Source organism: Neovison vison, chromosome 1 (assembly GCF_020171115.1).
Source record: "Neovison vison isolate M4711 chromosome 1, ASM_NN_V1, whole genome shotgun sequence".
NCBI classification, from domain to species: domain Eukaryota; kingdom Metazoa; phylum Chordata; class Mammalia; order Carnivora; family Mustelidae; genus Neogale; species Neogale vison.
The window spans coordinates 192,706,135-192,994,492 of NC_058091.1; the positions used below are offsets into that span (position 1 = coordinate 192,706,135).

The window sequence follows — 288,358 nt, forward strand, 5'->3', positions numbered from 1 at the left end:
CATAAGGTTTAGTGTTTTTAGTTATACATTTATACAGTTAAACATCTAGTTTATACATTTATACACTTAAACATTTAGTTTGTACAGTTTATACATTAAAAGCTTAGCTACACACTAGGGGAGGGTTACTATATTATACCTCCTACTATGACAAAATGTCTAGTCATCCTGCTTTTTGCCTAGCCTCTTCTGAAAAACAGCTGGTATCACTCACTAGTGATTAGCAAAAGACAAAATTAGAGCTTCGACTAAATAAACCAAAGCTTCTTTTTATTTGATTTTTTAAAAATAGATTGAATATATTACATTAAAAAGCAGGGAATCCGTTATCTAAATCAGAGGAAAGAGGAAAGTCTGTCAACTTCTATGTTGTTCTATACTTTTTCAGCCTCAGAATTTGAGTTGATTAGTTGCTGTATCTGCCTTGGGTTATAGGTGGCAGCAATGTAGCTTTCCATTGATTTCAAATCGCTTTGAAAACAGTGACAAATCATATTTACTGATGGCAACAAAATAAACTGAGGTAGGCCACTGATCGGTCACAGCAGTGAGGTCCACAGAAAAAGAGCAAAGTCATTTGAAACATTTTTCTCTATTTACCTCCTGTTCACATTAGTTTGATTCAGTCAGATTTAGCTGCCACTTGTACATATCTTTTCTGTGTCAAATCATTACTAAAGTGTTGTTATTACTGGTAATAAAGTATAGAATAAGTGATTTGCTTTTTTAAAACTATAAAACAGGCTCATTTGGCCAAAAACAAACAAACAAACAAAAACCAAAAACCAAAACCCACAAGACTTGACTGCTTCTATCAAGTATTAATTTCCCAATGATTTAGCTTAAGTCAAGTGGAGAAAGAATTTGGTACAGACATTTTATCCCAATAAAAGTATTTGGCAAATGATGTTTTGCTCTTTTTAGGTGGTGTTTATAAGTACTTATTTTCTCTCATCTTCTGATTGTGCTGTATCACCAATTATAAATTCCTGCCATTTTTTCCTTTGTTAATTTATCCTTGGTTGAAATATAATTCACATTTACTGAAACGTTCACCTCCTGAGTGTAACTTTCAATCAAGTTTTGACAAATGCAAATTAAGACAAAGAATTTTTCCATCACACCAGAAAATTCTCTCCTGCCCTTTCCCCAACTAGAAGTGACAACTTATCTGATTTCTATTAACATGGATTAATTTTGGATAATCTTGGTTCTATATTAATGTAGTCTTACAGTACTGTTTATTCTTTCGGCTGACTGGCTCCTTTCATTCAGCAAAATATTCTTGAGATTCCTCCTGTCATCGTACATGTCAGTAATTTGGTATTTTTTTTTATTACTGGGGAATAATCAAACACAGTGTGTCCATCCATTCTCCAGTTGATGAATGTTGGGATTATTTTCAGGTTTCTGTTGGTTTGTGTTGCTATCATAAATAAATCTGTTATGTATATTCTTTTCAAGGTTCTTGAGGACAAACCTTTTTATTTATCTTAAAAAGCCTCAGTGCAGAACTGCTGGACCACACGGTGATATGTTTAATTAAAGAAAATGACAGTTTTCCAAAGGTGTTATATACCAAATTTATATTCCTCCCAATAACACATGAGAATTTTGCTAGTTCCATATCCTCTACAACTTTAAATATCTTCATATTTTCATTTTCTTTTTCTTTTTTCATTTATTTGTATTTCTTGATGGATTTAATTTTCATACTATAGGCAATTGATATGAAGCACTTTTTCATGTGCTTATTAGACCCTTATATACTTTCTTTCTCAAGTGTTGGTTCAAATAGTTTGTCTATTCTTCTATTGGATTTTTTTTAAATGTGGATTTTTAATTCCTTTTTATATGGATATATGTCTTTTGTCAAGTACATGTGTTACAGATTTTTTTCTCCCAGTATGTCTTAACTATATATATTTCTAGTCACTTTTTTTTTTAAGATTTTATTTATTTGAGAGAGAGACAGCAAGAGAGAGCAGAGCAGGGATGGGGAGAGGCAGAGGGAGACAGAGAAGCAGACTTTCCACTGAGTGGGGAGCCTGATGCTGGCCTTGATCCCAGGACCTCAAGATCAATGCCTGCACTGCAGTCAGATGTTTAACAGACTCTGCCACGCAGGCACTGCCCCCCAATTACATTTTCTTTTTTTTTTTCCAATTACATTTTCTTATGAGCCGAAAATGTCATCATATTGATGTACATTGTATCAATTTTCTTTTGTTTTATGGTTCTTCCTTTCTGTGTTCTAAGAAATCTATCCTATCCTACACTTGTAAAAGATACTCAGTTTTCTTCTAGAATTTTAATAGTTTTACATTAGAGACTATTCTCAAATTGATTTTTGTGTATATGTCTTTGTGCTTATGTGCAGTCTTTGAATGTACCCTATATTCATACTGATTTCTATTTCTTTATTTATTTTGTACCCTCTTTTTAAAGTACCTGTTTCAAAAAAAAAATAAAGTACCTGTTTCATAATGCTTTAAAGTTCATTTCACAGTCCCTTCCCCCTCCATATATATTTTTCCAACTTAGATTAAAATTCCTTCTTTAAAATTTCTAAATATTTAGTATTTTGGAGTCTATAATAAATGGTATATTCATTTCATTTTTTAAATTTTTCAGTGCTAATATGTAGATATACAATTGATCATTGATAGTCTCTTGGTATTCTCAGATTCTGTAGCATTGCTAAAATCATTTATTCTTTCTTACAGATATTTTGTTAAGTTCTTCAAGATTGTCTATAATCAAAATTGGGACACCTGGGTGGCTCAGTGGGTTAAAGCTTTGCCTTCAGCTCAAGTCATGATCTCAGGGTCCTGGGACCGAGCCCCGCATCGGGCTCTCTGCTCAGCAGGGAGCCTGCTTCCCCCTCTCTCTATTTGCTCTCTCTGCCTACTTGTGATCTCTGTCAAATAAATAAATACAATCTTTTAAAAAAAGACTGTCTATAATCAAAAACATATCCTCTGTAAATAAAGTAAGTTTTTCTTCTTCCTTATTCCTTTCTAATGTTTTATTGCAATGGCTACCATTCCTAATACATTGATAAGTAGAAGTGATATGAAAAGATGATGTGTTATTCCTCAGTGAACAACACGGGCTTGAATTGCACAGGTCCACTTCATATAGTATAGTACTGCAAATGTATTTTCTCTCGCTTACAATTTTTAAAAAGATTTCATTTATTTATTTGAAAAAGAAAGAGCACAAGCAGGGGGAGCAGCAGGCAGAGGGAGACAGAGAAGCAGGCTCCCAACTGAGCAGGGAACCTGGAATGGGGCTCAATCCCAGGACCCAGGGATCATGACCTGAGCAGAAGGCAGACACTTAACTGACTGAGCTACCCAGTTCCTCTTATATTTTTCTTTCTTTCTTTCTTTTTTTTTTTTTTTAAAGAATTTATTTATTTGAGAGAGAGAAAGAAAGAGCATGAACGGAGGGGAGAGAGGGAGAAGCAGGCTCCCCAGTGAGCAGGGAGCCTGATGTGGGACTCAATCCTAGGACTCTGGGATCATTATGTGAGCCAAAGGCAGACGCTTAACAGATTGAGCCATCCAGATGCCCCTCTTATATTTTTCTTAATAACATTTTCTTTTCTCTAGTTTATATTATTGTATGAATACAATATATACTACACATACAAAATATGTGTTAATTGTTAATGCTGTCAGTAAGGTTTCTGGGCAATGGCAGACTCTTAGTAGTTAAGTTTTGGGGGAGTCAAAAGTTATACCTGGATTTTTGCATACGCAGGGCAGTCAGCACCTCAGCATCTCACCTCAGCATCTCACCACCATATTGTTCCAGGTCAACTGTGTAACTATTTGATTTTTTACTATTAGATACACTAGCTTAGCTTTTTGATTGATTTACTTTATTAAGTTGAGGAACTTCTATTCTCAGCTTGATAAGAGTTTGCCTTTTTTAAAAAAAATCATAAATAGTTTTATTTCGTGAAAAAGTTTTTCTGTTTTTATTGGAATCATAATTTTTTTCTCCTTGAACTCCTTCATGTGGTAAGTTGCAATTAAAATTAATTTTCCTAGGTAAAACCTTTTTTTTATTCCTAAAACCAATTCTGCTTGCTCATAGTATTATATTTATTATGTATTGCTTGACTTCAAAGATATTATATGAGGATATTATTAAACCATAACTTTTTTAAAAAGATTTATTTATTTATTTTAGAGAGAGAGAGAATGAGCAGCAGGAGGGGTAAAGGTTGGGAGGCAATCTCAAGCAGACTCCCCAGTGAACATGGAGCTCTGATTCAGGGCTTGATCTCAGGACCCTGAGATCATCACCTGAGCCAAAATCAAGAGTTGGACACTTAAATGTTGGACAATTAAGAGTTGGAAGCTTAAGAACCACCCAATTATCCTTATTAAACTATTACATTTTTAAACCAGGAAATTCAGAAGGAACTATTTATGAGGCAATTTTCATCAAAGGACAAAATGTAAACATTGTATTATATTCATAAGATATACATATAAAATATGTATAAAAATAGCACTTAATATAAAATATCATTTGATATTCTTTATAATAGGGGCACCTGGGTGGCTCAGTGGGTTAAAGCCCTTGCCTTCAGCTCAGGTCATGATCTCAGGGTCCTGGGGTCAAGCCCCGTGTCAGGCTCTCTGCTCAGTGGGGAGCCTGCTTCCCTATCTCTCTGCCTGTCTCTCTGCCTGCTTGTGATCTCTGCCTGTCAAAGAAATAAATAAAATCTTAAAAAAATTCTTTATAATATTATATAATATTATAAAGAATATTAAAATATTCTTTATAATATTATATAATATTATAAATAATATTAAAATATATTTATATTTTATATAAATATATAAACATATAAATATATATTTTATATTAAATAATATTAAAAATATTCTTTATAATATTTTTAATATTCTTTATAATAGAGGTAGTGAGACTTCTAGGTTTTTAACTCTAACAGGACACTGTTCAGTTCTTGGTTTTTGATATTAAATATCAGTTATATGAACCTGCATTCTACAATTTAATGAGATGTTGTATTATATTAAGGTCATTTTGATTAATGACTAATTGAGCCAAGGGTTATGATTTACATCGTGACACCTCACAAAACAGATATTACATAGTTATTCTAAAAAAAATAGTTAAAAAACATTGGCTAATAAATACAAAAATATATTTCAGAATATTACAAAGGTATAGAATAGCTATAATATTATGTCTTTTGTATAAAGAAAGAAAATAAGAAAATGGATAGATATATAGCTAGATGTATCAGCTTTTGCAAAATAAAAATTAAACACCAGATATATTGGGGGCTAGAAAATGGAGATGTATAATAAGAAAAGGAAGTTTGGGGGCACCTGGGTGGCTCAGTGGGTTAAGCCTCTGCCTTCGGCTCAGGTCATGATCCCAAGGTCCTGGGATTGAGCTCCACATAGAGCTCTCTGCTCAGCAGGGAGCCTGCTTCCCTCTCTCTCTGCCTGCCTCTCTGCCTCTCTGTCTGTCAAATAAATAAATAAATCTTAAAAAAAAAAAAAAGGAAATTTTGCTGTTTCACATGTACCTACCCGGTTTTTTAAAAAAATACTTAAAATGCATAATTTAAAGAAAGTACTAAGTTGTGTTATTATGGGATTTGAAATTAATAGCCATCACTGTTTCTATGTGTATATGTATATTTATGTTTGTGTGAGGTTGGGGGGGAGGAAGAAATGAAGATAAAAGATTAGACAAAGGCAATCCCAGCTATGTCATCTTGTAGCTACAGAAAACAACATAAACAAGCAAATGGTAATTACTATCCTCTTCTACTTTGAACCAATCAGAACAAATGACAAATATTTGTTCTTTGCTACTCAACCAATCAGTAAAGAGTACTGACTTATTTACAGTGCAAATATTTGTGTAAGAATGAAATCATCATACTATTATAAATTCTGGGGAGAACGAGAGGACACAAAAGATGGGCTGATAGCTATGGAATATATTTTTCTTCCTAGGAGCCATTACTGAACAATCGTACAGCTTATAACAACATTGAAAAATATTTCTAATAAAATAGTTTTATGTGGCCATAAAATGGCATTGATGTTGGCCATACTAATATTATTACCTCTAATTCCTAACCACATGTGCTAGTTTTACACTGCCCCTCATATTAATAGATCAGTATAAATTTCAATTATCTTTTCTAATTTCTTCATAAATTCCTAGTAAAAACAAATTAAAGTAGAAAAAGAGAGTAATTTTTGGTATTAGATTTCCTTAAATTATTTCAGTATTTTTGCTAGTGAGGAGTTTCCTATTCTTATGAACTCAGATAATACATTTTAGTTTGTCCCTTATTCCCTGATCTCAAAATGCTAACATAAATATCAACAGGGAAGAGAAGTAAGCTTTCCATTCACAACAAATAGAATTTGTCTCTCCTGTTAAACTGTTTTGCTTCAGGGAAAGTCCTTTGGAAAAATTGTGCGTGGTACATAGACTTGGAATCATTCATTTGCGCCTCATGGCACACTGCGCACTTCTCCATCCCGTCTTCTGCCTGGGAAGCTGAGATATATAAACCACATCAATAGGGCCTTTGTCTTCTGGCTGGGCTCCAAAATTATTGCAGTCCATCAGGAATTGGAAGAAGAGGTACTAAAGGACGAGGTCAGGGCGTTTATTCCTTTGACACTCCCAACACGTTTGCCTTGAGCTGGTTATTACCTACCAACAAAGTATACTTATCTTTCACTATGGTGACCCTATGTCATTCTCTCTCCTTTCTCTGGTTCTAGTAACTGTCTTTCCCTTTGACTCTTGGTCTTAATTAGCAATTTGAATTACCTCCAAACTCGGGGTAGGGGGTAAAATAACCACTTACTATATTCGCATATTTTATGGGTCAGCTATCCAGAGGGAGTGGAGTATGGTCAGACTGTGTCTGGTTCACGATGGTTGAGGCCTCTGAGGAAGATTAAAAGACTCAGAAATAGTAAATAACCCAAGACTGGAATTTTCTGCAGGCCTGCTCATGCTCGTGACTGGTATTTAATGCAGATTGTCAGCTGGAATTCTAGCTGTACACTGGGACACAGTCATGGAACCCTCCAGAAAGCCTCGACGTCCTCATATTATGGTGACTGGATTTAAAATGTGAGCGTCCTCCTTGTGAGAGAGACATAAACATGTGGAAACAGTGACAGAGAAGGACAGAGAGAGGCAGAATCTAGAAAGAGGTCTATTGTCTTTGAGATTTAGCCAAAAAGGCTGGACTAGGTTCCATCTCAGATGTCTTCTAGCATCACTTCGACCCCATTCTTCCGACGGAGACATCACTATGTCCTATCCAGCTTTGAAAAAAAGATCAAATAGCTCCTAACTCTTAATTGGGGGATTCTAAAAGTGTTCACAGGATCCCAGATATTGCTACAGACATACTGGGAAAACCTAATCTGGCACAGGCTTGGGGTAGCAAGTGTTTGTTTACTACTAACCCTACTATCCCTTGCGGTCTCTAAACTTTCAAAAATAAACTCTCTTGGCTCATTCAGAGTGTTTTCTGCTTCTTGTTGGAACTCTAAATAACTAAGTGCACTATTCAAGTATCATTTGAAAGAAAAAAAGAACAATTTCCAGTATATTGAGGTAGTTATAATTAAAATGTACATAGCAAGCTTTAAATCTTTTAACTTTTGAAGCTGAATTCTTATTTGTCACCTGGAAATTAGATAGAAGGCAAGTAAAATCAAAATAACATATTTTTCATTTAATCTACAGAATTCCTAAGGAGCAAGTTAAAGAAACCTACTACTGCCCTTATTTTCAATACATTTTGCAATGTCTGGCTGATATGATAGGAAGAAAATTTTAAAGGAAAAAATATTACAAAATACTGGACAAAATTATATGCATTTCTAGATGGTACAGTCAAATATCTGAAAGCCTAAAAAACAGTTCCAAAATATGTACAAAAATTAAGTATAGGAGATATGTCTGTTTTTATAATAACCATTTAAATATACAAGTACCAAAAATTACTTTTGTGGTAGATTAATTGTGTTAATGATCACAGTGTTCTCCTTGTATGCACATGCTTTGCAATGTGACTTTGCTTGTTCTCCCAATAAAAGAAGCACCCATAGTCTCTACTGCTTCTTGACTCCTTGAAACCACTCTGCCTGTGTGACTTATTTTCACCAGATCAGTATGGTGAGAAACCGACATTAGCCAGTTGAATTCTAGGGATTGGGAAGTCTTGCATTTTCATTTCTAATTTTTGAATCCAGCTTCCTTCATGAGAACAGGCTAACCTCTAAGAGAGTAATAAACTAACCCCTGCTCACTGTTACCAAACACCCAGAAACAGGAGGACAAACCAACCAGCAGCTGTTGGCAGATACATGGAAAGAGCCACAGAAACCAAAAGAACCAGCTAAACCTAATCCTAATAATTGGCTTTCTGATTCATGAGTTGTTATTTTTGTATTCAGTTGAATTTTTAGGTATTTTCTTGATCAACATCAGTACTTAACTGATATACCACTCATAAATGTTTCAAAAATATATAACATTCAACAATATTTAATAGGAAATATCTGTATCTATCTATACACACTTGTATATAACACCAAATATCTGTTATAAATCCTGTTTTATATAGAGAGTTATATATTTAAAATAAATATATGACTATAAATTTGTTGTATATAGGATATTTAGCAGGAAATATATGTATGCATCATAGTTTTTATGTGTATAGTATATTCATATTATATGTACATATAATACATATAAATACATACATACATACATATAAAATAAGATTTGAAATAATGAAAAGTAATGCTCTGCTTCTTGGTTAGTAAAATCATAAATATTTCAGTTGTTCAAAATATTCTTTAATTTATATGCAGTTGCAGTCAGAATCCTAAAAGGAAATTTTGCTGTTGTGCTTTTTGTTGTTCTTCTTTTTCTCCTTTTGAAATCGTCATTTTCTTCTGAACTCATTCCCAAGAATATCCATGAAATATTTTAAAATGAAGACAATAAAAATGACAGCTAATGGGTGGGGTAATCCTGTACTAAATGGTAAAGTTTACAAAATAATCACTGTAATTTAAAAGTTCAATTGTCATGGGAAAATAAAAACAAATATGTAAAACACATTTAATTATCCATAAATAGATAATGCAAGTATATATAAAAACTATGTAAGAGAAGTAAACTATTTGTCAGAATAATGAGAAAAAAATGGTTTAATAACTAGGATACCATAACTATTCCTCTGAAAAAAGGCAAAGAAAAAAAATTTACTGTACTAACTCACGCTATATCCAAATGTAAATCCAAAGAGATTAAATAACTAAAATTTTAAAATAAAAGGATAAAGATACCAGAACAAAATATAAAAAACATACACACGAATGTACATTTCACCTTTAGTTTTTAATAATATTGTTGTTGGATGTAGGCTAGTTGACTTCTGTACCTAAGGTCTCTACCAAATGCCCATGTTTTCAACAAGAAACCTTCAACTTAACCTGGTCAAATCTGGAAAACCTTTAATCCCTGCATGAGCTATGGGAATTGGTTAGCTCAAAATTTCCCAAGTAATACTTTTCTCATTGGTCATTGCTGGCCTAGTCTGACAGAATCTAACATGCACGCACAGTTTAGGATTGTGCCAGGTATTTAAAAGGGCCTCTATACAAATTCCTGCATATCTTTCTATGATTAACTTCCTCCTGTTTAGCTGTCTGCCCTACAAATTTCAGTGACCTACATCTCCCCAAAGACCAACCTCTGTCTCCCCAGCTGGTGAGAATACCAAGATCTCTTTAAGCGAACCACCCCCTGCCCCAACCCCAGGTAGAAAGCCTGTTATGTTCTCAGATCTCTGCTCACTTGTATTCCCTATGAGGGATCATGGCTCCATGGTTCAATTTCCAAAATCATTAATTTGACATACTTTTTTCAGTTTTCTAATTTATTTTAGAAAGAGGGTTTTGGATAATAGGTCAGTGCCCAAATAATATTTTTGTATCTTTGTAGACACCATATATCAAGAAGTCAATGAATGAATAACAGCTTGCAAAAACTTTGCAACATATATACATAAAAGAGGTACTATCCATTGTATATAAAGAACTCTTAAACTAAGCAAAAAAAAAAAAAAAGTCTAAAGAATCTAACAGAAAAAAACAAATAAAATGCATATTAGAAAATTCATTAAAGGGAAAACACATTGTTATTAGGATATAGAAAATACTATATTTCACTTGTGGTAAGGAAAATAAAAGTAAAAATTGAAAAAAGCTTTTAAAATCAGATCAGAAAAAAACCATGTGAATAAGAATGAAAACATACGTCATGCTTTTGAGAATGTAGAAAAGAGATAATTACATATATGGCTGGTGGGAATGCATGTTCCAGTAATTTTTTTACATTAAGAATAATCTGATAGTATGTACTAACATTAAATGTATACATCCTTTCAGTTAATAGTGACAAGTATGTGGGAATCTCTATATTAGAAAAAGTGCCACCAATATGCAAAGCTCTGTGCACAGTAATATTTATTCCACGAGTTACTACACTGGCAGAGATCTTTTAAAAAAATCTGAATTTCCACTGTACAGACTGTAGTTAAAGAGAATGAAATATATGCATGACATAACAATTATCGGAAGCTGTTTAAGTGAAAAAATACCCATTCATAAAGCTAATTGAGAAAATCAGTTTCAAAGGAATGTGTAAACTATGAGAAAATCACCTCTGTTGTATTTAATTTGTGATCTGTTGGAAGATTTGAAGATTTCACAAAGTTGTTGATCTTCATTACATCAGGGGATTATTTTTTTTAAAGATTTTATTTATTTATTTGAGAGAGAGACAGTGAGAGAGAGCATGAGCGAGGAGAAGGTCAGAGAGAGAAGCAGACTCCCCGTGGAGCTGGGAGCCCGATGCAGGACTCGATCCCGCAACTCCAGGATCATGACCTGAGCCCAAGGCAGTCGTCCAACCAACTGAGCCACCCAGGCGTCCCCATCAGGGGATTATTAATAGAAGTGTGGGTGATTAGATATTAATTTTCAAAATATGCCTTTGTTTTGTTTTACTAGTCACAATGAACTATTTCTGAAAAGTTAAAATCAATAATATGTAAGATTAATAGGATGTTAAATTCTTATGGAAATGAAAAATAAAATATATGGTAACAAGGAAAAACCCAAGTAAACCAAAAAGCAATTGAAAATATCTTGCTATGCTATTCCTTATGTTCCACAATAAGTGAAACCATGTGATAATTGACTTTCTTTGTGACTAACATAACAAAATTTTTAAAAAAATCTTGCTCTTTAATCTGAGGGGTTTGAAGTGGTGGGGGGGTGGGAGGTTGGGGTACCAGGTGGTGGGTATTATAGAGGGCACGGCTTGCATGGAGCACTGGGTGTGGTGAAAAAATAATGAATACTGTTTTTCTGAAAATAAATAAATTGGAAAAAAAAATCTTGCTCTTATAAAGAAAAATTCCTCAAAGATATCCGCTTATCTCAGTCTGGCATGTTAATTCCTCTAAGAACATAACAGGAAGTTTCCTCTAAAGATGTCAAATAAGAAGGCTGTATGATCAGGTGGTAAAAGAATAACACTAAACTCAGTCTCTCTCCTTCTAACACTGACTGGAGCACTAATTAGTTCAACTTCAGAAGTGTAACTGCTTTGAATGTAGCATTCCTGATTCTTCTGAACTAACACAAAAATTACAAAAGAACAAAGAGAAGAAGAAAATGAGAACAATCTAGGCCTGACCTTTTTAAAAAATTCTGAATATATCTGAAGCTGAATGAAGAAAATCCTGTAAATTTATAATTATAATACTTCAGACATTTGGTTTAAAGGTGAATTACATGTTATAAAAGTCTAATGTTGGTATTATTAATATTTTTCAACATTTTATACTTTTCCAGTTTGATAATATTTCACTTAGGCAAATAAAGCCTGCTCAGGATATGGCCTGAAAGTTCATCTTAGCCTCTTTCATTGGTACATATATAGGAAACAAAGCTGGAAATGTTGAGAAGTAATTAATTTGAAATCAGAAAGTGTATGTAACATGCACAAATGCAAATAAGTTTAAGAATACAAGTCTAGAAACTTCCCTTTACAGTTATACCATAAGCTACTTAATAAGTAATACTGGAGGGTTAATAATATTTTGCTGCCTTGTTTAACAGAAAAGAGATAAAAAATTGAAATTTGATAAATGTAATTCCTCTGCTCCTTCTACTGAGACTCTGTCCTGAGTGTTGAGGACATCCAAGGACAGTTACGACTGCTTCAGTGAAGCAGAGCTCTCTACCCAACCCCCACCTGAGAAATCTTTTATTAAAGAATAGCCCACTTATTATAAATCATTATTCCTGTTCACGCACTGTTAGGAAGGAAGAATGACAGTTCGTTCAAAGTGACACAAAGCTCAGTGATTTCCTAAATCGCAATGAGACAACAGAGGGTTCTTACAGTGAATTCTGGCCAATATTCTTGCACTCATATCTATCATATAATGAGGTGCGAGCAGACCAGCCATTATTACCGAGAAGCATTTTTAAGTTGTAAGTTAAAAGACCCTTATACACATAGACCAGTGGAACAGAGTAGAGAGCCCAGATATGGACCCTCAACTCTATGGCCAATTAATCTTCGACAAAACAGGAAAAAATATACAGTGGAAAAAAGACAGTCTTTTCAATAAATGGTGCTGGGAAAACTGGACAGCTATATGTAGAAGAATGAAACTCGACCATTCTCTTACACCGCACACAAAGATAAACTCAAAATGGATAAAAGACCTCAACATGAGACAGGAATCCATCAGAATCCTAGAGGAGAACATAGGCAGTAATCTCTTCGATATCAGCCACAGCAACTTCTTTCAAGATATGTCTCCAAAGGCAAAGGAAACAAAAGCGAAAATAAACTTTTGGGACTTCATCAAAATCAAAAGCTTCTGCACAGCAAAGGAAACAGTCAAAAAAACAAAGAGGCAACCCAATGGGATGGGAGAAGATATTTGCAAATGACAGTACAGACAAAAGGTTGATATCCAGGATCTATAATGAACTCCTCAAACTCAACACACACGAAACAGGCAAACATATCAAAAAATGGGCAGAAGATATTAACAGACACTTCTCCAATCAAGACATACAAATGGCTATCAGACACATGAAAAAATGTTCATCATCACTAGCCCTCAGGGAGATTCAAATTAAAACCACATTGAGATATCACCTTACACCAGTTAGAATGGCCAAAATTAACAAAACAGGAAACAACATGTGTTGGAGAGGATGTGGAGAAAGGGGAACCCTCTTACACTGTTGGTGGGAATGCAAGTTGGTGCAGCCACTTTGGAGAACAGTGTGGAGATTCCTCAAGAAATTAAAAATACAGCTTCCCTATGACCCTGCAATTGCACTCCTGGGTATTTACCCCAAGGATACAGATGTAGTGAAAAGAAGGGCCATCTGTACCCCAATGTTTATAGCAGCAATGGCCACAATCGCCAAACTATGGAAAGAACCAAGATGCCCTTCAACGGACGAATGGATAAGGAAGATGTGGTCCATATACACTATGGAGTATTATGCCTTCATCAGAAAGGATGAATACCCAACTTTTTGAAGCAACATGGACGGGACTGGAAGAGATTATGCTGAGTGAAATAAGTCAAGCAGAGAGTCAATTATCATATGGTTTCACTTATTTGTGGAGCATAACAAATATCATGGAGGACAAGGGGTGTTACAGAGGAGAAGGGAGTCAGGGTAAATTGGAATCATGAGCAATCTGAGGGGTTTGAAGTGGCGGGGGTGGTGGGAGGTTGGGGTACCAGGTGGTGGGTATTCTAGAGGGCACAGATTGCATGGAGCACTGGGTGTGGTGAAAAAATAATGAATACTGTTTTTCTGAAAATAAATAAATTGAAAAAATTAAAAAAAAGACCCTTATATTTTCCAAGTTCTCATAAAGATTCACATAAGCATAAGAGAACACGTTATTTTCCAGTATACTTTAAAAACAATCTTAACATAAGATTCTAGCTACCTATTTCATATTCATCAATCTATTACCAATAAATATTTATCTTCTTAATACACTAAGAATAAATTATACACTAAGAATAAATTGTTCTTAAGTGTATAATTTATTCTTTAGTATATAATTTATTTTTAATAAATTATACACTAAGAATAAATAAAAAATTATTATGGTTATATTTTATATGTTTATTAAAATAATCAATTCATATAAATATATATGACATATCAAATAAATTAATCATTAGTTTTTTCATATCATGTCATCTAGTAACTGTTTGAGTTCTCTTTCTTAAAGCAAAATCACCCAGGGTGATTTATGACCTTTGTTCATTTAATTCTTTGAAAATAGAACACCTAAACTTTTGCATCTGTGAACTCTTACAAGATACAAACAATGCTCCTAACACAAAACCACTTCAATAAGGGGTACACCTTCTTATTATCTTGTGTGGATGTATTTTAGTACATACAAGTACATATTAAATATATTGAACACATATTTATTGATCAACTACTATATCCCCAAAGTCAAAAATAGGCAGAGATTTCTGCCTTCCTTAGACTTACTTTGCAGTGTAAATCTGGAGTTCAAGAGAGAGGAATGGGCTATAAATATGAACTTGAATATCATCTGCACATAGATGATATTTAAAGCCACAAGACTTGAGGGAAATAAGGTAAATTTTTTTAAAGATATAGTTTCAAGGACTAGGGGAAGAGAGAAAGGAAAGAACTTTCAAGAAGTTTGATAGGAACAATGAATAGGAGGTACACTGAGGATTTGTAATTCTAGAAGGAAAAAGGTCAAACTTCAGGAGGTAATGAGTGAATGAAATGTACGAAGCTGATATGTTGGAGGGGTTGCAGATAATAGTAATGACAGGGTCTAGTTTCTGACCATGTGAGCAAAGAGCTCAAATTGGAAGTCAGTATCATTGAAAGACAAGAGCTCAAAAGATTGAGAGGCCAGGCTCTTAAAAAGATTTCCTAAATTTGTGTTTTTGATTACCAAAGAATAAGGTATGAAGAGTCCTAAAATTAAAGGCAGTAAGTTAGGAGGTATATTTATTGCAAAATGAGTGATATGGCTAGGTTTTTATATCTGACAACACAATGAGGGAAAGCAGTGATATTGTGAACTGACAAGTTTTAAAACTCGGATATTGGTTGGAGGGAAGCGGAAGGTTTAAGAAGTGACAAGGAAGAACCAGAACCAGAAATCCTTTGCCTCTAAATCCGGGGCCCTCAGAGTTGAGAGGGCTGCAGGTACAGCTGTATCCCCAGTGGAAAGCCCATGTCACTTTAGAGTAAAAGAGGAAGGAAACACTCAAAATAAAGGTGAACAACATGTGAGTTTTCACTTGTTAAAGGGGCATGACTTCCAGAGGGCACAAGGGAGGCATTTGGGGTGCTGGTTAGAGATGAAAAAGAGGTCTTCGAGCTGTGCTTGGGCTTATAGGGATTGCAGCATAAAGCTGACTGGGGTGATGTGGTCGTCTGCAGCTCTTGTGATGACTGACATTCTGAAACATAATGGTATTGGTCTTACAGAACTCAAGGTACACAGTGATAACAAGGCCTGACTGTTCGGGATAGGCAGGGCAATTTTGATGAGATGCAGTGGTTCACTGGTTCTTCTTAACTTCTAACCATGCAGGACACGAGGTGTGGAGGGTATCTCTTATCAATCCCTTCACTAAGATTAGCCCTGATCCATGCCCATGAAGGTACATTTATTCCAGATGTTCATTTTCTTTTTTCACAATGACCCTTTTGATGGAATTCAGGACTTCTGAGGAAGAAAGTATTACAATAAGCATGGTTCTCATGTGCTCCCTGTTGATGGAGGGTAAATACCTTGGGGAGTAATGAAAAATATACTTTCCTTCTCTCAAATGACAAAACCCAACTATTAAGGCCTATTTCAGTTTTCTGAGCATCAGAAGGGAAGAAATGTAATTTCTCTTTACTCTTTACTTTCATTTTGTCACCAATATCACTCTATGTGCCTGCTATCTTTCCTATTAGGGTATGAGCTCTGAATTCAAGGACCAGGGATAATTGTATCTCTATTTGTGCTGTAACTGGAGAGGTAAGTTCTGCTTCGGGGGCTTTGAAGGATCATTCCAACGTGGCTGTGAAAATTACACTCAGAAAAGAATATGAAATTAAAGGATATATTATATTCATAGGATTGATTTAAAAAAGGAAGGCACAGCACACCACACAAGAACAATACGGGAGGAGAGCCAACAAAGTGGGCTCAACCAAGCAGGTAAGAGCCAAGACAGAGAATGAGGACTCCAGGATAAGGGTCTTATTGAGGGTCAGGGTGCAATACACAAGTAAAAGGCATGAGGAGATTTCACTGGCACATCTGGATGTTACTAGGTCACAATTAGGGAGGGCAAAGTGTGGAACTTTCAGCAGGGACCAGCCAGAACATACTGGCATGTGGGTCACCTGGAGGGTTGCTCCTAACCTGTTCTGGGGGGTGTTAAGGCATCAGGAACATGTGAAGACTTAAAGATTTATAATGCAGTATTATTTACCAGAAGGTATGGAATATAATTGGTGTTCAGGAAACATGACTAGCTTGCGAGCGGCAGTAAAATATTCTGGAAAGTTGTTTCTTAAATCTGGTTAGTGGATTTGGGTGGAGCCCGAAATTCCGCTATTTCTGAAAAGCTACCAGGTGATGTCAATGCCACTTACTCATGGCCACACATGGAGTGGCCAGTTCTAATATGGTAGACATGTGTAAATAAAGGACTATGATCAATTGCTGTTAAGTTATAAAAAGTTTATAGTTTTGGAGCACCTGGGTGGCTCAGTGGTTTAAGCCTCTGCCTTCGGCTCAGGTCATGATCTCAGGGTCCTGGGATCGAGCCTCACATCGGGCTCTCTGCTCAGCGGGGACCCTGCTTCTCCCCATCTCTCTCTGCCTGCCTTCTGCCTACTTGTGATCTCTATCAAATAAATAAATAAAAATCTTAAAAAAAAGTTTATAGTTTTATTTCCTTTTTATCAATAGATTTCTCTGTTTCCATACAAGGGAGCAATTCTTTTTTACATTATAGAAATCTTTGCCATACTATTTCTTTAAAATATTTATTTATTTATTTATTTGAGAGAGAGAGAGAGAACAAGCGCAAACGTGTGAGCAGGGGAAGGGCAGAGGGAGAGGGAGAGGAAGAGAATCTCCAGCAGATTCCCTGCTAACCACAGAGCCCAATGATGATGATGCAGGGCTCCATCTCATAACCCTGAGATCATGACCTAAGCTGAAACCAAGAGTCAGACACTGAACTAACTGAGACACCCAGGCACCATATTTTGTGATACTATTATTTATAAAACTTTGGTTTTCATGTTGTGCTTCAGGAAAAATTGTATATTAGTCCACAGAAAAGGGAATTAACAAAGCAAGTCACAACCATATATAAAGAAGAACAGAGTGTAAGTAACTAGAAGTCATCTAGAATAATATCCTCTTATGATATGGCACCAAATGTCCATTGTGATCAAGGAGGGGGTTCGCATCTCAGGTGAGATGAATACATTTTTATCTCTAGCTCACAGAAGGCAGGACATCGGCTAGGGTAGATATAATAGATGAGGTGACAGGAGGGCATTAGTTTTCAATGTTTCAACAATCCAGTTTCTTGGACATTAAGTTCACTAAATTCATGATATTTATGCTCATAAGGCCATTGACAAAACCTCATTCATTGACTACTACAATTGCCATTCTGTTGTTATAATGCTGGTCACATTTGCATTTGGGGGAAAGTCTCTGGTAACACCCTGTGGATCATATTTTAGGAGCATACTGAAGGTATGGCTTGCTGAGAGTAATTAATTAATTTAATTAATTTCTTGGATTCAAGAGTCCCATGATAATTTTGGCACAAATTACCGAGAAGAAACACCATGACTTCTTTAAAATGTAATGTACATGGTTTTTATTAATGTCCAGAATTCTTTCTGTAGATACATATGTATTTTAAAGTTTTGCTTAGGGTTGGTTTGAATATATTATAAAAGAAGAAAAGATTATAAAATAGATTGTAAAAGAAGAAAAGGCACTGACATTTAACTTATCTTTATAAAACTTCTCCTGGAACTTATTTTAAAACACTTTATATAAATATTTAAATGTTGAGATACATGGGTGAGAATTACAGCCAAATAGAATCATAATACTGAAATTATATCTTTAAACTGTGTGATTATTTAAACATGATATATCTTTTAGGACCTTAGGACATTTATGTCTTTTGCAATTAAATTGTTCTCTGTCTCCTGAGGTCTCTTTCATACACACAATTACACCAACACACAAACACACACACACACACGCACGCACATACACACATTTACTTAATAGCAATCACAAGGTTTCTGACCCTAGTCATTCCCTAACTAATCAATAAACCTTAGCAGACCACTAGATTTAGATATCCTATTCTAGAAAAACTATAGAAAGAGCTTCCAGTTTAAAGTTTATATCACAGGGGCGTCTGGGTGGCTCAGTGGGTTGAAGCCTCTGTCTTCAGCTCAGGTTATGATCCCAGGGTCCTGGGATCGAGCCCTACATCGGAATCTGTTCAGCAGGGAGCCTGCTTCCCTTCCTCTCTCTCTGCCTGCCTCTCTGCCTGCTTGTGATCTCTTGTCTGTCAAATAAATAAATAAAGTTTATATCTTATAAGCACTGTCCCACGCATAATGTTCCAGACATAAAACTATTTTTTTTTGCTGTTGATTATTTCAGTTATTTTAATTGGTAAACAAGTTAAAAGGCACTTGTGAAACGTCCACTATGCTGATATTGCCAGTGATTTACCTACTCTCTTTCTTTCTAAGCAATTAATATAATAAAAAATAAATGCTTGGAATTATAAGAATGAGAGGAGGAATGGCAGATTACATTTGGGTATGACCAAATTTGATTTTATATATATATAACACTTTGGATAACCACTAAGCATAAACCTCGTTTATGTTATCCGTGAGGTTGGCAAAGGCAACACATATCCCAGGATACATAAGAAAAGGTTTCAGCTCTTCAGTGCTAGCTGACATTTCTTCTCTTGCCCTTCATGCTTTTCTCCTTTTATATTCTGCTAGATTTGGCTACTACATCATCCAGCCTCTGTTTTCCCATTTACTTCCTACTGCTGTTGGTGATCTGTGCAAGTTGACTAGGAATGTTCTTTTGACAAAGATAAAATACCTACATCTCTTACCTAGTAAACTGCCGCAATGTTTTTAGCCACCTGAGTAAAAAACACAATTATTCCCCTACATGTAAAAAATATATATATACTATTCCTATAACACCATTCCATTCTAGTTCTTCACTGTTGGACAGGTAGAGGTAACGGAAAACTTTCTCACAATCAAGGGACTCAGGGAAATTGGTTTTTATTACTGCTAGAATCTTTGTGTCTTTGGAAGAGGTGACTTTTTATGTTCCTGCTTAAAACAAGTAGAAAGTAAATCTTCACAACTTAGTATCAATTACACTTTGTTTACTATGTTACAATACTATGCGAGGGCTTGCTGGAACTTCCCAATCATGAAAAATTATAAAGAGTTTACTACATTTTCGGTTATGATGAAAAGAAGTTTGAATATGTTTAGTATACATAAAGTATGTATTATGTATACATAAAGTATACATATTATAAATGACTCCATAATGGAACTACTTTTTAAATAAACCATTATTAAAATCCTAAATTTACCATTGTTGGTATACCATCTACTTTAACATTTAACAGCTGATTGTTCAGGGCCTTAATTGGAGGTCCTATTAATAACTTTTATTTTCTATATGTTCTAGTACTAGTTTCCTATACTTCAGAATTTAATGCTATCTTATGTACATGAAATCATATATAATGACAGACTTCATCCCAAAATAATCATACCAGTATATTCAATATTGAACACCTAACTAAAAAATATTTTATTTAGTTATAGTTTACAGATTTTAAAATGTTTTATCAAAGAGATACTATTCCATAATACTTTTTATCTTTCACTTCTTAGGAATGGAAATGTCTCTAATTTGCAGTGTCAGATTTTTTTAATAGTTTCTTTTATAGTTTTTTTTAATATAATTTCTTTGATGTTCTGGTCTGTAAATGAATTTTGGCTTATAAAAGCCCAAATTTCCCTATCACGTTAGATTAGTCGAAGTTGTTGCCCTGAAAATACACAAGGCTGGGATAATGAGAAGTGATTAATAACAATATTTTACTTTTTTCTTTATTTTCTGATTGTAATTATCTTAGTTTAAGAATAGATTGCCTTTTTTTGTTGTAATCTGTTTACTATATTTTCTTTATCATCAAATTCATCAGTGATTCTTTTCTTCTTTATTTTGGAAGAACTGCAGCTTTGATGTTTAGTATCATTGATTCAGTTTTCCATAGTAAATACTTTATTTGACCCTCATTTTTAAAATCTTAGTCTCGACTTCTCTATTATTTTTGCTTATGTTTCATAGAGAAGATATTGTTTTATATTATTCTATCAAGTACCTTTTTAAACATTTCTTATGTCCATCTCCCTCACCCACACACACAAAAATCATTTCTGATCTGATTTTTCTAAAATATGCATAATGACCTTCCCTTTTTTTGTTCTGTAATACTCCCCCAACTTCTGACAACTTGTTCTAGAATCCGATGACCTTAGTTTATAATAGGTGTTCATAAAGAGATAGTGTATGCACCATGTCCACTCATGGCCTTGTGTATGAAACAAAATCCTTGTATGAACGAAAGGGCAGCCAGTTGTGCACAGTCACTCTTCCAATCTTCTGTATGTACCACACGGTCAACTAATGTAGATTAATAAACATGCTAGAGTCAAACAGTTGTTTGTCCTTGTACTGAAATATGAATCTGGGCTCATCCCTGATCACCATACACTAAGTCATACTTCCTGACTTACATCTTCATTAGAGCACATTACTTATTAGGAATACATTACTGTAATGAAATACACCCGGTCAATTTTTTTCCCATGCCCTTATCTACAGTACAACACACACATGTGCACACACACAGTTTTCTTAGAGTTGAAGTTGCACACTTACAGTTGAAGATAGATTTAATATTGATACAAACACACAAATCATTCTCTATTGATTTCATAATTCACTACCAAAATGTCAGAGAGGATGGATTGAGTTTTCTGTGTGGTTTAGATCTTGGGTCTATTCAAGAAAACAGTCAGTGGGGAAGGACAAAAACTACCTTAAACACTTTTTTTTTTTTTTTTTTTGGAAAATCTACAGGGCATCATGTGGGACATGAACTCAAGACCCTGAGAACAATGGGGCACCTGGGTGGCTCAGTGGGTTATGCATCAGTTTCAGCTCAGGTCATGATCCCAGGATCAAGCCCCACGTCAGGCTCCTTGTTCAGCCCAGAGCCTGCTCCTCCCTCTTCCTCTGCCTCCTGCCCTCCCCGCTTGTGCGCTCTCTCTCTCTTTATGTCAAATGAATAAATAAAATCTTAAATAACAAACAAAAAAAACAAAACCCTGAGACCAAGATCTGAGCTGAGACCAAGAGCTGGATGCTTAACTGACTGAGTGACCCAGGCACACTTATGCTAAACTCTTAGATTGAGCAGCTTGCTGTTTTAGGTTTCCTCTACTTTCTCTCTCTCTTCAATTTTTCTCTAAATTCATATGTTAAAAAAAAAATCTAGTGATAATTTGGAAGTCATGACAATTAACCAGACATTGCTTTCAACGAAGTTAGCTTTAGAAAAACATTTCTAATAATAGAGCCACATTATAAAGTAAGGAGTATTAGGATAACATACCTTTCAAACATTCTTTGAAGTACAAATAGATATGTGTACAAAAAAATATTCATTGCCACTCCCCCTCTCCTCCCCTTGGACTTTTTCCTCTTCAAAATGCGTAGCATGGTAGATGACACTATAAAAGTGGCATTGAATTTATGACATTATTTTGGGTTATGGAGACTAAAATTATAATTCAAAGCACCATGTCAGTAAGGATTTCAGCAGAGGAGCAATGAGAACACTGTCTCGTGTCCAGTTTTCCCATATGTCTTCAAGAAGGCAGGAAGGACAAAGAGGAATTATGAGCAAATTTTTCTCTGCTTCTACTGTTTTTATCTAAAACAAAACAGTAAATAAGACTCTTTACATGAAGCTTTCTTTTAAATAGTATTTGTTAGGATTGCGTCATATGTTCACCCATAAAGGAAGAAGGTTCTGAATAGTTGAACATGACAGCTAGGAGTGGTTACCATTTGAAAGCTGTAGTTCCATCCAGCTTCCTAATTCAACAGTGAATGGTTATATGCAAAAACTATTTCCTGTTGCGCTTGTCCTGTCTCTGCCATTTTTTCATGACCTGTACCCCTCGGGATAAAAATATATTATTTAAGCATTTTTTCTTCTTGGTCATTTGCTTTTAGGCATAGGAAAATTCTTTTACAGTACAAAAAAAATAAATGACATGATAGAAAAGTTCAGATACTGGATATAAAACAATGAGGGCAATTGAAGGAGAATAATTCCGGGGAATTCTTCATATACTTTTAAAAACAAATCTCACAAGCAGATGCTAAATTTAACAGACCTATAGTGAGAACTTTAGTAGAGACAGAATTTTTCCATTTTCATAAATTGGGGATTAATATCTGGGCAGTGCAATACATAATGTTGGGTTCCAAAAATGTTAACATTATTCTAAACAGGATATTTGTTTTCTTTTTAAACTACTACCATATCCTTAATTTTTTGGAATTTCTGACTCACTAGGTACCATGTTTAGACTCAAAACAAATGGCTCCTACTCCTGGAGCTAACTGTCTAACCACATAGTGGTATGAATCAGTTCAAGAAGCAAGACGTGAGGGATGCCTGGGTGGCTCAGTTGGTTAAGCAGCTGCCTTCGGCTCAGGTCATGATCCCAGCATCCTGGGATCGAGTCCCACATCGGGCTCCTTGCTCGGCAGGGAGCCTGCTTCTCCCTCTGCCTCTGCCTGCCTCTCTGTCTGCCTGTGCTTGCTCTCTCTCCCTCTCTCTCTGACAAATAAATAAATAAAATCTTTAAAAAAAAAAAAGCAAGACTTGATAATACTTATAAAAAGACACTTGATTTGTGGAACATATTGGTCAGCTGTTTCAAGAGCACTATCAAATCAATACCCTGTAGACCCTTAACTTACATAATGTGTCAATTATATCTCAGTAAAAAAGAAAAATACCCTGATAACCAATAGTCATAGGAATGTCTCTCTTTATCCAGTAATTTGTAAATATCTCCAAAAGAAATTGGTCTATGTATATACACAATGGAATACTATGCAGCCATCAAAAGAAATAAATCTTACCATTTGCGACAATGTGGATGGAACTAGAGCATATCATGCTCAGCGAAATAAGTCAAGCGGAGAAAGACAACTATCATATGATCCCAGGGAAGTGGTGATGCAACATGGGGGCTTAAGTGGGTAGGAGAAGAATAAATGAAACAAGATGGGATTGGGATGGGATTGGGAGGGAGACAAACCATAAGTGACTCTTAATCTCACAAAACAAACTGAGGGTTGCTGGGGGGAGGGGGGTTGGGAGAAGGGGGGATGGGGTTATGGACATTGGGGAGGGCATGTGCTTTGGTGAGTGCTGTGAAGTGTGTAAACCTGGCGATTCACAGACCTGTACCCCTCGGGATAAAAATATATTATATGTTTATAAAATATTAAAAATTAAAAAAAAGAAATTGGCCTATGTATTACTTATTGCCAATTTCATTTGGCATTTATAGTAGTTGTATGTCCTTTCAATTTCACTTGAGTAACGCTCACTTTGTAAAATATCTTATGGCAGAAAATGTATTAGTATTGATCTACTGGAACTTTTATTTCTTTAAAAACTAGCAATATATATCTGACTGGGATTACTTCTTATTTCATGATATGCCTATCACATAATGGGGGTACAATAAATATTTTTATAGTCTTAGGAAAAGAATACACTCCCCATAGCTATTATGTTCAAATAATTCAGTTTTTATTCCCAGGCTAATAATATCAATAAAGAATAAAAAGATGCCAGAGGGGTAAGGCATATCCTAAAAGAAAGAAGATCATCAACATGACAATTACATAGCTTCATAAATAATAGATAACTTGGAATCTCACAGTTTGTGAATATCTGTTTAACTTGTAAAATTGTTGTCTTGTAAAGTTGTGTTTTATTGGAGTTTCATGATTTATGTCCTTTTCTGAACTCTTTCTTTATAGCTTTAACACCTTCAGAATAATAAGGTTGGCTGGTTGTCAGAAAAAAAAAATGCCCAATAAATGTAGAGAGGGCATGTAACTATAACTCACTGATTCTGTTAAAGTTCTAAATGTTCAAAGATTATTATGTATGTAATATAAATCTACAGACTTATCTGCTTGTGATTAAAAAATAGGTCCACATAACCTACAAAATTACCAAAAAGTCTTGTCATATCTTATGGTGCTCATCATGAAATACCTCAAAGGACTTCCAAGTTGTCTCACATTTGAATATGAATCATATGTCTATTAATGTCAGTTGTCACCAGGAAGGTTGGATTATCATAAGGGGGAATTCTGAAACAAAACCCCTTTACTTTTAGGTGGCTCAACTTCCCAGTCTCAATTGCTTCTATTTAGATCTTCACTTTGCATGTTTTGCAGCATACTGTGTGGAAATGATGGGCATTTCATAAGAAAGAGAATATGCCATTATCATCATTTTTTTCTGGGCCATGATCTTCATTTACCATGGTCTCAAAAGGACAAGCTTTGGTGTCGCCCTAGTAGCCCAATACTGCTTGTTTCCTGACAAACTCATATAATGATACTCAGCAATCGAACTAATGTGAGTCTATCGTGATTCTCCTAGGTCATGGTGATTCCTTAGTAAGTCTTTGTCAATTTTACACTCTGGTAGATTATCTCATGAAAAGTAAAATCCAGGGCAGTATACGTATCCAGTGAGAATTTTTGTACACACACACACACACACACACACACACACACATTTTCCTGAAAATCATAGATGGGAGTAGGTAAGAGTGGTTCCTAGCATCAGCCATTGAAGAACCATAAGTCCCTTGCAATTTTAGGCCTCAGGGTTAATTTTTTACCTGACTCATCCCTTCATCTGGGAGATATAGTTAATCTCAGTGGATCTATTTGTTTGTAGTCATTTAACTTCAATTGTAGGAACTCCATTTATCAGAAATACTTTAATAACTTGATTTTTTTAGGTATTTAAAGTGGTCATATTTCTCAATGGTGTTAATGAAGGGAAATTATTTATTTTGCTATTACAGAGTTACTCAGTTTCAATATCAACGATTAGTCTGTTATATGTTAACCACAATGAGATACCACCTCACACCAATCAGAATGGCTACAATTAACAAGTCTGGAAATGACAGATGCTGGTGAGGATGTGGAGAAAGGGGAACCCTCCTACACTGTTGGTGGGAATGCAAGCTGTTGCAGCCACTCTGGAAAACAGCATGGAGGTTCCTCAAAAAGTTGAAAATAGAGCTACCCTACAACCCAGCAATTGCACTACTGTGAATTTACCCTAAAGATACAAACGTAGTGATCTGAAGGGGCACGTGCACCCAAATGTTTATAGTAGCAATGTCCACAATAGCCACACTATGGAAAGAACTTAGATGTCCATCAACAGATGAAAGGATAAAGAAAAAGTTATATATAAATACACACACACACACACACATTGGAATACTGTGCAGCCATCAAAAGAAATGAAATCTTGCCATTTGTGAAGACGTGGATGGAACTAGATTGTATTATGCTTAACGAAATGAGTCAGTTGGAGAAAGACAACTATCATATGATCTCCCTGATATTAGGAAGTGGAGATGCAACGTGGGGTGTTTGGGGGGTAAGAAAAAAATAAGTCGAACGAGATGGGATTGGGAGGGAGACAAACCATAAGAGACTCTCAATCTCACAAAACAAAGTGAGGGTTGCTGGGCGGTGGGGGAGGGAGAGGGTGATGGGGTTATGGACATTAGGGAAGGTATGTGCTATGGTGAGTGCTGTGAAGTGTGTAAACCTGGCAATTCACAGACCTGTACCCCTGGGGCTAGTAATACATTATATGTTTATAAAAAAATTTAAAAAATTATTAAAAATTACTTACCTTTAATACAAACATATAAATACAAAGTCTTGCTGGTTTCTTTACAATTTGTCTTTCTCTCTCTCTCTCTCTCTCTTTTTAGAGAGTGAGAGAGAAATCACATACACAAGTCAGGTGGAGGGTAAAGAGAGAAGGACAGACTCCCAAGCAGACTCTTTGTGGAGCATGGAACAGAATGTGGGGCTCTGTCTCAGGACCCAGAGATCATGACCTGAGCCAAAATCAAGAGTCGGATGCTTCACCAACTGAGCTAAGCAGGCACTTCTATCTTTCTTCTCTTCCAAACATAGATTCTACCTCAGGTCTTAAACGGGCATATATGCCATGTGCTATGATCTAGCTTCTACCTTCCTTTCTCTATTCATTAGGGTTCCTTCATCGACCTACTAAAACCTTTCTGGTTTAATTGTTCCTTTGGTTATTTTGCTTATACAACATGCTGAAGGCCATGGATCCTGTTGTTGAGGTATGTTTACTATATGGTCTACTCAGCTCAACCTTGGTCTCTCTCACTGTACCAGTACACTTGGGCCTTCGTTATCCTACTCCAAAATATGCAGGAAATCTCTGATTCTATTTACACCACCTCTAGTCTATAAGTTAGAAAAGGCTGACTGTTGACTCTTCAGTCCATCCATCCAGACACCTTTTGCATCAATAGCCTCTAAAAATGCACCGGAATTTCCCCAAATTATGTCTTGAAAATGAGAAACAAGCACCCCTGCATTAGAATGCCCTCCACATTTATTTGACCACTTTTCTTTCCCTTCCAGCCTAACCAGGTTTAGTATCATTCCAATGAGGAAGAGAGAGTGGCACAGAAAAAAGATGGGCTTATCTAGCATATCAATTCGTAGTCTTTCTTGTAGCCCTTGGAAAATAAAGTTTATAAAAAAAGAACACAGTCAGTGACTGGTTCTTCATATTCTCTTTTAATTCTAAACTTCTTGATTGGAAGTTGAATGTATAGTTTGTTGTTATCGATCTATCTGATTGTTAACTTTAAGACAGAACTTCTTCAATGGCAGTAATATCTACAAAATTCATTTAAAATCAAAAGTTGTATAAATATTTGATGCATTTACCATGTTTAGAGGAGGTAAAAAATTTATCTTTTCCATAGCCCAAAGTACAAAATAAATATCTAGGATTCCATACTTCTACAAATAAGATTGAATAAATAATAAATTGAGGATGAGACAAGTAAGTCATGCAGAATAACTCTATTATTTATATAGATATTCCACTACCCCTCAAGTCTGTAGGACAGAACTCCCCACCTCTTAAGTGTGGGTTGCACACAGTGGTCAAAGCAGAAAATGTAGAAAGAGGGAAAAAAGAATATATTTTCAGCAGGGAAACATGACAAACACTATCTTAGTCAGGTGATGAAAGTAAATGTCAACAGCAATAAGTCAAGTTGCTAGTATGCACCCTTGAAATGTAATGAAAATAACAACTTTTTCTGTGGTCTTAATCTCCAAAACACATAGCCCTAATTATGAGAAAAATATCAAACCCTACCCGATAATCCTCAAAACTGAAGGTCATCAAAAACAAGCATATTTGGGGGATGATTGAAGAAATGGCATTCAGGAGGACTGTGAATAATTTGACCTAATGGAGAAATTTCAAGTAATTCAGTATAGTATTTAGTAAATAACCTAATGTGAAAAAAATATAGCTTATATTAGTTTGGAAGGGACCAAACCATGATCTTTTATATACCACATCAAGAAGTTTTCGTTTGGAGCTTTCTCACAGTTCTTTTTTTTTTTTTATAAGATTTTAATTATTTACTTGACAGAGATCACAAGTAGGCAGACGGGCAGGCAGAGAGAGATGGGGAGGTGGGGAAGCAGGCTCCCTGCTGAGCAGAGAGCCTGGTGCAGGGCTCAATCCCAGGACCCCAGGACCATGACCTGAGCTGAAGGCAGAGGCTTTAACCCACTGAGCCACCCAGGCACCCTTCATAGTTCTTAAACTGCAATCTAGGTGTTGTAGTTTATCGATTAGAAAATATAGCAGAAGGAGCAGACTAAAGCAAATTGATTAAAGGATGATAAATAAATGCAGCAAAATGGAATTGTCGGATTTTTCCCCTTCCTTAAAATGTTATATATGACTTTGAGTAAACATGTTTATCCCTTCATTATAGAATGCTTTGTAACTTTCTCAAATAGTATCTCATTTGAAGTCTTTTCTTCTTGATCCTCTTTTCAAATTTTTTGGACAAGGACTATTATACTTCCCCCTTATTCTCACCCACTGCCACTGAAAACTAAGCATAAAATTAATATATTTTTATTGATCAGTGACCCATGTAACAATAGACAAGCTTTAGGGCAATACATTTCTACACATATGTAAGCTGATTTTTTTTTTTGGTAATTTGTATTGTTTACCTGTCATAAACAGTTTTCACTATTTTTAAACTACTCTGAAATTGAAAGTGGTCTTCATTTTCAAATGCTAAAACTAAAATTAATGGTAAAATACCTAACCTTTCATTACTATTACAGTAAAATGACAAATAACAAATGGCAAATTGTATGTTGTAAATAAAACTTTCTTGGTCCTTTTTATCCATACAACATATATCAAAATCTTAGTGTTTTAAGTTGCATATTATTGCTTATTGAACCAAGTTTCAAGGCAATTAGCTTGACAAAAGACATTACAGTTGATCTGAACTTACAGCATTATGTGTCCATACATTTTTAAATAGGTGATAGACCATTGGTCTATGAGCAAGAGATCTTTGTTTTACTTTCAAGTTAGGCTATAGCTATGTCTGTGGGCAAGACATTTAATCTCTATGTTCCAATAACACATTTATAAGGGAAAAGGTTTAAACTAGATGACTTCCCAATTTTCTTTTTATTTTAATATTCAATGAAATGTTCAATGTAGAGGAATAGGAATCATTTGGTCACTGTCATAAGAGATTAGTGATCTTTTGATATATTCTTGGCCAATTTTAATACATGTTATTTTAAAGCTATATTTAATCATTATCCAGCTTTACCTGCTGGATTAAATACAAATATTGAAATTACATTTCTTTTAGTATCTGAATCTGATGGCAATCTAATTTTCCAACTTGTCTCAAGTTCATTATCAATATACCTGACCAAGACAATGAGTTATTCTATGATGGAATAAAAGTAAGTATATTTTACAAACTTAAGCTTTTATTTGCCTTCCTTCCTTCCTTCCTTCCTTCCTTCTTCTTCTTCTTTTTTTTTTTTTCTGTGCAAAATGTTCTCCAAAGGTTACTGCTTAGCTCTTATGGAAGATATGATGTTAACTGAAATATAGATGCAGATTTGGTAAGAAAATATCAAAAGAGAATTATAAATAGCTAAGAAAATAAAATTTCTTCCTTATTATAGAGAGAAGAGTTTTCACTGGAAATTTCATTTCATTAAAAACTAAACCTAGTTTTCTTTCCAGGGTGGGTAAAACAAAGCAGTGACACTAGCTCTTGAAATCTTAGGAATATCTTCTTTAATAGGACTGCAGAGCTAGTATGGATTAATACTGATACTTCCAAAAAAATAGTAAAAATCCTGTATGTTCAAGAGAAGATGAGAGTGGAAGGAGAATGACAAAAGAGTCTCTCTCTCTTTCACTCTTTCCCCCACCTGTTTATCACAAGATACTATACAGAACTACCTGCCACTGACTGCCTGTTCCAAATATCAAGCAACAGAATTCAGGGTAAAGATGAAGTAAAGGAATTTATAAACTGATCAATAATAAGCAGTACATTAAACCTGTCCCATCTAATCTTCAACCAAATATGGAGCAATTTTCATGGTGATGAATGAGTTTTCTGTCTACCCAGTTTCCAGTTTATCATTGACAAAAAATGTATCACACTGTAGGGAACCACCTTCCTCACACTGAGTCCAGAATTCCTTGAAAAATTGACAAGAATTCTAATCCTAGCCCCAAACATGGGGACATGAGTGAGTCTTCAGTCAAGAGAATATCCTTATTGCCCTAATTCATAGACTGCTATGTGATCCAGTTTGGAACACATACTCTAAAGCCTACCATTTCACTGAAACTTTTGGTAAACCTAAATCTCTCTTCTGTAGGTTTTGCTGGAAAAAGAAACTGTAGGTTGGAGCTGCTGTAGCCAAAGTCCTTTAAGAAGTGGTAATTGCCTCCCTGAGTGAATAAGGCCAGCTATGCCTGAACTTCTCAATTAAAAAAAAAAAAAGAAAAAGAAAGAAAATAAGTCCCTTTTCATTTAAGTCACTTCAGGTAGGGTAGTTCTGTTACTCTACAAATAAAATCTCCTCACTAGCACTCTTCAGATAACTGATATTTATAACATCATAGTTCTGTCCTTACAGTGTATTATCTTCATCTAACTGCTCTTGTTTTGGTTTTGTTAATTGTGGTAAAATGTGAAAAACTTCCAAGGGCCCTTTATGATACACTGTTATCAGTGAATACAAAAGAATGTCCACAAGTACATAGTATTTGGTCACTGAGAGATTTTTAAGTATTTTTAAATTCATTTGGCCTAGACTATGCTGGTAAAATATTTATTAACTTACATAATTTTAAGATAATTATAAATATCTATTAAAATTGGTAAATATATTGGTTTGCTCCTGAATTTGTTTTATTGTATTTAATCTAATCCAAAATTTAACATTCTATTTGAAGGAGTATTCTGAATTCAATTATTCATTTCTGAAATATATGAACTCATTTAGTAAGATTTCACTCCTAAGGGGAAGAATACTACAGGGGAAAAATGCATATTATATAGCTGGTGAAGTATTAATATAAGTACACAGTCTTCAGAGGAAAAAAAACTCCAATTGATTTTTCCTGCCTTGCAAAATAACACTTTTATAATAATGGAGCATAAGCTGAGCTACAGCTAATTATGTAAAAACTTCCAGCTATAGAATTATATAAAAACCTTTATTTAACATTGAACCTGAAATAGTATCTGAATCCTGCCAAGACAGAATTTTACCCGTATTTTAACTGCTGTAGCTTTTTCAGTTTCAAGGAAAACACATCTTCTGCAACCCCCATTATGGTCTCTTCCTTGGGATTCGAGAGAAACTGACATACTAATGGAAGGAATAGTTATAAGTCGTTACCAAGTAGCCCAAAGCTAAAAGAGCCAGTGCTAGATAAATTCCTATTATCTACACTCTCCAAAAATAAGTAGGAAGGCAAAAGATTATTCATGCTATTCGTTTCAGGGAGATTAAGGAGGCAAAGCTGAGGATGTGGAGGTCCTTGATGCAGTTTTGAAAGGTCTTTGAATCATGTCAATAAGCTTGAAATACCAAGAAAAAGGGATCATAAGTAAAGCATTAAGACAACCAGAAACCATAAATGTAGGCACTATCATAATATGCTTTCCTCACATATTATGTGTTAATCTCAGGTATCCTATACCAGGAACACCCTAGTTTCTTGCTAAAAACCCAGATTTGTGGCATAAGGTGAATCAAGGAACTCAGTATCTCTGAGGTTGGAGGCATGTGAGCATGTTGTCATGTTTCGACCATGAGGAAATTCTCACTCCACTGATTCAGAGTTTAGAGGTGACTAAATCAGCTGCTTTACCCCAATTTTGTACAAACTTTACATTCAATTCCTAGACAGCCTACTCTCTCACAAGCTAATGCTCATGATCTGCCTTTCAGCAACCATCTTTAGGGGGCGCCCTGGTGGCTCAGCAGGTTAAACCCACTGCAGCTCAGTGGGTTAAAGCCTCTGTCTTCAGCTGGGGTCATGATCTCAGGGTCCTGGGATCGAGCCCCACATTGGGCTCTCTGCTTGGTGGGGAGCCTGCTTCCTCTTCTTTCTCTCTGCCTGCCTCTCTGTCTACTTGCTATCTCTGTCTGTCAAATAAATAAATAAATAAAATCTTAAAAAAAAAAAAAAGAAACCATATGTGGTATTTTGTGTATCAACTGATGAAAGTTAAACATCACTACATCATGATGTTACCTATGAGCCAAGAAAGAGTTCTGCTCCAGTACTATCAACATTGCCATTGTTGAAAGTATTAAAATACATTCAATATGTATTTGAATATTGATTTGCATTTCTCCCTTATTTAGTAAGATAGAAGACAAGTAAAAAAATTACTTGAAAGAAAATAGTGTATTTGAATAAAGATAGAGAGTGACACTTTAACCTCATTTTGAACATTGTATTATGTTGAAAAATAAAATCAATGATCAAAATGCATGCTAGAAATATCTTTATTATCTATGTCTAACAGGCAGATATGTTTGGTAATTTCATAAAGCATTTGGTTCTTGGTATTGAAAAATCTTGGGTTTTTGTTTTGTTTTGTTTTTTAGTTTTGGCCATTTTATGTCTTATCCTAGCTACTTTTTTCTTCACAGGCATATTATGTAAGAAAGTGAGGAGTCATGTGTATATTTAATATGGAGAAAATTCATTCAGTTACATATCCATTGGACAAACATTTATGAAATAGCTGTTTTAGTTTTAGAAGAGATAGAAACTGTAGTAACAAACCAGAAAAAGAACACTGTACACATAGGGCTTGCATTCTTGCAATTCAATAAATTCAATAATGGTGAATTCAATGATGATTCAATAATGAATTCAATAATGGTGAATTCAATAATGAATTCAATGCAATTCAATAAATTCAGTTGCAAATGGATTGCAATTTATTGAATCCATCCCTCCTAGCAAGCTTATGAATTATTTTGTTTTGTATTACTATAAACAGAATGTCTAAGATCACCATTTACGCTAAATCTTCCCACTACGATTGTCTAAAAGTGGACTTGCCAGGAGTGACCATTTTTGTGGCATTTGAAATGCACTCTGCAGAGACCTGCTTGCTTCCCATCTCCTGGAGAGAGATTACATGCTTTTTAGTGTGAAGTCTGAGGCTTTCAACCATTTGGTTTCAACTACTCAGCAGCATTTCCAGTCTTACAACCCACTGAGATTGTACTCACTCATACAGCTACAATTCAGTTATGATAAACCCATTTGGTTATTGTGATTCAACTGCATATGTCTGCCTCTCATTTAAAACATGTTGGGGTTTCTGATGCCATTGTAAGATACTTCTTACCAAAAGGCCTTGCTCAAAAAAGCAATATGTATCTGATAATATGTATTGTACTGAACTTCTCATAAGATAAGTATAGCTTCTGCTTTGTTGAGTATGGTTTAGGTGCGTGTAATATATGCATCAAGAGTTTTTACGTTTCTACAAAATAACATGAATTCCAATAGCAAAGAGCAAACTGGAGTATTAAGTCTTTTTGGCACATTTGAGGCCTCTGTGCACCTAAGCATCAGAGAGCTAATAACATTTCCTAGCAAGTCTGACTCACTTTGACTGAGCTTTGAGCCAGTATTTAAATTAGTGAGATCTTTAGGTATCCATCTTTATTTCTTATTCACCCAATATGTCCTTAGGTCTAACATATTTTTAAAGTTTTTATTTATTTACATACTTATTTTTTTAAGTGTTCTCTATACCCAATGCGCGCTTCGAACTCACAATCTCAAGATCAAGAGTCAGATGCTGTACTGAGTGAGACAGCCAGGCACTCCAGCTCTAATACATTTTAAATGCTCAATAAATATAAATGATTTTATAGAATTTTATATGACTATATTAAAAATTTAATAGTTCAGAATTCATTGAAATCATCAGAACTTTGAAAGTCTATAGTAATATCATTGTGTACATAACAAACTATATTTTATATGATACTTTAATCTCTCAAGATTGTACCGAGTTGGACTTCCCTGTTCTCAATTAGCAATAATCGCGCCTCGGATAAACCTCATTGGCTACGATACTGCCACTGCGCAAAGCTTGGACTTCCCTGTTCTAAACATATTATACTATGACACAATAAACAGAGTTAGTCTTTTTTAAGAAATAAGTGCTTTTAAAATATTTGTTTAAATGTCAGTGAGATTTGCAGTCAGGTCTACTACAGTGATTTCACAAAGGTCAATATGAAATTATTATGGAATATGAAACCAATTACCTGAATGGAACTGGTTTGCAACTTTTAATATGGCTTCTCTTATGGTTTTCCCATTATGCTTCTTTTTAAAACTGGAATTTAACTAAATACAACTTTCCCATTTGATAGGCTAAGTAGTCAGAAAGTAAATGCAAAACAGACACACTCTACCATTATTTTTAATAAGTTATATATGTGAATGGTCCACATAAACTAAAACATATAGAATCATTCTAGTGATAATTTAACATATTTGTTCCTGTAATTTTCTTTTCATAATACTATCTATAAACATTAGAATAGAAGAATTAGGGAAAAGTCCCCCTTAATGCATATATATTTGTTTATTGCCTTCTAAAATAGAAGATACTATTGCCAAGGGAGAAAATACTTGTGATTGCAAAGGGCAGGAAGCAGATGTATAATTTCTGGCTGAGGTTGGCATGAAAAGCAGTCTCCTTTGATTCTTCTAGCCCAGTGATTCTAAGCTGAGGGCAGCTTCACTGTCCAGAGGAATTTGCCAAGGAATGCAGACATATTTGCTGTCATAAGTAGAGGGTGCTACTGGCATCTAGTGGGTAAAGGCCAGGGATGCTGCTAAATATTCTATGAAGCCAAGATAAATATCTTCAAATATCAGGTAATAATGAATTACCTGACCTTAAATGTCAAGGTAGAGAAACACTGAGCTAATGTTTATTGGCCCAATGCCTCCCTTTACAGATTTCTCTTTTCCTTACCTTTGACCAGGATATTAGTCCCGATCCTTATGGTTAAGGAACACAAAGATGTCTGTCAGATCCCATGGAATCTGTGCTATTTCGTTCTCAGTTCAAAAGCTACTCAAACACCAGACATAGATGTAAAAAGTAAAAGCAATCCTGAGCCCTCTCTCACTTTATTTCCCCTATACACATACTCACTCAAAGTTTTTTTCTTTCTACTGAACATGTTCTTTTTAAGATTTAGATAATAAACTAATCATATGCAAAGGAATATTAAAAGGTCTTAATTTCAAAGAATATTTATACTGATTTCTGAGTGTTCTTTATAGCTCTTGCTATAATAAATGAGAGTATGAGTCTGTAAGATTAATGAGGGTTACACAAAAATCCATATTTTCATGCAAATTTCCTAGTCACCCTAAATTACGTCAATTTCAAGATTCAGGCAGCCAAATTAGAGAAGTAGAAATTTAAAGAAAATGAAATAATTTCCTTAGATGTAGATCTGGCAAAGTACAACCCAAAGGCCAAGCTCACCTAGCTGTCTGATTTCTGTGAATAGGTTGAATAGCCACTTTCATTCATTAATGTATTGCCCATGGCTATTTTAGTGCTACCATGCATATTTGAACTATATGGCCTACAATGTTTAAATATTTATTCTCAGTGAGAGGCAAGAAGGTGGAAGAATAACAGACTGAAATGACGTCAGGTCCCAGGAGTTCAGCTAGATAGTTATCACACCATTTTGAACACCTACAAACTCAACAGGAGATAGAAGAGAAGAAGAGCAGCAATTCTAGGAACAGAAAATCGACCACTTTCTGAAAGGACATGCAGAGAAGTGAATCCGAAGTGACAGGAAGATAGACCTTGGGGCGGGGTGGGGTGGGGTGTGGGCAGCTCCCAGCAAGTGGTAGAGCAGTGGAGCACAAAATCTGAACTTTTAGAAGTCTGCTGCACTGAGGGACATCGCTCCAGAGGCTAAGCGGGGGTGGAGCCATCACAGGGACAGTGAGGTCTCAGGTCCCACGAGGTCACAGAAAGATCGGGGGTGTCTGAATATGGCAGAGTTGACAGGTATCAGAGCAGGGAAGTAGGCTACAGAGACAAAGCTGAGGAGTGAGCTTTCAGCTCAGGTTTACCTTAAACCATGATCCAAGGCATAGTCGGGCCACTGCTCTTTGAGCAGAGATCCCACAAGTGGCAGATCCAGGGAGATTGACCTTCCTCCTCCAGGAGGAGCAGCATGGCAGGAATCTGCTAGGTTTGGAGACTCCAAACGGGGCCGTGTGCCAGAGACAGAAATGCTTGGTCACAGGCCAGGTGAGAGTGTGGCTGGAGACCAGGGAGACAGGAGTGATTGACTGCTCTTCATTGAGGGCACACTGAGGAGTGGGACCCCGAGCTCTCGGCTCTTCTGGGTGGGAGACTGGGAGGCCACCATTTTCATTCCCATCCTCCAGAGCTCTACAGAAAGCCTTCAGGGAACAAAAGTTCCCAAGAGCGAACCTGAGCAGAATACTTAGCTCGGCCCTTGGCAAGGATGGAGTAATTCCATCTCAGGCAAAGACATTTGAGAATCACTACAACAGGCCCCTCCAGCAGAAGATCAGCAAGAATATCCAGCCAAGACCAAGCTCACCAATCAAGGAGAACAGCAGAACTCCAGAGCAAGGGAAAAGCAACACATAAAATTCATGGCTATTCCCCCATGATCCTTTAGTCTTGCAAAGTTAAATTTTTTTAATTTTATTTTTTTCTTATTCTATTTTTTAAACTTTTCCTCTTTCCTCTTTTAACATTTTTAACTAGTTTATCTTAACAATACCTTTTTTTTTAAAAAAAAATCTTTTTAAACCTTCATTGTTATAGTTATATTTTATCCCTTCATTGTATTTAACCTTATTTTTTGTATACATATAAGATTTTTTTTTTCTAAAAAAATTTGAAGGGTGCCTGGGTGGCTCAGTGGGTTAAGCCTCTGCTTTCAGCTCAAGTCATGATCTCGGTCTTGGGATGGAGCCCAGCATTGGGCTCTCTGCTCAGGGAGGAGCCTGCTTCCCCCTCTCTCTCTACCTGACTCTCTGCCTACTTGTGATTTCTCGATCAAATAAATAAATAAAACCATTAAAACAATTTTGTGATACAATTTCTTCTAATAGATCAAAATATACCCTAAATCTAACACATGGCTTTGTTCTAGTCTCCAGCCTGAACACATTCTCTCCTCTTCTTTTTTCTTTTTCCAACCAATTTATCCTATCAATAACTTTCTTAGAATTTTTTTAAAAATTTCATCTTTACAATCATATTCCATCCTTTCATTGTGTTTACCATTATTTTCATATATATATAAGTTTTTCTTTCTTAAAAATTCTGGGAGGTAGTTTCTTCTAAGAGACCAAAATACAACCAAAATCAAGTGGGAGGCTTTGTTCTATTCACCAGTCATATGTATGTATTTTTTTTTCCTTTCTTCCCCCTATCTTCTCCCCCCACCAGTTTTGGGTCTCTGATTAGGTTAGCATACATTTTTCTGGGGCCTTTGCCACCCTTTTAGTATTTTATTCTCCCATTCATTATTCTTATCTGGATAAAGTGACAAGGTGGAAAAACTCACCACAAAAAAAAAGAAGAAGAAAAAGAAAAAAAGAACAAGAGGCAGTACTGACAGCTAGGGACCTAATCAATACAGACAGTGGTAATATGTCAGAACTAGAGTTCAGAATGACAATTCTCAAGGTGCTAGCTGGGCTCCAAAAAGGTATGGAAGATATTAGAGAAACCATTTCTGAAGAAAAAAAAATCCCTTTCTGGAGAAATAAAAGAACTAAAATCTAACAAACTTAAAATAAAAAAAAGCTATTAATGAGGTATAATAAAAAATGGAGGCTCTTATTGCTAGGATAATTGAGGCAAAAGAGAGAATTAGTGATATAGAAGACCAAATGACAGAGATTAAATAAGCTGAGCAAAAGAGAGACAAAAAACTACTGGACCATGAGGGGAGAATTTGAGAAATGATTGATACCATAAGATGAAACAATAATAGAATAATTGCAATTCCAGAAGAAGAAGAAGAAAGAAAGAGAGGGGCAGAAGGTATATTGGAGAAAATTATAGTAGAGAATATCCCTGATAAGGCAAAGGGAACAAGCATCAAAATCCAGGAGGCACAGAGAAGGGCCCTCAAAATCAATAAAAATAGGTCCATACCCTCTCATCTAATAGTAAAATTTACAAGTCTTAGTGACAAAGAGAAAATCTTGAAAGGAGCTTGGGACAAGAAGTCTGTAACATACACTGGTGGAAATATTAGATTGGCAGCAAACTTAACCACAGAGACCTGGCAGGCTAGAAAGAACTGGCATAATATATTCAGAGTGCTAAATGAGAAAAACATGTAGCCAAGAATACTATATCCAGCTAGACTATCATTGAAAATAAAAGGAGAGATTAAAAGCTTCCAGGACAAACAAAAATTAAAAGGCTTTGAAAAACACCAAACCAACCCTACAGGAAATATTGAAAGGAGTCCTCTAAGCAAAGAGAGAGCCTAAAAGTAACAGATCAGTAAGGAACAGGGACAATATACAGTAACAGTCACCTTACAAGTAATACAATGGAACTAAATTCCTATCTTTCAATAGTTGCCCTGAATCTAAACAGGCTAAATGCCCCAATCAAAAGACACACGGTATCAGAATCGATGAAAAAGCAAAACCCATAAATATGCTGTCTACAAGAAACTCATTTTAGACCCAAAGACACCTCCAGATTTAAAGTGAGGGGTGGAAAACAATTTACCATGCTAATGGACATCAAAAGAAAGCTGGGGATGGCAATCTTTATACCAGAAAAATTAGATTTTATACTACAAAGACTACAATAAGAGATGAGGAAGCACACTCTATTATATTCAAAGGGTGTGTCCAGCAAGAAGATCTATCAATTTTAAGTATCTATGCCCCTAACATGGGAGCAGCCAACTACATAAACCAGTTAATAAGAAAATCAAAGAAACACATCGACCATAATACAATAATAGTAGGGGACCTTAACACCCCTCTCACTGAAATGGACAGATCATCCAAGCAAAAGATCAACAAGGAAATAGAGTCCTTAAATGACACACTGGACCAGATGGACATCACAGATATATTCAGAACATTCCATCCCAAAGCAACAGAATACACATTCTTTTCTAGTGCACATGGAACATTCTCCAGAATAGATCACATCCTGGGTCACAAACCAGGTCTCAACTGGTAGCAAAAGATTAGGATCATTCCAAGCATATTTTCAGCCCACAGTGCTCTGAAGCTAGAATGCAATCATGAGAGGAAAGGTGGAAGGAACTCAAATACATGGAGGCTAAAGAGTTCCTACTAAAGAATGAATGGGTCAAACATGAAATTAAAGAAAAATTTTTAAAAATCATGGAAACAAATGAAAATGAAAACATAACTGTTCAAAATCTGTGGGACACAGCAAATGCAGTCCTGAGAAGAAAGTTTATAGCAACACAAGCCTTTCTCAAAAAACAAGAAAGGTCACAAATACACAACCTAACTCTACACCTAACAGAGCTGGAGAAAGAACAGCAAAGAAAGCCTAAACCCATCAGGAGAAAAGATATCATAAAGAAAAGAGAAGAAATCAATGAAATAGAAACCAAAAGAACAGTAAAATAAATCAAGGAAATAGGATCTGGTTCTTTGAAAGCATTAATAAGATTGACAATCCCCTGGCCAGATTTATCAAAGAGAAAAGAGAAAGGACCCAAATAAATAAAATCATGAATGAAAGAGGAGAGATCACAACTAACACCAAAGAAACACAAACAATTATAAGAACATAATATGAGCAACTCTACTCAAACAAATTTGACAATCTGGAAGAAGTGGATGCATTCCTAGAAACATATAAACTACCACAACTGAACCAGGAAGAAATAGAAAACCTGAACAGACCCATAACCAGTAAGGAGATTGAAACAGTCATCAAAAATCTCCCAAAAAACAAGAGCCCAAGGCCAGATGGCTTTTCCAAGGGAGTTCTACCAAACATTTAAAGAAGAATTAAAACCTATTCTCCTGAGACTGTTCCAAAAAAATTAAAATGGAAGGAAAACTTCCAAACTCATTTTATAAGGCCAGCATTACCTCGATCCCCATCAAAAAGGAGAATTACAGACCAATATCCTTTATGAACACAAATGTGAAAATTCTTGTCAAAATACTAGCGAAAAGGATCCAACAGTACATTAAAAGGATTACTCACCACAACTAAGTGGGATTTATTCCCGGGCTGCAAGGTTGGTTCAACATACACAAGTCAATCAATGTGATACAACACATTAATAAAAGAAAGAACAAGAACCATATGATCCTCTCAGTAGGTGCTAAAAAAGCATTTGACAAAGTACAACATCCTTTCTTGATCAAAACTATTCACAATGTAGGCACTGAGGGTACATACCTCAACATCATCAAAGCCATCTATAAAAAAACCCACAGTGAACATCATTCTCGATGGGGAAAAACTGAGAGATTTTCCCCAAGGTCAGGAACACGGCAGGGATGTCCACTCTCACCACTGCTATTCAACATACTACTAGAAGTCCTAGCCTCAGCAGTCAGACAGTAAAAAGAAATAAAAGGCATCTGAATTAGCAAAGAGGAAGTCAAACTCTCACTCTTTGCAGGTGATATGATACTTTATGTGGAAAACCCAAAAGATTCCACTCCAAAACTGCTAGAACTCATACAGGAATTCAGTAAAGTGTCAGGATATAAAATCAATGCTCAGCAGCAATGTCCACAATAGCCATATTATGGAAAGAACCCAGATGTCCATCAACAGATGAATGGATAAAGAAGTTGTGATATATATATATATATCAGCCATCAAAAGTAATGCATCTTGCCTTTTGCAATGACGTGGATGGAACTAGAAGGTATTTTGCTGCGTGAAATCAGTCAATCAGAGAAAGACAATTATCATATGATCTCCCTGATATAAAGAATTTAAGAGGCAATGTAGGGGATTTGGGGGGTAGGGAAGGAAAAAAGGAAACAAGATGGGATCAGGAGGGAGACAAACCATAAAAGACCCTTAATCTCACAAAACAAACTAAGGGTTTCTGGGGGGGGAGGGAAAGGGTGGTTGGGTTATGGACATTGGGGAGGATATGTGCTATGGTGAGTGCTGTGAAGTGTGTAAACCTGGTGATTTACAGACCTGTGCCCTTGGGGCTAATAATACATTATATGTTAATAAAAATTTAAAAAAAATAAAATTAAATATCCCATTATTATACATAGGAAAGACAAGTGTTTTACATCTAAACAACATATCTTAATGTTCTTCTTCAAAATATAATTTTTTGTGGCCAGGTACAAACTACTTAGGACTCAGCTAAACTTCAAAATGCAAGACTGTGATGAAATATGTTGCGGTCTGAACGTGGGACAGATAAATGTCCAAATAAAATAAAATAAAATAAATCAATGCTCAGAAATTAGTTGCATTTCTATACACCAACAACAAAACAAAACAAAGAGAAATTAAGGAGTCAATCCCATTTGCAACTGCACCCAAACCCATAAGATACCTAGAAATAAACCTAACCAAAGAGACAAAGAATCTATACTTAGAAAACTATAAAGTACTCATGAAAGAAATTGAGGAAGACCCAAAGAAATGGACAAATGTTCCATGCACAAGGACTGGAAGAACAGATATTGTCAAAATGTCTACACTACCTGAAGCAATCTACACATTTAATGCAATCTCATTCCAAATACCATCCATTTTGTTCAAAGAAATGGAATAAATGATCCTAAAATATATAGGGAACCAGAAAAGACCTCGAATAGCAGAGGAATGTTGAAAAAGAAAGCCAAAGTTGGTGGAATCACAATTCTAGACTTCAAGCTCTATTGCAAAGCTGTCATCATCAAGACAGTATGGTACTGGCATAAAAACAGACACATAGGTCAATGGAACAGAATAGAGACCCCTGAAATAGACCCTCAACTCTATGATCAACTAATCTTTGACAAAGCAGGAAAAAATGTGCAATGGGAAAAAGACAGTCTCTTCAACAAATGGTGCTGGGAAAATTGGACAGCCACATGCAGAAATATGAAACTGGGCCATTTCCTTACACCACACACAAAAATAGACTCAAAATGGATGAAAGACCTCCATGCGAAATGGGAATCGATCAAAATCCTTGAGGAGAACACAGGCAGCAACCTCCTTCGAACTCAGTCACAGCAACTTCTTCCTAGAAACATGGCCAAAGGCAAGGGAAGCAAGGGCAAAATGAACTGTTGCGACTTCGTCAAGGTGAAAAGCTTTTACACAGCAAAGGAAACAGTCAAAAAACTAAAAGATAACTGAAAAAATGGAAGAAGGTATTTGCAAGTGACCTATCAGATAAAGGGCTAGTATCCAAAATCTATAAAGAACTTAGCAAACTCAACACCCAAAAAACAAATAATCCAATCAAGAAATGGGTAGAGGAAGGAAGGAAGACATCCAGATGGCCAACAGACACATGAAAAAGTGTTCCACATCACTCGGCATCAGGGAAATACAAATCAAAACCACAATGAGATATCACCTCACAACAGTTCATTGGCTAAAATTAATAAGTCAGGAAATGATAGATTTTGGAGAGGATGCAGAGAAAAGGAAACCATCCCACACTGTTGGTGAGAATGCAAGCTGGTGCAGCCACTCTGGAAAACAGCATGGAGGTTCCTCAAAAAGTTGAAAAGAGAGCTGCCCTATGACCCAGCAATTGCACTACTGGGTATTTACCCTAAAGATACAAACGTAGGGATCTGAAGGGGCATGTGCACCTGAATATTTATAGTAGTGATGTCCACAATAGCCAAACTATGAAAAGAACCTAGATATCCATTCAACAGATGAATGGATAAAGAAGTGGTTATGTATATGATAGAATACTATGAGCCATCAAATGAAATGAAATCTTGCCATTTGCAAGGATGTGGATGGAACTAGACAGTATTTTGCTGTGCAAAATAAGTCAATCAGAGAAAGTCAATTAACATATGATCTCTCTGATATGAGGAATTTCAGAGGCAGGGAGGGAGGTTGTGGGGGATAGGGAAGGAAGAAATGAAACAAGATGGGATCAGGAGGGAGACAAACCATAAGAGACTCTTAATCTCACAAAAGAGACTGAGGGTTGCTATGGGGTGTGGAGGTAGGGATAGGGTAGTTGGGTTATGGACATTGGGGAGGGTATGTGCTATGGTCAGTGCTATGAAATGTGTAAGCCTGACAATTCACAGACCTGTACCCCTGGGGCAAATAATAAATTATATGTTAATAAAAATACTGGGTATTTACCCCAAAGATACAGATGTAGTGAAAAGAAGGGCCATCTGTACCCCAATGTTTATAGCAGCAATGGCCATGGTCGCCAAACTGTGGAAAGAACCAAGATATCCTTCAACAGACAAATGGATAAGGAAGATGTGGTCCATATACACAATAGAGTATTATGCCTCCATCAGAAAGGATGAATACCCAACTTTTGTAGCAACATGGACGGGACTGGAAGAGATTATGCTGAGTGAAATAAGTCCAGCAGAGAGAGTCAATTATCATATGGTTTCACTTATTTGTGGAGCATAACAAATAACATGGAGGACAAGGGGAGATGGAGAGGAGAAGGGAGTTGAGGGAAATTGGAAGGGGAGGTGAACCATGAGAGACTATGGACTCTGAAAAACAATCTGAGGGTTTTGAAGGGGTGGGGGGTGGGAGGTTGGAGGAACAAGGTGGTGGGTATTAGGGAGGGCAAGGCTTGCATGGAGCACTGGGTGTGGTGCAAAAACAATGAATTCTGTTATGCTGAAAAGAAAGTAAAAAAAAAGAAAATGTAAAACACTTAGAAGTCGCAAAAAAAATAATAAAAAATAAAAATAAAATATTTATTCTCTGGGACCTTACAAAAAGGAAAAAAAAAAAAGAAAGAAGACAGGAACTTGGGAAGATAGTGCAGTAGGCAGTAGGAGCGGGGAGGAGTCAAGATGGCGGAGAAGTAGCAGGCTGAGACTACTTCAGGTAGCAGGAGATCAGTTAGATAGCTTATTTAAAGATTGTAAACAACTTCAAATCCAATGGGAGATAGAAGAGAAGAAGAACAGCAATTCTAGAAACAGAAAATCAACCACTTTCTGAAAGGTAGGACTGGCGGATAAATGAATCCAAAGCGACAGGAAGATGGACTGCAGGGGGAAGACTGGCTCCCAGCAAGCGATGGAGCAACGGAGCACAAAATCAGGACTTTTAAAAGTCTGTTCCGCCGAGGGACATCGGTCCAGAGGCTAAACTGGGGTGAAGCCCACGCGGGGTCAGCATGGCCTCAGGTCCCACAGGGTCACAGAAGGATCGGGGGTGTCTGAGTGTTGCAGAGCTTGCAGGTATTGGAACGGGAAAGCTGGCTACAGAGACAGAACCGACAGTAAGCTCACAGCTCGGGGTTACCTTGAACTGGTCGCAGGCTCGGTGAGCTCGGAGCTCGGCCGGAGGTCAGGCAGACGGGAGTAACTGGGCACTGTTCTCTGAGGGCGCACTGAGGAGTGGGGCCCCGAGCTCTTAGCTCCTCTGGGCCGGAGACCAGGAGGCCGCCGTTTGTATTCCCGTCCTCCGGAACTCTACGGAAAGCACTCAGGGAACAACAGCTCCTGAAAGCAAAGCCCAGCGGATTACTCAGCCCGGCCCCTGGTAAGGGAGGTGCAATTCCACCTGGGGCAAAGACACTTGAGAATCACTACAACAGGCCCCTCCCCCAGAAGATCAACAAGAAATCCAGGCAAGACCAAGTTCACCTACCAAGGAGTGCAGTTTCAATACCAAGGAGAGCAGCAGAATTCCAGAGGAGGAGAAAGCAAAGCACAGAACTCATAACTCATGGCTTTCTCCCCACGATTCTTTAGCCTTGCAGTTAATTTAATTTTTTTTCTTTTTCAATTTTTTTTCTTCTCCTGCTAATGATTTTTTAACTTTTACCCTTTTCTTTTTTAACGTTTTTTAACTAGTTTATCTAATATATATAAATATTATATATATTATATATTTTATATTATATATATAGTATATATTGTATATTTTTTTTCTTTCTTTTTTATATTTTTTCTTTATTCATTTTCTTTTTTTAATTGTTTCTTTTTTTTTTTTCTGAACCTCTTTCTATCCCCTTTCTCCCCCCACAATTTGGGATCTCTTTTGATTTGGTTAAAGCATATTTTCCTAGGGTCTTTGCCACCCTTTTAGTATTTTACTTGCTCCTTCATATACTCTTAGCTGGACAAAATGACAAGGCGGAAAATTCACCACAAAAAAAAGAACAAGAGGCAGTACCAAAGGCTAGGAACCTAATCAATACAGACACTGGTAATATGTCAGATCTAGAGTTCAGAATGATGATTCTCAAGGTTCTAGCTGGGCTCGAAAAAGGCATGGAAGATATTAGAGAAACCCTCTCGGGAGATATAAAAGCCCTTTCTGGAGAAATAAAAGAACTAAAATCTAACCAAGTTGAAATTTAAAAAGCTATTAATGAGGTGCAATGAAAAATGGAGGCTCTCACTGCAGGATAAATGAGGCAGAACAAAGAATTCACAATATAGAAGACCAAATGACAGAGAATAAAGAAGCTGAACAAAAGAGGGACAAACAGCTCCTGGACCACGAGGGTAGAATTCTAGAGATAAGTGACACCATAAGACGAAACAACATTAGAATAATTGGGATTCCAGAAGAAGAAGAAAGAGAGAGGGAAGCAGAAGGTATATTGGAGAGAATTATTGGAGAGAATTTCCCTAATATGGCAAAGGGAACAAGCATCAAAATTCAGGAGGTGCAGAGAACCCTCCTCAAAATCAATAAGAATAGGTCCACACCCTGTCACCTAATAGTAAAATTTACAAGTCTTAATGACAAAGAGAAAATCCTGAGAGCAGCCCAGGAAAAGAAGTCTGTAACATACAATAGTAAAAATATTAGATTGGCAGCAGACTTATCCACAGAGACCTGGCAGACCAGAAAGAACTGACATGATATATTCAGAGCACTAAACGAGAAAAACATGCAGCCAAGAATACTATATCCAGCTGGGCTATTATTGAAAATAGAAGGAGAGATTAAAAGCTTCCAGGACAAACAAAAAACTGAAAGAATTTGCAAACACCAAACCAGCTCTACAGGAAATATTGAAAGGGGTCCTCTAAGCAAAGAGAGAGCCTAAAAGTAGTAGATCAGAAAGGAACAGAGACAATATACAGTAACAGTCACCTTACAGGCAATACAAGGGCACTAAATTCATATCTCTCAATAGTTACCCTGAATGTTAATGGGCTAAATGCCCCAATCAAAAGACACAGGGTATCAGAATGGATAAAAAAGCAAAACCCATCTATATATTGCCTACAAGAAACTCATTTTAGACCCAAAGACACCTCCAGATTTAAAGTGAGGTGGTGGAAAACAATTTACCATGCTAATGGACATCAGAAGAAAGCAGGAGTGGCAATCCTTAGATTAATTAGATTTTAAGCCACTGACTATAATAAGAGATGAAGTAGGCAGTAGGAGGACCCTACTCCTCCCTATCACATATTTACAACTAGATAACATCCACATCCAAGTAAATAAACTGGAGAGCAATCTGAAGCTTGGCAGAACAAACTACAACTAAATATAGAGAAGAAGCTATGTCTGAAAGACTAGGAAGTTCAGAAAGGCAGAGGGAAGCTGTCAGCAGGAAGGAGGGAGCTGTGTTCTCAGAGAGAGCAGAGAAATGGGCCCTCGAACCAGGGATCTCCCAGGGAGAAGACTAATCCCCATAATGTTTGGTTTTGAAAAACAGAGGGACTGAATCCTGTGAGTTTGTATACTTGGAGCTTGGAGATTTAAAGGTCAGCTGACCCTCAGTCAAGCCTGTCGGGAGGGTGAGTGACAACTGGGTCATGGTCCTTACAGAGAAAGCACCTATACAGAGAAGCAGAGATGGCAGTTTACACAAGATGGGTGGAGGGGAGGCAAATGAGAGACAGATCTGTTCATACCGATTTCAAAGCATGATAGGGGACTTCTCTAAGAACAAGGGAGCTGGCAGTCACCATTTTCCTTCCCTGCCCCATAGCATAAATTCAGAGCCACCTGCAGGAGGCAATACTGCACAGACACTTGCTACCTAACTGGGTAGCAGTGTACCATGCCCTTGAATTCTCCTGAGGACTTGCCTACTCCAAGCCTGCTAGCCTAATCCCTGGTCTCAAAATCAATCCACAGAAATCTCTTGCATTTCTCTACACCAGTAATGAAGCAACAGAAAGAGAAATTAGGAAAACAATCCCATTCATAATCACAATTACAGTTAAGGTACAGTTACAATATATCTAGGAATAAACCTAACCAAAGAGGTGGAGGACCTGTATTCTAAAATCCTAAAACTGTGATGCAAGAAATTGGAAAGTACACAAAGAAATGGAAACACATTCCCTGCTCATGGATTAGAACAAATATTGTTAAAATGTCTATACTAGCCAAAGCAATCTACACATTTAGAGCAATACCAATGAAAATGCCAATAGCATTTTTCACAGAGCTGAAACAAATGATGGTAAAACTTGTATGGAACTACAGAAGACCCTGAAGAGCCGAGGAAACCTAGAAAAAGAAAAACAAAGCTGGAGGCATCACAATTCCGGACCTTAAGTTATATTATAAAGCTGTCATCATCAAGATAGTATGGTACCAGCACAAAAATACACACATATAGATCAATGGAACAGAATCGAAAATCCAGAAATAAACCCACAACTATGTAGTCTATTAATCTTCCAGAAAGCAGGAAAGAATATTCAATGGGAAAAGGACAATCTTTCAACAAATGGTGTTCAGAGAATTGGACGGCAACATGCCAAAGGATGAAACATCACACACAAAAGTAAATTCAAAATGGATGAAAGACCCAGGTGTGAGACCTGAAATCATAAAAATCCTACAAGAGAACACAGGCAGTAACTGCTTTGACATTGGCTAAAGAACCTTTTTTCTAGATATGTCTCCTAAGACAAAGGAAACAAAAGCAAAAATAAACTCCTGAGACTAGATTAAAATACAAAGATTCTGCACAGAGAAGGAAGGTATTAACAAAACTAAAATGCAACCTACAGGAATGGGAAAAGATATTTGCAAATGATGTATCTGATAAAGGGTTAGTATCCAAAATATTTAAAGAACTTCTACAACTCAACGCCCGAAAAATAAATAATCCAATTAAAAATGGGCAGAAGACATGTATAGACATTTATCCAAGGAAAATAGACACAACAGACATGGCTAAGATCAACAACACAAGAAACAACAGGTGTTGGTGAGGATGTGGAGAAAGAGGAATTTGCTTGCACTGGTGGCGGGAATGTGAACTGGTACAGCCACTGTGGAAAACAGTATGGAGGTCCCTCAAAAATTTAAAAATAGAACCACTCTAAGATCCAGCAGTTGCACTACTGGGTATTTACCCAGAGAAAAAACAAAAAACAAAACAGTAATTCAAAGTGATACATATACCCCTGTGCTGTTTTTGGCAGCATTATTTACAGTAGCCAACTTATGGAAGCAGCCCAAGTGTCCACTGACTGATGATGGATAAAGAAGACGTGGTATATATAAACAACATAATATTATTCAGTCACAAAAGAGAATGACATTTTGTCATTTGCAATGACATGGATGGAGCTAGAGAGTATTATGCTAAATGAAATAAGAGAAAGACAAGTACCATATGATTTCACTCCTATGTGGAATTTAAGAAGCCAAAGAAATTAGCAAAGGGGCGGGAAAGAGGGAGACACCAAGGAACAGATTCAACTATAAGTTACAAAAATTGATGGTTACCAGAGAGGAGGTGGGGGGGGGTGAGTGAAATAAATAATGGGGATTAAGGAGGACACCTGTGATGACAAGCACCTGGGGGGTGTATGTAGGTGTGGAATTCCTATATTGTACACCTGAAACTAATATAAGTATGTTAACTAAATGGAAATAAAATAAAACCTTAAAAGAGAAGGTACCTTACTGACCCCTGTTCTACCTGTCATGGTTTGCACACATTCGGACGCAGCTCTTTTAGCCACAGGGAGCCTGAAGAAAGAGGTTTAGAGCCCAAGTGGCCTCTTTTGGTCTCTGAGTTTGTCTGCAGAAACTGGGGACACTTTACAGTTTGAAAACCAGTGACTCAGATCTTTCAGTGCCCAAGAAATATTGGTTTTGATGATGCTGTTGATGACAGTAATAATGGAGATGACAGAGATGGCCCTTCTCTGACACAGACAGCAAGTAGATACAGTTAAGTTCCACAGACATTATTAACCACCTGTTCCGTGCCACATGAGTACTGGGGAGTGACAACGTGATTCTTTTTCTGGAGGTAGTGATATATATATATTTTTTTTTCTTTTTTTCTAGGACTCCTACTATTTTTCTTGACTCTATGGGCACACATTTTAATATGCTGTGGTTAAACATACAGTTTTGACAGAGAATTATCTGTGAAGAAATGAATTAATGCTCTTCCATTTCTTCTTACTCCTTTCAGTTTTACCATATATTTACCAAACAGTCTCTTTCTCAGAAATTCCCTTGAAAGGCTTTAAAACCTGCTTGCAGGCTTACCCCCTGGGGATTTTGAGCTGCTCTTTTTGGCCTTGTCCTTGTGATTTATTTTGTCTTCTTGTTAATAAGAATGATACATGCAAAAAACAAGACAAAACAAAAGAATGCTACATCATAAAATATATTACATACTTTGACTTCTTTCTCTAGAGATTTCTGAGTATAAGTGGATACAGAAAGGAGACGAAAAGGAAAGAGCAATATAAACTGGGTGAAAACATGTATCCAAGTTACAACAGAAAAAAGAAGTCATTAAGAGGCTTTTTTTTCCGACATGTAGTGCTGTGATCTTTTACAAAAGAAGATGGATGTTCAAGTCCAAGATCTCAACTGTATACCCTTCCCCCACAATATCCCCAAACCTGAGTTCTTTGTGCTCTCAACTCAGTAAATAGCAACTACATGAACCCATTAGCTCAGGACAAAAATTTAGCAACATCTTTAATTTTTCTCTGTCTCTCACTCTGTGCACCCAATCTATCATCAGTTCTATTTGCTAAGCTCCTAAGCAATTCCCCCCCGCCCCACCACTCTGGTAGGACACATCTCTCTTGGTCCATTGCAGCAGTCATCCAGATGCTTTCTGTGTTGGTTCTCTTGCCTTCACACCACCTACTTCCTATAAAAACAGTGAATTTTTAAAAAGATTTTGTCTATTTACTTACTTACTTACTTATTTGACACAGAGAGAGACACAGTGAGAGAAGGAACAGAAACAGGGGGAATGGGAGAGGGAGAAGCCGGCTTCCCGTAGAGCAGGGATCCCGATGCAGGGCTCGATCTCAGAGTCCTGAGATCATAACCTGAGCCGAAGGCAGATGCTTAGGACTGAGCCACCCAAGTGCCCCTAGACTGATTTTTTAAAATGCAAATTATACAATCCACTGTTTATTACCCCCCCCCTTGAAAACTAGAATAAAATTCAACCCTTGGCCATGAATTGTAAAGCCTTAAGTAACTAGTCTCTTTCAACTTCTATGCCCTTGTCTCATATGCCTTTTCTCTTCATCCACACTAGAGAAGCCGTCCCTCCTTCTCTTGTTGCAAAGTGATTCGGTTATTTCTGCTTCTCTATTCTTGCCTGTGGGGAGGTAGTTTCTCCCAAATTTTGGGAGAAACATTTCTTTCAGATTGTTTAAATGGAGCTAGAGAATTTTAGCATAATTCTTGCTGTAGAGGTAGTCTTGCTGTAGAGATAGTCTTGCTATAGAGGTAGCCTTGCTGTAGAGGTAGCAACAGGCTCTGCATTTATATTATTTTTATTGGTTTTAATATTTTAATTTTTATTTATTTCTTTTATTTTTAAAATATTTTATTTATTTATTTGAGAGAAAGAGAGAGAGAGAGATACAAAGAGCCAGAGAGTTAGAAAGCAAGAGAGCAGGGGCACCTGGGTGACTCTGTCTACCTTTGGCCCAGGTCCTGATCCCAGGGTCCTGGGATTGAGCCCCTCACTAGCCTCCATGCTCACAGAGAGCCTGCTTTTCCCTTCCCTCTGCTGTTCCCCTTGCTTATGTGCTCTTTCTCTGTAAAATAAATAAATAAAATCTTTAAAAAGAGAGAGAGAGAACATAAGTAGGGAGGAGAGAGAAAAGCAGGTTCCCTGCTGAGCAGGGAGCCTGACTTGGTGCCCAGTCTGGGGATTCTGGGATTTTGACTTGAGCCCAAGGCAGAAGCCTAACTGACTCAGCCACCCAGGTGCCCCTAATTTAAAAAAAAAATGTGTCATTTTCTTGAAGATGTCTTTCCTTTTAGTCAACATATATCTTGGCAAATATATACAGGCCTGTAAACATCACCTCAGTCAAGATAGAGAACATTTCTATCAACCCCAAATCAATAATCTGCCTTCAAATAAGTGAAATCAAACCATTTGTAGTGTTTTGTGTCTGGTTTCTTTCATGCATGATTATTTTTTATAGGTTCATACATTTTTTTTTTTAATGACTCTGGAATTTCCTTTTGTTGCTTTTTATCCACAGTATGGATACACCACCAATCTGTTCACTCACTCACAGGTGATGAACTTTTGAGGTGTTTCCTGGTTTGGGCTATTACAATTAAGGCTGTTATGAAAATGTGAGTCATTGTTATATGACCTACGTTTTCACTTCTTTAAGAGGTATTGCTGAATTGTGTGATAAAGAGTTAATTTGGAAGAATCTTCAGAAGTGTTAGATAATTGATTCTATATTCATTATTGTACATGGTCTGCTCATGCAGGGCTCATTTTTTTTTTCTATATGGATATGGGAACATTGTATGTTGAAAATATTATCCTTTCCGATTGAGTTACCCTGGCACTGTGACCAAAAAACTATTACCCATGTACACATAGGTCTATTTCTGTATTCTGCCATCTATGCACTGATCTGTATGTGTACCCTCACTTTATTAATGTAACCCAAGAGCAAGTCTTAAAATTACATATCATGAGGCATTCATTAGTCCCTTTCTAAAACTGTTTTGCCTATTCTAGACCCTTTACACTGTCATATAAATCTTTGAATCTTATAAATTTCTATGAAACACTTTAGGAACTTTTGATTGGGATTTTATTAAATCTATAAATCAAGTTGGGTGGAATTGATATCTTAGCAATATTGAGTCTTCTGATCTGTGAACACAGTATACATTGTCATTTACTCAGGTCTCATAATTTAAAAACCAATGCTTTCATGTTTTCATGTTTCACAAATCCTACACATATTTTATTAAATGTATCTCTAAGAGTTTTATATATTGATTCTATCCTAAGTGGTATTTTAAATCCTTTTTTAAAAAGATTTTATTATTTTATTTATTTTTTTATTTATTTGACACAGAGAAAGAGATCACAAGTAGGTGGAGAGAAAGGCAGAGGGGGAGGGGGAATCCAGCCCCCTGCTGGGCAGAGGGCCTGATCGGTACTTGATCCCTGGATCTGATCCCAGATCCCAGGACCTTGATCCCAGATCATGACCTGAGCTGAAGGCAGAGGCTTAACCCACTGAGCCACCCAGGTGTCCCCCTATGTGGTATTTTAAATTTTCAATTGGCATCTTTTGATTCTTTATATAGATCTTATTCCATTGTTATTTCTTTATTGTTTTTACACTCATTTGTATTGCTTCCTTGTCCTACTGAAAAGTAAGCTCTAGCATAAGTGCCTTTGCATCTTGATCACTACTACCTACTCAACCCTATAAAAGTACTGGTGGTCAGTAACTTCTCAATAATTATTTATTCTTAAATGAATACACCATATAAGTGACCTTGGAAGAATAGTTTAAAATCTCTAGATCTGTGTGAGGAAACATATGTATATGTAAGGAAACATAGGTATATATGGACTAAAGGAATAAATAAAAAATTCCTTCATATATAAAGGAATACATAAAGGAATATATTTTTATATGTGTATAATATAAATATCTATAGAAATACAGACATATATATATGGAAACGACTAAACTTACCCTCACTGAGATTACTGCTTATTAGTTCCTGTACAAATATCTGCCTCTAATTCATTTTTTAAATATATGAAAAGAAAAGGCTCCAATTTTAAGTAATTGTTTTCAAGTATAAATTTGGGACTGGTTCTCTGGGACACTTGATCCTGAGATCAATGTTCTTACTGACTTTTCATTTTGTAAAGATATTTCATTTTTCTTTTAGAAATCATGCAAGCAGTGATTTCGGAAAGAGAGCCTTGGACGGCTCTTCCTGTTCACTTCGGTGATTAAGACATAGCTGTTAATCACGCCACGGCAAGTACTCTGAACGCAGCTTTCATGCCTCTTCTTTTATGGGTGGGAGATGGATATGAGGGTCCACCTATGCTAACACAGATATAAAAGCAAATTTTTAAATGTTTATTTTCAGGGAACCAGGAAACTATGAATAAGCCTAGAGCTCCATGAGGTATTAAATAAACAGGGATTGGGTTTAATTACAATTAGGAAACTCTTCAACAAAAATAGAAAGCTCTTTTTCCTATCTTAACCATGGGCTTCAATGGGATCATTTCTCGGCCATGCCCTATGTAAATGTCAGGTGATCAGGCATCTCACTACAAGACACATTGTTAGATTTCAACTTCCTTGTTCTTCATAATAAACCACTATGAACATTATAAACATTTTGTTCTTTTGGTTTTGTGTCCAAAGTCCTGGGGTCAGGGAAGGGATATTAGCTATCAGGCCCAAGTTCCTGGACTACTTTCATTTCTTTCCTGTCATTTTCGTGCCCTGTGGTGAAAGACACTCAAGTAGAAAGGTGCATAGCCAGTGCCACAGCCCTACATAAAAGCACTAGAGACGAGAAGCCCCTGGCACATCACGTGATATCATTTCCTTTTATGGCTACCTTGCCCTTGATATATTTTTTTTTCCAATACAGCAACTATTCTAGGAACTCTTGCTTCCACCTTAACCCTAATAAGCATTCCTGACTCTTAGCTCAGCACATCCATACCTTTCTCAGGATATGAGGCCTTATATATTTTCAACACATTTCCCTAAGAACTCTCTATGTTAGAAACCATCCTACGACTGTTCACCAATTCTTTATTCAGCACAGTCTCATAAATATCTTTTCAATGCCTAATATTATGCTATCACTATGATAAATGCTGGTGATATGAAAGGCCAACTAAGATAGAAATTCTTCCATTAAGGAACATATACTGAAATGGAGGACAGATTATTTCAATAGAAAGAGGAAGAGATAATGTAGAGCTCACATTAGATTCACCTATGAAGTCTTTAAAATTCCCACAATCAAGTCTTCACCCAGGATCAATTAAATATAAGTCTCTGAGGATGAACAGAAGCATCTGAAGACGATTCCAATTTGCAGCCAATAATTGAGAACCACAGAGAGTCAAGCATATCAAGTTGCGCGTTGCCTAAGATTTGATAGAGGTTTTGTGCAGACAGGGGCTTCAGGTAACACATGAGGGATGACTGAGAGTCATCTTAACCACGAGACAGAGCATAACGACTCCAGGCATAGAAAATACTATGAGAGAAGCATGATCCATAAACTCATTGGCTTATCTGAAATGTTGACAATTTTTTTTTAATATATGAGCTTTGTAAATAATTCCTGTGTTCTTTTCTTGGCACTTTTATAGTCTGGGTCCCTAGATATTAGCAGACAGGTGAGGGTTTTCAGAATGACATGGCATAGTATAAATAACATGAAAACTGACTTAGTACACCGATTTGGACACACTAAAAATATTTTTATTTTTCAAAAGTATTTATTTATTTGAGAGAGAGACAGAAATAGTGGGGGGAGGGGCAAAGGGAAAAGCAGACACACTGAGGAACAGGGAGACACATGGGACTTGATCCCAGAACCCTAAGATCATGACCTGAGCCAAAGGCAGATGCTGAACTGACTGAGCCACCCAGGCGCCCCCCCCAAAAAAAATACTTCTTAAAAATAGTTTGATATTCTTCTATTGTACTTTCTGTAAGTGTATAAATACATATAATTACTAATTAGATACCTTTTTTACAGGGCCAAAAGGAAAATAAATCATCTTGACAGGTCCATATTTTTACTCCATGTATATTTGGGAAACACAAACTTGGGTTTTTAAGATAATTTTCTGTTTATATACACAGGGAGCTGGTTAATAATCCCAATAAGGCTGAGTTTTGTTTTTTTGTTTTTCCTGTGAGGAACAGAGAAAGCATTTATAAGATGAAAACTTCTGTTCCTTTTGCAAATGTACTTAAATGCACTTAGTTTGATATACCTAGATTTCAACAGGAAAAAAGAAAAGGTCTTTCTTTACTTTTCAGAAAAAAATAAATCATGAGTGATTTGGGAATGAAATTCTTCAGAATAAATATCTTCATGTGTATGGAACTCTGAATATGTCATAAAGTTAAAACTTTACATAGTATTTTAGAGTTTAAATAATGATTTAAATGTTTCATGTGCCTCTTTTGAAATGAGCTCTTAAGCATTGAGAGCAAACAAGTAATTCAGTAAATGACAAAACTGCTACCTACTCATTTTGCAAACCAAATTCGGACTGCATTCCACAGCTACAAGTGTGCACACGAAAAAATGAAATGTTTTCTTTTGTTTATTTGGAAGTGAAGCTTGAAAGGGTGTGAAATGTCTGGAATGTAAATGAAACCACTAGATGGTGCCCTGTATCCTGAACATATGAGAAATGGCTGCAACTTGAGAATGACAATTTTCAACCTGGTGTTACCATGGTGACCTGCTTGGCTTGTTCTAGCTTTTCCCTAGGCCACTTTTCCTCTGTTCTTTCTAAATACATGGATTTACTCTTTTATGAACATGGTTATACATTGTGTCAACGGAAAAAAAAATAAATGCACTGACTACCTTTAGAATCACTGTCATGTGTAATGCCCTATGCCAGCAGCTTCTAAGGGGGATTGAAAAGGAAGTTTAGGCCATGGTATGTATTTGTCATCACAAAATTTATAATCCAGGTTAAACATAATAGGAGAAGATTGAAAAACAAACAAAGTAGAAATAGCAGGAAGGACTTGATTGTGTAATGCATAGAGGCCATTCTTGCTAAGTAGGGACGGATTTAGAGGGCTCTGTGTCATGAATTATAGGGTATGACTCTTTAGTTGTATCACAGATTTGTTATGTTTCTTTCTTTCCTTTTTTTTTTTTTGGTGGAGAAAGAGAGCACCCACACAGCAGGGGGAGAGACAGGCAGAGGGAGAAGCAGGCTCCCCGCAGAGCAGGAAGCCTCAGGCAGGACTTCATCCCAGGACCCTGGAATCATGACCTCAGCAGAAAGCAGACACTTAACTGATTGAGCCACCCAAGTGTCCCAGATTTGCTCTTTTTCTTGAGGGTTTCTGTTTTGTTTGTTCTTTTATTTTAATCTCCCTTTGTCAGTTTTCTCAAATACATGGATTGGACAAAGTAATCTCCAAAATCCTACTTAATTCCAACCTGATATGCTTATTCTGAAGCTGTAAGAATGACACAAAGGATAGAGAGAACAAAGCCATAATAGCCAGAAAAGTACATACACGGGTAAGTACATGTAGTCCACATTGGAAAACTTAAAATTTGGAAGAATAAACAGTACCTGAAAAGGAGAAAAAAAAAGAAGAAAGCCAGTCAAATATATTCATCTAATATGGACCTAAGCCCATTTACATTGGTATATTTCTGAAGTTCCAGTGTTTGAACTGTTGCATGGAAAGTACATTAGGAACACAAGAAGGATTGTGCTATGTCTCTGACACTATAAATGAGGTCATGACCCTGAGAGTTATATAAATATAAATACATTTAAGTTAAAAAAGAGTGTGCAGAAGTTACTTTAAATGTAAGGTGTCTCATAAACCAGAACAGAAGAGAAAAATCCAGAAATCGAATTACAGCATGTAATGTGTACAAAAAATGTATAGATATTTTCCTCAATATACTATATTAGGACCCCCTATATGAAAATCAATTACATGTGTTAGAATGGGGGATGGCTGGTCTCCACCTGAAACCTTGTGATAATCTGTCATTTTCCTTTTTCTTTTCAATTTCCTCACACTCCAATCTTTGAATGAAAGAATGAATGGATGAGTAAATGAGGGAGCAATGAAAGAGGAAATAGGCTCAATTTATGTTTGCTATTAAAAAAGAAGGTGATTTCATGACAATCAGCAGAGTAACTATTTTAGACAAAATAGAGTCTGCACGTTCTTTCACAAAGTAACATACGACTCTGCACATGGATGGGTTTGTTCGATTCTTCAACTTCAAATCCTAAACCCTCAGAGATCCCTCATTCACCACCTTACCTTACGTAGTTCACTCTAGCTTCCTACGTCTCAAACTCCCCTCCTCATTTCTGTCTCACTTACATATGTGTTTCCTTACACATTTCTTTCTTCTCCCCATTCCCAGGCTGGCTCCTAGAGAACAGCACTCAGTGATTTCCCTTGTGTTTTGCAGTCAGTCACTTGTGAGGCTGCAACAGGAACACAGAAATTCTGTTTCTCAGGTAAAAATTAAGTTCTACAAACTGTCCCTGCAAAATGCTCTTGGACAGCGTAATATTACTGGGAAACAAGTAGTCATTGCACAAACACAAATATATTAAATAATATTGATTTTAATTATTTATCCATATTTTTTAGTAATCTGCATTTAAAAATGGAAAGCATAAGAAACTTAGAGTAAATAACATGCTACAAATCAAACACTGATTATTTTTATCTTCTCAGAGAGTTCCCCCAGTGCCTTTTCAAGTCAGTGTCCATTCAGAGATAGCTATTATAGACTTCTTCAACGGTAAATTTACACTGATTTTGAACTTCCTATAGATCAAATCATAAATATGCACTGTTTTTGAGTATAACTTCTTAGCTGAAGATGATGCTTTTGAGATTCATCAAAACTGTTTTGTGTGTCTGTATTCCATTAATTTTTTTGGTTGAATAATATTTCATCTTATGAATATGCCACATTCATGTATATATTCTAAATTTATAAACTTGTATGTTTTCCAGTTTGAGACTGCTTTAAATAAAGATGCTAGGAACCTTTTTGTCCATGTTTTCCTTTTATCTGAATGATTTTTCTATTTTCTCCACACCTCTGTTGCTCAGTCATATATATTAGACCTTTTCACAATATCACATATTTCACTTTAAATCTGTTCTCCTCCATACTTTGTCTCCTCCATATGCATAAGTTTAGGTCTATTTACTTGTCTTGGAAATTACCAATCATGCTCTCTGCTCAGTCCAGGCCACTACTGCATCTATTCTTTGAATTCTTTTCTTTTTTTTTTTTCCCCAAAGATTTTTATTTTCATTTATTTGAGAGAGAGAGAGGGAGCACAGAGATAGAGTGGGCAGGAGAAGCAGAGTCCCCAGTGAGTGGAAAGCCCGATGAGGGACTCTTTCCCCAGACCTGGAGATCATGACCTGAGCTGAAGGGAAATGTTTTACTCACTGAGCCACTCAAGTGCCCCATCCACTGAATTCTCAAGTTAATGAACTGGATCTTGCAATCCTAAAATTTCCATTTATTCAGTTCTTTTTGTGTGAGAGTTGTATTCTCCTTTTCAATTTTTCCATCTTTAACATATCATTCATAGTCATGTGGAGGCTCTCATCTCCTAATTTCAAATCTAGACCACCTCTGGGTCTTCCTCTCCTGCTTATTTTATCTTTTATCAGTTTGCTGCTTGTTTCCATGTCTCAAAATGGTATACTATATTTTGTCCATTATACATAACCAGATGATGGAATTCTAGATGATAATATTGTTCCTAGCAACAGCAAACTTTTTTTTGACTTGTTTTAATATTCCTTGTAGTTCTTGATTTGGTCATTGACTTGGTTTTATGTTTTGTTAGAGGAGCACGGAACGACCTTTGTTCTTATTTCTAGAGTGTGGCCCTTATGCTCAGGGTGCTGAACCGTGCTCAGGCCATGTCCTCTCTGGAGTTTCACCTGAAAGCCGGAAATGTTCACAAAGCTTTCTCTACTTTGGTTGAGCTAGAACTTCAGTAGCTCCCCCTCAACACTCTGAGATATTTCTCTGGTTTTAGCCACTCAGCACCATTCCCTGCTAGGCCTTCCAGAAACACTTTCTATACAAAAAGTTTAGAAGTTGGCCCAGCACTCAAGGTAAGCTTTTATCTAGATCTCGGTGTTTCTTTCTCTGTATCTTTCTCCTTCTCAGAATCCTGACACCAAATCCCAGGAACTTTGATAACCCATGCAGAAATCTCCGTGTCCTGATGGGGCTCTGTTTTCCTGAATTATGGAGACAACGAGGGAGAATGAATACGTCCCTGCGTTATGTGGTGTTTAGTGCTTGAAAAGAACTGTTAAATATATTTTGTCCAGATTTTCTAGGTTCTTTTTTTTATAAGAGAGGAGAGTAAATTTAATATTTAATAGTCCATGGGGATTAGAAATAGAAATTCTCTAAGAGATTCTAATTTGTAAGTTTCAAGCCACAGAGAATCTATTATTTCTGTTTTTTTTTCATTATTTGTTCATTAATTTTTGAACAAATATAAATGTAGCACCTATTATTTGCCAAGTACTAAGCACTGAGGATACAGAAGTATAAAAACAAATATGGATCATGCCTTCATGGAGCTTAGAAAGAAAAATATTCATTAAATAATTAAACATGCAGAAGAATAATTAATCCAAATCTTATAAATGCAACAAAATTAGGAATAGAAGTTGCTATGCATAATACACAGGCTCTGAAAATCAGTATGTTATGAATCAACCTAGTATTGTTGTTTCTGAAATGTACTGTAGAAGTGTGTACACCTACAATATTTGGGGCTGTAGTCACTTCGATAGAAGTGGGGGCAACATTCTTCTTGCTCAAAATATTTCTTTTTAAAGTGCTTTGAACACATTTCAATCTTTGCAGTGTGAATCACCAAAATATGAGCAGAAAGAGAACTATCTACTGAAAATATTATGTTTTTTTGCAAAGACTATGATTTCAGCTTCATCCATTTGAAAGAAGCAAGTAAATAAATTTAGGTGAAATGCTGACTAGGGGGACCAAGTAGGACATGTAAGTTTCCAAGTGAACAGCAGCTTCTCTTGGGGGAAAAACAGTTTTGTGTAAACAATCTTTTGGCAGATGTTTTTAAAATGTCTGTTATTCACTGAAAAGTGAATTTTATTATATGAAAATGATAAACATTTCCCAGAACTGAGCACAAAGCCATTTTCCCACAACCTTGTCTGTCACTATTGACAAAAATAGAGATTGGATACAAGGTTCACAAGAAGGTTAAGAGATGATTTATTTAACTTAATTACTTAAATTGAATGTTTTAAATGGGATTTGAACCTTGATCCATTTAGGTATAACAAAATGGAGCCACTATTTCTCCAATCACTCCTACATCATTAATGGACAGGACTTTATTGAGTTTTTTCTAACACTAGCACCATGCTGGGAGCACAAGGGTACTGTACAACCAAGTTATGGGTCCTGTTCTCAAGGGAAACAGGCCTTTCAAAACATTGAGAACAAGGGCGCCCAGGTGGCTCAGTGGGTTAAGCCTCTGCCTTCTGTTCAAGTCATGATCCCAGGGTCCTGGGATGGAGCCCTGCATCGGGCTCTCTGCTCAGCAGGGAGCCTGCTTCCCTTCCTCTCTCTCTCTTCCTGCCTCTCTGCCTAATTGTGATCTCTGTCAAATAAAAAATTAAATATTCAAAGCGAATTTCTAAAAAACAAACAACAACAACAACAAAAAAAAAACCTGAGAGGAATTCAGGAAATGGATAATTACCTAGGAGTTGCTAACTTGTGTGACATAAGCAGTAAGTATAATATAATAACTGGAAAGAATGAAGAACAGAGAGATGCATGGGTGGTTTAGAACTGTCAAAAAAAAAAAAAGGGCTTGGTTAGGAAGGTAGCAGGCATGGAGATGGCTCTAAGTCACGTTATGACTTAGTGGAGATTAAAAGAAGATAAATGACATTGAGAAGAGTTAGCTGTTCAGGCTCTGACCTGGAAGGGCCTAAATGGTCTTTACAGTGGGGCCCAGGTATTTGTTGTGTCTCCTAGACTACACATGTCTCAGAAGAGATTATTTCAGAGCTCACGTGTCCTATGCTATACCTCCTCAGCTGATTCAGAGAGTAACAAATAAGGTTAATTTAAAAACATTTCAGGAAATATTTACTGGGCTGGTAGATGACATCTACTTGAAATAGCTTAAGTTCACCCTGCTAGGCATAACTGAGATTCCAATGAGTAATGTTTGTGACCATGAAAATAAGAATCCTAATTTCATCTTTAATTATCTTTAATAGGCTTGGAAATCTTCTTTGTGGCTCTAAAAAGGGATATTAAGAGTGGAGGTTGAATGTATTATGCATGCCAGTGTAAAAATAGAAAGAAAAAAAAAAAAAGAAGTGTTTCCAAAAGATTATAGGCAAATGATTTGTAAATAATTTGTAAAATGTTTAGTTTTTCCTAGACCTCCTGAGTTAATTTTTTTGGTTTGATGGGATATGTAAACTCTGAAAAAGCTATATTTTTATCCCTCCCACAGATTAATAAAAATTCCTTAGCCATAGGTGACTGAACACGGAACAAAACAGCAAAGACACCTACAGAAATATAACTTAGGAAACTGAATAATACAAATATCCAGGTCAGACTCTCCAGTTGATTCCTTTTTTTGGTTTTTGGTACAGAGTCTCCAAGTATGCAATGAAATAGAAAGCCATGCTGAGAGAGGGACCAGAAGATCAAGCTGCCAACAGAAAAAGATGCTTGAGAGCTTCATGAAAAAGAGAAGATAAAAACTCCAGCCTTCTCATGGGTGACAAGGAGGAAAGATGGGTGCATCACCCACTGGTTGGTGTTGTTTGGAGGCTGATAACAAGGTAGAAGAAAGCTGACGTGGAACCTTTTCTCCAAGTTGCTCTCAGAGCCAACTGTGACTAAACAGCACCATGAGCTGGCAAAGGCACTGTGCCATTTGGGGCTTTGTTGCCTTTTATTGGTTTCCTTTAAATCTCTTGTCAGCTAAGAAAACCTTTGACTCTGAAGTAATCCATAGAACATGCAGGAATCCGTATGGGAGAGTAAACTTTCAGCAATACTTTTGTTGTCTTCCCCAGAGACACGAAAATATCCCATTCTTCTAGAGGCCTCATGGACACCAGCAGAATTACCACAAGTCACAATTTTCCAGCATTATGACATGCCTCTTTGCAAATACCATAAAGCTTTCAATTTATAAAGTCACATGTAATCTTATCCAGAATACTGTACTCAAATGGTTACTGTACTCAAATGATAATTTTTTAATTATCTAAAATATTTCCACAATCACACACACACACACACACACACTAAACTGAATGGAATCTAGTTAAAAGTAAGTCTCTTTTTCATGCTGTCTTCTGTTTCATCTTTCCCTCATAACTACTTGTATAGTAGTAATATATTCTTCAAGAGATTGTCTATATATATGTAAATATCAACCTATCACACAATAAGTCTCCTACACGTAATTTTTGTCTTCACTTAACAATGTAACTTGAAAATAATTTCATGTGAGTATATAGCGTAACTTCATGTCTTTTAATGACTGTATAGTATTTTACATTTTATTGTGTATGGATAGATCATCATTTTTTTTTCAGCTACACCTATATGGATGGGTAGAGGGATAACTCAGGTTGCTTCTAGTCTTTGCTTATACCCCTAATTATAAATCAATATCCTTTTATACATGTACCTGTACCTATATGTGAGTATCTATGTAAAACAGATTTCTCAGATTTAACATCCGAAGGAGATATGGTTAATTTATACTCTCACTAGTAAGCATGTAAGAACAAAATGATCCATAAATGCTCTCCTTTGCTTCTCTAATCATATATTCCTTTATCACACCAAAATCCATCTATTTTAGTTGTTTTGCTTTTATTATTTTCTCTGACTTCCAAATGTGCCTTGGAATCGACTGTCTGGAACTTGACCAAATACATTATTATCTCAACACTTTTTTTTCCTCCTTCAATCACTGATACCCCAGAAAGCCTCATTGTGGAACTTTTAAAGCATATCCCTATTTGTTTTCTATTGTTTGGTATACTGCCAAATCAGGGAACTGGGGATAGATCTAGCACTGGATTTACTTGAGTTTACCCTTTAATGTCATTTTAACACTTGTATTATAATAATCCTCTAGGTTTCAGGAAAAAAAATAATAACTGACATTTGCCACTACTGTTGTACTATTTAAATTGGCGAGTGACTCCTGCTTTAGTGCAGCATATTGACATATATTTCAACCATTTGTTCTTCCTCCAGCCTAGATGGACTTGAGCATTTCATTCTCCACATGATAAAACCAATAGTCTTTCCCAGACTGAAAGGAAAGTTACATCTAATATGTTACACCTTTTGTATCAATTCACATAAAAAGACAAGTAAGCAAAAAGCAGAGGATTTGGATGTTTGTTGCTACTTAGAGGTAAAATGGCAACTGCAGGAAAGGAGCTACATTCTTTCCCATAAAAATTAATGTCTTTTATATAAACTCTCATTTTTGGGAGGCATCTGACTGGCTCAGTCAGTAGAGCATGGGACTGTTGATTTCGCAGGGTCATGAGTTCATGCTCCACGTCCAGCATGGAGCTTACTTATAATTTTAAAAAGAAAGCAAATTATAAGGTTTTTAAGGGTCCAAGTAACCAGGTGGTTGGGTCTCAAAACCCATATACAAATCTGACTACCAGAACTATGTGAAAAAGGCAAGAAAAGGTGCTTATAAGACTTGATATAATGGCACATAGATATTAGTGATAGTTGATATTAGCACTGTCATTTTTAATCTCTCTGGGCATTTTCTTCCCTTCCCCCACTATCCCCATAATGGCAGAAGAGGTGAGGGATCTATAAGTCAGGCTCTGAATGAAGAACCTGAACCAGTAGTTGATAATCTACCTATCAATCATCTATCAATATGATTTATTTAAATGACTTAGTTTATAAAATTATTTTGGGTGTGTGGCTAAGCAAGCCAGACGCCTACTGCCCGTCTAAGCCCCCGAGCTTTGCCCCGGATGCCCCCTGCTCGCTCCTAGACGTCCTGTGCCTAAGCTACCGCCAGTGAGTTGCAGCTTCTCGGCACCTGCAAGAAACAACAGCTGGCCAGCCTTGTGGTCACCACACTTGCCTACTTCCCAGCTTTCAGCCGGGAGCACACAGCCCACTGAGAGGCAGTAAGACCACAGGCTGGAGCCCAGTGTCGAGGCCCGCCACTTTCCCAAGCTGCCCACCTGCCCACAAGACCCTTAACGCCTGAGAGATTTAAGGAGGAAGACCGAGGCCATAGGCCAGGTTGGGGACGACCTCCCCATACGTGGTGGTCCGACAGGGCTTAGGATCCACTCGGGGGAAGCTGGGGAGAAAGGAGAGCAGCTCCCCACCCTGCACAGCCGTGAACAGTGACCCGAGCACATCCTAAAGACAGCAGCCTTGGAGCAGCCCAAGAGGGACGTCAGTTGTGTGGTGGTCAGGAGAGCTGCAGGCCTTAGCACAGAGGACTCAGCCCGCCGCCAACCTGTCTGCCTAGACAAGGCAGTGGGCAGAGCTATGCTGGTGTCGGAGGGCAGCTCGGAGGCTCCGCAGCAGCAAAGCCAGTATTTGCCCAACTGCTGCAGCCTTGCAGCTCAAGACTGAAGTCCAGATCCATGCTGGGTATAGGTCATGAGGCTTCTTGTTGTTTTTTGTTTTTTTCATTTGAAATTGTATTTTATTGTGGTAAGAACACTTAACATGAGGTCGATCTCCTTAACAGATTTTTAAATGTCAATACAATATTGTTAACCAGAGGCACAATGTTACATAGCAGATCTCCAGAAGTTATTGAAACTTTATACCCATTGATTAGTAACTCCTCATTTTCCCCAACCCCCTGCCACTGGTAACCACCACTTTGCTGTTTCTATGAATTTAACTATTTTAGATATTTCATAAAATGTCATTAGTGGAATCATGGAGTATTTGTCCTAGGCCTGGCTTATTAAACTTAGTTTACCTAAGTGACTACCAGTGTTAATTCATCTTTTCACTTATGGCAGGTTTTCCTTCCTTTTTTAGGGCTAAATCATATTGTACTGTATGTATGTACTACATTTTCTTCAGCTATTCCCCCATCAATTTAATCATTTATCTATTACCAGAGAAACATGTTTGAATCTTATATCATGGTTTCTATTTTCTCCTGAAGAGTATTTTTTAAAAATCTAAATTAATGACCTTTTGATTCAAATAGTACTGAAATTTAATCATATAATATGGGCTTACTGATAGTGAGGAACACTACTTTAGTTGTGAAAATCATATATTAAGAATATGTCAATGTAATCTACATTTTAGTTTATTGCATTTTTGATATGGCGTCATTTTCCCATGAATAATATTATAGACTTTTGATTAATGTAAATATGTACTCTTTCTTAAAGTGAATAAAGTATTACAGGCTAAAAGCAACACATCTTAGAAATTAAACCAAATTAAAAAAAATATGAGAACACTAAAAAAGAGATGGATATATTCTAAACATAGTTATAATCCCTAAATATAATGGAAGGTAAACTATTACTTTAATACAAAAGTGAAGTGTCCCTGACATTAAAGTGTGCATAAGGCACACCTATGTTTTCATAGAAAATTTATATAATTACTAACAAGATAATTTTAAAGATACCAGCTGGTGTAACATAAATTAATAACTTTAGTTGGATGACTTTGGTGAGAATATTCGGAAACTGAAAACCAGAAGCGGTATTAATAAGCTCTGAAAAATGATATTATTTATATTTATATTGAAAATATTTTCATCTATATTCTAGATATTTCAAAATATATTCCAAAAATATTTTCTTATAAATTAAATAAATTTTATTTATTTTATTTTCTTACCTCTTTCACTGCCTTCCGCCTTGTTCTTCCTTTCTCTCTCACTCACCTATGTCCCATTTTCCTTCCTGGAAAAGAAATTACTTCCTTTTAACCAAAGAGCTGTTATGTCATTCACTTGATGTTCGGTCCTTATGCATTACCAGAAGGTTAAAACTTACTAGTAAGTTGAATATGAATGAATAAATTGTATTAGCGCTCAGGTACTTTTCTGTCCTCATTGAGATGTTCTACTAGCTGCTTAATATCTGTGCAAAACCGTTCTTACACATGAATTTGATTCTTTCCCAAGGGAAAACCAGAGAGGTTAGTAAATGGAACAACTAATTAATAGTCCATTTAGATGCATAAGGAATATTACACTGATAAGAAAATCCAATTGGGAACAGTCAAAATGACCTTTAAAAAAATGAAAGATTAGGAAAAACATGAGCTATTTTTAAATCTTTATCCACTTTTGACAACAATCCTCAAAACATGGTGTATGTGTTATTTTTATAACATTTCCTCATAAAGGGCTTGAAGCCCTTGAGAAATACATGTATTAATAAGTACACTTGTCTTGTGAAATAAACTTTTTCTAATTGGTAGAAAAGTGTATATGTGAAAATGGAACATAGACAATAGTGTGATTGTTTTGGAGAAATATTTCTGAAAAGCCATGAATGAGCATAAGTTTTTGTGACAGAAAACATACAAACTGGTCTCCAATTCCCTATCTCCCTGGTTATCTTGCAATCCTTTTTTATAAGTCTTATTGAGGCTTGAAAGAAAGTTCTGTTGTTTTCTTTCTTATAAGAACCCACCCTTTGTGAGCTAGTGGCCAGCTGCTGCAATATTCTGCATTCCTCAGCCATCTTTCCACAATGGAATGTCTCTTTAGCACATCATCCTGAGAATATATATTTCCCTATGACAGTTTGTGGACTGGGTCCCTTCAGCTTCAGACTGCTTTGCTGGCCAGTGGTCATCTTTTCTGCTCAGTGGAAACTGAGCCTCAGAAAACTTCTTTTCCATGTTGTTAGTTATACTCTAAGATTTTTCATATCTTATTTTTCATTAATTACTCTTAATTTTCATATTTAAAAAGGTTCATGGGTGATTCTTTATACCTAGAAAAACATCGTCTTCTAAGTCTGAATGTCTAAACCCAGTCTATGTCTGTGCTGATAAAAAGAAGCAAAAAATCAAATTTATGAAACTCAAGAAATTCACAGACATGACTTTATGTAATCAAAGCCAAGCTGGAAGGGCCCATGGATAGCTCCGTCAGTTAAGTATCCAGCTCTTGGTTTTGGCTCAGGTCATGATCTCAGAAGGCGATATTGAGTCCCAAGTGGGGTTCTCCTCTGGGCACAGAGTCTGCTTAAAATTCTCTCTCTCTTTGTCCCTCTGCCCCTCCCCCTGCTTGTGCATGTGCTCTCTCTCTCTCTCTCAAACAAATAAATCTTAAAAAGAAAAAGAAAAAGAAACCAAGTTGAACATCAAGAATTGGAGATGCTTTCCTCCCTTTGTGATATCTTGCAAAACTCAAAAAGCCACACTTACAAGGCTCTCTAATACTTATTTAATAATTAAGCCAGTAAATTGGAGGACAGAATATCGTGTTATACAACAAAAACTAAGCAATATAATCTGTTAGTTCCATTGTCATATATTTCAGTCATTACTGTTTGGGGAGTAGGTACCCAAGTCATTCGTTTATTTGTTGGAAGGATTAACAGACTTTCACATAAAGTCATAATGTGGCTAAAATCTATTATAACAAAAGTACAATAAAAGAACAGCAGGAAAAAGATACACTTGTGCAAAAGAAGTTACACACAGGCTTCCAAGTTCTTCCTCTTTTCTCTGATAGCACAAGATGCAGTTTTCTCCTGTGAGGTATCTCTACACAAAAAAGACCATCTTGAGTCTTGGGGTTGAGAAATCCAATAAATAAATAAGTGATGTGGTAGAAGATTTTTCAGTCAAGAAAGTTTTCAGTAAATGAGGCAGTACACTGTCATAGTGAGCAGCATTTGGGTTAGTCAGTAATGCCTTTTTTTGCCTTCTGACCCCAACACCTAATTGTTGTATGATGACACTGAAAAGAAGATTTGTGTCTTCCACAGTCTGCGTTCTTTTCACAACTTTAGCTCACACAAATCTTGAGGATTAAAATTAATCAACATGTAGGGTGCCTGGGTGGCCCAGTGGGTTAAGCCGCTGCCTTCGGCTCAGGTCATGATCTCAGGGTCCTGGGATCGAGTGCCGCATTGGGCTCTCTGCTCAGCAGGGAGCCTGCTTCCTCCTCTCTCTCTCTGCCTGCCTCTCTGCCTACTTGTAATCTCTCTCTGTCAAATAAATAAATAAAATATTTTAAAAAAAATTAATCAACATGTAGATTTCTTTGCTATTTCTTAGTTCTTCATAAAATGAATGCAAAATATTAAATCTACAAACTATGCAAAATTATTGTGGATTTCATGGAAAAAAGAAAACAATTAACTTTTTTTTTTTAATTCAGACCAAGTGCCTTTTCATTCTGATGACAGTTGTGCTGAAGCTCTTATTTCTTTGTGAACTGAGTAAGATGAGATGGTATATGTCAGGTGGAGTGGATATTTATCCTGGACTCATCTGCCCTTTGCTTGCACACTGAGTATGTTGACCAAAATGACCTCCAGATCTCCTTGGCAGTCTCTTCAGGAAAGAGGACACACTTGACTCATCAGTGTTTGGCCTTGAATATCAAATGTGTTTCAATAAGCACAAAAGTGTCTTTTTAGTTATGCTGTGCAGCAGTGCCGGAGACCATGTGTTTTGGCTTCTAGAGGTCATGGCTGACTGTTTAACAAGCTTTACCCTTCCTTTAAGGGTCCTTCATTGAATCATTGGAATGTTGATATCTATGACCCTTCAACTTTTTGTTGTTGCTACTCCTCCTAGTTATTACTATGCTTCAACAAACATCAAAAACATTTTTTGACATAGAGCATATCAGGCTACCATAACAGTTACTTTTCTCACATAGAAGACATTAATTTGGAAAAATGTTTTTAAATTCCTAGGGATGAACACTACACCAGGTATAATGTCCTTTTCCCTATAGGATAATTATCTTTAGGTATACCTTTTATTCTTTATTGTAAGAATCTAGATTAAGGATATGTGCACTTGCTGAATATTTGTCAAGAGCTAAATATTTTCTATGAATAAATATACTTTCCTAAAAACACTTCTGTTCACATCTTAAAGCACCATTATACAATTAATAGAATACAGAGAGATGATATGGGAAAAATGACATTGACAAAAAATTATTTCAAAATATATAGGTTGTAGCAACTAATGTGAATTGATATTCAGCCTTCATATGCAGGTGTTAACTTTGGGTTAATTTTCTCTTCTACTCTCATCATAAAAATAATTGCTTTGCTATTAACTTAAATGGAATGTACATTCTGATATTTTTTTAAATGTGGTGACTTATTGTATTCATTATGAATTCAGGATTCAATGTTTCAGGACTTGACCTTACATATCTTTATAGCACTTGAGAGTGTACCTGAAAAAACTGGTGGATTCTAGCTATTTTGCAAGAATTGGGTGTTTTGAAGAAAAAAAACCTTAAATGCACATTTAAAAAAATTTATATGCTTGATCCAAAGAAAATTCAAGAAACAAAATTAGAAATAAATATTAAAAATGCATCATTATTGGAAATTAAATTATTTTAAATGTTTTTCAGAGTTTATTTATGATAAATCCTTAGAAATGGAGGAGAAAAGTTTATAAAGATTTTTTAAATGTTTGGAAGATTGTTGCCTTTAAAATTGGGATAATCTGCAAATGATATTATTACTAACTTAAATATAAAAATATCAGTAAAGAGACAAGCAATAGAAAATATAGAAGTGATTTACCACCTAGAGATAATCATCCTTAACATCTTAAAGTAATTATATAAATATATTTAATGCCTTTGAAACTTGCTGTCAAAAAGTTTTCATAGATTTTTCTAGAAATGTGTATCACTGATTGAAAATGAAGGTAAATGTTTTTTTTCATTGAAAATTATAATTATTTTTGCTTTTGTTAGTATAATAAGTATAACATAGTATCCACTAACACACTTTTAAAAATGTTTGTTTCTTATGACTATTAACTTTCTGAATGTTTCATTCAAACCGGTGTGCTTAACTCTTAATGCCATAGAATAAAGCAGTATTGGCTTAAATTGTGAAGTTTTTAGATAAAGAAGCCTTGTTAGTGGTTTTCTTTAGAAATTGTTTAGGTTTAATGTCTTAGTTATTCTGAAGGTATTCCTAATGATCTGTAAAGAATTGCCCAGGGAAACATAAGTGTGCCTATTTTTAGAAATAGGCAACAGTAGTCAGTAATATGAAAATGTCAGCAATGCATCACTCTTATATGAAGATATAAATCACAACTACCTAATAATAGAGAATCTTCTAATTAGGAGTTATGAGGTTAACTTTCTTAGCTTCATTAGGTTTAGTTAAAATGGAAACAGCTTAAATATTCAGAACATTTACATCTATACTATATCAAAAGGATACTACATAATTTTTCTTTATTTTAACACTGGGAGGAGTCTGAATTAATTAGGTGATGAGCAATAACACTTTTTATTTTGTTTTTAATTAGCTAGAACTTTTAAGTAGGTAAACTCAATCACCTTTGATGATTTTTGATAAAGTACAAAGCACGATGGGAAATGTGACTAAAGATAGGGTGACTAGCTCTTAAGAAGACAAAGCAAATAAAAGATGTTGACAAGAAAAAAAAGGGGGGGGGAGATTACTTTGTTTCAAGTAATCAGGAAGAGAAGTCTCTTCAACAATGTTTATAACAATGTTGTAGGTGCCATGAAGGTTAGGGAAGATTCTTTGTGTTTCTTGATCCATAGAAATGACTAAGACTTGGGAAAATTATTATTTTTTTATTTGTTGAAATGTATGACCCACCAAAGCTGTGACCCCTGGGCAGCATTCAGCCCTATATTTCAGAGAAGTTATCACACGACACAAGCCATAGTGTTAGTTTCCATTGCTGCCTTAACAAACCACCACAAACTCAGCGACTTAAAATGACATGACTTTGTTATCTTCTAGTTCTTTACTTTGGAAGTCCAACGCAACTCTTACTGAGCTAAAATCAAGGTATTGACAGAGCTGCATTTTTTTCTGGAGGCTATAGGGAAAAATCTGTCTCCTTGCCTTTTCCAGCTTCTAGAGGCTGCTCACAATCCTTGACTCTCGGTCCCTTTCCAGCTTCAAAGTCATTAGTGGTCAGCAAGTCCTTTTGATACCATAGAACTCTCACTTTGATTCTTATTCTACCTCTCTTCTACTTTTAGAGATGCTTCTGATTATATTGATCTCACCGAGATCATCTCCCAATTTGTCATCTGATTAGTAAACTTAATTACCTTGGCTGCCTAGTTCTCATTTGTCATGCAACCTAATATATTCACGGGTTGTAGAGATTCTGTCCCGAACAACTTTGGGTGAGGGGCACTAATCTGCCTGCCACAGCCATCAACTATGAAGATGGAACATAAGTGGATATAGATTCGTGTTTTAATGAAATGAATCATAAACTACTCTTAAGCATATTTAACATTTCATTAAACTTCAGGCAACTTGCTTTTGGTCTTCCGGTGTTTTGTAAAAAAAAGAACACCTGAACTCCCACATTCTCTCTCTCTGCCTAAAAAGCTATTTGTGGCCTTTCTTTAAGAGCTTCCAATAATGTCTCCCACTGAGGTCAGCCTCTGATGCTTAATAAGTTTGTATAAAACTTCTCTATCAAAATATTCCTCATAAGAAGCTATCCATTCTAGGAAAATTAGAAACTGAAAATAAACTTCTTGTGTGTCTTCTAAATCTTTTAAATTTCTGCTACATCCACTGAATCCAAGTTCTGAAAGACATTTTGAACTTGATGAAAGGATGCAAAACCCTCTTTGCTATGAGGAATCATAACTGTGCAGTATCATCTTGGCATAAAAGATCAGCATCTTTACAACCACTGTGAGCTCTGGCTTATAGACACCAAGATTTGAAATCTCTCCATACTGAAGGAATTCTGCAACCATTTTAATTAACAATAAATATCTTCCCTTGTTTTTGAAAAGACTCAGAAGGATGCCTCGCTTGGTTGTCTGAAATCCATGAAAAGAGCTTCCAGAAGTTTGCCAAATATCTGACATTTTTCTTTCATTTTGTTTTGTTTGATATTTTTCCCCTTGAACCTCAGAAGACAGATTTCTTACATGGATCATAGGGGAAACAATTACTCTGCTTAGCCATTTAAATCAACTAGAACAGTCCACAAAATTTTGCATTTTCTTCCTGAGTCCTTTAAAACATCTTTTAAGCCTTGACTCTTGTTTTTGGCTCAGGTCATGATCACGAAGCACGATGGAAAATGTGACTAAAGATAGGGTGAGATTAAGCCCCATGTCAGGCTCAGTACTCAGCCAGAGTCTGCTTGAGATTCTTTCTCTCCCTTTCCCTCCACGCTTTTCCCTCTGCCCCTCACACATGAGTTCTCTCTATCTTAGATAGATAGATGATAAATAGATAAAATCTTAAAAAAAAATCACCCTTTTTATTCTGATCTTTGAAAACATCTTTGAAACAGCTCTTAAAGGCATTGCCTTTTTCATTTATATCCTAAATCTTTTTATTTTCCCTAGGTTCCAGAGATTAGCTAATCTTCCACTGATCAAATGTAACTAGTAATTAGAAAAGTTTAGAAGGATTCCATTTAGTATGAGGACCAACAAAAAGTTAACCATTTTTGGAATTTACTCTTTCCGTCCCTCAAATAATTCTAGAAAATCAATCAGGAGACCCTGGACTTAAACTGGATTGCAGTAGGTAAAATAAATAAATAAATAAATTAAATAAATGCACAAAAGCCGTGAACCAAACTGAGTGATTTAGGTTTATGAGATATAAAGAGCCAAGAATTCAACTTTATTTTTTTTTAAATTGAGGTATAATTAACATACACTTTTTTAGTTTTAGGTATGTAACATAATGATTCGATATTTGTATATATTGTGAAATAATCACCACAATAAGTTTAGTTAACATCCATCAATGTACATAGGCTACAGAATTCTTTTCTTGTTACAATATTCTTGATACAAAACTTGCCAAGTTGTTGTTTAGTTCTGTATCGGGCATAAATGGTCTCTTTTTAACGTAAGCAACAATAATGAGCATATTTTTGGAAAGCTAAAAATAACCCTCTCCCAGACTGGAATCAGCCGAAGAAGACCTTAGTGGATTAGGTTATGGCTCTGAGTTAGGTCTGCCCTGTATTTTTCTTCTTTTTTATCTTTCTAGAATGATCTCTGTTGAGAGAGGGATTCATGGAATGATACAGTTTAAGAGAAGTGTTCTCAACCCTGAAATTTCTCTAAAGCAGTTTCGAAAATCTTACAAGAAATATATTGGGTTCAACAGACATGCATAAGTAGGTTCTTAGCATCATCAGCCATTCCAATCTCAATGTAGATTAATTTGACTGGTTTTATTTTCCTTTAGCATCTGTACTGATGATAGGAAATAGTAGGGATTTAAAAGGGAGGAGGTCACCATGATGGGCAGAGGACCAACAAGAGTAGCAGAGGGGCCCACCAATGTCAGCAGCAGGGTCAGCATTTGCTATGGGTCAAAGAATGCCAGACTAAGGGAAAACGTGGGCCACACTCATCAACAGCACAACTCCTGGCTATCTGCACACTAGCTCTCCAAAAGGGAATATACAACCGGATGCTTAGGAGAAGGATGATTATGAATTAGAAATGCCACCAGAAAGGATTAGAGTATTTGTAAATATGTCTATGATTTTGTGAAACAATACAGTGAACACCTTTCCAAAAGATAACTCCAGCTGCTAAAATGTGCACTTTTTCTGGGACTGCCACACTCAAACAAGTACGTACTGGACCGAAAGAATAACAAAGTCAGTGAACGTAGGATGTGGCTCTAAGAAAAGGATCTCGCACCACTGACTTTGGGAAGTGCTTATGGACTGAACTGCATTCTCCTAAAAGATGGTCAAGTCTCAAAACTCAGTACCTCTGAAAGTGACTTTATTTATTTATGTATTTATTTATTTATTTTAAAGATTTTACTTGTTTATTTGACAGACAGAGATCACAAGTAGGCAGAGAGGCAGGCAGACAGAGAGAGGGGGAAGCAGGCTCCCCACTGAGCAGAGAGTCCAGGATCCTGGGATCATGACCTGAGCCAAAGGCAGAGGCTTTAACCCATTGAGCCACCCAGGCACCCCAAATATGACTTTATTTTGAAGTAAGGTCTTTGCAGATGATCAAGTTAAGATGAGACTTTAAGGTGGTCCTTAATGCAATATGACTATGTCTTTATTAAAAAAAAAAAAGTTAATGTGGACCCAGAAACAGGCATAACGAAAGAAAGATTATATGAGCAAATAAAGAGAAAATGCCATATGAATATCAGAGTCATGCTGTCATCAACCAAGGAACATCTGAGGCTGTCAGGGCTGGAGGATGCCAGAAAGCATCCTTCCCTAGAGCCTTCAGAGAGACATGTCCCTGCTGGCCTTTTATTTGAACTTCTATCCTCTGGAACCGTCAAACAATAGAGTTCTGGGGTTCAATGCCCTCCAATTTGTGATACTTTGTTATAGAGCCCTGGGAAATTAACATAGGTGTCCCTTTAGAAATAATAATAATAATAAAAACATGGTTTTTAATGGAAACAGCTAAATCTATTTCACTCAACAATAAGTTTTTTACTTTGGAAGGTTTGTGTTTTCGTTTCCATCTCTACATGTTGACATTTTCTTCCTTATAAAGGAGAGGGTATAGACTATCTGAAGATGTGTGGCTTTCAGGCTACACATATGGCGTACATCCAAAATAAAATATCTAAATAAGAACCTAATATGGGAGATGCAATGATGTAGGGAGTTAATTTTCCTGAGCCTGTTTCTGTACATGGAAGCTATGCTATCTGATGGGAAATAAGAGAATTTCACTCTATCCTTCTGAGTTCAAAATAAAACACCCTTAATATTTGTGCTCCTTTGTAGGACATCCCTCTTCCTGTTGTGGGAGTGAGGCTCCGGTTTCCCTGATTCTTTAAGTCACCTCCAAGTATGTGACCTTGCCGGGACATGAATGATCCTTCTCCAGCTAGTGCACGCATCTACATTATCCGACCTTTTCTCCCCAACCCACCTATCCACACATACAATATCACTATAGTCTTTTTACTGGGACTCACATTCTGAAAATACACAGATTAGAGAGATGTTAGAAAGAGACAGAGTCAGACAGATGGCATCGTCGAGTAAGAACAATGATATGCAGTAAGATATATTTGCAAATCAAACTAATTTCACTCTTTAGAGTGTTAGGAAATTCTGACTTTCAAACATATATCCATAGCTTCTTAGAAGTTTCTGTTTATTGTTTATACATTTGCTTTTTGCTTGTTATACTGGTTGTCTTATTTGAGTACATGATGAACCAATATAAATAGTTAATAATGACACTTGAAATATTATAAAATTTAACAAACCTAGCATTTTTCATAGAAAAATGGGAAAAAAGGAGGTAAGAGAGATTTTAAATTGAAAAGAGCCACCCAGATGAAAAATATATGTATAATCTGATGAGTAACTTTTTAAAAAGCATCATGAATGTGTGCTATTCTGATTTCTTCAAAGTCCTTGAGAAAATCTTATTAGGGTGCAAAAGACTTCATCCTGGATCAAATGATAAAATGTCTCTCATCCAGAATAAAAATTGCTTTTTCCTTATAAATTCTGTTGTTGGAAGCATCCTCTAGTTTCTTTCTGCTAATGAAAATAAAATTAACATTTTCAGGTAAACAGTGTTTCCCTTACATGTGTTTAAGTAGCCAAACAATCTTGTCAGATGTTTTTTCCACCAAGCATTTCACTTAAAACTTTCCCATCTTTCTTCAAACGTTCAGAGTTCAATTTTGGTCTTCTCCAGTTCTAGCATTTTGCATTAGCAGGAAATAACATTGTGCCAAATATTTCTAATTGACATCTGCAGAGTATCCTGTAATTCTTCCCTCATCTGTCAGGTAATTCAGCTTCTGTGGTCCTATTTTTAAATTAATGAAGCAAAGGAATGTTGTTTTTCCCCATTGTGAAACTGAAAAACAAGATCAGCTTCATATGGGGGGCATCAGAAAAGGCCTTCTTTTTCAGAAATTCTATAAATGTTCAGAAAAGACATGCCATAATCCAGAATATGGAAGTGGAAATGTGTGATTTTGTTCAAAGGCTTTGCGGAGGTACTTGTCTTATTGTCACAACTTTTTCTAAATATAAAGCTTTGTTTTTCTCTTTCAGCATGATTTAGCATCATTAGTCATACCTCACAAAGTCACTGCAGGGAAGATTTAGATTGCTAGTGTCATTTTACAGGTGAAGGCATTTAGAAAAAAAAAAAAGTGTGTGAGACGGAGATACAGGCATTGTTTTTTTTTGTTTGTTTGTTGCTTGGTTGTGTTTTCTTTTGTCCCCCCCCAAGCTGTTTTCAGTCCTCCTCAGGAATCCATGGCACTTTCTTATTGCATCTGTGTCAGAGCAAAATACATTTTTCTGGCCTCTTCAAATAGTGTTCTAGTCTTCAAAACCAAATACAAAGCCTAAAATGATCTCTAGAATGATGACATTACTACAATAATAATAGTTTCTAAATAACTTACAGACACTTAGATACAAGTAGCTTTAGCAGAATGAATCCAACTGCAGAAGACAGATGAAAATATTTTAGAAAGATGAGGGAGACCCAGGAGTGAGAAAAGGAATATGGACCATGGAACTGGCTTTGATCATTTTCTTAGCACCATCCAGCCCAGACATAAGCAATAGGCTTTAAGCGTTTTAATGGGATCTTGAGTGATCATGGGCAGTAAAGCCAGCCCTTACGGAAAGAACAGTTGGCACTCACTTTGGGGAGTTAGTAGAGGCCATTTTAGTTTCAGCTCTCCCTCAGGGTCAAATACCACATTCCACATTCCACTATTAAGCAAATAAGTAAATTCCTGTGCATGAGTTGTAATTGGCAATATAGCCACTTGTGTTATTGGTGCTATAGTGGGGCCTTGACAGGCCTACAATAAACACTTAATTATAATATTTCTTTTGCTCCTAGGATGGTTCTATGACTATTTGTTTCTGCTGCACTTCTTGCTATGGAATTCTAAATACAAAATCTATTCTAATTAAAACAAAATTTTTATTTGATAAGAATAAACCTACTTTGAAAGTCCAACCATAGAAATAACTTTTTTTTTTAATATTAGGATAGTCTCCTAAAGATCTGAGGCTGAAAAGAAACATGAAAGGAATCATTGACCAAGTTGATTCACTATTACAAAGAATAACTGCATTAAAAATATAATTATAGATATCTTTCAAATGATCTCAGTAATCACTGAGTAAATTGCTTCTTAAATTTTAATCTATGAATCTAGTTTCTCTGACTTGAAAACGTGTCCCCACCAATTTGCAGTTGAGTGGGGTTTCTTAAAATTGAGCTAGTAGGTTCATATTGTAGGCATGGTACTATTTATGCTTCTCAGATTTTTGTAGCCCTATCTGTGACAGAATTTTTTACTGTATTTTGAAAACTGTGGGTTCCAATAAAAAAAGTTAATATCCACTTTCGAACTAGTGCTTATAATTAGAAAAAGAAACAAAGATCTGTTTTATAATGTTTATTTTGCTTCTAATTAGCTATGTGTGCTCATGAAAAAATTTATCTATTTCTCACATATTTCCATTTCTCAGTGTTGCTCTGAGGATAAAGAAGATGGATGGAGAAGATGGGTGTAAAAACACTTATAAAGCATGCAGAGTATATGAGCTTCCTGTGAGATTATTGTTCCTATTTTGACTATTACTATTTATTTTGATTCAGCCATCTGTACATTTCTTAACTTGTTTTGAGCAATCTTAAAAATGATAACAGTCACTTCCTCAAATGGATATGAAGAGAATACAGCTGTTATCAAGATGATAATTTTATCTCAAAATTTTTCAAATATTAGAACACTGTGGCAGCTGTAATCCAAAAACAAGAAAGAAAAAAAGAACAGTTTAATGAAGCAGAAATAGGAAAAGTCAGTAGGAGTTAATTATTATAGTAATAAGAGTGATAAAATATTTGGGAAAATTATTAATAGCATGGTCCACTCTTAAAAGTTCATTGTATGTGGGGTGCCTGAATGACTCAGTCAGCTAAGCATCAGCCTTTGGCTCAGGTCATGACCCCAGGGTTGTGGGATCGAGCCCCATGTTGGCTCCTTGCTCAGCAGGGAAGTCTGCTCATCCCTTTTCCTCTCCCTCTGCCCCTGCTTGTGTTCTCTCTCTCTCTCTCTCTCACTCACTCTCTCAAATAAATAAATAAAATCTTGAATAAATAAAAGATCATTGTACAAATGATGTTGGTGAGAATGAGTGTTTATAGTGTGACTTAAACTAAGGAAATCCTTCTTAGACATAAAGATCATTCTCTTAGAACTGTTAGAAAAGGCCAAATTTGAAATCATTTTTTTTCAAAGACTTTATTTATTTGAGACAGAGAGAGAGAGAGAGCGAGCACGAGAAAGGGGAGGGTCGCAGGGAGTCTGATGTGGGACTTGATCTCAGGACTCCAGGATTATGACCTGAGCTGAAGGCAGTCGCTTAACCAACTGAGCCACCCAGGTGCCCCTAAAATCATTATTTAAGTATGAACTCCACACAATGATCTTAGTATAGTACTCTTTCTTTTATATCCACTCATGTGTTTCCATCTATTTGGGGAGTGAACAACCCATGTGAAAAGACAAAACCATTACACAATTGGTTGCTTCAAGAGTGATGTTTCTGCCTGAACTTAATTAGCCATTACCCACACATATTTACTCAAACTAAATAATGTAAGAGTGAAATTTTGAAGTAGACACATGAAGGATAGGACTGGATATAATTATATTCTGTCCCGTATGGTTTTGTATTGCACTGCGGCTCTTACTTCCTTTAATTATCCATATTCCTCTATATTCTCATTTCAGATACTTGGTTAGCCAATTTCCTTTTCCAATCACCAGGGTGAGTCCCCACATCATTTGAATCTGTTCATTAGAATGAAGTGGTGGATTTCTTTCTTTCCTTATTTCCTTCCTTTTTTTTTAAATTTTTAATGTCTCAGTTGTTAAAGATCAACTGGGTATGTAGTCTTAAAATGTTGGATAAGCTGCTCAGTGAAGTTTGACAGCAAGAGTACTATGACAGCATGCCCACTGGGGAGTGGAGCACTCTAATTATAACAACTAAGATTGGTTTGAATCCTAATGGTGATGAAGCTGTATGGTTCTGCTAGTTATTTTACAATTCTTCTCAATTCTCCTGGATCAATACAATTTTGACATTAAAATGAAAGAAAATCTAGTCAGTATAGGCTTGTGTCAAAATGTACGTGGCTGCCCCAGGAGAAAGTTCGTGGTGTAAGAGTGATTCATTTATACAAGAGTGATAGAATTTTCAGCATGCTGGAAGAAATTTTTGACACTGAAGCTGTATGAGAAAACTGATGACTTTCAGACAGGACTTTTACATGTAAACAGCAGACTGGAAATTAAGACAGAAGCATACTGCATAGATTACTAGGATGATGTTAGAAGTTACACAGAAATACAAATGATACACAAGTTACCTGTTGGTAAGGTTGTAGACAGGGCTGAAGGTAAGAAGGGTGCCTGCAGAGCAGTACTAAATGCAATAGTTTTACCAACTAATTCATACTACTGCTAATGAGTTGAAAGTTTGAGACATGGATACTACTCTACTTACTATGAGATGAAACTGTGATCAGATTGCAAAGAGATGGAAATCTAAGTAAATACAGGACAATCGATAAATAGCAAATAAAAGTAGTACTTTGGAAAATAATAAAAAAATAAACATACACAAATGAGCAAAAAGAATGATTACAAAAGTCGTGGTACAGCTACTATCACTATAATGTCAATAACCATATCAAGAATAACTGCATGCAGAAATACCTGTTTTAGCAAGATGCCTGAGTGAAAATAAAAGGGATAATGACCACTTCTTATTTTTCAGGAGGTTGGTGGTTCCACCTAGGAATATGTGAATATGAGTGAAGAAGCAACATGATGTTTCAATATGGACCGTATGATATAATAATATCCTTGATTTAGATGGGCCATCTGTTAAAAGAAAGATTTCATTGTCAAAAAAAATATTGGGGGGACATTGGGATAAATAAAATGTTTACTGAAAGATATTTCAGAGTCTTTAACAAATGAATGTCCACTAAAAGAAACATTTTGAATAGGTGCACAGTGAGAAGATTTTCCCTAACTTTTTTTGTGATTGATAGGCTTTTTTTTTTTTTAAGAATTTATTTATTTATTTGGCACAGAGAGAGAGAGATCCCAAGTAGACAGAGAGGCAGGCAGAGAGAGAGGAAGGGAAGCAGGCTCCCCACTGAGCAGAGAGCCTGATTTGGGGCTGGATCCCACGACCCTGAGATCCTGACCTGAGCTGAAGGCAGAGGCTTAACCCACTGAGCCACCCAGGTGCCCTGATAGGCTTTATTTTTTAGAATAGTTTTAGGTTTACAGAAAAACTGAGCAGATAGCACTGGGTTTCCATATACCATTTCCATATTCATTTCTCCCTTGCAGTTTCTGTTTCAACATCTTGCATTAGTGTGGTACATTTTTAACAAGCGAATGAAGTTTTATTTCTAATCTGCTGATTTTGTATCATGAATGGGTGTTGAATTTGTTGTTAAGTGATTTTTTTGCATCAATTGACCTGATTATATTGTTTTTCTCTCTAGCCAGTTGATATGGTAAATTACATTGATTAATTTTTTTTTTTTGGACTGTTGAATCTTCCTTGCTCCCTGGCATAAATTTGATTTGGTAATGGTATCTAATTATTTTCTTAAAATTTCGGACTTACTTACAAATATTTATTTAGGATTTGGGGGTCTATGTTCAAGAAATTATTGGTCAGCAGTTTTCTTTCCTTGTAATATCTTCAGCTGATTTGGTATTATGGTAAGGCCGGCCTCACAGAATGAGGTAGGAATTGTTTCTCCTGCTTCTGTATTAAGTGAAATACACTATAACGTGTTTTTAGGTCTGTCATACAAATTACTACAAACTGAATGGCTTAAAACAACAGAAATTTATTTTCTCATAGTTTGGGATGCTAGAAGCTTGAATTCCAGGTGCTGACAGGGCTGTTTCCACTGAAACCTTGCAGGGAGGATCCTTCCTTGCTTCTTCCAGCTTAGTCCACCATGTGGATGACGTCACACCTCAGTCTCCATTTCTTTAGGGTCAGCTACTGAAGATTTGTTTTGTTCTGTTCACATTTCCTGTCCTTTTTTATCCTCCTAGCTTTACATTGGTGTCTGCATTTGAAGAAATAGGCACTTCTCTTTGTCTTTGCCTACCGACTGGTCAAAGAAGACCTTCAAGAATCAGTATGGCAAAAAAAAAAAAAAAAGAATCAGTATGGCTAGAGATTCTGGAGCATCTCAAATCTTTTCTATGGATGTTTCTCCTCCGGACTCATCTGTATAGATTCCTAAATAGAGGGCATTTGCACTTATTTTCAGGTGCTCATAATCTGCTTTCTCTGGGGTCTCTTACTGCCATACCACAGGGCAGGACTTAGGACCCATTCCACTCTTCTCTCTTCTTTCCTTGGAGAAGCCTCGAGTTCTGTGTCTTTTCCTAAATTTACTGAGCTGTGCAAGGCACAGTAGAGCACCTGCTCCTTTTCCTATATGCTTAGTTGCCTCGATGAAACTGTGAGAGTTCTGCTGTTCCAGGTGAGGCCAGAAAGGTACTAGCCTCTCAGGAAGCACACCACAACACTGGGGATGTCGAAGGCATGCTTTCCTTCTCTCCCTCCTGCCTGTTGAAGAAACCTCAGCTTGGAGGCCTTCTTTCTATCTCATAGAGCTGTATCAGACACAGTAGCTATCCACCCCTCTTCCTCTTTTTTATTTTCCTGTCCCCAAGCATAGATCTGAGTTTCCAACAAATCATTTTCCTTCTTTCTGAAGGATTTCTTTTAACATGACTTGAGAGATTGTTTCACTGTTGATGAATTCCTTGTGTGTGTGTGTGTGTGTGTGTGTGTGTGTGTGTGTGGTTGTTTGAGAAAGACTTTTTCTCTCTCCAGTTTTGGAAGATAATTATGCTGGATACATAAGTCAGTTTTGCTGGACTTTTTTTTCTTTCCTTTCCACACTTCAAATATTTCCCTCTAATGTCTTCTTGCATGCAAATTTTCTGAAGAGAAGTCCAATGTAATTTATATCTTTGTTTGGTTATAGGTAAGTTACTCACCCCTCCCCCAACCTCCTGGCTTCTTCTTAGATTTTGTATTTATCTATGGTTTGCTGGAATATGATATGCCTGGTTGTACATTTTAATATCTACCCTTCCTGGTCTTCTCAGAGCTTCCTGGACCTGTGGTTCATTGTTTGTCATTAACTTTGGAAAACTCTCATCCATTATTATTTCAGATATAACATCTGCTCCTTTCTCTTTTCATTCAGGTATTCCTATTTAATATATGTCACATTTTTGCAGTTGTCATACAATTCTTGGATCTTTTGTTCTTTTATTTTTAATTCCTTTATGCTTGCTTTTCAGTTTGGGACATTTCCACTGACCTATGTTCAAACTCACTGAATCTTTCAGCACTTAAGTTCAATCTACTGACAAGCTTATCAGAAGCATCTTTTTAAAAACTTGTTACAGTGTTTTTTTATTCCTACCACTAAAAAAAAACTCTTAGAGTTTCCATCTCTCATCTTACATTAACCACCTACTGTTTCCATTAGAGCCCTTAGCATCGTAACTGCAGCTATTTAAAACTTCTTGCCTGATAACTTGTGTCTGCCATATTTGTGTCTAGCTCTGATGCTTGCTTTATATGCTTACGCTGTTTTCTTTTGTTTGTTTGTTTTTGTTTTTTTCTGCTTAGCATGCCTTTTCATTTTTTGTTGAAACCCAAGCACGATGTAACAGCCAATAGGTACTTAGTAAAAGACCTTTAGGGTGAGGATTTATGTTTATCTGGTTGGAATTAAGTGTGTTTAATATTTGTCTCAGAGGATTCTATTTCTTCTGCTGTCTTTATTTTACCTTCTTTGTTTCTGCATTTACCTAGAAATTCTATCTAAACTAGAGCCTGTGACTTTCATTTCTTTCAGTTGTAATCTATTGTTATTGTATTGGAGTCCTGTTGATATGGGTAAGACATTCAGGAGGGGAAGCATATTATGATCTTATGATTATAATCTTGTCTTTTTTAGAGGTCGAGGGTCCCTTGGTTTTGGACTTTGTAGGTTTTTTTCTTTCTTTCTTTTCTTTTTTTTTTTAAGCATATTTTCCCCTTCTTTTAAGAGATACAGGAAACTTAGAAGGGATTCATGTTGCCTGCTCCTCTTCCCCCAAGTCAGATAAGGTTCTGGTAAAGTTGTTTCCCTTCAGTTCAAGAAGATCCTGCCAAGCTGGAGGGTCAGCAGTTCAATCCCTAATCATTACAGTATTATTATAATTCCTATCATTTTTATGTCGAGGTTGTGCTAATTTAGAAAGGAGTATCTTTGAAGGTTCTCTGAGTCATGAATGAAATTCTCATATAATACTGACTTTAACTAAACTTTATAAAAATTACAGGATTTATCCACTTGCTAAGGCACCTAGGCCAAAGTTGAGATAAAATTGTAGGGTGGTGGAAATACAGAAAACATGGAACTGTGCTCCTAGAGACAGAAAGCTCTAAGCTGACTGCAAAATGGTCACTTGTCCCCTCTCTGACCTAAGCATAATCCATGAGGTCCTAATGGGGCTCTTAGAGGTAAATCTGCTGAGAGCGTAGCACTGCCAGAACAAGACTGGGCCTCCTGTTTTTAGTTCTGAGGCTAGTTCACCATCACCCTCCAGAAATTCATCAAGTAATGATGATCTTCCTAGCAGTCCCTGGCTGCAACAGCTTCTGTTCCCAGTGAGCTGCAATTCACTGCAGACTCCAGTTTTCTGGGCAGACATCTGCCCTGTGACTTCAGTTCTCTAGTGGATCTGGGAAGAGTTGTTGATTTTGAGTTTGTTCAGCTTTTTCCTTGCTGACGGGATGGGGGTGATGACTCCCAAGTGCTTTCTCTGTGTGAGTGTAAACTGAATGTTTTTTCTTCCTATTTAGGGAGGAAGGATGGTATATACGGACATATCCCAGGGGACAACAATTTGGAAAATGTCGACCTGACCACAGCCTTCTCATGTGATTTTAAAAATACAAAATAACAGCCAAAATAGGACTGGTTAAGCCTCAGGAATGAAAAATGATCTGTTAACACCTAAATCACATTTGGTGAAAAGACTACTGGATAAAAGAATCATGAATCTTCCGCTTAGTAAGTAAGAATTTCAGCAAAAGTTGGCTTAACTAAGTTGCTTAACTAAGAGAGCAAGGCTCTCTCATTCAAACTGGGATAGTCTCTGTGTATGACAAGGGTTATTATGAAGCTAAAATTAAGTGATAAAATTAATAATAATAATCATAATAGCAGCTAATACTTACTAATATATTAAAAGCGTCAGTGTTTACAGATTTTTATTTCCTCAATCATCCTCCAAACACTGGAAGGTCATATTGTTTTTTTTCCAGTTTTAATTAATTTATTTTACTTATTATTTTTAAGAGTCTTATAAAGCTGTACAAACATCACCACAAACCAATGTTAGAATATTTCCATATCTGAAAAAAATCCCTCAGGCCTGTTTACAGTTAATTTTCATTACCACATACAATCCAGACATCCTCTGCCTCTATAGGTTTAATATTTCTGGATATTTCATATAAATAGAATCAGTTGCATGTGTAAGTACAAGTGCATATATCCCTTTATTTATTTATTTATTTTAAGCATAAGAGTATTCATTATTTTTTCACCACACCCAGTGCTCCATGCAAGCCGTGCCCTCTATAATACCCACCACCTGGTACCCCAACCTCTACCCCCTGCCACTTCAAAACCCTCAGATTGTTTTTCAGAGTCCATAGTCTCTCATGATTCTCCTCCCCTTCCAATTTCCCTCAACTCCCTTCTCCTCTCTAACTCCCCATGTCCTCCATGCTATTTGTTATGCTCCACAAATAAGTGAAACCATATGATAATTGACTCTCTGCTTGACTTATTTCACTCAGATAATCTTTCCAGTCCCATCCATGTTGCTACAAAAGTTGGGTATTCATCCTTTCCGATGGAGGCATAATACTCCATAGTGTATATGGACCACATCTTCCTTATCCATTCGTCCGTTGAAGGGCATCTTGGTTCTTTCCACAGTTTGGCGACCGTGGCCATTGCTGCTATAAACATTGGGGTACAGATGGCCCTTCTTTTCACTACATCTGTATCTTTGGGGTAAATACCCAGGAGTGCAATTGCAGGGTCATAGGGAAGCTGTATTTTTAATTTCTTGAGGAATCTCCACACTGTTCTCCAAAGAGGCTGCACCAACTTGCATTCCCACCAACAGTGTAAGAGGGTTCCCCTTTCTCCACATCCCCTAACACATGTTGTTTCCTGTTTTGTTAATTTTGGCCATTCTAACTGGTGTAAGGTGATATCTCAATGTGGTTTTAATGTGAATCTCCCTGAGGGCTAGTGATGATGAACATTTTTTCATGTGTCTGATAGCCATTTGTATGTCTTCATTGGAGAAGTCGCTGAAGGTCATATTATTGCAATTTTTCCTTCAAAGATGAGGGAAACAGAGGCATGGACATTTAAATAATTAAACCTAGCTCACAATGGTATAAATATCAATTCCTGGTGCTGTCTGAGTGCAGAGCCCAAACTCCAAAGAACATAGTAATACGCGCTGTAATTCTCTATGACAAACCAACTCTGATTCACTTAAGGCGGCATTTAGAACATGGATGATCATTTGTTGAGAGGTTTATTGGTTCATTCAGAATGTGAAAGGGCTTAAAAAGATGTTTATATGTTTGGAATAGGTAAAACCCAGACATAAAATACTTTTATCAGTGTAAAGATTTTTTTTTTCTCTTCTTGATATTTGTTTCATTCAGCTATTATGATTGAGTGATTATTCTGAGCCAAGCTGTATAGTAACTATTTTAAGGAAAATAGACACACATTGGACAAAGTCACTGCCTCCTAAAAGGCAAAATAGAGTATGTATATGCATGCCTGTATTGCACAACAGGATATAACCGACGGCCATGGAAAACTCATAATGTTCTCTGTTAGCTCATTAAGTAGTGACCGTAATGTGTATTTCATTTTTGTCCACATGGGTTCTTCAGTATTTCTGGAAATCACAACTTTGTATGGTGTTCAGGAAAAATAATTTCACTTAAAAACTGAAGTCCTGTTCTACCTATGTAGACACAGAGGATCAGGGAGGATATTAGGGTACCTCCTGATCATCAGGGTCTCTCCATCCAGACAGTAGCTGCTGTGGCTCTGTGGGTATGCAGTAGGAGAGAGCACTGAGTTGCTACAAGAGTGTGTAGATATTTGCAGGGGTCTCTAAACATTCTGAAAATTTATCTTCTGTGTTGGTTGGAATTAAAAATTCTGTTGCTCAAGGATATAAGTGTAAATTTATAGCTACAGCTTAGAAGGCAAATAAACAAACACTTGCTACAGGCTTTATTATGTTTGCTGTTTGTTGTTTTTGAAAATTTATTTAGTGGTTGTGAAAGATGCCAGATTGAAAAAGACACTTAAAAAAAAAAAAAAAAGAAATTCACAGTTTATTCACAGATGACTCATTAGCGCTTCAATTTCCCCAGGAGTCTTGTTACCTCTAGGCTTCTGAACAGTTTAATGTAAGTTTCTTGCTGCACTTTGGTTTCTATTTGAATTTGTGGCAGGGGGGTGAATAGGAAAAAACCATGAGTCACCATTAAAGGTCAATCATCAGATTCTAGAGTCTGCACTTCTTGTGAATAAATCAACTTAATTTTTCTGCACCTCAGTTTCTTTATCTATAGAATGAAGATAAATTGCACTAACTTTCAGAGTTGTTTTGAGTATTAAATTAGTTCATATGTCCAATACTTGAAAAATTAGAATGATGCCTTTCATGTATTCAGTACTTTCTTGGTGGTAGCTATTTTATGTATTCAGTTAAGCGTATCGCTTACTATAAAAAGTTCATTAATCTAACATATCCCATGTTTAAATCATACAGCAGTTTCTCAATTTGACTTTTGATTTTGTAATGGTAGTGACTGTACTACAATTAATGAGCTGTGAGAGAGAAGGAAACAGCTGTATTCACTGATCTCAGTACCTGTGACTCTCCTTCTTAGACTCCCATCCATAATAATGTATTCTACTCATTCTTTCCATGCTTAGTCAACAAACTGTTAAAGCCATGTTTTCTGTAGTGGATTTTGAGGCTGAATTCAGCCAGGACTCTTTACCTCCTATTCATGGGAGAGTAAATTCTGCCACACTGTTGTGCTTAAAAGACCTTATGGAGATCTACTTCTTCGCTCCCAGGGATGTGAGGGAAAGTGTTGGACTATATACACCTTTTGCTTGAAAGAGACAGATTTCAGTTCAAGAAGATCCTGCCAAGCTGGAGGGTCAGCGGTTCAATCCCTAATCATTACAGTATTATTATAATTCCTATCATTTTTATGTCGAGGTTGTGCTAATTTAGAAAGGAGTATCTTTGAATGTTCTCTGAGTCATGAATGAAATTCTCATATAATACTGACTTTAACTAAACTTTATAAAAATTACAGGATTTATCCACTTGCTAAGGCACCTAGGCCAAAGTTGAGATAAAATTGTAGGGAGGTAGAAATATAGAAAACATGGAACTGTGCTCCTAGAAATGAACTCATCAGTAAGAAATTGTGGCTCATTCATGAACATGAGCAGAATTCAACAAATTTTGGAAGATTCCTACATTATACCTAAGAGATCAGAGATGACACTAGTGATTCTCATGTAGTGATTATCATGTAGTGTGCTCATATAGATAGCTAACTCTTATTGTTTTCCTCGCATATTTTGCCTACCGTTAATTTCATCCGCATTGTTTGGCTTAGTTCCTGTTGCATGAAAGTAAGTAGCTTATTTACTCTCCAGATCTGTCCTTCATTATCACCTGTGCAAATAATACCCATTAACTATTATTTTTAGCTCCTTGCCACAATATGCGGTAGTACAAAAGGTTCACACAACACATTTAAATCATTATCATCCTCATCATTGCTCAGTCATTTTTGATAAATACTTACAAGCTGCCCCCCCCCAACTCTTCCAAGCAGTCTTTTAACTCATTCAACCTTTATGATAACTCTGTGGGATACTGATTAATGACAATTCTATTTATATATGATAATACTAAAATAGAGAAAAATAGGGAAAAAATCGTCCAAGGTCAATGACCAACTAAGTGGTGAGGCAGGATTTAAATTCAGGGTCTGACTCAAAGTGAAAAATGATGCCAAATTGTCATAATGGGCAATTAAGGGTAACAATAAAAGCCATGTCTTTCAGAGATGGTGGGTATGCTAAGCCATGAGGCAAAGCGAGAAGTTCTCCATGCTTCCACAGCTTCCAAGGACATCAAAGGGACAGGAACACTGTTAGGTACGGAGTTTAAAGAATAATTTGGGAATTTTGGCAGTTATTGGCCTTTGAAATTATAAAGCCTACTTATATACATTTACATCCACAAATTTTTTGAGAAGAGCTATGTAGTGTACCATAAAACTATTTAAAAATGTGCTTCTCAGCAATTTAAAAGTACAAAATGCACTCTGGACAATGTAAAGTTTAACAATTACATTGATATGCTATCAGGCACTGTGAAAAATGTCCTTGCCAAGGAGAAAGTTTTACTAAAAATTCTATTTTTAAATGATCTACCTTAAAAAAAGGCAGTTTATATTCATAAGCACTGATTTTCATATAATCTGACACAATGCTAACTTAAAGGAATCCACAGGTGAGGTAACACTCTTATCTTTAACTAGGAAAATAATTTAAAAATTCAAGTTGATTCCAATATTATTATGTCGTGCTTAACATTTTATATAGCATGTGTTATAATAGTTAATATTATTGAAGCTTTTATCTAGGTCTAGCAGGACTTAACTTTTTAATATTTATTTTCTATTTTGGGGCACTTCGTGACACAAAATTAAAATAACATCTTTCAGGTCATACACTTAATAGGAGTCCTAGAAATAGTACTTCTACATCCTACTTTTCCACTAAATTTCAGCAGGTTAAACTATTTTATTTTGCTCAAATGTGCCTCTCCCGTTCCCAAAATGCATACATCCAAATAATATGGTTAAATAAATAAAATCTACATTCAGTAGATTGATTTGATTTGTTAATAAGTTTTTATATACCTCACTAAAAGCAAGATTTCTGAAAGAAAAAAACTGATCACTTGGACTTTAATAGAAACCGTTGCTCTAAAAAAGAATAGGAAAAGCTGTTGGGTCAGCGGCTCTGGGAATGCAGAAGAAACAATAGAAATAACCACTGGGCCTTCATCTTCTAGGCACCCGCCTTCTTAACCCTTGACTGTCCTACCATAAGGATGTATGCCCAGGTCGCGTCTCCACAAGTAACCCCATACCTATGCAAGAAACTGGAATGTCAGGACTCCCCCAACCCTCCAATCCCCGAATACCATACCTTATATGGCTGTGAACCTATTCCCTGTCTTAACCCTGATAAAAGACCCACTCCACCCACTGGACTCCCTCCCGGGGCGACTTCCCAGACTCTCCTCTCCAGAGTCGCAGAATCTCGCCCGAGAATGTTTTTAATAAATCTTGCCTTGCGCCTTCCTTACCTGGTGTCATGTTTATCTTGCCTGTAAAACCTTACAAAAGCCACCTACTGGGAGAAGATATCTTCAGGGCACATCTCTGAGAAAGAACGTGTGTCCAAGTACACACAGTACTCTTACAACTCAACCAAAAATAATTTAAGCAGCCCAGTTTAAATACCATAGCAATTAAATAATTTAAACACCCTAATTTATGTAACATAATGTTTGGTAGCTTTTCCTACAATATTACTTGCTCATAAAATTTACAAATCACAGGGCGCCTGGGTGGCTCAGTGGGTTAAAGCCTCTGCCTTCAGCTCAGGTCATGATCTCAGGGTCCTGGGATCCAGCCCCGCATCAGACTCTCTGCTCAGCAGGGAGCCTGCTTCCCCCTCTGTCTGCCTGCCTCTCTGCTACTTGTGATCTCTCTGTCAAATAAATAAATAAAATCTTAAAAAAATTTACAAGTTACATTTTAAGTGGCTCTGTCTCTTGTATTAGCATTTTGAAAGGGCCAGCAGTTGAAATGCCAGCAGTTGTCAACAATCAACAGAAGTGGTTCTAGTCAAGGAAGGCTTCCCCTAGATGCTCCAGAGGGAGTGGGGGCCCTGATAGCGCTTAGATTTCCAACTCTGGCTTCCAGAACTATGAGAAGAAGAAAAAAAAAAAAAAAAAAGGTTGTTTTTGGTCACCCAGCTTGTGGTAGTTCTTCAAAACATCCATAAAAATTTATATAACCACTCAGCTTTCAGACTTCATTCTAACTTTCCTGACATTCTTGATCATGTATTCACCAAGATGTATGCAGTTAACAGAGGTGATCCTACTGTCTTTATCTCAAAATCACATGGGTTCCTATAAATACCATCACACATATTTTTGTCTTTGGTATACACTAATTAGCGTGGTCTAAACTGTAAAATTATGATTGTAGAAGCAGGAGTGATACAGAAGTACAGCATGTAGAAGGAGACATCGAAAGGAGTCATGGAGAAAAGAGAGCTTTTAAAAAAATGACATTGAAATGCAAGGTACAACCAGAATGTTTCAGAGTGTTAACAAAGAGAGAAAACAAATGCTTGGTACTCAACACAAAACATGGTAAAGAACATGAAATTAGAGACAGAGGGCTTCAACTCTCAGCTCTAAATTTTAAGAGTTGTAATAATTTGGGCAGTTTGCTTAATCTCTCCATTTTTCACTTTTCTTATCTGTTAAACACAATAGCGGGCAGCTATCCTTTCTTAAAATTACTGTAGATGAGATAAATAATATAAAATGGTTATTAAAGTTCCTGACTTGTCCAGTGCTTAATAAATTTTAACTATTGTTGTTTTTCTTGTTCTTTTTCTTATCATCCTCGTATATTACTTGAATGAAATAGCTTTCTTCAGGTTCTAACTATAAACCTTCTCAGAGATAAATGCTAAGGGAGTAGAATTCAGTCTAATAATGCTCTTGTGTCACATGCTCAAAGAGATTTACTTATAAGCAAGAGACTGAAAATGGACTCATCCTTATTAATAAAACTCACCTAGACAATTGTTTGTTTTAGTATATTATGACATGAATGTGAATTAGAGATCTGAGGTTGAACCCAGGCATACCACAGAAATTTGAAAGGCTGTATTTGCTAAATGAAATTCAGTATGTGAGAGAAGTTCCTGAGTGGTCACGGCAATTACAAAGAACTGTGCAATTCAGGCCTCTCATGTTCTAAAAATCTGTGAATCCATTTACTTTCTTTAGTTATTTTTTACATTTCTGACAAAATTTTTAACCTATGGTTTCATTTCATAATTTTTGATCAATTTTGCTTTGCTATGTTACAGAAAACGACCTTGTTAGATTTCAACCCCCCTTGTTATCTTCTGTGTTTCATCTGATGAATATATTATCAATAGATCATGGGGATGTATGAAGAATTGTCTTCATTAATTTGTCCTTATTTGCTAGAAAAGAAGAAAAACGGTGCATTCTGTGTGTGTGTGTGTGTATATGTGTGGAGATAATTTTTACCAATTACTTGAAAATGAACTTAGGCAGTTTTAGTTGTCAGTTTATGGTATATGCTTTTTAAATATAACAGTAAAAAATGCTAAAGTGCATAATTTTACTTTAATGAGAAAGAATTTGTATGTATACCTTTTCTCATTTTGTGTTAATGGGTATAATATGAACAAAACACTGTGCATTTAGATAAGAATTTATTCTTTGTTACTTACTTTGTGTGAGGAAGTTTTCACCTGCAGTTTTTCCAAAAGCTTGAGACACAATTAACTACATAGTTACAATATCACATAAATGACTGGATTCTAATTACCTTTGGCTGGCAAGAAATATTACTGTCTTTTTAAATGACAGTCTTAAATAAGCCTGCATTTTCAAGTTTTGTTATTATTGTTATAGTTATATTTTATTTAGTTTTTGAAGTACCCTATCATATTCTATGGCTGTCTGCTGCCCTAATTCTGTCCCTTTAAGTCTTGTGGGAAGGGATGAGCTGTAGTTTACGGCATAAAAAAATATATATTTATTTATTTATTTTTAAAGATTTTATTTATTTATTTGACAGACAGAGATCACAAGAAGGCAGAGAGGCAGGCAGAGAGGCAGGAGGAAGCAGGCTCCCCGCTGAGCAGAGAGCCCGATGCAGGGCTTGATCCCAGGACCCTCAGATCATGACCTGAGCCGAAGGCAGGGGCTTAATCCACTGAGCCATCCAGGCATCTTGATTACTGTACTTATAATGGCAACAATATGCACTACAATTAATATGTATTAAACCAGTGGCTGAACACAGTGAAAAAGAAAATTTCTTAGTTATGTGAGTCACATTTTGTTCAACACAGTCTTTAGGGTTCCTAAACTACAAAATCTGTGTCATCTAGAAAGTAATCTCCAAAATTGCCCCGAATGTTTGACATCAAGTCTGAATTGAAAAGAGAAAAGTGAATTAAAACCACATTGAGATATCACCTTACACCAGTTAGAATGGCCAAAATTAACAAAACAGGAAACAACATGTGTTGGAGAGGATGTGGAGAAAGGGGAACCCTCTTACACTGTTGGTGGGAATGCAAGTTGGTGCAGCCTCTTTGGAGAACAGTGTGGAGATTCCTCAAGAAATTAAAAATAGAGCTTCCCTACGACCCTGCAATTGCACTCCTGGGTATTTACCCCAAAGATACAGATGTCGTGAAAAGAAGGGCCATCTGTACCCCAATGTTTATAGCAGCAATGGCCACAGTCGCCAAACTATGGAAAGAACCAAGATGCCCTTCAACGGATGAATGGATAAGGAAGATGTGGTCCATATACACTATGGAGTATTATGCCTCCATCAGAAAGGACGAATATCCAACTTTTGTAGCAACATGGACGGGACTGGAAGAGATTATGCTGAGTGAAATCAGTCAAGCAGAGAGAGTCAATTATCATATGGTTTCACTCATTTGTGGAGCATAACCAATAGCATGGAGGACAAGGGGCGTTAGAGAGTAGTAGGGAATTTGGGTAAATTGGAAGGGGAGGTGAACCATGAGAGACTATGGACTCTGAAAAACAGTCTGAGGGGTTTGAAGTGGCGGGGGGGGTGGGAGGTTGGGGTACCAGGTGGTGGGTATTATAGAGGGCACAGCTTGCATGGAGCACTGGGTGTGGTGAAAAAATAATGAATACTGTTTTTCTGAAAATAAATAAATTGGGGAAAAAAAAAAAAAGAAAAGAGAAAAGATGAGAATTTATAGGCCTTTCACAAGCTCTGGTTTGAAATGTATGTTTCACTTCTGCACCATTCTATGGATTTGAACAGGTCACACAACCCTATGCAAATGCAAGCTAGAGGAAGGCTAGGAAGGAGGTTCCAGGAAGGAAGGCTAGCAGTTCCTGCCCCTTAATCTGTTCCCCTGAATGGAAAACTTGGGCCTGCCACAGCCTGCCATCCAAGGACTTCATATTCACCGACACGCCCTTCCCAACACTCGGAACACAGACAGACCTGATGGATGATGGAAGTTTTCCTCTCCTTATCCCTGCTTCACATCCTGACATTTCATCAGTTGCCGATTTTTTTAAAGCGATTTCCCTTTCCATTTTTTAACTTTTATTTTGAAATAACACACTATTCTAAATGGAGAACTCAACACTCATCTGCCAGTAATGGGTTTATATAGCAGGCAGAAAATCAGTAAGGATACAGATGACCTGAACAGTACTTTCAATCCACTTGATTTAATTAATGTTTATAGAATATTCCACCTAACTGAAACAGAAGGAACATTTCCTACTTCATCCTGTGAAGTCAGGCCTATTATATACCAAACCAAGAAGAAGACATTGCAAGGGGGGGAAAAAAAGTATTGTCTAAATACACTCATGAACAAAGACCCCCCCCAAAATTGAAATAAAATATTTGCAAATGAATTCAAAAACTTAAGAAAAAATTTACACCAAGGGATGCCAGGGATGCGAGGTAGTTCATTAAAAACAACAACAACAACAACAAAAGAAACAATACATTTTACACATTAATTAACTAAAGAATGAAAACCATATAATAGAGTAATTGACGTAGACAAAAAGCATTTGACAAAAGCCAATACCTATTTACAATGCAAACTCTCAGCAAACTAGGCATAACTGGAAACTTCCTTGCCTGATTAAAGAAAACACCTATAATATACCAGCACTTACATGATCCTCAGTGCTAAGAGATAATTTGCACCCCATGATCAGAAACGAGACAAGAATGTCTTCTCTCACCATTTCTAGTCAGTATTTTACTAGAAGTTTTAGTGCAGTAAGACAAAAATTTTTAAATCATGAAGAAATGTATAATATACACATATATTTTATATATATATATATATGAAAGGAAGAAATAAGACTGTCTTTATTTGGAGAGAGAGAGGTCCATGTAGAAAAATCAAAGAATCTGGCAAAAATCTCTTAAAACTAATAAGTAATTAAAGCACATTCCCAGGAAACAGATAAGGTCAATACAGAAAAGCCATAGTTTCTTACATATTTGTAATACCCAACTAAATTGGGTAATTTAAAAAAAAATCATTTACAATAGCACTAATATAAATGTAAACTATGTATAAATCTAATAAAACATGTATAGGTTCTGTGTGGTAGGAAGTAGGAAACACTTACAAAGGATCTGTATGAATTAAGAGTTATTACATGATTGTCTGGGCACCTAGGTGGTTCAGTCAGTTAAGCAGTTAGACTCTTGGTTTGGGCTCCAGTCCTCATTCCATGGATCATGAGATCAAATCCCAGGTCAGGCTCTGAGCTCAACGGGGAGTCTATGTCAAGAATTTCTCCCTTTGCCCCTCCTCCTAATCATTCATGCATGTGCAGGAGCACAATCTCTCTCTAAAATAGATAAATCTTAAAGTTATTACATGTTTGCTATTAGAAAACTAAGTATTAACATATACATTCTTCCTAACTTGATCTATATTTTCAAAACTATCTCAGTAAAAGTCCCAGCAATCTATTTTGAGGATACTGATGAACTGATTCTAAAGGTCTATGGAAAGGCAAAAGACCTAGAAGGGTCAACACAATTCTGAAACAGGAAGACAGAGATGAAGGATTCACACTACATGACTTCAAGGCAATTTAAAGTTTTGATAATCAAGGCAGCATGTTATTAGTGACAGAAGAGGCACATAGGTCGGTGGAATATAACAGAGCACTCAGACATAACCTACACAAAATAATTGTTTTTTGCAAAGGCACAAAGTCAATCTAATGGAGGAATGATAGTTTTGCAATAAATGGTGCCGGAAAAACTGGATAACCGTATGCAAGAAAAGGAACCTATACATATACCTTACATTGTACACAAAAGTTAAGACAAATAGGGGGGCACCTGAGTGGCTCAGTTCTTGGGCATCTGCCTTCAGCTCAGGTCATGATCCCAGGGTCTTGGGATCAAGCCCTGCATAGGGCTCCCTGCTCAGAGGGAAGCCTGCTTCTCCCTCTACCACTCCTCTTACTTGTGGTCCTTCTCTCTCTGTCTCTCTCTTGCTCTGTCAAATAAATAAAATCTTTAAAAAAAAAAAAAAGTTAAGACAAATTGGATTGTAAAACAATTGTAAAAGTAAAATGCAAAAATATAAAACTTCCAGAAGAAAACATAACAAAAAAATTGGTTTGCTTTGTCAATAAGTTTTTATATACCACACTAAAATCAGGATTTCTGACAGAAAAAATTGATAACTTGGACTTTAAAAAAAGCCACTGCTCTAAAAAAGACAATGTTAGAAGAGGAAAAGCCACATACTGGGAGAAGATATTTTCAAGGCACATCTCTGATAAAGAATGCATGTCCACAGTACACACAGTACTTACAACTCCATCAAAAATAATTTTAAGAGCCCAGTTAAAAAATAGGTAAAAGAGCTTACCAGATACTTCACGAAAGAAAATATATAGACGGCATGTATGCATTTAAAAAGGATGTTTGACATCATTCCTTAATAGAGAACTACAAATTTACATAAGAGGAGACACCACCATCCACATATTTGAATATCTAAAATCCAAAAATAGATGATACAAGTTGCTGCCAAGGATATGTGGTATCAGAAACTTTCATTCAGTACCAGCGGGAATGAAATATGATACACTTTCCACACAGTTTGGAAGTTTCTTTTCAAGCAAAATATAGTTTTACCATATGATCCAGTAATGATTCCCCTACTTACTTACCCAACTGGTTTGAAAAGTTATGTCCTGGAACGCCTGGGTGGCTCAGTTGGTTGAAAAGTTATGTCCTTACAATACCCTGCATGTGAATATACATATTTATAGCAGCTTTATTTATAGTCACACACAAAAAAAGTAGAATCAACAAAGATGTCCTTGAATAAGTGGACAGACTGTGGTACATCAATATAATGCAATAGTACCCATAATATACACATATATTTTATATATATATATATATATGAAAGGAAGAAATACCCATAGATAAAAAGGAATGACTTATCAATCTATGCAGAGTTGGGTCAATGTAAATGCATTTTGCTAAGTGAGGGGTATCTGGTGGTCAGTAGTTTAAGCATCTGGCTCTTTGGTTTCAGATCAGGTCACGATCTGGTGGTCATGGGATCGAGCTCCCTGCAGGCTCCACAGTGGGTATGGGGTCAGCTTCAGATTCTCTTTCTTGGTCCCTCCCCATTTCCCTCCGCTCATGCTCACTCTCTCTCTCTTAAGTAAATAAATAAAATCTAAAAGAAAAACAAATTTTAAAAATGCATTTTGCTAAGTGAAGAAAAACAATGTGAAAAGGCTACTCATTATGATCCCAATTATATAATATTTTGGAGAGGCAAAATTACCAAGATGGTGAGAAGATCAGTTGTAGCCAGGTGTTTGGGAATGGGACTGAATATATGAAGTACACTTGAAATTTTAGGGGACTGAAATTATTCAGTAAGATGTGATACTTGTGAAAACATGCATTTATCAAAATGCAGAACTTGGTAGCGCAAAGAAAGAACTTTAATGTACACTAATTTAAAAACAACAGAATTTGGGGCACAACTTCCCTCTCAAACATATATAATGACAGTCCTACAAGAGAAAAAGCATTAGACAAATTCCAGTTAAAGGCCATTCTTTACATTAGTAACCCCCAAAACTGTAGAAGCCATTCACTGAGAACAAGGAAGTCTGAGAAATTATCATGGCCAGTAGGACACTAAAGAGATACGACGGCTAAATACAGTGTGATGTCATGGGTGGGATCCAGCAACAGAAAGGAAGTTAGGGAAAAACTACGGCAATTTAGATACAGTATAAAGTCTAGTTAACAGTACCATTAATATTAGTACATTAGCTATGACAAATGCCCTGTACAAATGTGAGATTTTACTAACAAGGGAAACTGGATTTGGTTTCTGTTGGACTGCGACAATCTTGACAAATTTTATATAAATCTAACACTATGATATAAATTTTTGAGTAATATATTTTTTAAAACCCTGAAAATTGTGTTTTTATAACTGGCTCTGAGTAACATCATCACGGCAATTATTACAAACTGAAGATGCTTTCCAATGAACAAAGAGACATCCTCTAATTGAATACATACCAACTAGTGATCCATTCTGCCCTATCTGGAGGGTTCATTTTAGATGATTAATTAGTACAAAGATTATGAACTCCTTTTTTCTAATATTTAATATCTCCTGACTTTCCTTTGAGGATGCTGTTATGTGAAGTTCTTCCTAGGTGTTAGTTCTTTGCCTGGCAAGCAATAAATTGAGTTTTTCTTTTCCTGTTTCTTAACCTCCTCCTCCTCCTCTTCTTCCCCTACTATCCTCTTTCCCTTTTCTCCTTTCACTCCCTCCTCTCTCCTATTTTTTTTCTCCTCTGCTAGTCCCTGTCTTAGCTTCTGACATACTTTGTTTCTTCCATTTACCAGCCATTATTTATCCTTATTATGCAATGCAACCACCATTGAATGTACTCACAGCTCAGCACATTATGAAATATACCCATATAGTTACGCTATGCTTTTTCTTGATATGCTTGAAATACATAAATAAAATTAAGGTACAAAGTGTTCTTTTTTTTTTTTAAAGATTTTATTTATTTATTTGACAGACAGAGATCACAAGTAGGCAGAGAGGCAGGCAGAAGAGAGAGGAGGAAACAGGCTCACCGCTGAGCAGAGAGCCTGATGCAGAGCTTGATCCCAGGACCCCGGGATCATGACATGAGCCGAAGGCAAAGGCTTAACCCACTGAGCCACCCAGGTGCCCACAAAGTGTTCTTTTAACCAGCTTCTTCAGTGGTAACAATGTTCATGGATATGTTTCTTCAGTTAGTACTTGGTACTGTGGATTAAATATTATGTTGTAATAACCTGTTAGAAGGCTCCATTTGATGTGGATGTGAATGAACCCACTAAGTGAGGGTTTTGTATCATTGTTTTAAAGAGTCACATTTTATATCATTTCAGACTTCCTGACTAGCAGTCTCTCTCCTTCTTGCAGAACATCCTAGGGTCCCTTTTATTTTTGAGAAATATCAAGATTAGAACATTATAAAGGTATTTTCAGTAATAATCAATATCTTGGCTTCAACTACATCCCATTGAGAGAGAGCTGACCTTAGGTAAAATTGTGTTGTGGGCCATTTACTTAGCTGCCATACTATTTCACTGTGCACAGGTATCAGAGTGGTCCCCAGAATAAGTTTTTTTTTTTTAAATAATGAATTAAGTATTGAATGGAGCACTGTTTATTGCATAAACAATGAATTTTGGAACACACACACACAAATAAAATTAAATTTAAAAAAATTAAGGTTCATAGTCTGGCAATGACGAAGTAAGTTACTGAAGATTGATTTTGTGGGAGTTACATCTCTGTACCTCAAATTTATAACTCCAAAATAGGAATAATTTTCCCTAAGAGTTTTGTGTGTGTGAGCATTAAATTTGGTAATTTGTGTAAAGGATCAGAAGATTGCCCCTGTACAATCATAGACACTTGAACATCGCTGCTATTCTAGCTAGAGGATTCTTCAATACAATGCCACACAAATGCTCTAATGAAATATACTACTTTGACTAGAACAGATTATTCACACTTCTGTATTTATTCATTCATTCTTATGGCACAGCTAGTGAGAAAGATGGTTACATCTAAACTTTGTAATAAATTGCACATATGAAGCAAGACCTTAGTAAAGGGCTCCTTTATAATAAACACCATTAGTAACCTGGGAAACATACATTTAGGAGAGGAAAAATGGGGATACCTGAGAATGGATTTAGAGAGTGTAATACTGGGCTCAGACTCATCTCTCTGCTAATTTACTATACAAGAACTCAGATATTCTGGACCATACTTAGAAGCCTTAGGCATCCATGTGTGGAAGTGTGAAAGGTGGATGCTGAGAAGTCCTATGTCTATGACATTAGATTTGCTGTGATCAAAAAAGAAGAAAGGGGCACCTGGGTGGCTCAGTGGGTTAAATTCTCTGTGTTCGGCTTGGGTCATGATCCCAGAGTCCTGGGATCAAGTCCCACATTAGGCTCTCTGCTCAGCAGGGAGCCTGCTTCCTCCTCTCTCTCTGCCTGCCTCTCTGCCTACTTGTGATCTCTGTCAAATAAGTAAATAAAAATCTTTAAAAAAAAGAAGAAAAAAGTTAAGAAATGGAATAAGTTTTTTAAATATGGAAATTATAGATTTGAAATAATGTGAAATTCATTTTAGATAGTAAATAATAGTGTTCTTGCTCAAAAATATTTTCAATTTGAACTAATTTTAACCAGCTTCATTTTAATATTTTATTCCATTTTATTCTCAATCTATATGATAAATAAGGTCTTAATATCCTAATTCTTAATAACTTTTCAGCCTTTCGCTTACATCTTTGCCTGAATATGTAAGCAATATTTTTCTTTCTTTCCCTGTTTATCCCTATCCTTATTGTATTACTTTACAATTTCTGTGTGCTAGATAAATCTTTAAGGGAATTATAACTAAGCTCTTTTCTGATGTTCTAATCTAGGCAAACCATTCAGTTTTCTTTTATTTTTACTTTATGGATTTACAAAAGTCCGAATTTTCTATTAATTGTATGTTTTGTTATCTCATGCCATTTCCTTCTCCTAGGTCATTAGCAGTGAAATTGCCTAAAACTAGATACCTATCTGAGTAACATTTCTCTCAGGCACTATCCTTTTAAAGCATTTTGTCTGCCGGAAGCCCTTTACCACCTAAAATTTCCTAAATTGTTTTCAGTGCTCTTGCCATGATTCCAAAGTCCTGACCTCCTAAATTGGTCTTTTGTATGCTGTAGTGTGTTGAAAGTACTCTAAACACACAGTCGGATCAGCCCTTGGATTTCTCCTTCTGACTCTGTGTTCTGGCTTTAAAAATTGTCAGATTTATTAGGCACTCATCCTTCCTTTTGTTATGCTAGCTGTGACTATTTTTAATCAACCTTTTTTTCATATTAAGAACTCTGTGGATGTGGCTATAATTGACACTTCTAAAATGCCCTTCTTCAAAAACTTCTTTTGATTTTAAATGGTGTCTCAGTGATTTCTTACAGCATTATGGCCTCTGATTTCCCCTTCTCCAGTGTGGAAGTGTTGGGTTGGCCATGGTGGAGATCTGGCAGGGAAGAAATGGAGGTGAGACATGTGGTCTAACCATGAGTGACCAGGAGTAGAATCAAGGCAAGATAGGCGTTAACTTGAATCTACTACTCAGGGCAGCATGAGCCTGACAGAGACTTGAAGCTGTGTCTTCCAAAAGGGCCAGGCAGGGAGAGCACCCACGGCAGAGCCAGAGTTTGTACAAGTGGCCAAAAACCTTTAAGGGCTGCTTTTCAGAAGTGTCTCTAGACTCTTCCACAGATGTTTTCTAGCTGGTATCCATTGATTCCTTTCTATCCACAGGCATTTGAGGTGTTCCTAAATCATTCCATTTGAGTTGGACTCAGGAAAATTTTGTGATCCCACACCTTCCTGGTTACAATAAACATTGATTACTACTGAATAATAAAGGTAAAACCTCTGTGTCCAGGGCCAGGTTTCTTCAGAAGATTGAGACCCATAACTGGATCTATTACCTTGCCGGGGGGGGGGGGGAGGAAAAAAAAATATTTCACACCAGAAAGAGGAAAAATCTCCTGGTCCTGAATACAGACACTACACAGTGTTAAAGGTGACGAACTTCTTAATATTGATGGCGGTAAACTTCTAAAGTGTGAAATATGAAATACTGCGGTCCCTCCTAACCCTAGACCGATGAGGAGATGGGAAGGAAATTAAAAACAAAACATACCTAAACAGATAATGTGTCCATGGGGTTCTGCCAGCCCTTGGCTCTAGGGCCTGACTGTCTCAGGACTATAGATCATAGAATAGAGCCTCTCTGTTTGGGAGCAAATTGGTTTTGGGGAGGGTCAGAATGATATTTTTGAAGTAAGCCATTCTTTATTTCTTCCATAATTCTGTTTCCAGGGTTTATTTTCTTTATGAGAATGCAGTGAGTAGGGAAAGGGCTAGGGTATAGGCAGCGAGAGATAGGATGCCCCTGACTAGATCGGAGGGATTTTCAGGTATGTAGATATTGAGATAGAACCAACAGACTTTGGGGAAATTTAGGCCAACCTATCCCAATTTCAAGGGTTGAAAGGTTTTTCTAATAATGACATTGTAACCACAGAAAGTAAAATAACCACAAAAACTGATCAGGCCTCAGAGGAAAAGTTCACTATGAAGATTAACCAAACTTAGCAATATCTAACTGTAGACCACAGATGTCACAGAAACAAAGACTTGCGCACAACATGTAAGCATCGTGTCTCGTTCCACGCCACTGACCTAACCACGGGAAAGTTTCCTGCTAAAGTCCTAATTAAAGGCCAGAGATAAAAAGCCCTCGCTGGCAACCTGGTAGGGACTCCTCTTACTCTGTATCCTCACGTGATAAACTATCGCTTTGCTCACTCTCCTTTGTCGGAGAGATTCATTCTTCAACTCCATGAGACAAGAACCTTGCTCTCCTGCTTTCAATAGTTGGGTTCAAATTGCATCAGGGTGGAAAAGTCAGAAGACTGGAAGCTGGGAGTCACAGGTTGGGAGATAAAGAAATAAATTTCACAGATATTTATTCTATATAAATAACTGATTGTTATAAATGTTAATGGATACATACACACACCTACACACACTCACTCTCCTTATTTTCAAAGTAAAACAGATGAGGAATTAGCTGAGTAACTGAGGCCAAATTGACCCAAGAGAATATTTTACCATCTGGAAATGATCTTTTGATTACTAAAACTTAAATGTTCCCTTCTCATTTATTAAGACAGACAGTGTTACCTTACAGATTATCCTGTTAAGTCCAAAAGACAGTATCAGAAATAACATTTTATAAGAAAGGAAGTAGGTGCTCTCTTACCAGTCTTGCCTGTATTCTTCCTTTGATCAAGTTTTGTAGGATGTGTGGTTTTTCCTCTTTATTTTATTTAACAACCCATGGAAAAGTTCCTTCTCTAGCTTTATAAAATATTATAATGAAACTATTAATTTATGAAAGCATTAAACTCTAACATAATCAGAAATATTTGTATGCCCACGACATTTTGTAACACTTTAAAATTATAATGTATATACTTAATATATGAGATCACTTAATTTCTTTGCATTTGAGCATATGGCCATTATAACTGCTTAAGTCTACTAGTATTTTTTGAGGAACCACATTGACCACAGTTCTGTGATAAGCAGAGTAATAACCTAAAAATTGTACCTTTAGCCTGAAATATTAAAATTATTTTAGGGGCGCCTGGGTGGCTCAGTGGGTTAAGCCGCTGCCTTCGGCTCAGGTCATGATCTCAGGGTCCTGGGATCGAGTCCTGCATCGGGCTCTCTGCTCAGCAGGGGCCTGCTTCCCTTCCCCTCTCTCTGCCTGCCTCTCTGCCTACTGTGATCTCTCTCTGTCAAATAAATAAATAAAATCTTTAAAAAAAAATTATTTTAAATTCCCTAGAATATGGTTTGGATTTTGGAAGAAACAGGTGACTATATAATCCAAGTTGGGTATATGCGACAATTATTTACATTCTAGAATAATTTTCTTATCTCATCACAGATGCATGTTTTGAGTAGTACATTCTAGACAATAATTTGTAAAAATCAAATAAAATGATGCTCCTCTGTCCTCTTCTACCCAGGTTTAGTGCTTGGTGGACAAAGATAACTTTTGAATCATTCCCCTTGAAAACTCTCATTTAAAAAATTTATTTACATTTGCAGGAAAGCTTAATTGTTTCTCATGTGGAATATTTGTAGAAAACTAGAGGCATGCTAATAGAACTCTTTTCTATGGTTATGTAGCAAAAATGAAAAATTTTTAATGTCTAAAATAAACTCAACATTTCTTTTTAAGAAAAATGCTTATAGAGTAAATGCATGTCATTAATGATTTGTGAATTTGTGTGCTTTGCAAAATGAGTGTAGCAGGGCTCTCCAGTTCTATCTGTAAAGAACATACAGCAAGAGTGGTATTAAATAAAGAGTTTTTTATGATTTCTGTAATTTAGAGGAAAGACAAAAAACAGTCTCTGGTTTTGTGTGCTAATTAGCACCTCTATTATACCATTAGAGCATAAAATGCTCTAATGGTAACACTGTGGGAAATTATTTAGTTTTTATCAACTAAAATGATATTTTGGTGGTGTCACTAAAAATAGACACACTATATAGGAGCATTAGGTCTTCCTTTTGCAGCAGCTCAAAGCATGTCTGCCCAAGTATAGCTTTCTATGGATACCTGAACTGGAATGTGCGTTTATAATCTTGTAATTCAAATTACTTAAGTGACTGAATGTTGTTCATTCAATTATTCTTAGGGAGGTGAGACAGGGGAATGTCTAAAGGAAAGAAAGCTGGGTGGAAGAATGAAAGAGGAGTAGAAAATTTCTACTGGAGGGGAAGAAAATAATTCTCTCTCTACTCTTCTAGGTTCTTGGCTGAGACCCTGGTGTAATAAACGATTAACAGATGAAAAACCAACAGAAGTTTAACAACTTCTATACTTCTTGCATACTAGGGAGATACCTAGGAAAAGTGAGTTACTTCCTGTAAAGGCCCAAGGCACCATCTTTCATACCATCTCCAGTGAAAGACAAAAGAAAGATGTTGAAGGAGGAGGAGTCCAGTAATGGAAGGTTATCAGGCAAAGCACAGTAAACAAAGGTAAGGTTATTATGCAGGTTTAATTCCATGACTCTCCATTTATTACAGTTTCTAGAGATTTGGTCATATTCCTTTTCTTGTTACCTGGAAAGAGACATTCTAACAAATGGAGATTCTCCTTATAAATGTAAGTGAACCTTACAAAAGGGTGTCTTTCACTTTTTCTGATCTTCTCCTGTGCTAGCTGTTTCTTAAAAACAGCCTGCTGAAAAATATGCTAAAGAGGCAATAGTTATTATTATACTTATTAATTATTATATTTTGCTTCCCTTTACTATTCTGTCTTATTAAGGAAGGAGTTGGTGACTTCTTTTTTCTTTTGTTCCTCCTTAGTCCTACAGTTTTTTTGTTTTTTTGTTTTTTAAATCTGGAGGTACACATTTGGGAATCAATACATAGGCAGCAGGTAAATTTTTTTGAGGATTTTATTTATTTGATTTATTTGACAGAGGAGAGAGAGAGGGTATTCCCAAGCACAAGCAGGTGGAATGGCAGAGAGAGGGAAAAGGAAAAGCAGACTCCTTGCTGAGCAGGGAGCCAGACTTAGGGCTGGCCAGACCCTGGGATTATGAGCTGAGCTGAAGGCAGATGCTTAACCCACTAAGCCACCCAGGTGGCCCAGTCCTACAGATTTGTAAGGAACCGAACTCTGCCACCATCAGGAATGAGCTTGGAAACAAATTCTTCCCCAGAACATCCCAAAAAGAGCTCTGCCCAAGTGACATCTTGGCTTTGGTCTTGGAACAGAACACAGTCAAGCCTGCCCACCCAGATTCCTCCCTCACCTACAGAACTGGATCAGAATTGATTAGTGTTGATGTAAACCAGTAAATTTGCAGTAATTTGTTATGCAACAATAGAAAGGACATGTTCTTGCTCTGAACTTTGACAGTTAAATGTATATCCTGTTTTCTCAGATGACATTTCCCAATTATTACTATCCCCCCACACTTTGTAAAAAGTAGTGAGAGTCCTTGATATTTTTGAAATACTCTCCCATTGGGGAAGTGAACTGATGTGGTATGTTCTCGGCAATTGTAGTAAACACTGGTTGTTTTTAAAATGCTCATGATAAGCTTAGAGTCTGGAAAATTGCTCTTTAACTTGATGGGGTATTTTTTAATCCTTTTAGATAAGATACTAATTTGCATCCTTTTGAAACGCTTCAATTCAAATCATAAATGCTCATTATACTTCTTCATTGTAAGCATGATCAAGACTTATGCATGCCTATCTTTAGCACCTCTTGAAATGGCTACAGTCCTTTGAACAAACTAAGTACTGGAGAAAACAAGGACTGTATTTCCCTGCATCTTGTTTTCAAAGATGGATGCACTCTTCAATAGCAAATGCCAAACAAGCTGAACAGTTTCAAGGGCTCTGTTGATTGAAAAACATTATCCGATAGTACTTTGTGAAGCAGGCCCTCCTAAATGTGGATGCAATGTTATTTGAATGAGAACCATCTCCTAGTTAAGATTAACAAAGAACTGGCATAATAAAAACAAATCTTATTATAAAAGAAAATTGTGTGTGTGTGTGTGTGTGTGTGTTTAACTTGAGGACCAAATGCATTCATCATCATAACAAAAATGACCTAAAAATGTCAAGGACAACATTTCTTAGGCACTGAGTACTCTAGAAAATGATTGCTGGGAACAAGTAATTTTTAGTGAATTTTTTCATTGTTTTAAGTTTAGTGGTTCTGTCTCTTGTGTTACCTCCCCACTATTTTAATTTCTACAGCTGTTAAAATGACATGTCTAGCTTATTGATTCAGTTTGTATAGATTTATAAAGCATAGATTTACAGATAAAATCTATAAACATTATAGTTTAAAGGTACTCAAGTTTTTAAAAAAAATTTAGAAGGGTAAGGATCTGGGTATTGAGTTCATATATAGTTGCAGTGCTGCTTTTTAAATCAGTTAAACATAAAACAAATCAATGAAATCATTATCCCATTATATATATATATATGTGTGTGTGTGCATGTATATATATGTGTGTGTGTATAAAAATATGTGTGTGTACTTTTTCAGATTTGTTAGTTTCAGTATTAAGGGGGTTTGCCTTTCTTCAGTATTTAGGAAATAACTGAAATTTGCTTGGAAGAAAGAGAAAAAATATTTGTAAACATTAATCAATTTAATTTTTCATTTTCTTATATTAAAGAGACTTTGTAATATATATTTATGCCCATTTTATGGATGAAAACAGTAAAGCTTATTTAGACTGTGAAAGTTGGGAAGTTTCAGCAAGGGGACCTCTCATGTTCTACCACTCATGATCAATCGCAGACCCAACAGAAAGAGACAGACTTGATTTCCCATAGACTTGGCCTTGCACATATATACTCATGATGTGGGAAACAAAGGCAGAAGAGAAATTATTACATTTCATTACTACTTACAGCCCACTGACAAGTCCTTGAAACAGGCAGTGACACTCCTCTAGGGACTCAACTGCCTCCACTATTAATACTTTGCTAAGGGCAAAAAGCAATCTTAGTCTGACCCCCATATAAAAATTCCTTTTGGAATTTCCTTTATCTCTAAACCCCCCAAGATAAGTGTTGGGAATCATCCCCCAAGTATATAGTCCACTGATATACATCTAAAGGGTTTCATCACTAAGAACTTAGGAGACAGTAATAAGTGACCTTTTCCAAACAGTAGCCAGTCTCTTCAAGGTCCTGGAAACCTTGCTTCCAAAAATTCCTTCGAGATTTATGCTAAGCCTAACCCTCTCCCATATCAAAAAATATAAAGGTCCACTCCTCAATACCCCAGTGCAGCTTTTTCTGCCATGAGTCCTGTCCCTGTTCTTTAATAAAACCACCTTTTTTGCAACAAATACATTGCAAGAATAATTTTTTGTTGTCATCTATGAATCCTAAATTTCTTTCCCACATCACTATTATACTACTTCAATGGAAAAAGAAATGCTTTTTTCATCCCCTCTGGGCAAGAGCTCAGCCAGTGAAAAGCTACCACATTCCTAACTCTCAGTTTATTCTAATGGAATTTTAGTTCTTAATACCCTTCCCAGGTTACCCCTTCTCTCCTTAAAAAGCATACAGTCTTCTTTGTTCCCCAGAGTTTCCTTCAGTTTTGCCGTAACTGTGTCATTACTGACAAAAATGAATAACCTATCTCTAGTCATGAGGAAATGTCAATGAAACCTCAAATTGTAAGACAGTCTACACAACAACTAGCCTATACTCTTAAAAAATATCAAAGTTAAAAACAAAGAAAGGTTGAAGAAATATTCTATATTAAAGAAGAATAAGTCACAACTGATAAATTTGCATTTTAGAATCCACAAAATGGAGGCTGCCTCCCTTGCTCACCCACATCCCAAATCCAAACTTGTACACCTGCAGATATGGGAAACACCGGTCAAGGAATCCTAACATATACTCATCACAATCTTCGAGTTGTTTCAGGATTTTCTTTTCCTTCGATGCTGGCAGTTCTTGGTCACATTGCTTCAAAGAATGAAGAGGCAGACCAGACAAAGAGGGATGGGCAGCAGAGCAAAATTTATTAAGTATAGTAAAGTGATAGTACAAAGCACTCAAAAAGGGAAGGAACCTGAGAGGGTTGTCACTGGAGTTTCTAAGTTTAGGGGTTTTTATGAGATTGGTGGCAGGCTGTTTTAATCTGATTAACCCTCCAAGTGCCTGTCACCTAATCAGGTTTTTGCCGATGTACTTACTCATCTACTTATCAGGTAGTTGTTTTCATGGGAAAGGGTGGAGGGCTCCTCTCAGGGTGGTGTAAATTACAGGATGGGGTCTTTTTCCTTTTAAGGATAGTTTCTTCTTTGGAGCAGGGGAGGATGGCTTGCCCCTACCTGCCTTTCTTCTGACTATCCTCCATTACAATTCAGCTTTAGCTAGATTACCTTGCCCTAGAAAATAGGACCTCTAACACAACCATGCCCTGTCTCGGCATTGCCTTTTCTAATGCTCTGTAAAATTCACTCATGCCCCAAATTCCTTAAGAACAGTACTTCATTGCTTGTGAGACTCTGTACTCCCCCAATCCATTGACTGTTTTCCCTTGAATAAAGGATATCAAACTCATTAGCAAAATGTATTATTTTTCATTATTTGATGGTTTGGTGATAAGATGGCACCTGGAGACAGCTTCTGAAGTTTCTGAGACTAACTCCTATATGAACGTGAGTGTACCTACAGAGATCTTTTGGCTCAGTTCTTCTTTAGCCACTCTCTGGGAATCTCGTAAGCTTCTCCTGGACTGAGCTCCACTTCTTTTGTTCTCTGAGCTCTTCAAGTTGTTGTTTGTTTGTTTGTTTGTTTTCCGTAATTCTTCTGTGTGGAAAACTCTGGAGTCTGAGAGACTCTAGATTTCCACAGGGTGGATATTGGGACAGGAGAGATTCCAGACTTTCATGGTGAGATTTAAAGGTTTCAAGAGCTGTGCAAAAGCAGCCAGAAATACCAAATCTGATGAAATTAGGGAAGATTATTTCAAGAGAAAATTATAGCTATGCCTCAGTCTAAGAAACAATACGATAGTTGTGAGGGGACCCACAACTCACAACTGCCTCAAGGTCAGTCCACGGCATAAACTGCTAGGGTTCTTGGGGAAATAATTTAAGACAAGAAAATTGGATAGTTTTTGACCAAGGCATATCAAAATCTAAGTAGGCTTAAATCAGAATATCAACAGCCATTAGGGTGTTTGCACCTATAAAGAAATCTTCTCATGAAAGGATTAAGAGATCTGTGGCTATGGGAATCTCAGAAGCCAAAGCCACAAAATTGGTGGGCATGAGTCAGTCTCTTAAACACTATTAGAGTGCTCATTGTCTAACTTTAAGACTTCTGTGTCAGATAAATTGGTCACAGAACAAAATAAATTGACACTAGGTCACCCACTAACATCAAGAACGTTTCTGTGTATTAGGTATATGGCAAAAAAACACAAAATCCTCAACACTGTGCATATCCCTATCAGGTCTTATTTCTGCTCTAAGAGACAGCCATGAGCATGCTATGAAGGCACACACACCTTGTGTCTTTCCACAATGTCAGCTTTATTCAATCAAAAAGCAAAGTTAAATCACAACTATAAAGCAGGCTCAGGGTTCCAAATTTAATGACCATTCTCCATGTGAATAATTTTGGTTTCTTACATGGCACACAAAGCAGGACAGCAGACAAACCGCACAACAAACAAGATAACAGAAGGGTGCCAGAAGTGAATGAACCAAAAGCAATGTTAGTCTGTGGGCATGAAGTTGAGATAAGGCCTTGGTCTGGTCCAGGTCAGCTCTTGGCACTTGCTGCTTCTGATCTTCAAGCGGTGAAGGATCTCAGTTCTATTCGGTGATAGGGCAGAGCGTTCGGTGTCGTTTGCCTTTATTAAGTGGTCAGACATAGAGAGGTCAGATCTGAAGAGTTTGACAGTTTGCTGCCAAAATCCTTGCCTTTTCAAAGGGATTTAGTTGGCTTTGTGTCTCTGCAGACCTCCTCTAGTTCTGCAAGTTATTAGTTCTGAGGTGTCAGTGACATTGGACCTAGCAATATTTCCTAGCTGCAGTACCTTAACTGCTTGTGTCATTGCTTTACATAGGCTCCTGCTTGACATGAGAGACTCCATTTTTCTCTCTACAGAGACCCAATGCTTAGCTGAAGAAATGGAGTCCTCAAGTTTCAGAGGACCTACTTATTTTATATCTGAGAACTGTATCCCAGAAGCTGTAGATATCTACAAAAATGGCAAAATCTTACAAAGACAAGCTAGAATTTCAATGGCCATTATGGGCAATGTTCCAATTACATAAGGTCATTCATTTAAGAAGTATACTTGAAAGCACTGGTTCTCAAATCACCAAACAGAGTGGGATATTGATTTTAACTGGTATGTAGAAGACTCCATAAGTCTTCAAGATTCCAAAATAGATTCACTGAAAGATTCATTGTAAAAAGACTAATGAAAAATTAAAGACACAAGAGGGGCAAAAAAAAAAAAAAAAGAAGAAGAAGAAAAAGAAGAAGAAAGACTGTAACACTAACATGACTCCTACTACTACCTTCTATATTTCTTTACTTGACTACTTATTCTACTAATCTTCCATCTGAATTGACACCTACTCTGAAGACACATGGACACAGTAAGTAAAATCTGCTAAGTTAGTGCCCTTAAGAGTTGTAAGCTCCAAGCCCAGAACCTAAAACACCTGGGCTTCTCCCATGTACTTTCCCAGGGGTACATCAACAAAATGCTGTCCCAGAAATCAGTGTCTCATTCTCAATCAAGTAGAATACTAGAAAAAGATTGTCTTCAAAGGTTTTGTCAATTCTTTCCACACTAACTCGAATGCCCCTCTATCAATCCTTGAAGGAGGGCCTCCTTAAATGGCTCCCTTCATAGAGTCGAAGAGGTTACAAAAGGGCAGGGGGACTGTCTGGTAAAATACTATCAATTATTCCCTTAAACACCAGAAAGCAAAGTAAAATTAAAGTTAATGGAAAACATTGCCAATGTTCTGGTAGATCTCAGGGCTACAATTTCTACTTTAAATGCCATTCACTCCTGATGCTACAGATGGGATCCTGGGAAAACTGGCAGAAGCCATCAAAGGGTCAGACTGTTCGCCAGAGTCAGCTCTTCTGAATCTCTGTAGTGCCCAGTCAAGAAAGGTAAATGAAAGGTAAAGGTAAAAGGTAAAATGTAAAAGGTAAATGAAAGGTAAAAGGTAAAATGAAATGCTGTCCTTTGATTTCCACATTCAGACTCTTGTGAATTTCCTTTTCGAGTAGCCATTGTTGTTGATCTTTTTTCTCCCAGTGACAGCTATTTCCTTCATGTTTGTCTCCTTTTGTGTCCTGAGTACTTGGCTTGGTTTTCTGCCTGCCTGGAGCATGCAGGTGGTCAGGTTTTTGTCTATTCAAGCGGCTAAACTCTCAGGTAAGGGGCCCCGAAAATATGGCCGGACTCCAACAACTCCTAGGTTGTGCTGCCTAGGCTCCTACCAACTGCTGCCAGCTCTCTTGGGAGTTGTCTAAGTCTTTTCTTGGGCTATCTTTGGGAGTAGCTTTGGATCTTAGGAGGAGAGTCCCTTTTGTACCCTCTTTGGGGATGTTTCTTTCATCCGTGGGGTTATTCAATACTGTTACAAATATTGGTTTGTACTTCCTATAACCTGATGAGATAATTGAAAGGATTTTTAAAGTAGCTCTATGGTGAAAAGTTGGCCAAATTGGAAGTTGATATTCAGAGGCTAATAGGTATGTTTTGTTTTAGGCTTTCTCCCCTAAGGTAAATGAAATGACACACCTAAAGGGAAAGAAAAACATTCCAAAGATAAGGAACTCTAAATCAGGAACTTAAGATTCCCTGTTAGTGGAAGATCTTCTCCCTGATCTAAAGAAGGAAACTTGGGATTAAATGGGTGGGTCAGCTTTTTGAGGTCATTCAGACTATAGCCTGATTCTTTGAGGAATTAAAAACAACTGTCCTTTTCTTACAAATTGAGTCTTTGCAAGAATAGGAAAAGTCCAACTATCTTTTATCTATCCCCAAACCTTCCCTTTCATCTCAAAAGACTTGCAAGTATTGTAAAATTCTAGATTTAGGAACCAATGGGCATCTTGGAGGAACTTAAATTCTTTTCCTAGGCCTTTGAGGTGTAAATGTTCTCCTCTAACTTGTCTAAGAACTCTTATCTAGGCCATGTCTTTGAAATACAGACTTCAGGGAGGTAAAGCTTAACCAAGGAGAAAAAAAAAAATGTTATTTGGAAACTAAGAGAATAAAAAAAATCTTTAAAGTCTTTTACACAAATATTAGTAAACATTGAAGCTATCAGAACAGATAACCTTAACTTACACCATCTTCCAGAAGCACAATTTGGCTCCACCTTCTTTTTTTTTTTTTTTTAAGATTTTGTTTATTTATTTGTCTCAGAGAGAGAGAGAGAGTGAACACCGGCAGACAGAGTGGCAGGCAGAGGCAGAGGGAGAAGCAGGCTCCCTGCCGAGCAAGGAGCCAGATGTGGAATTTGATCCCAGGACGGTGGGATCATGACCTGAGCCAAAGGCAGCCGCTTAACCAACTGAGCCACCCAGGCGTCCCTCGACCTATTCTTTTTATAAACTGGTGCATTTTACTTTGTCATACCATCTTGGGGCTAAACTTTTAAAACAAAAACTTCTAAGATTTATGTATATGTCTCTGTGCATGTTTATGTATGTCTATGGTATATGCTGGATAGTTAGTTGGTACAAGCAGACCCTAAATGCCCCTGATATCTTGAGAGTGTAAAGATCTAGTCCTCCATCCGTATTCCCATCAAGCACAGTTTGGAGAAGGTGTTGTTCAGCATTCAAGGTCTGAGGTTCTGGGGGTGGTCAACCTAGCACATCTCCCTTTTGATGGAGATCTCCCTTGATCTCCTTGGAAACATTGGTCACAGGAGCAGGGGAAGGGCCAAGGATAGTCGCTAGATTCAGTTGCTATGCTGAACATAGATCCCACAAGCAGATGCTTTATGCAGTCAGCCACTCCTGGACTCTCTATACGTAAGTTCCCCCCATAAACCTGTGTCTCAGTTGTTGTCTCTGGGTCTTTTCTTTGACTTTCCTGGACCATCCCTCACCCTTAGAGTCTTCTGGGGTGTGGCATCACAGTAAGTATGTTACAGATGTATAATATTTTTCTACCTCTGAATGGCATTGCCAAAATGAATTTTTAAAGAGCTTTATTTAATTGGCTTAAAAAATTAAACATTTATAATCTTGTAACATGAAAAAATAAAATAAAATTAAGATGTTAAAATAATTAAACATTTATATAAATCAAATATGCTCTCAGAAATACAGTAACTCAAATGTTTTTCAAGTTCATATGGCCTAGTATAACCCTGGATAAATAAAAGCTAGTATAAGTTTATTTTTCTAATTAATATGGCAGTGTCTTTAAAGTTATAACCATTAAATGTAATAATTTTATTCTATCTAGGTTTACAAAAAGTCAAATAGGTTGTTATTTCTGTTACAGAATTTGTCAGCAAGAAATGTAACTTAAGATGATGGTTAGCTGTTTAATGTCTTATGAAATTTTCATGAGTAATGTAAACAATTAAGAATGAGTAGATTAAATAGATCTAAGACAAAAGTTTATAAATGAACATTTCAATAATAATTAAATTTATGGTATGTCTCCATAAAAAGTTTCCAAAATCTATTTTGTTAACTTGAAACCTTAAAGTTATACTGACATGGGGCACCTGGGTGGCTCAGTGGGTTAAAGCCTCTGCCTTCGGTTCAGGTCATGATCCCAGGGTCCTGGGATTGAGCCCCACATCGGGCTCTCTGCTCAGTGGGGAGCCTGCTTCCCTTCCTCTCTCTCTGCTTGCCTCTCTGCCTGCTAGTGATCTCTGTCAAATAAATAAATAATATATTTTTTAAAAAGTTATACGGACATAAATTAAATGATAGATATTTATTGAGTATCTATGATGTAGTAAAGAACGGCCAAAGAAATGCAGAAAATTTAATCTCCTTACAACCTGCAACCTACTGACAAATGTTTGAGGCAGGGAGAGTGACCTTTCTCAAGGAGTTCAACTGCCTCAGTGCTAATACTTTGGTAAAGGCAAAAAGCTACCTTAGCTTGACGTTAGCCCAACCTCCAGGCCTCTCTAAGTGTTACAGGATTTCTTCTTCTTGGGTGCCCATGGTGCTTAGTAATGCCGCTCTAAAGAATGAAGAGGTAGATCAGACAAAGAGTGTTAGGCAGCAAAGCAAAGTTTACTGAGTGATACTAAAGTGATAATACAAAGCTCCCAAAGAGGAAAGAGGACCTGAGAGGGTTGCCACCAGAATTTCTAAGTCTAGGGATTAAGCTGATTAACCCTCCAAGTGCCTGTCATCCAGTCAGGTTTTTGTCCTCCATCTGTCACATGAGGAAGGATATAGGACCCCAAAAAGTACTCCTGACCACTGACATGGCTGCTAAATTACAAAGTTTCAAAACCTTTTGCATATTACATAGCCCAAGAGGATTCCATTTGACATCTGGTCCTGTGCAGATGGAGACCTCAGAATCAGGAAGAGAAGTAGCTAACATCAGGATGGACTGTTCCTTGCAACATGTCAAATGAAGAATATTTCTTTCTCTTCCTTCTTTTCTATCTGACCATCTTTTTCTTAATTCTTACACGATGAAGTTCTCTTGTGATTCTTTTGTCCACTTACGGCTTTGCCCTGTCCCAGAAAGCTAGTGTTAGATTTGCTAAGATGCTGATGATCCTACAGGTCTTCCTATCTGCCAGAAACTTCTGATTTCTGGTAACTCAGTTCCTCTGGATCAAGCTCACTAGATAAACACTTCCACAGAAGTGGAGATAGTTACATGGAGTATATAAAGAAGTCACTTGACTTAAGAAAACGACTCCTTCAAAGAGACCTTTTTCTTGATCTCTTTGGTTTGTTGGCTTAGTTCACAGGGACCGTAACTTTGGAATGTCCTCCAAGTGTTGGGTATTATTCTGCTTATAGTCATTCTAAGTCTCCCCAATGTTTTCTCTCAAAAGTTTTAACCACATGTTTGCAACCACTGGTGACCAGACAAATGATCTGTCTTTGTTTAGAGGCCAAAAATGGGATGAAAGAATAGCCAACTAAAGAACCAAGACTACTATACTAACCTATAGACTCTAGGCAGAGATCCAACCTGACTCCTACATTAACAAGAAGCAGTAGCACAGAATGGCACTTAATACCTCACCTCTCAGTATAACAGAGTATTGCTCAAAAGGGGATAATTGATAAAGTTAAAGCAATGAGCAGGTGCTTGTTCTGAATAATCACTTAAAGATTGCTTTCCACTATGCCTATACCAGTCTTTCTTTAGCAGTACATAGAAGTTCTTGCAGTTCCAAGTCCCTACCAACAAAAGATATTTTTTCAAATGTCTGCCAATCAAACTATATGTCTATTATTTGGAAGGCAAAATGGGTAAAATGAACTAAAGGCAAACCATGAAATACCACTCAATGGTTGAAGGAAATGGCTTAGAGATATAGAAACCAACATTGGTATATATCCATAGCATGGTAATTATTGAAAAAAGTGAGACCCATATTGAGGTCTATGACACAATACTATTTTAGCAAATTAAAAGCAGGCATATGCAATCATGCCAAGTCATAATTTAGTATTCACATAATGCATTACAATAGCTGCCTATGTGAGGGCAGAATAGGAGATTGGTATGGAGAAATAGATTAAAATATTCCTCCATATAAAATGCTAAATCTTACACAGTAAATGCAGGAATTTTTGTTTTTTTACTCTATTTAGACCAAGTCCTTTCCTGGAAAAAGGCAATTTTAGCTTTTCAAAATGATTCCTGCCCCCCAAATTTCCTTCCCTCTGCCCACAGATTAATACATTACTTAATGATATTTTGAATTAAAAAAAAGTTTTATATTATGTTCCAGGCATTATTCTAATTACTATGAGAATATTGACTCAGATAATCCTTATCACAACAACTTGAGATAGGTGTATCATTATCCCCATTGTATAGATGAGGAAATCTAGTCACAGAGAGACTGAGTAACTTGCTTGATATCCTGGCATTGTTGTTCACCAGTGGTGCTTGCATAGAAGCCTAAGCAGTCTGTCTACAGAAATTGCACGTTGACCACTATGACCACCTGCTCTTCATGAGTCATATTTCTGAGCCATATAAAAAGCTATTCCATAATGATTGTTATTCTCTAAGAACCAGGATTTAGCACCCCTCATCAAAAGTCATTTAGTACAGTTAAGCACTATTCTCATGGTGTGGTCAAAACCCTGAGTTTTATAGAATATAGTTATGAGTTTTATAGAATATAGTTACAACAGGCTTGAAGACTCAACTCAAGAGACCTATGTCAGTTTGAATATAAAATCCTTATTTTTTTGTTTGTGTTTGTGTTTGTTTTTGGTGGGTCATTCTCTAAGCAGCTCCAACATCTCCTCTATAGTTAGTTACACTTGTTCTTCACTAGATGTGATATGTCAGGGTTAAGGGAGCAGTATTCACCCAGTTTAACCTCTGAAAATTTCTCCTCTTTAATAAAAGTCAAAAGCGACAAATTTCTCTCCTTCTTTGCCATTTATTCACATAACACAGACTTTGCTGTTCATCAGACCTAGACCACCTTTGCTCTCTGTATGCAGAATATACTTCAAAAAGCCCATTTAAGTCAAGCAGAGAGAGTCAATTATCATATGGTTTCACTTATTTGTGGAGCATAACAAAAAGCATGGAGGACATGGGGAGTTAGAGAGAAGGGGGTTGGGGTAAATTGGAAGGGAAGATGAATCATGAGAGACTATGGAATCTGAAAAACAATCTGAGGGGTTTGAAGTGGTGGGGGGGGTGGGAGGTCGGGGTACCAGGTGGTGGGTATTATAGAGGGCACGGATTGCATGGAGCACTGGGTGTGGTGAAAAAATAATGATAACTGTTATGCTGAAAATAAATAAATGGAAAAAAAAATAAAACAAAACCAGCTTCAAAAAAAAAAGCCCATTTCATACATATGGGCATTTTTGTTTTTCTAATAAATGCCAGTTCATTCAGGCTATGGGCTCTTCTACCAATGTTGGTTGCTAACTGCTTCTTTCACCTTTTTGTTGTTTTCTCTAGGGTCTTAGCCACATAGTTCAGTTTAGAAAAATTTTTATTTTGTTTTCCCATCATTTTGAAGGATTCCTCTTACAGAGATGAACCCAGGAATTTTTGTGAACCCCAGCTCACAAAGTTTGGTGCAGCCCTTTTAATATCTATATTACAAAAACAGTAACTTGAAAATAATGTGCTATGTGGATATTTATATAAAATAATTTAGATAAATTTTTATTTATGGACATAATTCAAAGTTGAGAAAATTTACATTCCCTGCCCATTTCTGTAATATTTTGTGTTTTGTCTGTGTATTCTTTGAATGTCTCTTCATATCCAAACAATATTTGCATTTACTTTTTTACTTACTTAGAGAGAGTATGATTGGAATGGGAGGAGGGAAGGCGAAGGGAAGAGAGAATCTCAAGCAGTCTCCAAGCGGAGCACGAACCCTGCACATGGCTTAATCCCATGACCCTGAGATCATGACTAAAGCTGAAATCAAGAGTCAGATGCTTACCTGACTGAGCCACCCAGCCATCCCTGCAAGCAATATTTAAATACTAATTTCTGTAGAGCAAATAGATCATTCAAGCCTTCCTCTGACATGATCTATGGCACTTTGTTTTTTATTATTGATGACTTACAAAAGTTTCTTTAAATCCACAACCTTTTAATGATAGTACTGTTTCCTTTTTAGGATTTTGTCAAATATGGTAAAAACTTGTCAAGTTTCTTTCATTTATAAGCTCTGTATTTTAGAGGAATTTACTAACAACTGAATTCTGAAAACGCCACTCATCCAAGTATTTCCATTACTAGGCTCCATGGAACTCATTAAAATTGGAAAATGTGTTTGGCTGGTATCTTCCTCTCAGACGCTGAGTGTACAACAGGCAGTAGGGATATTCTTGCAAACTGTTGTTATGTGTGACAGCCAGCAGTAAGTTAGCACTACAAGAAAACGACTTTATCTCTCATAAATATAGATAGCTAAGACAAATATGCTAAGACATTACTTTCATCTACACTCCAGTTGCTATTTGGATTTCACCGGTTTTTCTACTTTTGTTCTTTTTCTGTTCTGAGATCTAATCTGGGTTATGACATTGCATGTAACACTACTTTAATTTTATTGAGAAAAATTATAGTTGAATCAAAATATATTCATGACGATTGTGCCGTTTTTAAACCTCTTCATTTATACTCTCTCATTACATGCTTAACTACTATACATGGCCCAATTCATACGTCACTCATTCAGCAGTCTTGCCTCTGTTCAACAAGGACTGTTAGTCATATTCGTGTTTGTGTTCTCATGGTAGTGTGTTTGTGCTGTTAGCCTATCACTCACTATACTGCCAGAACCATTTTAATCATGTTGCACTTATTTTGACACTGAGCTCCTTGAGGGGGTAAAAATATCTCATTTTTCAATTTTTTTTTTTTTTTTTTTTGGTGCTGGTTTGGGCATGGAGCCCAATATTGGGCTTGAACTCACAACTGTGAGATCAAGACCTGAGGTGAAATCAAGAGTTGGACACTTTGACTGAGCCCCTCAGGCACCCCTTAACTTTAATTTCTAAGTGTCTAGAGCAATGGAAGACAAATTAAAATGTTTATTAAAATATTTGCTGAATTGCTATAACTAGACTTTTTAGATACCTACTTGTGGTTTATAGCTGCATATTCACTTCCATGACAACAAAAACAAAAAAATGGCACTATTATTCATTGAAATATGCTTTTTGATTTATCTACCTTTTCTCTCCACCTCCCAAATAATTATGTCTTATTCAGGCTCATAGGTGGTTTGTTTGTTTGTTGCCTGGTTTTATATGTGGTAAGGATGTTGGAAAGCACATTTAGATTGGGCATTTCCACCATTAAAGACAAGCAGTAAGTTTTCTTCAAGCTCTGAAAATTAGAGACTCAAAAAATTAGAGACTCAAGCACTACATTTTTAAAACACTCAGGTACATTATTCAAAGCCAGTTCTTACTTTCTTTGAATATCAAGGAGAGATAGAGATAGGAATTTACAGGGTAACTTTCCAAGATCGCTACTTTTAAGAATTTGAGTCCACATCTCTGCCTTTAAGCCAGCAATGTTCGAAATAACCAGGAGAGATACTCAATGTATGATTTATCAACTAGACAACAAAATGTACCTCAAATACAGTAATACTTCTCACATCATAGTACACGTATAACTGCCTTCAGATATGAAGAAGGTATTTGTCCTCTCTTGGAGATTTATCTTGGTGCTTTCCTAATACATATTAAATCAAGAAAAAATAATTCTTATGCACTATACCTATTAACTAAGCCAACATTTTTTTTTTAATTTTAGGCTAACTTTTTATATAAGATGTTAGTATTTTGCTCCCAGAATTTGTTCTGTGTTAGAAATATCATGCTTGAGAGATATTACTTATGATGCATGTTATCCATATTAACTAAGGGAAACTCTTCCTCTTAAAGCTGCAGGTTTAACTAGTTTTATCTGTTTAATTGTATATGCTTTCCTTATTAATATTTAAGGAATAATAGCATTTCCTGCTTTACATTTTGCTGTTTTGTTCAATATTTTAATATAAACACATCTGATATTTTTATTTCAAGAATCACATTTGAAAAAAATATGAAATAATACCAAAAGAGAATTAAAAGTTGACAAATATATTTTAAATAAACCTAAAACCTAATCTTTCTTCATAATTATTAAAATTCAAAGTTATTTTCTATTTCAAAATTATCTGTCAAGCTGAAAGCTTCAAGCAAGATCCTATATATATATGCCTGTGTGTGTGAGAGCGACATGCCTATTTGTTTCCTAAATGGCAACTCTTTTACATAGTCAGTAATGAGTCTCTGTGAACCTGACTTTGATATGAGGGGTCACTATGATCTATAACTCAAAGAAAATGTTTCTCATTGTCATGATTTCTCGTTGTCAAAATTTATTCAGACACTTTATGTACACTGTACACTGCTACTATTTATGAATATTTCAGATAAAATATAGAAATATTTTCACTGAAAATTTGAGAAAAACTTGAGATGGCTCAAAAACCTTGTGACTCTTTAAGATTTGGGCTGTACGGGAACCTGACTATTCAGTTGGTAGAGCATTCGACTCTTGATCTTGTGTTTTGTTTTGTTTTTTTAAATTTAATTTTTTCAGTGTTCCAGGACTCATTGTTTATGCACCACATCCAGTGCACCATGCAGTATGTGCCCTCTTTAATACTCACCATTAGGCTCACCTAATTCCCTATGCCCCCAAACCTTCTCAGAGTCTATCTCAGAGTCTACAGTCTCCCATGGTTTGTCTCTCTCTTCCCCAATTTACCCCAATTCACTTTTCCTTTCCATTTCCTAATGTCCTCCATGTTATCCTTATCCTCCTCAAGTAAGTGAAACCATATGATAATTGACTCTCTCTGCTTGACTTATTTCACTCAGCATAATCTCCTTCAGTCCTGTCCATGTTGATACAAAAGTTGAGTATCATCCTTTCTTATGGCTATGTAATATTCCATTGTATATGTAGACCATATCTTGATGTTTTTAAGTTCAAGGCCCATGATGGATGCAGAAATTACTTAAAAATGTAAAAAAAAAAAAATCTTAAAAAAAGATTTGGGCTTCAGGTTTGTGGCTAATTCTGTAGAATTTTCACTGATTTTATAATGATTACTATGAGGACAAAGTTTGGTAATATATAAAAACTGAATTCTTGAATAGGTAGAGACTATTAGTTAACTCCTACCACATATTTATTATCTTCATGTCTTGCAGATATGTACACATATGCCTAGTGGTCCAAAACCAGAAATCCTTTGCTTACAATCCAACTCTTTGATTTTAATTTCTCCCATACCTTAGTATCTTCCCACACTTTGATATTCACTTATAAAAAAGAACAATTAGTTATATCCTGTCTCTTTGACAAGGTTATGGGGAGAGGAAGATATTCAATTTGATGTGAAAGCCTTAAAATAAGTCAGTTTTTAAAAATTACTATATTTAATAACATTCACTTTTTTTTAAGATTTATTTATTTACTTAGAGAGAGAGAGAGAGACCACACACGGCAGGGACAAGGAGAGAGAGAGGGAAGAGAGAATCGTAAGCAGACTCCACACTAAATACTGAGGCCAACATGGGTCTTGATTCCATGACCCTGCCATCCTCATGACCTGAGCTGAAACCAAAAAACAGGCATTTAACCTACTGCACCACTCAGGTACTCCATAATAACATTCACTTTTAAAATATTTTACCTTGGAATATGTTCTTAAGTAGTTTAAGAAAATATATTCCGTCTACATTTTCTTGCATGTCAGTAAGTCATCCTCAAGTGGATTTGTACTTCAGCCCAATTTAATATCTTCAAAGTACAAAAAATGTGTTATCTCCCTACCGGTATGTTTAATTAAAGAATGGGTAGACTACTACAATGCAGAAATATCTAAATATGGGTACAATGGCACAGGATATATAGAAATTAGGTTTCATAGTGAGAAAATGAGAGGAGGGTGAGTACATAAAAGTTTTATGGGATACATACATATTAAGTACTTCAAAGACCCATTATTTGAGGACACACCCAGGATGTTTTTTTGTCAGTCTCACTTTTGGAAGCCATAGGATTCATGTTATTCTTCCAGGAGTGGCTACAGAGGAGGTTATTTATCCACTTCTGGTTGCTATAGTCTCTCATACCCTTAGATTTCCTCTTAAACCGTCCAATAAAGGTGGGCAAAATATCAAGCAGCACACTAATAAAGGTATACTTTTCCTTCTAGCAAAGAAAAGTGATAATGGAAATAGTGAATCTTTATTAAATATTTTTATTTTCTAGAAGATTGACAAGTATGATATACTATAACTCAATAAGTAGATGAGCTAGATACTGTTATTGCTATTTTAAAGGTGATTAAAGTATTAGAGAAGTTAAATAATTTACCCAATATCATAGGGCAACTGTGGTGCCAGGAATGGAACAAAGACATTCTGACTCAGATGTCCACAGTCTTAAACTATGTTATTGACTTCCACATATAAACAGATGGCTACTAATATATTAAACTGAGTTATTTTCTGCATTATTTCAAAAAGAACTAGGAACTGTTGGGTTCCTCTTCATTTTTTGATAAACAGTTTGATAAACAAGAAACCAGTAGGCATTGTATTCATGTATACTTGATCCATTTTCCAGGAAATTTAAGTTGTACAGTAACTCATCATTTATTTTTCAGTTGAATATGCTTTTAGAGATGAGATGATGACTAACTGGAAGTTAGAATTTTATTATTTTTAAAGGGCTTAGTCAGTCATTTAACTAATTTACAGACTCTTCTGTTATGATTTATTATAGTGCTATTGATTACATAGTAGGTTAATAAGATATTTTATACCTTCTCATTCAGAGACAAAGAAAAAATAGTTGAATTAAATTGTCAGCTTCTACTATTTTCTTTAAAATTATAAGAGAATGACCATTTTTTCTCTATTAAGTTAAACTTTAAAAGCATTATTTAAAAGTACTCATTTGCAAATTAAAGCTAATTCACTACATTCATTAAAGCTACACTTACCCAAAATGATTTTCACTTGATTATGAATATTATGATTAAATGAGTCTTAGTATGCAAATATCACTTAAGTTCATTTACATGTTACTTAAATCACCAGCTCTTATAATCACAGTAGAGTTACTCAAAATATAAAGACTTCTACCAAATAAAGATTAAAAGTTACCATCCAGCAAACTGTATGGATAGAAGTAATTTTTAAATAGCCTACTTGTCCTTCTCACTTTAAAATATGAAAATGTAATTAAATTTTATGACAGTTCCTTTTTCAAAAATGCAAGCATGGAATGTAAAATGTACATATGTGTAGAATGAAAAATATCTAAGTGTATCTATGTAGGGTAAATAAAGGATTTCAGATAAATAAAGGATTGTAGTATCTTTACTAAAATTATGATGTTAATAATAGCAGTAACTGCAAAGAGAGTCATGACTTTTTCAAATTCAATGTGGCTGTAATTATTTCTTCATGAGATGACATAAAATGATAGTAAGAATTACAATTTTTGTATTCTAAATATTCTAGATTTGGTGTAAGCACCCTGCGTGAATTATGTCACTATATAGTCACTAAAGGTCTTTGAGTCTTGTACTACTATGGTACCATTAATCATATTAGTGAAGTTTGGCTTTGAAAATAACTAAGTTTTACAGAATCACATGAGTACCAAGGGGCTAAGCAGGAGTCTCACTTTACAGTCTACTCATGGGGTGGCTGGCTGGCTGCATTGATAGAGCATGCAACTCTTGATCTCAAGGTTGTTGAGTTGAAGACCCAGGTTGGGTAGCAATGTTACTTAAAAAAATACAGTAATACTGGGATGACTGAATGGCTTAGTTAAGGATTTACCTTTGGCTCAGGTCAGGATCCCAGGGTCCTAGGATCAAGTCCCACATGGGGCTCGCTGCTCAGCAGTGAGTTTGCTTCCTACCTCTGCCCTTCAGCCTGCTTATGTTCTCTCTTGCTTGCTCTCCCTCTATCAAATAAATAAATAAATAAATTCTTCAAAAAAATACAGTAATAAAGTCTGCACTCATAATCTCTTTGCTTTACCACAGAGAATAGTAATGTAAAAATTCAGAAATACAACTTCTTTGTGCATATCTGTTATTAAAGCTATTTTTGTGAAAATTCAAGAGTATCTTTATTCTGATGCCCAATTAGGATCCATCAGGATTCTGAAAGGTAAGTGCACTTGCAAAAAAGAAAAGAAAGATTTTAGTAATAGTGTCCCCCTTTTTACTTGTGGTCTTTTGCTCTATAGAATACTATTAACAGTGGGTGTCACCATATGAAACATTAAATATTTCATTTATCGGGGATGTTATCACAACAAAATTCTAACTAATATCTGACTTTAAGTCTACTTCATGTGTTACAGATGTTCCCCAACTATATAAAACAAAAAAAAAAACTTTGTGAATGTCCAAATTTTTAAAACAGCTAAGTTAGAGTGTACTTATGTGAAATTCCAAAGTATTTCTCATTTCATAAGAATATTCACTCAAGAGTCTCTATAGATGTTCAGTTTTCTAAGAAAAACTTGAAATACACTGAGTTATAGAAAATAATTCATTTCCAACCATCTTTTCAAGCATGCATCTATTGGTTAAACCTATGTAAACATGATTTCTAAAGTCACAATGCTAACCTGAAAAAAAGTACCAGTTTCTGACACATTGTGTTAGATTTTAAAAGGCTATTGCTCTATATTATTAGTGGAAAAGGAGATGGTACTCTGTTTTCCAGAGGACACAACCATACCCATACAGCACTCAACTTCTTAGAGTAGTCTCCCTGCAGAACAGAAGCAGAACTAAAGGCATTAAAGTACATTTGATGTGTTCACCTCTTATTAAGCTTATTTCCCAAAACAAGAAAATTACAAGTTTTGAAACGGTGCTATTTAAACAGTTTTGCAATTGCTTTTCAAGCACTTCCCACTACCTATTCCCTCCTCCTGTCTATAACAGATTTTATTTAAAAATGCGATGTAATATTTGAAAGTGTCATTTTATAGGTTCAGTGTAAACCTTTATTGATTTCTTTGGTTTACCTTTTGTGCCTTCCCAAGTGAGGAAAGAGGAAAAAATCTGTCATTTTTAAATCATCAAAAAACAGAAAAAACATGTTGAATTCCAGCTGGACTTAATAGACACTCAATAGGTCTTTCAGAAGCAAAACGAATCCCTCCTGAGTTCAACTCTAGGGAAAACAGTTAATGATATTTCTCATACCAAAAACTTTAGCAAATCATAAGAAGCTCTTAACTGTAGGAAACAAAACTGAGGGTTGCTGGAGGAGCTATGGGTAGGGGGGTGGGTTGATTGGGTGATGGATATTAAGGAGGGGATTTGAACTAATGAGCACTGGGTGTTATATGCAACTGATGAATCACTAAATTCTACCTCTGAGATTAATAATATATGTTAATTAAATTGAATTTAAATTAAAAAAATTTTAAACTAAGATTTTGAGAATTCTTCACCTTAAGTATTTGGAGGCCCTTATTGTGATTAAGAACAGTAATAATGATAATGAATGCAAAAGAATGAATAATGATAAAACAATTATTACAATTTTCTTAACAAGTAGAATGTAGAAATAAGAGCAACCCTGTATTAAAAAAAAAAAAAAAAACTACGTTGCTAGGTATTGCAGAAAGCTATTTACATAAATTATTTCTTTTAAACTTCCCCAAATCCCTGTAGGTAGATATCATTGCCCTAATTTAACAGAAAATAAAACTTAGACTATAAAGAGTCAAGCAACTTAATTTGCTCTTAAATATGTACTGTTCAGCACCTGTATTTATGTGTTCAGCTCTACAGCAATGAACTGAACAGCACATATTCTCTAATTCATTCTGATTAGACACACACACACACACACACACAGGTTTCAGATTAAAAATACAAAAAAGCCAGTTCAATTCTAATTTTAAATAAACAACAAATAAAATGTAAGAATGTCCCATGTATTGCATGGTTAAAGGATGGCCCCACATACTGTATTTTAATTATATGTATGTTCCTTTATTGTGTATTAAAATGCACCATTAAATGTGATATTCTAAGTACACGGAAAGACAGTATTTGGAAATACTTATATTTGAGACTCAGATATAACAAATCTTTTTTTTTTTAATTTTTATTTATTCATTTGACAGACAAAGATCACAAGTAGGCAGAGAGGCAGGCAGGAGCCTGGGGGGGGGGGGGGCGGGGCAGGGGAAGCAGGCTCTCTGCTGAGCAGAGTGTCCAATGCAGGGCTGGATCCCAGGACCCTGAGATCAAGACCTGAGCCGAAGGCAGAGGCTTTAACCCACTGAGTCACCCAGGTGCCCCAACAAATCCCTTTTTTTGTCTGATGACCTTAACACCCATGTACACACAAACTATATTGCTATTTTGGATCATGTTAAACATTACTGAGAAAAATATATCAGGGACTCAGGAGAGGAAATACGAGGAAATGTTTTAAAAAGGTAGTTAGGGACTTCTTTACTGAGAAGGTAACATTTGAACAAAGATCTGAAGCAAATGATAGAGCAAGCCAAGACAGGTCTAGAAAAAACTTTCCAGGCAGAGGAAATGACAGGTGCAAAATACTTAGCCAGGACTATATCGGCTTACATGAGGATGAGTGACAGAAAGCAGCATGATAATCAGGCTACAGGAATAATAACTACCACTTGGGACTCAAGTGGATTTTTGCTAGACTTCTCAAGCATGACTATTGATAGATACATATGCAGATACAAATCTACTTGTTTCATCAAACTTTCTAAGAGCTAGTTGCACGCCATGTTCATTATCAGGAAATACACATAATCATTTATATAGGACAAGAACCAATGCACAAATAATTCATGTGGCTAGCCTAGATCTCTCAGGTTTTAGTGTCAGATCTGTATATACCATTTAATGGTCTAAAAAAAATGTCAGATCTATAAATACCATATATTCCAAAGATCAACAGGTAAATCACATCTATAAATTCTAAAATTCTAATTGAATGTAGCTAATGTCTTCATGGGAAAATTAGGCCTCCCACTAAAACATACTGTGCACCACCAGCACAGTACATGATTTATGAGAAATGAAATTTATAACTACCTGGTGACATGTTATTGAAATCTTCTGAAATCCAGAATCAAACCCTCAATACCTAATGCCTTAATAGAGTATTATAGGAAAGTCTTCCATGATCTCCACAGTCCATGGTCAAACAGAGAACAAGAAGAAAGACCTGGAAAGGAGATCCTACCCTAGTAGAAGAGATATAGAGAGCAATGATTTATTCATAAAATATACTAATCCATTAAATAACCCTATTGCACAGAAACAGATCCTGTAATGACCGAAAGCAACTAGAGGACTGACTTCAGTGACTTATTCTAAGCTTTGTTACTTCCTGTAGAATTTAGCTAATTATATCAATGAAATTTCATGTTAGTTTTAGTGATGTTAATGTACTGATGTATCAATTTTCCACTATGATTTTTCATATGGAGCCTTCTAAGAAAATTAGTTTATATATTACAGATATACATAACTTTGATAAACTATGTAAATTATATAGTCTTTTTAAAATATCCTACTCCTTTCATGAATATACACAGAATAAAAGTTACCATAAATATTAAATTACTTAATGAAATCCTAAAACATTTTTAACTTCCTACATACAGTTTTAATATGATTGGACCTATCCAAGCACCAAATAATAATTTCTTTTTTTTTTTTAAAGATTTTATTTATTTGTCAGAGAGAGAGAGAGGGAGAGAGAGCGAGCACAGGCAGACAGAACAGCAGGCAGAGGCAGAGGGAGAAGCAGGCTCCCTGCCAAGCAAGGAGCCCGATGTGGGACTCGATCCCAGGACGCTGGGATCATGACCCGAGCTGAAGGCAGCTGCTTAACCAACTGAGCCACCCAGGCGTCCCATAATAATTTCTATTACTGATTTCCATCTGGAGGATACACATTATGGGAGTATTTCAAGGACAGATTTAGATATGACCCTTTCTGTGGGTGCCAGACATGAATCTTAGGCATGCAGGTTTGATTATAATCTTGACAAAGTATTGTCACCCTGAAAAATTACAAAGAGGTCAAGGGTAACAACTAGGAAATTAAGAAGTTCTTATCACTCAAAATTTTTAGTTTAATGAGAGTATTTTAGTGTATGTGCTGCTGAAGTGAGCACAATAAAAGAGTATTTTAAAGGAACATATTTCTGTGAAGTGTGTAAACCTGGCAATTCACAGACCTGTACCCCTGGGGATAAAAATATATTATATGTTTATAAAAAATTAAAAGTTAAAAAAAATAAAGGGACATATTTGTGACAATATGAAGTCAATGTTGTAATTTAGTAAAAAAACTATAGACTAATTTCAAATGTTTTGATGCCCTCTAACCCTCAAAATATTTTTAAATAACTCAGTTAATCCAGTAATTTTTTAATTCTTGGAACACAAATAGCAACATATTCCAGGTAAATAGTCAGGTGGCTATTTGCTAAAAGACTGAAGTGGCTTGATTTAATATAGTCAGTAAGCTGTAAAATCACAGGAGGTAACTAAACATATGCATTTGTGAAACACTTTGGTAATGTAGTTGCAAGTTTCTCCTCAGCACTTTCAGTACATGCATGTAGTTTAGGGACTTGGGGGGAAAAAAAGGCCTTTTTTTTCCCAAATAAAGAAATGTATTTCAAAACTAAATGTACAGTACCATGCGAGATGAATATGAATAAACAGAGCATCTCTATTCTTTTGAATCCATTAATATGTTCAATTATTGGCAAAATTTGTTAAGTAATTAATGCTAATCTACAACTGTTTTCTTTCAATTTTGAATTTTTCATGGCTATTAGAAGACGGGTTCAAGCATATACAACAGAGTTCCATGGCCCTCTATGTATTCTTCCTACAAATACTTGTTGAGTGTTTCCCATGGAGATAGACTGAAAAGAGGAATTTATCATTTCTTGAAAGCATATAATTAAATTGATGTCTAAATTTAAGCAGATGCTAATATCAAACAAGATATCTGCTCTAAAGTCATGAGAATCCATTAGTATGCCAATGGATGTAGATGATATCCCTAGGGCAAAGGAGACAGAAAGCTATCAATTTATAAGGAAAAGAAATGTGTATTTTTCAATTTACAATTGTAAATGTGTATTTTTCAATCTCAGTGCCTGAGATCACTCTCATTTAAATTTAACTTAAACATGTCATGTGACTTGAGAGCTCTAGAAGTCTGGGTCTAATCAAGAAACAGAAATCACACAGTAGGCTAACCAAAGAAAGTTTCATATAAAGATTTTTTAATTATGACTTAACAAGTATGTGCCTGTCTATCAAATGACATTTTTTAAAAAGATAAATTCTATGCAAATGATGGTTTAGAACAACATTCTACTGAGATTATTTCTAGAAGTATTATTTCAAGTGCCTCAGCATTGTTTGTCATGAGAAACAAGGTATTAAAATGGAAAGAGTATTTAGAGAAGAGTCAAAAGAAATGGATTCAAGCTCTACCTTTGTTATATTTCCTTGAGAGCTTCTCCACATCTCTAAATGTCTTGCAGTTCTTCAACTTTAAAATAAATTCCCCTCCCCATTCCCCAGAGATGTGATAAAAAGTAAACAAAAACGTGGGAAAAAGTATTTGTAAAGCATATAATATTAACAAAAGTGAGATTTCATGGACAGTGTTGATTAAAATCGTCTCTTAAATACTCCACCAAATTAGGTCAATGTCTCAAATCCTTCTGCTTGTCAAGGGACAACAAGAAGAGGGATAACCAAAACCAACAATTTCAGAAGGTGTCTAACCCATGGATTGGTGAGTGTTCTCCTAGCAGTACCAGAGATCAGTTTCACGAAGAGACACAGATGCGGCTTACCGGGATAAAGAACAAACGGCAGCAAGGAAGAGCTTGGGAGAGTGGTGCTCACTTGTACGTTGTGGATCTGGCCTTTGCCTATTAAAGAATTTATGTGACCTTTAGCAAACAAGTCTACAGAGTTGTTATTCTATTTTGTTCAATGGGAAAGAGAAAAAATAATTGCAGTTCTGGGGTATATAAGTTATTGATACAGCATGGTAGGAATCATTTGTTACTTAGCTCAGACAGTGACCAGCTTATGCCAGTAAATGTAAGGACTTCTCATCATAGTAATTTTTTCCCCATCACTATACAACCTACTGGAAGCACTCGATGCTTCCTCCAAATCACCCATCTAAACAGTGACAAAGTAGGAGAATTAGTCATGTCATTGCAGATAGTCAAGTTCTTCCTGCAGGCTAGTTTTCCAGGTGGTGTTACAATTTAATTTTAACAATTTAATTTCAAGTTGCTCTTGAGAATATCAACTAAGCAAAAGTCTCATTTTTACCTTTTTCATAATTGTAATTTTTAACTATTTGACACTAATATCTCACTCTCTTTGTCTTCATATTTAGAACTTAAACTTCTTTTGTTAATGCTATCATACTTACCTGGATTTTTGTTATATTAGAATTCAGGTTACTTTTGTTTTAATTCCTTTTAATCAATCCCCCTAGCTATTACAGGAAAAATAATAAAATAGAGTATGTTTCTTAGGTAAATTGTCAAAATTGTTCACAAGTTAATTGTTCACAAGTTTTAAACTTGAAGGGACTTCTGTCCAATATGGTAATTATTATTATACCTTCTTTTACCAATGCAACTTTAAACATTATTTTGACAGAATTTAAAATAGAGAATATTTGATACATCATCAAAGTGCTTATCTGTAAGCTTTTTTTAAATATCCTCCAGATTTTTAAAGTAAAAGATACAGATTATTACAGATAAATCCAAGGTCCTTCTTGAATCTACTTCTCCTCTCTACCACTCTCCTCTTTCCTTTTCCCTCCATTCTTTCCTCAGAGTTAATTATTACTACAACAAGCACCACATTGCACCTAAAATGTCAGTGTAGTATCAAACATTATCCACAATTACCTGAAAAGTTTATTAAAACACTTTTTTTCTTACATACCTATCTGAGTCCGGCTGGATTTTCATTGTATACTTCAAGTGGAATGATGTATCGCAAAAGATCAAACTAAACTACTCTGAGGGTATCACTGTCCTCTAATAAAACAAGGGTATTGTTCTCAAAAATTTATTTTATTTTGGAAAACGTCTTAATTTTTTAGAAATATCTTTTTATGGTAACATGTGATGTGTGAATTTTACTATTTTAAAAGTGTTAGTGTTTGGACAATTCTGATTTAAGGACATTCTTTTCCTATATTGAGTGACGAGTGAATCATCAGGGGCCTTATCATTCTATGGATGTGGATGCTACATGTGGTTTTTTTTTTTTTTCTTTTTTATCTCAGCAACTCAAGTTTTCCCGGGACACTCAACAGCCAGATGATAGAAACATTTGATTAAAATAACAGTTAGGGGGCGCCTGGGTGGCTCAGTGAGTTATAAGCCTCTGCCTTCGGCCCAGGTCAGGGTCTCAGGGTCCTGGGATCGAGTCCCGCATCGGGCTCTCTGCTCAGCAGGAAGCCTGCTTCCTCCCCTCTCTCTCTGCCTGCCTCTCTGCCTACTTGTGATCTCTGTCTGTCAAATAAATAAATAAAAACTAAAAATAAATAAATAAATAAATAAATAAAATAACAGTCTTACGTAGAGATGCCTATTTTAGAGGTATTTTATTATACTATATTTTAACTACACTATTGCTCTCGATTATCATTAATACCTACTTATGTTACTTATGATAATCTATGGACTTGGTTTTTAAAATTTAATAAAATGAAAAGGTGAGTGAACGAATAGGAAAAATACAAGAGAAATACTCTGTCAGAGGACTAGGGTCCGGAATATATAAGAATTCTTACAACTTATTAAAAAGAGAAGTAGCCTGATTTTTAAATGTACAGAAGATCTGAACAGAAATTCACCAAATAAGAGGTACAACTGGCCAAGAAGCACATACAAAGACCTTCATCATCAGTTGTCATCAAGGAAATGAAAATTAAAACTATAATGAGATATCACTACAAACTCAATAAAATGATTAAAAGTTTATGGGCTAAAGTATCAACAGTTGGTGATATAATGCAAGTAGAATCCTTAGACACTGCTACTGTTGAGGCAAATATTGAGCACTTTGAACACTAGGCGGAATTTTGAAAAGAAACCTACATCTACCATACCAGGCATTCCTTTCTTAGGTATTTGTAACTGAAAAAGGGACATATTTCATAAAAATGACTCATATACAATTGCTGTTAGCGGCTTTGTTCATAATAGCCCCAAACTGTAAACAACCAAATGACCAACAATAGATACAAAAAGACTGTGATGTATACCACAGTTGAATACTGCAAGAATTCAGCAAGAAAGGAACAGACGACTGATAGAATATGGATGAATCTCAAACTCATTATGCTGAGTGAAATAACCCAGACAAGAAAAATACATAAAATAAGATTCCATTTATATAACTTCTAGAAAATAAAATTCATCTGTTATCGTGAAAATGAGATCATGGCTCACGTGGGGTCAGGAAGAGAGGAAATGATGGACTGCAAAGGGGCACAGACAAAACTTTGTAGGTGCTGGAGCTCTTCTTATTTTGATTCTGGCAAGGGATCCACTGGTATCTACGACTCTCAAAGCTCACTCAGTTGTCAACTTTAACGAGTTGTGGCTTCTTGTATATAAATTATTCAACAACACCGAAAAGATAATTTAGAAAATGGAAACAGCACTTAAATCTTTATAACATTCAGATTTTTCTGTTGTTTTGAGAAATTCTACTTTTCAAAGAATTTCCCCATTTCCTTTAAGTTAGCAAAATCATTGGCACAAAGCTGTGATTATATTATTCTATTATTGCTTTAAGACGTGTATGATTTGTAGTGAAGTCCATTTTTTTCATTATTAATATTGCCAGTTTGTGTTCTCACTTTTGCTAGTTTAGCAATTTTATTAATTCCAAAGAATTAACTTTAACCTTTGGAGAATTTTATCTATTGCACAGATGTTTTTTTATTTTACTGATTTGTTATTATTCTACTTTTTTTATTTACTTCCTGTACATTTATATACTTTACTATTATGCTCATTTTTGTTTTATTTTATTTTATTTTTATGTGTGTGTGTGTCCCAAAATTCATTGTTTATGTACCACACCCAGTGCTCCATGCAATACGTGCCCTCCTTAATACCTACCACAAGGCTCACCCAACCCACTACCTCTCTCCCCTCCCAAACCCTCAGTTTGTTTCTCAGAGTCCACAGTCTCTCATGGTTTGTCTCCCTATCTAATTTCCCCCAACTCTCTTCTCTTCCCCATCTCCCAATGTCCTCTGTGTTATTCTTCATACTCCACAAGTAAGTGAAGCCATATGATAATTGACTCTCTCTGCTTGACTTCTTTCACTCAGCATAATCTCCACCAGTACCATCCATGTTGATAGAAAAGCTGGGTATTTATCCTTTCTGATGGAGGCATAGTACTCCATAGTATATATGGACCATAACTTCTTTATCCACTCATCAGCTGAAGGGCATCTTGGTTCTTCCCACAGTTTGGCAACTGTGGCCATTGCTTCTATGAACATTGGGGTACAAAGGGCCTTTCTTTTCACTACATCAGTGTCTTTGGGGTAAATACCCAGTAGCAATTGCAGGGTCACAAGGTAGTTCTATTTTTAATTTCTTAAGGAATCTCCACACTGTTTTCCAAAGTGGCTGCACCAACCTGCATTCCCACCAACTGTGTAAAAGGGTTCCCCTTTCTCCACATCCTCTCCAATACTTGTTGTTTACTGTCTTGTTGATTTTGGGCCATTCCAACTGGTGTAAGGTGGTATCCCAATGTGGTTTTGATTTGAATCTCCCTGATGGCTAATGATGATACACATTTTTTCAATTGTCTGTTAGCCATTTGTATGTCTTCTTCTTCTTCTTTTTTAAAATATTTTATTTATTTATTTGATAGAGATCACAAGTAGGCAGAGAGGCAGGCAGATAGAGAGAGAGGTGGAAGCAGGCTCCCTACTGAGCAGAGAGCCCGATGCGGGACCTGATCCCAGGACCCTGGGATCACAACCTGAGCTGAAAGCAGAAGCTTTAACCCACTGAGCCACCCAGGTGCCCCCATTTGTATGTCTTCTTTGGAGAAGTGTCTGTTCATGTCTTCTGCCCATTTTTTGACATGATTATCTGTTTCGTGTTTATTGAGTTTGAGAACTTCTTTATAGATCTTGGATATCAGCTCTTTGTCTGTACTGTCATTTGTGAATATCTTCTCCCATCCTGTGTGTTGCCTCGTGGTTTTGTTGACTGTTTCCTTTGCTCTGCAGAAGCTTTTGATCTTGATGAAGTCTCAAAAGTTCATTTTCATTTTTGTTTCCTTTGCCCTTGCCTTTGGAGACATGTCTTGAAAGTTGTTGTGGCTGATGTCGAAGAGGTTACTGTCTATGTTCCCCTCTAGGATATTGATAGATTCCTGCCTCACGTAGAAGTCTTTTATTCATTTCGAGTTTATCTTTGTCTATGGTATAAGAGAATGGTCAAGTTTCATTGTTCAATACATAGCTGTCCAATTTTCCCAGCACCATTTATTGAAGAGACTATCTTTTTTCCATTGTTTATTCTTTCCTATTTGTCAGATTATTTGACCATAGGGTTGAGGGTTCATATCTGGACTCTCTACTCTGTTCCACTAGTCTATGTGTCTGCTTTTGTGCCAGTACCATACTATCTTGGTGATCACAGCTTTGTAGTAAAGCTTGAAATCAGGCAAAGTGATACCCCAGTTTTGTTTTTCTTTTTCAACATTTCCTTAGCAATTTGGGGACTCTTCTAGTTCCATACAAATTTTAGGATTGTTTGCTCCAGCTCTTTGAAATATGCCAGTGGAATTTTGATCAGGGTGGCATTGAAAGTATAGATTGCTCTAGAAGGTATGCACATTTTAACAATGTTGATTCTTCTGATCCATGAGCATGGAATGGTCTTCCACCTTTTTGGGTCTTCTTCAATTTCTTTCATGAGTGTTCTGTACTTCCTGGAGTACAGATCCTTTACCTCTTTGGTTAGGTTTATTCTCAGGTATCTTATGGTTCTTGGTGCTATAGTAAATGGAATCGATTCTCTAATTTCCCTTTCTGTATTTTCATTGTTAGTGTATAAGAAAGCAACTGATTTATGTTCATTGATTTTGTATCCTGGCACATTACTGAATTTCTGTATGAGTTCTAGTAGTTTGGGGGTGAAGTCTTTGGGTTTCTATATAAAGTATCATGTCATCTGGGAAGAGAAAGAGTTTTACTTTTTCATCGCCAATTTGAATACCTTTTATTTCTTTTTGTTGTCCAATTGCTGTTGCTAGGACTTCTAGTACTATGGTGAGCCAAAGTGGTGAGAGTGGATATCATTGTCGTGTTTCTGATCTCAAAAGAAAGGCTGTCAGCTTTTCCCCATTGAGGATGCTATTCACTGTGGGCTTTTCATAGATAGATTTTATGAAGATGAGGAATGTTCCCTCTATCCCTATATTTTGAATCGTTTTAATCAGGAACGGATGCTGTATCTTGTCAATGCTTTTTCAGCATCAATTGAGGGGACCATGTGATTCTTCTCTCTTCTCTTATTGATTTGTTCTATCACATTGATAGATTTGTGAATGTTGAACCTCTCTTGCATCCCATGGATAAATCCCACCTGGTTATGGTGGATAATCTTTTTAATGTACTATTGGATCCTATTAGCTAGGTAGGATCTTGTTGAGAATCTTGGCATCCATATTCATCAGGGATATTGGTCTGAAATTCTCCTTTCTGATGGGGTCTTTGCCTGGTTTGGGGATCAGGGTAATTCTGGATTCATAAAAAGAATCTTGAAGTTTCCCTTCTGTTTCTATTTTTTGAAACAGGTTCAGGAGAATAGGTATTATTTCTTCTTTGTATGTTTGGTAGAATTCTCCAGAGACTCCATCAGGTCCTGTGCTCTTGTTTTTTGGGAGGTTTTTGATAACTGCTTCAATCTCGTTACTGGATATTGGTCCATTGAGGTTGTCAATTTCTTCCTGATTCAGTGTTGGAAGTTTATAGTTTTCCAGGAATGCATCCATTTCATATAGGTTGCCTAACTTATTGACATATAACTGTTGATAATAATTTCTGATGACTGTTTCTATTTCCTTGGTGTTAGTTGTGATCTCTCCCTTTTCATTCATAATTTTATTAACTTGGTTCCTATCATTTTTCTTTTGGGTTAGTTTGGCCAGTGGTTTACGCATCTTATTCTTTCAAAAAACCAGCTTCTAGTTTCATTGATGTGTTCTACTGTATCTCTAGATAGAAACTAGATCTCTAGAAACTAGATAGAAACTTGATCTCTACTCTAATGTTCATTATTTTCTTTCTTGTGTGGGGTTGGCCTAATTTATTGTTGATTCTCCAGTTCTTTGAGGTGTAAAGAGAGCTGGTGTATTCTGGATTTTTCCATTTTTTTTGAGGGAGGCTTTGATGGCTGTATATTTCCCCCTTAGGACTGCCTTTTCTGGATCCCATAGGTTTAGTACCAATGTGTCTTCATTCTCATTGGTTTCCATGAAGTATTTAAGTGCCTCTTTGATTTCCTGGTTGATCCAAACATTCTTAAGCAGGGTGGTATTTAGCTTCCAAGTGTTTGAATTCCTTCCATACTTTTTATTGTGGTTGATTTCCAGTTTCAAAGCACTGTGGTCCAAGCATATGCAGGGAATAATCTCAATCTTTTGGTATTGGTTGAGCCCTGATTTGTGACCCAGTATGTTGTCTATTCTGGAGAAAGTTCCCTGTGCACTTGAGAAGAATTAGTATTCCACTGTTTTAAAGTGGAATGTTCTGTATATATCTATGAGGCCCATCTGGTCCAATATGTCATTCAAAGCTCTTGTTTCTTTACTGATTTCCTGCTTGGATGATCTGTCTGTTACTGAGAGTGGTATATTAAGACCCCTACAATTAATGTATTCATATCAATATAACTCTTTATCTTGATTAACAGTTGGCTTATGTAGTTGGCTGCTCCTTTATTGGTGACACAAATATTTACAATTGTTAGATCTTTCTGGTGGATAAACCCTTTAAGAATGATGTTGTGTCCTTCTTTATCTCTGACTACAGTCTTTAGTTTAAAATCTAATTTATCTGATATGGAAATTGCTACCCCAGCTTTCTTTTGGGGCCCATTGGTATGAAAGATTCTTCTCCATCCCTTCACTTTCAGTCTGAAAGAATCTTTAGGTTCCCCATGCGTCTCTTGTAGATAGCATATGGATGGTCCTTTGTTTTACCCAATCCGCAACCCTGTGTTATTTTATGGGAGCATTTAGACCATTCACATTGAGAGTAATTATTGAAAGCTACGTTTTTATTGACATCATGTTGCCTGTTAAGTCCTTGTTTCTATAGACTGTCTCTGTAAATTTCTATTCTATGTCACTCTTGGGTTCTTTCTTCTTTTATAGAACCCATGCTTAATATTTCTTCTTGTGCCAGCGTGGTGGTTATATACTCTTTTAAACCTTGCCAGTCTTGGAAGCTCTTTATCTCACCATCCATTCTGAATGTCAACCTTGGTTGATAAAATATTCTTGGCTGTATGTTCTTCTCATTTGTGCCCTGAATATGTCTTGCCAGCCCTTTCTGGCTTGCCAGGTTTCTGTGGACAGGTCTGACCTTATTCTGATGGGCCTTCCTCTGCATGTAAGGAATCTTTTTCCCCTCGCTGCCCTCAGGAGCGCTTATCTAAAATTATGATTCATCAGTCTCACAATCAAGTGTCTCAAGGTCTTTCTAGATTCATTGATCTTGGGGGGTGGTCTTTCTACACCTAGGACATGAATGCTGGTTCCATTCCCCAGACTGGGAAAATTTTCATTGAGAATGTGTTCAACTATATCTTCTAGTCTTCTTTCTTTCTCCTCCCCCTCAGAGATCCCAATAATTCTGACATTGGAACATTTCATGGTGTCATTTATTTCCCTAATTCTGTTTTCATGGTTTCTAAGCTGTTTGGTCCAGGCCTCCTCCTGATCCTTTTTTTCTATCAGTTTGTCCTCTAGATCACTAATTCTATCTTCTCCCTCAGTTATCCTAGCCGTTAGAGTATTTAGATTAGATTGGATCTCATTGATAGAATTTTTAACTTCTTCCCTAGTGGCTTTCACTTCTGCCAGAATCTATCCCATGTTATCACTTATGGTTTTCTCCAAGCTAGTCATTGCCTCAATAATTGTTACCCTGAATTCCCTTTCTGACATACTGTTTATGCTCATACCCAATAGTTCTGATGGAGAGGGCCCAGTCTCTGAATTTTTCCTCTGTTGGTTGGTCCTACTCCTAGTCATTTTGGTGAGAAGTGGTTGAGGGGATGTGTAGCTGAGTATATCAACCGTGATCCAGGCAAGGTGCACCCTTGCCTTGGTGGTGGAAGTAACCACCAAAAACAAAGAAAAAAGAAAAACAAAGAGAAAGAAAGAGAGATACAGGGGAAAAAAAAAAAAAAAGAGTAGACCCAGACAGAATAGGCCCCAAAGGTAAGATTTATAAGGTATACAAACAAAAACGGACAAACAAAAAGACAATGTAAAAAGTAAATGACAAGGGGGAGGGGGGAAGAACCCAGCCAAAATGAACACCAAGGATAAGACTTATATAATACCAGAACAAAAACAAATACACAGCAACACTGACAGAAGAAAGAGATGGGAGGGTGGATATAAATCCTAAGTGTGGGCAAGGAAGGTTATTTTGATTCTTCCTGGGTGTATCTTGATATATTTGCTTAAAGGACTGAACTTTCCAGAGATAAAGGGAGATTAAAACTGGTTTATATGTAGGGGTAGTATTGATTAGGGAAAGAGGATTACCTTGAAGCCTGTATCTATATGTATATTAAAAAAATAGAAAAGAAAAATTAAAACATGGAATATGTTGTATTGAACCTCTAGTTGTAATGGTAAGTAGGTTAAAGAAATTAAAAAGAACAATAATGAGAAGAATTAAAAGTAAAAGTTGTATCTATGAAATATATAGAGTTTAGGGTAATACCTATTAGGCAGCTTAGTATCTTGTTTTACCCTGATACTGGGGTTACAGTTTTATGGGGACCCTCTGGTAGTTGTCCTCTTATTCTTTTGGCTGGCTTTCTCGGGGAGGGGCCTGCCAGGTTGTGTTTCAGTCAATTTTGCTTGGGTTGAGTCTTCCTGCCCACTATCAAGGGGCTGGGCTCTGTGGAAACCGGTTTTTCAGGCTTTTGTTCTCTGGTGGTTTTTGTTCTTTGGTGGCTTTTTGCAGCTTTTCAGAGGTTTAGTGGAAATCAACCTGTGCCCAGACATCTGTCTCAAAGAGAAGCCTCAGTCTGCTCCCCTCTGGGTGGTTCAGAACACAAATACTCCCCCTCTGCAAACCGTGCTGTGCTGTGCAACCTCCCACAGGCAGTGCATATCCCCAGCCACCATCTCAGGGGTTGCCTGAAGCACCAGCTTGTCTCTGCACCTCTGTGCCACTAAAACTATGAGCAATATTGGTCCAGAGAGCCTGCTTCTAGTAGCTGCCTTTGCTGGGACTGCTGTTTAGGGTCCAGACCTCAGGTTTTGCAGGTTGCTGCCAGCTGAGAGATCCCAACCAGAGATAGTGCACTGAGATTTTCAAGCCTGGGCTGGGAGTGTTCAGACTTTCCGAGGGTCCTAGAGACCACTGGCTAGTGCCCCTATGGAGCACTCTCAGGAGTGGGTGAGGAGTGTGGTTCAGACTCTGGTTGGCCATAAGCGCAAGGAGCAAAGGCTGTGGTTCTAGAGAGTGCTGGCTGGCGTCCACACCACTCCTTCACACACGCCAGTGTGAATGTGCCCAGCCTAGTAGTGGTGCAAGCAGTGGAAAGCCAGGGACTCAGGGACCACTGTCTGGAGGCTTCACTGCATTCTCCCTGGCATGGGTGGCCACTGGCGGTGACCATCCTGGGTCTATGGGCTTAGGCCCATGCCTGTGACTGCCTGATTGCACCAGTTGCCCCTTAAGATCTTTTGCTCTTTTTGAGTGCTTTTAACCAGACTCCAAGTTAATGTTGGTCTCCAGTCACAGGGCACTTTCATGTTGGGGTATTACCTTCCCCCTTCTGTTTATCCTCCAATATCAGTCCAATCCTCCCAGTAGGCGTCTTCTGCCCCCATAGAGATCCAGGAGTGTATAATCTTACATCTCAGGCTGATTTCATGGGTATTCAGAGTGTTCTGTTAGATAATTATCTCACTTTAGGGGACTGGTTGAAACAGCGTCTCCTACTTCTCCGCCATCTTGCCCTCCTCCTTCATGCTTATTTTTAGTCTTTCTTCTTATCTAGTATGTATTTAAAGCCAAATATCACCCTAATTGTTGTAGTTGTGTCCCACATTTTTTTGTCATGTGTTATCAGTACAATATATTTTCTAATTTCCTTTGAAAGTTTATCCTCAAATAATTTTCAGAAGTATACTGCATTGCATATCAATTTTGGATACTTAACTTTTTATTTGATTTTCTTGTCATTGATTCCTATTCATTTCTATTTTTAAAATTCTGTTGTTTAGCCCAAAATATACTATTTGTAAAATATTTTGTGTGCTTGAAAATATGTATAATCTGCCATTTGCAGGTATGGTAATTACTTCAAATCTGTTACATCCATTTTACTATCATCTATATTCTTACTGCTTTTTTTCCTACTTATTATTTATTGAAAGAAGGCTAAAATCTCCTATATTGTGTGTTTTTTTTCCTTCTTTCAATTGTCAAGTTTTGCTTTATATATATTGAATCAACATTTTTAATATACTGATTATCTAACAAACATCATTACTGGGATCACTTATAGGTCTGTTTCTAATGTTTACTTTTATTGACTGATTGATGTTTCTATTTTATATTGTTGCTAGTCCAGATAGAACATAGTAGGGAATCAAATGGCATGAAAAAAAAATCAATTATAGCTTAAAAATATTTAAAAATCCAATGACCCTAAAGGAAGTAATTACTGAGCCCCCCAAAAAAGAAAATCCATACACTGATGTAACCAAATATTAAAGATTTATTTTTAGAGAACTCTGCAATAAAAAGACCACTTGTAGGTCTATTAGAAAGTTATACCGAGTGACAGGAAAAAGTACGGACTGTCAGTAAAAAGTCAACACTGTGGGATAACATATGATGTTTTAGAACTTCAAATGTCAACAGTATAACAAAATTAATTTGCCTGCAAAAGGAAAAAAACTCTCAATAAAAGTATTCAATTTTTTAAGTATATCTGCAATTTCATTCAAGAAAACAAAGGACAAAGCAAGAATTGTACTTTATATTTAGCTAAACTAACTTTCAAGAAGAAGTGCTATAGAAAGCAGTCTTGAAATTAATAGAATAAAGAGGATACTTTTCCTAATCCCCAGTCAAGAAAACTATGTGGGATGAACTTCAGTAAGTCAAAAGATGATGGCATAACCACAGCAAATGGAGGGAAAATATTCCATCATTTTCATGAAGTAATTCTAGAATGATAGCAAAATCTGACAAACACAGACCATGATAGAATCACTGTAGAAATTTCATAAAGCCCCCAAAAGTGTATGAGATGACCATTATTCCAGTTCCATTCTTCACCTGAAGAAATTGAAGCAAAGTGTTAAGTAAAATACCTTGTTCACATAGGCTTAAAGCAAAGAAGCAGGAATTCCAAGCCAGGAAGTATGACTACAGAAACAATCCTTTTAATGCTCTCTACATACTCTCAATTCAGATGGGTGGAATGAAGAATCTGGAATGTTCCTTACTGTCTAAGTGCCACAAATATCACAAGTTCTTATCCTCACTGTAAAACTTCCTTGGTTCTTTTTGCATTGCTACATTGCTGTTCATTTCAGTAAGCTCTCAGATACATTTTCTTTAATACATCTTTTACCTCTTGTCAGTTCACTTATTTTCCTTTCCCCTCCAAGGTTCATTAATTCTGATTTTTGAATTATCAACAAAATTATTAAAAAGAATCACACAGAACAAAAATACTGTCATTTATTCACTCAACAAGTATTTACTGACTAGTCTGTGTGAGATTCTAGAATTGTTTCAACGTACCCAAAACACCAACATGTCTGTTTTCATAAAGCTTATATTCTAGAGGTAGAATATAAATGAGAAATATCAGGAGAACAAAATGAATGATATGGCAAAAAAAAACTAAGCACCATGGAAAAGACCAATCTGTGTAAAGAGGATTAAGAACACAATGGGTGTGTCAACAGATACATGAAAAAATGTTCAACATCACTCGGCATCAGGGAAATACAAATGAAAACCCCAAGGAGATACCACCTCACACCTAACACACAAGGAGAATGGCTAAAATTAACCACTTGGGAAACGACAGATGTCGAGGATGCAAAAAAAGAGAAACCTTCCTACCCTGGTGGGAATGTAGGCTGTTCCAGCCATTCTGGAAAACAGTGTGGAAATTCCTCAAAAGCTTGAAAATAGAGATACCCTACAACCCACAAATTGCATTACTGGGTATTTTCCCTAAGGATACAAATGTAGTGATCTGAAGGGGTACCTGCACTCCAATGATTACAGCAGCAATGTCCACAATAACCAAACTATGGAAAGAGCTGATATTTCCTTTGACAGATGAATAGACAAAATGTGGTATATATACATATATACACAATGGAAAACTATTCAGCCATAAAAAAATGAAATCTTGCCATTTGCAATGACATGGATGGAACTAGAGGCTGTTATATTAAGCAAAATAAGTCCTATCAGTGAAAAATAATTATCATATGCTCTCATTGATATGTGGAATTTAAGAAAAAAGAGGATCATGGGGAAGAGAGGAAAAAAATAAAACAAGACAAAATCAGAGAATAAGAAAAACCAGAAGAGACAGGAAACAAACTGACAGTTGCTGAAGGGGAGTGGAGTAGAGGATGGGGTAACTGGGTGATGGACATTAAGGAGGGCACTTGGTGTAATAAACATGGGTATTATATAAGACTGATGAATCACTGACCTCTACCTTTGAAACCAATAATACATTATATGGTAAGTGAATTTAAATAAAAATAAATTTTTAAAAAAGGAATAAAGGGTCGAGTCAGAGTTGCAAAGTTAAAGAGGTGAGCAGAGATCTCATTCTGAAGATAGTATTTGACTACTTGAAAGAGGTGAAAAGGGTGACTCAGACATATGGATAAAGTTTATTCTATGCAGAAAAAAGCAGCTGCAAAATGTCCCTCAGGTGGCAGCACACCCAGAAAATTCAGAGAGACGTTCAGTATGAAAACCAAAGGAGAAAGTTGGAGGGTGATATTAAAAGGGAGGGTAATCTTCACAGAGCTAATTAAGGACAAGTACCCATTAGGCCTTCTAGGCTTTATAAGGATTTTAGCCTCCATTCTAAGAGAAGTAGACATCAGATGGTTTTGAGTAGAGATATGAAATGATGTAATATTTTAATAAGATTACTCCAGCCACTGTATTGAAAATAAAGTCTAGGAAGGCAAACACACAAGTAGGGAGACCATTTAGAAGGCTATTAGGATAAATCATTTCAAGGGTGATTTTGGCTTGACAGGGAAGTAGCATTAGAATTATTATTTCTTAGCCAATGCTTTCTATAGTATACAATATATCTAAACTGTCATGCTCATAAATAATTTTAAAGTTGTTGATCAGTTGCTTTTTGCAATAATTGAATGGCGTTTTCTTTCAGAACTAAATTTTTCATTGATATATTAGTTTCGATTTTTTGGTACCTGAAGAGCATTTCTAATTTTCAGTTTTAAAGAGTTTATTTATAGGTGTTTATCCTAGCACATTTCCTGAGATTCTACTCTCTTATGCAGTATTTTTTCCTACTAGTTAATTTTATAAAGGAAAAACCCTTGATCTTTTTATCAACTTTTCTTTTTTTTTTCCCAATTTATTTATTTTCAGAAAAACAGTATTCATTATTTTTTCACCACACCCAGTGCTCCATGCAAGCTGTGCCCTCTATAATACCCACCACCTGGTACCCCAACCTCCCACCCCCCCACCACTTCAAACCCCTCAGACTGTTTTTCAGAGTCCATAGTCTCTCATGGTTCATCTCCCCTTCCAATTTACCCAAAAGCACATACCCTCCCCAATGTCCATAACCTTCCCCCCTTCTCCCAACCCCCCTCCCCCCAGCAACCCACAGTTTGTTTCGTGAGATTAAGAGTCACTTATGGTTTGTCTCCCTCCCTATACTGGGAATTTACCCTAAAGATACAAACGTAGTGATCCAAAGGGGCACGTGCACCAGAATGTTTATAGCAGCAATGTCCACAATAGCCAAACTATGGAAAGAACCTAGATGTCCATCAACAGATGAATGGATCAAGAAGATGTGGTATTTATACACAATGGAATACTATGCAGCCATCAAAAGAAATGAAATCTTGCCATTTGCGACAACATGGATGGAACTAGAGCGTATCATGCTTAGCGAAATAAGTCAAGCGGAGAAAGACAGCTATCATATGATCTCCCTGATATGACGGAGTGGTGATGCAACATGGGGGCTTAAGTGGGTAGGAGAAGAATCAACTTTTCTTTTAGAAAGGACATTCTAATTCTGATTGTCTTCTATCATTTTAAATACCATTAGTGATCCATACTAATACCTTAGTTAATACCATAAATATGGAACAGTAACCTCTAATAGGGTATTATAGAGTATCCCACCATCAAAGGATAAAACATTCCCATAGTAGCACAGTCTTGCTTTAAGTGGCTGACAGTTAATGAAAACATGTTTGTAAAATTGATTAAAATACTTGTGTGTGAACATATATAAATATAGTACCTATTTGTATGTGTATGTAGCTAAAGTTATTTTCTGGAAGTAATTCTATTAAGCACATTGTATGGAAAAATATAACATTTTTTCATTCAATCTTAAGAACATTAACAAATTTATATATCCACTGCTGTATTTTTGTGATTTAATGTTTGACATTGTTTAAATTGTTCTGACAATCCCAAGTGATAAAATTTTCATGCTTATAATTCACCATACTTTGACCTCTCAATTTTTGAATGTTTCCACAAAGTTAAGATTCTACAGATGTGCTTTATTATTATATTAGCAAACAACCTCAACCAAATGAATAATTGTGGAATCAGAAATGGCTGTGCAGCTCTACCACAATGTGACCTTTTGACAATAGCCTAATTTTAAGACTCATAAATGGTAATTCCCTATATGTGAATAGTTTTTAAAAAATGTTTAAGATCTTTATGAAATTTTAAATATTATCCTGTTAAGTAACTGTTGTCCCTATTCTTTTCAGATTTCTTTAGTTTTTACCTCACATCATTTTTCTTTCCAGGACCCCATCCAGGATAGCACATTGTGTTTAGCTGTCATGTGTCCTTAGGCTCCTACTGGTTATGACACTTCCTCATACTTTTGTTTTGGAGGATCTTGACAGCTTAAGGAAGAGAACTGACAAGATGTTTTATAGAATGTCCCTCATTTGGAATTTGCCTGATGTTTTCCTCATGATTAAAGTAGGTTTATGGTTTTTTTGGAAGAAGAACATGAAGTAGTACAATTCTTATCACATTTTATCAAGGTTACACACTACCAACATAACTTACCACTGATGATGTTTACTTAGATTACCTGAGTTAATGTTTGCAAGGTTTCTACGATGTAAAATTACTATTTTCCCTATTTTCTACTGCATTCTTTGGAAGGATGTCACTTGGCACACAGCCCATACTCCAAGGAAGGGGCGTTATGCTCTATCTTCTCGAATACAGACTATATATGTAAATTATTTGGAATTCTTCTGAACAGAACAATCTGTCTCTTCTCTTTCATTTATTTACTCAATTTCTATCTGAATGGATTCACACAGCTTAAGGGTTTTTACTAATTATAAATAAGCTCTTATGGAAATGATTATTTTCTGGAGGAATTTAGTCTCAAAGTAGAAAAACGCACACTGATCCGTAGGTTCTACACATGATATTCTAGAGTAAATACAAATTGCTACCTCCAGGAACCGCATAAATTAAGATTACTCAGACTGACTTAGTCAATGGACCATTTGTCCACAGAACCAGAGATGGCCTCAAATGAATCTGCTATCATTCAAGAGCTCATCTTCAGCCTGAGTCTTGATGGATTTCACATTTAAAATTTTATTCCTTTTTCTCAAGGTTTTTAATTCTTTTATGACTCATGAGAAAATACTTTCCCCTGTTTACAGTCATTGACTACTTACTCTGAATGATTTCAAGGGACTTCACTGATATTTTATTGGTCAATGCTCTTTTTTCTTTTAAGCATCTCTGAATATGAATTCTAGTTGCTATGTCTGGGTGGATTTTATTGCTATTTCTCAATAATCTCCTCTGCCACTTTGAAAGTTTCTGATTTGATGTTGGCCATTTTTATTCCCTAATTTTCTAACAGTAATTATGAGGTTTAAATTTTATCTCTCTGATCCCCTCCAGCAGCTGTTTCAAGATTGACCTTCTTTGACTTTTTTATGCTTATGAGACCTTTGAATTTCTTTTCTAATTCTTTCTGAATATCATTGGACTTATGTGTTAGAAGTGAACTGCTTATTGTGATAGTCACCTTGATTTCTCCTTTGAACTTTCAAAGCTCTATTTTTTCCAGTCTTTTCATTAATAAATTTAAGTGATTTTTATGCCTATTACCACATAACTAATACAAACATATTAATGTATTAACTTAGTACAAAAGAGGACTCTTCTTAATACACTAATACATTGTTGTTTCACAAAATTATAAATCTGCCTTGGTCCTATAGAATTTATTGCTTTGACAATCTATCACAGCATAGCGTGTGCTATTATATATAGCCATACCTCTAAAAGATGGAAAGGAAATATTTTAATCAAAATATATATTTTATATGTTATTTGTGTGTATTTATAGTAGGAAAAATCATTTTATGTGCATTTTAATATATAAAATATTTTAGAATACAACATTTCATAAAGAGATGTATGATTTTCCACTTTGCCTACCAGATACACTCACTGTGTGCCTGCTTGTCTTTGCTTTCTGCTATAATAATGGTTATTTTTTTATACTGCCTACTGTATTCAAATATACACCATAGTAGAAAAAGTAAATAAAATTAACTGGCCCACATAATTGCAATTATTTCCAACATGTATTTGTAATAGTAGTATTATAAGTGCTGGATTGTTTAACATTTTGTCAATACTGGAAATTAAATTAATACTTTTTTTTACCCTTCATTGTATTATCTTTTATATATTTATTACATAATTTTTAACATTTTCCTTATTGTCCATCTAACTATCTATATATGTATCAAACAAATAAAGGATTCCATTTCATACAGATTTCTCCAAATTATGATAAAATAAATCCAAAATACATGGAGTAATGCTATTTTTCCAAGGATTAGTATACCTAATAAGGAATATTGTACCATTTTCATGATATAAAAATTTCAAACATGTCTTTAAAGGCAACAGATGTTATTTTTGCTTATCCATCATGCTTAAAGGATACAAGTTACTATGTAAGTGTGTATTTTCAAATTGCTTTAGGATTTCCCATCAATGCTAACAATCCATTAATAGTCACGAGAGTACTGAGGACAAAATAAAAAATGATTTATGGTAGAATTATTTTATCTCTGAATCATATATACATTAAACATGAATTGATGTTTACTGAAAAGAATCTTTATGAGAAAAATACTGCATTTTATTTCCCCAATTATGTCATTGAAATAATTTACAAATTCTTAATGATAATATTTCTTAAATGATTATTTAACCAAATAGTCATCTTTTTCAGTTTTGCATTACTAAGGCCCTACTATGTGTAATCTCGAACGTGCTATAAATAAAAATTTTAAAATATTTACCATATTCTATATTGATTGCCATATCACTTCACAAAAACTATAATATTGAAATAAATTAACATCCTAATAATTGTATATTAGTAAACTAGAACAAGTTCACTTACAGAAATCATGAAATTATTGAGTGACAACAGAAATTCAAATCTATATATGCTCTTAAGGAATATATAAATGTAATAACTATTATTTATTAACTCCTATGTACAGTGTGCCAACTTCCTTACATAATATTCCTTCATTTGCTACCTTGAAGAAATCTTAGATTTAAGGCCATTATGTCCATTACAGGTGAAACCCTTAGTCCTCAAAAATTAATTAATTAAGTTAAACTTAAGCTGGGATTTAAACTCAGATTTACTTGACCCCAAACTATGTGCTATCTATCACCCTCCATGACCACTAACTCCAGTCTACTACATTCTAGAATGCGGAAAATTCCAAATGGGAGTTAGTTTGTTCTATGCGGTTCTGAAGCAGGGTTTCTCTACTCAGGCTTATTATTAAGTGTAATATAAGCAAAGTATTTTGAAAAGGCTAAAAGATTATGATTAAAATAAAGCAAATGTAAAGTGGCCTGAACATCATGAAACTCTTCAGAGGACAGGAGGGTCTGATCAAAGCAATTGCATATTTTGAAATTATGAGAGATACCTCACAGAACTTAGAGGCTTACCTAGAGAAGTTAGCTGAAAATATTCTACTTAATTCCAATAATTTAATAGCATAAGGAGGTCAGCCATTTTCCAACAAAAGGAAAGGTGTATAATTGTGACTGAAAGATTCTGGAAGCTTCAAATGATGTACCCAAGATGTTATGACAGATTGCTTTTATCACTTAATGTTTTACATGTATCTGGTTGATCTGTTTTTTCAATTAACTTAGTGGATGTGGAAGTTTGACATCACGTTAAGGGCAAATATGGTTTGGATAAAATAAAGAAAGCTTTTCATTGGTTTTCATGATTAAATAGCTCATAAATTAGAAAAGCATTGCTGGGACGCCTGGGTGGCTCAGAGGGTTAAAGCCTCTGCCTTCGGCTCAGGTCATGATCCCAGGGTCCTGGGATCAAGCCCTACATTGGGCTCTCTGCTGGGTGGGGAGCCTGCTTCCTCCTCTCTCTCTCTGCCTGCCTCTCTGCCTACTTGTGATCTGTCAAATAAATAAATAAAAATCTTAAAAAAAAAAAAAGAAAAGCATTGTTATACTTTGTTGAGCCTCAACTTTCTCATCTTCCATATCACAGCTACATTCTCATCGCCACTTTGATAAAACATCACAGGATCGAGGAGCCAGTGTACATCATCTGAGCATATCATTATTTATATCCCAATTTTTTAAGAACATGTCTTGATGAACTGAGATCTGATATAACAGTCTGTTAATTAAAAGAGTTGGAGAGAAGGGACTGATATATTTTAGATAATCCTCTTGAGAAGAATGCACACTTTAATTAGGGTAACTATGATATTCCCAAGGTAATGTGGATTGAAATTTGAAGTCAAAACATAAGTCTTGGTGACAATGATCATTCATAAGGATGTAAATTAGGTACCTTGGCTAATAGGGACAAAGTTGCAGGCAGACTAAACTAAAATGAGAGGTCTGTCTTAACAGACAGAAAATAGAAACCTGCAAACAGAGTAAGCCCAAATACTACCAGATACTTCATTATGCAAGAATGCTCTCCAAAGTTGACCCACTGACAACCCCAGCCACAGACAGAGAGCAAATGCAAGGCAGGCTAAATACTTTATACATATTGAAGTATGGCCAAAATACATAACACTTTTATCTGAAAACATGTTATATGGGCATTGTAGAAGATCACTGAATCACTATTGTGGATTCCAGTTCCTCCTTTGCTGTCCTTCATGCCCTATATTTGCATCATGTTCTTCCATGCCTGAAAAGAGCTAAGCTGGATAGAATGAACCTTCCTCTTCAAAATTAGGGCTAATTCTAAGGTTTAGATAGCACAATAGAGACTCTGAGACCACACTCAATACTGGCTATGCAGTTGAAGTCATCAATGAAGCTAATAAGCTAATAAACCTAACATTAAATAGCCCTCAACTTTGGGCCCTAATTTTGTTTTTATGACTATAAATCAATAATACCCAAACTTCATATTTACCCAAATTTGTGGTCAGAACTGAATTCTGCAGGTAAACCACTGAAATATAATTATTAAAAATTATTCTTACATCCATTAAAACTATTATGAACAAGGAAGCTCGTAATCATCTAAAATTCACTTCACATTTTGGTCGTGGGAGCTCAATTCATTCTTGTCTTGCTTAAGGAAAATAATTATTTCTGAAGAATTTTTACATGTACTAAATTTAGGTTCCCATTAGTCCTCAGTATTCTAGATGAATTTAACTTGGCTTGGGTTATATGGCTGATGAAATGGAAGATACCTTAGAAGTTAGACTATCAGGGAGAGACTAAACTCTCAACAAAGATGACTTTATCAATGACAGTAAGTAGGGAGGTTGGGAGTGGTTGTGTTGGGTGTCTAAGAATTGTTCTATTTGATAGTCACACGAACCAAAAACTTATATAATCATTTATTACAGTGCCTTTTTCTAACATACTGCAGTTGAAACTTTGAGCCCAGGGATCATCTTGTAAGCATATAGGAAGTTTATCATTCCAAGGAAATAAATGTATCTTGACTCTCCCTGGACTTGCTGTTTTCCTAGTACATAGGAAACAAAGAGAAGTTAAGGTTCTATAAGTCAAAAATGATGGAGAGATAAGAGGATGCATTTTGCCATCTATGAAGAATAAATGTACCCTGCTAAGTGGCTTCACATAAAGGATAATTTTTTAAAAATCCATAAAAAGTCTAGCACAATGCTGCATGCAACATGTCAAACATTTTATTATGCACTTGAGGTGGTATTTTCTTGGGATATAAAAAGTATTGCTCTTGACCAAGTAACTTTTAGGAGAAATTTAGGATGTTAAATGGCAAAGGTAAATATGTTTTTTTACTTGAGAAAATATTAACCAGTTCTATATGGCCTGCTTCCACAATATGTCCCTTTTGCTGTCATCATTTTCTTTGCTGAATCATTATTTTATAATATTTATATAGTTTCAAATTATTTTCTTTTTCAAGCAGTTTATGGACTTTAAGTACATTGTCAAAAGAGCATTGAGGGGCATAATAAAATAAAATATACGTATAAAAAGCTAAATAAAGTACATAAAATATGCAAAGGCACACACAAACATTTTTATTGAGAATTGTGTGTCAGGTATTACTATTATCATATAAATATATATATGTATATGTTTATACATAAAATATATACTTGTATTTCTGTCTCTGTATTAGAATTATTTTATGTTAATTAATTTGAGAGAGAGAGAGAGAGAGTGCATGTGCATGAGCACACAGGCCAGGGGGGAGGGGCAAAAGGACAGAAAATCTCAAGCAGACTTCCCCTCAGGTGGAGCTTGATCCCAGGTCCCTGAAATCAAGAGTTGGAAGCTTAACCAACCGAACCACCGAGGCACTCCGATGTTATCTTATTTCTCAGCAAGTCTGTCAGATATATGACACTATCGCTAAATTCAGGTAAATTAAGGAACTTGCTTAAAGTCTCAAAGCTAGTAATTTTTACTGGGGAAAGACCTATAACCCAGATGTCTCTGGTTCCAAAGTTCATAATGTCTCATTTTATCATCTTTTATCTGGAAATTTATTTTTTTTCCAATTTATTTATTTTCAGAAAAACAGTATTCATTATTTTTTCACCACACCCAGTGCTCCATGCAAGCTGTGCCCTCTATAATACCCACCACCTGGTACCCCAACCTCCCACCCCCCCGCCACTGCAAACCCCTCAGATTGTTTTTCAGCTATCTGGAAATTTAAATAGCAAAAGTAAGCCTCTAAGTACATAATATGGAAACATTAAAATCTTTGTGATTTACTCCTGGATTATTTCATGCTGCCCCAAACCACACATATCCTACTTTTGGCTTCTTATTTCCCCAAATACCGTCACTTATTACCAACAGAATCCTCTTAAATACAACGTAATTTTATAAAAGCACTTAAACACAAAGTTAGGTCTCCAACCTTTGAGCCTCTCTTCTTCTACTTCTCACGGCGCAAATCCCTCCACTGGATTTATTTTTTTTAAAGATTTTATTTATTTATTTGATAGACAGAGATCACAAGTAGGCAGAGAGGCAGGCAGAGAGAGAGGAAGGGAAGCAGGCTCCCTGCTTAACAGAGAGCCCGACGCGGGGCTCGATCCCAGGACCCTGGGATCATGACCTGGGCCGAAGGCAGAGGCTTAACCCACTGAGCCACCCAGGCGCCCCCCTCCACTGGATTTTAAAGCATGCCCACCATCTGGCCACACTGTACTTCCCTACTGAGCCTCATTTTCTCTCCTAAGTGTGGATTTTATTCAAATCTTTCCTCACTCATGTTTTGTCCTTTTATGCTTGTTTCATTTCCTATATTCCCCTAGATGAGCTTTAATCTCTCATGCATCTTTTGATTATATTCATGTTTTAGACATAGTTCAAGTTCCACTTTCTCCAACCCATATAGATTTCTTTCTTAGTTCTGCCCTAACTTCATGGTCTACATCACTCAGCTACCTAAAGATTCTTAGAAGTATTCTTGGCAATAACAAGCTCCATCTTCTTGGAGCAACACTTGACCTTTTCTATTGCTGATTTCCTGGGCCTTTCTCAGTATCTATTTCTCTTCAGCATAAGCTCCAGAAACTGGTCAGTTTTTTTTTTTTTTCTTTACTTGTTAATTTCTCTCTTACTTCATCTTTTATTTTGCGTGAGATGTACAACAGTCTTTCCCAACCCACAATCATTCATATAACTCAAATACTCATGAAGCAACTAAGATATATGCTTGGGTTAAATTTAAGGAGTTTATATTTTTTATAGGAAAACATATAAGAAAAAAATTAAGAAAACATGTTGTAGACTCCTGACACATAAAAGACTTACTATGAGACCTAATAACAATCCTAACATTTGCAACACATTGAGACATATAAATACTAATCCCTAAATTTTCCCCAAGTGCTACAGAATGACTCGGTATTTTGTTTTTGTAAACCCTCCCCAGGTGATGGTCCAGGTGCTGTAGAGAATAAATGGTGGACCTTGCCATGTTTTAGACCTAACCCATTTAAATTCAACATTTGAAATTGTGTCTAGATAGAAGTCATCATTTTCTTAGATCATGATTAACTTTAATAGCTAGTATTTTTTTAAGATTAATCTCCCCCACCCAAGAAACTGACATATGTACACACTGACATTTATCGTCTCATTAATGATAAGAAAAAAATGGTAAATGTACACACAATGGCTGCCTTAAGGACCCATGCTTAGCAACAGGTCATTCAAAAACAGTGAACAACAAACATGGTTGTGAAAAATTCCATCCTGTATGTGGTTAGCAGAACCACTACTTTGATTTTCTGTCTCTAACTTAAAATAAAGCCAAATCCATTATCTTTTAAAACAGTATAAGCTGTAGCATATCAAATCATGGAGTCTTGAAATGTTTACATATTATGCTTCTGTATCTACTTTTTTTCTATAGAAAAAAATGGATCATAAAGTCTTTTATGTTCTTCTTAATCTGTATCTAAAATGTCCTTTTTATCCGCAGAGAAACCACTGTGACATAGGTCCTATCACTTATATCCTAACCACCACAGTGGTTTCTTCATTCAACCAAATCCATCCTGCATTTTGCAGTCAGATTAAAGCATAGCCAAGTATCAGTTCCCTCATGTCTTTCTCCTATACTCCCCTCTCCCCCATCAATACAATCTGATGTTTTGACATGAAAGGTTGTGCTTCTTCACTCAATAATCAAGATCACTTTGAACTTTTCCTTAATTTTCTGAGTTTTGCTTTGTTTCCTAATCTGAACTCTCCAATCATGGTACACATAGCACTTATTTTTTTTGTTTTTGTATATGCCAAATTCATTTTACCTCTTAGTACTTGCTTGCAACCCAGTTCCCCTGGCAATGTAATTCCTCTGCTCTCCACTTGCATGTGTCTCAACTCAACTCCTTAGAATTGATTTCACTGTCATGGTCACTGTCATTGTCACCCTGCCCCCACTACCCTCACGCCCTCAATGGCTCTCTCCCTCTGCTTTCTTTTCCCTTGCCTATAACTTGAATTTCACATAAATATTTAGTTGTAATTGTATGAATCTGTGGGTAATCACCTTAAGGAACTGTAGGTTTAAGAAGGAACAGCATCTTTATTTTGTACTATCACTGATTTCTAGGTCTAATACATCCATAATTGATATTCTGATTATATATCAAATAAAAAAAAAACTATTTTTTTAAAAAGTTCATCTTCAGTTACTGACCATGGGAAAAATGTTGGCAAATACACTGAGTATCTTAAGTCTTCCAGGACTTCCCATATTTCCTATATAACAATGTTGTGAAAGGAGCTAAATACATGTTTCAATCAAATATCAGCATTCAGATGATGGGAGCTGTCAATCATTTCTCCAATATGGCCAATAATTAGTAACTCACAAAATCATAGTACTCTAAAAACTTTTGTATTATAGTAGTTATATGTGACATTTTAAGGTAACTTATTAAAATTACACATGACGAGAATTTTTTGTATCATCAAGTGAAAAAGTATAACTTTGAATTATGGATATGTATACTTGTACTACAAAAGGTTGCCATATATATTATATACATTATATAGTTTGAAATAATGATGACTAGAAAGAATTTACCTATGTACCTACTCCCATGAAATTTTTAAGATATGAATCAGGCTGGAAAATAATGAGAACAGTATAGCTTTTACTCATTATTCTGAATGAGAAGCCAGGTGAGAATATCAGACTTTTACAATTTATTCCTGAGGATCTAAATGTGTACATGAAAAAAATCACTAAGAATGAAGATTGGTAAAGGAAGACTTTGAAAAGCTTCTTGGTGTGCACACTATATTCTTTTTCTAGCCACATGAGCAGAGGTGACGTGACCTAGCTTTTCTAGACAGATCTGCCTCAGACACCCATTCACAGCCAGCCCTTTTATCAATGATCACTTCTGTGAATTCTTTCAAGTTTTTAACACAAATGTCTTAGTGGTGCCACACGACTGTCTCCTCAACCTGTGTGAAAAGCAATAATCATACAATATTCATGGAGATTCCAACAATGAGAACTGTGTTGGAAATAAGGGATAATGTTCCATAGATGCAGTATATCTATTTTATGTCCATTGGTGCCAGGTTCCTAAAGCCTACTTATAAATGCTTTTCTTTGTCACTGCCCTGATGCTCAACATACCTATTTCCAAAAAGCAGAAATAGAACAGTGAGTGTACTGTGCAGTGGTCTGAGCTGTTTTTAGAATGGATAGTATTTTACTAATAAATAACTCCCACCCTGCTGCCTAAACACAAAGCCTTCAAGGGCACCACCATGTAATTGGATGCCATCCACTGTAAGTATTCTCCAGCCACCTGAATCTTATTGCTGTTATTGTTCAAAGGAAAATGGTTTTAAAATGTTAGAACATTCATTTAGGTCACAATTAAACGTTCAGCAGCAATAGTCCAGAGGGTAAACGGTGGTTTAGGGTATATAGAATCACATTTTCAATGTCTAAAATTTGAAGAATTTTATCATTTGGAATTGAGGTTTTTATTTTTATTTTCCAATGCTTTTGCAGGAAAAAGGAAGTTATTTTGGTAGTGATTTTGCACATTATTTGTTCTGCTGATATGAGAGTAGATACTGAGAACTGAATTGTTATTTTTAACAGGTAAGAAGTTGAATTTTGAGATTTGTCAAAGATAATGGGGACTTGATAAAGACAATAATGTCCATATAAAGAAAGACTCTAATTTTTCTGTGCTATCAGAGCAATAGAGAAAATGTGTAGGAGATCAGTCGTAAAATCACCTTGTCTCACTTTAAGGATTCATTAAGCTTCATAAAATGAATGCTTTGCATATTGTTCTTCATAATAAGAAATGTTATTTTGAATATATAAATCACTTGTTTGAGGTAAATTACCATTTAGTTTTCCAAAAAACAGTTGTCATTCATTCCTTTTTTTTTTTTTAATGATCTCTGACATGTTGTAATTGCATGACATGTGGGCTTCCCTCAACAGTAATGGATGGCTTTAGAGCCATGTGTCATAAAATGTGCTCTTCACCAAATGACTTCATCAGCACAATCTTGACATCGTAGGGAGAATTCATGCTGTCCAAATATATGTAAACATAACTAGGCCAAGTAAATGACACTCATTAAGATCTGGCCTCGGGAAGCCTGGGTCTGAATCCAACATTGCAGCTTTCTAACGCTGTGTTTGGGCCAGTCACATGGTCTTTCAGAGTTTTAGCTTTATCGGTTACATGGTTGTTGCAAATGATTAAATAAGATTATGCCTGGATAGTTATAAATTATATAAAGTGAATTGTACTTTTTGTAGGTATATTGACTAAAGTGTATGGTGGTATTGCATCCATCTCTCAAAACATGTGATTATTTTCATTTGGTTATTTCCATTATTGTTTATTTCATGAAGGGATCTCCAATTTTGTTTATTATGGTATCCATGATGATCACGTGCTCAATAAGTATTTATTGAATAAATGATTAAATAAACTAAAAATTAAAAAATAATAATAATAAATAAATAAAAATATACTCCAAGCATAAAATCACTCTAATGAAGTATCTATTAAGCAGCAGACAATGTGGAATCCTGATACACGGAGATAAACTTTCAGATAGAGACTTCTCCTTAAGTACAATTATTCACCATTAAGGGAAAAAAATGCATTGGCCCCCGAATGAATAAAGGGGGGGGGTAGCTACTAAGGCACATTTGCTTTATAATTTAACAGAGAAATAGAGACTGAAAAGATGCAGACTTCCTGCCCTATGTCCCTCAAGCCTTCATAATGCAACTAATTAAGCACCATCAAAAGGTTTATCTCCTTATTAGTGTGTGAGACCAGGTTTAAACTTAGGCAAATGCCATCTGACCAGCCCTATTTAGATTGCCTTATAAACTTAAAATCACTCCTGATTTGACCATAACACCTCCTTTTTTTTTTTTAAACAAATCCCATTTACAGATTTGACTATTGGAGGATTAATAATAAAGATGATAGGTGCAAGAGGACAAATATATCAAGAAGGTGGTCTCATGACAGTAAGAAGATAAGTTTATTATAAGGAAAAAGGGTCAGTAAGGTCCAAACAGGACTTTTTTTTCCAAGACTGTACACAGTGCATAAAATCAAAGAGGGGTGTGTATGTTTTCCTTAAAACTCTTGTGAGGGGCGCCTGTGTGGCTCAGTGGGTTAAAGCCTCTGCCTTCGGCTCAGGTCATGGTCTCAGGGTCCTGGGATCGAGCCCCGCATCGGGCTGTCTGCTCCGCGGGGAGCCTGCTTCCCTTCCTCTCTCTCTGCCTGCCTCTCTGCTTACTTGTGATCTGTCTGTCAAATAAATAAATAAAATCTTTAAAAAAAAAAAAAACTCTCTTGTGATCTACATTCCATTTCCCATCTTGAGAATTGATTCTTATTTGAGAAATTGCATCAAGATGTTACTAAAAACCATATAGAGCTATAAGCTGCCAACAGTCTGCTCTTTGGGGATGCACTGTGTTATCTTTATTCTGAGATCACGTTTCATTTCCTCCTCTCTTTACTGAAGTATAACAGTGTTTTATTAGTTTCAGGTGTACAACATAATGGTTTAACAATTCTATACATTACTTGTTGCTCAAAACAGTAAGTACAGTCATCATCTGTCAAACATTATTAAAACATTAATGATTATATTCCTATGCTGTACTTTTCATTTCCATGACTTCTTTTATGACTGGAAGTCTGTATCTCTTAGTCCCTTTTATTTCACCCATCTCTCCATACTACCTAAAGCAATCTACAGATATAATGCAATTCTATCAAAAAATCTAAAGTATGTTTCACAGAAGTATAACAAATAACAGTAAAATTCGTATGGAATCAGAAAAGATCCAAATAGCCAAAGTAATCGTCAGGAAGAAGAACAAAGCTGGAGATACCACAATTACACATTTAAAGACTCATTACAAACCTGTAGTAATCAAAACACGTGTGGTACTGGCACAAAAACAGACCCTGAGAACAATGGAACAGAAAAGAGCCCAGAAATACAGCCACACGTCTATGGTCAATTGATTTACAAGAAAAGAGCCAAGAATATCGAATGGGCGAAGAGACCCCCAATGAATGGTACTGAGAAAACTGGACAGCCACATGCCAAAAAAATGAAATCGGACCATATTTTTTACACCATATGCAAAATAAGTTCAAAATGGATTAAAGACCTAAATGTGTGACCTGAAATCATAAAAGTACTATGAGAGAACATACATAGTTATTTCTGACATTGGCCATAGCAACATTTTTCTAGATAGGTCACTTCAGACAAGAGAAGCCAGAAAAAGAAAACCAAACTATTGGAACTACACCAAAATAAACAGCTTTTGCACAGTGAAGAAAACCATCAACAAAATGAAATGGCAACCCTTCAGTGGAAGAAGATACTCGCAAAAGAGGCTAATAACCATAATATATATATAAAGCTTATACACTGAGTGTGGTGCATAAACAATGGATTTTGGAACACTGAAAAAAGTTAAATTAATTTTTTAAAAAAAAAAAAGCTTATACAACTCAACTCCCCCCAAACAAATAATCTGATTAAATGGGGAGAGAATCTGAACAGACACTCTTCTAAAAAGATATAAAGGTGGCCAACAGACACATGAAAAGATACTCTATCATTCATCCAGGAAATGCAAATCAAAACCACAATAAGTTATCACCACACTTGTTAACTAAAAATTCTGTGGTCTTAACTGATCCTTTCTCCCAGAAGATAAGTTCACATCTAACTTTGGATATGTAATCTGGAGTATCTCCTCCCAGGACAATGACATTAGCATCACTCCTGTAGTGACAATCACACCGCTGAGAGATCTTATTAGAGTATTTGATATTGCACCCATAATCCAGGAGAAAAATATATTTTAAAGGGTTTAAAAATAAAGACGAAGGTATAAGATAGGGTTCAGTAAAAGGTTTTAGAATGTGACCACTAATTGGACATGGGAGCTGAAGTACCTAAAAGTATCACATCTGATGTCAGAAATCAGCATTCAATAATTTGAAAGCACTATTAGAAAAAAAAACAGAAAACCCACTTTGTCTCCAATTATCAAAGGTGATTTGCATACATTTTTCACAGAAATGATAACCATAGTTTACCTACTGTGTCCGAAGCACTGTAGAAATGAAGAGAGTCAAATAAAGACTGCTCTGCCTTTGAGGGGAGCTTACCTGTTGCTGCAAAGCTTTTCATGGAAAGAAGTGATCTTCACCTTGTTTCCCAGGACAGTTCAGCATGGAAACGATCATTTCTCTTCCCTCTCCATTCTCTAGCTTGCTCCTCACTGTAAGAGAAACCATAATTTTCTCAGTGGAGAAATGGATGACAGCCAGACATCTACTAGACCATGTTAACCAATAAAAGATGTCCTACGCACATACAACTTCAACAACCAAAACACACACAACAGGAACTCTGCTAATCTCTGTTCTAGTTAGGACTGACTTAACCAATAGGCACTATAGAAGCATTGTGTAGGATATACAATTCTTCCAGAGGCCCACAAATTATACTTTCAGTATTTTTTAAAATATTTTATTTATTCATTTGACAGAGAGAGAGATCACAAGTAGGCAGAGCAGCAGACAGAGAGCCCAATGCGGGGCTCGATCCCAGGACCCCGAGATCATGACCCGAGCCGAAGGCAAAGGCCTAACCCACTGAGCCACCCAGGCGCCCCATTTTCATTACTTTTAAAATCAGAATAAATTTTTAAGAAAATGTTTTAATCTACAACATAGTGTATTGATATTTTTATCAGTGCAGTCATGTGTGTCATCAGTACAAAAGCATTCAGGGCTCAAGGAAGGTTTAAGGAAGCTGATGCTGATGGTTTATGAGGCAAGCCAAGATTTTCTAAATGGTAGGCGGGTAAATTCCAATAACTGGATTCCACAAATTCAACAGAACTTCTTAAAGTTTAAATTTGAGAATAAGCGATAAACAATTTAATTTCACCCTCAAGTCCTAGCCATTACTCCTAACAGAACATACCAAAATCATCGTATTTGCAAGTTGATAAACATGGCATGATTTGTAATAAAATCAATACCATTATTATTATTATTATTTTTAAAGATCCTATTTGACAGAAAGAGATCAGAAGTAGGCAGAGCAGCAGGCAGAGAGAGAGGGGGAAGCAGGCTCCCCGCTGAGAAGAGAGCCCGATGTGGGGCTCGATCCCAGGACCCTGGTATCATGACCTGAGCCAAAGGCAGAGGCTTAACCCACTGAGCCACCAAGGAGCCCCAAAATTAATAACATTCTTTATTCTTTGACCCTTTTCTAGCTTGTTGTGGACCTATGCCTGAAGAGGGAATTAGTAAATTGTACAATCCTCCTGTTAGAAGCTGGAGGAGGGTCAGTAATGTATCCTCCTGACTGAAATGGTACTTAAATACCTCCCCCCCCAAAAAAAAACAAACAAACAAAGTAAGCCATTCTACAGTGTTTATTCAGAGTTTTATTTAGGGTAACTTACCAACAGGGGCAGTTGTCTAGGCAGGCAATCCAGAGCGCTATACAAAAACCACCCCACAGACCTCAACCCACAGCTTTTATAGGGTGAGGGGGCTGGTGGTGTGGTCACAAGGTAGTTAACTCGAGTAAAACCATCTGTGCACCAGCTCTCCTCTAGTTATCTCAACTAGAGCCTTCGGTGCACCAGTCTTCTCTACTGGTTATCTAAAGCAGTGTCACCTATGCACCAATGGGGAGAGCAAGATGGGAGCCTGTGTTGTCAGCACTCTTGCATTCCAACCACAACATCTTTATGACCTGAAAAATCTTTGCACAGCATTCTTCTGTGATGACTCTAGGAGCAGCTATTGGGAAGTGACATGCATCCTTATGCCACAGCAATTAAATATTGATAGGAGATATGCCAGTGACCTGGTAAAGGGGTCCTTTCCTCAGACCTAACAGTCTTGCAGGTGGGCTCTCACAATCAGGCCTAGAGAGTGCAAGCAATCAAGTAGAAAATTAGATATGCAAGGAAACCACAACGATTTAGGATCTGGCCTACTTTTATAGGTAAACAATAAACATTCAAGGGAAATCAGAACTAGAATCTAATATCCATAAAGGTATGCTTCCTGATAAATAACTGATTGCTGATTCAGTTACTGATTCCTAAAATCTACTCCTAAATCAGTTACTGATTCTTAAAAACTATTCCTAAATAGTTATTGATTCCTAAAATTATCCTCACTCCTAGCAAAGGTAACCAAATTAAGACTAAGTTGCATATATTCAATTTTAAAAAACTTGGCCTCATTATTTACCTAAGTACATCAAGAATAGTAAATGGTCATTTAGGTTCTTTTAAATTTTACTGTGCTGTTGTGGGGGGCTTCGTTTTGCTTTGTTTTGTTTTTTATTATTTTTGTTTCATTTTTTTCTCCCAGATTTTATTTTTAAGAAATCTCCATACCCAACTTGCAGCTTGAACTCACAATCCTGAGATCAAGAGTTGCACGCTCTACTGACTGAGTCAGTCAGGCACCACAAGATTTGTGCATTTTTATTGTATCTAAATTATACTTCAATAAACATGACTGTAGAAGAAAAAAAGGAGGAAATTGGTATTAACCATTCATCACCACATCCTTCCAGGCATTTGTGGGAACAATGCCTTAGATCATCAGTTGGCCTGTCTTATTGATAAAGAAGCTGAGGCCAGAAGTAGTCCAGTGATTTTCTGAACCAATAAAACAGGAAGAGCACAGCTGGAACCAGGGCCTCTTTTGGGCTCCTTCCCCACAAGTCAGAACCCTCCAGGTAATGGTCAGCTCTGGTGACCGGGGCCTTCTCTGTGTTGATGAACCCAAAGACACAGACCCTGTGTAACCCGGAGGACTCTCACAGAGGGGTATCAGTCAGACACAAAACCAGGATTGCAGGTCAACCCAAGAAAGAGCCTGGATGAGTTGTCTGCTGAGCTCCTCTTAAGGAATTTTAGATTGAACCTTTAATAGCCTTTCAAGGTTAAGCGCCAAGCCAAATACTTGCCATCAGACTCGCAACCAATACCTACCTATTTGGTTACTTCCTCTTTTCCTGAGGTCCTCAAACTATCCTGAGGCTGCTTAAATCCTAAAACTATCTGAGCCTGCTTAAAGCAGTCTGGTCATATCTATGCCTAAGCATGTCTTTCTCAAATAGGACATTCCACTCAAAGCCTTGGTAATACAACTGATACTTCTAATGGTGTCATGTTACGAGGAGAACAGACTTTTATTGAATTTATGCAAATGACTATAATTGATTTCACATTGTGTCATTGCCACAAACTCCAGTCAAAACCTTCCTGGATATCAGTTTACATCTACTCTAATTCACAACTCCCATCTGGCATTAATATCTATGCCCCAGAGCCTGTACTTATTTTACTATCATTTCTCTCTTTAAGAAAGCCTCTTATTGATTAACAACCCAACCCCACTGGATTCCCTTAACCAAAGCATATAAAGGCCTTAATAGCTTTTACTCAATGGGGAATAAAAGGTCTTCAGTAACTCAACAAATTAGCAAAACCCTGTAATTCCTTTACTCTTTTAGAACTGAGAAAGCTTGTATTTTATCAATGACTGCCTCTGGCATCACCTCTGTCTTACCCAACCAGATGACACCCAGGAATTTTACTTGTGGACCTGGTCCTTGGATCTTGTCCACATTTCCCTCTGATTCTGGGGACTCTTGGTATGTCTGTAATGACTTAGCTGCTTGAGACAGGGAGGATAAATAAATCATCACAAGTTACCTGAAATCACTAGAAAATAGCAAAGATGATGCTGGCTGATCTGTAGGTAGAGATTAGGCTGTTTGGCCTTGATACTTTGTCCCCCATAACCATCAATAGCCTTACTCTCTCCCCAAAATTTTGAGGGGTTTCCATAGATGTATGCATTCAGCTCCAGTGTCTACTAAAGCTAACAGGGTCTGTTAGTACAAAACCAAGAAATTATTAATTCAACATGGTGTCTCTGATCACCCCTTACTGCACACACTAGAGGGCAATGTTGCCTTAACCCCTAACTCTCCAGGGGTGAGGGGTGGTCATCCTTGAATTTCCTCAATTAGTGGAGGTGCACTTGGCAACACACCTGGCTTTTTTGAGCCTTCCTTCAAGGGAGTAAACTGGTTTTCCTTAGGCAACACCTTCCATTGGCTTACCAAGACTGAATTTGGTTGTTTCTCTTTTCTCTCAAGGTCTCAGATAATATTAAATCTTGCCACAACTGTTTTGAGAGACTGTAATGGGCCCTCTTTCCACCGTTTTATCATTGGCAAGTCCTTTGGTTTTTTTGTGTGTGTTTTCAACCTATTTTCGCTATGACAGATCCTTTTGGTTTCACTTGTCAGCCAGCACAGAAGCTACTCTAGCAATGTGTTGACACTGAAGTCTCTGGGGCTGACTCTAAGAGGTCTTCCATACCAGATGAAAACCATTCTTCACCAGGGCCTCTGAAATGCTGAACATAAATACCAGGTTTCATTCCTAGTTCATGAATAATTTCTTACAGTTCTTCTATTGTGGTCTAATGTAAGAGAAGAAAGGGAACATCCCCTTCCTGAGGCCAAGTTATCTCAATGCTAGCTATGAGTATATAATAAATAATATATAATAAATTAATATAATAAATGCTAAATGCTAGCATTTATTCAATCAAATCAGTTAAGTTCCTGAGATTATCACCCATGCTTGTGGTATGTAGTCTTTGTCGCAAGGCAGGTTGATCAGTGACTGAGGCCATTTTTGACATCGCAGAGCCATTTAACATAATGTTATGTTCCCCCAGTATCCCATAGTCCTAACACCCAAACTGCCACCCTCACCTTAAAGTAGCTCCTTAGCTCTACCAATTCCACAGCGACTGGAATTCCAAACACCAAAAAATTCATTTTTGGTAATATGTTGACTAAGCCAATTGTTGGAGGAGGGTCATGATGTATCCTCCAAACTGAGAAGGCACTTTAATACCAAAAGCAAAGCAAGCCATTCCATAGTGTTTACACAGTTTTTACTTCAAGGAAAAATCAAATGCACCATGAATCCAGGAGGTGTACAGCCATTCTCAATGTTCATTCCCAGCTGCCCTGGCCAAGCCCAGATCTTAACCCACAGCTTTTATAAAGTGAGGCACATGGTGGTGAGGTCACAGGATAGTTACCTAAAATGGTGCCAACTGTGTGGCAAAGGTGAGGACAAGATGGAAGGCCGAATATAGTCAGTGTCATCAGCATTCTTAAACCTCCAAACTTTCCTAATTACCATGATTTGTAACAGTAAATTCCTGCACGAATGTAGCCACTGATTAAGTATAGTAATGTGACATTTGAAGTATAATGTCTTCATTTCTGACCAGATCAGGGATTTATATTTAGTACAGATATATTCTAGATCTAATTCTGCTATCTTCTAGAAACCATGATTAACCAGGCTAAGTCCATGATTAAACACTCCTTTCTCACATATCACATATGTGGTATGTTGCACCTCACATATGTGTACAAACATAACATAGGAATGTGATAAAGAGACAAAATTCAGGAGCAACTAGGAGAAAGACTGATTTTAGAGAGGGGTGTCTACGTGGCTCAGTCATTTATATTCAATTCTTGAATTTGCCACGGGTGATGATTTCACCACAGGTCATGATTTCAGGGTCCTGGGATCAAGCCCCATATCAGCTCCAAGCCCAGCCAGGAGTCTGCTTGAGGATTCTCCCCATCTCCTCTCCTTTTCCCTCTGCCCCTCCCCCACTTGCTCATGCTCTTTCTCTCTAAAATAAATAACGATAAATCTTTTAAAAAATGGTTAATGAGAAATAGAGACCTACAGGTTAACCACAAAGACAAATAGAATATTTCTCTCACAATAGATAAGAAGTGGTAAGGTAATTAAGAGAAGCAAATCCCTCTTAAAAAATATTAAGAATATGAAGTCTGAATGCATACAGAATTTTTAAAATGATGCTATGATTAGTAATAATAGTCCCATAAAAAATAACATTCTTGCACAGACTTGTATGTAATAAGAACTCAGAACCTAAGAAAACACAGAGCCAGTGTGGACCGAATGGCACAAGGAGAGAAATCTAGACCAGAGAGATGGGTACACTTAACTATATCTGGTTACATGCCTAGAAATACAAAATTAGAAATTAATGTGAAAACAACTGAGGAATACTTAAAATATGTGATATAATTTTTATGCTTATCTTATTATATGAGAAGGCTCATAATTTTATGTTAATTATTGTGATGCCCTTGTAAAGTTCCAAATTAAAAAAATTTAGAAACTTAATTTGATTTGCAGAATGTTGCCACTCACACAAAAAAATACAAAGAAAATACAAGATCTCAGTTTTTCAGTCTTACAAGAATAGTTTAAAATAGGGAAGAAATGCATTCCCTTGTGATTAGTTCCTTCAGTTCATGATTAGAAAATGTATGACATGGGCTATTTCTTTTTTTTTTTGACATGGGCTTTCTTTAATGGCTATTTCCCACACACGTGTATACATGTATGTTCATGCACACACAAACGTATTTCATGTGTATTTTAGCCAAAGAACATGTCTATCCCAGTTTTCTAGAGAAATCCATTTATTTGGGGGCAGATTTGCATGACTGGATAGGTTTGATGTCTTTTTATTTTATCCCTCTTAACATTTGTTGGTACTATTTCATCATTTTATATTCTTTGAGGTATTCTTTTTTTTTTTAAGATTTTATTTATTTATCAGAGAGAGAGAGTGAGCGAGCACAGGCAGACAGAATGGCAGGCAGAGGCAGAGGGAGAAGCAGGCCCCCTGCCGAGCAAGGAGCCTGATGTGGAACTCGATCCCAGGACGCTGGGATCATGACCTGAGCCGAAGGCAGCTGCTTAACCAACTGAGCCACCCAGGCATCCCTCTTTAAGGTATTCTTATTTGTGAACTTTTAATTTTCAATAAGAAACTCAAGTGTAGAGTCTGTTTTACTTTCTTCTGCATTCTCTGTGACCTTGGTGACACAGACTATAACACTGCAGGAATAAAAAAGTAGTGGATAAGCATAACTGAGTATTTTTGAACTGAAATTTAAATTGGTAGAGAAAGCAGTGCATCCTAAGCTAGGACCAGACCATTTTCTTAGATTAAATTCATTTCCAAAGCTCTTGCATTATTTCCTTTTCCTAAAGAGCCCTTGGCAAGAGGAGAGGAGCTCGCAAACCCTCATCAGTGAAGAGACAAGCTCCATTGTCAAGAAAGGTAACGCTGCTATTCACAGGGTCAAGCCATGTGAACCAACAGTGGTCAACCCATCACCATCTATACATGAGAAATACCTTTGTCCATCAGCTATAAGGAGACTGAGGACACCGGTGTTCTGGACACAAGCATTCCCAAAATTATGAACTTCCTTCCCCTAGAAGCTTTTTCAGTAAATCCTGTGATTTCATGTATTTATTTATTTTCAAATTGACTTGGTGGCCAGAGCCTCAGTGTGTGTGGCTGCTCCCACAGTGGCTGCAGAACTTTTATGTTGGAGATAAACGAGATATTTTCCACGCATGAAGAAAAGTTTGTTTCCATTTCCACCTCTATGTGTGCTGTACTTTATTTTAGACTTAAGTTCTGTTCAGACCAAAGTTTCTGTAGAGCTGCAGTGGGCTGTGCTCTTTTCAGCCTGACAAACAGCAATTTGGTGCACTTGGAACTCCTTATTAAGCTGTGGCAGGTCGGGGAGTCCAGAGCTAACAGAATTCTGCTAAATGATTGGCTGAGGCATTGGTGTTAGCTTAATTGTGCATTTGCCCTTTGACTAAAATTAGAGATTAAGTCCCCTCCCTGGGAACTGCATCTTTAGTTAGTAAGAAGTTGGACTGCACTTTCTAATTAGATCTTTTCTATTGCATCCTGCCATGGGGTTTCTACCTTGACAACAAGGCACAGCTCCATTATGTTCTCTTTTAGAAAAGATTTTCCCTTCACACCTTATGTGAGCCTGTTTCTGCTTTATATTAACATTAGCTCGCTGATTGTGATTGTACTGCATGTGGGAGGTTGGTAGCAATTGAGTTGTGGGCAACCTGCACAGTACCTTTCACTTTCCCTTTTTCATCGTGGCAGGATTAGCACAACATGGCTTTGTCCTAACAAAGACGACTTTGGGAGGATCTCACTGCTCAGATGACTCATCAGTAAAGTGGCTCAATGCTTGACCCACCTCTGTGCAATAGTTCATAATTCCCCTCATCACCTGATAGCATCTTTAATCATAGTACTGATTTTTTCAAATGCCATTTTTGAAACATAAAAACCTATTACCATAGAAGCTCTCAGAATATATGATGCAACAATATTAAAAGAACCTAAGTCAAAATTTTAAAGGAAAAATTCTGGTCCTGGAATTCGAAACCACATAGAATATCGGGGGTTCCTCTGCAATATATATTTTTCTTAGTGAATGATAGGGTACTGATGATTGAAGAGTATTTGTGGGGACAGTGAGCCTTTCCTCTTTTTTTCCCCTCTGTGTATTTTTTGTTGACATTGTCTTTGTTCTACTGGATCTTCTATAGGCTGTCCCCAGAAGAAAAAGGACAAGGGCGATATTCTTCATGGAGTTATAACGTGCGCGTTTACAAGCTCCTAAAATCCTCTAGCTGATGCTTGTTTCTGTTCTTGACTGAGCAGTGAGTCACCTGCACGAGGCACTGCGAAAATGATGGAACCCTTTCAAGTTAGCCAAGACTTTCTGCATAATGGTGAGTAGAAGAGGGAATTCCTGCCTTTTGAAGAAAAGATCTTAAAAAATTTCCAACCTATAAAATGTGGAGATAAGAAAACTTAGCTCTAAGATTCCTTCTGAAGCAAATAGTCTATAAGCCTATGATAATTTCTTTCCCTAAAGTGGTAATACCTCACAAAGCTTTACTTCTCCTAGGAAATGGGTAGCCAGCTGCGATCATAAAAGAAAATAAAGAGCATCTACAACCTCTGCTTCTTTATTAATTAAAATGAATACCTTTTAAAAACTCAGACATATTCTTAACTGTACAGTTACAGCATGTCTCATTGATTTTCCTGAGGCTTTTGATGGGAGTTTGTCCCATGTGAGGAGGAAATGCATCAACGCCACCCGCCACCTAAAAAGTCTTTTTTAATCCCATTCTGTTCCCAAACATAGGCCTTATCTTCCATCCAGGCTCTGGCATCATTGCCCTGTTGTATTAGATCAATGTAAATAGAAACTTTCATCTCTTGGAGTTTTAATAACTTGAGTTTATGACTGATATTCCAGACTCTAAAATAGGATGCATTTTATGGCTTTCAGGCATAGTTATTATATAGCGAGATGAATAGCAAAGTCAAATATTTGTCATGCTTTCAAGTTAAACACAAATGAAAGTATTTTCTATACTCAAAACTCATCAGAACTGAGGTTAGCACAAAGTGGAAGTTAAAAATCGCATTCCTTTAAATTAATTTTTTGCGTGATTAGAGGATGAGTCCATCTTTCCTGACTCTCCCATCCCCTTGTTATATCAAGTGCACTTGCATTATGTTGCTAATATATTGATGGAGGTCTCAAGAATTCCAACTGGCCAAATATTCATGCAATATGACTGCGACTTGCAATCTTGTCATACAATTTTGCAAAGTGCCTTTAAGATTTATTTAAGAAACCACCACAACAGGCTAACTGTGACTTACAGAATAAAGGAAAAATAATCGAACATATTAAAGACCTCTAATAATAGTACCCAATTTCTTTGGCATTAGTATTTTTTTCCTTATCCACTGTCAAATTAATACAAAACCTCAGCCCATCTTTGCTAAACAATTGCAGTCCCAAATTAATGCAATTATGATAAGAAAAAATGGGACTTAAAACTGGATTTTACTTCAAATGTGTTTATAATTATAATATACAGTACATATTCTGTTATTATTATATGTTATTTTATATATCAAATAATATATAAACATAATGTTCTAGTAAAAATGTCAGGTCTTTTGATATAGTGAAAGTCCCATGAACTCATATAATCATATTCTTCTCAGAAATTACCTTGGACAGAGCATACTTTACCCATTCACCAACCTTAGTCTTTTCATTTTCAAACATACACAGCCCACATACAGAGTTTGCAGTTTTACACTTGATAGTTTTTTTTAATATAGAAGTTAGATCATCTGTAATTTTTCATGAATTGCATTTGATGACAATATAATTTGGAATTCTTTTCATGTCAGTAAATTCACTTCTTTCTTCTAAAGTATTAAACAGCATCTTGTATCTTGCATCTTGTAGTACATGTATAGTTTGTTTTGTTCAACCACTCTTTAAATGTTTTAATGACATTTAAAGATTTAAAGGTTGTTTTTCATTTAAAAAGTCTTTTTAATCCCATAATTATAAAAAGTATTTTTTTCTAATTCCTTGACAATGTCATTCTTCTTGTATTTATGATATCATTTTCTTGTATTCACATCACTTTTCTTGCATTTTCTTATATAAATGCAAGGCAATATGTTTTATTTAAAGTGGTATAAGAAAAATTTGTAAGTTTTGGAAAAAAATATTCACTTTCTACCACACTACTTGTTGGCTAGCCCATTTTTTAAAAGATTTTATTTATTTATTTGACATTATATTATTTGTGATCTCTTTGACAGAGATCACAAGTCGGCAGAGGCAGGCAGAGAGGGAGGGGGAAGCAGGCTCCCCACTGAGCAGCAGCCCGATGGGGGGCTCCATCCCAGGACCCTGGGATCATGACCCAAGCCAAATGCAGAGGCTTTAACTCACTGAGCCACCCAGGTGCCCCTTGGCTAGCCCATCTTTAAAGCACAGTTTTGAAAATCTGCCTTCATCCTACATTACATTCCATGTATAAGGAGTCTGTTACTGGATTTGCTGTAAATTTTAATTTACTAACAAAAAACTTTCTGTAATTCAAATTATCATTAGCTGTTGTCAAAGCTCCCTTAGAAGGCTATCCATGGGTCTGTCTCTCATCACCACATAAGGAATCCAATGTCTCAAATTTTGGGTCTTAAACTGGTTTCTTTGCATTCTGCTAACAAGTCCCTCCCTGCTCAGTTCCTTCTGATACATAAGTAGGACAGGAGGATTTGAAAGTGGGAATAAGGATGAAGAATTTTGATGTTAATCGTGGTTTTCTTCAGAGCCTGCACCTTTTTCTCTCTGAGTCCCCTTGGTAGCACTTCCTCCCTCAGGAATTTGATGCTCTCATACTGCCCCCTGGCACCCCCAGTGACCTAGAAAAATGCATCACAACCCAAGAAAACTTACCCTACACTGACAGTCTACTTCATTGTTGATGCAGCCTTAAACATGTGTTATTCTCATTCTTTATCTAAGGTATATAAAATTATGAGTGTTACATGATATGTTGATGGTGTACTGCTCCACTAAGGAGGAAGAGACAGCTAAAAACAGGTGAGGAAGATGAGAAGGGATTGGAGTAGTCACGGGTCTAGTGGCATATCTAATCATCCCGGTATTGCTAAGGTCAGCTCTGCAAAGGAACACAGAAATTTAAATGTCCATATAAGAGAAACAAAATAATAATGATGATGCTAATAAATTTTAGAAGGAAGGGAGAACACATTAAAAAAAGTCTAAAAATAATGTTCCCAAAAAACCACAAACAATAACAAAAACAAATAATGATCCCTGTTGGGTATTAGAGTGAGCTGATGTAATTACTTATTTCTAGGAATGGTGGTTGCCACCTTTAAATCTCATGGTCACTAGAAAGATGAAATCTAAATGCTAATATGTGCCAATTTAGAGGGAGAAGATTGGCGTCATTAAAACCCGTTAGAAAAACTGGCTAATAGATATGCAATAAAATAACTCAGAAGAAATGTAGTGAAATAAAATTAAGACTTCATATCTGTGGGAGACCTTAAACTCATTCTGTTAAAAATTTAAAGGACTATTCATTCTATACATATCTTATGATTTTCTATAACTGTCATTTTTTAAATTTTGCTTTTAAATATCCAGTAAAATTCTTTGCGATCCCTTTCAAAGTCTTACTGACTTTACCAAGGGGAAAGGAGATATGAGAAAAACAAAGAATTAGTAGAATATGGAAAGGCAAAGAAATGAGATAACTACAATCTGATTCCCTGTAACCAGAGGCCTTACCTTTCTTTCTTTTTTTTTTTTAAGATTTTATTTACTTATTTGAGAAAGAGAGAGCATGAGCCCAAGGAGGGGCAGAAGGAGAGAGAGACAGACAGACAGACACTCCAATGAGTGGGAATCCTGTGTTGGGGCTCAATTCAAGGACCACTGGACTGTGACCTGAGCCAAAGGCAGATGTTAACAGGTGAGCCACCCAGAGGCATTATCTTTCATGCAGACAATTCATGTGTGTGCTTCCATATATTGTGTCCTTATGTATACACACACAAACACATAATAATTTTGTCTCATTTCTTCTTGAAGATTTTTGTGTTATAAGTAATTTAATGCTCTAAGTTTTGCTATTATTGGAATAGGTGCTGAGTTTTTTTTTATTTCCCATTTTTACTTGCCCATCTGTATTTGGATTTTTTTTTTTGTATTTGGATTTTTTTAAATAGAAATCTGAAGACTCCTTTGTATTTGATATAAGTTCTTTTTTACATAAATTCTTAATAAGATATGTGATTTGCAAATATTTTCTTCTAGTCTATAATGTTTTGTTTCAGTATAACAAAATACCATAGACTGAATGAATTATGAACAACAGAAAATTATTCTTCAGAATTTTGAAAGCTAGAAAGTCCAAGATCAAGGTGCCAGCATATTCGGTGACTAATGAGGGCTCACTTCCTTTTTCATAGATATTCATCTTTTCACCATGTCTTCACATGGTGTAAGGAAGGGAGCTCTCTGGGGTCTCTTGTGAAGACAATAATCCCATTCACAAGGGTTCTTTCCTCATGAGATTATCACCTCCCAACGGCTCCACTTCTGATATGATCACACTGGGTACTAGATTTCACCACATGAATTCTGGGGGACATTAACATATAGTCTATAGCACTTGTCTTTTTGCTCAATTCTGCCAAGCAGAATTCTTCACTTTGTTAGAAACCAAAGAATCCATTTTTCTTCTATTCAATTCATTTGATTTGTACTATAAAAATGAATGCAATTTATATCAGTTAATAGAATTGAGTTTATGATGTCTTATCCAAGGTGTCTATAAGTTTTTGCATTTAAGTCTGTAATACATATTGTAATACATACATAATACATATGTACATACATATACATATGTACATACATAATACATATGTAATACATACATGATTTCTGTGTATATTGCAATTTTGTGTATGTTGCAATTTTGGAGACCTACTAATTTTTTACTATACATACCCAGTAACAACTTTTTAAACTATCTTTACTCCCGCAAATTGCATTTGAAATTGAGTAAAAAAGCAACTGATATTTGTGTCTATTTGCAGACATTCTATCTTGTTACTTTGGCTTATTCATTCAATTAGACACCAATACAATCCTTTTTTATTATTTATTTATTTATTTAGAGTAGCTTTGCAATAAGTACTCAAATTGGGCAATGTAATTCCTTCAAGTTTGCTTTCATTTTCCAAAGTTGCTCTATTTGATTCCCATTTCTCTTTTTTTTTCTTTCTTTTTTTTTTTTTAAGATTTTATTTATTTGACAGAGAGAGAGAAATTAGAAGTAGGCAAAGAGAGAGGGGGAAGCAGGCTCCCTGCCAAGCAGAGAGCCAGAATCGGGGCTTGATCCCAGGACCCTGAGATAATGACCTGAGCCGAAGGCAGAGGCTTAACCCACTGAGCCACCCAGGCACCCCATTGATTCCTATTTCACTTCCACATAAGTTTTTATATGAGATTCAAATTTTCAAATAAATGGCAGGATGAAGATTAGAATTCCATTTAATTTGTAGATCAATTTGGGACTAACTGACATTAAATAATATATGTAGTCTTCCAACCCTTAAACACAATAAAGGACTCCTTTTATTTTTCTTTAAATTTTGTTATGTTTTGCAGTTTTTAGTGTACAGGACTTTCACATATTTTGTTAGCTTTATCCCTAAACATTTTGGTTTTTGATGACTGCTGCTGTCAATATTTATTTTTTTATTTCAATTTCCAGTTGTTCATTACTAGTATATAGAAATAAATTTGATTTTTATGTCACCTATGTTTAAATTCCACAATAGATTTTTATTATACTGCTTTAAACAATTGATTATTTTAAGAGATTATATAATATGAAAAACACTACTCACAATGATCCTTGCATTTGAACATTTTTCTGCAGACTCCACATGTTATTTCCTCTTTATAGGCTTCTCTCATATGTTTTAAGTGTTACTATTTTGGGTGCTGATTTTTGTTAATTTAAATTTTTATTTGTTTGATGCTTGCATCCTGCCAACTGATGAAAACCTTGAAGAGTTCTCATAGAATTTTTTAAAGATTTTATTTATTTATTTGAGACAGCACGAGAGAGAGAGAGAGACAGAGAGCGAGCAAAGTAGGGAGGTGGCATGGGTGGCAGAGAGAGAGAAGCATGTTTCCTGGTGAGTGGGGAGTCAGACTTGGGACTTGATCCCAGGACCCTGAGGTCATGATCAGAAGTCAGAAGTACTGAGCCACCCAGGGGCTCCTCAAGTAGATTTTTTTTTTTTTTTAAGATTCCTTAAGATTTTCTATATAGACCACGAAATCATTGACAAATGAAGAGAGATCCACTAAAGCCTCTATTTCTTCAATTATTTTGTGTCTTCCTATCTCTTTTCTGAGACTGTTAAACAGATACCAAATGACATTACATTGTCCCACTTATCCACAAGGATTTGTTCATTTTTTTAACTCTTATTTTTCTCTGTGTGTTTCATTTTGGATATATTCTGTTGTTTTTTCTTCAATATCACTAGTCTCTTCCGTGGTATCGAACAGCTGTTGATACAATTCAGTGTATTTTTTATTTTAAAGATTCTAAATCTATGGAAGTTTACTTGAGTTTCTCCCATATATCTCAGTATGTCTCATTTTCATACGCACCTTTTCTCTGCTTTCTTCTATGTGTGGAACATATGCATAAAAGCTTTATATCCCACACCTTTGTTTGAGAACTCTATTATCATTATCATTTGGGGCTCTATTTCTAGTAATTGATTTTTCTCCTGCTTGACTCTTACCTACCCCCTTTAAAAAAAAAAAAAAGATTTTACTTATTTATTTGAGAGAGAGGGAGGGAGAGTACAAAGGGAGCGTGAGAGGGAGCAGCAGACTCCCATCTGAGGCGAGACCCTGATGTGGGACTCCAGCCAGGCCCCTGAGACCAGGACCTGAGCAGAAGGTACATGATCAACCCACTGAACCACCCATGCACCCTACTTTTCTGCTTTTTGCATGCCCAGTAACTTTTGATTGGATAATATTCATTCTGAATTTTACATTGTTGGGTCCAGGAGTTTACTGTATTCTTTTCATTAGTCTGAAAAACTGTCCTGGCATGCATTTGTATATTTTTCTAATCAGTTTAATAGTTCTAGGTTGCCTTAAGCCTTCCTCTCAGATACCATATTCTTTTGTTGTATGTTGTCCAATACCTGGAAACTCCTCTTTCATATATTTTGTTTAGATTTCAAATATTATTTTAGTGATGGAGGGTAAGTCTAGTTGCTGTTATTCCATCACTGTCATAGGGAAATGTGTAGTTTATTATCACTGAGAAATTTTTTTCATTTAATATGTGATAAATATTCTTTTACATGAATATGCATTTATTTATTTAATCACATCTTAAAGATGGCTCTTTGGGTCTAAGTACTAAAGTATAATTACCAATTTACAATTGGTGGATGTCTACACATTCCTTACGATTTTCCAGAATTTTAAAGAATTTTATATTTGCTATCATCTATTGAGATTGAATTAGTAATTGTTATAATTTTAGATATTTAATTATCTTTTGCTTATTTAAAATTTTGGTAATACAATTTGAGGGATTTAATAGTTTGCATCCTACTTCCATTTTCTTGGGTCTTCAGATGGCCCATTGTTTAAAATTGGCAAAATTAATAAATTGGCTAAGGAGTGCATTGATAAAATAACTCAATGATCAAGGAATTATTAAAGTCTTAATGTATCTTATGTTATTAACATCAATTTAGAGGCTAAGAATAATGACAAGTATTATGAAATATGTTTTCTATTTTAATTCGGTTTTTACTTGACTAAGTACGTGACACACAGTTGTTACAGGATAATTTACTACCATTTCCTGACACTGTTATTTATGTATTCTTTCTCCCTTTCTGCTTGTAATTTGTGATGTCAGAAGGGAGGAAAGAACCAGGAAAAACATCTTGTAAAGAGAGATTATTTTGAAGATCAAGTCATTACAGAGGTGAAAGGAAGAGAGCAGGGTTTACCTCCTCCTTTTTTTTATGGCACTTCATCTCTCAGTTCCTTCTATAAGCAATTAACAATCTTTAAAAAAATCCTGAACTTCTTGCTTAAACCTTTTTGTGTTTCAGCTTTTGAGAGTTGAGGCGATGTCACATTTAGAAGTTGCTATACATTAATAAGTAGGCATTTCAGAAAACATTTTTCATTGCACTCAGACTAAGAATGGAGGGATAAACACATGGCATAAACGAAGGACATATATTTCTAATGTATTATTTCATGCCTTGCAAGTTTAAGCAGTTTTTCCAGTGTCTTACAGTGAATCAGTAGTAAGACTGAAAATAGAATTTGATAATATGGGTTTGAATGTCCCTATGGTTTGGTATAGTTAGATACTGCAAACTTCATCTAAGGTTTTGAAAGGAAAAGGGTGACCAAGAAGTAGAGATAATAGCCTGTAGTTATCTAAGCATTTGATTAGAGCTTTTCATGCTGTTTCAGATATAGAAAGCACAGTATTGATTTGAACATCACAGCTCAAATTTCTTCTGTGAAAAAACAGCCAAGCAAATGAAGGAGATTACCAGAAAACTAAATAAAGGCTTCAGAAAGATGATTCATGCAAAACTGTTTTCCATTACTTTAAGCAACTCAGTTGAATTCATGAGGAAAGATAAGAGTTCTGACAAATTTAGTTGTCGGTAAAGCTAAAGGCTCTGAGATACAGTAAGTTCATCTCAATAAAACACAGAGGACCACACAAACATCACTTTGAGGGCTTTAAGATTCAAGGCTTTTAACTTAATTGGAACAGAAGGACAACAATTGTGTCTAAATGCAGTAATAATCCTAGGGATGATTCTAAATAAATTCACTCTTTCAGTTATCTACGGCTGCATAACAAACTACCCCAAAACAGTGACTTAAAGCATTCACCATTACATATTTTGCTCATGAATCTGAAGTTGTCTCGGCTCAGCTGGGCAACTCTCCTTGGTTAACCCACACGGTTGCAGTCAGGTGCACCTGCGGTCCTCCTGAAGTCTCCTTCTCTCACATGTCTTGCACTTCTGTAGCTAGTCTGCCTCTTACCAGCCTAATCATCTGAAGTGTGATGAATGATCCAGTGAGAGAGAGAAATTAAAACATGGGAATTATTTCCCTGGAATTTATATTTTAAAAATTCTGTCTTCATAAAATCTTTCTTTGAAATTTCAGACCTCTGGGGCACCTGGGTGGCTCATTCAGTTGGGTGTCTGCCTTCAGCTCAGGTCATGATCCCAGATTCCTGGGATTAAGCCCCACATTGGGCTCCTTCCTCCCTGGAAGCCCTGCTTCCCACTCTCTCTGCTGTTCCCCCTACTTGTCAAATAAATAAATAAAATCTTTAAAAAATAAACAAATAAATTAATTAATTAATAATGTTAGATTTACAGAAAAGTGACAAAAATAATGCAGAGAATCCCTGTACAGATCTTCCTAAACTTCTGACGGAATTTTCATCCCAATCAACCATGTCTGTAGAGTGCGGATTGGTTTTCCAAAACAATGTTTGCATGGCTCTGGGCCTTGGTCTTTTTGCTCAGTGCCTCTGAAAGGGTTTTTGCATGCTTGCCTGCCCTTCATTCTTTGGTTTTCAACTGTTATTTGTTATCCAGAGTTTCCCAGCTTGGCTGCGGGGACTTGAGGGGCATTTTGTCCCCTTGGTTAAACTTTAGTGTCAGTCATAGTGTCCCAAATTTGGGGAATGCCGTGTTTTTATTTTCTCCTTTCCTCGCTTAGTTCTGAGACTAGTGCATCGTCTTCCACTTCCCAGGAGTAGAATTTTTCCCATGTCTCCTCCCCTGGATGTAAAAAGTGTCTCCAGCACCCCCAAAATGGTAGTATACTTGCCCACCTCCTACAGATTAAGGCTTTTGTTCCATAGTGGACACAGAAGAGAAGAGTCCAAGCGGAGGTTCTTGTCCATCCCATATGACTGCTGTTCCTCTCCTCCGGTGCACTACAATGGAAACTTTCTTACAGCTCATCGTTGTCTTTTTTGTGAACACCCATTGATGTTTATTGATTATTGTCTTCAATGGATGTGGAGTCCTCCAATATCTGTAAACTCCAGGAACATCACAACCCTCCATGGGTCCAAATGCAGCTTTCAACAATTTGTCATTTACATGGAACTCCTGTTGCAAGTACCCATTCATATCTACAAGTGAGCCAGTGCTCACCTCCTCTCTCTCCCTTCAGGCTGCTGCTTCTTTTTAGATTGGAGAACAGTGGTTTGTCAGTGAACTTAGTTCTCTAATAGGTTCAAAACCAGTCATAATTTAGTTTATCGTTTTTTCATTGCAAATATGAGAGTGAAGTACCTTCAAGTTTCTTGTACCCAAGAAAAGACAACAGAAGTTTTACTTATCACTTCTGCATGGTTTAGATTTTTACACTAGTATATACTGCATTTATGTACTTTAAATACACTTGATGTATGATGATATATGATACCTATTTTTAAACATATCTAACATATGTGTATATGCTTAATTCTTTGTATAAATTAAGGTTTAATAGACAATATTTCTTGATTTTGTAATGAGAAGTCATTTAAGAGGATAAACAAAACACACTTTTAGGAGAAAACATCATGATAATAGAAAGGTTTCTGATTGAAATATGATTCAAAGTAGTAAATGTGTGTGTAAGTGATAGGATCAGATAAAAATATATCTGCTGAGGCTATTTCCACATTCTGTGTAGATTCATTTCTGTAAGAACATTTCCTTGATTTTGTAATAGTCTGGAGGATGAGGGAATTGGAGGGAAAAGGTGTGGTGTGTGGTGAGGGGGAGTGTATGAATTGTGGAGGGTGAAGGCTGAGAATGAAGGTGCTTGGTGATTACAGATCATTAAGACGATGAACCATGGAAAGGGAATTTTCCTAGTGCCATAGATTATGGAAGATGGAGAGAAAAGGAAGCACTATTTCTGTGTAAATGCCTTCTGGCTGCTGATTTGATTGTATTCCTTTGACTGTGAGACCACTTTCTAACTCGTCAACAGGGGCCCCAGGATTTAATTTGGGAGTGAAGTGCTCATATGGAAATCGACCAAATGTTCAGGGCACGTTTATAAAGTGTTAATTAGGCTTTAAATTTCTTCTTTTTATTGTTTTGATTTGACACATTTTCACGAGATAAAATGTATTATTTTTATGATGACAAAATCAATAAGGTCTATTTTTAGAAGTCAGTCTTTAATTTGAAGCCCAGCAAAATGCAGAAAATCATAAAGGAATGAAGAAGTCATCTCTATTGGAGTCAGGTGGTTAGCCACCATCAGTTAGGATGAACTTCTCTTAGAAATAAACAATTCCGCTAAGCTTCAGTTTGCACATTAATCAAATAACAATATTAAATTGGATCGGTTATTTTTCACAACTGTGCTCTAGGAAGCCCTAGGACACAGAGGGTGGCACCAGAGATGTCAGCAGAAGATTCTGGAGCCACTTACTTGTTTGTTTTAATATTAATTGGTTTGTTTTAATATTAGGGTTCCTGCTAACTTTAATATAATATTGTTAATTAAAAAATAAAAATTAAAAATCATATGATCCAAAAGAATTTTATAGTCTTAAATTAATTAATAAGAATGACTCTAACAATTTATTAGTCTTTAGGGCAGCCAGGACAAAGTACCACAAACTGGGCAATTGAAAACAACAGAAATTTACTCTCGAACAGTTTGGAGGCCAGATGGATGAAATTAAGATATTCACAGTCCTATGATGCCTTTGAAGAATCTGGAGAAGACTCTTCCCATGACTCTTCCTAGTTTCTGGTGTTTGCTGTTGATCCGTGGAGCTCCTTGGCTTGTGTATGCATCAATCCTGTCTCTGCCTTGGTCTTCATATGGCATTCATTCCTCTCTGTTTCTGTGTATCTCCAATTCTTCTTATAAGGTTATCAGTCAGATTGGATTAAGGCTCATTCTAATCCAGTATGATCTCATCTCAACTTGACTACATCTGCAAAGATCCTGTTTCCCAATTAGATCACATGCACAGGTACCAGGAGTTAAGACTTCACACTTTTTAAAGAGACACAATTTAATCTGCGACAGACATTAATGGGTAAGTACAGTACAGCATAGTATAGTATATTTATTTTTAAAGACAAACAGTGGCTAGAGAAAATGTTCAAAAATACATAATTACACAGTTCCTAACATAGCTGTATGACCTTGAGCAAGAGTCTTACCCTTTCTGAAACTTACTATCATCCTTAACTGTAAAATGCAGCTAATAATTTTATCTACCCCCTTAGGGTTGCTTGGAGATTACATGAATTCACATATGTAAAGCACTAAGGACAGGGAATGTTTGTAGGGAGACCTTATAACTTTTTGCCATTATGTACATATAGATAATATGCTTTGTAAATTAACAGCCAAGTTGTGGGACTAGCTCCTTAAAAGAGAAAGGGATTCATTTGCTGGATGAGGTAATGAAGGGGATCTTCAAACAACATAGGGTGAACCTTAAACCACGGCTAGAAATTGGATAGATGAAAAGGAAGTGGTATGAGCAAAAGTAACTCTTTTCTGTTCTCTTTCATTTCTGTATTCAAAAATAATCATTTCTACTTGTTACCAATACTTTTCAATACGGGATAGAAGGAAAGGATAGAAAACTATCCTTTCTCCACTGAATGGACTTGGAACCCTCATCAAAAATCAGTATGGTATAGATGTATGGACTTTTTCTATGCTTCCAATTCTATTCCCTTGGCTAATATATTTATCCTTGTGTCAGTGTCACACTGATTTTATTACAGAAGCTTTGTTGTAAGTTTTGAAATTAAGTGTGAGTCTCCAAACATTGTCTTTGTTTTTCAAGATTATTATTATTATTATTATTATTATTTTATTTTTTGGCTATGTGGTACTCCTTGTAATCCTAAATGAATTTAAGTATTAGCTTTTTCATTTCTGCAAAAAAGACTGATGACATTTTGACAGTGTGGTGAATCTGAGTGATAGGGAGAGTGTGAAGGGGAGTTGTTTGAAGTAGTACTGACATTTAATTAAATTGTTTTCCCATTCATGAATATGGGGCATATTTCCATTTATTTAGGTCTTCTTTAACTTTTTTTCAGCTACGCTCTATAGTCTTTAGTGTACAAGTCTTTTACTTTCTTGGTTAAATGTGTTCCTAGGTATTTTTATATTGTATTAATTTAGATGGTATTGTATATATAGTTGCTTTCCTAATTTATTTTTCAAGTTGTCATTGCTATATTATAAAAACACAACTGATTTTGTGTGTTGATATTTACCATGAAACTTTGCTAAATTTCTCTGTAAGTTCAAGCATCTTCCTTTTGGAAATTTTCTATACATAGGATGATATTATCTTTGAATGAGGTTTACTTCTTCTTTTCTAATTTTTTTTCCTTTTCTTGTCCAGTTCATTTGTCTAGAACTTTCAGTACAGTATCAAAGATCAGTGGTAAAAGCAGCATCTTTGTCATGTTCCCGATCTTTGGAATAAAGTTTAGTCTATCTCCACTGAGTATGATGTTAAGTGTGGGTTTTTCATACATGTCCTTTATCATGTCCAGGAAATTTCCTTCTATTCCTAGTTTTCTGAGTGTTCTTTATCATGAAAGCATATTAGCTTTCATCAGTGTTCTTGTTCTGCATCAATTGAGATGATCAGTTCTTCTTTGTTCTATTCATGTGATGTATTACATAGGTATTACCTTCTTGTATAAAACTACCCTTGCTTTTCAGAGCTAAATCCCACTTGATCATGTTGTATGATCTTGTTAATGTACTTTTAGATTTGGTTTTCTAATATCTTGCTGAGGATTCTGTATCTATATTTATAAGGGATATTATACAGTGATTTTCTTTTCCCTATTATTATTATTTTTTTTTGGTAACTTTTTATCTGGCAGTTCTGTCAGAGTGCTGCTAACTTCATAGAATGAGTTTTAAAATATCTTTTCATCTTCTGTTTTTTGAAAAGTTTGAGAAGGGTTGGTATTAATTCTTTAGATATTTGGTAGAATTCACCTGTGAACACATCTGATCCTGAACTTTTTTCTGTTAGGCAGTTTTGGCTACTTATTCAATCTCTTTACTTGTTACAGGCTTACTTATTATAGATCTTTTGAGATTTTCTATTTTCAATTTTTTTTTTTTAGTCAGTTTAGGTAATTTGTGTTTTTAGGAATTTGTAAATTGTCTCCAGATTATTTATTTGTTGGCATTCAGTTGTTCATATTATTCTCTTAATATCCTCTCCATTTCTATAAGGTTGGTATAAATGTCTCACCACGTTCATTTCAGAATTCAGTTATTTGCTCCTCTTTCCTTTTTTTTTTTTCAGATAAAAAGGTTTGCCAAATTGCTCATCTTTTCAGAGAACCAACAATTAGGTTCATTTATCGTGTTGTTTTTATATTCTCAATTTTATTTGTTAACACTATGATCTTTATTATTTTCTTTTTGATAGCTTTGTATTTAGTTTCTTTTCTGGTTCCTAGTTTAGCTTTTTCTCTGTCTCTTTGCTTCATAGTGATTCATGGTATAAATTTCCTTTTTCTAGTCTTCTCAGTTATAAAGTAAGGTTAGTGATTTGAGGTCTTTCTTACTTTTCATACATGTCTTTTTGCAGCTACAATGTTCCCATTCCAATGTAAGCATTCCAATGTTACACACAAAAAGTTATTTCCTGCTTCATTTTAATTCATCTCTAAGTATTTTCTAATTTCTCTTATGATCTTTACTGACCATAGGTTGCTTAAGAATATTGTTCAATATCCACCTATATATGTAAATTTTCCAATTTCCTTTTGTTATTGATTTCTAGCTTCATTCTACTCCGGTGAGAGAATATACATTATATGATTTCAAATTGGTATGCTTGGGTGGCTCAGTTGGTTAAGTGTCTGCTTTCGGGTCAGGTCATGATCACAGGGTCCTGGGATCTAGTCCTCCGTCAGACTCTGCTCAGGAGGGAGCCTGCTTCTCCCTCTGCCTGATGCTCTCCCTGCTTATGCTCTCTCTGACAAATAAAATAAACAAGTCTTTCAAAAAATAAATAAATAAACAATAGAAATTGGTTTTTTGGTGTAGTATATGCTGTATTCTGGAGAATATTCTATGTGCCTTTGAAAAGAAAGTATATTCTACTGTTATTTTTGTGGGCTGTTTTATTTATATCTGTCAAGTCTGGTTGGATTGCAGTATTGTTCAGTTTGTGTGTGTGTATGTGTGTGTGTAAAGTTGTTTCCTTTTTCTCTTTTTCTTATTTTAAAGATATAATTTACATTAGAAATTATATATAAGTTTAAGTTGTACAACATGTTGATTTGATATACTTAAATATTATAAAATAGTTACCACCATAGTGTTAGCTTATACCTCCATCACCTAAGTAAAAAAAAAAAAAAAATTTAAAGATTTTATTTATTTGACAGAGAGAGAGAAATCACAAGTAGGCAGAGAGACAGGCAGAGAGAGACAGGGGAGGAAGCAGGCTCCCTGCAGAGCAGAGAGCCGGACGTTGGGGCTCGATCCCAGAACCCTGGGATCATGACCTGAGCCGAAGGCAGAGGTTTTAACCCACTGAGCCACCCAGGTGCCCCCTAAGTAAAATGTTTTTATGGTGAAAGCACTTAAGATCTACTCATAGTATCTTTCACGTATATTATACAATATTGTTAACTATAATTATTATGCTGTTCATTAGATCCCCAGAATGTATCCATCTTATAACTGCAAGTTTGTACTCTCTGACCAACATCTCGCATTTCTTCAACTCCCAGCCCTTGCTAACCACCATTATACTTTCTGTTACTATGAGTTTGGCTTTTTTAGATTCTACATATGAGTGTCATAATACAATATGTGTATCTTTTGTCCCAGGAATCTGTCGTTTGTTAGTTCACCTTGCAGTATTTTTGAGCAATGCCTGCCTCTTTTTCAGTCTAAGTTAAACAAAACAAACACCTTGTATCAGTCCTTCAAGTATCCCCCAGAAGGGTCGGAACTGATTTACACAAAAACTTGTAAAAAAGATCTGCTGTGTTTCATCTGGAGCTGGAGACCAAAGTCCCACACTGGGAATACTGGCTGCCACCACGTTAAGAATGCTACTGAACCAGAAAGGTGGAATGGTAAGGGCAAGTAAAACCACCCAAAACTTTCTTGACATTTTCAAGTTGCCTGTTTCTTGATTCAGTTTCACTTAGTTGATGTAAAACCTTGGACTATTTTCCGGGGTTTTGACAAAGCTGTGTTTAAGGGTTTATGCTTGTTTTTTGATGATTCTATGAATGGATAAGCATTTAGAGTGTGTACACCACCATGTTGCTGACATTACTCTGAGACATTACCAGGTGTATTTTAAAAAGGAGATTTTTTTTTTATATTCCAGGTCTAATTAAAATCTCATGGATGATGTTCCAGTTTCAAAGGAACTCAAAGGAGGCCTTCCTACAATACTTTATGCCACTGAGACTTTGAGAGCTCAGTGGTCAAAGGAATTAATAATCTACATGACCTCAATATGACCTGGGGTGACTTCTGGAGAAAACAAGGCTTAAGTCAAATCCTTAAGGTTGAGTAGCATTTAGACAGATGATAGAGGAGGGAGGTGGTTTGAGTTAAAACCCTGATTTAGACAGGGTTGTTGGCAATATGCGGAGCATTTTGCAGAGATAGAGAACTGACTCATCAGCCTAGCTAGGGCAGAACATTATTTATGAGAAACGATAAAATAAAATAATAAATCTAATGCATATATAACCTGTGCTTCAGCAAATGATTTCAAAATCCCAGGTTTTTACAGCTATTTCATCCATATCTCCTGAGCTACAGGGTATAATAACACCAAATGGGTTCAAGAAGTTTGCAAGGTTACAGACTTTGAAAATTACGTGGTTTAATGATTCTATGCTTCTGTAGTTTCCTTTTTTCTGTATAACTAGTGTTGCTATCATCTTCAATCTTATTATAATTTGTATGTCATTTGCCTTTAAATTCTCATCTTGCCTTGCTGTTAAAAAAGAATTTAAAATGCATTATACCTATAAATACATGAAGCTTAAAAAGAAAAAATCATATTTTTCTTTTATAAACAAGTCAAATTATGAATTTTAGAAATAATAATCATTATCTGTTCCACAGATGATATAAAGTCACTTTCAATAAGATATTCACTGCTTGAAAATATAGATAGACCTTGATAATAATAGAAATCAAAATGATTATATAAAGATGAGAAGGAAATATTCAGTAGCTTATAATCTTAAAATTGAAACTAAAGGCCAAAGAATGTTCACATCTTACATAATTGCTCCATATTTTTTATATACGGTCTTTCAACAAACAGCATTTAGCTAATGCAGAATCGAATGTTATGCCAAAATTGGGTCTAGAATCAAGTTCTCCTGGTTGACAATACCATGTTAGCAGACTCAAGTTGAGGACAGAAAAGAATTTAGGGCAAAAAAATTTATAATGAACATGAGAGTTATCTTTTACTTGAGGTATTAAAATGCCTTATTTTTGTGATCTGTTATTTGTTTTCTTGGGTTGCCATAATAAAAAAAACATACAAGAAACTGGTTGGCATGGGCAACAGAAATATTTTTTCTCAAAATTCTGAATGGTAGAAGTTTGAAATCAAGATGTCAACAGTGTTGATTTCTTCTGAGACCACTTTTCTTGGCCCAGAGATAGCTGTCTTTGCAGTCACATGGTCTTGCTTCTATACAGATTTGTATACTGACTTCCTCTTCTTCTGAGGATATCAGTCATCTTGATATATAATATATAATGATATATATATAAGATATTTACATATTTTATTATTATTATTATTATATAATAATTATTATTATATATTATATATCTTACTATTATATAATAATTATATATTATTATATAATATTATATATCTTATTATTATATAATAATATATATCTTATATGTATATATATATATAATGATATATATTATCATCTCTTTAAAGACTGTCTCCAAATACAGTCATATTCTGAGATACTGCAGGCTAGAACTTCAAAATTTGAAGTTTGGGCAAAGACAGTTCAGCCCATAATAAAGTAATTCTGTCAAATACACCTTGTTCACTTCTTTTAGTAAGAACTGAGAAATAGGGGCATTTGGGTGGCTGTTGGTTAAGCATTGGACTCTTGATTTTGGCTCAGGTCATGATCTCAGGGACATGAGATGGAGCACCATATGTTGTCTCCAAGCTCACCAGGGAATCTGCTTGAGATTCTCTCTCTCCCTCTCCTTTTGACCCTCTCTTGTTCTCTCTCTCATAAAAAAAAATTAATCTTAAAAAAATTGTGAAATATGGTTGATAGAACATAATTTCTTCTAAATTCATGCAATTATTTTGGTTGAGTTGAGAGTTAGCTCTGGGACCTCTAGGTTTCACTGTAAAGATAAAAGTAACTCAAGATATATATGATGTTTAATATCCAGACTCATTTAATCACAATTTCAATAAAAAATTAAAATGCCTTCATGATTTATTATATTATTATCATTCTGAATTGCTCGTGTCTTTGTGACTTTTCTCCTAAGCATGAAAATCTTTAAACACTATATTATATTCCTTTTTTTAAAAAAAAGCACTATATTATATTCTTAAGACTTTAGTTTATAAATACGCTAATGTTACCATATTTTTCAACAAATAATTCTTGCTTTTTAGTGTAATTCAGAACATGTTAATGTAGGAAGTTCTGATGAATAAGTTGTTAGGAAATTGATCTATTATGAGACATGTTCATGGGTAACAGATTTTGGGAGAAGATGTTACTTTACTTCACTGACTTAATGTCTGTTAATAAAGAACATGGATAATTATGAGTATAGTAGCTTAATGATATTATACAATCCAAGGGTCAAAAATAGGCTAACGTTTGCTTATTCACCAATGAAAGAAATTTTAATTCACTTGAGTTGCCTCCAGTATATTGGCTTTACTATTCCTCACAAACAGATATTTTTGTAAATGCTTAGTATGTAAATACAATGATTTAACATCATTGGCTAATTAACTATATAAATTGGTCTGGGCTTATATTAATTTTCTTTCTTTACTGAATAAAAGATATAAGTTAAAGGAAATAAAGTATTACTAGTTCATTCATTTCAGGATAGGAAAAAATAAAATGTATTTTTGAAAATATGGTCTTGGTGTTGCCTGCAGTTTTGAAGAGTCAGTGAATCAAAATGCTATTAAAATCTAATTAAAAACCTAATTTGTTAAACTTTGAGAGTTTAAATCTGAATGTTTCCAAAATCTAAAAATATATATATACATATATATATATATATTTTTAAATCTCCATTTATTATTTTAGTTTGTTTATTGTGTTCTTCCACCCCATTTAACTCCAAAAGCTTAATCTCAGAATCTGGCAGGAAATGGCTGAATTCTCCAAGCTGAGCCTATGGCTGTTATCAAGCATATTTTTCTTCTTCTTCATCATCTGTCATGTTTTTCAGGGGTGCAGACCCTTTCAGGATGGTTCTCAGGTTATGTTGGCATCTGCTTTTGGGTGGTTTTGGTAAATGGGGAACATGACAGAAGACTGGGAAAGGGAAAGGAGGAGAAGAAGGGAAAGTGGGTATTTAATTGGAGATTAAAGGGCTGTCTAGGGCAGCATCTCTGGCATAGCTCCATTCCTCTCTGCAGTTTCCTTCTCTGGACTGGTCGACATTGGTTCTGCCTTCCGTCTAGTGATCTAGCTCCTGGGATCCTCTATCTCTCCATTTCAGCTAGCTATGGTTCCTGCTGGTACTAATTTCTGGGTTAATTCCCTGCTCCCTGTTGGGTACTAGGTCTTCCATTACTCATGCAACCAATCCCTTTGTTCACTTTTCTCTGTTTTAAACACTTGAAGTTATTTCTATTTTCCTATTTAGACTCTGAATGATATTCTCTCCCTAAAAAATATGGAGTCTTTCTGTAGAAATTGTAAAAGTCATTATTTTCTGTTCCTAATCTCAACATTTCAGTATGATAAAATTTATAGTTTCTTGTTAAGATTTTTTTTTTAAAGCACACATCTTACTTTGGTATTTTCCTCTACTAGACTTCATAGTTTTCTATTATATTCAAATGCACTCAAGTATTTTGGCGGTGGGGGGGAGAAGTGGAAATGAGATTGGAAATGGAGGCAAGAAATAATATGAAATAGAGGTTTCTCCAATGCAACATATACACGAGATAGAGAAAATAACAAAAATTAAATTAAGACCTTTAGGTTAATACTTCTGGTTCTCATAGGAGAGGACAGTTGAGAAATAAAAGAGGGTTGTGTAGTAGAAAAGAGGAATTAACAGTTGAATGTCATAAAATCAGGTCTATAAGGATCATTTGGATAGAGGATGCAATCAAAAGTGCAAAAAGTATTTCTGGTAAAGAAACTATTAATCTGGTGGGGAGTATCAACCACTACCCACTTCCAATTTCCTGAATAAAACCTTGCTTATGTTCATCAGTGTAAAGTTCCCAACTAAATAATCACTTTTTAGGATTTCCTTTGGGCTACAATTGTCTATGTAACCAACTTCCACCCAGTAAGGAATATGAAAAAGTTGTATGTGGAATTATTTATTTATTAAAGGGTAGGTGACAACTGGTATCAACATCTGCCTCCCTTCATGATGCTGGGAACTAAAGGAACCATGCAACTGTGAGGTATGAAGCATGAGAAGGCTATCTCTCTAAGACTGGCAGGTTGGCTATGTGGAAGAGCACTAAAATACTATGGTACATCTGGGTGGCTCAGTCAGTTTAGCATCTATCTACCTTCGGCTCAGGTCATGATCTTAGAATCCTGGGATTGAGCCCCATGCCCAGCTCTCTGGTCAGCAGGGAGTCCTCCTCTCCTTCTGCCTGCCACTCCCCCTGCTTGTGCTCACTTGTGTTCTCCCTCCCTCTCTTGCTCTGGCAAATAAAATCTTAAAAAAAATAAAAGAAAAGAACATCTCATGGCAAACATTATCAAGAATGAACTAAAATAAAGAACACAATTATGTTTCTTACATAACAAGCAGGAGGTTGCTAGCATTTGTTGGGCCAAGGTGTCTACGATTACCTTGGCATTTCCCACCAAATGCAAGATGTCTACTGTGGCTCCAGTCACCATAGAAACATTCAGACCCAAAAGAACAAATACATACAGAGAATGATGCTAGTGTGTTTTATCTTTTTTCTAAGAAAAGTAAAAGATTCTGACAACTACCACAGCTTTCATTTGTTCTCATAGGGCAAAATGCCTCAAATCACCCTTTAATGGGGAAAGTGAGAAATCAGAGGGTGATTACTGTGACTGTTTTGCATTTTGCCACACTAAACTAAACCAAGATTCTATTTTCAAGGATGAAGTAGAGATGGATATTGTTAGGATAGATAAAAGAGTGTGTAAAAATATTTAACAAAGCAAAGGAAATCTCAAGTCACTTTTCCTTTCTTTATAACATCTGACAAATAAGAAATAACAACTGCCAAGTCTACTCTAATACACTAAAGCAGATGTTGTAAACAAAACTGATCAGAGGAAAGAAAGGGAAAGCAGAGTAATTCTTAAACATATCGATAAGATATTTGTTAAAAATAAAGAGAACAAAGTATATAGTGTGCATTGTATATGGTCTCATTTAAATGCCTTTTCAAAAAAATTAGTTACTGAAATTTTCTTCTTTTCTCTGATAATTGAAAGATACAGGACAAGAGCTAAAATATTTAATATTTAACATATTATGATTATTTCATATTTTATAGTATTGCTAACTTGCTAATAAAAATAAGAACCACCATATAAACAAATTGATATTTCCAAGCATGTTGAATAAGACAAATAATATTTTCCAAATTATTGCAATCAACAGCCCTAATATCAATTGTATTTAGCAAAAGAATAGCATAGAAAAAACAAATAACAACTTTTCAAATTCAATTCAGTTTTTGAACATACTCTCTGATTGATTAAAAAGGGCCAGGGATTTAAAGTTAACTAACTTCTAAATAAATTACGATCATGAAAATGATGGAGATTATATAAACATCTTACCTTTTTATTGTGTTTCTTTTACATTCTTTGTTATGCATTTTAATATTCATTTTGGTTTAAAAAAAAAAAGCTACTTTTTTATTTTACATGTGAGAAAACTAAATTCAAAAGTGTCCAATGGGGGCGCCTGGGTGGCTCAGTGGGTTAAAGCCTCTGCCTTCAGCTCAGGTCATGATCTCAGGGTCCTGGGATCAAGTCCCGCATCAGACTTTCTGCTCAGCAGGGAGCCTGCTTCCCCCTCACTCTCTATTTGCTCTCTCTGCCTACTTATGATCTTGTCTGTCAAATAAATAAATAAAATCTTCAAAGGTGAAAAAAAAAAGTGTTCAATGACTCAGCCATGATCACAGGTATTAGGAGGCAGAGAAAAGAAGCATTCATTATCGAATACCAAAATCTGTTTTGAAAATTTTATCTAGATAGATAGTCCAGGGAGAAAGCTATTACACTCTTTCAATAAAAGTTATCATCTGAAAGGGGAGAATATTCTGGCTATTATACAGATGGTACAACAAACATGCAATTACAGTACTGTTCAGTAATAAGAAGATAAATAACTGACTTAGGAAAGGACTATTTTTTCTCTTGTTAAAATTTAACATTTTTTATCCAAGAATAGTCACAAAAGGTAATTTAATGAGGATATGTTCTGTACCAAATTTATTGAAAATTAGATTTTGCTTCCTGGTTCATAGCAGATGCTTTCTTACTGTGTGCTCACTTGGCAGAAAAGGCTAGGGAATCTTTTTATAAGAATACCTGCCCAGTCTGAATGCCCCACTCTCATAAGCTAAGCATCTCCCAAAGGTCCCACCTCCTAATACCATTACCTTTTGTGGTTAGGATTTCAACATATAAATTTTGGGGAGGTCATGAACATTTAGATGATAGCGGTTCACTTACATGTCAGAGGCTGTCAGTAGTTTGAATTGAATGGCTATATTGCACGGAGTAGGGTATTTCAATTTTCATTTCTGTACATACTCTTGGTGTAATCTTTAACCATTATTATTCTGAGATGTTCTGAAATTTCAAGAATCAGAAGTTGTGACTGATAAAGTGAAAATGATTAATTGTCCAAACTAGTATATTTTCTTAGAAGAACTAATTAACCATTGGGTTTCTGTTGTTCCAGCTACAGTCAGATATTCTGCTGGGCTGTAAAGTTTGTTTCTACCATGGTAGGCAAGGTGTTTATGCTTTTTAAAGATTTCTTTTAAATTTTTCAGTTCTTTCCTCTTAAGTATCTTACATGGAGGTTTTACTTTCTTTTAATTTTCTAAAACTGTCATAATTCATCGAAATCCTCCTACCGGCTTATATGATACTACTTCCTTCCTAAGCCCTTGTATGAAATTAAGACTCTTTATTCATGTAGGTACCAGTTACTGGATAATTCAAATCTCTATTACAGAAGAGAATGATATCAATTAATTAGTAATTCAAATTATAGCTAAAGATGCTTCCATTTACTTAACAAACAAGACAAATTAGCTAGATAGAGGACTCACTTTAATTAAGGTTGACTAGCTAACATAGAATTGTTCGTGCATGGTTATTTCTCAAACACAAGTTTCTGATGACATGTCATTCACCTGCAGCTCTTATTTATAGAAGCAATATTTATTGATCTTTAAGATATATAAATATACTCTGCATAGCCAAGAGTCAAAGAAAAGCTATTCCCACTATGCCAATGATCATTGCCCTTTGTATATTTACAGTATTGTTTTTATCAGGGAAATTAAAGAGAATAATGAACACAAATAATATTTAGAAGACTGCAGATAGAAAATAACAAGAGTTATTTCTAGCTATTTTAAGCAAAATGTCATAAATGTGAAATTACTTATCTTAACTTCTAATCAGTTATTATTATTAAGTCAGTTAAAATTGGTCAACTATAAATAAACATATGAGTATAACGAAAGATGGAATCTGAATATAACACCATGACAAGCATGGATTTTCCAAAGGAAATAGAAAACTAAGATCCTTATTTTGGTAGCTTTTAGTCTAGTATTTTAACTAACTTTAATGCTTAAATGCAAATTATAACTGGAAAGCTAATTTTAAATACTTAACGGATAGTAGGATAGAAAATTAGTAGAATTATGCTGTATCGTTCCAAAGGCAGATATGAAAATAAGCACTTGAAAGTACCCACACTCTGATTCAAGAGAAAGAGTATATTTATTTATTAAAGCTGTTAATATTTTTACAAAAAAAAGAGTTAAAGCCCTGAGATTGAAGCACACACCATAGGGGACCATACTCTAGCACACATAAACCAAGGAATTATTTAAATGAGTTTGCCAGATAACTAAAAGTCATGTGTGTGGGGTTTTTTTAAAGCATAATGTATAAGTTCTGAATAAGCCATAATCCATAAAGACAGTAAATTAGCTACAACACAAAGGCCACAGTATGAGAAATGCAAATAAACTTTTAGGCAATGTTAATCAATTGAAGTACAATAAAAGTAATTGTTACACTTAATTAGGCTTAGATATAGCAACATATTTAAAGGCATGTTGGAAAACTAAATGTCCAAGGTTAGAATAATCAGGATGGTGAGGGACTAGAAATAATATCTATGATAAGTCACTGAATTAACTGAGAAACATTACCTTCAAAAAGAGTTTTATGAGATATTTACCAGCTGACTTGAAATTTTTGTTAGTTTGTCACAAATGAATAACATTATGGGAAAAAAACAATAACAAAAAAGGATCAAAAATGAGAACTACAGGGAAATAATGTTTGATTCATTAAAGAAAGAAATGCATAGTATTTCTAACAGTGGAATATGATCCTCTTGAAATAGTATTTCCACATCATTAGAAATGTTCACTGAGGCTTATCATTGTCAGTCAATGTTGGGGTGGGTGGTTTTGTTTGAAAAGATTATAACATATATAATCTCTAAGGCCCCACAATTTATTCTAGAGTCAATTTTAACTATAAGCAAAAAATTTTCTCTTATCACTCATTTTCATTATAAAATTCAACCTTTTTTTGCACTGGAGTGGAAAATTGAGTTTTCATGAAAAAATGCAAAATGTATTTGTACCTTCTATATGCCAATTTAACATCTTAGTGTAAATATATAAAATAACTAACACATTTTGGAATGTAAATTGATCAAATATTTAAAAGGAAAATGATACAAAAGCTAAAAGACAAGAGTGGAAATGATAGAAATCATTGTCAATGAGAGAACCCAAGTCAATGATAAAAAATATAAATAAGTTTACTTTGTAATAAAAAGAAAATTTTTATGAAAAAAAATCATAAACAAAAACAAAAGGTGATAAGACACTGGGAAAAATAAAGTAATAAAAAGCCTAAATAATAAAGATCTCCTAAAATTTGAGATGCAAAAGTAATAATGAAAGAGGGAAAATGAACAAAAGAGATGAATCAATAATTCAAATAAATGCAAATTGTTCTGCAGTTATTACAAGTTGTTTAATAGTGGTCATTATTGGAGAAATGCAAGTTAAAACTATATAGTTAGAAGGGAATTTTTAGGCAGACAAAAATGTTCTAGGGGCACCTGGGTGGCTCAGTGGGTTAAGCCTCTATCTTCAGCTCAGGTCATGATCTCAGGGTCCTGGGATCGAGCCCTGTATCAGGCTTTCTACTCAGTGGGGAGCATGCTTCCCCTTCACTCTCTGCCTGCCTCTCTGCTTACTTGTGATCCCTGTCATATAAATAAATAAAATCTTAAAAAAAAAGTTCTCCATTAGAGAGGAGTAGGGAATTTGGGTAAATTGGAAGGGGAGGTGAACCATGAGAGACTATGGACTCTGAAAAACAATCTGAGGGGTTTGAAGTGGCGGGGGGGGGGGTGGGAGGTTGGGGTACCAGGTGGTGGGTATTATAGAGGGCATGGCTTGCATGGAGCACTGGGTGTGGTGAAAAAATAATGAATAATGTTTTTCTGAAAATAAATAAATTGGAAAAAAAAAGTTCTATCATTTTGATGTTGCTTATGTGGCTGCACATATTTCAAAGGTACACTTGAAATTCGTGCATTTTACTCTGTGTAACTACACCTCAAATAAAAACAAACAGAACAAAACAAGAAGGCAAACATTTTTTGAAGGGTTTTTCCTGGTTTGAGAAAACACCAAGTATTGAATTGCCAAGCCAGAATTACATGACTCATAAATATTAGCCAGTACCAAGCTTTATTAGTATTTCAAAGTATTTAGGCCATCTTGAGACTTGTAAAGCCCTATTTTCTTGGGGAAAGGGGCCAATACTGTCAACAAAGCACTCTAAAGACACTTCCTGTTTTGCACTCAGATGCATTCTGGATCTGATTTAACATACAATATTTAAGTGATACATGCAAAGCATTGCTCTCACAGAGAGATGCTTTAGTTTTGGAATATCTCCTTATCATTTTCCTATTAAATGCTCAGCTTCCATGAAAGCTTCTAACCAACATGCCCACAAGTCGATAAATTTAAGCTTTGTGTATTCTGTGCAACCTAGGCAGAGCAGATGAATCCCCCCAAAGGTATTTCTTAGGTAAAAGTTTCCTTATTATTTTGCAGTTGGTAAACATCACTTATGGGTTCCCCAAGAGGTTAGTTTGTGGGCATGTTTTCAAGTAAACCTCTCAGAGAGAGGCATGGGTTACAGGCATGCTTGCTAGTCACCTTTTTCACTAGTTCACCTTCTGACCTCAAGTATCTCCTTGCAACAGATGATTTCTTAATAATTTACTTTAAAGCCTTTATGCAATGTTTTATACAAAATAATAAGACTAGCAATGCTCAAAAGACTACTGGGATTATTATTGCTTTTAAATAAACATAAATTAAAATTTAATCTTTTTTCGTGTATAGCTCTCTGCATTTTAATATAAGTTTAGATGTGGGTAACCACCAGCCCCCTCAGGCTAGAGAACAGTTGTTATTACTTCAAAAAACTGCCTCCTGCTGACTCTTTTAGTCACACGTACTCCCACTCCTACCCCTGGCAACTGGTAATGGTTAACATTTGTCTTTTCCAGAATGTCATATTAATTAAATCATATAGTATGCAACCTTTTGAGACTGGCTTCACTCACTCTGCCTAGTACCTTTTAAAATTCATCCAAGTTGTTGCTTATATGAATAGTTTTCTCCTTTCTAGTTACGTGCAGTGATTCTACTGTATGGGTATTTTACTGTTTGTTTATCCATTTACGCTTGAATTACCTCTGGATCATTCCCAATCTTTGGTAATAATGAATAGAGCTGCTATACATACTTGCGTACCAGGGTTTGTATAAAGAGAAGTTTTCATTTCTGTTGGATAAATACCCAGAATTAAGATTGCTGGGTCACACAGTACATTTAAGTTTAACTTTATAAGAGAGTTCCTGTCTGTTTTTGTGAGGGTTGTGCCATTTTGCAATCCTCCCACTAACTGATATTTCTGTTGCTTGGTATTCTTGTCAGTATCTTACATTGTCAGCATTTTTCATTTTAGCTATTCTGATAGTTGTATAGTAGTATCTCTTCTTGGTTTTAATTTGCATATACTTGAGGACAATATTGAAAATGATGTCATGTGCTTATTTGCCACTCATATATCTCCTTTGATGAAGTGTTGGCACAAGTCGGGTAACTTGGTTTCTACTGGCACTAGGTACACTTTCATCCTATATTTGGAGTTTTCTTTGTGTGCTGGGCCTATGCTATCATTCAGAACATCTATGCATGGCCTGGAAACTCACAGACCCACTCACTTCATAAACTTGGGTGGCTACTTCTAAGAATCTGATTAAGGAATTTACCTTAGCATTCAAATCCTCTTCTGAGCTAGCAACTGGGTCTTTAGTGGGCATCTGCACAACTCATTTCAGTTATTTCTCTAAATTCTCATAGAAACTTTCTGAATAATTTCTAAAGGGGTGTTTTCTAGTTTCTGATTATAGAGGACCCTTTTGCCTCACTCTACTACAAGGCCATTGGCTAACGCCCAAGGGTCAAAAACCACCTAATGACTCCCAAGTGGCTGGTACTAAGCCCTCCTCCCCCACTGCTCAGATCTGCCGATTGTGCAGATTTTCTTTTACCTTGTTCCATCATGGGGTATCATACCATTTCCAAACAACATGTTCAATCCAGGAACTCTTAGCAGTGAACTCAGCAGTGTGCTTTGTCTTAGATGGGGAAGATTTATAGGGTTTAGATGTATAACAACTTAAGCAGGAAAGTCCGAGAGGGCTCAATTCTCAACAGCATGGTGAGTGAAGCAATGTGCTACTGTACAGAGCTTACCCTCAGTTTCCCTCTGAGGAATACTAGTGACCATGCTGTATCTTGTCAATAACCTCTGCTAGGTTTCTTTTTCTCCTCAAAAATTTCTGTTACTCAAGACATGAGAGGTATTCCTGGTTTTAAGAGTATTTGATGTCTTGGAAGCTCTGGGTAGCTCAGTTGGTTAATCGTCTACCTTCAGCTCAGGTCACGATCCCAGGGTCCTGAGATCGAGCCCTTCATTGGGCTCCTTGCTCAGTGGGGAGCCCATTTCTCCCTATTCCTCTCCCCACTGATCCTGCTCTCTCTTTCTGACAAGCAAATAAATAAAATCTTTAAAAAAAAAAGAATATATGATGTCTTTTTATAATCAAACTTACTCAACCAAAACACAGTAAGTAGCAATTGTCTTGAGTAATCTGTAAGGCACCACTTCTACACCAAACTCAAGTCTCCTCCAAGCAACAGCATTCTAGTTTTGCTAATGACTCGACCCTAAATTCTCTCTAAAATAATCTGAGGGACTGGGATGCAGCAAAGGCCATAAACCCTAGTAGTCTTTTGATGTTAGTTTTTGCTTAGTGCACCATTAAAAATTAAGTTTTGATGAATCGATGATAGGAACCAGCCTTTATCTTAAACAGGGAATTGATTCTATCAAAATTAATGAGTCCCACAAGCTTCTGGCCATCTTCTTTAGTAATAAGATAAGTGAGAAATTATTTATTTTCCCAGTCTAAAGGATATGCTCTGGCCCCCTTAACTCCAAAATTTTTACACTGAGCCAATCCTGGCTAGATTTATTAGCTAAACTCTTTCCATCACATGGGTGACCATACTCCTTAACGATTTCTCTATTTCTTTCTTCAAGAAGACAGATAAGATAATACTGTTGGGGCTCCTGGGTGGCTCAGTGGGTTAAGCCTCTGCCTTCGACTCAGGTCATGATCCCAGGGTCCTGGGATCGACCCCGCATCGGGCTCTCTGCTCAGGGGGGAGCCTGCTTCCTCCTCTCCCTCTGCCTGCCTCTCTGCCTACTTGTGAGCTCTGTCTGTCAAATAAATAAATAAAATCTTTAAAAAAAAAAAAAGATGATACTGTCTGTAGATGCACTAATTTACCTTTAATTGCTATCAAGTCCAAATTTTGCCATTCTAGATTATGTCAGTATGCCAGTGAACTTAAGTACCCCTGTGGCAAAACCACAAAGGATATTAAATGACTCCATGCATATCAATACATGAAAATGCAAATTGTGCCTGAGGTCTAAGGTAGAAATCAAAAACAAGACAACAACCAAAGTTTTTATGGCTTGAGTTAGTGTCCTGAGCTGTTCTTGAATAAAAATTGTTTATAAATCTTATGTTAAAAAATATTATATTTGAGATGATTTTAAGGGAAAAAAGAAGGTTCTGAACATTTGGGTGAAAAATCAAGGATAAAAATTCATTTTCAAAAAGCTGAAGTGTATGAGCTAATTTAGATGATTAAATCAGATTTCTGGCCTATTTTGATATAAAATCAGCTTTAGGTTTTAAAAATTGCTTTGAGATAATTTTAATGAAAAACCTGATTCTAAAAAATTCTGATGGAACATAATGCATAAAGAAAGTAGTGGTTAATTGTATGATTTTTAAACTACTCATTTGACTTCTGGTACTATTGACTCTGTGTGAACTTTTGTCCTTGGCAAGGTCACAGTTGATTTATACAATGATACATGTAACAGTCAATACTCCATCTTCATTTTTGACTCCTCAATAGTTTTTGAGATGGTTTATCACAACTGTTGCTGGAAGTATTTCCTTCACTTCAGCTTTAAAGTCAGAACATCCTCTTGGTTTTTCCCTTCCTGCAATCCCTCTAGTCCAAGCTTGTAAAGCTTCTCTCCCGAGTTATTCTAACAGAGTTCTAAATTGCCTTTATATGCCATCCCTATAACCCATGCACAGTATACCAGCCAAAGTGAGTCTGCTAAACACTGGCAGATTCTGAGATTCCTTGGCTCAAAAACATTCAATGGCTTCCCATATTTCTAAGAGCAAAAGTAATAAACTTAAAATGATCAAGAAAAAATATGTCTTCTAAGCTCTGTTATCTTTTGACCTCATCTTCTACTATTCCCTCTTCTCATTCTATCAAGCCATAGTGGTCTGCTTCCTGGTTTGTAAACATGCCGTGCAAATTCCCACTTCAGAGCTTGGCACTTGCTATTTTCCTTGAGTATAATTTTCCTTCCCTAGATATTAGCATGACTTGGCCTTCTTTCAATTTGTCACACAAATGTCACCTCTTACATAAAGCATTTTCTAGGTATCAGGTTTTTCTCCTGTGCTTGATTATGCCTATCTTCCTTCCCACATTAGTTTGTTCCTCAGCATTTAGTACTTTAAAATTTAATTTTGCTTATTTATTTGTACTTTTCTATAGAATCCAACATAATTTATGTTACAGGAGAAAAGCTTTGTCTTTCCATAGTCATTGGTAGATTAGCACTGTCTAGACAATGAGTGACTGGCATATTATGTAAAAATTTTTGTAAGGTTAAATTTTGATTAAATTTATTTTTTTTTTAGACATTATGTCTGTGTCATAGAAATTTGTGTGGAAGAGTGCCAGCACGCAGAAATTATTGCTGAGTGGTTAAAAGACTTGCAAATCATTTCTACCTATTTGTAGTATATGCCAACAAAATAATGAAAATTTTAATGGACACTTATGAATATAGGGTACACTATGTACACAATTTTTCAAAGTAGTCTAAAATCTGCCATATGGTTAAAACATCAACAAAAATTTTTCAAAGTAATACTCACCCTTCAACCAAGGAAAGCTGGTATTCTGTACATTTCCTGCCTTATTATGGTGGTCTGCCTTCCCTTTCTGAAAAGCTCAAATGATGTTGGTCGTTTAATGGTAAGAATTTACTCCATTCTCATTTAAAGAGATTTTGTTTGTTGACTTGCTTAGTTTACTTGCTATGCCTATTAATGTTGTTATAAACATAACCAAAAATTAAGGACATAGACTTGATATGATGATAACCATAGAGCTATTGGTGAGTTAATAAATGCTCTATTGTCTGTAAGTAGATGCAGTGATTAGGAATGTTAGCAGGAAAAAAAAAAATTATTGGATCCTAGAAATTTTCAAGATGTGCCAGGAGCTAAGTCCCTCCTAACTTCCACATGGTTGTTCTGCAGTGATTAAAACATTATTATTATTCCTTTATATTTTACAGAACATTTACATGTAAATTCTTACTTAAAATTAAGTGACTTTTTACTACATCAGTTATATCCAACTGATACACTAAAGAGTTCAAACACATAAATGTTTAGCTCATGCTGTTTATTTAATAAATAATAGAAAATATCTGTACTTGACAATAATACTTTGCACTGCAGTATTTCTTATAGTACATGGACCGCTACACAAATTTGTGTATTGGAACCTCTGTTTGAATTACGTGAGACAGGCATAATAATACCTATTTTTAGTTCCAATAAATATAATTCCTATTTTTAAAATAAGGGTTCCAGGTCATCAATACCTTAAATGATGCTCAGTTCTGCAAAATTCTAAGAGGATAAAGATTCTAGTTTGTCAGACTCTGTTCAAGGTGTTCATGATTGCATTAAATTCAGACTAAGACACTTCTGAGTGTTCCACAACTGCACATAGTACCAGCATTATTTAGAAAACTCTCCTTTTGCACTTGTTCTTTTGTCACTGCCCCCTTTTCTTATTAAGGATATTATACAGTTTTGTTTGGCCTTGTTTCTGAATTTTATTTACAGTATAGCATTACGATAATGATTTAGCATTTCTGCAAGTCCATGCTCTTCAGGAATAATCTTCCATTAATTTATGTTTCCAAAGGGCAAGGGAGATAAACATTTGATCTGGTTCATATAAATCAGAGAATAGAAAATGCTAATTATTAATGAGAGCTCAGATTTTCTCTTTGCTCAAAATTAAATAGCATGAGACCATTTTTAATAGTAAAGTCGTGAGAGATACAATTAGTGAAGTTATATTTGCATTTATCCTTGGACATTAAGGATGATATTGGCTGTAAATTTCTCATTTTAATGCTTTGCTAAAAATCTCTCATTATCATTTTGCTATCCAATACCAGTACTCTCTGAGGTGATGCTAACACCAAATTAATTTAACAGTATCTAGAACTATAGGGAAAAAATACCGTAAAAATAGAAGCAGTGTCTGTCTTGCTCACTGCTGATTATTTTCTAAGTAAGTACACAGTACATTGAATGAACTATATAAATTTTGATTAATGAGTAAACACTAACCCTGTTAAGAGAGATACTAAGATGTTAAGAGACATTAAGAGAGATGAGGAGATGAGTAAGTATCAGTCACACACACACAAAAAAAAACCAGAAAAAGCTAAAAGCAAAATTATTCTTTTAAATAGTATTTAATAATGCAGAAATCAAAGAGCTGAGTGTGTTGCATGATTAGAAGTGTCTTTATTAAGAAATACTCTTTTCATGCATTCTATGTATGATGTAGACTAGGGCAGTAGGAGAACATTAGGCAATGTATGATCTTAGAACTAGTTAAAATGAGAACAATTACTATACACAGTTAGAAGAACTTGGAAGCGTTAATACCAATCACAGTTTACGTCCTGGGGATTTTTTTTTTCCCCAGTGGTATCAGAATTATGACTAAGGCCCAAGGTTGAATGAAAATGTGCTTGGGAGCCAAAACGCAACTTTAGAAAGTCTAGTCTTTAGATTCAGTCCCTTCTTCGAGGCCCTCTGTGAATGGTGTAGAACCAGCCCCACCACCATCGTGACGTTGCCTCCTCCATCAATAATGGAATGGCTAGAAAAGAGAAGGCCAGACTTTAGAGAGGGATTTCACTCTGGATAGGACAGGGGCACCTGGGTGGCTCAGTGGGTTACAGCCTCTGCCTTTGATTTGGACAGGACTGAGCTAGACATGGAGAAGATGAGTTCAAGCAGGATCTTCTACAACAAGAAACAGTGCAGAGCAGAGTCTCACGTATAGCCTTCCAAAGTACTCGCAAATGCACCCAGAAGAGAGAATACACATTCCGAATCCTTCCTGTAGCTTTTTGAAAGCCAATCAGTGTTAGCCAGAAAGCAGCAAGAGGATTAGCAACTTGTCCGTCCAGTAAAGATACTGGCTCTGGTTCCCTTCCCCATTTTTCTGACCCTGGTGGTTCTAATACCTCAAAGACAGCTGACCAGAGAAATGTAAAACACTAACCACTTCTCCCTTCTAGTCCACCTTCTATCTCCCGAGTTCTAAAGGTTTCTTGGAAGCAAAAAGATCACAGAAAATAGATTTAGTGGAGTCCTAGATTGTCGGGGACCACCTCCAGCCGGGAAAGTCCCCACCATTACAAGATGGCACTTGGCTCACTGCCAGCAAAATACGCTGCAAGTAAACAACGAACATTCTGGTGAAGCTCGCCTAAAGGAGGACATAGTCATTGGCTGTTTCAAATTTAATCAGCATAGTAACAGGACTCTCATTGGCTCTCCCCATTGCTTGGCCGCTTATTGGTCACCCTGCTCGCTGATTGGTCATGTAAACGTATATAAGTGTGTAGACTTGCGGAAATAAAGAGAGAGAAGATACATCTGAACCAGGGCTTCTTGTCGTCCTTGTGGGTCGAGGGCGACAAATGGTGCCGAAACCCGGGAATCGTTAACGAGTAAGTAAACCTTGCAAGGAGAAAAATTGCAGGTAAGCAAGGAAGGGACCACGATTAAAGTGGTGGGAATCTTGTACAAGACCGCAACAAGAAGCGGGGTGGCCGTAGAGCCAGGATTTTCTTCCGCGGTAAAGCGGGGAGTAAAGGCCACGTTCAAAAGTGGGAATTCCGCAATAAAGCGGGGAGTAAAGGTCGACTGAAGTATATGCACGTAAAAAGTTAATGTGTTAGTTAGTGTCTTTAACGTCTGTGTCTGTTGTCTATTCATAATGTGTGTTCATAATGGGATCTGAAGTATCTAAAGTGTGGTTAGAAGGGTCTTTAAAAGACCTGCGGAAAGCCAATGGAACTCTACTAAAAGCAAAAACTGCTCAGGCTTTTTTGAATATAGTGGAAAAGTCGGCTCCATGGTTCCTAGATGAAGGCTTGCTAAACATACCTCAATGGGACTACCTGTGATCCAGGGTTTGGACCCTGTGAAACCTATTAATGTCTCGGAGCCATATCAACCTTTTAAGTTGCCCAGGTGCACCAATAGCAGGGGATGGCCACCGGAGTGGTCTGGATGTCAGAGTATCTTGCGCTCAGTTTACATCAATGAAATGCATAGCCTTACATTCACTCCACGCTTTCCTACTTATAAAAATAATACCTTTACAGGGTACAATTATTCCTTTCAAAATCCTAAGCAAGGCAATCCCTCCTCTCCCTTTGATGCATGGCAGGTCTGTAACTTGCTAGGAGCATGTACTGATATCTCAGCAGTGTCCATGTTAAATGGTGGCAAATTCCTTAACTGTTCTTATAAACAAAATGACTCTAGTACCTTTGAGACAACAGTTAATGTGTCTTGTCCCAATAATATTACTTATCAGCCCACTCCCCTATGCATCTCGCTACTGTTCCTTTTACTCGTAACAAATGCTAGCAAGCTGAATGATATGTTGAATTGCACTAAGAATTGCTATCTTTCCTAGTGCTGGAATGTCACAGCCTTCAAGCTGGCTGTGATTATGCGTATCCCTACGCATGTTCCTATCCCAGTTTCCATTCCAGAGAACAAGTTATCGGTGGTGCTATCCAGAAAGAAGAGAGATTTTGGTATCACAGCCACCGTTGTGACAGCATTGGCTATATCTACAGCAGCTGCCACGGAAGGAGCAGTCTCTCTTGCTGCAACTATACCCACTGCGGAAGCTGTGAACACCCTTGCAGAAGGAATGGCGGCTGCCCTTTAAACACAGACTCAGATCAATGCACATCTGCAAGCAGGAATCCTGATAGTCAACCAGAGAGTGGATTTGGTTCAAGAACAAGTGGACATATTGGGGGCCCTATTGGGACTGGGATGTATAGCACTTCCCGGCAATTTGTGTAACTCCCATAGCCTATACTAATATGAGTGACTTACAGAATGTCTCCCGACAGCTCTCCCAGTATTTGCAGGGTGCTTGGTCTGATGATTTTCAAAATTTCATGTGAATCCTTCTGGATGAGATAACTTGAGTAAATAGTACACGTGTGCAACCAGCTTCCCTCCCAGAGCTGTTTCAAACATTCAGCAATATGTTCCAGTTTACCAAACAATGGGCTGGCACAATTGGTCTTCTTGTCCTCCTTCTTATTGGCATTCTGCTTCTATTCAGAAAAGTTCGCCAATGGAGAACACAGCAGCGACGGCAGAGCCGAGCTATAGTCCAAGCCCTTATGTCAATAGAGGCTGGGACATCTCCCCAGATATGGCTAAGCATGCTAGATCGGTAGTCAAAGACGGGTAAGATCAGTAGAGAAACATACCAACCTAAGACAGGACAGAGATTATCGATATCTTGTGTTTGATGACGGGTAAGGATGTTTTCTGCTACTGACGACCTAAGACAGGCATGATCTCTGCCATAAACAAAAAAGGGGGAGATGTCGGGGACCGCCTCCGGCTGGGAAAGTCCCCACCATTACAAGATGGCGCTTGGCTCACTGCCAGCAAAATACTCTGCAAGTAAACAATGAACATTCTGGTGAAGCTCGCCTAAAGGAGGACATAGTCATTGGCTGTTTCAAATTTAATCAGCATAGTAACAGGACTCACATTGGCTCTCCCCATTGCTTGGCCCCTTATTGGTCACCCTGCTCGCTGATTGGTCATGTAAACGTATATAAGTGTGTAGACTTGCGGAAATAAAGAGAGAGAAGATACATCTGAACCGGGGCTTCTTGTCGTCCTTGCGGGTTGAGGGCGACACTAGATAACAGAATAAGATTCTCTTATTAACACAAGGTGCTAAAATGTATGGAGTTTGGACAGATATACCATTAAAGACAATTTGGGGCATTTTTTTAAAACAAAAAACAAAGAGTTTCATGAATAACATTATGAGACATCTCTGTAAACTGGTCAGACTTTTTTCTAGAATTTTACCTAAGGTTAACAATAAGGAGGAAGCTAGGTTCTTCATAAAAGAGTTTGTATTTAAAATGTTTCTTTTTCTCACAAAGGGGTAAGGAGAATAGAGAATTATACTATAGGGATTTGAGATGATAGGGATCTGAGACATTTGTGAGATTATTTTTCAATATTTTTGCATTTTTAATATATAATAAAATGTATAAGAACTTGATAAATGTTTTAGAGGACTATTGTACCTGAGTTTTGGCACATGTTTTCAGTACCTGTGTTTTTATTTTTCTATATAATTATGTTGGTGCCAAGTAAAAATTCTTTTATTATTGTAAGCAAATAAGAACAGGGGGTGTTTTAATATTTAAATGATGCCTTGGCTTCTAGGGAAGTTTCACTGATGTCACTATGAGCCAAATTTAAAAGATTATCAATAGTTGATGCATCTGCACCTACATATTTCTTTATGCTCATACCCACATCAAATACTACATTCTTGTCTTTAAGTTATTTCACGTGTTTTTGCTTTATAATTTTTGACAATATTAGATAAAACTATATCCATTATTTTCACCTGACTTGTTAAAAATGTGACAACACTGTATGTGTTATAATTTTGTCCATATACAAAAAAGTCCATAATACATATGCATATACTTAAACATATATAATATAAATGCGTGGGTGTTTGTAGTGTAGGTAAATCCATAGACCTCTATTTATTTTTTTTTTTTTAAGATTTTAATTATTTATTTGACAGACCGAGATCACAAGGCAGAGAGGCAGGCAAAGAGAGAGGAGGAAGCAGGCTCCCTGCAGAGCAGAGAGCCCAATGCAGGGCTCGATCCCAGGACCCTGGGATCATGACCTGAGCCGAAGGCAGAGGCTTTACCCCACTGAGCCACCCAGGCACCCCTATAGACCACTTTTTAAATCTCCTTACTGCCCCACAGAAAGGATATATTTGGTCATTTTTTCATCTTCAGTTATCATTTGGATTCGGGTGACAAAGATGTACAAACGTAGGCTCATCAGTTGTGAGGGATGTTGGTAACAGGGGCAGGTATCCGTGTCTTTGGAGGCAGGGTTGTGCTATGATCTCAATGTCTGGATCTGTCCAGAATTCATGTGCTGAAATCCTAACCCGAAGTGACAGTATTGGTGAAAGATAGTTGGAAGAGCGGCAGACAGGGACAAGGGCCCCCTCTAGCCTAAAGGAAACCACACTTAAAAGGATTTTATACCACCCTGGGAGGAGCCCTCCACCCTCTCCCATGTGTAGATGACAAACTTGATTGGCTGTGGGGGTGCAAGGAGGGTTAATCAGATTAAAACAGTCCTGCCAATAAGCCCATGAAACCGGCCCCGCTCCCCGATTTAGAAACTCTGGTGGTAACCCTCCTGGGTCTCCTCTCTCTTTGGTAGCTTTGTACCATCACTTTAGTATTGCTCAATAAACTTTGCTACTTTGTTGCCCACCACTCTTCATTTTTTGAAGCCGCATGACCAAGAACCTCAGGCACCAAAGGAGAAAACACCTTTTCAGTATCTGGAGGTGGGGCCTTCAGGAGGTGATGAGGCCAAGAGACCTCAATCATTAGGACTCTGCCCATGAAATTAATATCCTTACAAAAGAGACCCGAGAGAGCTAGCTAATCCCTTCCACTTGTAAGGTTATAGTAAGGAAATGGCCATCTAATAAGGAGGATGCTCTCACTCGATACTGAATCTGCCAGTGCCACCAGCTTAGACTTCCGGCCTCTAGAACTGTGAGAAATAAAATTCTCTTGTTTATAAGCCACCCAGTCTATGGTATTCTTTCATAAAAGTCTGTTTGTTAACTTATTTGTTTCTTTCCAACACAGCATTTTGCAGAGCAGTTCACAACTCAAAATTCATTTCCATGTTCTTTTTTTTAAAGATTTTATTTATTTATTTGACACACAGAGAGATCACAAGTAGGTAGAGAGGCAGGTACAGAGAGAGGGGGAAACAGGCTTTCTGCTGAGCAGAGAGCCCGATATGGGACTCGATCCCAGGACCCTGGGATCATGACCTGAGCTAAAGGCAGAGGCTTAACCCACTGACCCACCCAGGTGCCTCCATGTTCTTTTTAATTCGAATATTATGTAATCGTATTTTTCTTGTAATTCCCAGTATTTGATAATTTCCTAAAAGTCTTTTTTATAAAGATATACACTAATTCCATTGGTATCAAACAACATGTTCTATAAATACACTTTTGACAGAGTAGGCAGTTAGCTAGGTATGAACAAGATTCTCCAACTATTAAAAAAAAAGAAAAATCCAGAAATCGCCAACCACCCCCATCTCCCCAATACTGCAAAGGGGAAGCTTCAACCAGCAGTGGACTCGGGGGAGCCCTGGGGCACAGGAGCCTGTGCTCTTCCTTATGTTCACTGTCCTAAAGTAACATAAGGTTTCATTATAATACATTTACACTGTGATTACGACCCCCTTGAGAGAGATAGGTGCCAAGACATTTCTGCTAAAGACCATATATGGTCCTAATCTCCCCTGCCAACCTATAGAAAGACACTGCCAGGTGATCAGAGAACCCTCAAAGACTGCCCCAACTGTAAACCTTCCAGCTAAATACAGATAAAAGGAGAACATACCCTTAATCCCAGTGTACTTGCTGCCTCCAGGCCTGGCTAATTCCCTGTCTTGAGAGTCTTTTCTCTTTAACTGCTATTAAATTCTTGAGAGTTTGGCTCTGAATTCTTTCTTGGCAGAACTGAGGTAGGCCTAGAGGCATGGAAGGGATCCACCTTTGATATAGTCTTGAAAAGGCTTTCTTTATGGCTTAAGGCTATAGTAAATTATGGTAAAAGTCACCTGTGTACCCAAATAAGGTTTTTGTGTTACTGATAAATTCACTGTTCTCTAGCTGTTGTGTCAGTTCTGCCTCTGTACTGTGCAAATCTCATATCCTTACTGATTTTTCTTCTTCTTTTTATAAAAGTTTTGAGAACACTGTCTTAAAATAGTCTTTTATTTTTGAGAATTTGCTAGGGATTTTTTTGTTGTTGTTGTTGTTTTTAATTTTTTTAATTTAAAAGTTTTTTAAAAAATTAATTTTGCCGGGGCACCTGGGTGACTCAGTGGGTTGAAGCCTCTGCCTTCAGCTCAGGTCATGATCTCTGGGTCCTGGGATCGAGCCCCAAATCGGGCTCTCTGCTCAGCGGGGAGACTGCTTCCCCTCTCTGCCTGCCCCTCCACCTACTAGTGATATCTGTCTGTCAAATAAATAAATAAAAATCTTTTAAAAAATAAAAATTAAAATTAATTTTGCCCGTTTCTAAAAATATTTTGAGAATATTATTTGTTGCACATTGATTTTGCCTTTAAATTCAGGATGGTGGATTATCTTCACATTATGAAGTTCTCCTTTTTCTCAAATAACAATTCTTGCATTCAAGTCTATTCTGTCTGATACTATTTTGATTAAGGGATGCTTGTAAATTTACATATTTCTCCTTTCAATATTTTTGTATCCCCATGTGTAAGATGAATCTCTTAAAAGAAACATATAGTAGGTTCTGCATCTTTTTAATAAGCACTGAGCATCCTTGTCTTTTAACTGAGAATTTTATCTTTTCCCATCTTATGTAATATTAATATAGTTGCATTTGAATCAACATGCTGATAAAGTTTAACAATCATCTTTTAAAAATTATATATATATACACAAATTGTTTTATAAATTGTACTGACATAAAAATATGTAAAATACAGTTTTTAAATAAGTGTTTTAATAGTGAACTATGCCAAACAACAAATTGCTCACAGCCAGTTTATTCTCACTGAATACCATCATTGCTTTTTGCCAAACTGTCATATCTGCAGCCAAATTATGATTGCAACTGATGAACAGCTCTAATTCCAACACAAATGTTTGTTGATATTTTTACGTTATGAGTAAGACAAATTGTAACAAAAAACATATGTCAGAACTTCACTCTTGTCAATAATATGAACAACTTCTTTGCTGAATTAAATGATAGTTTTTGAACACTGGAAGAACATTTTCTTAAAATTTTGTGCTACTCACAATGAATAGAGACATGACACACTTAAAAGTTTAGTGTAGGGGCACCTGGGTGGCTCAGTGGATTAAAGCCTCTGTCTTCAGCTCAGGTCATGATCCCAGGGTCCTGGGATTGAGCCACGCATCAGGCTCTCTGCTCAGCGGGGAGCCTGCTTCCTCTTCTCTCTTTGCCTGCCTCTCTGCCTACTTGTGATCTCTCTTTGTCAAATAAATAAAATAAAATCTTTAAAAAAAAAAAACTTAGTGTGCATTATTGTCACTTCGAACAACCAGCAATGCAATAATTGAGGCCCTGATTTGTACCATTTGTTAATTTTTGTGATGTAAAGACTCCACCATGACAGTTATCAAGCTATTGACCGATGTCACTGACCATGGTATCGCCAAGGGCAGCAGCAAACCATTTAACATCACATATCCACCAAACAGATACAATAGATGTTAAAAAAGAAAGAAAGAATGAAAGAAATAGAAAGAAATGTAAAGGTTACAATGAATAGTAAAATATAGTAAAATAATTAGAAATTGTGGAGTCCAAGTTGTGGGAAGACACTTTCTTACTGATGTGGAAGTGTTTGCTCATTTGACATTTTTCTTAGATTTTATGACATGAGAGGCAGATTACTGACTTTTTTTATAACGTGACATATTTTTCCGTATGCTGACTTGTCGCATGTCATGAAGAAAGCATTCTGAAATTCTGAATTTTTTTGGTAAATATCTTATGACGCTTCCAGGCAGGTGAGAGAGATTTCCCACTCAAGTATGACGTACTACTTCATGAGTTCAGTGTGGTCTGTCACAGGCCATAATAAACTCTTTGACAATGGACTTGCTCTAACAATATTTCCCCCAGCTCCCCCGCCTTTTTTTTTTTTTTCCAAATGACAACCTTCTTTTGCTTTAGAATGGTACTAAAGTCCCAAATACAATTATATATATATATATATATATATATATATATATATGGACCAAGTACATTTGTAAAATTGTTTTAGTCTACAAAATGGTTTAGGAGCAGTTTGTCAGTTAAGCCAATGTGATTAGACATTCAATTTTATGACTATTACTTTCCTTTCCCAAATAAACAAAATAATTAGAGAAAACAGTGAAGTCACAATCCATTTAATACTCATAAAACCTTCCTGTTGATGTAGCTTTAGAACTGGGCAACTGAAGTAACTATCCATCTTGCTTTTAGAGTAATTGCATTTAAATGTGATCTCAGAGCAGAACAACCCCTATAATTAACCACCTTGCTTTTGGAACACCTTTTTATCAGTGTGTGTCTTTGAAGCAGAACTAAAAGGAAATAAAATTATTTTCAGCATACTATTTTTTTCCTGAAGTAGTTTGTTCCAATTAATTTGCTGAATATAGGACATCCAATGAACCACAATGTTCATGTTACTTTAATGCACTAAAAGCATGGTTCTGTTTTCTGCATTTTATATTGCTTTCACCAAAAACAGAATTATTGCTATCAACCATTTCCATAAGGTGTGTGCTTCTCCAAATGTTTTATGAAAGATTGTATTATAGTTTACTCTTAGCATTCTTGAGAATGAGGCTAATATGATTCCCCCATTTTATTGAGGGGTTCAACATCTATTTCTGTTTGTCTCCTTTGAAAAGAACTAAATGTTATATTTTGTTGATCATTTATGTGATGGAATGTGTAGGTCACACTGGATTAGACAAAGCAAGTGTTACATCTCTGGTATTTTGCATCCCTGACTGCTTGAATTATTCCTAAGACAGTGGCACTGTCCTCCAGCTGTTCTATGTCAGATGTACTGTCTAAGGCTACAATTCTGAATCAAGGTCCCCTAAGTTAATGACTTTGACTTTAAATGAGCTAACAAAATATGCTGGTAAGGACTAAAGGGTTATTTTAGGGCAATTTTTAAAAGTGGAAAACACTTCTCCTTGTTATGATACACATTAACTATTAAGTATGTTCTTAAACAAGTCAGTAAATAAAATGTTTTGGATCTCCTAGAGAAAAGAAATATTTAATAAAGTCACTTAATTCAAAAAAAATTAATATATATCATTAATTATTGCTTAATTAGTTGACTTTGAAAATGTCATATTATCTTCTAATATTGGACATCCTTTTCTGAGAACATTATTTGTTGAAAAGTTATAGGAAATAAAAAAATTAACAGTCCATCCGATAAAATATAGATTCTCGAAGTGCTGAAAAACTTTTTTGACTGCAAAGTGTTCTAAATAGGGGAATATTTAATTTCTTAATTTTAGCAGATATTATCTGAGTAACAGATCATCAGATCTGAACTACAAAGGTATTTCAGTTCTCTGCTGATGAGGTCAATCTCCTTCTACAGTTAGGAATTGAAGTAGTGATTCAAAAAATTCGATGACTCCCCACCCACAGCACTGATTTTTAGGGGATCAAACAAACTCAATCACCGCTTTTTTCTCTGTCTGTGAAGTAGTAACTTGTTTCCATCCTTTATATGCTAGACAATTGGCAGTCATGATAACCTCGTTCTGTTTCGAGCTTTGAGATGTAGGCATCCTCTGCTCCCTGACAGAGATGCTACAAAGCAGACTTGTTAAACAGCTCTCTCAGTAATGGCTGACAAGGTCAGATATGCAAAGAGAGAGTAAGCATTGCCACCAGGACAATGAATGCTTCCTTGGCATATCAAACAAAGAGCTGTGCAAGAGCTCTGTGACCCGGAGAGCCAAACATACACTCCATGGCTCCACCTATAAAAATCCTTTCTTCTTAACTCACAAATTCTGTTTCTCCTTCCAAATATTTAAGATTTTCCTGCCCGGGGCGCCTGGGTGGCTCAGTGGGTTAAGCCGCTGCCTTCGGCTCAGGTCATGATCTCAGGGTCCTGGGATCGAGTCCCACATCGGGCTCTTGCTCAACAGGGAGCCTGCTTCCCTCTCTCTCTCTGCCTGCCTCTCTGCCTACTTGTGATTTCTCTCTGTCAAATAAATACATAAAATCTTTAAAAAAAAAAAAAAAAGATTTTCCTGTTCAATATCTAATAAATCTATGTCCCAGACTGTGTTCTCACAAACACCTCAACACTTTAATCTCACTCCATTCTACCTCATGCTAACTGCACCTGTCTATGCCAACATTTTCTAGCTCTTCTTCTGCTCACTCAGCTTTTCTCTATAGAATACACTAGCACTTTTTCATATTTCTCTTTTCATTTTTCTCCCAGTCCTACAGTACAAAAGGCTCAAACCCTGTTTGCAAAGTTCAAATCAGAAGAGTAGAAATCAAATGAGCAGAAATATTAGAAGGTAGAAAAGGGAAAAGGCATTTGTTAATATATATTTGTTTCCATATCAAGGCCAACTGAGAGGAGAGTATTAGTTTTATGTAATGTAAACGGAAATTAAAAAAAAAAAGACGAAGAAGAAGACTTTTCATTTTGTGACTTACAGTCAAATGAAGAGTCTTGACACTAACAATTTTGAGGGTCCCAGTAAATATGCATAATTTCCATGCTGCTAAGGAAAAGAGTGCTGGGGTACAGTCCCTATGTCATGAAGCAAACTCAATTTATAATTTCTGTGAATGCATACTGGACCTTGGAAATCTTGTTCCAATGGGGGGAAAAAAAAACATGTAAAACTTAATCAGTTGCCTTTAATGTTTATCACCTGATATCAACCTAACATATGGGGACAAATGGGATATGGGGTCAAAGGACTTGGGTTTAATCAGTCCTCTTCTCAGTGTTCACTCTGTGGGTTCAAATAAGTTTCTGTTAATTGCCCGAGTAGTTTTCTTAGATGTAATGAGAAATTTCTCATGAAACTTGAGGAGTTGCTATTGAGAATTAAACATAATGTATATTAACCATAGGTCCTTAGACACAGATACAGAATATCTGTATAGTTAGATACAGAGTTTCTAACACTAGATGAATGGCACTATAATTTCCTTATATTTTTGGGTTTTTTGGTTAATTAAATATATATTTATTTATATATATTTATATAAAAATATATTTATATATTTTATAAATAGATATTTAAGTTCATTTATGTATTTATACATATATACATATATGTATAAATCTATATATGCAAGTATATATGCATATGCATATATGCAAGTTCATTTATGTATTTATGTGTTTACTTATTCATCAAGGATAGATTTGTCTGACATAAAATAGGGTGCAAAAATAAAGAATACATGTATTTCTCATTATTACCTTTACAAGTGATGTTTGCTTTCTGTTCTTCAAAGAAATCCCTAATGTCTAATGGAAATCTGAAAAGGAAAAGGAAAAGGAAAAAGTGAGCTTGTTAAAGATTACTCACCAAACACTGCATGAATGACTATCTCTGTGTTATAACTCTAAACACCTTGATGAAAGCTGACATAAGACTTTTTAAAATTAAATTATAAATGTGATTAAGCCAATGATGACTGTAAGAACATTAATTAAATCTGCCACTTTGGGCCACATGATCGAATTTTTCTTTAATAAATTTCATAGGTCAAAAGCTCTCAAATGAGCTAACCAGAAATTCCTGAGCCAGTGATCACATGAACACTCAAAGTCAATTGAGCAGTGCAATATGAAATTAAACTCCATATTTACACACACACCTTTTATTAGACATGTATTTACTCAAATTACAGAAAATATTGAAAAGCTTGAATGAACCCATGCAAGTTATCTCTGCTTAGAGCCAACTTGTGTTGTTATGATGTGTTAGCCAAGAACACTTTCATGAATTTTTGTGGTAAAAATGCTGTTTTTCTGAGCTCAAGTAACCTCAAATTTTCATCACCAAAGTGAGCATTATCATTTCAGATTGGTAAGATGTTGCTCACTCCTAATCTTTCAATATCTTATTCATTGAATAAAACATAAGAATTCATAACTTTTACAAGTGTTTATCTAGTGGATCGGGTATATATTAAACCTACACCCTGAAATAGTTGAGAAGTGAAAATACAGGATGTTCATTGTATTAACTGGATTTAGAAAGAAGGTAGCATGAATGTCTTAAAATACACTTTCATTTTTGGGGATTGTGTGTGTGTGTGTGTGTGTGTATGTTGCCTCATATTGTCTGCATTTCTTTCACATATCAGTTCATGCTTAACTTTATGTCCAAATATAGTTCAAAAACTATGGTTTGAGTAATTTATCTGGGAAAAAAATAGCAAAGCACTATTTGGTTAATGAATTAAAAGCTTAAGTTAAGAAACAAGCAAATTTAATTTCATTCCCACTATACTTTCCTACTAGCTGAAGCCAAAGGGTTAGCCCTTTGGTCTATATCACTATAGGTGATATTAGTAGACGTTCAGTTAATAGTTATTATTAACATTTAATTAGTTGTCTTTCAGACTGTCACACTGATTATTTTTTTCCCTTTGAACATCACCAGAATGACAAATTCTGTATTAAAATGTTGAGGAAACTTTTAAAATAAGTTAAAAATCCATCAAATAAAATATAAAGTCTTAAAATGTTCAAGATCTTTTTTAACCCCAAAGTGCTCTAAAAATAACATTTAATTTCTTAATTTTAGCAATTTATATGGGTTGTAGCAATCACAATTTATAGAACCATAATTAAAACAAGAAAAATATAGAAAGAAGATTTGTGAGTAATTTTGGACCTATTACAATTGTCAAATCCAAGTTACCTTGATAATTTCTACCTTGTTTCTTCATTTTTTGAATGCCTAGGGCTTAATATTTCGAATCTTATAGGCTCAACACCTAATATTTCTTTCTTCATTTTATACAGGCTCTGTTGTGGCCACTGGGAGATGTCTATATCTGCATATCTATATTAGCAGATTGTCCAAAGAAAGCAGGGTAAGTCATTCTGGATAATCATCAGGCACAAAATATAAACATATATATATATTTAAAATTTTATTTATTTATTTGAGAGAGAGTGTGCATATGTGCAGGCACTTGAGCAGGGCAGAGGTGGAATAAGAGGAAAGAGTCTTAAGCAGACTCTGAGATGAGCATGGAGCTCAATGGGGCTCCATCCTAGGACCCTGAGATCATGACCTAAGCCAAAACCAAGGGCCTTGGATACTTAACTGACTGAGCCATCCAGGTACCCCAGGGCACAAGTTATATTTAATAACAAATTTTCACATCACAATTTGGACTCTACTGCATTGATTTTAAAAATTTATTTATTTATTTTGCCAGTTGCATTCCAAATTACATTTTAGGATAGAAATCTGACTCAGTCACTATGGAATATTTTATCAAAACGCATTGAAATAATATTCATTTAAAACTAAATTTTGATGGGTGGCGCGGTGGTCAGTGGCCTTTCCTAAATGCTCTGAGGCTCCTTTAGCAGCAAAAGCAAGTCTAGGGACACCTCCAGTGTACCATTCCTAGTACACTGTATTCTTCTGTACCTCAGCAATCAAGGTGAGGTTCTTGGACACTGATCTACCAGAGTAATCCTCAATTTTAGATTTTTTTCTGTATTGCAGTTACAAGCACTTGTGAAGAACTAAACACTTTCAAAACACCAGGTCTAATATCCCTTTAGGAATAATGTTGGGAACCAAAGCAACTAAGAAAGAATTAAAATGGCATAAATAGTAAAGCAGTATCAGTTCAGTCTTTTAGTAGGAAACTGACTTAAATGGTAAAGTCTAGTTGATACTGAGATTTATTCCATGATTTTTAAGAAGTTTTACTTAAGAACTGAATTCTATGAATATGTCTAAGTTAAGTTTATTAAGCTATTTATGATGATAAAAATTATCCTAGTACTTTAGGAGATTACAGTAACAGGTAAATAAGGCATATGATATTCACTGACAAATACAATTACATTGAAAAATTATATTTCTTCAAATATCTTATAAATTATAGCTTTTAGAGTAGTGGATTTTTGTGGCCTGCTTTCAGTGATATTAACTGTACTGCCTACCTTTTACAACATTTAACATATTTTATTTTGCCAACTGATGGTAACCCATAACTTATTAATATTTATTTATATGATGTGAACATTTGAAAATAGTTTATTATATAATACAAAATAATATAAGCAAAATTGTTCTATTTGATTTGGTAGATTTCTAAGGAAATATATTCACAGAATAAACTATGTCTATGTCTAAGAATACAGCAGATGATACCAATTATTTAAAAGCAAGGCTTCTGTAACTTACTCTGTAATTTATTAACCTATTGTTAGGAACAGAGTAGTTCTTTGATATTAATTCATGAAACTTAATTTGAATAATTCTCTTGCTAATTTATTCACAAAACAGAAAGATAATAATGATGAATTCTGCTTAGTGTTTTTTACATGTCATTCAATACTTTGATGTACTTAAAAAGTAACTACAAAAATGGATAAATATTCATTCAAGGTTTTGATCTTTCTAATACAGACATTTTCAAATCATTTTGGAAAAAAAAAAAACTTTAGAAAAATAGCTCTGACTGAAGTCTACTTAGATTATTCTAACTTGAAGTGAATTTTAAAATAATATGTAACCATAAAAAGGCCCAGGAATTTCCCCTGAGAAATGAAGTAAAACTATACTTAAAACAAAAAACTGTTAGACTTTGAAGAAAAATTGAAAGTCTGTATTAGAGTGACCTAGGAAAGTGGGAAGTTTATTGGAAGTGATTTAAGTCATCAAATAGGTATGTTTCTCTGCCATATTTCCATATTTAATTGGGTACTTAAAAGTGGGCAGTGGCCTCAATTAGTGGATGTCACTTTCTGAGCAGCCTTCAAAATCAACCCAGGTGCTGGCAAGCTCAAAACCTCGAAGGAATGACTTCTTTCTCTTTGGTCCCTGTCTGGGTTGCCTGCCTCACTCCTGAGCTACAGATCTCATCATTCAGCCACGTGATTGCCCTGGCAGGTCACACAACAGGCCTTCAAGGAGACTGGCCAGTCAACAAATTTTAAAACTAGTTGGTCCAATCATCCCCCTCCTTGTTTTTGTAAATAAAGTTTTACCAGATCATAGCACACCCTTCCATTTACAAATGGTCTAAGGCTACTGTTGTGCTACAAATGTAAAGTTGAACAATTACAACAGAACCTGCAAAGCTTGCAAAACATAAAAATGTTAGTATCTGGTCTTTACAGAAAAGGTTTGCTGACCTCTGCTATACAGCACTGAGGATTAACTAGTTATTGCTCTACCAACAACATGATTTAACTTCCAAAACAGTATTGACTAAAGGGTGGCTGACATGGAAAGATTTCTTTTATTTATTCAAAGTTCAAAAAAGAGGCAAATCTGATGGTTAGTGTTCCAGTCAGTTTGGGATTATCTTTGGGGGGAATTGTGACCTATAGGCATAGAGGCAATACTATTAGTGTTACGAGAATATTCAATTTCATCGTTTTGTTGGCAGTTACACAATTGTGTTTACTTTTTTGAGCCATACACTTGTGATTTGTGCTTGTTTCCATGTCTACATTTCAATAAGGTTGAAAAGCAAAGAAAGTAAATTTTCATGGAAAGCAGATTTGAATCTGTTCATGCCATCATACTTACAAAGAGAGAATAAGTCCTAAGGGGTAACTTGTATAGGAACTGATAGCATCATAAACTTCAAGAGTTTTCCTGTGTTAGGTGCATGAGGGTAGTCTCAGCTGAACATTAGTTTAAGTGGTTCATAGTAGTCACAATGATTCTAGTCTTCTTCTATACAGTGAGTACAATGGTTAGTGTGATATGTAAAATCATTTTTAGCAAGAAGGACACTCCACTATATGTGGAAAATCTCTAGATGGGAACAGTGCTCTGATGAAGACATATCAAGGTCATCCTGCTAACCATTCATAACTTGGGTAAGCAGAAAAACAGAACCCAGGCTTCAGGAAGAAAGGAAAAAAAGAAAGGAAATGGGGAAGGAAGGATATACAGACAAAAAGAAAGAAAGACAACAAGAAAGAAAAAAAGAGAGAATGAAATACCAAAATAAAAGACAAACCAAAAAAGCCCTCTACATTTTTAACTCCAGTCAAGCAAAAATGGAAAATCTGTGACCCAGGATTTATTCGCAGAAGGAGTGACTAGACAAAGGGTATTTCCTGGAATTGGCTTATTCCTATACCTTAGAGAACTGGGTAAAAAGAAAATGTATAAGTAGATCCTGGAACTAGTGGGAAAGGACAAAATGTTAAATACAGAACCCACTGAGCATGCAGAGAAAAACAGCTTCCCAAAGCAAGTATTCCCCAGTTGAGGTCATTAAGAAAATGTTACAGCTGGAGACAGAAGGTGGAGTAAAGAAATATCAGCGCACAAAGGGAAAAGTCTTTTATAGCACACTTGTGAATTCTGCTAAGAGCAAAATTGTACCTGCGAAGGGAGCTGAACAGGCTTTGACAGTAATTTGCTTCAGTCATTATTATTAGTGAGTTAGTGTCCTGTGTGGTAAGAGCAAAGAAATATTTCAAAATATATATTTACGTTCTGAAAATGTGGGCTCGTTTTAACACTGCAGTTCATGATAGCCATTGCAGTAGCTAAATAAGAGCAGCAGACTAGTAGAGAAGAAAAACACATCCACGTGACCAAGTCACACATATTCCTATCCCACTCATTTAGTTGAAGAAATTTTGAAAACAAGAGCTGTGCACAAAAATATCTCAATCTCTCCTACCAGAAGTAATGATTTGTATTTATGTAATAATTTATTTAGTAAGGACATTATATTCCAATGTGTTCCGGTTCCAAAGACAAAGCTGCAGGGAAATAACTGCACAAAAATGCATGAATGAAGACAGCACGTAGTCACATTCCCTGTTGTGACACCAAGCACAAGGGCTATAATCAAAAAGATTTACAAAACTAAGTGTTAGTGAGCGCGTAAGGCAAATGGAATCCTCACAGATCACAGTGGAGAATGTGAAAGGGGCACTAACTACACTTTGGAGAAGGCTTTGGCAGTTTCTTCTGGACATATATTTACACTGCACTCCACAATTAATCCCCGTGAAAATACATGCTTGTAAAAAGGCTTGTACAAGTATATTGATAGCAGCAAAATTCATTAGAACTAGCAACTGCAAAAACAAAGACAGAGTAGAACAAAACAACTGTCCGTTAACGGGAGAATGGATAAATACATACGGTTCAGTCATACAATGATATACTATTGAGCAATATAAAAGAATGAGTTTCTGATTACTGAACCAGAAGACCATAAGGTATAAATCTGAATGAAAGAAGTCAAACATGAGAAAACAAATAAAATTAATTATTGCTGATAGAGGTTAGAAAGTTCCCACTACTGGGTACATTGGGGTGGGGAACATAATGATAAAGGTACATTAAAGAAAATTATGGGATGATGCAAATAGCTTATAATGTTTAAAATTTGCGCTGCATGATAGTTAGATAGGGCTATGGAATGGTCAATTTCATCAAACTGAACACAAGATGTGTGTGTTTTATTGTTTGAAAATAGATCTTGATTGAAAAGTTTACCGAAGTTTGGGATATACGGACACTATTTTGTGCTTTCGGGGAAAGAATGTGGATCAGCAAAGATATCTCACTGATCCTATATCCATGTTTACACATTTTAGGACTCCAAGAAGATATTTAGTTTTGGGCTTTACAGCTAGTTTCTTTCAGGTATGATAAGCTTTAAAAAGACAGGTATACTAGAAACATAATTAAACTATTTCCTTGAGGTGAATTGACAAAGTAGACTTATTTTTCCTTGAGCTGATGGAGGATATATTATTTAACTTTACCTACTGTTGTTAGCTATTTTAAAGAAATATGGCCCTATTTTAGTGTTCAATGGTCTGTAAAGGTTTCAAGGTTGGGAAATAATAATTTCCTCAACCAAATTTAGTTTCTCAATACAATTGGCCATATGCCAACATTATATCATTCAGGTGCACTTTATTGGCAAATTGTTTTGATATATCTTTGTAATCTATAGGAAGAAAAAGTTGTGTTACTTATGAACAGAGGCAGAAAGCTGTTTGTGTGGGATTGCTCCTTCCTGCCTCACCATAGAATTTTATCAGCTTATAAACATTTTCAATTTCATCCCGTATATAAGAATCTGATGTAAATAAATGAGCCAAACGGATAGTTGATTTTAGAGGGAGATTTTAAAAAGTAAAAGCCAGTAAATCTAGATGAATGAGTGGTTTCTACATACCAAAAATATTGTATATTAAAGATTATGGAAATTATGAAACACTATCCACCTTGAGCTGACAGACCACTAATTCTAAATTATGACAGTTTCGGTATAAAAAGGCTTCAGTCCTTTGACTAATGAAACTTAACTCTCCCTAAATTCTCAAGAAACACCAAGAGCTTTTGAAATACATGGCTATAGTGGTCTTACTCCACAATTTCCAGGAGTAGGGCTGGCTGATAGGTGGTTCTAACATGCAACCAGATTGTGGAACCATGGTCAGCTCTGAGGGCCTTTCAGGAATCAATTCTAAACCCAAGGTAGGATAAAGGGAGCTATCATAGAATTTGGATACTGAAGCAGTTAAATGTAACATTTCTAATTATTATTCAACAACTCTGGGTCTTCTTTTCGTCATATGCAAAATCAAAGCATTGAATCTATTGGTCATGGGAGTCTTCTTAGGCTCAAAAATTCTTCATGAAGTCTCTCTGTATGAATAAGTTTACCTTCTTTTCAGACTTCCTTTCTTCTTGGTATTGACTTAGCTTACTTTTTTGCAAAATGCTACCTGCATTTGGGAACACAGTACAAGAAAACCAAAATTCTCAGGGGTGAGTCCTTTCACATAGGATGCCTCCTTTCAATTTTTCTGACCATATGAATGAACTGCAAAAGAAATACAATAAAATAAAATAATAAAATCTCTAAATGTAATGAATGTGATTCCAACTGTTACTCTGCCTGAATTATATTTTACTTAAGATTCTAATAGCTAAATCTGGGAATGCTCCCCATTTTTTGTTTGGGGACAGTAAGCACATTGAAGAGTTAAGTCCCGATGTTATGATTTTATATCCCAAATATAATTTACTTTTATATTTCCTATTTGCATCATCAATGGTGAACAACAGTCTTCAAAGGCAAGAAACAAACTATATCATATATAGTCTGCTTGATCACATATTTGAGGGACAACTCTTTGAGCAGCTTCACTGGGAAACTAGTCCTTTTATAAGAATCAAGTGCATAAAAAAAAAAAAAAAGAATCAAGTGCATATAGTCCCTGTCTTGGCACATAGGATATCCTGAGAAATACATTTACATATATATTTTCTGTATTACTGATGCTAATTGGTGAAAAGGTCAAATGCTGAGTCTAAGGGATGGACCAGGAAATTGATGAAGTAGCAACTGTGATGGGCAGCATCATCAGCAAAAGAGGTAGACAAAAAGCAAGCTCTTTTATAGTCTGAGCGCTAACAAGAGAAGCAAAAGACAGTCAAAGAACCATATTGGTGAGAGTATTTAAAAACTATGGCATAAAAGAAAACCAGTAGGAGGGAAAAAAAAAAAAAAAGGAGTACACAATAATTCAAAGAAAGATGGCAATATCCTTTTTTTTTTTTTTAAGACTTTACTTATTTATTTGTCAGAGAGAGAGAGAGAGCACAAGCAGAGAGGGGCAGGCAGAGGGTGAAGCAGGCTCCCTGCTGAGCAAGAAGCCCAATGTGGGACTTGATCCCAGGATCCTGGGATCATGACCTGAGCCAAAGGCAGAGTGAGCCACCGAGGCATCCTAGCAATGTCTTAATAGAAATATATGACCACATATCTACCAAAAAAAAAAAAAAAAAAAAAGTCTAGAAGAGGACAGAAGCATAAGGGCATGAAAGAAAATAGGAAATGAAACACCAACATTGTCATTTCTCAGTAAAGAATATTTATTTTGGCAATATTGCCTGTACTCTTGTCAAAGAAATGTCTTTTTCTTTTTTTGATAATCTCAGTTTTATAACTCTGTATTTGATATTTTGGATTTGGGTTCTTTCCTCAAAAGATCATTGTTCTCCTGTAATGAAATAGAAGCCTGGTAAAATGAAGGCAGTTATGCACTCAGGGAAAGGGTAATGAATATCATTGTGAACTCCCACCAAATGCTAAATTTAAACATGATAATCATTAAATGAACTTTTAGGTTAAAAATTGTATTGATTTAAATAAAAAGTATTTTTTGCGTGTTCACATTTGGTCTTCTTCTGTGTGAATGCTTTTCTCAGTACCCTCTCCAGATGCTGGAGATGGAACGGAAAGTTCCCACCTTCTAATCACCTGGTAGTTTCTTCTCTTGACAACCAGCCCCCACACTTGGGTGGATCCTAAAGTCACTCATTAACATAACAAAACATCTTTATAGTCCTATTCGGAGGGGCTTAGGAGCTTTGTGCCAAAAACAGGGATGAAGACCAAATACATATTTCATACTATAAGTCACATCACTGGGAGTGAAAGATAAGCCTGAAAGGAATTAAACTCTGGTTCCAGTGACTCATGAGACCCTTACAGGTCTGTACAATTCCCATGGTTTACTGGTAGAAGTCATCCTTGAACCATAGGAGATACACTAATACTTAACAAATCAAATATGCTGGGTCAACTTTTTGCCTAAACTGATCTGAGCTGGATTTCTGTTGCTCAAAAACAAAACTTCTTATTAATTACAATTTTATTTATAATGGCAATGATGGTGAAATTCTGGCATTGGCATATTAGGTAAATTATGGTACTTTTATATAGTGGAATTTTATGCAGCTATGAAAAATCACATAAAAAATTATGGTCTAGATATGGAAATTGAGAATACAAACAATATGATTCTATTAGTTGATGCTAAAATCTTAGAACTCATAAAAAGAAAATATATCAAAAAGAACATATGTATTAATAGCTGTTGCCACCAGATAATGGGATTATGTTTGATTTTTTTATTATTCCCTACTCTTTTCTCTTTTTCAACAATGAATGTATATTGCTTTTATAATAAGAAAAATAATTCACTTTATTTGAAATGCTCCTGTGATTAAAAAGCAATTTAAGCTTTTCAAAAGGAATAGATAATTCATTTGTTCTTAGTAAAACAAGAGTCAAAAGAGGACACTGGATTATATTCCTAAACTGTTTTTAGATAAAAATGTTAATGAATCTTTCTATATTTGTTTTTCTTAAAAAGTGCCAGTTTCTATTCAATTAAAAAGCAAATGTAAAATATCCAAATTTAAGACAATTTTATATCAAGTAAAATTTCTCTTTTGTCTCCTGTATTAATTCTCTAGTACCCAAATACCCTCTCCATTGTCAGCAGCAAAATTGTCTTGGTATTTTTTAGGAACCATACAACTGCCATGAATTTGTAATTATTACAACTATATTTTATCATCTTTTGTTCTAGCAGATTCAACTATTTTTAGTTCATACATTCATGAGATGCAATAGATAAGTATCTCAAGCAGATCTTAGGTGATGACAGACTGAAAAATCAGCCTGTCACCTCTGTCTGGATAGAAGCAGTTGTCATTTCACTGGGAGCTAGTGAGATTCCCATTGTTAAACCACAACATTTACTTAGCTCCTAGGTGCCAACCAACAATCCATACAAAACAGGAGGATACTTGAGAAATGCATAGCATTTTTTAATAGTTGTTTCTGCTGTCAGCTGTAAGTTCCTAGCAGTAGATGCCAAGAACTACACTCAATGATTTAAAGAACTCTCCATAAGTACTATTGTCATTTTAGGAATCAGGTTCTTGGGGTTGGGAATGGGCAATTACAAAGCTTGCCCAAAGTAACATGAATAAGCAGAAACAGCTGTTGGTCTGTTGGGCTTCAAATCCTGTGCATTTTAATGTGAAACCTGTAAGATGTAATATATAGAAGGCACCCACTGTCTTGGCCTATAGCTTTGACTGTGTAATGTCTCATTCTACTTGCAGTACTAGTCTGCCTTACCTACTAGTTAGTGATAGGTTAGCTACAAATTGGAAACAATATACAGAGGAACGTGCTGCATGCAGTCAGAATGTTAGTGTTTAATTGTAATATAGACAGTAGATCGGAAATGGGATAAACAATACTCTAAGAATAAATTTTAGAAGAGGCTAAGAATGTAATGAAACCCCAATCTTTTTGAGAGTAGTTTCAGGATTGATCTGTGACTCAGAATATGTTGGGTCTGTGGATACTTACAGGGCTGTATGAGTAAATGGCACTGTGGTTTGGAAGGGTAGTGGGACAATAGAATACAGTGATTCAGAGAAGAATTACAGTACTCAAGTTCAAATCCTGGTCTGTTCTGTATTTGTAGCATGAACTTGAGAGAGTCAATTTTCCTCTTTAGTTCTTCAGTTTTCTCAATTGTAATAAAAAAGTGAGAACAGCATAGGTTTCTTCAGGGTTAATGAGATACCACAGCATTTAATCTAACATTTGGCACACTGTGTATACTTGATAAATGTAGCTCTTTGAGCCATGAAGATTCTCCTTAGTATGGAGAAGATAAATCCTATAGCTAAATTTTAAAGATGACACTATTTTTTCTAATTATGGTAAAATATAAACAACAGAAAATTTACCATTCTTAAGTGAACCCATAAGTTATACTAAATATTTTCACACTGTTGTGCGACCATCACCACTACCAACCTCAAGAACTTTTTAATCATTCCAACCAAAACTCTATACCCATTAAACAATAACTCCCCATTACCCCCTACCTTATCCCCTGGTAAGTTCTGTTCTAGTTTCTATTATTTTACTATTCTAGGAATTATACAATATCTATAGGCACATATGTCTATATGTATATAGCTAGGTAAGTACACATTTATTTGGCTTACCTTTTTTATATGGACTCTTCCACAAGAATATAAGCCACTACAGTGCAAAGATTTTGTCTATTATCTTGACTAATAATTTTTCAGCTCCCAAAACAGTTTATGACATATGGATGGTGCACAAGAAATGTTAGTAAAACAAGTGAATAAAAGAATGTGTGGTAATCTTCCCTTTTGTCTATGCTCCAAAATTCCCTGATAATAACCACAACGTCTTTTTCCTTTTCCCTACCTTCACATCATGAAAAGTAAATCCATCTCAAAAGTAGAATTATTTAGAATAGTCACCAGTATGAAAAGGGTAATACCCAGTGTGGACAGATCAAACGCTCATGCATTGCTAGTAGGAGTAAAACTCATGCAAACATTGTGGAAAACTGCTTGACACTGCCTACTAAAACTAAATATATGCAATACTAAGAACATCTATTCCATTTATACACACATGAGTGCATTCATTTCTACCAAAAGGTCTATACAATAATCTTCATAGCAACATTGTTCCCAGGGTGTGAAAACAAACCACCCAGAATGTCTTTACAGTAGAATGGATAAAGGAACAGTGGTGTAGCTATAAAGCTGAATACTCTTCAGCAAGGAGAAGGAACAAATGTATATGTATATATGGCAAAAATAACATCGAATAAAATAAGCCAGACACAAAAAAAGTGCTTACTGAATTATTTTTTACATAAATTTTAACAATAACTAAAACTAATATATGACGTTAGAATTCAAGACAAATGTTGCCCTTGGAAGGATGAGCTGGGTGGTGACTGATACAGGGAGGGAGAGGGCTTTCATGTTTTAATAATGTAATGTTTCTTGATCTGGATTTTGGCTACATGGGTATGTTGACTTTATGGATATTCAATAAGCTATCCATTTCAAAAATATATTTAGGGCGCCTGGGTGGCTCAGTTGGTTGGGCAACTGCCTTCGGCTCAGGTCATGATCCCAGACTTCCAGGATCGAGTCCCGCATCCGGCTCCCAGCTCCTTGGGGAGTCTGCTTCTCCCTCTGACCTTCTACCCTCTCATGCTCTCTCTCACTCTCTCTCTCAAATAAATAAATAAAAATCTTTAAATATATATATATATATTTAATTTGTCTTTGTGTATAAAATATGTCAATAGAAATGTTTACATTAAAAAATGATAGATTTTGCAAAATTTCTTTGGGACAAAAATGGTGTCAATGCTTAGCTTACTCAGTAAGTTATACCCCTGTTTGATTTTGGTTTGATGATTTCATTCTATACTGCCACTTTCCTATTGTCTAAGAAGAAGGCATTTAACATTTCTTCCACATTTTTAGTTTTTGTTAATTTATAGATCATTCTAGAAAACTAGCAATGCATCTAAGTTAAATGGTTAGGTAAAAACTGAAGGAATTCAGGTGTCTACAGAATATTAGTGGTATCATAACTAAAAGAAACTTTTAGATTAGATTTTTCTAAGGCTTATTATTATTTTTATTTTAGAATATATTTTACTTAGATCCTATCAAATTCTGCATAATTGGATCACTAACTTGAGATTCAATTCTGATAGCACATTTCCAATAATATAACTATACAAGAGTATAAAAACAATTTCATATCTAATAGTTCTATTTTTCTTAAAAAAATCATTCTGCTGAATACTTGGATTTGTAATAGTCATCACTGAGAGGGACGCCTGGGTGGCTCAGTGGGTTAAGCCGCTGCCTTTGGCTCAGGTCATGATCTCAGGGTCCTCGGATCGAGTCCCGCATCGGGCTCTCTGCTCAGCGGGGAGCCTGCTTCCCTCTCTTTCTCACTCTCTGCCTACTTGTGATCTCTCTCTGTCAAATAAATAAATAAAATCTTAAAAAAAAAAAAGAATACCTGCATTTTAATAGGGAGTTAATTTTAGAAAAAAACTTTCATTTTTTTTCTTTATATGAAACTAGATTGAATGTCAGAAAATCAAGAAAGTTTCAGTCAATAATTATAAATCATGTACCTAATATCAGCTTTTATTTTTATTTTCTAAAATATTTTTATTTATTTATTTATGAAAAAGAGAGAGAGAGGGAGTATGGGTAGGAGGGAGAGGTAGATGGAGAGGGAGAGGCAGAGAATCTCAAACAGACTCCCCACTGAGTGCAGAGCCCAACACCACAGGCGGGGTCAGTCTCCTGACTCTGAGATCATAACCTAAACTGAAACCAGGGGTGGGAAACTTAACCAACTGAACCACCCAGGTGTCCCCTACTATCAGCTTTTAAAACCTATTCCTAGATTTATTTTATCTTTATTAAATATACAAAAAAGTCATGTAAAAGATTACTACCTGACAGAAAAATTTTCCGATAATGTATTTTTGAAAGTAGTTTTTATATTTCTTATATCATAGGCATAAAGAAACTCCCCAAACCATGACAGATAATTACTCAGTCCACTTTCAAATGATCAACCGTATATAATCATTAGCACAGACTCAGCATAATGGTGTTTACTTACTTTCTCAGTGATGACTATTTTTTTTTTAAGATTTTATTTATTTATTTGACAGAGAGAGATCACAAGTAGGCAGAGAGGTAGGTAGAGAGAGAAGGAGGAGGAAGCAGGCTCTCTGCTGAGCAGACAGCCGATGTGGGACTCGATCCCAGGTATTCTTAAAAATACATTTTAATAGTCAAAGTTTTCCCTTACTTACAGAGTACTCTTTTGGCAAAAATCAAATTAAGAGGTCATCTGTGTACACTCACACGTATCCATAGGAAGGATGCCTAGACTCAAAACTTTTTCTATATATAAGTAAGCATATTCAGAAATGATTATATTTTCAGATACCATTTAAATTTTTAACTAGTTGATTTTTATTTCTTCAATTCCTTATTGTAAATTACCTAGATAATTTCTTCTGTTTACCATTTTATTTCACCAGTGTAGAAATTAGAATTGTTTAAGTTATAGAATGCTAATTCATTATTTAGATTTCCAAGATTGGAGTGTGCTAAAATTTTAAAATACGTTTTTAATCTGAATATAATCTTGTAAAAAATTCATCATTTGAAGAGTAGAGTTTGATGAGTTTTAACAAATAAACAGAAACTTACAAATTCCAGTAAAATCAAAATAGAGAATGTTTAATTCACTGAAAAAGTTTTGAGAACACCTTGCAGTCATTTTTCCCCCCCACAATCCTAGACCTTAGCAACCCATTACTCTGATTCCTATTCCTAGAATTTGGTTTTTTTCTAGAATGCCATATAAGTAGACACATAGAGTATGCGGTCTTAGTGCCTGGATTTTCTATTTTGGGTAATGATATAAGGCTTCATCCATGTTGTTTCATGTACCTGCAGCCATTATTTATTACTGCTAAGTACTAAGCCATTACACTATGCTATTCACTATGGCAGAATACTGTGCCACACTCTGTTCATCCATTTACCTCTTGATGGACATTAGGTTCTTTGCTCGTTGGATATTATTAGTAATGCCACTATAAATATTTGTGTGCAGTCTTTGTGGATGTGTTTTAATTTCTCAGTCGAATGCCTAGGAGTGGAATTGCTGTAGAGGCATGATGATAAATGTTCAACAACCAGCTTTCTGGAGAGCCGTGGGAGGAGAAAACTTTGATTTGTAATATTTGCTTATTGCCATAATGCAAATATTTCTGTCGTGACTGATTTCATACTATAAACATTACACCCTTAAGGCAAAGTTGGGAAGAGATGTGCACAGAGAACTCTTGTGAGGCCAGTGTAAGCAGAGGGTAGAACACACATCATAGAACTGCTAGTTTAAAGAGTTGAGTGTATATTTAACTTTAAGAAAGTTCCAAACTATTCGCTAAAGGAGTTGCCCATTTTTATATTTTCACCAGAATTATATGAGAATTCCAATATCACTTGGTTAGACTTTTTAACCCACTGAGCCACCCAGGTACCCTGGTTAGACTTTTTAAATGTTAGCCACTGTAGTGTTAGTAATACCTTATTGTGATTTCAATTTTTATTACTTGATGACTAAGGACAGTGAGTATCTGTTCATGTGCCTATTAACCACTTCTATATCATCTCTGGTTATGTGTCTTTCATATTTTTGTTCATTTTATATTCATATTGTATTTTTTATTGAATTATTCCTGGGGAGTAAGAATTCCTGGGGAGCAGCTCTAAACTCAAGTCAACACTAAGCCAAATCCAATTAGTGTCAAGCCAAAGCATAGAATCCCACCTGATCCCCAGTCTTGATTGGCTGACCTACTCATCTGCAGATCCCCCAGTGAGTGATATAGAAATACTTTTTTGTCTTTGCAATATTTGAAGTTGTTTATTTCCCAGACTATTTTTGCAACAACAAAATCTTTTTTAAATATTTTATTTATTTATTTGGGAGAGAGAGAGAGCATGAGAGCAGGGTGAAGCACAGAGGGAGAAGCAGATTCCCCGCTGAGCATGGATTCCGGTGCGAGGCTCCTTCCTGGGACTCTGGGATCATGGCCTCTGTTCCCTCTCTCACTGTGTCTCTCTCTGTCAAATAAATAAATAAAATCTTAAAAAAAAAAAAAGGAAAAAAAAGGTATCCAGCCCTCCAAATAGGCGATTTCTCTAATATCACCTTCAAGTGTGGTCTAGGAGGAAAATATAAAAGAAAGTACCTCCTGGAGGCCAGAAACAGGAGCTGAGAAAAATAATACACTTGGGGCTCATCCTTGGCATTACAGATTCTGTCTATATTGTTAAATGAGATTTCAGAATTTCTAAGAAGCCATGGTTTCTATTTCTCACATTTTAATTGAGAGTGTTTGCCAATATAAATTGGAAGTGTGGGGCCCCATAATTTCTTTTTGGTTCATAGATCTCTAGACCAAGAACACCTCACAACACACTTGCCATCGGTTACCATTTCTGTATGTCAAGCCTGGATGAGATTTTAGTGGTAAATTAGTGAAAGAGTATTTGGTATTAGGGAGAAAGATATATTTGTGAGCAAAAAGTATAAGGGGAAAATGAAATTTTTTGAGCTAATGTAAATATATTTTGACTGAGGTGGTAGTTATAAGGTATACATATTTGATAAAACTCATCAGCTTGTACTCGATATATTTAATATAATTTATGAATTATTATAAATTATATAAATTAGGGGCGCCTGGATGGCTCAGTGGGTTAAAGCCTCTGCCTTCAGCTCAGGTCATGATCCCAGGATCCTGGGATTGAGCCCCATGTCGGGCTCTCTGCTCCACAGGGAGCCTGCTTCCTCCCCTCTCTCTCTCTGCCTGCCTCTCTGCCTACTTGTGATTTCTCTCTCTCTGTCAAATAAATAAAATCTTTTTAAAAAATTATATAAATTAATAAAGCTATTTCTTTTTTTAATTTTTTTATATTTTTTATAAACATATAATGTATCATTAGCCCCAGGGGTACAGGTCTGTGAATCGCCAGGTTTACACACTTCACAGCACTCACCATAGCACATACCCTCCCTAATGTCCATAACCCCACCACCCTCTCCCTCCCCTCTCCCTGCCCCCCTCAGACATTAAGAGTCTTTTACGGTTTGTCTCCCTCCCATTTATCTTGTTCTTGTTCCATTTATTCTTTTCCTACCCCTCAAACCCCCCACATTGCATCTCCACTTCCTCATATCAGGGAGATCATATGGTAGTTGTCTTTCTCCAATTGACTTATTTCACTAAGCTTGATACCCTCTAGTTCCAACCATGTTGTCACAAGATTTCATTTCTTTTGATGGCTGCATATATATATATATCTCACATCTTCTTTATCCATTCATCTTTTGATGGACATCTAGGTTCTTTCCATAGTTTGGCTATTGTGGACATTGCTGCTATAAACATTCGGGTGCACATGCCCCTTCGGATCACTACGTTTGTATCTTTAGGGTAAATACCCAATAGTGCAATTGCTGGGTCGTAAGGTAGCTCTATTTTCAACTTTTTGAAGAATCTCCATGCTGTTTTCCAGAGTGGTTGTACCAGCTTGCATTCCCACCAGCAGTGTAGGAGGGTTCCCCTTTCTCCACATCCTCGCCAGCATGTGTCATTTCCTGACTTGTTAATTTTAGTCATTCTGACCGATGTAAGGTGGTATCTCATTGTGGTTTTGATTTGTATTTCCCTGATGCCGAGTGATGTGGAGCACTTTTTCATGTGTCTGTTGGCCATCTGAATGTCTTCTTTGAAGAAATGTCTGTTCATGTCCTCTGCCCATTTCTTGATTGGATTATTTGTTCTTTGGGTGTTGAGTTTGCTAAGCTCTTTATAGATTTTGGATGCTAGCCCTTTATCTGATATGTCGTTTGCAAATATCTTCTCCCATTCTGTCAGTTGTCTTTTGGTTTTGTTAACTGTTTCCTTCACTGTGCAAAAGCTTTTGATCTTGATAAAATCCCAATAGTTCATTTTTGCCCTTGCTTCCCTTGCCTTTGGCGATGTTCCTAGGAAGAAGTTGCTGTGGCTGAGGTCGAAGAAGTTGCTGCCTGTTTCTCCTCAAGGATTTTGATGGATTCCTTTCTCACATTGAGGTCCTTCATCCATTTTGAGTCTATTTTCATGTGTGGTGTAAGGAAATGGTCCAATTTCATTTTTCTGCATGTGACTGTCCAATTTTCCCAACACCATTTGTTGAAAAGGCTGTCTTTTTTCCATTGGACATTCTTTCCTGCTTTGTCAAAGATTAGTTGACCATAGAGTTGAGGGTCTATTTCTGGGCTCTCTGTTCTGTTTCATTGATCTATGTGTCTGTTTTTGTGCCAGTACCATGCTGTCTTGATGATGACAGCTTTGTAGAGCTTGAAGTTCAGAATTGTGATGCCACCAACTTTGGCTTTCTTTTTCAATATCCCTTTGGCTATTGGAGGTCTTTTCTGGTTCCATATAAATTTTAGGATTATTTGTTCCATTTCTTTGAAAAAAAAAATGGATGGGATTTTGAGAGGGATTGCATTAAATGTGTAGATTGCTTTAGGTAGCATAGATATTTTCATAATATTTTTCTTCCAATCCATGAGCATGGAACATTTTTTCCATTTCTTTGTGTCTTCCTGAATTTCTTTCATGAGTACTTTATAGTTTTCTGAGTATAGATTCTTTGCCTCTTTGGTTAGGTTTATTCCTAGGTATCTTATGGTTTTGGGTGCAATTGTAAATGGGATTGACTCCTTAATTTCTCTTTCTTCTGTCTTGTTGTTGGTGTAAAGAAATGCAACTGATTTCTTTGCATTGATTTTTATATCCTGACACTTTACTGAATTCCTGTACAAGTTTTAGCAGATTTGGAGTGGAGTCTTTTGGGTTTTCCACATATAGTATCATATCATCTGCAAAGAGTGAGAGTTTGACTTCTTCTTTGCGGACTCAGATGCCTTTAATTTCTTTTTGTTGTCTGATTGCTGAGGCTGGCACTTCTAGTACTATACTGAATAGCCGTGGTAATAATGGACATCCCTGCTGTGTTCCTGACCTTAGCAGAAAAGCTCTCAGTTTTTCTCCATTGAGAATGATATTTGCGGTGGGTTTTTCATAGATGGCAATAAAGCCATTTCTAAATGCATATTAAATATAAAATATAAGCATTTGGTAACTACAAGAAAAATAGAAAATATCTAGACAAATATACACACAGGAAGAGAGGAAGCTAGAGAAAAAGGCTTAAAAAGAAAAAGGCATGTGGGACAGACTGTGACGATTTAACATATACACGTGCCAGGTACTGAATTTTGCCCCTGGGTTTTGAATTCAAATGTTAAAGCCCTAACTTCCAGTATCTTAGAAGGTGACTGCATTTAGAGATACGGCCTTTAACAAGCAATTACCTAAAAATGAAGCCATCAGGATGGGCTCTAATCCAATCTGACTTCTGACCAGTGTCTCTCTAAAAGGAGATTAGAACAAACAGGAGAGACAGCAGGGATGTGTGTGCCTAGAGAAAAGGATGTATGAGAACAGAGCAAAAGGTTGCCATTAACAAGCCAAGGAGAGAGGCATCAGGAGAAACCAAATTGGCCTTGATATCAGATTATTAGCATCCAGAGAGAAAATAAATTTTTGTTGTGTAAGCCACCCTGTCTGCGGCATTTTATTACGGCAGTCCTAGCAAACTAATACAATGTATGATTTCGATTCTAAGGGGAAAGGGAAAAGGAAAATAAGCAGTCAGAAAAATAAAATTGACAAATACCTGGAAAAACCAAAAGAAGAAAACACAAATTACCAAACTTAGGACCAAAATGAAGTACATCACTATAGGTACTCTAACAAATGTATTTTTTATTTTTTTTAATTATTTTTATTTCTTTTCAGTGTAACAGTATTCATTGTTTTTGCACCACACACAGTGCTCCATGCAATCCGTGCCCTCTCTAATACCCACGACCTGGTTCCCCCAACCTCCCACCCCCGCCCCTTCAAAACCCTCAGATTGTTTTTCAGAGTCCATAGTCTCTCATGGTTCACCTCCCCTTCCAATTTCCCTCAACTCTCTTCTCCTCTCCATCACCCCTTGTCCTCCATGCAAATGTATTTTTTAAAAAGAACTGCTTACTTCCATAATTTTGACGTGTGGACAAAAAGCAAATCCGGGAGAATTATACTATAATGATCTGATCTAAGAGAATTATTTTAATCTCTAAAAACCAAATCCATTTACTAAAATATCCTCTCAGAAAAAAATTTTTAGGCCCTGATGGTTTTACCCATGATTCTTTCAAATGTTTAAACAATCAAGGTCACTAAAAACTCTTGCAGGAATTTAAATAGAATGATTATTTCCCAAATAATTTTATGAATCCAGCATAATCTTGATATTTAAATAAGATGAAGATATAACAAAGAAGACACTCAGCCACATGAATACAAATATATATGGAAATATTATCAAATCAATACCAATGATAAATAAAAAATTGTATATTACACCAAGACTAAATTGGACTTATCCTAAAAATAACAAGTTTGTTAAACATAAAAAAAACTTAAACAATATAACTAAATAAATTAATGCAATAGAAGAAAAATATATATAATCAAACTTATAAATTAAAAAATAATATTTAAAATTTCAAATAGATTTATGGTAAAAATTTTGTAAAGCAGTAATATAAGGAAATATCCTTAATTTGACAACAGAGAGCCTTACTCTACTTTTTTTTTTAATGGCAAAGTGATGAAGGTTGAGACTGAAAACAAGCAAAAATTGTTCTACTTTGCAATAAATTGGAGATCCTAGTGAGAGAGCTCCTGGCTAGGAGGGAAAATAAGGGAAACAAAAGAATAAAGACATTATGATTAGAAAGGAGGAAAAAGCTCTTACTTTCTGAAGAGATTTTGGATATGGTAAATACAAAAGTATCTACACAATAATAAAAATTAAGAATTATTTTAGCAGGTTCATGAATCAATCATTAATTTACTTACATATATTTATAAGACAAATAAAATTGAAATAAATTCTATATGCAGCAATAATCAGAAAACACTCTATGCCTCTGAAAAGTTCAGCAAAAATGCGTACAATATTTATATTTTAAAAATACAAAATATTATTGAGAAAATTAGGGAAGAACTAAATAAATGGAGGAATATACCAAATTTATAAGTTGAAAGATTTAGTATTATGTTAATATTAACTGTCTCCACATTGATCTTCAGAGCCAATGCAATTCTAATCTAAATCTCATCATATGTTTTCATGGAAACTGACAAGTTTGTATATGGAAACATGAAAGACAAAAAACTGTCGAGGCAGTCTTGAGGCAGGATGACAAAGTTGGAGGACTTATGCTACGGAATATCAAAACCTACAAAGAAGACAACTACCCTATCCAGAGATATCATGTTGTACAACCACCAGTTTCATTCCTTGGTATATGTTCAAGAAAAAAAAGGACTTATTATCAAAAAATATCATATTGAGTCACTAATAGCAACACTATTAATAAGTACAAAAGTATACATTATTCAAGATCTATCAACAACAGAAAGAAAACACCTTTGGTGTATTCACAAAATGGAATGGTATGCAGCAGTAGAAAGGAATAAATTACAACTACATAAAATAATACTGATGAATATTACAAGTGTAATGTTGAGTCTAACAAACAAAACAAAGAAGAATAGTTAATTGATGATTCTACTTTGGTACATTTAATAGTCCATTATGGTGTCAGAAATTAGGACTGTCATTTCTTGGGGTATAATAATGTTTAGAAGGGGATACAACAGGTGATTCAAGTAGCCCATATTCTTGTTCTTAATCTGATTGGTGGCTACATAGCTCTTTTCTTCTTTTTAAAAGTTTGCCAGTTTGTATATTTACGCAATGTGTACTTTCCAGTGTGTAAAGAAAAATTAAAAATAGCACATTTGGAAAGAGATATAGGCAGAGATTTGTTGGGTGACATTAATAGAAATCTCTACATTACCATAGGGAAGATCCAAGAATACTTGCTTCTGAGATATCTAGAGCTTTAGTTTAAATGAGACATCACCCCATGCATTCAGTTAGAGGATACATTGGAGTTGACTTTTTGTCAGTGTGCTCTATACATGTTCAGTTAATATCCACCATATGTACTAAGTGGATGATTTTATCATTTGTAACCTAATAGGCCTAAAGAATCTAATAATTAATAATATAAGAAATTTAAGATCAGAATTCAGCACATAAAGAGAAAAGTTACCATAGAATTAAATTCCTCATTTTAATAAGCCTTGCTATGAAAAGAAATATTGCCAAATTCATAGTCACATAATTTTATTACATGTGATAACTATATGCCAAAACCCCCATTAATAATTTACAAGATCACTGTAAATTAATATTCAGTAAGCTTTTACATAGTGGGATTATTGAAAGATTTTAATTGCTTCGGTTGGTAAAGGGTGGGAAGGTTATATTTAGTTCTTCCAAAAAGCGTAGAAATGTATGAGGACTCTCAAAGACCCCTGTCAGCTCTATGAATCTGTAATGTGATGCTTTGTTTTCGAAAATACTGGTGACAAATTATTCCCAACAAACCACTATGCATAAATACAAGTGTTGACTGTTAAGTAGCAAAACTGATTATGTTTGTCACTTGTATATTCTTCAGAATATCATTTCTTATTTCTTTAAAAAAATCACATCCTAGCATTCTAACCATATCACTACATATTTGCTACTCCATTAACAAATTTTATTTTTTAATTATCAGTTATTTGTCTATATACATATTTTTCTTTATCTACATGTGTGTATGTCTGTGTCAGAGTAAGATAATCTGTTAATCATGAATGAATTATAGGATATATGATTGTATATGATGTTTTAGTGAGAAATACATAGTCTGAACTTTTTTCTATCAGCCACCAAACAGATAAATGGATATAGAACAAAAAAAGAATTAAAAATGGTGTTTTTGTAATCTTGTGCTATGTAACAAACTATCCCAGTGCTCAATAGCTTAAAACAACCATTTTATTTGTTTGTTCACAACTATGCAAATGTGTCAGGGGATGGAAATATCTTGTCTTGCCACTTGGCACTAACAGGGGCGGCTCAAATGGAGTTAGAAGATATTCTAAAATGAGTTCACTTTTATACTTGGCAAGTTGGTTCTGGGTGATGGGTGAGATCTCACTCAGGACTTGGTCTGCTTTAATTCTTTTGCACAAGGCCTCTAAGTGTGTGTAAATGAGCTTTTCACAGCCTAGTGCTCCCATGATGATTATACACATTATGTGTTGACTGGTTTCCAACTGCAAGCAAAAGCAGAAACTACCAAACTTCTTTTTTTAAGACTTAGTTCAGAAACTAGTAAACGAAGCGTAAACAAGTCACAGGGCCAGTCCATATTCAGAGGACAAGCAGAGTCGCGCAGCGGAAGCATGCTGGGCCCATATTCAGAGGACAGTTTACACCATTATGTAAAGACCAGGAAGCATGCCTCCTTAGAGGTCAACAAAGCAACAGTTTATTGTAGGCTGAAATACAGCTCCTAATGATTCATCTTCTTTCCTTATCCCCAAAGTACCATCCCATCTTGGGGATGGCTCAAATTTAAAGCCTGTGATCTCATCATCGAAATCAGGTCAAGGTATACAAATGAAGCTCCTCAGATAGATTATCTTTGGCCCAAAGGCCAGTAAATTTAAAAGATAAATGCCTTCTAGAAATCCAAAATATCATGTTGATACAAAGACAAGAACGAAAAAAATTATGCATTTCCACTAAGAAAGATAGATAATAGAAGATACATAGCAATTACTGGTCCATAATGATTCTGAAAAGCAATCCATCACCAGTTTTTTTTATTCAGATCCAGTTCTGTTGCCAGGGAGTTGTTCTAACCTATGAAAGAAATGACCCATGCTTTCATGTGAATAGCTTTCTGGGTTTTGCCTATGGAAATTTTTTTTTTTTTTTAACTTATCTAGGTGCTCTTAGATTTGGCAGTTTGCATGTACAAATGCAACAGTGAAAGTATAATCCATGAGATAAAAAATAATGAATTGGACTTTATTAAAGCTTAAAACTTGTGCTCTGATAGACACTATTAATAGAGTGAAAAGACAAGCTCCAGAATGGGAGAAAGTATTTGAGAAACATGTATCTGATAAAGGGCTTGTAGAAAAAAAAAATATAAAAAGTAGCATTAATAGCTCAACAATAATAAAACAATCAACCCATTGAAAACTGGGTGAAAGATATACATAGAGTCTTCACCAAACAAGATGAACAGACAGTAAATAATCATATAAGAAGATGCTAAATGTATTCATTATTAGAGCATAACAAATTAAAACCTTAGTGAGATACCACTATACTCCTAATTGAATGGCTGGAAGTAAAGAAACTGACCACACCAATTTCTGGTGAGGATATGGAACAATCTTTCTGGTCACAATAATAAAGGAATATAAAGTGAAAAAGCGTAAATAAAATAGACCAATTCTTTAAAGAAAATGGACTAGTTATCTGACAGAAGATAAAAAAACACAGCATCTGAAATAAAAATCTCTGTCATTTTCTCAAACTATATGCAAACATTAACTTCAAACAGCTGATGTTATCCAAAATGTATCACCAAAAATAATAAAACTCTTAGCAGGAAACAAGGAAAAAAATATGTGTAACCTTGGGGAATGCAAACATTTCTTAAGAGAACTCAATCAACACAGAGTACAAATCCTTTATGTTCCAGATATGTGGTTGACCAGTTCAAGGTAATGTATATATGACTATTTTTCTCACACTTACTGAAAAATTTTAGGATATCCTTCTGTGTTTAGGAATGTCAGTGTCATGATTTGATATGATCTATTTTCACATATTACGATGGATTGAATGGATCTTTTCAATCTAGAAATGTATGTCTTTCAAATCTGGAAAATTTTTTATATTTTTTTCCTTTGATTAATTTTTTCCCTCCATTTTACCTGTTTTTTCTAGAATTGCCTCTACTAGGGTACTCAAGTTTGTGACTAATTCTTTTTTGCTTCTCTTTCCTCTATTGTGTTCCTTTACCTCCTTTTCTGTTTTCTAAGAGCTTTTCTCCAACTTTTGAGTTAATTTTTCATATTAATTTACAAAACATATTTCATGTAATCAGATTGTCCTTTTCCCCTCATTATAGCTAGTTCTTGTTTAATGGATGCAATGTCTTTTCCTATCTTCCTGAGAAAATAGCTAATTGTTTCTCTTTCTCTCTCTTTTTTTTTTTTCCTTTTCCCTGTATAGCCTATGACCCCTCCCAGTTTTACCTTTTCTCTCTTTGTCTTGGTCTCTCTTTTTAGTTGCCACTGTTAGAAGTTTCCTCAAATAAAAAAAAAAAAAAAAAAAAAGAAGTTTCCTCAAATATTTGGTGATCCTGGATTTGTGCTCATAAGATTATAGTAGTCAAGTGTTGTCTTGGATCCCCATGCACAGTGGAGGGGGACATAAGAGGTTGTGCAGAGAACCATATGCTTATTTGAGCAGACTAATTCATGGGCGGTCTTCTAATGTTCATGTTCTTTTAGTGGTTAGAGCCTCATGGAAGAATCCACACATTTCTTGCATAAGTAATCTGTCAAACTGCCAGGATTCTTCAGCTGTGGTGGAACTGGGAATGGGGTGAGCATTTAACACATACTTTTCTGTAATTTCACTCTTTTGATATGACAAGGCTGCCTTCAGAGTTTTATGTTGTCTCCTGGAGTGACCCTCTGTTTTACCCTCCTTAGTCACCAGTAATTCTTCTGAAATCCATCCTCCAATATTTACTGCTAACAACTCCTTCTTTTCTTTTTTTTTTCCCCCTTCTGGATTTATCCCCTTAATGTGTTCCTTTATTGTTATTTGTATTGTTGGGTCCATGGTCAAAGGAACAAGACTGATACAAAGCGAAGGTCAAGCAAAGCTTTATTTTGCACCAAGCATCAAGAATCAAACTGACGGGCAAGGGCTGTCTCTTGCAAAGAGGTGACCTCTCTCTTCTTTACAGGCTAGCTTTTAAGGGCAAAGGCCATGTCGTTGGGCCTGGCCACACACAGGTGACCAATGAGACTGTAACACAGAGAAAGCTGCACAGTCCTGCGAGGTCACACGTAAGTGACCAATTGAATTACAATTTACCCTATAGTAGGTATTTGAACTAGCCCATCACCTTGGTCAGATTTGGCGCCCAAAGGGCACCCAAAGGGCAGGGCCCATACTCCTTGGTAGCCAGGGAGACAGTATGCATGCTTTACTGATTGGCTACCTCCACCTGACCCAACTCATCCCTGCATTCCAGCTGTTGTCTCCACCTGATCTGACCCACCCTTGTATTTCAGCTTTGTTACCTGGGACTGGTTTCTTGGACTTGCTTTTAAGTAAGTTCCCCCGGGGAGGGGGGTGCGGGGGAGCAGGGACACTGCATAAACAACAAAATGTTCAACCGAGGTGGGGCCACTCTGGCTAAATAGGCCCTTACAGTATTGATAGTGAAAGGAAGCTAGTGTAAATATGACATATTCATCCCAACAATTTCAAGTAAATACTTGAATTTTCAAGCAAAATATGAAGAAAGACAGAAGGAAAAGAAGAAAATAGATGTAAAAAACAAGATGGAGGAATGGAAAAAGACAGAAATGAATTAAATTTAGCAAGAATAAAGTTATTTTTAAATCATATTATAAATATAAACTTACTTCTAAGAAGAGACACTGATTCTGCAATTCATTAAGTGCTGAAGATGTTCTAGTGATTTAAGTTAGACAAAATTAGGAAGAAATTACTCAAGATAAGACAAAATCTAACAAAAGAAGAGTTTTCACTGTTTACAAACGTCATGAGAATTTCTTTGATTGGACCTATTTCTGAAGGGTGATTACCAAGAAGAAGTGCTGAATTCTTTCCTAACTACTAGAAGGATTTGCAAAAGTGTTAATATGCTTGCTTTTAAGTATGTCTAAGATAAAATCAAAATGCAAATCTGCCCATATGAATCTGTATTTTTAAAAATGCCCAGTAGGGGCATCTGGGTGGCTTAGTTGGTTAAAGCCTCTGCCTTCAGCTCAGGTCATGATCACAGGGTCCTGGGATCCAGCCCTGCATCGGACTCTCTGCTCAGCGGGAAACCTGCTTCCCTCCCTCTCTCTCTGCCTGCCTCTCTGCCTACTTGTGATCTCTGTCAAATAAATAAATAAATAAATAAATCTTAAAAAAAAAAAAAAAAACTTTAATAAAATAAATAAATAAAAATGCCCAGTAGAGGGATGCCTGGGGGCTCAGTAAGTTAAGTGTCTGCCTTTGGCTCAGGTCATGATCCCAGGATCCTGGATTGAGTCCTTCATTCAGCTTCTTGCTCAGTAGGGAGCCTGCTTCTCTCTTTGCCCGCCCCTCCCTCTACTTGTGCTCTCTCTCTCTTTGACAAATAAACAAAATCTTTATTTAAAAAAATGCCCAGTAGTTTGAAGTGGCAGGGGTTGGGAGGTTGGGGTACCCGGTGGTGGGTATTATAGAGGGCACGGCTTGTATGGAGCACTGGGTGTGGTGAAAAAATAATGAATAATGTTTTTCTGAAAATAAATAAATTGAAAAAAAAATGCCCAGTAGACCTTTAAAACTGTATAAATTGGAATTTTCTAAATTATATTTGCTGATAGGCATATTTTGATACTGACTTACATAATGCATATATTAATATTAATTAACAATATGTATGATACATATAATGCAACAGCAAGATAAGGAGCTCCCAATATTCAATTTTGTACATTAAAGAGAAAGACTACCTGGCACATCAATTTTTACTAGCCATATTATTAAAGAATAACTAGACAACCAAAGAGCACTGTTTTTTTGGAAGATTATGCATTAATTAATAAAAATGAATTTTTAAAATTTTAATTCATTTTTATGTATTAATGATATATAGCATTTCAATTTTCACATTTTAATTGAAATCAATAATGAGAATCAAACTTAATTAAATTATCTCTATTTTCAATATAATTAAATTTTACATTGCATAATAAAATTGCTTTCATTCTTCAATCCATAAAGTACTTTTTCCCCCTGAGACCAGTGAATAAGATCACTTTATAAAAGCAAAGGTAAATAATTACACACACACATATATATAAATTCACCTAACCTACTAATTGAATTCAGAAATATCTACCTTACCATTTCCATGAGGAGAGATATATTTCTATGGCTCAAAAAAGACATAAAGACATAGAAATCCTCAGTAGAGTACTGTTCTTAAAAATGTACATGGAATGGAGAAGGATTTTTTTCCCACTCTCATAGCCACTAAAAAAATATAAATAAATAAAAGCAAAAGCAAAACTACCCACAAACATCTCTTAAGAGTTCTCTTTTACCAGTTATTCCAACTTTCCAGATATCCTATGAATACTCTTAATTAGGAATTACTCTTTTTATGTTTCTTGGTATCTTCATATGTGAATTTCTGCTCATTTCTTATAAACATTTATTTTAAACAAGGGTCTCCAAATCAAGTCAAGAAAGGTGATAAGTTCGTGTAAGAGCTATAAGAAATGGCATCCCTAGAGGCTGCACCAATTTGCATTCCCACCAACAGGAGAACAGTGTGGAGATTCCTCAAGAAATTAAAAATAGAACTTCCCTGTGACCCTGCAGTTGCACTACTGGGTATTTACCCCAAAGATACAGATGTAGTGAAAAGAAGGGCCATCTGTACCCCAATGTTTATAGCAGCAATGGCCATGGTCACCAAACTGTGGAGAGAACCAAGATGCCCTTCAACGGACGAATGGATAAGGAAGATGTGGTCCATATACACTATGGAGTATTATGCCTCCATCAGAAAGGACGAATACCCAACTTTTTGTAGCAACATGGACAGGACTGGAAGAGATTATGCTGAGTGAAATAAGTCAAGCAGAGAGTCAATTATCATATGGTTTCACTTATTTGTGGAGCATAACAAATAGCATGGAGGACATGGGGAGATAGAAGAAGGAAGTTGGAGGAAATTGGAAGGGGAGGTGAACCATGAGAGACTATGGACTCTGAAAAACAATCTAAGGGTTTTGAAGGGGTGGGGAGTGGGGGGTGGTCGGGGTACCAGGTGGTAGGTATTATAGAGGGCACGTATTGTATGGAGCACTGGGTGTGGTGCAAAAATAATGAATACAGTTATGCTGAAAATAAATAAAAAATAAATTAAAAAAAAAAAGAAATGGCATCCCTCAGAAGGGCCTAAAAACTCTGGAAGCAAATGTATAAGTTTGATTTTATGAGAATTAAACTAATTAAGTTTATAAGAATTAAACAAAGTAAGTATAATGTGGACTAGACCATAAGTTACAAGATGATTAGAAGACTTTAACTTTAAACTTACTGTGATATCATTCACATATCTAAATAAAGATTAAGTTATTGAGAAATTGAAGGGGTTTGGTCAGGGAAAGAAGCATAAAAGAGGCTAAGAGATTGCTTCCAACACTGTGCAGAGGAGAGGCTGTGTATGGTCTTTTGCAGCAAATGGGACTTTAACTGAGGACATTTGGTTGTTGTGGCTTGGTGTCACTCTACTTTAAATTTACCCCCACTAAATCCCTTTGCTCTGATCTTATGTTCTCCACACTGTCAGCTGCACATAAAAGAAATGTAATTCAAACTATTTTTTGGTTTTAAAAAAAGGAAACAATGTCTCAGGTAACAGAAAATCTGAGTTACAGGCTTCAGGAACAGCTAGATCCAGTCAGGTATTCTCTAATTGGCGCCCTTTCGAACACCCTCTTACTATGTAGCAGCAAGAACACAGTTTTTGTTTTGTTTGCTTTTGGTTTTGTTTTGTTTTGTTTTGTTTTTCTGCAATATAAATAGGGAGGTGAATGTCTGAGGTCATTTCATTTTCCCATATTCACATCAGAAATCCCAGGACTTCATCTCACTTGCCTAGATTCAACTAAATGCCCGTTCTTGAACTCTGTGGCTAGGATTGAAGGCAGCAGAACAAGTGTAAAGTACACATATATTATAACACAATGTTTTCTTAGTGAGATCAAGTGATCAAGTGCCCTGTTTGTCTTATTATATCACTATATTCCCAGCATCATATAACACTACTTGTCACATTATAGGCACTATTATAAATATTTTTATAAGGGTTAAAAATTTTAAATTTATTGTCCAAGCCTATGTCAAGGACTCATTCTTGGACTTGGAGAATGGGATTGGTTGTTCTTTTATTAGCTGAGTAAGAAATGCCAAGGTGTTCTCAAAGATTTAAAAAAAAAAAAAAGTTATGAAAAGCAAAAGTAGTTCCAGCTTTATAGAAAAGATACAACAAATGTCATTAAAGCAAGCAAAACTTATGGAGACTATACTATGCAGAGAGAATGGACTGATTATTGGAAAAGAGAATATGTCCTTTACTCATATTTTTAAAACCATCTTTCATTAAAATGAAAAAAAAATCCATTTCTTTCTTTTGCAGTTGATACCTGAACAACCTGGGTGTCAGGGGCATGAACTCACAAACTCACCATGCAGTCAAACATGTAGGTATAACCTTTAACTCCCCATAAATTTTACTAATAATAATCTACAGTTGACTGGAAGCTTTACTGATAACATAATCAATTTAATACATATTTTTATACATATTATATACTGTACTCTAACAATAAAGTAAGCTAGAGAAACTATTTGTGCCTCGGTGGCTCAGTCAGTTAAGTGTCTGACTTCAGCTCAGGTGACCATCCCAGCGTCCTGGGATCGAGCTCTGTGTTGGGCTCCCTGCTCAGCAGGGAGTCTATTTCTCCCTCTATCTCTACCCCCTGCTCACATGATCTCTCTCTCTCACTCTCTGTCTTAAATAAATGAAAACTGTATTTAAAAAAAAAAGGAAGAGTAATATATCAACAGTATTGTACTCTAAAAAAAAAAAAAAAAAATCCCCATATAAGTGGACCTGCACAGTTCACACTCACGTTGTTCAAGGGTCAACTTTACATTGTTGTATGTTTTTTTGAGATTGAGTAATCCTAAATTTAATCCTCAACTAGTTCCCAAGAACTTCGTTACCTGCAAATATATCAATTATCAAACATTTAGCCTCTATCTCATTTAACAGAATGAGACTCTACCGCTGGACTACAGTAAGAAAACCGAGGGTCTGCACAATGACTAGGTACAGACAAAGTCAATAAAAGCCTCATACTTCAACTTAAATAAGGAAATAATAGATATCCAAAAGAAGTTAAGCTCAATGTAAGTTACGAAGAATTATAGTAAATTTTAAAAATGATTTATGCATTAATGCCGAGGATAAAATTGCCATCAAGACCAATTTCTCCCTTTGATTCATGTTCGAGTAGATTAGCTCAAGAAAGGAAGAAAAACGAGAAAAGTGAATTAATCTTGAAAAATCAAATCTACCAGTAGGTTGGTCTAGGACTTCCCAGACTTCAAAATTGTGATAAATAAATGTCTGTTAAGCCACCCAGTCTATGGTATTTTATTACAGAAGCCCAAGTTGACTAAGATGCTCATCAGATGTGTTCAAGAAGCATATAGCTCTGATTGTTATAAGCACCCATTTGTGACCAGAAGGGAAGATAGTATCATGGTAAGATTAATATATAAAACAGAGAAAATTGAAATAATTGAAGAAAAAAAGACACAGAAGTTCTGACTGAAACTGTCTGGAATTTGTACCACCGTTAGACTATGTGTCACAAACCAATACATTCTCATATTCTTTTTTTTTTTTCCTCATATTCTTTTTTTTTAAAGAGGTTATTTATTTATTTGACAGAGAAAGGTACAGCAAAAGAGGGAACACAAGCCAGGGGAGTGGGAGAGGGAGAAGCAGGCTTCCTGTAGAACAGACAATGCTGGGCTCAATCCCAGGACCCTGGGGTCATGCATGACCTGAGCCGAAGGCAAACGCTTAATGACTGAACCACCCAGGCATCCTTCTCATATTCTTTAAGACAGTTGAAATTCTGTGACATTCATTTCAAACTATCCCAGCTAAGGGACTTCTATCTCCCTACCAAAACTCCCTCATGCATTTGTTTACATCATTTTTCACTTATTTTGTGATGGTTGGTGGTTGATTCTCACAAAACTTTTTAGTGGGAACTGTCGTAATTTTCTGAAGGAACTTTTTATTCCCCTTCCATATAACTCAACAGAAGACATTTATTATTGCTGGGTATGCATCGTTTTTCCCAGTATGCCTCCCCTAATGCCATGATGTTCTACTTGAATTGATTTTATCACTGGGTAATTGGTTCTTTCACATCACAATTTGTACAAATTCCAGTTTGGGTCAGCTACTTATATTTTTATTTTGTTTATATTAACCAATCCATTCATAACTCCTTTTGGCTATACTGAACTTTACCTTCTCTTTCTGTTTTTAAAGGTTCATACAGTTTTCTTCAGTCACACATTTCAAAGCACGTTTTATGATAGATTATTTTCAAAGATTTTTGAAAAAGTTCCTCTCATGACACTTTACAATGTGACTTTGCCACCTTTCTGTCATGAAGAGGAGTCTACCCTCTTCCTCTAGAATCTGGAATGGTCTTTTGACTTGCTTCAATAATTGAATGCCAGAAGTGAAGTCATACTTTCTGGGTGTAGGCCTTAAGATAACTTGTAGCTTCTCTACTGGATCTCTTGGAATGCTACCCTGAGAGTGTTATGTAAGGAAACTGGCTGGCCTACTGGATAACGGGCAGACCACATAGAGGAGAACCACCTTTACCATCTGGTAGTCAGCAACAATTGCTAGACAGGTGCATGAGGCCATCAGAAACTTTTCAGCTAATCTGACCCTCTGATATATATAGGTAAAACAGCAGAAGAATCATCCAACTAATCCTGAGAATCATGAGAAATAACAAATTATTATTTTCCCAAGCCACCAATTTAATGGTTTATTATATAGTTGTTGATTTGAAACAAAAATACTAAACACAAATATCATACCAACCCAAAAGATGCAATGACATTTGTGATACTAATGGACTTAAATATGCATATTCACAGAAATATTTACTTAGTTGTTAAGGGATAAAGAAAATTTTAGGTAAATGAACTATTTTAAAACATCCTATTGTTACTAACATATATTAAATTTATTTTACATTCTATTTTATTTTGTTGTGAGAAAGGGTGAGAGAGAGTGTACATGTATAGGGAAGGGAGGGGCTGAAGGAGAGGGAGAGAGAGAATCTTAAGCAGGCTCCATGCTCACTGCACAGTCCGACATGAGGCTTGATGGCACAACCCTAAGATCATGACCTGAGTCAAAATCAAGAGTTGAATGCTTAATTGACTAAGCCACCTAGGTGCCCCAAATTTAATATATTTTAAATTTAATTTAATTGTTTAATTGTTTAATAATTGTTAAATTTAATTGTTTTAGAAAAAACAATTAAAAAAAGAATTCATAAATATCAGATAATTGGGCCTATTACACACTTTAAAAAAATCCTATAATAAATTAATTTTTTATTAAAGCACACTCCATTTACAGAAAAGTGTATATAGCTCAAGGACTTCATACATATTGGAGCTACTTTTATTTTTTTTTTTTATTTTTTTTTATTTTTATTATTTATTTGAGAGAGACAGTGAGAGAGAGCATGAGCGAGGAGAAGGTCAGAGAGCGAAGCAGACTCCCCATGGAGCTGGGAGCCTGATGTGGGACTCGATCCCGGGACTCCAGGATCACGCCCTGAGCTGAAGGCAGTCGTCCAACCAACTGCGCCACCCAGGCGTCCCTGGAGCTACTTTTAATAATGCTAATTAATCTTTTGTTCTTGAGAGACCCCCAAGATTGGCAGAAACTCTAATTCTCCTTGTTACTCTTTTTCTAGCAAAATAGTGCACCCCGGATTAATTCATTAAATATACTCCAGTCCATTTTCCTGTAACTCTACATACGTATGCCTAAAAATTACTGGTTATGAAAAATCAAGCAACAAAATAAAACTGGGGTTCCAGAGCAGTGGAATAAAAGTGGTGGCATAGTTTCATATATATTAAACCAATAAGTACTACATAAATACTACAATATATACAGCACTTCCCCTTGAAAAAGACCTGAGGTTTAGTTGTGAAAGAGGGCCTCAGAAAGGATGAAGCTCTTGAGTTATGAAATGGTGGAAGTAGGGTCACCTGGAAGTTGTAGCACCAGCTGTAGGTGGGTGGGGGTCAGAAAACCCAATGAACGGAAGTTGCTGGTATATGTATATTTTTGTGGATTACTATGTGTTGGACTCAGTTTATTGAAGTTTTCTGGGTCCATCTCATGTTTCTCATGAAGAAAATCATACATAAACAAACATAAAGTCTGTTTAATTTTTCCCAATATATCAAAGGCATGGGAACGTTTCATTTTCAAAACAAAGCATCATCATCATCATAGAACTGACTGCTCTTGGATTACTCATCTTTTGAAACTCTCCTATTTGTTCATTTACTGAGTTTAGACAAAGCTTCATGTCTTTTTGGGGGTTGTTTTTTTTTTTTTTTTTTTTTTTTTGCTTTTTGTTTTTTTGGTGCCAGTAACATATTTGAACTATTTGCAATGTCAAGTGAGCTTCAGGATCCACAAGATTAAAAACCCACTATGAATCCCTTCTTCAAATTAATGAAAAGTTACTAAAAGAGAACTGTCCTGTTGTTCCAGACTGTTTCAAATCCTATAATTTTAATTTATCCTCTGGGGAGCAAATCTTGGAAGTAGGTAAAATAAATGAAGATATATGAAATAAGAGGTTATTGTTGGAACTCACAGTCCAAGGCCCTCTGGATATAAGAACCACAGCATCTTAAAAAGATCCTTTGCTAACTTGCTTTAATTATTTATCTCCAAAGAGCAACCTCCGTCTTTATCCCAAGTTTCTAATTCTCCGGCTGGCAGATTTCAGGTGTCTGAAACTTACTGCACAAAGTAAGAGAGTCCAGGCTAAAAATGGGCAGATGTCAATCCTCCACTACCAAATGGGTGGTGAAAGGAGGTCTTGGCCATCTCCTGCATGCAGCCATTTCATCATTGCCCACTATTCTTTAAAAGGTAAATAGCAAACCATTTATTTTAGTGAATTCAATTTAACAAATAAATAAATGACATTAAACATAATAAAGATTAGAATTGTGAATTTAATTACGAATATATACTGTCAGCACCCTCCACTATTCATAGTATTTGCTTATAGGGAGGGAACGATTAACTCCTTCATGATAGCTGCCTTGGAATGCCCATTTGTTCTGATACCTGGCTAAAGAAAAGCAAATAGAAAGACATCAAACGTGATCAATATTTTGTAGATACATTTTTTTAAATAATGGCTTTATTTAAAAAGGGCAAACACTGTAAGGCTCTAGCACTTTAACAGTTGCCCCCTCCCCCCTGCCCACACACACACAATTACCTTTCCAGCCTAAACAGTTAAAGGTTTGGTGTTTATCGTTTACTCAAAGATTATGAATTCAATTCTTCACACTAAGGAAATACAGAATATAGTCAAGTATCCAGTATTTCTTTCATAGATAGCTTAGACGAAGTTTCAAATGGAAAGCTGCTAGAGATTGAATGTTTGTGTCTCCCCGTAATTTGAGGCCACCGTGTAGGGGATCTCCAGGAGCAAGGCAGACGCCAGGTAAACAAACTCCAGCAGCTCCAGGTTGTTAGGAAGGTGACAGGGCCTCTGTGGATGGAACATCACCTTCTGCTTCTGGCTGTGGCCCTCCTGAGCGACAGGAGACCCTGGCTCAGAAACCCCATGGCCCAGCTGCTTGATTGAATGTCTATCAGAGCATCATAACCATCTTTCAAGTCACCCCATCTCACCTAAAATGATTTCAGAGATGCTGTCCCTCAACCCACCATCTTTTCACATCAGAACTTTTCCTTTATAAGCATGTATCATACCTAATACAAGAGAGCAACAGTTACTTCTCGGTTCATCACTTTAAACCTGGCCCCTAAGCAGGACCTGGAACGGTAGCTACTTGTTGAACTAGTCGAATGGGGTCACCGACTATTGAACAACCAGAGAGGGTCACCCGGGATGATTTCTTAGTGGTATCAGTCACTCTGTGAGACATATGAGGATGGTCACTCATTATAGACTGAATTGTGTCCCTCCAAAATTCATATATTGAAGCTGTAAGTTCTCCTTACCCTGGGTGATAGAGCTCCATATGAAGCTCCGATCTGATACAATCTGTATCTTTATAAGAAGGACCCCAAAGAGCTTGCTCTGTCTCTCCAAACACACACATGAAGAAAAGGCCAAGTGAGCACACAGCAAAAAGGTGGCTATCTGAAAGCCTGGAAGAGAGTTCTCACCAGAATGGAAACCATGCTCATTCCCTGATCTCAGACTCCGAACCTTCAGAACCGAGAGAAAAGAAATTTCTGTTGTTTAAGCTGCCCAGTCTATAGTGTTTTATAATGGTAGCCCTACGTTGCCTGCGAATCCTCTAAGCTCTAGCAGATAGTATTTTCAGGATTATATTAGACTAGTGATCCGAAGCAATTTTTATCTTTGGGAAAGTAGGTTAAGCTTCCTCACCTATCAGATGATTTATAAGCACATCATAAGGAAAAATAACACAAAATTCCTGTAATGAATATAAAAGAGCATAAAGTTTAATGAGCTGCATTCAGCAGACATAAGAATTAGGTAAAGCCATTAATTTAATGGGAGATGTTAATTCAGAACCACCTAGTTACCTTTTTTCCCCAAGATTAAAAGTGAAGTTGTTATGCATGTTTTCTCATTCTAGAGACAGAATAATGTTGAATCTTTAAATTACATTTGTCAGCTATCTGGTATGATTATTTTTTAAAAAGTTGTCAACACAGGAAATGTCAGATGCAATATTTTGTAGTTTTAAATAAGATAACCTAAATATAAATGATATTTGATATGGGATTTTATTTCTGAATAATTTTCCAAACTTAAAATAAATCAGCATGTTTGATGTTTAAATTCTAATGAATTCAGGCAGTTCTGATGAAAGTTATTACCTGGTGTTATTGCTCACTTCCTTGAGCATACCCAGATGATGAAAAGAAATTATAGGTAATGTTATGCATGAAAACATAGGAGCACACAATTAATAAAATTAAACACTTTCTCAGTTTTTTTGTTTCTTTAGGCACATTTATAATAAAAGTTTGAGAAGGCAGGAGTATGTTACATCGTATGTGTACAAGGTGCTTTTTATACTAATATGTTCATCTTTGAGCATATTAAATGATTTTAGTTTTCATCAATTTATTAACACCTCCTTGTGCAGAGATTATGCTATTAACCCATTAACACCTAAAAAAAAGGTTTAGAGTGCTATATCCAGTAGTGAAATCTGACTTTTTTTGAGTCTCCTAAACCTTGATTAATCATTGACCACAACTGAAGAGTTACTGCCCTATAAAAGGGTTTTTTTTTTTTTCTTTTTTTGCCAACATGCACAGTCAAGTCTTGCCATACCAACACAACACCAAACATAGGTAGAACAATGTATTAGGAGTGCATTCTCACTTAAAAATATAAAGGAAAAGAGGGATGCCTGGGTGGTTCAGTTGGTTAAGCATCTGCCTTTGGCTCAGGTCATGATCCCCAGGCTTTGGGATGAGTCCCACATCATGCTCCTTGCTTAGCGGGGAGTCTGCCTCTCCCTCTTGCCCTGACTACAGCTTCCCCCTGCTTCTCTTTCACACACACACCACAAATAAATAAATAAATAAATAAATAAATAAATAAATAAAATCTTTAAAAAAAAAAAAGGAAAAGAAAGAACAAAATATACCTGAAGATGATGTTAAAAGAAGGCAATGTTCAATATCCTATACAGACTAGAGTAATGTATGTCCTATATGGACTAGAGTTGTGTCCAGCCATTTGCTGCTAGGAATTATCTCACTGCTTTTACCTACTTTCCCTTCTGCACAGCTGGTTAGAAAATTCAGATTGAACAAAGACCTAATAAACATAGGTTGAACCAAACAAGTTTTGCATTAGAGTTTAATACAGTGAAAAAAAAAAACTTTTTAACTTTATTATTTAAAATTTATTTCTTTTTGAAAAAAAAACCAACTCTTTTTTTAAGTGGCATGATACTGAAAGCGATTTTCATAACTTAGTCACTGTTCCCAATTGTAAGGCCCCACTGATCAAATAATATGTTATCAACCACATAAAGAGCATTTAAATCATTCAACTACCTTGTCTCACTCCCTTGATGTTTGCTTTCCTCCAGATGATATAGATGACAAAGACAGACAGAAATAGAGATAGAAATAGAAATAACAGAAACAAAAATAGAAATAGATATCTTTTTTCATTCAGTAATGCTTGGATTTCTCTCCATTGCTATTGGATATCTCTCCCTTACACACCTCAGATTACCTTTTAGTTTTATCACTTTCACATTTCCTTCATATATCTCTTCTTACTTTTGTCCTCTGGCCAAGGTCCTCAACAGTACTGTGAAGAAAATTATTTAAATATGCCGTGTTCAAGTAAGACTATTTGCTACCTAAAGCTACTTGTCATGCCAAGATGGCTTATACTACAGAAGATGTTAAAAAGTCCCTGAATAAATCATAATTTTGTATTTATACTAAGTTCCCTTCCTACTTTCCTTTCCTAATTTAATTATGTATCTATACTGACTCTCCTTTTAACTTCAAGAATTTCCCTCATTCGTGTTATGGCCTCTTCTTGTCATCACGTTGGTTCCTTTACATTCGTGGCCCTCAAAACTTCAAATTTCTATACAAAAATTTCTCCTGTGGCATTTGTTAAAATTCTGATTCAAGACATACTCCTAGTGATTCTGAAACTATAATTCTTATATATTCATTCCATTTTGATTAATGCTTAGCAATTTTTACTTCAATTATTTCAACTTGGTCTTCTGAATTAGGAATAAAAGGAGATCTTAATAACATCAACTAATACCAGGGGAAGATCTGCTATGCAAAAGACAAGAAAGATATTCATGTATACTATATATTTTATATCACTAAGTCTAATAAATGTATGTAATTCTACATGCTTAGGAACATAATTTCTTAAGAAACAATGCATAGAAAGAGAGATGAATAGAAACTGAAATCATGCCTCTGAAAAGATGAAACAACATAAATCTAATCTGAAATGGACAATGATCTCATCAGATAGAATACATTATAATAAGAACGGGCAAATGTTATTTCTATACCACAAGTTCTTCTCAATATCCAATCAGGCTTACAGTATATTCCAGCAATAAAAAAAATTGTTGAATATTATTCAAATACCAAAAATAAATGTAGAGTAGCCTCATGAAATCAGTTGTATAAAGTAGTTGAGATATTAAAAAGTTGTCACATACTGGGATAAAACATCTGCATCTTCTTTCTTACTTGTAAATGAGCAAAAAAACTTCTATAAAATATTTCCTCCCTTATGAGATTTTAGTTAGACTTATTTTTTTCCTGTATAGCCTCCTATTGCTCCATTATGCCTGTGACAATGTCCATTTAATTTGATGAACATGTTTTTTGTTCAATGGAAAATAGCTGAAATAACCTAAAATGTCTAATCCTCCTGATGTGCTCTGAATTTACAAAAGCTTCTAAAGAAATAATGGATGAAGCCAGGGATAATCTGTAGAACTGAAATTGTCAAAATACAGAGTTGGAGGCTATTTGGCTATTGGAATAAAGGAATGGAGTATGACAATTGAAAAGTATAATATGTCCATCTAAATATACCTGCCCCCTTTTGGAGACCTTACTTGGAATGAAAATGGAAGCACTACAATAACTGAAAAAGAAACAGTGAAATGTAGCCATAAAATACATTCAATAACAGATGGTCAAGAGAAAGATTATTGAACCCAATATGAGAAATAGTGGTATCTATTATGATATTTAAAATACAACAGGTAAAGAGAAAATGAGACAGTCCACTTTAAATTCCATAATTTACATAAGGGGAATTTTCTTCATCATTGTAAAAGAAATAGGAGAAAAATTAGAGTATATAAATGAGAGTTCTAGCAGTTCTTCATTTATAGTTTCTTCAACAAATATTTATTAAGCACACACCATGCCTTAAGCACTGAAGAAGGCACTAAGGATACAAAAATGACTAGAATGCAGCTCCATTTCTCACAGAATTGAACTAAGCTCAGGAGGACAGAAAAGCAAAAAGGCGATTATAGATACTAATGTGAGCTAAACACAGGTAGATGGTAGATAGATGTTAGAAGGACTTACATTCAGACAGAGGGAACAGGCCTCAGAAAGCCTTTTCGAAGGTGTACTTCAGCTACATACTGAAGAAAAAACAGACACCAATGAGGACCATTCATTTGAAGTTAGACAAGTGCAACGACAGAGAAATATGGAAAGCGTGAAGCATTCATCAGTGGAGAGCTCAACGAGGCTAGCATAAATTGCAAATGGCAGTAAAATAATTCTTGGCTTTTATTCTGCTTCTGACCTTGAAAAAATTATTTAGTTGTATTTGGCACAGTCATGTCCCTTTCTGGAAAATAACAAGGATAAATAAACCTTTTAGAGTTTTTTCCATTTCCAATTTTTCATCATTTATTCAATTTCAAAATGCTTGCCGAAAATTCTACCACAGAGTAAATACTGCCTTTTTAATGCTTATAAAAATATATAATATATGTCTAGTATAGAAAGATATGTAAATATTTATAAAACATATATTAATTATATATTAACTATATACAAAAATATAAATATATAATTAAAATATGTGTGTGTGTGTGTGTGTGTGTGTGTGTGTGTGTGTGTGTATGTGCACTGACCAACCCTAGGCAATCCCAGGCAGAGTTTTAAGATCAGTATATATTATCCTCAACATTGTGTTCCATACTTTTCAGTCATTTTTCTCCTCCTAACCAGAACTTGATGTGCTCCAGGTGTGGCTTTTGCAAAATTTTATTTTGATGTGCCATGGATAGTACTAGCCCCCAGTCCTGACCTAACATTATTCCCTTCTACCATAACATACATGTCCTATAGTTCTGTCTCTGAAATCATTGCTAAATTAGTAACTCATTCCTATCAACTAAATATAGGAATTAAGTTGATAAGTGTTCTTTGCAAGTGATTTAACAGGAGATTTATGGACAATTAATTTATTCAATTGTATATTTGCCAATGATGGGATAAGCTCCAGTCACAGGTGATAGAAAATATTGAAAATACCCAAGTCTTTCATGGATTCGCTCTTACGTTCCATAGAAACATCCATTTATCAGACTGAATGGAAAGTAAGTCTTCATGTATGTAACATTAACTGACAAGAGAAGTAAAGATCGGCAGAAGTCAGACCATTACAATATTGAAATAAAATATCTAAATTTTAGGAGTTCTGTGACCCAAGTAAGTTATTTCACCTTTCAGATGCTTGGCTTATCAACTGAAGTGGAAATTCCAAAAGAAACTATAGACTTACTGTGAGAAATACATTAGAAAATGCATCTTAAAGTAGGATACAAAACCTACAGTACTGTACAATGAGACTTATTTTAATATTTAGTAACTCGTTACATGTATAAAAATTTAAGAATGTAATGGTATGTTGGCACAGAAGCAACTGTATCTTTTGATTGGTCCAGGATATTTTATTGGAAAAGTGTGCTTTGAATGATGAGCAAGCTATATCTTACTTGAGGGTAGTAGAATTTTGCCAGGGTCTGTCCTGGGGATAGCCTGAGAAAAGATGTGTCAGGATGGATACTAAGAATGGAAAAAAAAAAAAAAATCCAGCCTTTACCGAGGAACAAGGGTACACTGGCCAAGTGGGGAGTGCAGAGGACTGGAATGACAGAGAGAAGCCAAACTGAATATTCCGTAGACTGTTGAGAATTGTCCAAGATTATTTGATGGGAAAATAGTGATGGGTCTTTAAAAGAGTTGCATGATTTTATGACCACTATTATCAACTGCCAGGATATAAACCGAGATTACTACCAATAATTTTATTGAAGTTAAACTTTGATACTTTATATCACAGAATTGGATATTCTAATTATTATATTATTCTAATTATTATATATAATTATTATATTATTCTAATTATTATATATATCTAATATATTAGATTAATATATATCTATATTATTATTTTGTGGTAATGCATACTTCTATTTTTTTATTGTTACAAACATACACTTGGGTTATTGATGACATTAAATAACTTAATGGTTTTACTCAAGAGAAATAAACTAATTTTTGCAAATTAAAACAAAAATCTTAGTCATTGGAAAACAAAATAATAATTGTTCACTGTGCAGGGAGAGCAGAAAGGACAAGACGTTTCTGTTTTGTTTTGTTTTGGTTTTTGTTTTTAGAAGCAGCAGTAATAATTTTATCTAATAAATAAGAGCTTTTGCATTGCAAAGGACATAGAAGTTGTCATTCCATCTTACAAAATAAAAAACTGAAGAAACTAGAACATCAACAATTCTTCTTAGATCCATCAGAGAAGTGAGGCTGCAGGCAAAACCACTGCCCTCAAAATTGGAGAAAGATTGGAGGATACTGAGAATTATCAATTCCTAGAACAGAGAATCAGGAGCAGAAATCCACAGGAACCAGTGCTGGGGTAAGAAGCCTGAACTGTGATCAACAACACACATTCTGAATACAAGTTCATTGTTACATATGTGGATTATAAATATGGTCTAAGTTTGCACCTTATTAATGCTGTCCTTTAATAACCAGTTTTAATTTTTTAAATTATTTTTTTCAGGTTTTTCCAGTTTTATTGGTATAACTGACATATAACATTGTATATGTTTAAGGGGCACAAAAAATTGATATATGTTGTGAAATAATTACCGCCATAAATTTAGTTAACCTCCATCACATCATGAAGTTACAACTTCCCCACCGTTGTGGTGACTTTTAAGATCTATACGCTTAACAACTTTCAAATATACAAAACTCTATTGTTAGTTATAGTCATCATGAATATCCAGTTGCTTTTAATGTTAATAAAATCTAATTGTTTTTCTTTATGGTTAATACTTTTGCTGTCTTAGTTAAGAAATTCTGAACACAAGTTCACAAATACAGTCACATATTTTTAAAAGGGTTTATGATTTCAGCTTTCATGTTTAGACCTGTATTTTACCTGCCATCATTTTGTGTGTGTGTGTGTGTGTGTGTGTGTGTGTGTGTGTGACTTGAAAAAGGAGATCCAAGTCCATTTTTACAATATGGACTATCCAGTTGTTCCAGCAACATTTGTTGAAAAAAACTTTCCATCCCCCATAAAATCGCATTGACACCTTTACTATGTGCATTGGGCTATTTTTGAACTTTCTCTTGGGTTTCAGAAATCTACATATCTATCCCTTTACCTCTTTTACACTGTCATTTTTACAGTATCTTAAAAGCGGGTCTTGAAATCAGTTTCTGGGATTTAAACTAGTATTCCAACTCTTCACCTAGGTGGAAAAGCATAGATTTCGGGAAAACATCCCTACGCAGATCCTGACATTCATTTATCTCTCTCTGCTTTTTCTCTCTCGGTTGCATTTTTTGAGAGTGATGCTTGAATTGTAACAGGAACAATACAATGAAATATATTAATGTATATTTATACTTTTCATTGCTCTCACATGATCACCACTCTGAACATCATCTGCTTATCTTCTTGAGGACATGTGCTGCAGTTATTTTAATTGTTATGGAAGAAATATAAAAAGAGAGAATGGGTCAAATTTGAAATTTAATTACATAAAAAGAGATATTTGAAGCATCTCAAAAGTAAGATTTAATGGGAAGAAGCATTTTCTAAATGTTATATGCTACCTAGTACAGCAAGGACTAGCATTGGAAGTATAAAAGAGAGAATTATATTATAGTCACGAATAGAAGTCTGGTTTTAAAATACGCCTGCAAATAATGCAATGAAATAATGGAATTTCTTTTTCTTCCATTTAAATATAGGCCAGCTTACGTGAACCTCTGCTAATAAGCAGAATTAACAGAAGAGAAACTGCCTGACTTTTGATGCTAGGTTAGGAAAGGCCTGATTCCTTCTTTCAGGACATTCATTTTGTCAAACCAACATTATGTTGTGAGTGGCCAAGCCTCACAGGGAGGCCGCGTGTCATATTACCCAGCAGCACAAGTTCAGTTAACAATTTCCAGTCAACATTGAGACCAGGAGATATGTGACAAATCAACCTTCAGATCATTCCTGAATCTGGCTTCTAGCCTTCAGTAATTCCAACCTAACACTGAGTAAAGCGAAAATAAGCTGTACCCCCAAAGCCCTGCTCAAACTAAAGATCTGTGATTGAAAAATAAAACATTCCTCCAAACATTAAATATTGCACTAGTGTGTTTCACAGCAATACATGCCTGGAATGAACTTAGGTACCAGGAGCAGTGCTATGATAGTAGAACACTTAGAATGGGAGAGAGTGGCTTAGGCCCAGGTGGTGGGAGAAGTTAGAAGGACACTAAGTCAACAGAGACTGTGAGCAGAAGCTTGGTGGCACTTCAAAAGAATGTTGGTGGGATATGAAAGGAACGTGAGAAAAATGTTATCAGGAGGTGGAAAGTTTAATGATATCGTCACCTTTGTTAACTTGAAAATTTAAAAAAAAAAAAAAAGAACTTGATGATCTAATTAAGAATATTCCAGACAAAGCGTGAAAGTTGCCATCTGGCTTCTTCTAGTTGCTCATATTAAAACATAAAAGAAAACAGCATAAAGAAAACATTTTTTTAGCATTAAGGCAATAGAACTTCAGGGTTTGGTTTGACAATAAAGTCATTTGTCATCCACATACTCTACATTAAGCAAATGATTCTGAAAAAATAAAAATGTTTTTTGAGCTGAGATCAAATCCAGGGCGTTATCAGGAAAATACCGTTTCCAGAAGCCACTCATGTATAAAAGCCGTTGTTAAGATCATGGGTATACTTATTGTGGTACTTCCAGCAGAGAACAGTCCCTCTTAATATCTTAATATCATGCCACATAGATGCTCTTCATTACAGAATAGAACCTCTCCTCAAATTTTACAGGAAGCCAATAGTAGTGTTAAAGTAATTAAACATGGAGACCCTTCAACCGGTGGCTCTAATGTCTTCATAGCAAACCGAAGTCAGAGTCAGTACACTCAAATCCAAGACAGTGAAAACTAAGAACAACCAAACATGGCCAAGGAGACTCTCTCAAATAAAGCGACTGCTTAAACTATAATAATCAAATAATTGGCTGACTTTGCATCTGTATGTTCTCTATAGTAATCTGGTCCTTAGCTCTTGTCAGTGGAGCACTCCTAAACACTTTCTGTCAGGCACTGCCCAATTCAAATCCATACTTGGTCAAATAAACTCTGAACATTTTAGTGCACATTGGTTTACTTTTTAACAATAGGGATGAACACATCTTGATGAGATTTGTGAGTGTGGCTTTTGTCTAGTGGAACAAATGCTATTAATACTCACAGAAAACCTGCAAGAATTTTAAGACAACATATTGGCACATCATTGCCAGCTTGAATGAAGACAGAGGCAAAACAAAATGAAGTGTGTTGACCTTTGAACTAGTATTGGCATGGCAGACGCTGAGAAGGCCATTCAGCTGCAAATACCAATCATTTATAATGCAAGAGACAAGAGAATTCAGACAGTAGAATAAACAACCTTGAAGGTGCATCCAAGAGCCATTCAAAATCATTCCTAGGCCATAGTGTTGCGCCCTAATCAAAGAGCCAGCAGCATGGTCTTGGCTGGATTTTATATTTGCTTTATATGTGTTCCATTTTTTGAATGGGATGGTCTGTAATAGCTATGCTAGTCCAGTCTCACCATCTTGTATCTTTTGGGCTGGGGGATGAGGGGGGTTGGCAGGGTGCGGTGGAACTGCAGAGGAACAGGTCATTTTTCTCTACAGTTCCCAGGTCTTCAGACACAGGGGCATGGTTCTGGAGCGGCCGTACTCAAGGAACCGTACTTGAAAAGACTACATCTGGACATAATTTAGATAATGAAATGTTGAACTTTAAGCTGAATGTGATTCCATAATAAATGAAAACTTCTTGGGGTATTGGGAAAAGGGTTAGTATATTTGATATGTAGGAAGAATAGAAATCGTTGGCAGATTATGATAATTCAAAAATATGACAGCAAACTCATTGGCACTTCTCTCCATCAAAAGGTAGATCCTAATTTCCCTTCTTTTAACTATGGCCTGGCCTTCATGATTTATTCTTAATTAGTCAATATAAATTATTATATATAAATTAATATCATTTATATTAATAATCATATAAATTATGATATATGAATTTCAAAGCTGGTTTCAAAAAGGCAAAGCCACTTTTACGTTGCCCTTTCCCTCCTAGAATATTTATACTTTGTATCCAGCCACTAAGTTTTAAGGAAGCCATGGCAATGTGGAAAGGCCAGGTGTACATGTCTTGATGGGCATCCCTTCTACTTAAGTTCCCAGGCGACAGGCAGGACCAGTCACTAGTCCTATGATACACTTTGTATATCACTCTGCCATTTTGGAAAAATGGAAGTGATGAACACGGAAGAATTAACTACATACCCAGTTACCCAAAAGAATCATTTATAATGAAAGAAGAATATTGCAATCAAAAGATTATTTAAAATGGTAAAGACATATTTCTCTACTAATAGAGCTCTGTGATGCTTATAAAAGAGATCAGCTCAGCTCTTGAGAAAAGAAAATTTTCTTTTTCTGTATATATCTGAGTTCATTTCAGTAGAGCTACAATCCCACCGCAATTTTTGAATCCATATTTTGAATGTTCAGAGAAGATTCATAAATGCATTTTGCAAAAATATGCCTGCCTATACCTTATGCTATTTAAGATTTTATAATTCATTAAACCAAAACTGTGTTATAATTGTGCAGCATAAAGATTAAAGTTAGGGCTTTAGTTAAATACATATGCTCCATATTACTGAAATAAGAAATGAAAGGCTGAGGACATTTATGGATCTGAGGAGTATAAACAGGATATTAAGAACAGCATATTAGCATGGAAATAAAGAATCCCTGTCTCTTCTAATGAACTAAGGGAAATATCCAAAAGGAAATAACAGCCTGTAATATGGAAATAAAAGTACCAAAAATGACTTCTTGGAAACCACTAAATAGTTTTCAAGCTCTTTGTTGGAAGAAAAAGAAGAAAAAGAATTGCCTTCTACTGCTTATATATGATAAAATAGTAGATATGTTTTCTGTTCCATTGGCAATATGAAGATTGCCATGTGAACTGTCTCTGTAAATATATTTCTCCCTGTCTTTCCCAGCTTTATGGAACTTTGCTCTCTTTTTCTGGTGCTATTTTAAGCTTTTTTGCGGGGAATAGGACAGAATATGTAGGATCACCAGCACAACATGTACAGTTAACCTCACTGTAAACTCATCCAAGAATGAGTTTATGACTCCTAATGCCTTCCATTTCTACTTTTGCTGTTATTGGTTGTTAATAAAAGGGAGATGGGTTTCAGGGGTCTCTAAACAGTTATACCCCCACTGTTTGAAGAAAACATTAAGTGTGTAAGTAGGAAAGACACTTGACTGGCTTTAAAAAGGATATTTAGATTCCAGATTATGAGAAAAATGAAAGCATTATACTAAAGTGAACAAAATTTCATTAGCCCCCCAAACGTCTAAGTGTCCTTCCTCTCCTCCTGTGGGTTTGAGACACTTGGGGTTCCCTGTACTCTCTCTTCTTACTTCCCCGGGGAAGCAGAACTTGCATTAACTTGGGGAATGTTAGGAATGCTATGAATTTCTTTAGTATTATATAGTTCTTAGGACGCATTGCATTTCAGATTCTCTAGATTCAGATTCTGTAAAGAAGAAAAGAACAATCAACAAAACTGCTGAACTTAAAGGGAAAAAAAAAGCTAATTAGCAAACAGTTGTAAATGGGTTTGTTTACTTCAGGACCCTTGATTTCTTCCTGTTGTTCCTTAGCTTCCTTCCCTACACTGATTTCCACAACCATCGTATTTCATTTTTCTGAAAACAGCTTATGCACTTAATGGTCCAGACTGGGCAATCAATGTTGATTGAAATCAACTTTCCAATTGATGCAAGAGGTCCACTGCTGCTCTAAGAACCAGCTGTGTAAATCTAAGGAAAGATAACTGTCAGCTTTTTCCCTATGTAATTTTACATTTTTTTAAGCATACCGCTTAAAATGACTGTTTTAATGACCCAGGAAGCACTTTTATCTAGAAAAGAAATCACTGGGTAAACACCAAAGGTTATACCTTCAAATCGCACCACTCTGACATGATACTAGACCAAAAAAAAAAAAAAAAAAATTTAATGGCTTGTTAGCAGCCGCTTAGAAATGATTTGATTTCTTGGATACAAGGATAGGGCTCATGTTACTGTGGTGCTCATTGAGAATAGGCTATTCCTAAGATAGACTCAGTGGAAACAGTGCCTTTTGTCTTGCCATGGAAGAAGGGCCCTATTTTCAAAGTCATCCAACCTAGTATACTTCTAATTACAACCTGATGTTGGTTTTACAGAAAGAAGGCTCACAGCAGTGTGAGCAAGATTGTTTCATTTCTCTCACCATAGGGTATCTATATTCGGTTTTCAGAGTTGAAACCAGGGAGGCTCCATTATATAACCCTTCCGCTTTGTTGCCCTGGGGTGAGTATAAGACATCATCTCTTTCCATGAGAGATTTCTATTTGCTCTGCTTGGTTTCTTCTCTTCCACCTTGGCCTCCATGAAATCCCTCACTTTTTGCTACCAAAAAAAAAAAAAAAAAAGGACAAAACTCTCCTTAAATATAATAACTATCTCTGTAATTTTAGTCTTTTTCAAACATTGTATTGGCTTTATGTAGCGTATTTTTAAATGGGATTTGGATCTTAGTTTCAAGTTTAAGTTCACAGCAAAATTGAGGAGAGGATGTAGAGATTTCCCCTAATTCCTGTTGTCTACATATACACAGGCTCTCCCACGATCAAAATCTTCACTGGAGCCGTATTGTTGTAACAATTTATCACTCTACACTGGCACATCACCATCACCCAAAATTCATACTTTACATTAGAGTTCTCATTTGGTATTGTATAATCTCTGGGTTTTGATAAATGTATAATGACATGTATCCAACATTATAGTGCTATACATAAAAGTGTTCTGTGTTCTACTTATTCATCCTTCTCTCCTCCCTAACACCTAGCAACCACAGATCCTTTTACTCTCTCAATAGTTTTGCCTTTTCCAGGGGGTTACAAAGTTGCAGCCATACAGAAGCCTCTTCAGATTGTCTTACTTCACTTAGAAATATGTACTTAATGTTTATCCATGTCCTTTTAGATATACCTCCTTGCACTGTTGCTATCACAAATTACATCTCTATACATTACTTTCACATTATCATAGATTTATAACAATTAGTTCATGTATCTATCTTTTAAATGATGTAGAAAATAAAAAGAACAGTTACAAACCAATACAATAATACCAGACTTTATTATGCAGTTACCTTTACCAAAGTTCTTTGTTTCTTCATATGACTTCAAGTACTGCCCAGCATCCTTTCATGTCAGCCTGAAGGACTCATTTTAGCATTTGTTGTAGGGCAGGTCTACTTGCAAAGAATTCCTTTAGCTGTTTTTATTTGTTTTGTTTTAACCTGGGGATAGCTTATTCTCTTCTTAATCTTTGAAAGGTAATCAGCCACAAATAATTCTTGACAGGTTCTTCTTTCCTGCTTTTCCTTCAACACTTTAAAAATATCATCCCACTCCCTTATAGCATCCATGGCCTCTGATGAGAAATCTGCTGTTAATCTTATTAAGGATTCCCTGTACATGATGAGTCACGGTTCTTACATTGCTTCCAAGATGACCCTTTTGTCCTTGACTATCAACAGTTTGATTATAATGTGCCTCCTTCTGTAGTTTCATTTCGTCTCCTCAAAGAACAGATACATGTCTTTGATCAAATATAGGATGTTTTCAGTCATTTCTTCTTCTTCAAGTATTCTTTCTGCCCAACTCTTTCTCTCCTCTCTTTCTGGGATTCTGATTACGCTACTGTTGGTCCACGGATGGTATCTCACAAGTCCTAGTTCATTATTTTTATTTTTACTTCCTCTTTCTGAGACTAGATGATTGCAAAATGCATCATCACGTCACTAGATTCTTCTGTCTGCTCAAAGTGGATCCTGAAATCCTCTAGTAATGACTATTTCATTTCAGTTAATCAACATTTAAAGGCCCAGAAATTTTGTTTGGTTTGCTTTCTCTTTATTGATATTCTCTATTTGTTCAGACATTTTCCTTGAGACTCCAAAGGATTTATTACATGCTATTTTAAAATTATATGAATTGTGCTAGTTTTGGGGGAATGATGGTGTCTTCGATCAAATGTATAGAATTGTACCCATTTGAGTTACATAGAAGTCAATATAACAAATAAACTAAAGGGTAACCAAAATATCAAAATACCAAAGGGTATTTTAAATACTGTTTCTGGAAAGATTAATTGATCTTATATTCTCACCAAAATAAATTCCATATACCTTCACCTTTTTTTTTTAAGCCAGTTGTTCATAGTTGGAAATTCATTTACATGACCAATATCATGCATTTTATACACTCTATTTTTATATGTTTCTGAGTATATAAACTCAAAATACACAAGATATATGCAAAAATAAAAATGACTACACAAATAAATGTAGGTATACTAAATATACACATTTTTCAAGGACATTGTCCATCAGACTAGAAACAATTCAAATATTTATCTCATTTTCTTTACAATTGTTTTACTATTCAAAAGTCACATAAATCAAAATACCAAATTCCTGAATATCATAAAAGCAAACATGCTAAATAAGTTACTTTCAGATAAGTTAAATATAATAATTTTTTAAAATATTTTATTTATTTATTTGAGACAGAGAAAGAAAGAGCAGGACCAGGGGGAGGAGCAGAGGGAGAGGGACAAGCAGACTCTCCCCCGAGGGGGAGTTCAATGCAGGGCTCCATCCCAGGACCCCAAGATCATGACCTGAACCGAAGTAAGATGCTTAACTGGCTGAGTCACCCAGGCATCCCAAACCTGATGATTTTGAAAAGGCAGATATATTCACAATAGAGAGCATTTAAATTGTAACATTTAAAGCCAGTTGGTCTTTAAGCATGTTTGGAACTAAGGTATATTTATATATATTCATAATATAGATATATAAACTAAGGAGTGTTGTAGTGGCAAAATTTTGTTAAGCTCACCAAGAAACAAGAAAAGCCATAATGCATTAGAAAGAAAAATACAAGTGTTGTTAAGGATGTGGAGAAAGGGGAAACTTCTTACACTGTTGGTGGGAATGCAAGCTGGTACAGCCACTCTGGAAAACAGTATGGAGATTCCTCAAACGTTAAAAATACAGCTACTTTATGACCCAGCAACTGCACTACTAGATATTTACCTACAATATCAGATATAGTGAAAAGAAGGGGTATCTGCACTCCAGTGTTCATAACAGCAATGCCCACAATAGCCAAACTATGGAAGGAGCCAAGATGCCCTTCAGCAGACGAATGGATAAAGATGATATGGTCCATATATACAATGGAATATTCTCAGCCATAAGAAAGGATAAACACCCACCATTTGCATTGATGTGAATGGAGCTGGAGACCGTTATTCTAAGTGAAATAAGTCATGCAGAGAAAGACAATTATCATATGGTTTCACTCATATATGGAACATAAGGAATAGTGTGGAGGACCACAGGGGAAGGGAAGGAAAGCTGAATGGGAAGAAATCAGAGAAGGAGACAAACCATGAAAGACTCTGGACTCTGGGAAACAAACTGAGGTTTACAGAAGGGAGGAAGTGGGGGAAGGAGGGGAAGGGGGTCACCAGGTGATGGGTTTAAGGAAGGCACATGTGGTACTTTTCGAAGTATTAAATCATGACAAGCCTGGGAAACTCTTGCTTATCTGTGTGCTCTGTGATTTGCCCCTCATGTTTCTAGGGCACTCTCTTCTTCTGGGAAGACTCACCTGCTTTGAATGATCAGCACCGAGATAATATCAAATTTATTTTGGAAACTAAAAAAGGTTATGATCTAAAATAAAACAATAGCAGGACAACATATATTTTGAGTAGCTATAGAAATGCTGATGCAGGCTCAAAGGCTATTTAGTTTTTGCCATCCAATTCAGTAATAAAATGATGAGCCAAGGCAAAAGGAAAGCTATGGAAATATACTCTGAGTGCATATTTGCTATTACTCTTTCACTGACTCTATCTCATTAGTAAATCAAAAAGAGTACTGTATTAGCTCAGCATCTAAAGGATGCATTCCTGTAAATAATGTTTCAACTGCAAATCTTCTTGAGTTTTCTATGTTACCCCATAGGACTACAAGATGACCAAGTAACTGGCGGGAAATTTTATACTACTGTTATTGATCACAGTATGAAAACAATAAAGGCATCAATAATACATGGTCCTGGATGACATCTTTATAGTATGGCTAATAAAGATGATTTGGAATAGCCCATTGACTTTTTCTCTGCCCAGAACCTAGAGTAAGTATATAATTTAATCTTGCTCTAGAAGTTGAGGGCATTTTCTTTTTTGAGAATTGTGACATTATTCATGTTGCTAAAGATAAGGCCTTGCCCCAGCTTTCAGGTTTTAAAGCTTAGTTATTAAATCTGGCTTCAAGGTGAAATGTGGGGAGATAAATGGGACTGATTGAGAGATTGAAGATGAAAGCTTAGATCTCTGGTTGCAGAACTGAAAGAAATCAAAACATGGAGCCAAAGAAATATGACACAGATAATGAACTTTAATTGCAACCCCCACTATTCATCACTTAATATATTTTGTGAAATGGTCTTACTTTATTATTCAACAGATAAATAGCAGTCACTGGAAAAAAGCAGCTTTTAAAAATTTATTTGATGAGTCTTATTTAAGGGATATTTAGTTTGGCTCATCAAGTATTTATTAAGTACTTGGTACTTGTCCAATATAGATTTTTGTTGGTGACAGGAAAATATAAATATACAGTCCATATTTTAAAAAAAAACACTGGTCTGCCATATGAATGTACATATTTTGTCTAGTGACATATTCTGTTCTTAAAGTCATCATTTTTTAAAAAAAGAGTATCTTACAGTGCTGCTTAGAACAAAAGGATATTTAAAGAAATAAAAGCATCACAAGTGGAGGGTTCTTCTCAAATTAATGAAATAAATATATATATACATATTGTAAAAAGTAATTCGGCATATGTTTCATACTATTAAGGTTCATTTTCTTATCGTGTAGCCCACCTTGAACCAATTTAAAGTATAATGATAAACTCTGTAAGAAAAAAGTATAATTTCTCACAGAAAAGTGTGACAAAACCTAAATACTCTAGATTGCTTTGAGAAAGTAATTTATTGACATAAGATGATAGAGATGATAGACAAATGAAGGCAAAATATCTTTGTTTTCATTTGTATGGCTTTGGTGGGGAGAACTGAATAACAGGGGAAGATATCCCTACTTTGTGTAACAAGCCCATCTAGTCACCTCATTAGAACAGAAGATGCACCCAGTGGTCTTATCACTCGGGAATTTACAAGGGTTTGTGGAGCTCTGGATCAGGACGGAGTGGGGGGGCAGAGACTAATAGATATATTGTTATTTCACATATATAGTCAAGCACATGTTAATGTATGATGGTGGTGATGGAGGGGTCAGGTAACCTGGTATTTTATAGTCTACAGCAAGATGTAAGAATATTACTAAAAAAAGAATATTATTCATTTGCCTAAGATATGTTTTAACTTAGATTATGAACAAAATCTTAGCAATTCTTAAAGTTCTAACTTGATCCTTATTTCTGTTTCCCTGACAGCTTGACCCATAGAGACCTCCTTACTTTTTGAATTGCTCCTATTACTATTTAATAAATATCACATACTGTCTTATGCTGGAAATGACCTTCACTCTTTTTGTTTTATTATCCGCACCTAAAACAATGTGATGTATCGCCTCTGAGTAATCACATGGTTTCATATGTACACCACATTCTGCCTTATATCTTACACATCAAACAGTAATTGCTTTATGAATGCATAAAATGATTGCTTTCCTTGTTTGACTATTTAAGTTATGACTAAATACATGACTCCCGAACATCTCTTCCTTCTTTAGGAAGGAAGTTATTATAACTTCTAAGTTATTATAACTTCATAGGAGAGCATTTTTAATTTTTTTTATTTTTAAATTTTAAATTTTTAAATTTTTTTAAGTTTTTTAAAAATGTTATTTATTTATTTGACAGAGAGAGAGATCACAAGTAGGCAGAGAGGCAGGCAGAGAGGGGGAAAGCAGGCTCCCCGATGAGCAGAGAGCCTGACGTAAGTCTCGATCCCAGGACCCCAAGGTCATGATCTGATCCAAAGGCAGAAGCTTAACCCACTGAGCCACCCAGGTGCCCCCATTTTTAAGTTTTGATGAATGTTATTTATTTTAATTTTCTAGAGAAGCATTAAACCTTTAAATTAGACTAAATTGTACACAAATAAACCATGAATGTTACATGTATTGTCATACTGAATGAATAACCTGGGGATCAATTCGTGAATTTACACATACTCCTTTCTCTGAATTAATATATTTTAGATAATGTTAATTAAATTCTGGCCTATAACATGAGTACAGTCCATCTCCCTCTTGTGAGTTCTTTCTCCATGGTCGTTCTGTGATCTGCTCTATCTATTACAGTAATTTAGAAACATTTCATTCCCAAAGCAAACATGTCTCGCATAGCAACATATAGTGCCTGTTGAAAATCAACTTTTAATAAACATTTTTTATTATTACAAAAAAAGGAAAGAAGGAAGAAAAAAAGAACAAGATCAGAAGGAAGTAAAGATTGAAAGAAGGCTAGATGGAAGGAAGTAAGGAAGGCAAGGAGGAAGTCATAAAAAAAATTATTACTGAAACTTGTTAAAGATGATATGGTAGACCTTATTCAGGGTAACTGTCAGAGTAGATGTGAGGACCAATGTAATGTGGCTTTGCAGTGGTGGAGAGAGCTGGGGCTCAGTACTGAATACAACAAGGCAAAGTGGGAATTTATAGCAAAGGACTGGGGGTGGGGTGTACAGTTGTATAGAAAATTAATTAAGAGGAAACGTCAAGGATAAGGGAGGGATTCCAGCTAAACAGACCCGACAGGATTCTGTCTAAGGCAGGTCATGGTGATTGGACAGCCCCTGAGGGATGGTGGAGAATGAGGAATTGGATTAGATGCCAAGAATGGTCAGCTTTCCTGGGTGGATGATTCCGATTAAACTGATTTGGCAGGATTTTTGCTAAAATTGATCAATGCAGAGGTGCACAGAGAAATCCGAAAATACAAAAATCTTGCAAAAGAGCTCAGAAGAGCCTGATTGAACATGGTCAAGGGAAAAAGGAAGGAAAACAGATATGATCATGAAGCTTCTTTACAAATGGCATCCATGAGGTGTATAATCTTCCCAGAAGCAACAAGCTGCTTTAAAGAAAAAGAGAAAAGTCTAAATTGAGCAATTTTAAATTTGAGGATATTTGTAGAACCATGATTTTTTGATTTTTGTTCTGCTAGCAGAAATTCCCAATGAACTTGCACCTGCAAAACTGCATACTGCAAAACACACTCAGCATGTCATTCTGTGTGCACAAAGGATCAGGTTACACACTTAAGTGATTTTAGGGTTTAAAGATACTATCGTTAATATTCTAAGTGTCTTGAAAAACATAAAAATCTGACTTGGAATTCTGGGAGTTAGTCTATCAAGTAAAGCAACATACAACGTACAATGCTTTATCATCAGTTATTTCTATCGGCATACTTGCACTCCAAAGTTGAAAAAAAAAATTCCGAAATTAGGATTTCTTATTGGGGTTTTATTTCCCACCAGAATATAGCTTATTTTTCTTAACATGAAACATTTCTCTCTCTTAGGAGCTACACTAAGGACATTTCCATGATCCTGAGATCTGTCCTCTATAATAGCTCAGATGCTATGGGAGCAGGGAGCTATGAGTTTGTTGATTCTTTGCCAAGTTCCTTGGAAATATTAGCATACAGAAGCCCTAGCCTCAGGATTATAAATGGATTATATCCTCTGTTGTTTGCACTTATATTTAACTCCCCTTACTAATAGGTCTCTTCTCAGGCAAACAGCATCAAACCCACTGAAGGCATTATAAAGTTTTGCCTTTCTCAAAGCCTGAGAAACTGGCCCAGCTGGCCTGAATATTTATGGAATATTACAACATCCCTCAGGATTCTGACTTCTATTTTTTCCTGATTTTTCAGTAGCTAATATAATTATTTTTTGCATAGCAGAGGAAGATTAATAACAGATGTGCAGAATATTTTAAATACAGTAGTATCCAATATGTTTGGCATATGTGTATTTCTTTTTCTGCATGGTTTCAAATGGTCTTCCTTCCCATTGCACTAGAATTGATATTTCTATCTGTGAGATATATGACGATCATATGGCACTGTGTTATATTATCCATTGATCCCTAGTATAAGTGTTGTCAAAACTTAGCATTAAAAAAAAAAGTGGAAATTCTGCCTTGCTGGAGCGCAGATGGAAATGAATTTTTATTATAAGGAAACAGGAAGACAAACTTTGCCTTTGGATGTGTATGACCATGTATAATATATGGAATTAGTAGGTAATTTGCCTTTATTATAAATGATATGCTGAGTCACTGCCAGAATGGAAAGTGGTATATTTTTGTTGCTAAGATTGTCTCTGGTAAGATCTAATCAAACAGAATTATGCTTCCATAGGAAGACTTCTGTTGCCTTCCAGTTTAATGCATTTTGTAAGTTTTCAGAGATTTTTTTTTTTTAAACTAACTTCTCAAGCTGCTAAGAAGGAGACTATGTGAGAACCATACCTTCTCTGTCCCAGCTTGACTCTGTGTTCACTTATGCTCTCCTGGAATAGCCTAAATAACACACACACACACATACACATACACACACACGCGCGCACGCACTGCAAATGAGGGAAAATCTTTAAGGTGTAGTGTACATGAATAGGTGTCATGAGTTGAACTCTGTCCCCACCAAATTCCTATAAGTTCTAACCCTCAGTTCTTTACAATGTGACCTGATTTGAAGATCTTTTCAGAGGTCATTAAAATGGGCCCTTTTTGGGTTCTCTGGCCCAATTCCAACACGGGGTGGGCTATACTAATCTGTATATATATATATACACATATCTATTTTATTTCTGCTCTACCTATATGGATATTATGTAATAAAAACAAAACTCATGGGGTGCCTGGGTGGCTCAGTCAGTTAAGCATCTGCCCTCAGCTCAGGTCATGATCCTGGAGTTCCGGGATTCAAGCCACATGTTGGGCTCCCTGCTTGGTGGGGGACCTCTCTTCTCTCTCTCCCTTGGCCTCTACCCCTGTTCCTTCTCTCTCTCTCCCTCTCTCAAATAAATAAATAACATCTTTTTAAAAATTTAAAAAACAGAAACAAACAAAAAAACCTCCAGAGCTCACACTGATAACTCTCTCATCTAGCCCCACAGGGTTTATTCTAGGCTCACTCCTGTTCTTTCTCCCTCTCTCTCTCCCGTTCTCTTTCTAGCTTCTTTCTCTGACAGTAAGAAACCTGGATCCCATTATCTACATTTTCCTTATTTGTTCTACCCTAGTATACACACACATTGGTTTTCAAATTTTAGCCTACATCTTATAGGAAGCACATTTACCAACTAGAGTCCAGCATGATGTACAGTTCTTTTAGTCATTTTCCTTAAAGTATCCAAGCAAAACTCTTGTCCAAAACTATTTAGATCAAATACCTTTTCTCTCCTTTCTCAGGCCAGGTTATATCATATATATGTAATGTAGTTGAATTTATTTGTTTTAGTCTGAATTCAATCCTGGTGAGAAAATTTTAATCAATAAAAGTTTGGGTCATTCAGGTTTCACATTCCAAAATAAAAGTATCTTACTAGAAACGATGTGGAAGAACTGAACGCTTTCTATAATGCAGTTGTATGGACAATAAGGAGATAATGCCATTATCATTCTGAATCCCAGGAAACATCATATTATGTTGCTTCCTCAGTACATCATATTGATCTGCATTGTACTGCAGATGGTTTGATAACTTGGGAAAAAAATAAATCCTGTGAATAAGATCTGAGGTCAAAGTTTTCCCATACATAAGAAGAATATACAAACTTTAGCATCTGTAGTGACAATGAATACCTTTCAGCTTTCAAATAATAAATAGTTCAGCTATTTACATAATTTGGTATAAAGACATTTCCTCATGAAATAAAAACCTAAACAGAAACCAAAATGTGGTAAAGTATGTAAGACACAAAAATATCCACATGCAGATCAAAATGTCCTAGTCTCTCTGACAATCAGGTTGGTTCATTTAACTGGAGCTGGCCAACAGACTATGAGAGGAAGTGACTTATGTCAATGAAAAACTAGCATGCATCTTCCATTTCTTGCTTTCCCTGCTAACATTATACAAGCTACAAGAAAAAGAGGGGCATCTGAATTGCTTTAGACTTGACAAAAGTAAGAAGTAAACCTTTATTAATGCACCTAAAAAGCTAGTGTAAATCATTCTACTATAAAAATGGTGGTGTGTTTCTTTCTAGAATTATTCAGTTGCTTCAAACACTTTCATGGTTTACTTACTGGTAAAAAGTGTGTTATCCCAACCCTTGGTGTTGTCCAAGCAGATGATCACTTGGTGAGGTGTATGAAAACATTCTTAAATGCCTTCTGCTAACTCCCACTTGATTTTGACATCCTCTTCAGTATTCTCTCTTCAGTTAAGGGATTGTGTCTCCAAAAGTAGAAAGATAATTGTACAGCACAAAGTCCTTAGACAAACATTGGAGAGTGAAAAATTTGACCTTGTGCTCTTTCATTTGTCTCTGGCCAAAGATATAAATCCTACTTGACAGTGTTTTTAAAGAATTACAGATCATACATTTATACAATTGCTGGCAGAGGGCAGGCACTCTGACCTCATAATTATTTTTTATTCTTATTTATTCTTGTTCTTATTCTTATTTTCCTTATTTTATCTCACTTAGGATAAGACAGGACGCCAGCATTTTCCTAGCACCAACTCATTTACTTTACAGGCTGGGGGTTTACTTAGCACAATAAAAGTTGACCTATGCATTTCTTCCATGGTAGATAGAACAATGTAAAGTACTCCATAGAGAACCAGTCTGATTCAGTTTGAGCATAGCAGGAATCTTGGGTAAGTACAGGGATCAAGTGTTGTAAAAAAAAAATTGAGGGACTCATACAGTAAAATATTAGCTAAATACTAACTACTCTCATCTATTATTATTTAGAAATTTATGCAGGCATTTATTTGTATATCCTTATTTGAGTAGTATAGCTCTGTAAAATGCCATTAACTTGTCCTCAATTAAAATTATAACAACCCAAGATCTATGGCAAGTAAACAGTGAGATGAGCTCTTCTGATTCTAGAACCAGATGCCCTCTTTGCATAATGCTATTACTCTGGGAAAAACAAATATGTATTTTATATGTATATAAAGTACATATATATACACATATGTACACATATATATACACACATATATATATATGTACACATATATACACACATATATATATGATTGCTCATATACTTCTTTGTTGAAGGCCAGCTATGCATTTTCCCCCAAAGATACAGTAAACTGGTATGTACATATCAATCAATTCATAGATCAATAGATAAACAGTCACCTCCTTAAAAATATTTACTGAGGGTCAGCCATACTCACATACATATACCTATATGGAGTCTCTCAACATAACTTGGGAAAAATGAGTTACAGTAACTGAGAGGATGTAAGAAAATAAGGCCATCAAGTTCTAACGCTGAATGTCTGGAATCTGTGGATTAAGCTCACAGCCTCCCCATTTTTCCTTGAAGTGTTGGTTTTTTCTTTTTTGTTCCTCAGAAAGATGGCTTTCAAGATCCACAATGCAGAATGGACTTTGTGTCCACTTGAGGTAATAAGGAACGAAAGTGTTGTTCTGTGTGTGGTATGTGGCAATGCATGTGAAGTTATTTGTTATTACGCCAACATGAAGATCATGGGCCCAAGGATATGATGGGGAGTAACAAGGAATTGATTTTCTCTTATGAGGTCAATTAGCACAATGGTTTCTCTTCTCGTACAGACATGTCATACTGGGCAGTAAGATATGCTTAATGTTGGAGCCAGTCTATTCAGCTAGATGCCAACTTTCCACTTACGCCTTTAAACATCTGCATCAATGAAACCACATCTTCCTATTGAGATTTCTTGCTAATGAAGACATAGAATTTCTATGAACTAAAGCACAATAAATGCAAATAAACTATTAAGAGAATACTCTATATTCTGTTAGCTCCTCTTCAATGGAAGTTGTCAATGGGATGAACAATGAGAGAAGAGGAGCAAGTAGTTCAATTGTAATATGTTAAAAAGTATAATGACTGTTACCGGTGTGTACTTTAACATCTGAAGTAGCATGTGGGTTTTGGTGAGACTATCATTTATAGACTGAGACAACAGTTTATGGGGGAAGGAAGAGAAAGTGAGTTTATAATGAGAATGCCACATATGTTGGGCCAAGACTCAGCGGGTAGAGCTGACGGCAGAGTTGCACCTAATGCAGTAACAAGAACATAGTCATTATCCTTAAACACCCACAGAAAGAGGCAGGTGACCTGAATGATCTGAATCAGATTTTGCATTAGAAAGAGGAGGAAATGGGTGACAGGAGAATAAATCCCATACTAAAGGGGGCAAAGATTACCTATAGTCAACCATGAGAAAACATACCCATGTGTCCAGATATTCTTTACTACAAACAAGATATCTAGATTTTTATTCAAAACTTCTAAATGAATGCTTTTTAAGTTTTTTTTGATATCCAAGGGAACTTGCCAGTGACCTTTTTTTTCCCCTTAAGATTTATTTATGTACTTAGAGAGAGAGAGAGAGAGAGAAAAGGCAGGGGAAGGATCAGAGGGAGAGAATGATCATGCAGACTTCCGCCGAGTGGGGAGCCCAACACAGGGTTCAGTCTCACAAGCCATAAGATCAGGACCTGAGCCAAATCCAAGAGTTGGACACTATTTGACTAAGCCACCCAGATGCCCCAGCCTGTGATTTTGTTTTGAACTACTGGCTGCTAGTTTGTCACTTTTGTCAACTCTGCCTGAGAACCTTCTTCCCAGTCCCTCCTATGCAGTTTCACTGACTATATACCTTAAAATTTTGTGAAATTATTAATACAGGCATAAATTTACTAAGAATTAAGGCAGCTGGTTTTTAAATCAGATCTATGGCCCAGAATATGCATTGCAACAAAAACTTTTCTTTTTTTTTTAATTAATTTTTTTATTTTTTATAAACATATAATATATTTTTATCCCCAGGGGTACAGGTCTGTGAATCACCAGGTTTACGCACTTCACAGCACTCACCATAGCACATACCCTCCCCAATGTCCATAACCCCACCCCCCTCTCTCAATCCCCCTCCCCCCAGCAACCCTCAGTTTGTTTTGTGAGATTAAGAGTCACTTATGGTTTGTCTCCCTCCCAATCCCATCTTGTTTCATTTATTCTTCTCCTACCCCCTTAAGCCCCCCATGTTGCATCACCACTTCCTCATATCAGGGAGATCATATGATAGTTGTCTTTCTCTGCTTGACTTATTTCGCTAAGCATGATACCCTCTAGTTCCATCCACGTTGTCGCAAATGGCAAGATTTCATTTCTTTTGATGGCTGCATAGTATTCCATTGTGTATATATACCACCTCTTCTTGATCCATTCATCTTTTGATGGACATCTAGGTTCTTTCCATAATTTGGCTATTGTGGACATTGCTGCTATAAACACTCGGGTGCACATGCCCCTTCGGATCACTACGTTTGTATCTTTAGGGTAAATACCCAGTAGTGCAATTGCTGGGTCATAGGGTAGTTCTATTTTCAACATTTTGAGGAACCTCCATGCTGTTTTCCAGAGTGGTTGCACCAGCTTGCATTCCCACCAGCAGTGTAGGAGGGTTCCCCTTTCTCCACATCCTCGCCAGCATCTGTCATTTCCTGACTTGTTAATTTTAGCCATTCTGACTGGTGTGAGGTATATCTCATTGTGGTTTTGATATGTATTTCCCTGATGCCGAGTACTTTTTCATGTGTCTGTTGGCCATCTGGATGTCTTCTTTGCAGAAATGTCTGTTCATGTCCTCTGCCCATTTCTTCATTGGATTATTTGTTCTTTGGGTGTTGAGTTTGCTAAGTTCTTTACAGATTTTGGACACTAGTCCTTTATCTGATATGTCATTTGCAAATACCTTCTCCCATTCTGTCAGTTGTCTTTTGGTTTTGTTAACTATTTCCTTTGCAGTGCAAAAGCTTTGGATCTTGATAAAATCCCAATAGTTCATTCTTGCCCTTGCTTCCCTTGCCTTTGGCGATGTTCCTAGGAAGATGTTGCTGTGGCTGAGGTCGAAGAGGTTGCTGCCTGTGTTCTCCTCAAGGGGTTTGATGGATTCCTTTCTCACATTGAGGTCCTTCATCCATTTTGAGTCTATTTTCGTGTGTGGTATAAGGAAATGGTCCAATTTCATTTTTCTGCATGTGGCTGTCCAATTTTCCCAACACCATTTATTGAAGAGGCTGTCTTTTTTCCATTAGACATTCTTTTTTGCTTTGTCGAAGATTAGTTGACCATAGAGTTAAGGGTCTATTTCTGGGCTTTCTATTCTGTTACATTGATCTATGTGTCTGCTTTTGTGCCAGTACCATGCTGTCTTGATGAAGACATCTTTGTAATAAAGCTTGAAGTCCGGAATTGTGATGCCACCAACTTTGGCTTTCTTTTTCAATATTCCTTTGGCTATTCGAGGTCTTTTCTGGTTCCATATAAATTTTAGGATTATTTGTTCCATTTCTTTGAAAAAGATGGATGGTACTTCAATAGGAATTGCATTAAATGTGTAGATTGCTTTAGGTAGCATAGACATTTTCACAATACTTATTCTTCCAATCCAGGAGCATGGAACATTTTTCCATTTCTTTGTGTCTTCCTCAATTTCTTTCATAAGTACGTTATAGTTTTCTGAGTATAGATTCTTTGCCTCTTTGGCTAGGTATCTTATGGTTTTGGGTGCAATTGTAAATGGGATTGACTCCTTAATTTCTCTTTCTTCTGTCTTGTTTTTGGTGTAGAGAAATGCAACTGATTTCTGTGCATTGATTTTATATCCTGACACTTTACTGAATTCCTGTACAAGTTCTAGCAGTTTTGGAGTGGAGTCTTTTGGGTTTTCCACATAGAGTATCATATCATCTGTGAAGAGTGATAGTTTGACTTCTTTGCCGATTTGGATGCCTTTAATTTCTTTTTGTTGTCTAGAACTTCTAGTACTATGTTGAATAGCAGTGGTGATAATGGACATCCCTGTCGTGTTCCTGACCTTAGTGGAAAAGCTCTCAGTTTTTCTCCATTGAGAATGATATTTGCAGTGGGTTTTTCATAAATGGCTTTGATGAGATTGAGGTATGTGCCCTCTATCCCTACACTTTGAAGAGTTTTGATCAGGAAGGGATGCTGTACTTTGTCAAATGCTTTTTCAGCATCTATTGAGAGTATCATATGGTTCTTGTTCTTTCTTTTATTGATGTATTGTATCACATTGATTGATTTGCAGATGCTGAAACAACCTTGCAGCCCTGAAATAAACCCCACTTGGTCGTGGTGAATAATTCTTTTGATGTACTGTTGAATCCTATCGGCTAGTATTTTAGTGAGAATTTTCGCATCTGTGTTCATTAATGATATTGGTCTGTAGTTCTCTTTTTTGATGGGATCTTTGTCTGGTTTTGGGATCAAGATGATGCTGGCCTCATAAAATGAGTTTGGAAGTTTTCCTTCCATTTCTATTTTTTGGAACAGTTTCAGGAGAATAGGAATTATTTCTTCTTTAAATGTTTGGTAGAATTCCCCCGGGAAGCCATCTGGCCCTGGGCTTCTGTTTGTTTGGAGATTTTTGATGACTGTTTCAATCTCCTTACTGGTTATGGGTCTGTTCAGGCTTTCTATTTCTTCCTGGTTCAGTTGTGGTAGTTTATATGTTTCTGGGAATGCATCCATTTCTTCCAGATTATCAAATTTGTTGGCATAGAGTTGCTCATAGTATGTTCTTATAATTGTTTGTATTTCTTTGGTGTTAGTTGTGATCTCTCCTCTTTCATGATTTTATTTATTTGGGTCCTTTCTCTTTTCTTTTTGATAAGTCTGGTCAGGGGTTTATCAATCTTATTAATTCTTTCAAAGAACCAGCTCCTAGTTTCATCGATTAGTTCTATTGTTTTTTTGGTTTCTATTTCATTGATTTCTGCTCTGATCTTTATGATTTCTCTTCTCCTGCTGGGTTTAGGCTTTCTTTGGTGTTCTTTCTCCAGCTCCTTTAGGTGTAGGGTTAGGTTGTGTACTTGAGACCTTTCTTGTTTTGAGAAAGGCTTGTACTGCTATATATTTTCCTCTCAGGACTGCCTTTGTTGTGTCCCACAGATTTTGAACCGTTTGTGTTTTCATTATCACTTGTTTCCATGAATTTTTTCAATTCTTCTTTAATTTCCTGGTTGACCCATTCATTCTTTAGAACAATGCTGTTTAGTCTCCATGTATTTGAGTTCTTTCCATTTTTTTTTTAAAGATTTTATTGATTTATTTGACAGACAGAAATCATAAGTAGGCAGACAGGCAGGCAGAGAGAGGGGAGGGGGTGAAGCAGGCTCCCTGCTGAGCAGAAAGCCCGATGCGGGGCTCGATCCCAGGACCCTGGGATCATGACCTGAGCTGAAGGCAGAGGCTTAACCCACTGAGCCACCCAGGTGAGTTCTTTCCAAATTTCCTCTTGTGGTTGAGTTCTAGCTTCAGAGCATTGTGGTCTGAAAATATGCAGGGAATGATACCAATCTTTTCATACCGTTTGAGACCTGATTTAGGACCGAGGATGTGATCTATTCTGGAGAATGTTCCATGTGCGCTAGAGAAGAATGTGTAATCTGTTGCTTTAGGAGGAAATGTTCTGAATATATCTTTGATGTCCATCTGGTCCAGTGTGTCATTTAAGGCCTTAATTTCCTTGTTGATCTTCTGCTTGGATGATCTGTCCATTTCAGTGAGGGGAGTGTTAAAGTCCCCTACTTTACTTGTTGTATTATTGTTGATGTGCTCCTTTGATTTTGTTATTAATTGGTTTATATAGTTGGCTGCTCCCACGTTGGGGGCATAGATATTTAAAATTGTTAGATCTTCTTGTTGGACAAATCCTTTGAGTATGATATAGTGTCCTTCCTCATCTCTTATTATAGTCTTTGGCTTAAAATCTAGTTGATCTGATATAAGGATGGCCACTCCTGCTTTCTTCTGATGTCCATTAGCATGATAAATTCTTTTCCTCCCCCTCACTTTAAATCTGGAGGTGTCTTCGGGTTTACAATGAGTTTCTTGTAGGCAGCATATAGAAGGGTTTTGTTTTTTTATCTATTCTGATACCCTGTGTCTTTTGATTGGGGCATTTAGCCCATTAACATTCAGGGTAACTATTAAGAGATATGAATTTAGTGCCATTGTATTGCCTGTAAGGTGACTATTACTGTATATCGTCTCTGTTCCTTTCTGATCTACCACTTGTAGGCTCTCTCTTTGGTTAGAGGACCCCTTTCAATATTTCCTGTAGAGCTGGTTTGGTGTTTGCAAATTCTTTCAGTTTTTGTTTGTCCTGGAAGCTTTTAATATCTCCTTCTATTTTCAATGATAGCCTAGCTGGATAGAGTATTCTTGGCTGCATGTTTTTCTTGTTTAGTGCTCTTATATCATGTCAGCTCTTTCTGGCCTGCCAATCTGTGGACAAGTCTGCTGCCAATCTAGTATTTTTACCATTGTATGTTATAGACTTCTTTTCCCGGGCTGCTTTCAGGATTTTCTCTTTGTCACTAAGACTTATAAATTTTACTATTAGTGACAGGGTGTGGACCTATTCTTATTGATTTTGAGAGGCGTTCTCTGCACCTCCTGAATGTTGATGCTTGTTCCCTTTGCCATATTGGGGAAATTCTCTCCAATAATTCTCTCCAGTATACCTTCTGCTCCCCTCTCTCTTTCTTCTTCTTCTGGAATCCCAATTATTCTTTTTTTTTTTTTCCAATTTATTTATTTTCAGAAAAACAGTATTCATTATTTTTTCACCACACCCAGTGCTCCATGCAAGCTGTGCCCTCTATAATACCCACCACCTGGTACCCCAACCTCCCACCCCCCCGCCACTTCAAACCCCTCAGATTGTTTTTCAGAGTCCATAGTCTCTCATGGTTCATCTCCCCTTCCAATTTACCCAAAAGCACATACCCTCCCCAATGTCCATAACCCTACCTCCCTTCTCCTAACCCCCCTCCCCCCAGCAACCCACAGTTTGTTTCGTGAGATTAAGAGTCACTTATGGTTTGTCTCCCTCCCTATCCCATCTTGTTTCAATTATTCTAATGTTGCAACAAAAACTTTTCTATTGTGGTGGGTATAGTAAGTTCATAGAAGTGCTAATGCTCATATGAAAGTAAGGGAATTGCTAAGGAGATACTGGAACTTAGCTTGCGGACATGATTGCTGCAAAAGTCCTGGAGTGCTATCTTTGACTTCGTATTCATAAAAATTTCTGAAAGATTTGGTGTTACCAGATTCTTTTTTTTTTATTTTATTTTTAATTTTATTTTTTAAATTTTTTTTTATAAACATGTAATATATTTTTATCCCCAGGGGTACAGGTCTGTGAATCACCAGCTTTACACACTCCCAGCACTCACCAAAGTTCATACCCTCCCCAATGTCCATAACCCCACCCCCCTAGTAGTATTACCAGATTCTTAAACTGTCCTTAAGATATTTGAGGTTATAATGGTTAGAAATATGAGATAAGGAACATTAAGATCATAAGGATACCCTGAAAATTGAAAACTAAGATCACATATAAATCATGTGACCATTTACAAGACCTTGTAAAACTGGAGGTCTTGATCCATATATACAATGGAATATTATTCAGCCACCAGAAAGGATGAATACCCAACATTTTCATCAACTTGGATGAAACTGGAAGAGATTATGCTAAGTGAAGTAAGTCAAGAATTGTCATATGGTTTCACATATTTGTGGAACACAAGGAACAGCATGAAGGACATTAGGAGAAGAAAGGGAAAAAGGAAGAGGGGGGGATTTGGAGGGGAAGACAAACCATGAGAGACTATCGTCTTTGGGAATCAAACTGAAGGTTTTAGAGTGAAGGAGGGGTGGGGGAATAGGGTAACTGGATGATGGGTATTAAGCAGGGCACGTATTGCATGGAGCACTGGCTGTTATATGGAAACAGTGAATCATGGAACACTACAGCAGAAGTGAATGATGTACTATATGGTGAGTAACATAACATAATAAAAATATCATTTAAAAAAAAGAACTTCACAACATTTCTATGCCAAATGTTTGTCTACCACCAGAACATCTCTGCCATCCATCCATCCACTCTTTGATCTGGTCTCTACAAAGGCAGTCAGACAGACATGTAATTAAACATCCAAACATGCAAACTATGACATATAAGTTTCTTTTGGAAGTCACATTACATAGTCTGCCTCTTCATAGCACAGTGAGCTCTGGAAGTGACTGGCATATAAAAAAGTTAGAGTAAGTATTAGTTATATTTTTTATAAGTATTCACATCATCTTTTGCATGTACATCTTATATAGGAATTTATTTGATTTGCTAATTTGTCCTTTATATACCTTTTGAATGTAATCAAAATGGTATGGAAAAAATAGCTAGTTAAATAAATGGAGATTTAGTTGTTGTTGTTATTGTTTTTTTCCTACCATTAAAACCCTTCGTGATTAGTAAGAAAATTTTACATCCATCTTCTTTAGCTTAAGAGCCTTTAGTGTAACCATGATTTATGATCTACAATGGAATAGTAGCCAATATCTGAAAACATCTGTACTTGAGCCATCTGTTTATGTCTAAATACCAGATGCTATATATGTTGAAAATTTATATTTACTGAAATTGCCTTAATACATGTACTTAGCCCACTAACAACACTGCAGCTAACAAAAAACACAGGCTAGAAATGTTCTTGAGTCATGGATGGATTAAAGGCATTTCATCATGTCTCTTAGGACATTGAGCTTTATGCTCTGGTAGGGAAGAGTGGAAATATAACAGAAGTTTATCTAAGCACTTAAAAGATTTGTGGCTGGTGAAAATAATTGGGTTCTGTGATTAGATAAATGTTTCCTCAACAGAGAACAAAAGGAAAGACTCTGTATTACTAGTAGCCATAGAACTATAGAGAACCCAAATAAATATTCTCCATATGTCTATGGGCATTCTGGGGTGGGGGAGAAGATGCTGTATGAGACACATTAAAAATTCAAAAATTATTTGCCATGGAAATTACAATGAATATTTCTATAGGAAATAAAAACAACTAACCGCCTCTTCCCAATTTTCTCATACATGCTTGATCACAGAATTCATTTTCTTCCCTAGTTTCCCAGACAGCTGTCCTAAGCTACTGATTCCCGAGGTGTTGATCTCAGTGCATCTGCATCACACTGTCTAAACTTGAAATAAGTCTGCTTTGCTGTTAAATTTCAAATGCTTCCACACAGATGATGAAACTGGAGGAAGGAAAACTGTGGAAGAAAAACAAATTGGATAATGTCTTCTGGGCTGACATTGTACACAAGGAAGTTAACTAACCTCTACACAAAGGACTTTGATTTTGAAAGTTTCTCAGGAGAACTATATGTCAAAATAGATTATTTCATGCACCTGTCATTGTTGCTTAAAACTCGAGATTTATTTCTTTCACCTAGAGAGCTCGGTCCAATGAATCTATAAACTCCCTTAGAAAGGAACTGATTAACAAACATAACACCTTAGGATGTCTCTTGAAAAGCCTGGTGTTCTTCATTATAAGAAAGCAAATTTATGCTCAGCAGAGTGATATATGGAAAAATACTATACATAACCACACAGATATAACAATATATATAACTATGTGTGTGTGTATATATATATATGTATGCATATATATAATATATATACATATATACACACATATATTCATATATCTATAAAACACAAATGTGTGTATTTGTTGTTCTTATTATATGTTGGAGGCAGGCAAAAATTCACTTGTTCCAGGTTCATCTCCTGGATTTCTAGTAAATATAAAGTTAATTTGTATTACCTGAAGTGCAGCTTAACCTCTGCAAGGCTCTGGTATAATAATCTCCAAACCATGGCCCAACAAGTTGGCTGAACAACTCCTCATCCAACTTAGTCAGTGTGCATACATGTACGCATGTTATTACGAGCATGTATACACTCACATTTTTCTAAATACTCCAGGCTCAAGGATTGTGGTTGAATAGAATGAAAAACTGAGGCAAAAAACCCTGAAGTACTTTAGAGACATTCCATTTTAAAATAGAAATAGCAAGAAACAAACTTGAAAATAATTTTATTCAAGCCCTATGGGCTAAAAATAAGAAAGGATAATAAATAAACCTTCCAACTTCTATACTTTGAACACTGTATTCACAGAAGCCAGAGAAAACTACTATTCTATGCATTTTCTTCAACTCTAGTGCATTTTTTGACATCTTATCTCCTGCCAAGATGTTTCACTTCCAGTTGGATAGAGAACAAAATAGCATATGACCAGGAAAATTATTTTTTTAGCATTTCTTCTGTTGTGCAGCTGAGAAATAAAAAGTGCAAATATTTGACTTTGTATCTCCAGAAAAGACTTTTCCCTAAGTTGAAAAACGTATGAATAAAATAAAATACAAATTGTTTCTAAATTGCCAGAATTTACCTTTCTACTTATTAAAATAAATACAACTGATAACAAGAATGCTCATTTCTGCTATCTGTAGCTTTCTTTTAGGAAGATAAAAATTCAAAACCCTCCACTTCTTGATGGTCTCACAGTGAATTTCCTTTCATTCATTAATAAGTAAAGTGGGACTCTTAGCAATAATTCTCTTTTAGCTCTTTGTACTGTCACTAGGATGGCAGCTGAACACACCATTTGTTTTCATGGAAATGATGTCTCCCATGCAATAAACTGACTTAAACCCTGCTTTCCTGCTGTATTAATGTGTTTGTGTTTGTACAAAATCTCCATTAATGTGGCTGCTTTGAATATTTCAAGCATCAGACTTTAGACACTTACAAATTGACCAAGAATAAAAACATCCCACTATGTAGCATAGAACACAGAAAAGACTAGAGAAATCTGATTTTTAAATATTCAGCACCAGATACATGTGCTGGTGTTTATATATCAAAGCAGCACAACGCTGAGATATTCCAGGGGAAATGACAGTGCCAGGGTGAGAAACATCTTATTCATATCAGAGAAGGAATATGCTACTCCCGATGTCAAAAGCTATTTGGAACTGTCATCAACTATCAAGTAACCAGCAAACGTATCTCAAATATTTAGTTAAGAAATGCCAGATCATCTTTGAAGACTTTTATAAGATTTAAATATATCTTTTGTAAAGAAATCAATCCCTTTGGAGGGCACAAAATACTGGCTCAACTGTCCAGACCCAAGTAGAAGAAACACACACACAATGAGGAGTCCATTACACAGACACGGACACTTTCATCAGGACTCATTTTTTGTCCTTATCTAACTCAGGAAATCTATCAGAGTATCTGAAAATTTTAATCAGAGTTTTTTTTTTTCCAATATAATAGAACAAATCTTTAAAGATACTCAACTTCAGCCAGTCACAAAATTGTAGTAGAACGTGAATAATGGAGATTTTGTGCTCTAAGAGCATCTGGCCAGATTAGGGAAAGAAGTCTGATGCAGCGAGCAGTACAAAAAGCTGACCCATTTGGAAAATCCCAGTGTGTTGCCGAGCCTTCCTGGTGACAGGGAGCGAAGGAGCATTTTCTGTTTTTCTTGAGTGCCCAGCGAGATAATGTCATTGGTGAAAGAGAGAGAGAGAGAAGTGGTACTCAGATACTAGACCCTGGGTAAGTGTGCCAAGAAAACAGTTAAAACATGCATACACACACACACACACACGAATCATAGTATCAACACCATGACTACAACCCTCTTTAGTCAACATTTCCAATTTTACACTTTGAGAATATTTTGGGGAGGCCAAGCTTGTACTACTGCCCTTATAGTCCAAAACAAGAATGCATCTAAAACGACTATTTTTCTCTCTTTTCAAATTGGAATTGCATCCCTGATGACATATTATCTCCCTTATCCATTTGAAGGTTGAAAGAGACAAATTAAGCTATGTGTTTTATACAGATAGAGATAAATATAGAGAGACAGAAAGGATATCAGGCATAGGGAAGAATTAAAGAAAAATCCCTCAGGTAGAAGTTAACTGTAGTAATTAAGGAAGAGATAAGATGCTGATACATCTAGAGTGAGGGAGTAGGAGTCATCACAATTATGGTGTGGACATTATAAAAAACCTAACTAATGTCAGTATATGCCCATGTTTACTACATACTTAGAAGAGGGGTTTGCCAGATAGTCAAATATGCAATATTTGGCCCCTATGACAAAGCCATACTTCAAGCAGTGTCATTTCCAACATTAAATAAGAAAAAAATAATCCAAAACGGAGAAGCTCCTTTAAGAAAAATGTGGATTTTACATTTGACAGGGCTCACAATGGTGAAAGGACTTTACTGCTTTTGTCCTAAAATAAATTGTCATGAAATTCCAAGCTAATTTCTGTCCTGCATCTAAATTTCTGTTGCGTGGTATTGGCAATAATGTAAGAATTGTAGCAGAGCTAATAATATATATGTCCACATCAATTTTAATGATTTTTTAAAACATTTTACACAGCATAAAAAATTTACAAGATTATGAATGTCCTTGTAGGTGTGGGTTTTGATCTTGTCTTACTTCATAGGAGCAATCTGGAATCTCCTCAGGTTCTTGTATTTTTTCCTCAATACTGTGTCTGTGAGAATTGACCTGAAATGTTGTCTTTAGACATAAGACATTTAATTAAGCAAATTAAAAATAAGCCTTATGACACTTTAAAAAGTGTTCTGTCTGCATCATCAAATTTTTCTTTGGTATATTTAGGGTCTAAAATTTTTATTTTCCATTCTCCCTATTCCATTGTACCCAGACTCACAATACTCTCTGATAATAAAATTTCCTGAAATTTCATTTTATATTGTAAGAATTTCATTTCCCATCATAGCTTGCATATACTGTAAAAGTAAGCTTTTAATTTTGTAGGTTATTTAGGACTCAATAACATAATAAATATACATGCAGTATCCTATGTTGTCTATTATGAACTTCTTGAAAAAATAAAAATAGGCCAATGAAATACATTATTCTGCACATCTGAATTAATGAACATAGGGAAGTTAAAGTTAATAATATTCTAGAAATAAAGCTATTGGTCTTTAGTTAAAGGATTAATACTATGACATATTTAAATTAGTGATTTAACTTTGAAACCAGATAGGAACTGGTTTGACTTTGAAACCAGATAGGAAACATTAAGAACAGAAGGTGGCAGGGCTGTCTTTGCAATGTTTCCTGCCAATAAATGCTTGCATTGCCCTTAGATTCTTTTCCACACAATAAATGCAACAAGGTTCAGATTTTAATGTTCAGTACTATAAGATGTTGAAGTGACACTTTAATATCACTAGATTAATCATGTCAGTGTAACCATAACTCACTTTGTAATTCTAAAACATATATTCTCCAAGTTTTAAGCTATTAGAAACAAACAGAATCTTATTTTAAGTATTGAAAACATTTGGCAGGGATGACTTCATGTGGGAGGGTTGTGTTAGAATGACATGCCAGGGGCACCTGGGTGGCTCAGTGGGTTAAGCCTCTGCTTTTGGCTCAGGTCATGATTTCAGGGTCCTTCGGGCTCTCTGCTCAGCAAGGAGCCTGTTTCCTCCCTCTCTCTCTGCCTGCCTCTCTGGCTCCTCGTGATCTCTCTCTCTCTCTCTGTCAAATAAATAAATAAAATCTTAAAAAAAAAAAAAGAATAACATGCCATCTGAATATTTTTCCCTTAAAAAGTTCCTAATTTTCATTTTATAAACTTTGATAAGATAATACTCATAATTGATGACTATTTATTTTGGATAGCAAGATGGTGGATTCCTTCTAATATAAGAGGTATGAAATAGGCCTCCCATAAAAATATTCCTCACGCCACTGGAACTAGTCTTAAATTTTAGTATAATCAAAGAAAGTTTCCTAGTTTTACAATAGCTAAATAGGTGGTATGTAATGATTTCAGTTAAGGCTTTTTGGAACTAAGTCCTCTGGATGTGTTATTAAATATTATAACTAAAGCAAAGACAATAGGGTAAATTTGAATAGTCTTTCTATTCATTCTAAGAGGAAAAAAAAAAGGAGAACAATTGTAATGTAGTTTTTTTAATAAATAGATAATTAACTCACCACTGCTTTGAAAGATAGGCAGATCACTTTCCCTTGATGTTTGCTTAAAAACAAAATATTGCCATATTCACAACCCCAAATTGCCATCCTTCCTATAAATTACTGACCATTTCTTTAACAGCATTACATTTCAAACTAAAAATAAAAACCACTTCTGTTTCTTATATAAGAGTTTTAAATCCTATTGATGAGTACGTTCAAGTTTTATAAGAAAATGTAGACTGATATTTGGCTCTATATATGATTTATTTATTCTCTAATTTTGTTCACTCACTTTACCAATATTCAATCATATTTTTCCCTTACCACCATTGTTTAAAACAATTTCAAACATTACCTAAAGCTGTAATTTAAACTGAATTCATTACATAAATTTGTTTTCATACACAGAAGTTAACAAAATTGATAAAGGATCTATCACCTCCCAGAAACTATACATCTCCCTTACCCAAAAAGATATTCAAGAAAAATCCAAACATTCAAAACCAAGATGATTATTAATGCCTAAGAATGAAAGATTGCAAAAAACCATAAACATAGATTTATCTTTACAAGAAATGATCCTCATATTAATGTATCAAAATATTTGCAAAAAGATTGCAAAAAACATAAACAACATAGATTTTGTTTATAAGAAATGATCCTCATATCAATACATTAAAATATTTACAAAAAGGAGCTGTTTATAAAAACAGTTGTGAATTCAAATTTTAATAACAAATATATTTTTAAATTTTTATGTGATTGCAAAAGTAAAATGTCTACATAGTAAATACGAAAGGGTGCCTGGGTGGCTCAGTTGGTTAAGCATCTGCCTTGAGCTCAGGTCATGATCCCGGGGTCTTGGGATAGTCCCATGTCCCGCTCCCTGCACACAGGGGAGACTGCTCCTCCCTCTCCCTTTGCCTGTCCTCTAGCTTGTGCTCTCTCTCACTTATGCTCTCTCTCAAGTAAATATTTAAAATCTCAAAAGGAAAAAAAAAAGGAAATGTGAAAAATTATTATCATCATTAAAAAATAGCATTAACTGATATCTTGCCAGAGCATAACATACTTTTAATATCTTCTTATTGCTTTTATTAATATTTCTACTAATCTCTAATTTTAATAAAAATAAAACAATTTGTAGGTGCCATATGTTGTGTAACATATATATTATGTATATATACATAATATATATAATTATTATAACAAATTTACACTATATATGAACATTTTCTCTATTATACAGAAAAAGAGAGTAACATAAAAAAAGAGTCAATTATATAACCAAGGTTACTAAGTTAGTAAGAAGTTAAAGGCAAAATTGAACCAAGATAAAAATCTTTAAGAACAGTCTGATCACCTGAACTGAGTCAGAGTAACCTGACCACAGCAAAAATAATTTTCAGGGTTACCCAATTGCCAGTCAGGATTTGATAATCAGAAAATATAACTGTAAAATGGAAATTCTTGAAATAATGATAAAAACTTGGAAAAAATGTAGGTACAGTAATTTAAGAGTGTTGGTACAGCAGAGAAATACGTTTTCACCCACAAAAAAGAAATGATAATTATGTGACATGGCACAGGTATTGGTGAATGTTCTCATGTTAATCATCACATTGTAATAAATCAATATTTTATACTCTAAATGTACATAATGTTATATCAATTATATCTTGATTAAGAAAAGGAAAAAATAGTGTAAATTCCAGTGTTTGGCATAGCTACTTGCTAGTCCTAGTTGTCCTCTATTGCTTTGTATAAAATATTTTTCTTCTTTTTTTAAAATTATGTTAGTCACTATATAGTATGTCATTAGTTTTTGATGTAGTGTTCCATGATTCCTTGTTTGCATATAACACCCAGTGCTCCATACACTCCATGCCGTTCTTAATACCCATCACTGGGCTAACCCATCCCCCCACCACT

The 288,358-nt window shown here is 35.8% G+C and overlaps 1 long non-coding RNA gene and 1 pseudogene across 1 annotated transcript; both read right to left on the minus strand.

Moving 5' to 3' along the window:
* Nucleotides 1-34,022: 34,022 nt before the first annotated feature.
* Nucleotides 34,023-34,206, minus strand: LOC122897121 (annotated as a pseudogene).
* A 32,065-nt stretch (nt 34,207-66,271) lies between these two features.
* On the minus strand, nt 66,272-212,746 carry LOC122917265. The gene is made up of 3 exons (XR_006386370.1): nt 212,688-212,746; nt 159,641-159,753; nt 66,272-66,334 (listed from the first exon to the last, which is right to left on the minus strand). It is a non-coding gene; the product is annotated as an uncharacterized LOC122917265 (long non-coding RNA).
* Between the last annotated feature and the right edge of the window lie 75,612 nt (nt 212,747-288,358).